This window comes from Schistocerca cancellata, chromosome 2, assembly GCF_023864275.1.
Source record: "Schistocerca cancellata isolate TAMUIC-IGC-003103 chromosome 2, iqSchCanc2.1, whole genome shotgun sequence".
NCBI classification, from domain to species: Eukaryota; Metazoa; Arthropoda; class Insecta; order Orthoptera; family Acrididae; genus Schistocerca; species Schistocerca cancellata.
Window position 1 is genome coordinate 300968960 of NC_064627.1, and position 288358 is coordinate 301257317.

General features: G+C 40.8%; 2 protein-coding genes across 3 annotated transcripts; both read left to right on the forward strand.

Annotated features, from left to right (window-relative positions):
* Nucleotides 1-33572: 33572 nt before the first annotated feature.
* Nucleotides 33573-168524, forward strand: LOC126161674 (GTPase-activating protein). The gene is made up of 20 exons (XM_049917679.1): nucleotides 33573-33701; nucleotides 35393-35513; nucleotides 36257-36458; nucleotides 54408-54490; nucleotides 71390-71546; nucleotides 74478-74668; nucleotides 81718-81910; nucleotides 82281-82429; nucleotides 82840-83041; nucleotides 83136-83247; nucleotides 87176-87282; nucleotides 93204-93365; nucleotides 112833-112906; nucleotides 136040-136146; nucleotides 144322-144446; nucleotides 150432-150550; nucleotides 153928-154079; nucleotides 161705-161885; nucleotides 162252-162383; nucleotides 166615-168524. Exons 1-19 carry the CDS (start codon nucleotides 33581-33583, stop codon nucleotides 162349-162351), a joined length of 2658 nt encoding a protein of 885 aa, XP_049773636.1. The 5' UTR covers nucleotides 33573-33580; the 3' UTR covers nucleotides 162352-162383; nucleotides 166615-168524.
* A 44546-nt stretch (nucleotides 168525-213070) lies between these two features.
* Nucleotides 213071-226222, forward strand: LOC126161675 (60S acidic ribosomal protein P0). 2 transcript variants are annotated; one of them, XM_049917680.1, is made up of 7 exons: nucleotides 213071-213178; nucleotides 213388-213482; nucleotides 213735-213910; nucleotides 218942-219176; nucleotides 224538-224723; nucleotides 225382-225540; nucleotides 225929-226222. In XM_049917680.1, the coding sequence occupies exons 2-7, from the start codon at nucleotides 213429-213431 to the stop codon at nucleotides 226070-226072; spliced, it is 954 nt and encodes a 317-aa protein (XP_049773637.1). In that variant the 5' UTR covers nucleotides 213071-213178; nucleotides 213388-213428; the 3' UTR covers nucleotides 226073-226222. The 2 variants fall into 2 exon arrangements, with proteins under 2 accessions (XP_049773637.1, XP_049773638.1); XM_049917681.1 differs by having other exon boundaries at nucleotides 213138-213191.
* Nucleotides 226223-288358: the final 62136 nt, after the last annotated feature.

Sequence of the window (288358 nt, forward strand, 5' to 3'; positions counted from 1 at the left end):
TTTCTAGCCTTCCTAAACCACGTGTGAAATTTTCACATTCTTTGGTTCACTACGTGCAAACTGTTAGGACGCTCCCTCCTATTACTGTACAAATATTTGCGACTGCACAAATTATTTCTCGCATCGACCGTTTTTTGTCCTCGATGATGGCCTTATTTAGGCCGCCGGCTTAGTCGAGCACTTAAAAAAGTAAAATTGACGTTTGCGTAAATGTTAGCTAACAATTTTGTGAAATCTAACAGCATAAAATAAACAATTACATCGTTGTATTCGTCTGACCTACTACTGTGCTTGTCAGAGTTAATAAGTTTTTCTTGAATAACTCGAAAACGGTAGCCTTCAGCGAAAACACGTCCCAATACAAACTTGAACTACATAAAAAATACTACAAAATGATCCTGTTCATTTTTTCTGTAGGACTCACAGTTTACACGTGGCGAGCGAGAGGATACGAACGTCTCGCGCGCGGTATGTGAAGGACAGATATAACATAGTGGGTTCCAACGGAAAGACCTGGTTTCAATTACCGGCCGGGTTGGACATCTCCTCCGCTCGGGGAGTGGGTGTTGTGTTGCTCTTACGTTCGTATCATCGTGTTGTTGTTGTTGTGGTCTTCAGTCCTGAGACTGGTTTGATGCAGCTCTCCATGCTACTCTATCCTGTGCAAGCCTCTTCATCTCCCAGTACCTACTGCAGCCTACATTTTTCTGAATCTGCCTGGTGTATTCATCTCTTGGTCTCCCTCTACGATTTTTATCCTCCACGCTGCCCTACAATACTAAATTGGTGATCCCTTGATGCCTCAGAACATGTCCTACCAACCGATCCCTTCTTCTAGTCAAGTTGTGCTACAAACTCCTTCTCTCCCCAATTCTATTCAATACCTCCTCATTAGTTACGTGATCTACTCATCTAACCTTTAGCATTCTTCTGTAGCACCACATTTCGAAAGCTTCTATTCTCTTCTTGTCCAAACTATTTATCGTCTATGATTCATTTCCATACATGGCTACACTCCATACAAATACTTTCAGAAACGACTTCCTGATACTTAAATCTATACTCGATGTTAACAAATGTCTCTTCTTCAGAAAAGCTTTCCTTGCCATTGCCAGTCTACATTTTATACACTCTCTACTTCGACCATCATCAGTTATTTTGCATCACCCGACTTAATTAGACTACATTCCATTATGCTCTACGTAACTGATAAGAAAATCGTCTCCAATAAACTGCCGAATCGTCTTTCCATTACTGAGATGGCTGATTAAGTACGTACTGAAAGCCAATAAATTGAAGTTAAAAAATCGTGATTTCCATAAAACAACAGTGGTAATGGCAACTGAATCGCCCTATATATATATGAAACAACACAACAGTGAACTAGTTAAATGGAACTTCTGAACATTGTTGAAAAATACGCGATACTCAAATCACCAACGGCAGCAAAATACTAGAAACAAGGAACTCATTATTGCTCAAGAAATACTCTGCGGAAGCAGCTGTTTTGTGAGCGTATACATAGAATATTTCTTATCGCTTTGCACAGGATTTGCTGTTAGGTCATAAGGGTATCAAAGTATGCCATCCTATTAAACCTGAGGCTTAAACAGCGCAACTTAAGCTATTTAGTTATTGAATTGGGTGTGACAGAAAGGGCGCGTGCAGATCTTTCAATTGGACGCCACTTCGACTACTTATAATTGTTTCTTATCACCTCGTTATCCAACCTGTGAAAGGGGGTCTACGATGTAATTTGGAATCCGAACCAGGTGTCATTCCTGGCTACTCCTCGCTTCGTTAAGCGGGAAAAGGTAGGTTAAAGGGAGACTGAAAATTCCCGCGGTCCAGACCTGAGTCGATCCCACGATATATCGGTTTTCAGTCATGCGCTTTTCCACTAGACCACCAGGCCCGACCCATGTTAAAGTGAGCTATCACAACATTGCAGCAAGTTAGGTGCTATTCTGGTGGAGTTTGTTTAGGTTTTCTCTGCATATATTGCTTTCTTAAATGCTACAGTAAATTCTTTAGTATTGAGGTCCCTCGTCTGTGAGCATTTATTAATTATTCATTCTAATTAATTATTTATTGTAATTGAACTGTACCTATTAGTCTATCACAAATAGTCCTGGTATTATCTGTGTTTTGTTTCACATGCCTTTTAGTGAGTTCTCTGTACATATTGATCACTATTTGCTAGAAGCGGATGTCAGATGTTACTGATAGATCATAATTAAGAAAAGAGACATCAGTAATGATTTGATAAAGCCTGTTACCTACATGGCATAATTTTTCACTTAGTGGCCTGGTTGATAAACTCATAATTTCTGTTTTGTAATATGAGTTAATGTACATTACAATGCAACTTTTCAGCTGAGGTCGATAACACACCCTAATAAGGCGGTGCTCGTCCCCTAGAAAGTCGTTTCGAATTCTGACGATGGAAGGAAATTACAGCACCAATATTTTGCTATAAAACGAAGTAGAGGTGCTCGTGGCCGGGCGGTTCTAGGCGCTACAGTCTGGAACCGCGCGACAGCTACGGTCGCAGGTTCGAATCCTACCTCGGGAATGGATGTGTATGATGTCCTTAGGTTAGTTAGGTTTAAGTAGTTCTAAGTTCTAGGGGACTGATGACCTCAGAAGTTAAGTCCCATACTGATCAGAGCCATTTGAACCAATTTTAAAGAGGTGCTAGTGTACAGTACCCTATCTCCAAACAGTGTTCCAACGTCGTGTTATAAGTATCAGGTCTTTCCAAAACGGCTTACGTTGTGAGAGCCTATGTCATTGATGGCAGTAATTCGTCCATAGGTGCGGGAAGAAAGAGCTTGGCGGCTAGCATGGTCTTGTTGGAAAGAAGGCAATAGCAGGCTTTATCTTTTCCATTCTTCCGTTTTCGTAATCATCTACTCGAACAACAACACAAACACTACGGTACACTACACAGCATACGCATTAGCAACAGTCTTCCGCAGGACACAGACACTCATATGATGAACTACGTCGAGGAAAGAATAGGAAACTTAAATTAGTTTTTTAGTGTGTGGCGTGAACGCCATGTGTGTGAGCGACAACTTCACCTAGATACCATGTTTCCCGATGAGCGCCCCTTGCCACCAGTCCACTACCATTTGATGTTCGGTTATTTATACAAACCATTATTACTAGAATAAGAAACTCGGAAGTATCTGATCTGTTACGCAGTTACACGTGAAACAAGAACTGAGCGAGAAGTGGCTGTGTTGAAGACATTGTAATGGTATTGGGAAAGAGCACGATTCACACTCCCATATCACATTGATGCTTTAGTTTTCGGTAGGTATCTCAATCAAATAGAAACTTGAAGCAAATAGAAACTAATTAATGAGAGGATGGTTCGAAGATTAAGGTTTAACGTCCCGTCGACGCCGAGATCGCTAGAGACGGGGGACAAGTTCGGATTGGGGAAGGATGCGGAGGAAATCGACTGTGCCCTTTCAGAGGAACCATCCCGGCATTCTTCTTACGTGATTTAGGAAAACTACGGAAAACCTAAATGTTGATGATGGCTGGGTGGGAATTTGAACCGTCGTCCTTCCTAATACGTGTACAGTGTGTTAGCACCAGCTTAGTTCCCTGCTATTAGTTATTTGGGACGGCATAGGGCTTCCGGTCAGATCCATGCAATTATGATGAATCTGCAGGGAGCGGGATCAGGAAGGGGTGAGGGGGAGGAGGAGGGAGAGACACCTCATCTACCCTCTGGGGCACTTCATGAGTTAAGTTTAAAATGAATTTCCTTCCAGAGCTTCAATACTGAAAGTATAGGGCTCTGTCGGTAATTAACAGGCCTTTCAGCTTATTTAAAGCTTTTAATGAGTCGTTTTTCGGCACTATGGCGACTCTACCACATACAAAACAATGCAAAAATCGTATTTCTAGCTAACATATGGAAATCGGTGGAAACCGTAGCGGAAGGCTACCAGAAATTCTAACACGAATGTCCTCTGCTTGACTGATAACAGTGGGTGAAGGGCAGGAAGCACTTTGTGCGAAAGTGATAAGCTAAACAAGCAGCGTCTTGTTCCGCAGGACATTGAGGAGAGCTGCTGGCGTGACGCTCTTGCCCTTCGTGTTAGATCGTTCATCTACAATGCTGCGATGCACATTGACTGCCCCGCTTACAAATGCACGAATGTTATTTCAGCCGGTTTCTAAAATCGCACTGACTAGATTCTTGAGTCTGCCTCAACTGACGTACACTGAAGTAGCACATGGCTAGCTTCACAAATTTAACTGCAGTAACCTGTTGACTGTGACAGCTATACCAGTTCTTCAAGGAAGCAGCGGCGCCACATCGATACCTGCTTATAATTCCATGGTTGCCTCGTGTAGGCAGGGATAGGTGGTTATATCCTAAGGATACTCCAGGCAATACATCTCATATACAGGTGCTACGTCTTTTTCTGAAATTATTGGGATATAACACAGAACTTCGTTAGTACATCTTCCATACATTCACCTGCTCCATACGTTTATCTCCCTACCTGTCCCATTAATTCCTTGCATGCAGCCCTCCTTTGCCCAAAATACTAATTTCTTTCGTTCATTATTGAGACAAAAAGCGAATTGCCATCCTAATACTAAAGCCGTGAAAATATTTTCCACTAACACTTATTTCATCTTCATTTTCCCAGTGTAAATACCTGAAAACTTCCTCTGTGCCTTTTAGGATTTGTTTTGACGATCTAAAATGTCACTAGGCGGCTCCTCTTTCAGTTTCCAATTCCTTATCACCCTGACGAGATCTATTAATAACTGCACCGTTGTCGTATTAGTATAATATGCACGTAAAGTCACGAAAAATCCTTGACAAATTTCCTTCATATTTTTATACGATATTCTGACGTACATAGCCTATACAGGGTGATTCAAAAATGCATGTAAATATTTTAAGGGTGTATTTGTGAGGTAAATATAAGACAAAAATGTTCTATAAATGTTTTTCCATAAACGTTTAATTCCAGAGTTATCGTTAAATACGAAAGTCATGTCCGTATCAAAACGACGGCAGTGCAAGCAGCAGGATGCCATATTCTGGTCGTAATTCACATACGTATCTCCCAACAGTTGATTCGAAACTGCATGAATAGTGTTTGTTTTTGTTTGCACGTGATGTTTACTCCTACTGTACGGAAGATGGCGCTGATGTTGTTGGTAACGGAAAAGTACGTCCTGTCGTTCATTCATCGTCGGAAGGCCAAAGGTTTCGTGCACATGATGTACTCAAACAGTGAGTATGCTGATATGCACCTTGTGTATGGTGCAGCAGATGGAAATGCACTTGCAGCAAGACGAAGGTACAGTGAGCTGTTTCCAGGAAGACGGTTACCAAGTCATCAGACGTTTGTATCTGTGAACAGACGTATGCGGGAGTATGGCATTCGTCCTGGGCCGCATTCAGGTCGACCACTTGAGCATGCAGTGAACGTCGAGGAACATGTTTTGGACCTGGTAGACCAAGATCCATCTATCAGTACGAGACAAATTAGTGCAGCTGTACGACTTCCACAATCTACTGTATGGCGGCTGCTTCGGAGACAACAGTTGCATCCATTTCACCTGCAAAAAGTGCACGAATTGACACCTGAAGACTATCCTCGCCGTCAGCAATTCTGCCAGTGGTTACAAGAGCGTCATTTGAATGATCCAATGTTCATTCGGCGGATATTATTCACAGATGAGGCCATGTTTACTCGTGCGGGTGTAATCAATTCGCATAATATGCACCAGTGGGCTGTCGAGAATCCTGGCGCGAGAATTGTGCGTGGATATCAACATCAATTCTCCATAAACATTTGGTGTGGTATTGTGGGGAATTACTTACTCGGACCTCATGTTCTGCCTCCAAGGCTGAATGGGCACGCGTACTGCGAATTTGTGGAGGGAGAATTGCCTGGATTGTTACAGGATGTCCCTCTTGCAACACGAGCCACCATGTGGTTTATGCACGATGGTGCTCCCGCCCATTACAGCCGCAACGTAAGGGCGTACCTCAATTCTGCGTATCCACATCGATGGATAGGTCGCGGAGGACCAATTGCTTGGCCAGCCAGATCACCTGACCTGAACCCTTTAGACTTTTATTTATGGGGCCGACTAAAGACATTGGTGTATTCTTCTGCAGTACCGAACAGAGAAGTGCTACAACAAAGAATTGAAGGTGGTTGTGAAATTATTCGTGGAGAGTTGAACGGACTGTGTAATGTGCAGAGATCATTGATGCGACGAGCACGGGTCTGTCTGCAAGTTCAGGGACAGCATTTTGAACATGCATTGCATTAAGATTTGTGCAAATACAGTACAGTACAGTACAGTCTGTAAAATGCTTCAATTTTCCTTAGTTATTGTGCATTGCTGTAGTTCAATCAACAGGACCTAAATTAATACAGTGTTCGCGAGGAATTGTTTCAGTTTGTTACGTCACGTTTATTTATCAGTTTGCGTTGTTAGTCCAAATGCACTGTAATTAAACTGTGAACTCTGGGAATTAAATACCTTACGTTGTATTGAATGTATTATCCTGTTTTGTTCATAACTCTGTAATAAGCCAAGTATGGAAAAAATTGTATAGAACATTTTTGTCTTATATTTACCTCACAAATACACCCTTGAAATATTTACATGCATTTTTGAATCACCCTGTATATTTTTTTTAAACAACAATGTACAGGTTTTCTGTTAAAACCTATTGCGAGGGAGAAAATGCTGTGAAAATGTGCGGTTTCGTTTTGTTTCTCGCTGTTGGTTTTACTTACTACAGCAGGGCATTTAAAATGGTAGATCATGTGCTGTGAAAATGTGCGGTTTCGTTTTATTTCTCGCTGTCCTTTTTCCCTGCTACAGCGGGTCATTTAAACCAGTAGATGAATCTTTTCTCCAATAATATATATTGTTTCTCCGAATATATGTTACCATCGAAGGTTGTAATCAAGGCACTGTATAGAATGCCTGATAATATATAGGATGCCTAGATGATTTTTCCGAAGTTTTTATTTTAATTTTAGTTTAATACTTTTTCTAGAAAATATATGAAATGCCTAGGAACTTTATGAAATGCTGGATGGACAGAGACATAGTATAAAATTGCAACGGAATAACGGAATAAATTTATATATTTAACGAAAGTTAAATTAAAAAATGAAAATAGCACACTTGTGTGTTTCTAAAAATTGGCTTATCCCGAAGAAGATATGCTTTAATAATTTTTTAACAATTACTAATTAGTAATGAACTGTTCTCACGATTATTACAAATGTATATATAACAAACAATAACTGAAGTTAAACATTCAAATTTATACACTTCAAACCTGTAGGCCTATTTCTTTTATGCTTTATTTATCGTAGCAAGCCGAACTGAAATGACATTAAGAAATGCAAATAACTTTTCTTTTTACACACAAACACCTGAGATTCTGGCAATTATTTTTTTACGTCCAGTTCACGAATCCTTGTCCAGTATTTGTAGATGGCAGAGTTGCAACTGACCAGAGAGATGCTTCTTTGTCTGTCGGAACATCTTAGGACTTTACGACAGATCTCTTACTTGTTGTAAACTGTGACGTTGTGCACAACTGCCTTGTAATTCCTTCTTTGGTACCCAGTTTATAAAAAACCATCATTGTCACATAAACTATGACAGCCAAAACGTTGCTAGCGTCCCCACAATCTTTATCAGTTCTATATTTTGACGAGTTATATTAAAATATCTAGTAGTCATCGACATGGTCTCGTCCACCATGGCCAATAGAAGAATGGGTCTCATAAAGTATGCTAAGCAGATGACCGCCTGGTACGTAAAAATTGATTACTCCACGTATTTCGTTCACCAGTTGTATTAGTTTCTGTGTTCCCTGAACATTAATTACATTGTACTTCTTCATTAACCAATAATGACGAGATTACTTCTTTTCTCAGTCTTAGGTGTACTCACGTCCCTTATTATTTCACTCTAGCGATCGTCCTTTAGAGAAACGTTGTTTCTTGAAAAATACTCCCGTTGTCTGTAGCTCTCTATAAAAATTTTGTTTCATTGCATCTGCAGAATCATCAACCACAACAGTTTCACAATCATTACGTGCAGCCTCCATTCTAAAGAAAGTGACACTCTGGCACAACACTGACTTCTAACGGAACTGAACTGAAACTGATATAATAATAATCTTGTGGATCTTGTAACTGTCAAAATATTTAAATTTTCTATCTTTCATACTTTTCCCTAAACAAAACAGGCGTTCTATTAAATGCCTAGGTAAAATTTTAAATAAGGTTCATTTTGTACTCCGCCTAGTGACTTTTGCAATTCTACATAGTGCCAAGGCAATGGAATTTTTAAGGATGACAATGTGCCTTGTCACCGGGCCACAACTGTTCGCGATTGGTTTGAAGAACGTTCTGGACAATTCGAGGGAATTATTTGATCACCCACATTGCCCGACATGAATCCTATCGAACATTTACGGGACATAATAGAGAGATTAGTTCGTGCACAAAATCCTACACCGGCAACACTTTCGCAATTATGAACGGCTATAGATGCACACGGCTCAATACTTCTACAGGGTACTTCCAACGACTTGTTGAGTTCATGCCGGGTCGAGTTGCTGCACTGCGCCGGACAAAATGAGGTCCAACACGATATTGGGAGGTATACAATCACTTCTGTCACTTCAGTCCCGGGTTCGATTCCCGGCCATGTTGGGGATTTTCTCTGCCCGGGACCTGGGTGTTTGTGTTGTCCACATCATTTCATCGTCATCAATCATGACAGTGGCTAGATTGGACTGTGTAAAAACTGGACTGTGTAAAAGTTGGACTGTGTAAAAATTGGGACTTTGTACGGGCGTTGATGCCTGCGCAGTTGAGCGCCCCACAAACCAAACATCATCATCACCTCAGTGTATTTGCTGGATGTATTCCAATCTCTGTTTTCCCCTACAGTTTCTACCTTCCGCAGTTACCTCTAAGTACCATGGACGTTATTAACTGATGTCTTAACACACGTCTTTTCGTCCTGTCCCTTCTTCTTGCCAGTGTTTTCCATGTTCCTTTCTTCGCCGACTCTGTGGAGAACATCTCAAATGCTTCCAAGCTTCCCCATTGTTCATCATTAACTACTATATAATGCTGTGTTCCAAACGTACATTCTTACAAATTTATTCTTCGGGTTAAGACCAACGTTTGGTACTAGTAAACGTCTTTCGGCCAGGAACGACCTCTTTGCCTATACCAGTATTCTTTTTGTGTCTTTGCGTCATCCGTCATGGGTTAGTTTGCTTGCAAGGTATCATCATTCCTTCAGTTCGTCTACTTCGTGATCAATCTCTCGCTATCCTCATTTCTGCTACTTCTCATTATTTGTCTTTTCTCGACTTATTAGGCTGTTCATTGCTCACTTTCACTGAGATAACAATGTCATCATCGAATTTTATCAATGATAATCTTTCTCCTTGAATTTTTTCTCTTTAACCTATCTTTTATCTCCGTCATTGCTTCTTAGATATATAGACTGAACCGTAGGGGCGAAAGAGCGCATCCCTGTCTTACACCTGTTTTAATATGAGCACCTCATGTTGCCATTTATTTGTTTCTAATAAAAGATCAAACCTTTATTTGTAGAGCTTAAATCTTCTAGGTCTTCCAGTCTTATTCGTTCCTCTTGGTTCTTTACATATGGAATATCAGCCGTCTCAGCCGGCCGCGGTGGCCGTGCGGTTCTAGGCGCTGCAGTCCGGAACTGCGGGACTGCTACGGTCGCAGGTTCGAATCCTGCCTCGGGCATGGATGTGTGTGATGTCCTTAGGTTAGTTAGGTTTAAGTAGTTCTAGGGAACTGATGACCACAGATGTTAAGTCCCATAGTGCTCAGAGCCATTTGAACCATTTTTTTCTACACTGATGCCCACTATATCTATACTGACCCTCTATATTTCCTTTTTCAGATTTTCTAGCTTTCCTACCATGTTCAAAATTCTAATATTCCACGCTCCGACTCGTAGAATGTTATCCCTTCGTTGGTTATTCCATCTTTTTCTCATTATCACGTCCCCCTTGAAACGCGCCCTTCCGGAGATCCGAATGGGGGACCCATCCGGAATCTTTGGCAATGGAAAGGTTATCATGATACTGTTTTCAGTTCAGTTCAAATATCCTGTGGATACACATTATGCGTCTTAAATTCAGTGGTTTCCATTGCCTCCTACGTCCTTAAGCCATTGATCATTGCTGATTCTTCCGCATTTTTGGAGCAGTTTCCCATCCGAAGGGCAAGAGAATGCCCTAACCCTCTGTCCGCTCCTCATCCCTCTTTGACAAGGCCGCGGGAAGAACGAGGATAACTTCTTATGTCGGAAGTCTTCGGTCACAGTTGCTACATTTAATACGCTGATCAGCCAAAACATTATGACCATTTCCAACCGCGACGTTGGATGCCGCCTGGTGCGCCCACGTGACGCGGTAACAAAAGTATGTAAGTGGTGCAGAAACGGACGGGGATACCCCTCTCGAAGATATGGGCTGCAAATGGGGAAGTCCATTGAGATAAGCGACTTCGATTATTATTACGTAGAGCCTGTAAACGAGTGCCTCGAAAACGGCGAAGCTAGTTGAATGTTCACTTGCTGCTGTCGTGAGCATCTACGGAAAGGTATAGAAGGACACTGAACCTACCACAAGCGCTAAATGGTTGGACGTCCACGAGTCTTCACAGAACGTTGGGTTCAGAGGTTTGGCTGCTCTGTAAAATAGGACAGATGCTGATATGTGGCATCTCTGACGAAAGAGCTCAATGCTGGTGCACACACAAGTGTTTCAGAGGGCAAAATTCATCGTCCATTGTTGAACATGGAGCTCGTCAGCAGACCACCCCTCCTTGTTCACATGTTGACCCAACGATATCGTCAATTACGATTGCACGTGACACAGGACCATCGGAATTCGACCGTCGATCGCAGCAAACGTGTTGGCTCTTCGGGTGAATTACATTTTTGCCTCTCTATGAAAGTTGTTATGTTTTAACTATCAAAAATTGTAATAATTATTATTAGACTGGTGACAGATTACTGGAATGTGTAAAGCTCAGTCTCTGACAATATTATCGTTATATGTACTTTTCTATAAATATCGCAAGGTAATCTAGTGAACTTTATTATCGTTAACATAAAACCTGATATGTGGCCGTACAACTGGTATTATGAAAACTCTTATCCTGACATGTTAGTATTCATACATTTTCTGGAACCTCCTGCTATCGGGCATGTCGGTATTCTGATAGAGAACAAAAACCAGAAATTAATTATTCTTCCTACAAATCATGAAAAATTAATTCTCTAGAATCTGACTGCGAATTTTAAAATATTTTCCGACGTCTCCCAACAATTATACCTCTACGCAACAGACGATTTACCTCGTCTTGCCGCTGCAACTGCATAACCAGCAACATGCTTAAATAATTCAAAAGAAATACTGCGATCCATGCAGAGTGCAATGCACGGTCACAAATACTGATGCAATTACTCCTGTGTTTTATATATGTACATACATATAGAAATTAAATGATCAGGAGGGGTTTGGTCAACAAGCCTTATGCGGTGTGAAGGAAGTGAAAGGAACCAACAAAAACTTTTAATTTACTGTTGAGGCTCGGTTTACTGAGGCTCTGTTGCTGTCAAATCTTCGAATGGAGCACTAGTGAAACGACTGAATTCACGACATCCAGGGATATATGGCACTATACGACATTATCGTTTATTTGGAGAGATGTATATGAGGCCTGAGATGGCACAGTGGAATGCCGAAAGTGGTAGCCTTCGAAATAAAATAAAATAACATCTCATTTACAAGGCTGTTGGAGAATTTCATTGATACTGACAATTACTTAACCAGCGGATGTCCCCTGTCCATGATGGATCAACAGGTATGGTACCCGATTGTTTTATATCTCCCTACGAACAATCATTGTACCACGTAGACTACTGGTGGCACTGTCGGACTCACATGTGAGGACTTCCGCCGATTTCATGAGATTTGTGCAACTACGCTTCGCAGCGCTCGTGCTCCCTGTCCGTCAGTGCATGACAGGCTGCCTGATCTTGATTTAACTGTGGATGTTCCTTCCTGTTTCCACTCCACAGTCACATCGCTAACAGACGACTTGGACAGCCTTAGAAGAATTGAAAAGTTCGTAATGGATTTGTTTCTCAGGTGACATCCAATGACTAGCACACGTTCGAAATCCCTGACCTCTCCTGACCGACCCATTCTGCTCTCTTGTCTACTGAGAACGCAGCGAGCTGCGCCGAATGGATTTGATGAACCCTACAGTTTTAAATGAGCGAGACCGTCAGTGGCTTATGCCTTCTAACTGAGATGAGAGCAATGAATCTCGTGGGTTGATGATGTAATAAGTCTTATTTTTTGTGTTACTGTATAACGATTTTTAGAGTGTCTTTAAAAGCTGAATTGCCTTGTAATGGTCATCTTCGGAAATTTTGTGGTGTAATATCTATGGGCGAATGAGTGGGTAAGGGGAATTCTGAGCTTTTTTGAATAATGATTCGTATTTTCTTTTGATGAGTCCTGTAGTTTCGGGGGAAATTTGTTTGCATGTAGAGACCTCTGTTACACAAATAGCGGGCCGCCTTTATTGCCAAGCACGGAAGCTTGTTTTGCACTGATCGTACTTTCTTAATATTAGTGTCACTAGTTAGCGATCAGAGTTCCAATCCATACGCATTGCTGCTAAGACTATACTTCTGTACATTTTAATCTTACATTTAGTGGTGAAGTGGGTACAGCTGATAGATGAACTGCGATCCATTATTGAATGTCTGCGTGATGTGGGCATTGAATGTGAGACTTCCGTCGAATACTACGCCTAGATACTTGGTGTTAACTTTCCAGTCTAAGTTTATGTCGTTGAAAGTTATTTTGACATTAGCGTTAATCCTCCGGTGAGTAAACATAGTTGCTTGTGTCTTTGCACTGTTGACTGTTATTTTCTACAGGTTTGCCCAATCCCGTCAGTCCCTCCCAATTCCTTTTTACAGTCGGGTCCGCCTTTCGTGACATCAGGTGGGCAATTCCGCATTACATAGCGGTGTCCGGATACTTTTGATCGGATAGTATAGTTCAGCCTGGAGGCTGTTCTGTAATGTTTCGGAGGTGTTTTTGGTACTACGACTTGTCTTGAAGACGAACCAGGATGTTTATTTCAGTATTATCAGTGATCAAGTATCAATTTCTTCGATGTCTTCCCGATGATTAAGCAGAGGATACTCCCATCTTCCAAGATGACAACATCTATGTTCACAGGGCGTACATTCCTGGTTCGATGACCGCCCAGGCATCTTACCGCATGTCAACTGAGCCGCTAAATCACCACATCTTAAACCCACAGAAATCGTCTAGGATCATTTCGGAACAGCGTGTTAAACACAGTAGTCAACATTGTCGTAATTTTTAGCCCTACGTGATCTAATCACCGAGCTGGATAGTACATACAAAAAGAAACTTGTAGACTCTCTTATTCGCCGAACTGAGGCCACTATCAATGTGTGTCACACGGTAATTGCTTGATGTCTCCCAAGAGTGACGTAACTTTTGCCCGGTGTGCTCACCTTTAACAACAAACAGGCAACCTAATTCAGTTTTTACATCACAGACAGATTTCATTTCTTTCCCCGTATAACATAAAACTGCGATAAAACAAAAAATAACGGGTCAGTGATGGGTAACCAGATGGTATAAAATACATTATAATTATTCGGTAGTCGTAAGGGGCTAATAAACGGCAGTTTTGACATTACACAAGGTTTTGATTCGCTCTGTTTGCGATTGTGGAAGTACTGTGTATGACGACGCGTCTACATCTTCATCTACATGACTATTCTGCAGTTCACAATTAAAAGCCTGATAGATGGTTCATCTTCAATCTATTTCTCTATTACAATTATCGTTTTCGCCTATGTAGGTGTGTGTCAAAGAAATACAGGGTGTCCGAAAAGTCTTTCCCTGATTACATAAATTTATAACTCAGGCTAGACGTAAGATACAAATATGAAACTTGCGTCGAATTGTTGACAACTATCAAAGTTTTTTTCTGTTTTAGGTTCGCAGTACGTAAGTAGTGGATGAGGTGCAGTGCCCAAGAAGCCACGTTAACCAGTCAGGAGAAGGCACAGTGTGTTCTGTGGTACCATGAGACACGATCACCAGTCACAGTGCAGAGACACTTTCAGACAACATTTGGAAGGAATCCACCTGATGTCAAGAGCATTAAAGCCTGATATGAGAAGTTCAAGAACACAGGATCGGTTGCTGACCATCCGAGGTCTGGTAGACCAAGAACTTCAGCAGGCAGGGTGGAAGCTGTAAGGCAGTCTTTTCTGCGAAGTCCGAAGAAATCGGTGCGCAGGGCCTCACGTGAATTACAGATGCCAAAAAGCTCTCTCCATGACATTTTACACAAACGTTTATTGTTTCGTGCATACAAAGTGCAAATCGTTCAGGCCTTGTTGCCCAATGACAGTACACGTCGATATGACTTTGCGGTCGAAATGCTATCACGTATTGAGGACGATGATGGTTATCTCAAACGAATTGCCTTTTCCGACGAAGCGACCTTTTTTGTCAGTGGAGTAGTGAATCACCATAATGTGCGCATTTGGGGTTCACAACCCCCTGGCGACGTCATGGAATGCACCAGAGGCAGTCCTAAGGTGAATGTTTGGTGCGCGCTATTGCACGATCGAATTATCGGGCCATTCTTCTTCGCTGAGGCTACCATCACATCTGCAGTGTATCTGGACATGTTGCAACTGTATGCTGTTCCTCAGCTGCTTCAGTATCACCCCGATGTCTTGTTTCAGCGAGACGGTACACCGCCTCATTGGGGTTTGGACGTCCGTGCCTATCTCGATATGACCTTTCCTGGGCGATGGATTGGTCGTGATGGGCCAACGGTTTGGCCTCCACGCTCTTCTGACATAACCCCATTAGACTTCTTTTTATGGGGTTATGTCAAGGACGCGGTCTACCGAACACGTGTACCAGATCTTGAAACCCTGCGGCAACGGATAACCACAGTCGTTGAATCGATCCCTCCAGTGATGTTGGCTAATGTGTGGATATCGCCTAGAGGTGCTACGTGCTACCAAGGGTGCTCATCTGGAAGTTTACTGATGTGTGAAAAAACTTTGATAGTTTGTAAACAGTTTGACACCAGTTTCATATTTGTATCTTACTTCTAGCCTGAGTTATCAATTTATGTAATCAGGGAAAGACTTTTCGGACACCCTGTATTTTTGGATTCGGAGGAGAAATTTGGCACTTCAAATTTCGTGAAAAGGTCTCGCCGCAACGTAAAACGCCTTTATTTTCGTGACTGCCACCCCAATTCGTTTATCATATCCATGACGCTCTCTCCACATTTTCGCAAAAATACAAAACGAGCTGCCCTTCCCTGAACTTTTTCGATGTCCTTCGTCAATCCTATCTGGTACGGATCCCATGCTGCGCAGCAGTAGTCCAGAAGAGGACGAACAAAAACGTAGTGAAGACAGTCCCTTTAGTAGACCTGTTGTGTCTTCTAACTATTCTGTCAATATGCTGAGGCGACAAAAGTCATGGAATACCTCCTAACATCGTGTCGGACCTCCTTTTGCCCGGCGCAGTGCAATAACTCGAAGTGCCATGGACTCAACAAGTCGCTGAAAGTCCCCTGCAGAAATACTGACTCATGTTGCCTCTATAGCCACCCTTAATTCCGAAAGTGCTGCCGGTGCAGGTTTTTGTGCACAAACTGACCTCTTGATTATGTCCCATAAATGTTCGATGGAATTCATGTCGGGCGATCTGGGTGGCCAAATCGCTTGCTCTAATTGTCCAGAACGTTCTTCAAACCCGGTGACATGGCGCATTGTCACCCACAGAAATCCTATCGTTAAGTGGCTGCAAATGGCTCCGAGTAGCCGAACAGAACCATTTCCAGTCAATGATCTGTTCAGTGCGACCTTAGGACCCGTTTCATTGGATGTTAACACAGCCAACACCATTATAGGCCATCACTTACTTGCACAGTGTCTTGTTGACAAATTGGGTCAATGGCTTCGTGGGATCTGTGTCACACTCGAACCCCACCATCAGCTCTTACCAGTTGAGATATGGACTCATCTGACAAGGTCATGGTTTTCCAGTCGTCTAGGGTCGAACCGATATGGTCAGGAGCCCAGGAGAGGCGCTGCAGGCGATGTCGTGCTGTTAACGAAGGCACTCGCGTCGGTCGTCTGCTGCCATAGCCTATTAACGCCAAATTTCGCCGCACTGTTCGATACGTTCGTCGTACGTCCCACATTGATTTCTGAGGTCACCCCAGGCAGAGTTGCTTGTCTGTTAGCACTAACAACTCTACGCAAACGCTGCTGCTCTCGGCCGTTAAGTGAAAGCCGTCGGCCACTGCGTTCTTAGTGGTGAGATTAATGCCTCAAGTTTGGAATTTTCGACACTCTCTTGACTCTGTGGACCTCGGATTACTGAATTCCCAGGTTATTACCGAAATGGAATGTCCCATGCGTCTAGTTGCAACTGCCACTTCGCGTTCAAAGTCTATTAATTCCCGTCGTGCGGTAATTATCACGTTACCTTTTCTAATGAATCAGCTGAGTACAAAGGACACCTCCGCCAGTGTACTGCCCTTTTATACCTTGTGTACCCGATGCTACCGCCATCTGAATATGTGTATATCGCTATCCCACGGCTTTTGTCACCTCAGTGTAAAACACAGTCGGCCGGAATGGCCGAACTGTTCTAAGCGCTACAGTCTGGAACCGCGCGACCGCTACGGTCGCAGGTTCGAACCCTGCCTCGGGTATGGATGTGTGTGATGTCCTTAGGTTAGTTAGGTTTAAGTAGTTCTAAGTTCTAGTGAACTGATGACCTCAGAAGTTAAGTCCCATAGTGCTCAGAGCCATTTGAACCTTAGGTTAGTTAGGTTTAAGTAGTTCTCACGGCATTACCTATGTGATCGTTCCACTGTAAGTTATTGGTAAGTGTAATCCATGAGTGTTTGGTTGAACTGGCACTCTTCAGATTTGTTTGATTTATCGTGTAACCGAAATTTAACGGATTCCTTTTAGTGCACATGTGGATGAGCTCACACTTTTTCATTATTAAAAATCAATTGCGACTTTCCACACCATACAGATATCTTGTCTTAGTCATTTATCAATTGATTTCGATCTTCTGATGACTTTATTACACGGTAAATGACAGCATCATCTTCAACCAGTCTAAGAGGGCTGCTCAGATTGTCTCCTAAAGTGGTTGAAATGGCTCTGAGCACTATGGGACTTAACATCTGAGGTCCTTAGTCCCCTAGACTTAGAACTACTTAAACCTAACTAACGTAAGGACATCACACACATCCATGCCCAAGACAGGATTCGAACTTGCGAGCGTAGCAGCAGCGCGGTTCCGGACTGAAGCGCCTAGAACCGCTCGGACACAACGGCCGGCTTGTCTCCTAAACCGTTTATATAGATTAGGAATAGCAGAGGGCCTATAACCCTACCTTGTGGAACCAGATATCACTTCTGTTTTACTCCAGCTCTCTCCCTCAGTTGCTAACAGTGACCATTCTGCCAGGAAATCATAAATCCAATCGCACAACTACATATGTACGCAATGTCTTTAGAAGTCGCTTTTGGGGAACGGTTTCGAAAGTGTCCTAGAAATGTACAAATACGGAATCAATTTGAGGTCACCTGTTGATAGTACTCATTGTTGTTTGTTGTTGTGGTCTTCAGTCCTGAGACTGGTTTGATGCAGCTCTCCATGCTAATCTATCCTGTGCAAGCTCCTTCATCTCCCAGTACCTACTGCAACCTACATCCTTCTGAATCTGCTTAGTGTATTCATCTCTTGGTCTCCCTCTATGATTTTTACCCTCCATGCTGCCCTCCAATGCTAAATTTGTGATCCCTTGATGCCTCAGGACATGTCCTACCAACCGATCCCTTCTTCTACTCAAGTTGTGCCACAAACTTCTGCCGGCCGGTGTGGCCTTCCGGTTCTAGCGCTTCAGTTTGGAACCGCGTGACCGCTACGGTCACAGGTTCGAATCCTGCCTCGGGCATGGATGTGTGTGATGTCCTTAGGTTAGTTAGGTTTAATTAGTTCTAAGTTCTAGGCGACTGATGACCTCAGCAGTTAAGTCGCATAGTGCTCAGAGCCATTTGAACCACAAACTTCTCTTCTCCCCAATCCTATTCAATACCTCCTCATTAGTTACGTGATCTACCAACCTAATCTTCAACATTCTTCTGTAGCACTCATTACTTCGTGTAAATAACAAGAAAGACATTTAATGAATCCGTACTGACTATTTGTCAATATATCATTTTATTCGACGTAATTCGTAATGTTCGAACACAGTATATGTTGCAAAATCCTTCTGCAAATTGACTTCAGTGATACGGGTCTATAATTCAGCGGGTTACTCCTATTGCCTTTCTTGAATTTTGGTGTGATCTATGCAATTTTCCAGTCTTTAAGTACAGATCTTGCGCTGCGAATCGCCTGATTCTTGGAGCCACGAATTCATCTCTTGCTAACGAGGTGTTACTAAAATTTTCCGAAATGACAATTAAGAAAAGAAAGATAAATGTCGGTGACATTCATGATGAACCAGACGGCAGCCAAATTTAGGCTGTTAATGCGCCAACGTATCAGGGAAAAAGAAAACGCCAAAACAAACTCCTCTGCTAGTGAGTAGATGAATCAGATTGCGGGACGTTACTAATAATCTTGCGGAACACGATATTGTAGTACTTGCGATATTCATATGACATATTAATTACAAAAGCCCCTGAAAGAATTGGTGTAAACAGGCACAAAATAGTTTTAGGATAAATTGTTTACCAGCGAGATTTCTCTACGTACTACTCTTGTTGTCTTAGTCTATATGGTGCACTCGAACTCCACCGACAGAACTTTGGAGGCTGTTCAGGGGCATTTTCTGAGTATTCTGGTATAAGGGACCCGCGAATTCCAGAGGATTATTACAGAGTAATTGCATTTAGTTTGATTTCTTACCCCCATTTATCATTGTATCTGTATTTCCCTGGAAATATATACTAAGATGACAAAAGTTATGTTGCCTGCACATATACAGATGAGGGTAGTATAGCGTACACAGGGGATAAAAGGGCATTGCATTGGCTTAGCTCTCATTTGTACTCAAGCGATCGAAATGAAAAAGTGTCCGACGTGACCGTCGCCACACGATGTGAATTAACAGGCTTTAAACGCGGTTCTAGGCGCTTCAGTCTCGAGCCGCACGACCGCTACGGTCGCAGGTTCGAATCCTGCCTCGGGCATGGATGTATGTGATGTCCTTAGGTTAGCTAGGTTTAAGTTCTAGGGGACTGATGACCTCATATGTTAAGTCCCATAGTGCTCAGAGCCATTTGAACCATTTAAACTCGGAATGGTAGTTGGAGAAGACGCGTAGGACATTCCATTTCGGAATTCGTTAGGGAATTCAATATTCTGGGATCCACAGTATCAATAGTGTGCCGAGAGTACCAAATTACAGGCTTTACCTCTCACTTCGGACAACGCAGTGGCCGACAGCCATCACTTAACGGCCAAGAGCAGCGGCGTTTGTGTAGATTTGTCAGTGCCAACAGACACTCAACACTGCGTGAAATAACGGCGGAAATCAACGTGAGACGTTCGTCGAACGTATCCGTTAGGACAGTGCGGCGAAATTCGGCCGGCTATGGCGACAGAGAAGCGCCTCTTCCGAGGTCGTGACCATATCGGTTCATCCAAGACGACTGGAAAACCGTTGCCCGGTCAGACGAGTCCCGTTTCCAGTTGGTAAGAGGTGATGGTAGGGTTCGGTTGTGGCGCAGACACCTCAAAGCCGTGGACCCACGTTGCCAGCAAGGCACTGTGCAAGCTGGTGGTGGCTCTATGATAGTGTAGGCTGTTTTTACACGGAATGGACTGGATTCTCTGGTTATCTTCGGCTACTTGGAGACCATTTGCAACCATTCGTGGACTTCGTGTTCTCAAACAACGATGGAAATTTTACGTGTGACAGTGTGTCATGTTTTCAGGGCCACAACTGTTCGCGATTGGTTCGAAGAAACATTCTGGACATTTCGAGCGAATAATTTGACTACCGAGATTGCCCGATATGGCACGCAATTGAGAGGTCAGTTTGTGCACAAAATCCTACACAGGCAACATTTTCGTAATTATGGACGGCTATAGAGGCAGCATAGCTCAAAATTTCTGCAAGGGACTCCCACGGCTTGCTGAGCCCGTGCCACGTCGGGTTGCTGCGCTACGCCGAGAAAAAAAAGAGGTCCGACACTATATTCGGGGGTATCCCATGACTGTTGACGCCTCATTGTATTCTGAAACAGTGCAAATGGGGCGGTATGCGCTTTATGTCTTATTTGGTAATAAATTTGCTTGCTGTAGACAACAGTAGCGCCCACTTTAACCTTCGCCGTCAATCTTACATTCAATACTACTCGGTTTCGTTTTGTAGGCTGTTTTTGCAGCAGCAGTGGTCGTACGCTAACAATGATACACAACAATATGGACAGGTTTATTGGTGGAAAGTCGGTAGATATGCGCCTCGGGTATGGGGGTTTTTCACTGAAAGCAATGGAAAAGCGTCACAAAGATGTTATGCTGATCTTTTCCCGAAGTGACGTCAGTTACACAGCCTGTCTATGAACAGTGGCGGCGCTAGGCGAAAACTGAACTTCGGCGACGAATCAGCTTTGCGAGGCCTCTTTCACTTTCCAGTCAGAAAGAAAATGTTAAATTAACTCAGCTGAATTACACACTGATAATAATTAAACACAAATTTTATTGTTATAATATAGAAGGATTATTGCAATGACAAAAATTATATTAAACAAACACACATGAAAGTAAACTAAACATCCGGCTGTTCGCCTCACTGAATCTTTCTAAGATCACATCGTAGTTAATAAGAGCCGCTGCTTCCGCTTCAATTGATAGTACTCACAACGCAGATAGTCTTTCTTGGCACGTCGTGCTTCTTAACCCTCTAACGGTAAGGTTGGGGTTGGATCCGACCCCAGGGAGTCTGTTTTGTTTATAACTCCCCACTCTCTTTTCTGAGACCGCTGTGGTTCCAGCTACCCTAGCAGCCAGTCGTCCCGAGAACGTAGAGGAGACCACGTCAGTCTGGTGAGTTACCTGCAGCTACCCTCTCTATCCGACACCTACATTACCCGCGCTCGAGTTGGATCCAACCCCACCTTACTGTTTACGTCACACTTATTAGATTCTTTTGTGGGGAGGATTCAACCCCATATTGATGTTTATATTACATCTAAGTTTTGTTTTCTCTTCTAGTAACTTACTAAAATGGCGCATCAACTCCTTAGAACTCCTGAGGAGATATACAACGAGTTTCTCCGACAGGAGGCTGAGTCAGAGGGTGGCGACAATATCGATGCAGAAAACTGTTCATTACGTGTACGAAGACATTTATTATTGAGAACTTTATGTTTCGAAACTGCTGACACTATAATTATTTTCCATAAGTAGTAAGAGATGTTTCTCATTTACTTCCCATCTTTGGAATTTCTAAAGCACTCAAGTTTCTAGTTGATGACTGAATCTATTGATTTTTACTATTTTTTCAATAATTTTATAGAGAATATATCTATTAAGGTATTTTTTTGTAATCAAATTCCTATTTTTTTTCAAAGTGCTTTATATTCTTACTTATTGACTATAAAAATAAAAAAACTTGTTATAACAAATATTATATGTGTTTAATTGATAATAAAACTTTTTCCCATTATTCATTTTTTATTTTACCCCTAAAAATCGATATTTGGAGGGTGGGGTCTGATCCAACCCCACCTTACCGTTTATGTCAGGAAACTTCACCTTACCGTTAGAGGGTTAAGTATGTCTTAATCAATTTCAACTTTGAGAAACTTCTCTCGGCAGAAGCTGTATGGACCGGAACTGTGAGCATTATTGTGATTGTTATGTAAAGATTTGGATATACTTCTTCCAATTATTTTCTAATATGTACTGAATAAGTTATTTTGGGTCTTTGACTGAGTCCTGTACATTGGATTTTAAAAGTAGGAGTTAGTTCCTCATAGAAGTTTGAAAGGCTGCATGTTGCTATTTTGGCCTCCTCGAAGTGTCGTACCTAAAGCATCACAATGTTTGCAGAGGTCGTCCTTGGATAACGATTTCAAATAAATCATATCGTAAATAAAACGAAACCGTTTAAAATATTTGTTGAGCGATTTGAATAGACATTCAGTGTCTACTGTTATAGCATCTATCATTTTGTTAAAAAAGCTAAATCTGTATTGTATTACAGCAGATTGTATGGGTTCATCAATTTGTTCATAACCGAACATTCGTTTTTTCTGTGCTACTCTTTTTTTTTAAACTGAGACTCAATTTCGTAACTACTATTTTCTACTAACGATCGAGCTTCTGCAACGCTCATTTCAAATCCTGTGCTACGGAATTCTTGAATCCAGTCACGAAATGAACGTGAAGCATCAGTACGGTAACGACTTTCAGGTTCACATGAACCGATTGCCGTAGTTTACTTATATTGCTGACGCGTAGTAAAATCTCATACCACACGTGTATTGCAAAAATAAACTCAAGACTGCTTCACAGTCGCTAAGAGTTTCAGAATCATCAGTTCTATTTTTCAGGTCACTCACGCTTTCGATGACACCTTCAAATTGCAAAAAATCGCTTTTGCATCTCCGATTCTATTTTCCCATCGTGTTTCAGACAGAGATTTCAATGTCAATTTCAATTTAGTTTTTATAAGATCCCAACACTTGCTTGATTTTGTAAAAAGCACATAAACTTTATTAATGAAGCCGAAAAAATGTTTCAGTTGATGTAGAAGTGTTACTGGCATTTAGTAAAAGCAAGTTCCAACAATGGCATCCGCCCAACAATGGCATCCGCAGGGCGTGAACAAAGCTCATGGATTAATATTGAGTTATTCTTGTTCTAACACCTTTATTAATGCCAACCATATTGGCACCGTTGTCATATTCCTGTCCTCGACAGTTCTGGATGTCTAGGCCATTACTTTCTAGTTCCTTTAAAATGGCATTTGTTAAATACTGTCCCATTGTTTCTGCAGTGGCAATAAAGCCAACGAAATATTCCTCTACCTCTCCTGTTGAGAAATTACAAAATCTTAATATTATTGACATTTGTTCCACACGGCTCGAATCGCTGGTACAATTGACCATAAAGGCATAATATTTTGCTTGTTTGTCCCTGTCTATAATTTCGTTCATAACAGATTTGGACATTAATGTAATTAATTCATTTTGTATGTCGTGGCTCAGATAATGCTGACAAAGTCGCTTTTCGTTAATACGTTGCAAGTGCTCTTTTAGTTTTAGATCATATTTGGATAACAATTTAAATAGGTCTATAAAATTTCCACTGGTTCCGTTATCGTTCATGTTAAGGGATTCTCGATGCCCTCTAAACGCCGAATTATGTGAAGTTAAGTATTTATAATATCGATCAATCTTTCAAACAAGCTATACCAATACTTATGTGATTCCCTAATCAGTCTCTCGTTTTCCTTATCTATTGTTCTTCCGTATTTAATTGCTTTACAGAATTCTATCAATCTAATCATGCACTCCATGTGTCCTTGACTTTGTTCATGCCTTTGCAATATCCTACTCAGATCTTTCCAGTCACAATATCCTTCTTTTACCATCTGTGTCTGCAAATGTGAAAAAAGTCGACATGGAAAGCAATAAACTTTGTCTTGAGATATGGAGTAAGCTAGCCAATGTTGCTTTTCGCCGTTACTGAATTTTCAAGTAAAATGAAATTTAGTACAATGTCTTTGATTTGCATCTTTGGGGTAACTTTCATCAGGTCTCTAGGTTCTGTTAGGGACAATTTAGAATTAAATCATGACGCTGCGAATCTGTTACTGGAAATACCCACTTTACAGGATCTAATTATATAAATAACTCTCTTATATGAACGGTTTGCTCTTGATTATCACTTTTGAAGTCTGTATTCGGCTACAATCTCGGATCACAGCAGTTTCACCGAACTCCGATGCTGTATCAGAAAGGGTAACAGTTTCATTCGATCTTGAAGCTGGTTCTGTTTCAGAAACTAAAGACACTTAGTTGTGAGCTTCATCGGAGGTCTCTGGAGCAGTTACACCTGAAGTTTTCTTAAGAAATTTCATCATACTTGAACTCGTAGCTTGGTTGGATATAATCGTCCCAGCCTTTCTTTTTCTTTTTGATGCACTGGATTCCCATTTTCTCCCATGTCTCTGTTTCTTGAGGGTCCTCCAGACATGATGATCTAAAAAATCATTTTGTGCTAAGTATGTTGATATGCACAGTATGGTACATAGAGTACTAAGTGTCATAGTATAGAGCGAATAGCCTGTGCGATTATCATACATGGCAGAATATATATATATATATATTAAATTCTGTCACATATGATAACAGCCAAATAAATACGCCAAGAAATATATTTGTATTCTGACTTACCGTAGGATGGGGTTCCTTTAGTACGTATGGCTGAAACTGCTACAACCACACCCTCAGAGCTAAAAGACTTGTTCACTTGTACAGGTTCAATAACTTGAAAAGAGAGTGAAGTGTCGCTTGGTAGGATTGGTTTCAGAGAGTTGGCATTACTGATCAAGACAATGCTCCTGTCTGTATTGTCTCTTCCACAGAGCATTATTGCATTCGAAGTGTCAGTTCGGAAAAACTGTGCATCTAAGCGGGCTGTGAATATGGTATAAAGAAAAGTAAGTGTATTTTCCGTTTAACATCCATCTTTCTACGGCGATCAGCTTCCTCAGTAAGTATATAATTTAATAATTTATTTTAGAAATTTTTTTTAGTCTGTATGAACGACTTTACAACAAAACAGTCTCCTTCGAGTTCCATGCGTTACTGCCGTCTAATGCGCAAGCGCTGATTAGCGAAAAGATATACCGCGCGAATCGTGTGATGTATAATAGGCCTACCAGAACCAGTCTGCAGTCCCAAACTTGTACGCTTGCGCGCTGCCGCATAGGTGTACACCTTAGATGCAACTTGTAATATGACTTAACTGTCATTGCCAGTCTACCCTAGATAAATACTACTACATTTGTACGGAAACAGATACGGACAACTAAGTAGCTAAAATTTTAACAGCTTCAACAACTTTTTTGTGAGGCCCGAACAGGCGCGAGGCCGTCAGCGGTCGCCGGCGTCTGACGCCGCCACTGTCAATGAAGTGAAGCACTCAGAAGAAATGGTCGGATGTCAAGGTAACTTCGTGCACGTAAATGGCTACATGGACTTTCCGAGCGTAGTGTTTCCGACCCTATTATGGCACTTCCGACCAAGCGGTTTCGAACCGTGGTATTTCCGGCCAGGTCTTCTCCACTGCTGATTTACGTCAGTCGCTCAGCAGCAGCGGACGTGCTGTAACCGTCATTCTGGCAGTGTCTTCGCCCACAGCCCTCGTTTCTGTGCGATTTCGTATGCTACTTTAGTTCTATACACCGCGAGTAATGGGGTAATGACAACAACGAAAGGAATTATGTCTCTTTTCAAGGGTGGTCATCGCGACCAGATGCACAGAAAATGTGGAAGTATACGAACTGGTTGTGTGTGAGTTCCGGACAGAGTAAGTGCCAAGACTTCAAAAATTGCGAGTGGCAGAATCGTGGCTGAAAAGCGACATTCTTGACTACCTGATGAAACGGATGCGTAGAATAAAAAACGAATCCATAACTGCAAGGAAAGAGTCCGCGAAGAAAAGACAGTGCCTACTTTCCAAATTTCTAAAGAGGAAATCCAAGTTTTGGAAAATAAAGGTTTAATTTTCCTCGCAAATCTGGAAAATCATGATAACTCCAAGACTGTATTGTATAGAGCAAGAAGAGCAGGTATTGGGACGACGTAGCCTAGTTTACACGACGACATTGGGCTGCGCCACTCGTTGGGAGGAATGAGTTGCACGCAAATGGTTTCATGTTTGACTGTAGACACGGCGCCACCAGTATACACTTCAGTTTCGCCGTTTTGAGGGTCTCTCTGTCGTGTCTGAAACGAAAGTTTTGGCAGCTGCACGTCGCACGAGTTGTGATGGAGTTAAATCTAGTAGCGTGGAATCACTACATAAGAAGAAGAAAAAATAAGAAACGTGTTTCGATTCGTGACTGGAGTTGCTCAGCATCCTTGCTGAAATAATTTATAATGGAAGACCCAAGAAGTTCTTCCAGTTATCTTAGAATGTCACGCCGGCCGGTGGCCGGTGTGGTCGAGCGGTTCTAGGCGCGACAGTCTCGAACCGCAGGTTCGAATCCTGCCTCGGGCATGGATGTGTGTGATGTCCTTAGGTTAGTTATGTTTAAGTAGTTCTAAGTTCTAGGGGACTGATGACCGCGAAGTTAAGTCCCATAGTGCTCGGAGCCATTTGAATTTAGAATGTCACGAGAACTGTTCACGTTTCTTCTAAGTAGAGTTAATTATGCGATAAGGAGTAAAGCTACTGTAATGCATTGTTGCACAGAACTGAAATTACATATCATGTTGCGTGCATTACACTCGAGAACACTCGGCGTGTTATAAGATGCGGTTTTAGTTGGTGCTGACACTTTTTCCATTAACAACAATAATTATTAATATTAACAGTAATAATTATTAACATTAACAGCAATAATTATTCGAAGCAGGCCGCATTAAGAAGAGAATGGTTTGCAAACTACTCTCTTGAAAATAGATCTGTGCAGTGACAATATTTCAAAATTCTAACATATGTGAATGGGGACCACTGCTGTGACGTTATAAATAGATGAATATTGAATAAAGAATGCAGCTTCTTGATTTGTGTAGCCTTCCCTCCTGTCAACAATATTCCTTAACAAAGAGTTGGCCAACTCAAACGATGGGAATTAGTCTTGTAGACGAGAGCATTGCGACATCTAGAATTACTTGTATTTTTCTTAATTCAGTTGTATATGTGCTCCTAACCCAATAAATTTTGCCCTGCAGCTCAGATACTGTCAAACCATGTTCTGATCGCACGCGAAGGTCTCAGGAGCAGCAATATGTTGCTTATTTTTGAAATCAGCATCACTGAAATCCCACAAACACCTCTGCAAAGCATAGATATCCAAAAAGCGAACAATATTCTCCGCTCCCCATTTCATATTTTAGTTTGTTTACTCTCCATGAACACACACAACCTCAAAACTCATGCAACTAGTGTCGCTAAAGTTGGAAAACGCCGAAAGTGTTTAGTTTCACCAACGAGTTGCGCAAACGAGCGGCGCGCATGCGCCGTGGACGGTAGCATAGTTGCCTGCAACCTAGTGTTGTCGTGTAAACTAAGCTTTAGGACCTGGCTCTAGTTCAGAGATTCATCTGCTCCAAGAAATTTTGAAATTAAGTGAGGTAATAACTTTTTTTCTTTTTCTTAATTACGATCGGTTGGCATAAGAAACTAAACTCTTCAGTAATTCGAAAACATTTGAACGTATACTTACCGATAAAAAAGTTGAACGAGGAAGTAGTAAATGCTGTACTTGAAATTACGAACGTTTCCATTGGCCTCCTCTTCAGAAGAGAAGGAAAGGATATGTAAATCTTGGCAAAAGTGTAAAAGACATTATAAATACATGTAACGATTCACGGATTTGAGATGTTACAAAAAATTAAGGGAGAAATTAAAACTCGTAAGATAAAAAGTTTAATCATTTCCTGCAGTAATGTGCTAGAAAGGAAAAAACTTAAAAATATATAAAAAGAAAAAAAGCACTTAAACATGTCTGTGTACCATGTGCAAAGACAGTCTTAATCTGGGATAGAAGTGGAAGAGAGATGTTCTCATTATTAAAACGGCCGGAAAATCCACGGCTAAAATGTTTGTTGTTGGAAATACTTCATTGACATCACGGGTCGTAAACTCGCGGTCGGAAAGTTCATGACACCACATAAGCACCATAGCCGGGTACGTAAATGATAAGATTTGCAATTTTCTTTAACAGGTAGAAAGTCCACCAGAGTGTGTTATTGTTGTTTGTGTTTTGTGTTTTTTTACCAGGCCTATTAGCCTATACAGGGTGATTCATGAAGATATGCAAGTATTTTAATATGTTATTCTACAAGTAAAACTAAAGAAAAAAGTTCAAATAAAAAAAAACATAGGTCCGCAAATATTTAGTTATGAAGTTATTGTTTATAAAATATTTTCCGTGAATATTTAGTGACTTTGCTAATATGGAGCCGCCGCAAAACTCTACGAGGTTAAAGAAAAGCACAATTTCCATTTATTTTGTTGTTATTGGTCTGATCAATCCAATGTCCGCCCCCGGTAGCTGTGTGGTCCAGCGCGACGGACTGTCAATCGTAAGGGCCCGGGTTCGATTCCCGGCTGGGTCGGAGATTTTCTCCGCTCAGGGACTGGGTGTTGTGTTGTCCTAATCATCATCATTTCATTCCCATCGACACGCATATCACCGAAGTGGCGTCAAATCGAAAGACTTGCACCAGGCGAGCGGTGTACCCGACGGAAGGCCCTCGTCACACGACATTATTATGGTGAATCTAATAAAACATGTCCCAAACGAGTATCTGCAGTTATTTTACAGAACATCCAGAGATGCTAGGATACAAGTAAATTTGTTTACTTTCCATTAACAATGTAGAAACGTTTACGTCATTGTTGGCAACCGTTAGTAAATTGTTTCAGTCGTCTCCTAGCCTTGAAACGAGTTACTTTTCTGTATTGTTCAGTGAAAGAACGTAATAAAAACAGTGTATTTAAATGAAACTACATAGTAACTGTTGTAGTTTGTAGATTATTTATGAAATAGGGATGCTTTCCACATTTACGACGGAGGAATATGCCGATATGGTGTTTATTTATGGCAAATGTGATGGTAATGCTACGACTGCAGTTAACGAATGTCGCGGACGTTATCCGACTCGGATTACGAATACACGAACCATTAGCGGAGTATTTCGAATCTTATAGGAGACAGACACACGTCTGGGACATGTTTTATTAGATTCACCAGACCAATAAATAAAATACATGGAAATCGTGCTTTACTTTAACCTCGTACAGTTTTGCGATGGCTTCATTTTAGCGAAGTTGCTAAATATCAGGCAAAATCTTTTATTAGCCATAACTTCGTAACCAAACATTTACGGACCTATGTTTATATGGCTTTTTTCTTTAGTTTTACTTTTAAAATACTTGCATATCTCCGTGAATCACCCTGCATAAGAGGCGAGACCAGAGTCAGATGTTGAGTGATCATTGTGAAGGACATGGAGAACTCGTGTGAGACAGCACTATCAGCACCTAATAGTGTTTGAAAGGGACATAACTGTAGGTCTCCATTTGGCCGGTCGGTCGAACCGTGCCATATCCAGATTTGTGAGGTAATAATAATGGCGTGTGACGAGGGCCTCCCGTTGGGTAGACCGCTCGCCTGGTGCAAGTCTTTCGATTTGACGCCACTTCGGCGACTTGCGCGTCGATGGGGATGAAATGATGATGATTAAGACAGCACAACACCCAGTCCCTGAGCGGAGAAAATCTCCGACCCGGGAATCGAACCCGGGCCCTTTGGATTGACAGTCTGTCGCGCCGACCACTCAGCTACCGGGGACGGACATTTGTAAGGTATTCGGAATTGATAATGGTCTGATGTTTGACTGCATGGGAATGCGAGGGCAGGCATTCTCGTCCTCAAGGTCCCGGTCGACCACGTCTTACCAACACAAGGGAGAATCGCCACACTGAGCACCAACGACGTGGTAACCCTTCACATCTGCGCTTGCCATCCGAGTAAAAGTAATGGACTGCTGGCAACATTCTGTGTCATCCCGCATCAGTCGTTGGAGGCTATCACCAGCCGAACTAAGAAATTACCGTCCCATATGTAGGTTGGTGCGATCACAACAACACGAACCGCTGCGTTTGAAGAATGATGCCGTTAGCAAGAAGCATGGAATGCTGATTAATGGCGTCGCACTGTATTCAGCGATGAGTCGCGGTTATACACTAGCCTGGATGATCACCGTTGACCAGGGCATGCTTCCAGTGTTTTGGAGAGTTACAGCGGCTTTACTCTTGGCATCATGGTATGGGAAGCCGTAGGGCAGGGGCGGGCAAACGTTGCACGCGGCTCATGAGCACACAGCGCTGCACGTGTGCTGCTCGCGTGCAATCGTCGAATGGGGCAGTGGCGACAGCTGGCAGGGTGCGGCAGTGTAGTACCAGGCTAAGCTGTGGACGTTGAAGCGAAGCGACCACTACGTAGTGAACGTTGTATTTCAAGAACCGGAAAATGCAGAGTGAATCAAGGAAACGAAGAAGTGGAGATTTGCTATCTTTTAAAAAGGAATTGCTATCTTTTAAAAAGGAATGGGAGAATCATTTTTTCTTTGTGCAAAAACGTGAAAATTCGAAATGACAGTATTCTCGCTGGTCAGCGGAAGTTTAATATTGAACGCCATTATAATAAATTTCAATATGTTCCCGTACTTAGTGCAATAAAAGAGGAAATTCTCAAGCGATTTGGGGATATATCATACTTATCCTAAGGTTTGAATAGTTCTCGAGACAATTTGCTGTTTCTGTATATGATATTCATCCCAGTTTGCAAATGGAATTAACAGATCTACACTGTAGATTCTACAGCGTAATTCTCGTATGAGAGTAAGTTCCTTTTGGCAAGACGTGTAATAGATTTTTATCACAACTTTCCACAGCAAGAGTTTCCTCGTCTCCATCGCGAAGCCGCGAAGATAATATGTTTGGCTCGACATACGTTTGCGAGAGATTTTTTTCTGTTATGAAAATTAATAAGTCTCGGTTAAGAGTAAACATCAGTAATGAAAATTTACGTAACTGTTCGCGTTTGTCTATATGTAGAAATTTTGTTCCAGACATTAAACGTATTGTAAACTCCACCTGTGATAATTAAATACAACGTATCGTAGGTAATAGGTACTCTTTCAAACCATGATTTCTTTCAAGCACTCCTACTAACCTTATTCCTTCATTCAATAAAGCAGGCCAGGAAACAAAACGCATTACAGAGGAAGAGGCGGAGAGACGGTATGGTGGGGAGGTGACAGAAGCCGGTGGCCAGCTTGCCCCTGTGTGCAAGCAGAACACCTGTTTACTGCACACGTGCAAGTGCACCGCACACGTGCAGGATTCCTGCCCGCCCCTGCCGTAGGGTATGACTTCAGGTCACGGCTGGTAGTGACTGAAAGACGGTGACGGCACAACGGTGCGTCACGAACACCGTGCGTCCTCGTGTGTTACCTCTAATGCCACAGTACTGTGGTGCCAGTTTTCAACAAGACAATCCTCGGCCACGCATGACACTTATCTCTATGGACTGTCTGCGTGATGTTGGGGTACTCCCGTGGCCAGCAAGATTCCAAATCTGCTCCTGATGACACGTATATGAAACCAGCTCGAGCGTATTCAAGTGCCAGCATCCGGTACATCAAGGAGCAACTGCAGCAGTTATGGACCATCTTACCTCAGAAGAGGATACAACGGTTTTAGGACACCATTTCAGCCGAATCACTGCATTCGGGACCTCATTTGGATGAAATAAGCTATGGAAGGAGTCGATTTTCCGCGAAATCAAACTGATTTGAAACTCCCAGTGCAACGGTTATTGCGCGCCAGTTGTCCATAAGTGTAATTTATCTAATCTGAAAATCCCAACTGACATCGTAATACACTTGCACTGCTAAAATTCCATTAGCCGTTATTTTAAAAGCTCTACGATTTGGCCAGGTGAGGTGCCAAGCGTTTGAGTAGGTGTCAGTGGGGATTTGAGGCGAGAGAGAGCTTTCCACTGAAAATATTATTAGAATAATCCTATAAAAATAATTTCGTCTATGTCTTTTACGATTAGTGGATCCCGCGGATCAGTATTAAAAAGAAGACATCTTTGTTATAGATTTTTGTGATGAGGGCTCCTAGACCTGCGTAGCCTGTGCAGAAATGCGGTCCTGATACTTAATCTGTATGATTCTTCATGTACTGTTACATATAACATGTTCTATATAACCTTGTCACCATAATTCTTCATATATGTTTCCAACTATCAGAACAACATTTTTGCAGTTGGTATTATGAAGGGGGTAAGTATTTTGTTGTATAGTCTATACTGGTAAAATTTCCCGGCTATTTCTTTCCAAACAATGACTAGTGTTTGATTAAATAGAAACTGAATAATAATGATTCTACAATGGCGAATTTTGTTGCTCATTTTTTGTGAAATATGTCATCTGTATCGAGCGATGAGGACTGCAACATATTTGATATTACAGCCTGCTCCGAAAGGAAAAGTAAGAGAAATTATAATGCGTTTAGCCTTCGGTAGGTAAAAACAGCAGATAGTGTGACAAGGCTCTTGTCAGTATAGGCCGCCGCTGTGTCTTAAACCACTCTACCTTAATTTTGTTTTTTCTTCTCACAGAGAGTATTTTCTCTTCACGTGTACATCTTCTCTCTCTCTCTCTCTCTCTCTCTCTCTGTGTGTGTGTGTGTGTGTGAGAGAGAGAGAGAGAGAGAGAGAGAGAGAGAGAGAGCGAGAGTGTGCGCGCGCTGGCGCGAGAGATGTGGTGTGGGAAGAGGAGGGGAGCTAGGAGAGGTAGCTGTCACGCTTCTGAATTCATTCACGTTGCAGAAGCTGGACATAAACATCTGCCAAACGCAAGTAGCGGTTCCGCATCTTCTTTACGAAGCATGTTTTGTGCCGGTATCTTAGTAAAGTTACTAAAGGGAACAGGAAAAAACCGCAAGGAAAGTGGCAATATGTGTCAATGTGTGTCAATTGCGCTTTACGAAATCGTCTTTGATAGCTAAAGAGACGGATTATGTGCCAGGTGAATGTCTTGAAAAAATAGTTCGTCCAATCAATTATAATTTTTTTTTAAATCTTCTTGCACAAAGTTAATGACCAGACACCTGAGACAATGTTGGTAACCAGTTTAGTATAATTTTCAGTCGCGCACTCTGTAAAATAAAGGATTGTAATGTATATTACTGTTCAGACATTAACAAAGCACATTACTAGCAGTGAAAGAGGAGTCTCATTCATAAAACCTAACGCAGTAGATAAGATTCAGATAAATCATTCTCACAGAGGAACTGCCGTCGCTGGTAAATATTTACAGGTACATGTTCAAAGAATAGCTCCTTTCTTGACACAGAATAATCCCAAGGCGTCTTATCAACAGCGGAAATCCAGTGTAAGCAAGACGCCCGATCTGCTTGCCCGTCCCCTTCTTTATCTCTCCGGCCCCCTGCCCTGCTCTCCCTCCACCAAATCTGTTTCCGACCATATACGTAAAATTGTGGTGAAGGGAAGTTGCGACATGCAGGAAGTAGCCTACCTCCGAGGGGTTATGAGTACTCTCCCTCCTCCCCGCAACTCATCCCATGACCCAACAGCACACGCCATTCACTCGTTCCGTCGCTCGCGTTTGTCATTCGGGATGGAGCAACATGGCGGACGTGAGACATGAAGTACGGGTTGAAGAGCGTTTAAAAATAAAAATCGGTAAGTTATTTAAACTGTTAAGAGTATCTTTATTCAATACTGTGAAGTTTAAAGCATGAAGTTCTGTCTTCCTTGTCCAGTCTGTGAGGTGTGTGCTTCGGTAAACGGTTATCCGTTTCATTAATGTTTGTCAACATGATATTTGAACAGGTGGTGCGAATAAGATAAACATAAGCGTGTAAATTATTTTCTGAAGTTGTGAATCAGAACGCAGTAACGTTTAGAAACAGATCCTTACATAACGAAGGCTTTCAATAATTATCAGCTTCGATTTCGCTTGGTTAGCCGTGTTAGCTACGGTGTGTAGACAAGCTACTACTGTACCCGTCCATTCATACGAGTACTTCAGTAGTCAAAATCTCTTTATCAGGAAGTCATACATAACATAATATCACGTTATTTCATAAACTGTATTAATGGTAAAATTAAGATCCGAGAGCCAGACCTTTTACAAGATAATGGTTAACTTTTTACAATTGGGACATGTATGAGAGTGATGATAAATGCCGTCCATTCATAAGTGTTGATTGACTATTGGATTCCCAGGAAATTACTGAATGAACGCCTTGCTTCCTTTCGATGATGAATGAAGTGTAGCAAAAAATGAATAATCATTAGTAATGTTACTAGGCTCATACTTACTGCTGCACCAGCATTTTGAATTGATGTTATCTGTTCTGGGAACTTGTTGACTGTGCTGTTGTATAACATTTTATATTAGTTATGAATTATCAATTGGAGTGTAAAGCATGCTTTATAAAAGATACCATATCCGTATTTCTGATATTTCTGCTTTGTAAAAAGTCAGGTTCCAGGTACTAATCCATGAGATGACAAAAATCCAAATCAGAATAAATAATGGAAGGAAATTTTAATGTTTACCACATCACATGTATAAGAATCGTCTATATAATTTGACTTCTTGGTCAGGAGAGTGGAGGTCTGAGATGTGTAAACAGTGTGATAGTTTACCATAATGTTCTCTATAAGAAAACTGAGGACTGGAGAGAGAAGACTTTTGTTAAGATATTACGTACATTGTCAATGTTTCGAATGTTTTTCACTAACTACGATTAGTTCATTGCACATTTGTTGCTTAGCATCTGAATTTCTTATTGTTAACATGGAACATACAGTTTAGTTATCAGGAACAACTTATTTCTTTTGTTTATTTGGCTCTGAATTAACACGTGTGTTAAGTTGATTGTCTGCGTAAAAACGTCTGTTCAAATCAAAATAAACAATGGAAGGAAATTTTAATGTTTACAAGACCTCATTTATAATGTTTGCTCAACAAGTCCTTTATTGAATAGTAGCAGTTGTCAGTCACAAATGATACTGTATACTCCTCTGGTTTGATTAAACCACAAGTATTTAATTGCATCTCATTCCTAGAATTAATGTGCATTAGAGCTGGAAGTCTTTTTTTTTCCAGTTGTGACTCAATCTTGTAGACAAATGTCATATATATGAGAATCTGTTAGTTACCAAACAGTTTGGGCAAATGATACTCATAAATTGTATTCTTTGATTATCTCCACTAGGTAAACATTACTGTACTAAAAATTGGTGTGTGTAAATAGTTGTGCACAGATGTACTGAAAGTGAATGTTATTTCAGTTTTAAAGTTTTTATTTATTTTTCAATCTGAATACTATTTGATCTTATCTACTCCATCACTTTCCTTCTAGGTGAAGCAAAAAATCTCCAGTGTCGTAGTCATGGTTCAGTTGGTCAACGTGATGTGTACTGCACATTGACACTTGATCAGGAAGAAATTTTCCGCACTACTACTATCGAACGAACTCTAAAGTAAGTATTTTAACACTAATCTGATGCTAGAAGACAAGTGCTATATTTAGAGTAAATGTCTGTTGCTACCTATATCTGATGGATGTTTCCAAAAACACTATTTCAATTATTTGATCATTTTTGACTGTTGGAGTTTAAATTAATTTGTGCTGCTCAGTTGATCAGACTTTACTGGATTTCATATTCAGCTTTTGCAAAAGAAAACAAAGCATATCATATATTGCCCATGTCATCTCATGATGGAAAAATTTGACATAACTGGCTATGTAAATGTATTATATTGCTTGATGACAGTGAGATATTAATAATTGTTTGTGCTGTACTATGTTGTTGTTATGTACCTCAGTGGAAGTGAACACAAACATATTTTTGTTACTAACGGCGGGAAAAGAAGTGCGTTAAATATTATATGACTGGAATAATATTAACTGTGATTAGCATTTAAGATTTTCATAACTCTGGTCATACTGACCAGTGTAGCTACTGTTAAAATATATTTTGCTGTTGATTCAAACTTTATCATATTGCCTGTATTTCATTCAAAGTTCAGGTGGTGCTAGAATAGTATTTCCGTTAAGCTAATTTTGATGTAAAGATGTTTATTTACCACTTTGTTGCAAGAATGAAACTGCCAACTAAGAAATTGCTCTTTTATCAAAGTAAATGTCAAAAGTTAGTGTTCTTTTTTTTTGTAACAGTATCAGAGTTATTTTATGCACATTAACAAAATCTTGTTTTAACAGCCCCTTCTTTGGTGAGGAGTTTCAATTTGAAGTACCAAGAAAATTTCGCTACTTGTCAGTGTATGTTTATGACCGGGACCGTCATCTGAAACAGGACAAGGTGCTGGGGAAGGTAGCCCTGAAACGTGAGGAACTGAATAGCTATCACAATAAAGATCATTGGTTCCTCATTCGACCCGTCGATGCAGATAGTGAAGTTCAGGTATGTTGCTAATTTTTAAATTATCATTTTTATTGTGTGCCTTGTGAGAACCAATATTTTAAGAGTACCACACTTACATGTGAGAATTCTTACCAAACACTCTTCTGTCGTTTATTGTCATTATCCTGAAAAAAGGAGCAGAAAATTTTCTTTATAAACTAAACTTTGTTCTTACCCTCCCCCCCCCCCCCCCCCCTTATGCACACCCTTCTATTAAAAGTAGCACTGTTTCTTCAGTAACGCTATTGTAGTGATGTGGCATCTGATAAGCTACTTACAAAAATCACAAGTGAACATTTTTCTCGAGTACTTCACGTTCTGCCAGCTGTGAGAATGTCTGGATTAATTGCTGGTATAATCTTGTGGTGCCGTTCTATAGTCTTCAATCAGTAGTGGCACTTTCATGTTTTATGTTGTACATAAATGACTGCAAATCACTGTTAAGACTGACAAGACTGAAGGAGCTTCTTTGGCTTCATGTTACCATTCTTCATACAATTTTGATTCAAGACGGGCAAGTTGACTACTATGTTTGATAATTGCCATGAAGGGTGGCAGGTATCTTACTGGTTTCTCAGAACTACACTATGTGACAAAAATATCTGGACACCCCCAAAACCATACGTTTTTCATACTAGGTGCATTGTGCTGCCACGTACTGGCAGGTACTCCATATCAGCAAAGTCAGTGGTCATTAGACTTTGTGAGAGAGCAGAATGGGGCGCTCCACGGAACTCACGAACTTCGAATGTGGTCAGGTGATTGGGTGTCACTTGTGTCTTACATCTCTACGTGAGCTTTTCCACACTCCTAAACATCCCTAGTTCCCCCTATTTCTGATGTGACAGTGAAGTAGAAATGTGGAGGGACACGTACAGCACAAGAATGTTCAGTCTGACGTTGTCTGTTGACTGATAGAGACCGCCGACAGCTGAAGAGGGTTGTAATGTGTAATAGGCAGACATCTATCCAAACCGTTACACAGAAATTCCAAACTGCATCAGGATCCACTGCAAGTACTATGACAGTTAGGCGGGAGGTGAGAAAACTTGGATATCATGGTTGAGTAGCTGTTCATAAGCCACACATCATGCCGGTAAATACCAAACGACGCCTCGTTTGGTGTAAGGAGCGTAAACATAGGACGATTGAACAGTGGAAAACCATTGTGTCGAGTGACGAATCACGGTACACAGTGTGGCGATCCGATGGCAGGGTGTGCCCAGTGAATGTCATCTGCCATGTGCATAGTGCCACCAGTAAAATTTGGAGACAGTGGTGTTATGGTGTGGTCATGTTTTTCATTGAGGAGGCTTGCACCCCTTGTTGTTTTGTGTGGCATTATCACAGCACAGGCCTACATTGATGTTTTAAACACCTTCTTGTTTGCCACTGTTGAAGAGCAATTTGGGGATGGCGATTGCATCTTTCAACACAATCAAGCACTTGTTCATAATGCATGGCCTGTGGCGGAGTGGTTACACGACAATAACATCGCTGTAATGGACTGGCCTGCACAGGGTCCTGACTTGAATCCTATATAACACCTCTGCGATGTTTTAGAATGTCGACTTCATGCCAGGCCTCGTCGACCGACATCAATACCTCTCCTCTGTGAAGCTGTGAAGAATGGGCTGCTAATCCCTAAGAAACCTTCCAGCACCTGATTGAATGTATGCCTGCAAGAGTGGAATCTGTCATTAAGGCTAAGGGCGGGCCAGCACCATATTGAATTCCAGCATTACCGATGTAGGATGCCACGAACTTGTAAGTCATTTTCAGCTAGGTGTCCAGATATTTTTGATCACATAGTGTATATTGGTGTCACTCACTGTGAAATGTTTTGGGAATGGTAGGGAGTGTGTCAGTAAGTGATCCTAAGTAGTTAATCAGAGAGGAGCTGTTAGGCACTGTGAATGGTAGCAGTGAGTTGAAGGTGTCAGATTCATTGAATGAGGATTATATTGGCGAATGATAGTGGTCATAATGTCTTAAGACATATACGCCATAATAATGAATATAATTCTATTGCGTATATTATAGAGGTGAAGTTACATTGCAAAGTGATGTGATATGTCAACTTGCAACTAGATTACTAACATGATCATGGACCTTGCTACAGAGCAGTGTATCACCACAACCTTCGTTTAAAAAAATGGGGCTGGGGATAATATTGGAGCTGTGACAGTGACATTCTTGTCACATTTCCATTTTTTTCTAAGTAGATGTATGCAACACACACCAAAGCATTATGATATATTTAAATTGTAGTTGCAAAAAGTTTCGTTTAATGGAGTTGACAGCCATAATGCTTTGTATAAATGTAAGATTGCAGAACAAAAGCCCATAAACCTTGATGAGCAGCAAAACTATAAATGGAATGAATGAAATGCACTTCAGTGCCTTTATGCTTAACATTAGCATCTCTGTCCTTTGTTTACTTTTCTGTGTACACATTGCTGGCGAAAGTTTTGGAAAGAGGCACTGACAGGCAGACTGGATTTTCTGTGCTGCGCTTTGATCAGTGATGAACATCTTCACAAAGCCAATTGGAGGATAGTTTTATGTACACAATGAGAGAATGTGATGCATGGCTCTTGCCCAAATGAATGTAACATCTAATTTGCTTACAAAGTATGGTATTGTTCAATTTACATAACAGAAGAATCAGTAATAAATGTAAACTCTTCCACTGCTATGTGCATTTGTATGACACACATTGTCTTTTTCCATTTTCACCATGTGCATCATATTCAATCACTCAAGGGCTCATGAATATTTGCCTGTTCTGCATACACATCACAACTTTGTTCAAAGCAAATAGGTGCCACATACTACTGGCCAGTGACAAAAGTTCTGTGGTGTTGGTTATGTAGTGGCAACACCAGATGACAGTGGTTGTTACCTCATTATCTACATCTACATCCATACTCCGCAAGCCACCTGACGGTGTGTGGCGGTGTAGTGCCAGTACATGTTCCTCACTGGTACTGGTGTTTTGTTTACATACATGACATTGGATTGTGCTAGTTTTCAAAAAGACTTTGTGGATACACATGCAAGTTACGGATGATACGTCCACAGATGGGACGAACAAAGTTTCATCTTCCACCGACAAAGACAGTGGAAGTGAGCTGTCATGTGAAGGGGTGTCTTTTACTGATGGGGTCTCTACTTCACAAAAGAAGTGGTCTGATGTGCAGGGAAATGTAAACAGTTTTTTTTTTTTTTTTTTTTTTTTTTTTTTTTTTTTTTTTTTTTGGTAACTGTGGAGTGGTCAATACACTTTTTAGCAATCTACCTGCAAATATTTGTCCCACCAACGTTTACAATTTCTTCCTTGATGAAGAAATATGCAGTTTCATAGTGAAGGAAATAAACAGTTTGGGTGAACAAAAGATAGATATTTGAATAACTGCAGTAACATTGTGACAAAGAAAATGTAGATGAACATGATGAGGTGTTCAAAATTGGGAAGCTTGTGGACACACAATTCCACAAAGCTTTAACCCAGGTGAAGTTGTTTGTATCGATGAAACAGTGGTTCCATTTTATTAACGGTTACGCTTTTCTTCAGTACATTCCTGGAAAGTGTTTGAAATAGGGAATGAAACTGTATAAAGTGTCTGCAGTAGGTGGGTGTACTTAAATGTTAAAGTGTATTGTGGAAAAGTAGTTAATGCTATAGACCATTGAAGAAGGGGGAAATTGTGGTAGTGGAAACACAACACTGTGGCATGACAAGGGCATCATTTTTTTTCACAGCCAAACACAAGTTGAGCTTGTGGCAGTGAAAGCGAGGAGGAGTGGAAAATCCAAATGCAGTTGTGGATGACATTGCAGCCAAAAACTTAATTGATCTTTCAGATAAAAAAAAAAGCTACGACTCGTGCCTGATGAAGTCAGTGACGTGGTACTGCAATGTGGCTGAAGTACCACAATGTGGCCTTTGAATTGCTATTCAGTACTATGTTTGTAAATGCTCGTGCTTTGTATGTTCAAATTAAAAAACAAAAAATGGGTATCATAGCTTTCAGCAAAGTTGTTGCAGATGAGTTACTCGGGATTGATGATGTTCAGGAGACACCAGTGAATGAATGAGAATCACAAACTGGTTGAAACTGCAGTGAGATGTTGACGTTACCAGAAACTCTCCATAGCAGGTGAACAAAGGCATGCTATCAAGAATAACAAGCAGGTGTCATTGAAATATCAAATCTGTCCTCAAGACTTTTATGTGCATGGCCTGTATTTTTTTTCCACAATGCACAAATGTGTAAAAAAAAATTTTCGTTTTGATAATTAAAGCAGTTATATGACTGGTAGTTGGAGTTTTTATTTGCCATTAATAACGTCTTCCTAAGGTATATACACTCCTGGAAATGGAAAAAAGAACACATTGACACCGGTGTGTCAGACCCACCATACTTGCTCCGGACACTACGAGGGGGCTGTACAAGCAATGATCACACGCACGGCACAGCGGACACACCAGGAACCGCGGTGTTGGCCGTCGAATGGCGCTAGCTGCGCAGCATTTGTGCACCGCCGCCGTCAGTGTCAGCCAGTTTGCCGTGGCATACGGAGCTCCATCGCAGTCTTTAACACTGGTAGCATGCCGCGACAGCGTGGACGTGAACCGTATGTGCAGTTGACGGACTTTGAGCGAGGGCGTATAGTGGGCATGCGGGAGGCCGGGTGGACGTACCGCCGAATTGCTCAACACGTGGGGTGTGAGGTCTCCACAGTACATCGATGTTGTCGCCAGTGGTCGGCGGAAGGTGCACGTGCCCGTCGACCTGGGACCGGACCGCAGCGACGCACGGATGCACGCCAAGACCGTAGGATCCTACGCAGTGCCGTAGGGGACCGCACCGCCACTTCCCATCAAATTAGGGACACTGTTGCTCCTGGGGTATCGGCGAGGACCATTCGCAACCGTCTCCATGAAGCTGGGCTACGGTCCCGCACACCGTTAGGCCGTCTTCCGCTCACGCCCCAACGTCGTGCAGCCCGCCTCCAGTGGTGTCGCGACAGGCGTGAATGGAGGGACGAATGGAGACGTGTCGTCTTCAGCGATGAGAGTCGCTTCTGCCTTGGTGCCAATGATGGTCGTATGCGTGTTTGGCGCCGTGCAGGTGAGCGCCACAATCAGGACTGCATACGACCGAGGCACACAGGGCCAACACCCGGCATCATGGTGTGGGTAGCGATCTCCTACACTGGCCGTACACCACTGGTGATCGTCGAGGGGACACTGAATAGTGCACGGTACATCCAAACCGTCATCGAACCCATCGTTCTACCATTCCTAGACCGGCAAGGGAACTTGCTGTTCCAACAGGACAATGCACGTCCGCGTGTATCCCGTGCCACCCAACGTGCTCTAGAAGGTGTAAGTCAACTACCCTGGCCAGCAAGATCTCCGGATCTGTCCCCCATTGAGCATGTTTGGGACTGGATGAAGCGTCGTCTCACGCGGTCTGCACGTCCAACACGAACGCTGGTCCAACTGAGGCGCCAGGTGGAAATGGCATGGCAAGCCGTTCCACAGGACTACATCCAGCATCTCTACGATCGTCTCCATGGGAGAATAGCAGCCTGCATTGCTGCGAAAGGTGGATATACACTGTACTAGTGCCGACATTGTGCATGCTCTGTTGCCTGTGTCTATGTGCCTGTGGTTCTGTCAGTGTGATCATGTGATGTATCTGACCCCAGGAATGTGTCAATAAAGTTTCCCCTTCCTGGGACAATGAATTCACGGTGTTCTTATTTCAATTTCCAGGAGTGTATGTGTGCATCAAGAGTGATGCACATGGCCCTATAAAGATTCTATTTGCATCTTAAGATTAAAATGGACTGTGTGCATCATATTTGAGCACACCATATTTATCAGGTTAAAACCATTTTTTTTTTGCTTTTTCATGGATTATCAGATATACTGGCTTTAGTTTTTTAAAATAATGTGAAGGAAAAAAAGTCATGGCCAAAATGAAAAATTAACCAAAATGCTGCTGGTAGTAGAAGTGTGCAGAAAGATAGGAAAATATTTTTGTTCAGCACAAGTAACAGGATACAAATTACAGAGTACTTGAAGTTCAACATTGAATATTCCACTCCGAGGATATAAATATAGAGCAAAAATGGATAAAAACCAAAAGTATTATTCAGTATGGATTAGACCAGTATGTGCTCAGCAAGGTTTTGTGGGATGAGGAAAGACCTACTGTGGTTCAACGGCTTCATTAGAAAGTTACTTCAAAAAGCAGAGAGATCTTCAGGTCAAAGTGTAGCTGAACAAAACCAAAATGAGCATAAGGAGAGCAATGCGAGAAGCACTCAATTAATTTGCAATTAAAATTTTTCCATACAATCTGGAAAAAAACTCTTAAGAAGTTTTGGTCTTGCCGGAAGTCGCTAAATGTTTCTGAATCATCTGTTTAGTCACTCAGTGAACATGCTAGCACCAAAATGGGATGAAGCAGATGTAAGGCCCAAGTTTTCTAAAACAATTTCACAATGGACTATTGTAATATGGTTCAGTCACTGCACGTGTACTGAATTGAGAGATATTGAGGGAAGTGATGGCAGAATATTATAGATTTTCCACAGTCACCATGATGTTCTGCTATCATTGTTTTTTTTGTGTTAGTCTAGTGGCACATAGCATTGTTGTTCTGCCACACTTGTGGTAACTGGCCTCCCTGTGTCCCCCCAAGTAATTCATGTAATCCTTCAGCATTGAGATACTTAATACATCCTTGAAACTTATCATGTCATGGATCATGTGGCTTCTGCAGAAAATCGGTTTGGAACCCCATCGGTGAAGAACATTGCGTAGTCTTTTAATGATGCTCTTTACATTTGATAAGTTCACTTGGGGAAGCTTCTCTTCTTTGCTTTCTTCTCGTTTTGTTCTGGTTGGCTGTGGTTTATAATGTTGTCATATCTGTTGGTGTGAAAGATGTGGTATAGTGCACCTCAATTCTTCTTTTATATTATTAGTAACACTTATCCGGTGGGCACAGTCAGTCAGTGTATGAAGGACAGAATACTTCAGAATTGGATTATAGTGGTTCTCCTCACGCACATACTGGTTGGTGTGTGTTGGTTTCTGATTCACACTGTGTCCCGTTCAACCATTGGTGGTTCTGCATACCTCGACATCAAAAAATGGTACCACACTGTTATTTTTGGTTTCACGCATGAACTGTACGTTCTTATGCAGGCTATTGAATACTCAAGTATGTTTCCCAGCTGCACTTTTCTGTGTGACCAGGTAAGGAATGTGTCATCTACATACAACAGAAAACAACGGGGCCATAGGGGGCAAGAGGTGGTGGTGTTTTATCAAAAGCTTCTGCAAAGAATTCCCCAGCAATGGGAGAGCCCATTGCCACTCCTTGTAAATGCTTGTAGTATTTTTCCCACCAGGTGAAGTATGTTGATGATGGGCATAAAGGCACAAAATCACAGATACCAGGTGTGATCTGCTCATGTGCTCATAGAGAACAACTGGGGCCCGTTGACACATCACATTGTCATCCATAAAAATTCCATGATTGTTTGAGAACATGAAGTCCATGAATGGCTGTAGACAGTCTCCAAGTACCCAAACATAACCATTTCTAGTCAATGATCAGTACAGTTGGATCAGAGGACCCAGTCCATTCCATATAAACGCAGCCCACACCATTATAGACCCACCAACAGCTTGCATAGTGCCTTGTTGACAACTGGGGTCCATAGCTTCATGGGGTCAGTGTCACATTCAAACCCTACCATCAGGTCGTACCATCTGAAATTGGGATTCATGTGACCAGACCATGGCTTTCCAGTCCTCCAGGGTCCAACCGATATGGTCACGAGCCCCTGAGAGGCGCTGCAGGCATGTCATGTTGTTAGCAGAGGCACTTGCATTGGCCGTCTGCCACCATAGCCCATTAAAGCCAAATTTCACTACACTGTCCTAATAGATACGTTTGTCATACATCCCACATTGAATTCTATAGTTATTTCAAGCAGTGTTGCTTGTCTGTTAGCACTGACAAACTTTACGCAAATGCCACTGCTCTCAGTTGTTAAGTGAAGTCTGTCAGCCAATGCATTATCTGTGCTGAGAGGTGATGCTTGAATTTTTGTATTCTCAGTACACTTTTGACACTTTTTATTGGTGTAATATTTAACTCTCCAACAATTCCCGAAATAGCATGTCCCTAGCGTCTAGCTCCAAATATCATTCTGCATTCAAAGTCTGTCAATTCCCTTTGTGCGATACTGCCGTCATCTGTATATGTGAATATCACTATTCCATGACCTTTGTCACCTCTGTATACATAGTGAAGCTATTTTCAGTTTATAAAATGAATGCTTATTTTCAGTAGTTATGTGAGCTTTTATGTCAAATAGTTCCTGTTAACAGTGGCTGAGAAGTGTTCAATTTGTAAGTTTTATGTTGTCAGTGACCTGTGTAGTGTCTGGAAAAGGGAGTGGGTTGACAAATGTGGCACCCTGCTGCTGTCTCCCATTGACAGCGTATTGTAAAGCCATTTGCGTTGTAGTCACACTTATCTCACCATTGATTGTGGAACTGGTAGACTGCTTGTAAAGTAGGCGGTACTGAGTGGAGTCACTTCCCACACATCCACAGTATGTCTTCCAAGATGGGTGTAAATATGTCTGATGGACTGATCATATTCAAGTCTAGAACAGTAATCTGTTGTAATTCATTGCTTGACTTATGTCGAAGTACCGGAAGTTCTGTAGCACCTAGATGATCTGCCTCTGTTCCAGAGGCAGACAGTCAAGCCTCTGGGCCTTTTAGAATAAGAGGTGAGGCTGGGTGATGCATTTGATACTCCTCATGCTGTGAAAATTATTCCAGATAGCAATCGTGGGGATAGTGAAATTGAGAGCGTTGAATACATATTGACAGCATCTTACACTTGGGACAGCAGCATGTATATGCCCCAGAAAATGTGGAAAAAACATGGGAATTTTGTCATCTGGGAATTTCTTAGAATTCTGGGAATTTTTCATTGTTTTAGTTTCCAGTTACATTTTTGTAATTTTGACTTGTAAGAACTGATACTTTGGCCCGCTACTGCAGAATAATACTGCAACAAGAAAATATAAATAAGAAAATAACTGCAAAATAAAATTTTAGTTGCAAAGAAAATGCGCCATTTACAACAAAACAATTGCATGCACAAGTGTCTGCCAACAGCGAAATGTGTCAATGGCTATAGGATGAAGACTGTCCAATACTTCATAACAGCAAACTGCTTTTGATGAGTGTGATGTCACAACTGTTTAAATTTATAACAGGTTGTGGAAAATTAGTGCGATTGGTTGTTTGAGAAGCATAATTTCAAAGAAAATATCCTTTTGTCCAAGAAGAATTACGTTACATGTGAGAATGTGCAACTAATTTCTTAAATTGTGGAGCATTTGACTGTCATTTAAAAATTAACTCTTTGAGGACCAACAGGTTAGGAAAATTTCGAGCCAAGAAGATCAACCATTTATGCCATTATTAAAACTTACCAGCATGTGTGTGTTTAAAATATCTTAAAGGGTAACACATTAAAGACCAAGCTTCAAGGTAATTATGCAATAATGATGGCAAAATGTATAATTATGATTTTAAAAAAAAGTGTGAGGTGAATTAGTGAGCAATTTTGCACAGAATTGACTTTTCCATAGAAAGTTCTCATCAGAACATTTATTCAGCCAGGTAAACCACAAAATGTTTGGTGCATAGCAGTGAAATTTATAATTGTGCTTGTCAAAAATATTCATCTGCTACAATTTAAGCTGTGCTCTTAGCATCCTGTCTAAACGCACCCTCAGGATAAACAGCAATATAATTTTGATGACTAGCATTGTTGGTGAAAGCTTAGCTTGGCATGTAGATATATTGAATGTATATTAATTTAAACAATCAGCTTTTCCTATTTGTGTTTTCACACGGCTGAACAGTGATGTTATTGGCTGACTACATCACAAGTCCTATGCTCTCAGTATCTGCTGTCATGGGCTTTTACAAAAGCAGATCACAATCTCAATTTCAGTACTTTGAATGTTACCAGGCTGTAATTGGTGGAACTCGTAATTTACTTCCATAACATGAAAATGTGCAGTGTGCGTGTTGCTGCACATCAAAGATCTTTCCAAAACACATTGGTTTTTGGTGGGTCTCATTTACTAAAGTGCCGGGAGGTTCTATGCCGGTATATAATACCTTTACCATTCAAAGGATCTGCAAATTTTACAGCTCCAAGGAAAATTGTATTGCCACTTAAAGTGAAAAAAGTCTCTGCCCCCTGGTGGGATAGAGTGTATTTTCACGTGGGGAAAAAATGTAAATATGGGAATCATTTTCCTTGTCCATATATACACCCTGGGCAGGAGCTTTAGTGCATCATACAGTTAACAGCTCCAGCTGTTGAGCTGTTTTTCGTAATAGCTCGCTCAATGACTTCAAATAAGTATGTGCTTAATGAACTGAAAATAACTCAATAATATACAGGGTGTACATAAAGTCTGGAAACACTTTCAATTATTTATTGCACAAGAACTAAACATTGTACAAATGTCATACATATTGCATTTTGAAGAGAAACTCTGAAAGTTTTTTTTTAGAGACATGTGATATGCAAAGCATGAGTGGCCTGGCAGACGTCAATATAGTAATCAAATTCTTGTCGTACCCGTCCAAGCATGGCATTTTCAACTGTGGCAGTTGCTTCTTGTATTCTCTCCCGGAGCTCTGCTACATCATGTGGTAGAGGTGGTACATACCCCAGATCTTTAATGTGTCCCCACAGAAACAAGTCACACGAAGTTAGATCTGGTGATCAGGGAGGCCATTTCATGGAACAGCTGTCCCTTTCTGTAGCACGGCTGATCCATTGATGCGGCAGCTCCGTGTTCAGGTACCCATGAGCTTCACGGTGAAAATGGGGTGGAGCCCCCATCCTGCTGAAAAATGAAAGGAGAGACCGATTGCATTTGTGGCATCAACCATTGCTACAACATATCCAAGTAGGAATATCCAGTGACAGTGCTCTTAGCGAAGAAGAGTGGCCCATACAGTTTTTGACATGACTATGCACAAAAACATTTACTTTTGGGGAATCACGCTCAAATTCAATGCATTCGTGTGGATGCTTTGTACCCCAGATTCAACAATTATGCCTGTTCACTTTCCCATTAGTGTGAAAAGTGGCTTCGTTGCTAAAAATTAAGCGATCAGCAATGCCATCCCCATCCTCATTCAGTTGTTGCAACTACGAACAAAACTCAAAATGCTTGTCTCTGTCGTCGTCATTGAGCTTCTACATTAGCTCCAATATGAATGGTTTCATAGACAGCTTCTGTCGCAGGACTTTCCGCACTGTCATTGGTGCCATTTCGAGTTCATGGTATGCACAATGCACAAATTTCTTTGGACTTCTTGTGAATGTCTGTCTTACGCACTCCACATTCACTTCACTCACGCTGAGATGTCTGCTTCTCTTTGCCGGGCACATGCAACCCATCGTAATGAATTTGTTGTGCTAGTGGTAAACGGCCTTCCTTGTTGGTGGCTTCTTACCGTACTTGCTTCTAAACACCTGTTAAACTGCTGTAGCGCACTTGTTTTTGTCGAACTCCAACACACAGAAAGCCCACTCCTCACCTGAACTCTCCAGATTTGCGACTAGAGCTGACTATCAGCAAATTACCAAACAACACTGTGGCGGTATACATGAAAAAAAAATAACTTTTAAGGATTTCTCTTCAAAATGACGTATGTATAATAACTATACAGTGTTTGGTTCTTGTGCAATAAATAATTGAAAGTGTTCCCGGACTTTATATACAACCTGTATAATTACAAGCACAGTGAAGTTATTTTGTCTCCTTACATATGAGAATTGGATAGAAAATGCTGGGGAGCTTCTGTTTATAAACTGAAAAGTGAACACTGCTTGTGGTGGGGGAAGTTTTTTCCCAGAACAACACTAAAGGTGCCACACAGGATAACAAAGAATCAGTTTCCCCTCTTATGGTGTAGAATAGTGTGAAGAGATTTACTTAGATTCTGTCCATAGTTGTTTCATGGGTTGGTATTATTGATAACTCATGATAATGGTCAAAGTAGGGAGGATGTAAAATGTAGACTGGCAATGGCAAGGAAAGCTTTTCTGAAGAAGAGAAATTTGTTAACATTGAGTATAGATTTAAGTGTCAGGAAATCGTTTCTGAAAGTATTTGTATGGAGTGTGGCCATGTATGGAAGTGAAACATGGACGATAAATAGTTTGGACAAGAAGAGAATAGAAGCTTTTGAAATGTGGTGCTACAGAAGAATACTGAAGGTTAGATGGGTAGATCACATAACTAATGAGGAGGTATTGAACAGAATTATGGAGAAGAGAAATTTGTGGCACATCTTGACTAGAAGAAGGGACCGGTTGGTAGGACATGTGCTGAGGCATCGAGGGATCACCAATGTAGTACTGGAGGGCAGTGTGGAGGGTAAAAATTGTAGAGGGAGACCAAGAGATGAATACACTAAGCAGATTCAGAAGGATTTAGGTTGCAGTAGGTACTGGGAGATGAAGCAGCTTGCGCAGGATAGAGTAGTATGGAGAGCTGCATCAAACCAGTCTCTGGACTGAAGAACACAACAACATCATCTGCATCTCATGTAGTGTTAAAGCATTCTGTGGGAAATACACACACATCTCCCCCCTTCCAACTTGTTCTGTCCCTTCCTCTCTCCTGTGCATGTCTGCACACTTTGTCGCCAGTAATTCATAAGATGCACTGTGATGGGTGGGTCAACTTTGTGAAATGCTCATTAGTTCTTCCTGTGATGCAGTGGGGTAGATAAAGTGAGACATCACCTGCTCAACCTTCAGTTTGCAGACCTATGTTGGAGGTAAGTGCATAAACACAATCAGGTGACCTGCATTCCCTCATGCTTCTACCACACACACATCTTGCCCCTCAGTCCAATTACACCCCCAGATAAAAACACAATTTATCCCTTAATAAGGTTCTATTGAACTTAAATGTAGTACACACATTTAATATTTGTTTTTAACCCACTTTATTTAAATATTAACAGTAATATTTATACCATTAAACCAATATTTTTAATAATCTGTGATTTTCCATCCCCTGCAACACAGAAACTAGTAGTTCTGAAGAAAAATGAAAAGGAACATTTTTGTGGGAAATTTAATGTAGTTTATTTTGTACTGGTAAACATTTTTGCTAGGATTCACATTTTTTTAGTTATTCAGGAAAAAACATAAGAACGTTACCTTTAATTACCCCCACTCACCCCAACACACAGGCCCTGTTCGTCAGAATTTTCAGTAAGTTGTTCATGAAACTTCTTCCCCCTGCTGTACAAAAATTTGCAACTACACAAGTTTTTTCTCCCAAATCAACATTGTTTTGTTTTCATTGACTGGGCAAAATGAGGTCAGTCAGCACACGGGTGGCAAAGCAATAATGCTACGTGTCGTTAGATCACCAATAGTGGAAAACCCCTGTGATTGTTGACAACTTATCACATTGCAGGGAGCTCATGTACTAGCAAACATGCCAACACAAAATAAGGAAAGCAGTTGAAATTATTAAGCAGCATTGACAGAGGATGACTGCAAACTTGTGATGTCATGGTTGTCAGCTTTCGCATTCCAGCAGGGCACAAGTGGTCGCGGGGCAGAAGCCTCACCGGACATTGGTGCAATAGCCTAAACAAAGGGGTAAATAGGAAATGTCAGTGTATGCCCACGGAAAGCCAAGCACTGACAGACACCAACCATTGACAAGCCATATAGTCAATGAATAGCCTCCTTCCTACCCTCTCCCTCTTGTAATGACTAGGCTGTTATTACAATATAATGGCCTAGTCGTGACAATAATGTTCCAGAAATGTGGCGTATTAATACTTTTAGTTTGTTGTATATAAGTTACCTCTCCTCCTATCTTGCCCTGGCATTTAACTGATCGCGTAGCACAGCCTGTGGGTCTGTTTACTTTTCACCTTGAGACTTCACTTCTAAGTGAAGTCACTAAAGTGACCGTTTTCTACACGTCTGTAATAGCTGGTTCAGATTGATAACAGTTGTGTTTTAAAATTTCTTTGAAGATTTGTTGCGTACCTTGAAATTGTATCAGAAATTCCAATGAAATACATGTTTAGCCTGCTATCCTCTCATTCGCTACTTTTGTGTGTGTGTGTGTCTGGGGGGGGGGGGGGGGGCATGCCCATGCTTGCTGCTTGTCTTTTTTTGTTTTCTTGTGCTACCCCTTCCTTTTATAGCTTCTTAGTTGTTATGACTGCGGTATGAGCACTGACATTACATTCTCATGAAAACCATCTAAACTGGTCTTGCAGCGCAGCTATATATCTGTCACATCCTGAGGCAGAAGTTAGAAGATTTCTTTTGGAATTTGGTGTGTTATACATAGAGGGGATAGTTTTGTTTCAAGTGTCCCATGATAGCATTGCTCCATATGGTTCCCTTGGTGCTGGGTGTAGCAACAACATATGTTGAGTGACAACTAGATAGGCCAGCAGAGTTTGCTAGGCAGAATAAGGGGTATTCAGATGCATCGAAGCACCTCTCCCACCCCCTAATTTGTTGAAAGTCCATTAAATTATTGTGACACAAAGGTAAGGCTTTGTTATGATAAAAATGATGGGATTTCCTTCAGCGATGTTTGGAGGTAACTCTTTGGCATCACTGAGTGAGTAGGCATGGTGTTTAAGACTCTGGGCTTATCTTTTGAACCTCTTTTTTTTTTCTTCCTGATAGGGCTCAGTTTCGGAATGATGGCAGAATGCCTGACCTTACCAGGTCTTAGACACTTTGCTGGCTCCTGTCACAACTTTACTATTCCTGTGAACATTGTCCCACAAGTAATTATTTTGTTTACTGCCTTCCCTTTTGCACCTATTTTCCTTAAAATATGTGGGAAGATATAATTTGCTTGCATCTAGACCATAAGTGTAGCATTAATCTCTCAAATTGACAGTTGACAATATGGAAAAATCATACATTTAAAAAGTAAGGACTTTTTATCTAGTTTTAAATATTTGGTGCTCATAACGAAGTTGCTCATGTGGAGCACCATCCATTGACTCTTTAGGAGGCCACAGAAGTCATTGTTGTAATTCAGTAGTCACCTGACTGCAGTTGAAAACAGATAACTGCCTGTGAAAATTTTTACTCCCACCAATTGTGAAGTGTATGCTGTTACTTGATTTTTGTGTGCTAAATGATCTACAATTGCCAAAAACTTATCTGGAGTTGTGCTTAGCTTATTTGCCTATAATAAGAAGAGCAGGAAAACCCAGACAATGTTGCAGATACTAAAGGTGGTTGTGCAAATGTGCATGATGAAGTGCTTAGTAGCAGATCCAGTATCCAAACCAATGAAGTTTTGCAACAAGTGGACCAGCAATTGCAATCTAGTTGGTAGTTGGTGTTATGGGTGGTGATTTTCTTCCTATTGGAAGCACACTACTTACAGATATTGTCACAGAAGGGCCCCGATATCACAAATTGTGTGCAAGGTGGGCACTGGAAATATGCACTGGCCAACACAAACAACAAAGAATGTCAAGCAGACAAGGTGTTCTAGACCACTGTCAACAAGATGGAGATTATTTGTTTTCTAATATTGTTAAAAGTGACAAGATGTGGATGTTTTACACAAGTACAATGGCACCATTTAGCTTTGCCAGAAACTAAAAAAAATCAAGAACTCTTCTTATTAGAGTTGAAAAATGACGGTTACCATTTTTGGGATGAAAAGGGCATTATTTTGGTTGGTTTCAGGGAAAGTTGGTCAGCAGTTAAAATTAATGTCTTACTTTACATTGCCTACCACACACCAGATGTCATCCAAAATCATAGTACAGAAAACTTACGTTCCGGAAAGTCCATCTCCTCAAAAACACATGTGCATGCACTGCCGGTTGTACAAAGCATAAGATTCAGCTCTTCCGTTGGAAACTTTTCTGTCACCCATTTTACTGCACTGACCTCATTCCCAGTACTTACGTGTTAGCCTTCTTGCACTTGAAACTTTGGATTGGTTGGCAACAGTTTGATGATGAGACAATCAGTACTGCCATTCCCAGCTGGTTCAGTTGCCACATGGAGATATACGAAGAATAGTAAAAAATATTTAATTCGCATGATAAAATCAAGCTGCGACCATGAAACTCAGTTATGGTGATAGTCCTCTACATATTCATCCTTCAATGCTTCACAATTTTCCAAAACAGAGGTTGACTTGACAAAAATATCCTTTGTGGAAGTCTGTATCTTGACTGTTGAGAAAATGATCCATCTTGAAAATCACTTTGTCATTCTATGTATGGTTTCCATGCAATTTGTGTTACTGTGTCCTTTCCAGAATGAACTGGTACTTTGTTATGAAGCAAAAAGACCACTGGGACAGCCTCCCATTCCATAGCACTTGGTCTCAACAGCTTCCCCTAAGCTCATCCGGAGATTTTGGTGCTATGCTCCTGTGACAGTCTGCCCTTTATGAGAACACTGTTAGCACCACACTGTGGTAGCCCCAATATACATTTAGTATCATCTTTCACAGTGATGCTTGGGTATTTGTCTTTTTTTTTTTTTTCTGTGGTGAATCCACATGTTTCCACTGCTTGCTTCGATTCTGTATCTCAGAGCTATAGTGATACACTCAGCAGGTATCTGTAGCAATTAGATGTCTAAAAGAGTCATCTGGATTGACTGAACCCAGTCCTAGCATTTCTTCAGCAGGCTTTTTGAAGGGTTGTGAGCATTTGTGATACCAACTAGACAGCAACCTTAGTCATGTTCAAAATCTCGTACAAGATGTTGAAAAGCAATACATGACTGATTTTCACATTTTCCACTATAGCCATGATTGTGACAAGCCACTCGTAGAGCACCATTGCTTCCAATTCTCATGTGACTCTTGTTTCTTCACGGGAAATGGTCATTTCGTTCATTATCTTTCAGAGTTATTTGACCACACTAGAAATGCTTGTAGCATCTAACCAATGTGTCATGATTGGTGGGTTATTGCAGCACTGTTGTCATTCAGATACAGAAATCCTATTAGCACAGAATACTCTACTTTCTCAGTGGGCTGCACCATATTGTTTTGGTGCTACTTTCCGTGTGCTATGGTAATGTAAGGTAGGGACTTCAGTGTGTACCAGGCTGTAGACATACACCTGCAAACAAATAAAAATTACATAATTTAATTTTTTTTATTTTTATTCTGCCTTTATGACTTCTGGCATAACAAAGTTTTTAAGTGTCCAAGTATACAATAAATACAGAAGAGGGCTTATAATTGAACCTTGAGATGAATCTTGCTTTCATGTTCTGGGACCAGTTGGCTTATTTTTGTACTCTTATGAAGAAAGCTTGAAGAAACTAGTGCAGCATTATAAAAAGTGCTTAAAGAGAGAAAATATTTGATAAAAACTTACTGTAGAGCACAGTACGCTGAGTCACTTTCTCTCCACGTTATGTATTTTGTATGTCATTGTTTATATGTCATGCACATCGCTATGCTATTTCACAGCTACACATTTCTGCCAATTTCACAGCTGCCAAAATGGGTTTTAACTGTCATGACCTCAGCTGTTTTGCACCCAAAAAATATTGTTTGTTTTTTAACAAATTTGTGTCGTGTCTTTCAGTACTGTGTAACAAATTGTATCTTTCATGGATTCCCTGAAAATCATTTACTAATTTGTATTGCTGTAGAAATTGTTCACTGGCAGTCATTAGTATGAATGTCTACATTGTTACTTTCAGAATTTATGCTCTATAACCAAGAGGAAAACAAGTTCACTTTAATCATTAACAAATAAAACTTTTATTTTCATTTTAATGTGTACAAAAAGCATATCTTTTTCAGGGTAAAGCACATATAGAAGTTAAAATTGAACCTGTTGTAAAATCAGTTGACAATGAGCAGCAGAACAGTAGAGCAGTTGTGAGGTACGTGATTATCTAGCACAAATGGCTTATTTTTAGAGTCTCCGATAGTAAATTTCTGTACTATGTTTAAGATAATCTGAAATTTATTACTGACTTACCAGTATGTTCCAAATGGCAATTAAGCTGTTGTAAAGTCTCTCTCTCTCTCTCTCTCTCTCTCTCTCTCTCTCTCTCTCTCTCTCTCTCTCTCTATTTTTTATTTATTTATTTTAATTTTATTTATTTTTTTTTTACATTGAGATTCATTTTTACAAGCTCAAGCATATAATTTCATGGTCTGGCTTTTAAATGGTGTTGAAATAGTTAAAATACACTTTTTATTATGTTGATACACACTTTCCATTTATGTAAGTCAACTTCATCTGCAAAATAAGTTTTATAGTACGTGTATGAGGTGGTGGTTGCTGTTGTTGTTGTTGTTTTCTTCAGTCCAAAGACTGGTTTGATACAGCTCTCCATGCTATTCTATCCTGTGCAAGCCTCATTATCTGCGAATAACTACTGCAGCCTACATCCATTTGAACCTGCTTACTGTATTCCTCTGTTGGTCTCCGTCTATAATTTTTACTACTCCTCCCACTTCCCTCCAATACTAAACTGATATCTTGATGTCTCAGAATGTGTCCTATCAACCAGTCCCTTCTTTTAGTCAAGTTATACCACAAATTTCTTTTCTCCCCCATTCTACAAGGGTAAGTCAATTATTATCCACAGTTTAGTTATATTTTTGTTTATTTTGGTAGTAAGGTCTTTTTACATTGATGTGCAATGCTTTGTTTATTTGTTGTTATATATGTTTGCAGTTTTCAAGTTGCTAGGTTAGTTTCGTTAACGCCACCACATGGTTAATCGTGGCTTCACCGCTGTCTATTTGCACCAAAGAAGAGCAATGTTCAGTGATCAGTCTTTTGTGGTCAGTAGGTGTATTAGGGGCCGAAATTCATTGAAGACTTTCGGTACAACAGGGCAACAGTGTTTTGCCACAATGGGGTGTCTACGAATGGACTGAAAAATTCCGAAACTGTCACACAAGTGTTATGCATGATGAAGAAGCTGGAAAACCGTTTACCGCCAAAAATGAAGAAACCATTTAGAGTTCACATGAAATGATTCTCTTAGACAGATGATTAACTGTTGACGAAGTGGCACATCTTCTGCAAATTAGTCACGGTTCTGCCTACAAAATCATCCACAACAGACTTGGGTTTCATAAAGTTTGTGCAAGATGAGTCCCAAAACAACTCACACAATTGCATAAACAAACGCGCTTGGACATCTGCAAAAAACATTTGCATTGCTGTGGTAACATAGAGGACAACTTCTAAGACAGGATCATTACTGGTGACAAAACATGAATCCATCGAGCCAGAGAGTAAATAGGAGAGTATGGAATCGAACATCCAAATTTGCCGTGCAAGAAAAGTTGAGGACTCAACCATCTGCAGGAAAACTGGTGATTATGGTTTTTTGGGACGCACAAGGTCCAGTACTGGAACATTGTGGCGAAAAGGGCACAGCAGTAAACAGTGTACGTTACAGTGAGGTGCTTACTACCAGGCTAAAGCCTGCAAATCGAAGCAAATGCTGAGGATTGCTTTCAAAAGGTGGTGTGCTGTTGCACGACAATGCCCGTCCGCATACTGCTGCTCGCATTGCTGAAACACTCCAGAAACTCAAATTTGAAGTACTGGATCATCCTCCATATAGTTCCGATCTTGCCCCTTCTGACTACCACTTGTTTGGTCCACTCAAACAGGCACTAAGGGGCCGTTGATTTGCCTCAGACGAAGCAGTGAAAGAAGCGGTGCATTCCTGGCTCACAACTCAACCGAGAACCTTCTTTTATGAGGGCATCAGGATGCCTGTACAGCAATGGACCAAGTGCTTTGAAACACAAGGAGACTACGTCGAAAAATGATGTTCTTGAATTTTCTTATTTGATTACAATAAAATTTTATAACTACTTAGCAGATAATAATTGACTTACCCTCATATTTAGTATTGTGTCATTGTGTACCATAAAACGAATTAATTGGAATAACTTCTACCATTTTATTATTATTTTTTTTCTGGACACTTTATTGCCTATGGAAGGCATTACAAAGTTGGTGTTAACTGTCATGTCATTTCTTGTTGACCCCTTTGAAAACATGAGAATTCTTTGCAAATAGACTGCAGCATGTCATGTCTTAACCGAGAGGAATATTTAGGATTACAAGTAGCTTTTTGTGTGCACAAAGGGACTGTCACAACAGCTGTTCATTTTTATACAGTATCCATTTTGCTGCATTTTGTAGAACATCTTCTGTGGCTTCAACACATATTGGTTGTATACATACAACAAATGTCTTATAATATATCCAAGATATGTTGCTATATCTCAATATTTTTGTTATTCTTGTATTAGGTTTGAAATGTTATTTTTAAGTGCAAGTTTCATAAATTTAAATAAATGTTTGGTTCTACTTAAAATATTCTTAGCTCTTGCTGTCACACGTGTTGTTCTGGAACTGTATCTCTTTGCCCCGCGTACACCAAGGTGTCTGCTTTTCAGCATTATGAATACATCTCGCTTAAAAACATAACTTTCTCTGTTCGTATGTTTTCTTTTTGTAAAATAGTTTTGCTTTTGTTTATTTATTTACTGTTCATAGTGTTTCAAGCTGTCACTGTGTTAATCGGTCATCTTGAGTTCATTTTGTAGTGTTTGCATGCAGTTCGTTATTTGTTTGCATGTTATACAGGTGTGTGTGTTATTTTATTCTCTCTCCCCCCTCTCCTCCCCCCTCCCCCTCTCCCCCTCCCCCTCTCCCCCTCCCCCTCTCCCCCTCCCCCCTCTCCCCCCTCCCCCTCTCCCCTCCCCCCTCCCCCCTCCCCCCTCTCCCCCCTCCCCCCTCTCCCCCTCCCCCCTCTCCCCCTCCCCCCCTCTCCCTCTCCCCACTCCCCCCTCTCCCCCTCCCCCCCTCCCCCCTCTCCCCCTCCCCCCTCTCCCCCTCCCCCCTCTCCCCCTCCCCCCTCTCCCCCTCCCCCCTCTCCCCCTCTCCCCCCTCTCCCTCTGTCAGGGTACTTTAATGGGAAAGGGAGGAAGTGGCAGTAATAATAGAAGTACACACTGCCACAAACTGTACTTCTTCCTGTTGTCACAGTTGGTCAGTAAAAGTTGCTGAATCAGACACTATACCATCAAATTCCTAGACATGCTTAATGAGGCATGGGTGCGGCTATCCAGCCTGACACTCGTAGTGCCATATTGTGTCAGTTAGTGCTGTGGGTGCTGTGTGATCAGTATGCAGCTTTGTGTTGTGGTCGACTGAGGCATCAGTGTTTCATTCCTTGGACCAGTAGCACCAAAATGGATTGACAGTTGACCACCTCATGTTCTCTGTTTTGGCACACCAGGGGGCTTGCCACTCTTTGGCAGGTTCATGCTTTGCTACAATGGGACCCCAGCCTTTGCAGCATCTTTTTCCTTCCTTGCTGCATGTCTATCCTCTTTCCGTTCTTTTTCCCCCTCCCTTGGGAACATGTCTGGGATGATTTGGGAAACGTGTTCTGCATTTTCATTAGTCAGTATCGGACTAGTGTCTGCACTGTTTTTCCTTTCTTCTTTCTTTGTTCCCCTTCTCCTGTCCTTCCTCCACTTCTGCGTTTGAGGTTCCTCTTTTTCTTATTCCCCAATGTATGCTCCTGAAGGCCAGCCCATGCATGTAACGTGTAACAGGTGACTGGGTAATGTGTAATTCCCATCCCCGGTTGACAGGTAGGGTTTGCAAGTACCCCTGGTACACACCAGTCCCAGGGAAGGGTGACTGTCTAAGCTACTACCTTCCCACATTGCAGATTGGTCCCTCTGTCGGGTGTTCCGGAGGTGTGAACTATCACCTAAGGCAGGTGGACCCCCTTCTGAAGGGAGCTCCCAGTTGGAAGGTGCGCGCCATGGAGATGCTATCAATCATAGGGGATTTTCTCACAATAAGCCAATCATTTTCTTTACAGTCAAAGTCTACAAAATGTAAAAGGAATGAGGCTAATGTTTCAAAGACCCTCTCTGCTGCACCATGGTTCCTCGTGGTTTCACGTACTGAAGACGGTCAGTCCTTTGCTACGGTAAATCTGTTTATTGTTCAGAAAGGTGTTGATGCAGTTTCTGGCCCTGTGAAATCCTGCTGTTGTTTAACCAATGGCACTTTGCTTTTAGCGACTTCTTCTGATTCTCAAGCACGACAACTGCTTGCAGCTTCGCTCCTCCATGGCTATACTGCTGGTGTCGAGGCTCCTCGAATGCTGAATTCTTCCTATGGCATTATTTACACTAGGCTGCTTGATGGCCTGACCAAGGCAGATTTCCAAACTTAATTCTCTGTGAGGATGTCATAGCAGTCCGACGATTGATGAAAAAGGTAGATGCCTCCTTAGTACCCACATGCACTGTTCTTGTCACTTTTGATAGAGTTGTTCTTCATTCAAAGATCAAAGCAGGTTAGACCTTACATTCCGAACCCAGTGTGCAGCTACCAGTTATAACCACATTAGTGTGTCCTTTCAACACCCAGCCAAATGTGTCACCTGTGGTAGAGATGCTCACAGGGGTGATTTTCTGCTTCCTTCTCCCCACTGTATCAACTGCAAAGGCGACCATAACCACCTCCTCCCAAGATTGTCCCATGCATCACGGTGAGTGGGCTGCCCAGGAGATACGGGTGAAGGAAAAAGTGCCTTACCCGGTCGCTCACAAGTCATTGGCCAGTCAGAAGCCCTGCATTCCACCATCCACTTATAGTACTGATCTTTTTACTTCTCGCTCTAGGAAGGACATGGCCACGCAGACATGCAACCTGAAATTCTGCACCGCAGTTGTAAAATCACCCAATGGCATTGTAACAGCCCCATCTCCTCATCCATCTGTGCAACAAGCCACCAAACTTTTGCCTCAGGGGGCGAAGTCACCTGCTGCACAACCAGCAGGCCGGAAAGGAGGGAAGGAGTACTACGCAAAGACTTCATACATCCATCGAGCCTACCGGAAAGGCTCCAAGGAGCCAAGCAAAGGCAAATGGTCTTCTCCTTTGCTGACTCAGAGATCCTCTTCGACAGTATCGCCACGTGATAACCTTGCCAGTCGACATCCATGTTGCCAACGCACACCACCAACCGTTTTTCTGCCCTGGACTCCACAGACCAACCAAAGGAGAATGGTGACTCATCTGTAGATCTCATGGAGCAGGATCCTCCAACCTCTCTGCCCTGTAGCAGTGAGTCTTCAAAGGCTGGCACTCGGCAGCCACCAATGTGACACGCGGCCTTCAGTCCAACAAAGAGGACTTATGGCTGTTCTTAGAATTGTAACGTGTGCTTGTTCTCTGCCTCCAGGAAACAAAATGGTGTCCTCATGACCATTTTGAGCTCCCGCAATTCTCCTCGGTCTGCTTTGACCTTCCCCCTGAGGAGGGCATTGCACTCATCGGTTAGTCATACTGTCATCTGAGATGACGTTCATAGTCAACCCATCTCCCTGACTAACCAGCTTCAAGTTCTTGCAGTTTGTCTTTTCCTTCCTCGCTTCAACTTTTCCCTTTGTACTGTTTACATCCGTCTGTCATTCAGTGTCACTGAGGCAGACTTCCTCCAGCTTATTGGGCAGCTCCCTCACCCCTTTCTGATGCTAGGTGACTTTAATGTGCACCACCCCCTTTGGGGCTCTCCAAGAACCTCTCACAGAGGTGCCCTCTTGGCCGACCTTCTCAATCAATTTAACCTCATCCGCCTTAACATGGGAACATCCTTGTTCCTTTCAGATTTCACGCACACCTATTCCCATTTGGACCTCTCCTTCTGCATTTCCCAGCTTGCCCATTGTCTCGAGTGGTCCATTCTCTCTGACTCGAACGACCATTTCCCGTGTGCTATCCATTTGCTAACACCTATCACACCTACGTGCACACCCAAATGGCAGCTTTCTAAGGCTGACTGGAGGCTTTACTTCTCCCTGGCATCCTTTGATGAACCACATTTCCCCAGTTGTGATGACCAGGCAGAATATCTTACAAACGTTATCCTTATCGCCGCAGAATGTTCCATTCCTTGCTCTTCCCCTTTATGATGACAAACTGCATTCGTTACAACCAGTTGGGTGCACAATGTTGTCATGTTCTTCGAGATTGTGTAAAAGCTAGATGGATTTCATTTAATAGTTTTTTTAACAGTTCCACTTCCTCTTCTGCCATTTGGGCCAACCTCTGGCGACTCTCTGGGCCCAAGGTCCATTCCCCAATTGCCAGTCTGACGGTAGCAGATGATGTCATAGTGGACCCAATTGCTATCTCCAACACCTTGGGCTGCTATTTTGCAGAGATTTAGAGCTCCTTCCATTCTCACCCTCCTCCTTCCTCCATCGGAAATCGAGTGGAAGAGGCTCGGGCGATACCCTTCTCTTCTCAGAATCATGAGTGCTACAGTGCCGCCTTTACTATGAGGGAGCTAGATCATGCTCCCACTTCATCCCAATCCTACACCCCAGGGCCAGACAATGTTCACATTTAGATGTTGCAGAACTTTGCCCTTGCAGGCAAGCAATTTCTTCTTAATACGTGCAACCACATCTGGGCAGAGGGCACGTTTCCCAAATGCTGGCAAGGATCCATTGTCATACCAATACCTAAGCCCCGTAAGGACAAACACTTTCCTTCTAGCTACTGCCCCATGTCTCACACCAGCTGTGTTTGCAAGGTGATGGAACATATGATTCATGCCTGGCTATATGGTGGCTCAAGTATCATGAGTTACTGATCACTGCACAGTGCTGATTTAAAACACGTATGCCTTTCTGCATCTGACCATCTGACCACCTTGTCAACCCATGTCATGAATGGTTTTCTGTGAATACTATAGTGTGGCCGTGTTTTTCGATTTGGAGAAAGCCTAGGACACCGGCTGGATGACTGATATCCTCTGTACTCTCTACACGTGAGACTTCCATGACTGCATGCTCCATTTCTTTGAGGAATTTTAAAAAGACCAAGTTTTCAAGGTCATTTCATGTGTCATACCTGGCCACCTACTGTATGTGTCCCTCAATGTCCTACGTGTCCTCAGCAGAACTTCCTGGGGAGCAGATTGGACCACCCTCCTCCATTTGTACTGGTCCTTGTATTCAAAACTAGACTGTGGGTGTTTTTTTTTATGCATCTGCAAGTCTGCCCACCTTACGCCGTCTCAATGTAATCGACTATTGTCATCCGTTTGGCCACTGGTGCCTTTTACACTAGCCTGGTTGAGAGTCTGTATGCAGAAGCTGCCAAACTACCACTGTCTTACTGCCATGACATCCTCCTCAGCAGATATGCATGCTGTTTGTCTGCCATGGGTGGCCAGCCGTCCTATGCCTCCTTCTTTGATGATTCCTTTGACCGCCAGTATGGGGAATGTCCCTCTTCTCTGTTAACTCCTGGAGTTTTCTTCTGGCTCTTTCTCCGGCAGCTTAACTTTATGCGACCTGGCTCTTTTCCCGATGGGTGTGAACCCTTCATCATCTTGGCTTGGTGCAGCCGTAAGGACACTACTCCGGCCTCACTGACCTTCGCACAGAGCTTCGAAATACTACCTTTGTGTACACTCATGGCTCTCGGACTTAGTCGTGTCAAGTGTGTCCTCATCATTGACACTGACATTTTTCGGTATTTGCTTCTGGAACACTGCTCAGTATTTACAGACAAGCTCTTCATCCTGTATCAGGCCATGCAGTACATCCAGACACACAGGCTTTTCAATTGCGTCATCTACTCTGACTCTCTCAATGCCCTTCAGAGCCTCTGTGTGCTGTACACCGTCCATCCCTTAGTGCAGCGTGTGGCAGTTCCACCTGCTTTTATTTCTTCGTTTGTTGTCGTCAGGGTCGACGTACTGTGTTGCTACACTGGCTGAAAAATGGGGTTTGTGGATTCAGACACTGACTTCTTTAAATGATGTAGCCGACAGATGCACAGTTACGTTTTTCAGTACTTTAATTTCACTGTACACAACCCAATAATAATACGCAGTTATATGGCTAGTGCACTATTATTTAACCTTCGAAAAGCCTCATTAATAAGTTAGCAGGCGAAACTCCACATACTGCTACAATAATTACTTGTTGAACATCTACGAGCAGTAAAACCTAACCACAAAGTTCACATTCCTAATGAATGATCAGGTACGTATGGAGCAGACACTGTCACTGTTTTTACACACGGCCTAATTGTTTAACACTTGTTCCACGGTTAATTTGAAGCATTGTTGTTGTTCTAACCAGCGCATGTGACTCGTCTGAAACTCAGACGTAGGCTGACTTAACTGCCTAGTGGCCAAAATCGGGCCTTTATATATCATCACAATAATCAGTACTGAAACTGACATTGTTTGAAGTTTGATTTATGGCATTAAATTAACTGAATACATCAAGAAATTGGCTCTTTTTAACAGTTTCTTCTACTGCAAGAGTTAGGCCGAATTATTTGCTTAAATTGTGAAATTTATATATATAGTTATGCAAACAATACTTTTGACAGAACTGTTAATTACTTTGGAGTTAATGAAGGGCTGGTTTTGCTAACATGTTTTCGAATATAGCCAAATAGATATTTTCAGATTATTAGTATTTTGTCTTCCAAATGTTTGCAATTATTACAGAATTTATACTTGTTTATATGTCAACAATAGAATTTACATTATGAAACAATTACCGATTTCACCCTATAGCAAACAATACTAACGAGGAATAGTCAAAATAAATTAGAAAATCACTTACATACATAAAAATAAGCACAAAATTAGATCTGGTGTTATTTACTTTAAAACTGAGGGCCAATCTTTCTCTTTTATGGAAATGCAGATTATATTCACTTATGTTAATGATAATTAGTTAAAAATAACAAAACGAATTTAAGGAAGAAGATGGCAAAACAAGAGGGGAATTAAAATTATCTCAGCTCGCTTCATCACAAGCGGGTCCAGGAAAGCTGTCACTCGCTCACTCTTGATGGAGCCACTGGACGTTTATGTGGGTTTCTGGGGGAGACAAGGCTGCTGATACTGCTACGAAGGTTTCAGTTCTGGTACCTCAGCCCCCTAGTCCTTCCATTCCCTTCAATGACCTCTGTGTTGCCGTCTATTAGCAGGTGGTGTCACTTTGACGTTGTTATGATTCTCGTCGCCAGTTGTTATGATGACAGGTGGTCAATGCTAAATAGAAACATATATTGCAGGTTTGGCAGTGAAGTTTGTAAGGAGCATAGTTTGTATCTGCAACAACTGAAATAATTAGTAGTTGTTGGTAAAAAAATAATATATACACTCCTGGAAATTGAAATAAGAACACCGTGAATTCATTGTCCCAGGAAGGGGAAACTTTATTGACACATTCCTGGGGTCAGATACATCACATGATCACACTGACAGAACCACAGGCACATAGACACAGGCAACAGAGCATGCACAATGTCGGCACTAGTACAGCAATGCAGGCTGCTATTCTCCCATGGAGACGATCGTAGAGATGCTGGATGTAGTCCTGTGGAACGGCTTGCCATGCCATTTCCACGTGGCACCTCAGTTGGACCAGCGTTCGTGCTGGACGTGCAGACCGCGTGAGACGACGCTTCATCCAGTCCCAAACATGCTCAATGGGGGACAGATCCGGAGATCTTGCTGGCCAGGGTAGTTGACTTACACCTTCTAGAGCACGTTGGGTGGCACGGGATACATGCGGACGTGCATTGTCCTGTTGGAACAGCAAGTTCCCTTGCCGGTCTAGGAATGGTAGAACGATGGGTTCAATGACGGTTTGGATGTACCGTGCACTATTCAGTGTCCCCTCGACGATCACCAGTGGTGTATGGCCAGTGTAGGAGATCGCTCCCCACACCATGATGCCGGGTGTTGGCCCTGTGTGCCTCGGTCGTATGCAGTCCTGATTGTGGCGCTCACCTGCACGGCGCCAAACACGCATACGACCATCATTGGCACCAAGGCAGAAGCGACTCTCATTGCTGAAGACGACACGTCTCCATTCGTCCCTCCATTCACGCCTGTCGCAACACCACTGGAGGCGGGCTGCACGATGTTGGGGCGTGAGCGGAAGACGGCCTAACGGTGTGCGGGACTGTAGCCCAGCTTCATGGAGACTGGTCCCAGGTCGATGGGCACGTGCACCTTCCGCCGACCACTGGCGACAACATCGATGTACTGTGGAGACCTCACGCCCCACGTGTTGAGCAATTCAGCGGTACGTCCACCCGGCCTCCCGCATGCCCACTATACGCCCTCGCTCAAAGTCCGTCAACTGCACATACGGTTCACGTCCACGCTGTCGCGGCATGCTACCAGTGTTAAGGACTGCGATGGAGCTCCGTATGCCACGGCAAACTGTCTGACACTGACGGCGGCGGTGCACAAATGCTGCGCAGCTAGCGCCATTCGACGGCCAACACCGCGGTTCCTGGTGTGTCCGCTGTGCCGTGCGTGTGATCATTGCTTGTACAGCCCTCTCGCAGTGTCCGGAGCAAGTATGGTGGGTCTGACACACCGGTGTCAATGTGTTCTTTTTTCCATTTCCAGGAGTGTATTTTACTTAACTTGTGTTACAGGCTTCATATGCTGCATACTTACAATTAATTACAAACATATCTAGAGAGGCATTACTTATGCCATTCATGACTAAATGCCTTGTTAGAGGTTGCTTCCTGTCATCTGAAGGCTATGCTACATTCATAGTTGACGTCCCGAGCAAGAGCGGACGAGATCTCGCTAGATATTTGTCACAAGCTGCGGAGCGGCGCTAGCAGTAACTCCTGGGTCCAATGATATCTATTATGGACTGCGCTCGATATCTGCAGCTCCTAACGAGTGTGGTATCAAAAGTTGATACCACATTCCTCCCCCGCAAATCTGTGAACGGCCGTTGAATATGGCTTACGACCGCTGGGTGGAGGACCCCATGCTGATGTAGTCGAGGAGGTGGGGAGCCTGACTATAGGCGAGGCATGCCCACCCGCACCCTGCCATTAGGACCAAGGGGAGACAGGAAACACCGGGAAACCTCCTCCAGGGTGCACATCAACATGAGGTGTCTGCACTTCAACAACAATGGCAGGAGCTGAAAGGTCGACCTCCATCGGGTTGGGGCACCCGACCAGCAACAATGACTGAACCAGGAAGCGCAGACTGTTCTACGTCAGTGGACGGCGTTGTAACCGGAACGTCACTGTACCCTATCACAGTTGAAGGCATGCGGTCCATATGGTCATCGGGTCACCACAGCAATGCTGGCACTGTGGGTGACTCCGGCGCGAGACATGGCATCTGCAGTGGCGCATTGTCGTGTGGGGCTGGCATCTAGGGGCAAGGAGAGCAAAGAAGAGGTCCACACAGGGGCAGCCCCAACGGTGCCGACACTGGAAACAAAGGGCAAGCGGCAGAGACCCCACAACTAAAGAGGCGCATCTGATTCTGATGCCTGTGCATTTCACCAGATGGACCTGATATGCCATAGTGCGCCCAAGATGGTGAAGAATGTGACCTTTCCACCACCGGCGATTGCTGTGGGATGACGAAAATAGACAATATCATCTGGCAAGAATTTGTGCGTCTGAAACGTGGTGCGGAGGGTGCAACAAATCAGAGTTCGGTGAGGACGACTGTGTGACAATTCAGCTGGCGAAGCACCCTCGTAGGGCTGAGATTGGTCATTGATAAAAGATTGTCCTCGCTAGAATGGGAGTCGCTCAGTTTAGACATTTGTGACTTAAACATCCAAACAAATCTTTCAGCAGCTCTGTTCAATTGAGGAGAGAGCGGTGCTGAAGTTAAATGCTGAATACCAGTAGATTCACAAAAGGTTTCGAACTCTGCAGACACAAATTGAGGTCCATTGTCGGTGACGACGACTTGTAGCAATCCTATGGAAAAGGCAGAAGACAAGGCTTTGATGGTAGCAGACGATGTCGTTGATGACGTGCGAACAACAAATGGAAAACTGCTAAAACAATCACCAAGAATTAACCATCGTGTGTCCCAAAAAGGACCAGCAAAATCTAAATGCAAGTGATCCCATGGCAAAGTTGCCTTAGGCCAAGAGAGAAATTTCTGCGGTGGTGCGGATTGGTTTTCGGCACACGCAGAACAAGAACAACAAATCTTCGTTATGTCAGTGTCAATTCCAAACCAGGTACAGTGATGGCGAGCTAACTGTTTTGTCTGTACTATACCCCAATGGCCTTTGTGAAGAAGTCTTAGCATAGTTGACTGCAACGAACATGGAACAATAACACGAGACTGATCGTTCTCCGTGCGGAGCAAGAGGACACCACATTGTACAAAGAGTCATTGTCGGCACACAACAAAACGATGAACCAACAGATCTGCAATCCAATTTTTAGACAAAGGCCACTGCGTTGTGACATCACGCTAAACAACACTTAATACTGGGTCATTAGCTGTTGCTGTGGCTATACGATGATAGTCAACAGGAAAACTTTCTACAACATCATCATTTTGCACATTGATGAACATACAAGCCTGATCGGAAGAGTCATACAGCGTGTCTTTAGCTATTGGCAATCGGGATAACACGTCGGCGTTACAGTGCTGGGCACTAGGCCAATACAACATGTCATAATGGTAATGCGACAAAAATAGTGATCAATGAATAAATTTTTTAGCCATACGCAGAGACATGGGCTTTGACGGGTGAAACAAAGACGTCAAAGGCTTATGGTCGGTGAACTGTAAACTTGCGACCATATAAGAAGTTTTGGAATTTTGTAACTCCAAAAATCAAAGCGAGCACTTCCTTCTTGATCTGTGAATAGTTACACTGCACAGAGGAGAGTAGCTTTGATGTAAATGCGATCGGGCGGTCGCGCAAACCAAATTTGTGAGCCAGAACAGCTCCTATCCCGAAATCAGAAGTGTCAACCTTGAGGACAAGAGGTTTTACAGGATCGAAGAGCGTAAGACGTGCTAGATAACAAGGCAGGTTTAAGCTGCTCAGAGGCACGTTCACATTCAGGCGACCAAATGAACGGAATGTTCTTTCGACACAGTCAATGTGATGGTGCTGCAAGAAATAATACGTTAGGCAAAAACTTGTGATAATAATTGAGCTTGCCTAGAACTGATTGCAATTCTTTAACCGTCTTGGGTGCTGGTAGCTCTGAGATTGCTCTTAAATGATCCAGACTTGGATGGATGCCTTGAGAGTTTATCACATGTCCCAAGTAAGATAACTGTTCTGAAAAAATGTACACTTGTCCTTATTGAGTCTAAGTCCATTTTCTCGGAGCACTTCAAAAAACTGTCTCAAATTTTGCAAATGTTCTTGCAGCATAGAACCAGAAACTATGGTGTCATGTAGGTAATTACACACTGAAGGAATTGACGCATAAAGAGTCTGTAAGTACTGCTGAAATAGTGCCGCTGCAGAGGCACATCCGAAGGGAAGCTTTTTAAATTTGTAGAGACCTAAGTGCGTATTCACGATGAGAATCTTATGGGATTCTTCATCCACAGGAATCTGAAGATAGGCATCTTGCAAATCTAATGTAGAAAAATATTTGCCTGGACACAATTTGTCTAACAAGTCTTCTGGACGTGGCAAAGGAAATGTTGCGACGTGGCAAAGGAAATGTTGCAACAAGTTGAGGATTGACAGTGGCTTTAAAATCCATGCACAGCCGCAATTTGCCTGATGATGGTTTTGTTAAGATAACCAATGGTGATGTCCATAATGATTCTTTCACCAGTTCAATTACCCCTTGATCCTCAAGTTCATGCAATGTTTGAGCAACTTCGTCTTGAAGCATGTGAGGCACCGTGCGAGTGCGAAAAAATTTAGGCTGTGCATTGTCCTTCAATTGAATATGCGCCTGAAAATTGTTCGTGCAACCGAAACCTGGCGAAAAAATGTCAGCAAACTCTTGACATAGTTGAGAAACACTGTTTGTGGGAACACTTCTAGTGATGGCTAGTACGTCATCGCGCACATTGAAGGAGAATACATCAAATAAATGAAGACCAAAAATATTTACAGATGATGGTGAACACAGTTCATGAAAAGAAATCATCTGAGTTTGTCCACGGTTTGTCGCTGGCAAACTACACAGTCCATACTTTGACCACTGTAGGTAGCTAACGTAACATTTGCATTACGCAATGGAGGTGAACTCGGCAGTTCGTAAGTTTTATGATTCATTAGTGAAACAGAAGCTCCAGTGTCCAACTGAAAAGAATCGTATGATTTTGAATGTGCAAGTCGACAAAAAGTTTGTTCTGCTGTCAGCGAAAAATGTCGTTCTGAGAAGCAATGTTCACTGATGAATGATGACAGGTAGATCAGGCATGGCAGGACTTCTTTCGTCAGTGTGCACTATCATCACGAACAAAAGTGTCACAATCGGGCAAAGTACTGGAGGCGAATTTACAACATTTATTTCCATTGCATGTGGCTCGTTGTGATAGGAAGTCTTATTGCAGGAATCGTTCCGGCGGAATCTACTTTGTCCGGAAACGTGATAATGTTTTTCAGAGTTCTGTCTTTTTAAGCACACTGCCTGGACATGTCCCGCTTTGTTGCAAAAATGACACCCGGCCTTATGCAATGGGCAATTCTGGTGCGAGTGCTTGGAATTACACTGCGGGCATGATCGCAACGCGTGCAGCTGCAGCCGGCACTTAACAGGTGTCCATTTCCTGGAAGTGAATTGGGCCGGTGTGCGCCAAGCCGGCGCAGCGGCATGTATATGTGATGTGCTCACAGCTGGCTTGCTAACCTGACAGACAACAGGAATCGATTCCAAAGAATTTGCAGCAAAGTTCAAAGTGTCCTGTCTGTCCAAAATATCCACCACTTGTTCTTAAGTGGGGCTGGATAATTTAAGAATTTGCTCTCTAATGCATGTGCCTGACACGTTTTGCGCAATAGTGTCCCGTACCATGATGTCAGAATATGATATTCCACAAGAACATGAAAATTCACAGTCGTGATTGAGGCCTTGCAAAGTTGCTACCCACTCACAGTAATTCTGCTGAGGTGCACGTTTTGTGCGGAAAAATGTCTACCTTTTTGTCGGAATGTTTATATTCTCCTTGTAGTAATTGGTCAATGCTTTAACAAGGTCTTTGTAACTGTACTGTTCTGCCAAACTTCTCAGGAATAGTTTGAGGAGAGGCCACACCAACACAAGATAAAAGCGCATGCAGCCTCGTTTTACCTTGAAAGTTGTTTGCAGCCAGATGGTGTGAAAACTGCACCTGCCACTCCTGCCAGCTCTCTACACACGTCGAAGGCGCAAAACGGTGGTGCTGTGGCCCACTGTACGGTCAGCTGCTGTGCAGCCAGTACATGTGGCACAGCTTGTTGTTGTCCATGGACGAGCTGTCCCAAGGCCTGTAGCAGTGCACTGGACTGCTGATTCTGCAATTGTAACAGTTCTGCCAGTACATTTTGTTCCTCCAGATTTGCCATCACAAATAAATCAAAGAATCACAGTCGGGAGTAGGAAAAAATTTCGTGCACACATCAGTCATACAAATTGGAGAGGAAGGGTGGTGCAGCCGGGTACATACTCTAGAAATAATCCAGACACAAATGAAATAAACGTCTTCTCCGATGTATCGATGAATCAGCTCTGCTGTCACTGCTCAGCTTTCCTAAAAAAAACTGGACCATCATCCTCGTCACCATTTGTAATGATTCTCATTGGCAGTTGTTATGATGACAGGTGGTCAATGCTAAATAGGAACATATATTGCAGGTTTGACAGTGAAGTCAGTAAGGAGCTGGCTGCATGGTTTGTGTCTGCAATGACTGAAAAATTAGTAGTCGTTGGTTAAAAATAACATATATTGTACTTAACTTGTGTTACAGGCTTCTTCATATGCTGCATACATTTAATTACAAACATATCTAGAGAGGCATTAATTATGCCAGACCTGACTAAACGCCTTGTTGGAGGTTGCTTCCTATTAGCTGAAGGCTATGCTACATTCCTAGTTGACATCCCGAGCAAGAGTGGACAAGAGCTCGCTAAATACTTGTTACAAGCCGCATAGTGATACTAGTCACAACTTGCAGGTGCAACGATATCTATTACGGACCGTGGTTGATGTCTGCAACCCCTAACAAGTATGGTATCGAACGTTGATATCACGAGCATCTCCACTGGTCCACCCTTCATGGGAAAAACCTCCAGGAAATTAAACCTCTCCCAGCAGCATGGACGACCTCCTCTTGGCCATATTGGCATAAGGAGATCATTTTAGCAACTTTGACAGTTCGCCATTTACTGATGGAATGCGTATTTTAACCACTTACATTCCAATTTATGTTTACCATCTGAGCTATCGGCTGTTTCAGCAAATGACATGTGGCCTGTCAACCACGTTTTACTTTTTATCTGTCGTAGCAATATGCCGAAGGACATTTAATCTTTAGTTCAGGATCTCCGTTTCTCTATGGCGTATTTTATGGATCTTTCTCCAAGCACCTGTTTTCCCCTCCCCTTGTTGTCCAGTTCTGATGTGGGCACATATGACCCTCTTTGTTTGTGTCCTAAAACAAAGCAAACTCTGTTTTGGGTTATCCTTCAAGAGGACTATCCTGCCTCCTACCAACTCACAATATGGCAGCACTGACATTCTGCTAATTGCTTAATTTTGCTAGTTGTGAAGGGCCTTACTTCTCACCTACTGTCGGTGCTCAAACAAATATGGTGTTCTTGTGTAACATTGTTAGATGTATTCATTTTTTATTTTCCATTAATTTTCAAAGTGTCCTGTACCGATATTATGTCCTTCTGATTAGTAGTAGTAGTAGTAGTTGTTGTTGTTTCTTATATATGATTGTGTTTTCTCTTTCTTTGCTGGCAGGCTTATTGAGTGCAGTGACCTGACAATAAAAAATGGAAACTGTGATCCATTTGCAACTGTAACTATGTGCTACTCTAATGGCAAGCAAGAAACAAAGAAGACAAAAGTTAAGAAAAAAACTGTTTCCCCTCTGTTCGACGAAGTCTTGACATTTGAAGTGAGTGTCACAGTACGTCTGTATTACAGGGAATATACGTTTCATTCTTTACCAGGAACTTTTTGTCATAAATATAAAGTGCAGGCAATGTAGTTGTCCAAATTCATAAGTTGTCATCTTTTTTAAAATAACCTTCAACTGTGTACTTACACTATGATAAATTTCAGCAAAACTGATCAGTTGCAGTGAATGAACAATTTACTACAGACAGTTTCTTGCAATCTGCTGGAAAAATTGTATGCATTGTAACATACAAAAGAAATTCAACTAGGTAGCAAAGCACCTGAAATGTAGTTCCACAGAATTATGTTAGAAATTAAAAATCAGTAGATGTATGGAGCATGAAGGTAGAAACAGATTAAAGTTGTGATTGACCACGTTGTGGGTATGTGTGTTTAGGTTTCCATGGTCAGTGTCAATTTGGTAAAGTTCTATTAGCCAGTCTGCCTTGTTTTTTTATGAAGATATAAAAGAACCATAAAACAAAAGTGAGTGTTTTCTTTAGAGCAAAGAAATTGCTGCATTCTTAAAAAGGTGGTTACCCTGTGTATTGATAGTTATCTGATAACCAGTGTCATTATTGTAGGATGTCCTTGGACTGTCTTAAAGACAAGAGGGGGGGGGCAATTATATGGGAGGCTATTGTTTCTATTATTCAGTCAGATAATTGGCTAACAATAGCAAATTAGCGGTCTGTAATGGGCAGTGCTTCCCTACAGAAAATCATTGTCAGAAGGCAATTCTATTGGGGTTGTTCGCTTAATTGGTAGGAGTCAGTTGTAGTGGAGCTACTGCCTGGAATTTGGAATGTAAGTGTTTCTTTGGGCTGAGCTTACTGGCAAACAGGCCATTGGCAGCTTGTAGTTAGAAATTGATGCTTAATTGGTTGCTTATGTTCATCATTTAATAACTCCGTAAGACCTGCATGCAAGTGAACAGACAAGTGGCCACAAGAAAACTGTCACTGCGACATCAATGTCTTCCTACAGGAACTCATTCTATTAAGTTCCTTTTTGCTGTTTTACTGTTTTCTGCCAACCATCTTTTTAAGCAGTACAGGCAGTAGCAACTGCACTGTCCTTGTCAGTGCCATCAGCTATTTCGTGAACACAGTTCTCTGTTATTGTAGGCACCCAATAGATCATCAGAGGCCATAGCTGCATTTAGAGGAGGCTAAAAAATATTCCCCTGTGTTTGTTCTTTAATCTGAAAAACCTCAGCTTTGGATTTTGGTTATCTGTAATAGAGCTGTAAGGTGAGTATTAGAGTTTACTGTTGGTCCTCTGACTGCAACAGTGTGTCACAGTGCTTAAGTTTATGTTGCTAGATCATTGTGTGTTATAGGTACCAGGAATCCTCGTTTTGTTTGTGTATAAAGGAAGAGAGACTTTTACAAGATAACCCTTCCCCTTAGGAACGAGGAGAATAATAAACATCTTATGCATTCTGAATATTTACTGAGATTTAATTGGATATATGGAAAAGTTACACAAACTATTGGGGCTAAAACTAAATGGTAAACACAAAAATATACTGTTGAACAGCTAAACTAGGGGAACTAGAAAATGATTTTGCTAAGCAACTGTTAGGGATTGATAAATTTCATGTTCTGATGGAATTAATAAAAGTGTGTATTAAAACACACAAACTAAAGCATAGTACCAATTCAGTGTTTGATGACACAAAAAATTGTAAATTGGGTATTTAATGGGACATTTCTATTGGAAGCAGACAGTGATGAACTTCAGAGTACTGTCATTGGTGTTCCAAATAGTAGCAAGAGCTTGAAAGGCCATTCTGGAAATGCTGTTGACGTGCGAATAAATTATTTACATGTGGAGTAATTTAAAAACTAAGTGGCCTAATATAGCATTCAACATTAATTCGCATATTTAACTGTATTTCAAGTAGCTGCTTGAATAGGTGCATCAAAAGCTCTGACATTCTGTAATGTGTTTGATATTTTGAGGGAACAGCAACAGCAGCAGTTAGCAAGTATGAAAGGCAATGCGTACATGTGCCTATAAAAGATTTTACATATAATAAGGAAAGTTCAGGCAGATTGTAAATAATTTGAAGTAAAGGAGACCATTCACTGAATAGTCGTTGACTGGTGCACACACAAGATAGATGAAAACTTTGCAAGCATTTGGAAGAAATCATTACACATATGTGCACGCAAACACGAACATGCATCCCCCCCCCCTCCACACACACACACACACACACACACACACACACACACACACACACACACACACACACACACCTGAGTGCCTACATTGTGCTGAATGTCTGCTATTTAGTTTTTAAGTGTGCGTTAAATGGTGTCATTTTCTGTTTTGTAATATCCAAACCCTGGATGAAAATTAGAATTACCGAATGTTTATCTAGTAGTTGTATGAGGGCTAAATCTTGTAAAAAGTAGAGGAAATGATTTTAATGCCAGTTGTCTAAGGTCTTTATCTGCACTACACATGTCATTGCCATCCTGGCATTTTCAAAGCACAGATAAAAATAAGTAATAACTGTGGAAGAGTAACTCATTATCATTATTTTTGAGTGTAAATAAGAATGTGAATGCATACACATGATCTGAATGGGCAGGAGCAGCTCTTGCTACATCAAAAATGTGAAGGGAGTAGTGGTGACAGAGTACAATAAAATGTTTTATTTTAACAGCACCCAGCATATTCTGCAGTGCTGTAATTATTTAAGTGTTTGCATTGACTGATGTATGTATAACTAAATGTTCACTTTAGATGTTGGCGATGGCTTACTGCTTGGCCTGTATTTCGTTGAATACATCTATGTTGAGATTCTCCCCAGTCAGCCTGGAAATAGTTATACATTTTTTCTGTTTAATGTCCTGTTAACAACTGTCTTGGACCTAAACATTAAACATTCCTTAACTGAATTTTGTGTTTGTAGCTTCCAGGTTTGCGTGGCCAGAATCATGACAGGGATACATATTCAATTCAGCAAGAAGATGTTGAATTCAATGAACTTCGTGTGAGCCTGTGGCATGATGCACCAGGGATGTCAGACAATGTATTTCTTGGAGAAGTTCGCATACCTTTGAGGGAGCAGCAACAGCAGCAGTTAGCAAGTACAAATGCATGGTTAGTAAATAATAAATAACAACTGTGAACGAGTATTTTTGTCAATGTGGATAGGCACTTGGTGCAGGGAGTGCCAACTGAGCCTTAACATAGACAAATGTAACGTATTGTGAATACATAGAAAGGAGCCTTTATTGTATGATTACATGATAGTGGAACAAACACTGGTAGCAGTTACTTCTGTAAAATATCTTGGAGTATGTGTACGGAACGATTTGAAGTGGAATGATCATATAAAATTAATTGTTGGTAAGGCGGGTGCCACGTTGAGATTCATTAGGAGAGTCCTTAGAAAATGTAGTCCATCAACAAAGGAGGTGGCTTACAAAACACTCATTCGGCCTATACTTCAGTATTGCACATCAGTGTGGGATCCGTACCAGGTTGGGTTGACAGAGGAGATAGAGAAGATCCAAAGAGAAGCGGCGTGTTTCGTCACAGGGTTATTTGGTAAGCGTGATAGTGTTACGGAGATGTTTAGCAAACTCAAGTTGCAGACTCTTCAAGAGAGGCGCTCTGCATCGCGGTGTAGCTTGCTGTCCAGGTTTTGAGAGGGTGCGTTTCTGGATGAGGTATGGAATATATTGCTTCCCCCTACTTATACCTCCCGAGGAGATCACGAATGTAAAATTAGAGACATTCGAGCGCGCATGGAGGCTTTCCGGCAGTTGTTCTTCCCGCGAACCATACGTGAGTGGAACAGGAAAGGGAGGTAATGACAGTGGCACATAAAGTGCCCTCCACCACACACCGTTTGGTGGCTTGCGGAGTATAAATGTAGATGTAGATGTCATGTAGCTCTCTACCAGTATTGAATACTGCTTGTGACTGTGCCACACTCAGTGTATAGTAATCAATTATTTTTTTGTATTTGTTTATTAAATTTATTTAAGTGAGGTACAGATGTGATATTTGTTGTGGGATCAAAAAGAGAGTGATTTGTTACTTGTACCTCAGTCGGGATAAGATGAGATAGCAAAGGTTGGCACCAAGAATTGGAACATTTGAAGTAGATGTTGGGAGCCTTGTAAGTGTTCAGTATCAGCAGACATTCAGTTGAAGTAGGGTGGTGCACAGTATGAGGTTGTCGTGAGTGTATATTGCCACCATGGTGACAGAGTGACAGCTGCATGGAGTGTGTTTCAGCACCAGTATTATGTCCCACCCATTGATCAGTTGGCTTCTTCACACACAGTTGAACAGTTGAAACATGGGTTTGAACTTCAAAGAAACTGCTCCAACTTACTTTAAAAAAAAAAAAAAAAAAAAGGCCTAGAGGACATGTACTGTTGCGACAAATACTGACAGAAAGAAGTTATGTTCATGAGGAGGGGGGGGGGGGGGGTATTAAGCACGAGAATTAATTATTGAATGCCAAATAAGAGGTATTTCTGTTTTCTGTTGGAAGTCTAAGCTCACTGGACACAAAAATAATGTTTTTGAGGCTAATATTGAGTAACAACCAAAACCAGTGGTGTAATCTGTGATTTGCTATGGCATCAACTGGATAAAGTCTTCATTGTCCAACAACTCCCGAGACAACATTACAGGGATTTCAATTTGGTTCACGTTCTACATCTTTGTGAAACAATGCTGAAGTGTGATCGGTGCTGGGCATTAACCACAGTGATCAGTTGCAGTTTTAATAAGGTGTACTTGATAACTGTGTGGGTTTTTTTTTATACAGTACTCTTTAAGGTGATGGCCAGATGGCAAAATCTATTTTTTTTACTGCCCAGTGCAGTCATTGTTATTTAAGTTGATTAAACATATCTAGATTGTCACATACTTTCCTCCATTTCACCACCCATTGTGCCCAATTCTGAAAAATTTGTGTGATAAACATGATGGCACAAATTGTTCACATGCCAGCGGACACGGAAACACTTGACAAAATAAAATGTTTCCGTCAATTGTTCATGTACGTACACTCACTGTAAATGGAAAACTTTGTGGGTAGGAGTTAACATGCAATCCCTTGCTTGTATCTTTGTGCTGTCCTCTGACAGGAAGTGTGTGTGTCAGCGCATCTTATTACAACTGCAAAACCTACCCCTTCCATCACAGAATGATATTGAGTATCTTCATCTGTATTTGCGCTCTGCAAACCACAGTGAATCCATGATAGAGGGTACGTCCCATTCTACCAGTTATTAGAGCTTTTTTCTGATTCCATTCACTTCTGGAGCGCGGGAAGAATGACCGTTTAAATGCCTCTTTTGCATGATGTAATTAATCCAATCTTGTCATCGCAATCCCTATACGATATGTACATGGTTGTATTGTATTCATATAGTCGTCATTTAAAGTCAGTTTTTGAAACTTTGTAAGTACGTTTTCTCAGGATAGTTTACATTCAGCTTCCAGTGTCAGCCAGTTCAGTTCTTTCGACATCTCTGTGACAGTGTCCTGTAGTCAGACAAACATGTGACCATTCATGCTGCATTCCACTGTGTACACTATGTATTCCCTGTTACTCCTATGTGCTTGGAATCCCACATAATTGAGCAATACTCTAGAATGAATCACATAAGTGATTTGTTGCATTCTTCTGTGTTGACTTACTCCACTTCCCTAGTATTCTACCAATAAATCGAAGTCTGCTACCTGCTTTATCCACGACTGAGACTATGTGATAGTTCCGTTTCATGTTCCTGTAAAGTGTTACATCCAGTATTTGTATGAGTTTACTGATTCCAGCTGTGACTCATTGATACCGTAGTTGTAAGATAATACATTTTTTTGTTTTGTGAAGTGCATAATTTTATGTTTCTGAACATTCAAAGCAGGTTTCCAATCTTTGCATCACTTTGAAACATTATCAAGGTCTGATTGAATGTTTATGCAGCTTCTTTCAGACAGTACTTCATTATAGATAATCGTATTTGCAAAAATTTGAGGCTGCTGTTAATATTGTCTACAGGATCATTCATATACAACATAAAAATCGAGGTACCCAACGCACTTCCCTAAGGTCACCTGAAGTCTACAGCTGTCGATGGCTCTCCCTCCAAGATAACTTGCTGTGTCCCCTCCCAACCAAAAAATCCTCAATCCAGTCACAGATTTCACTTGATACCCTATATTATCATACTTTTGGCAATAACCGTAGATGTGGTACTGAGTCAAATGCTTTTCGGAAATCAAGAAATACTACATCCACCTGACTGCTGCGATCCACGGCTTTCGATATGTTGTGTGAGAAACGACCAAGTTGGGTTTCGCATGATAGATGTTTTCAAAATCCGTGTTGGTTGACATTTGTTGGAGATACCTCATTATGTTATATTCTACAACAAATGGGTGTCAAGGATATTGGATGGTAGTTTTGTGGATCATTTTTTGCTACCCTTTGTTTAGATGAATGCGACCTGTGCTTTCTTCCAACTACTGGGTACTGTTTTTTGTTTGAGGTATCTCCAATAGGTTATACACTACTGGCCATTAAAATTGCTACACCAAGAAGAAATGCAGATGATAAACGGGTATTCATTCGACAAATATATTATACTAGAACTGACAAGTGATTACATTTTCATGCAATTTGGGTGCATAGATCCTGAGAAATCAATACCCAGAACAACCACCTCTGGCCGTAATAACGGCCTTGATACGCCTGGGCATTGAGTCAAACAGAGCTTGGATGGTGTGTACAGGTACAGCTGCCCATGCAGCTTCAACACAATACCACAGTTCATCAAGAGTAGTGACTGGCGTATTGTGACGAGCCAGTTGCTCGGCCACCATTGACCAGACGTTTTCAATTGGTGAGAGATCTGGAGAATGTGCTGACAGGGGCAGCAGTCAAACATGTTCTGTATCCAGAAAGGCCCGTACAGGACCTGCAACATGCGGTCGTGCATTATCCTGCTGAAATGTAGGGTTTCGCAGGGATTGAATGAAGGTTAGTATCCAGAAAGGCCCGTACAGGACCTGCAACTTGCGGTCGTGCATTATCCTGCTGAAATGTAGGGTTTCGCAGGGATCGAATGAAGGTTAGAGCCACGGGTTGTAACACATCTGAAATGTATCGTCCACTGTTCAAACTGCCGTCAATGCGAACAAAAGGTGATCAAGACATGCAACCAAAGCCCATCCCATACCATCACGCCGGGTGATACGCCAGTATGGCAATGACAAATACACGCTTCCAATGTGCGATGTTGCCAAACACAGATGCGACCATCATGGTGCTGTAAACAGAACCTGGATTCATCCGAAAAAATGACGTTTGCCATTTGTGTACCCAGGTTTGTCGTTGAGTACACCATCGCAGGCGCTCCTGTCTGTGATGCAGCGTCAAGGGTAACTGCAGCCAGGTGTCAGAGCTGATAGTCCATTCTGCTGCAAACGTCGTCGAACTGTTCGTGCAGATGGTTGTTTTGCAAACGTCCCTATCTGTTGACTCAGAGATCGAGACATGGCTGCACAATCCGTTACAGCCATGCGGATAAGATGCCTGTCATCTCGATTGCTAGTGATACGAGGCCGTTGGGATCCAGCACGGCATTCCGTATTCCCTTCTGAACCCACCGATTCCATATTCTGCTAACAGTCATTGGATCTTGACCAACGCGAGCAGCAATGTCGCGATATGATAAACTGCAATCGCGATAGGCTACAACCTGAACTTTATCAAAGTCAGAAATGTGATGGTACGCATTTCTCCCCCTTACACGAGGCATTGCAACAACGTTTCACCAGGCATCGCTGGTCAACTGCTATTTGTGTATGAAAAATCAGTTGGAAACTTTCCTCGTGTCAGCACGTTTTAGGTGTCGCCACCAGCGCCAACCTTGTGTGAATGCTCTGAAAAGCTAATCATTTGCATATCTCAGCATCTTCTTTCTGTCGGTTAAATTTCACGTCTGCAGCACGTCATCTTCATTGTGTAGCAATTTTAATGGCCAGTAGTGTGGTTTATGGATTTTGTGAAAGGTCTTTTGACAATTTTCTCCTATAGTAGGTGTTGAAGGCTTCACACATCGTTCGCTTGACTCCCAAATGTGTTTTGTTCAGCATCGTCCTTCCCAATGCTTTGTTTTATGTCTGTTAGGCAATAGTCTCCGTTCCTTTAGAGGTTTCTTTACAGTGATAGTAAACAACGGAGGGTCCCCTAATCGAGAACTGTTGTACTAGGTTCATATCTATCCAGTGCGTAAACAAGTATTTTTTAAAACTTCAGCTATAATTTTTGTACTTGCTCTCCTCCTGAGCTCAAAGTTGCAAGTTTTTCATTGTGAAATGACACTACTGCTTATTTGTGTAGTTTGCTGAACATATCAATCTTTCTACTTGTTTGAATTGCTCTTTGTACTTTGGTATTCATTCTCACTGTATCTGGCTCATGGACAGCAGCACAGCAGCCAACCCCATACCATTCTGTTACATGGGTCCTGCATCTACTGTTACACATGACATCTGAAAATGTTGCATTTGTTTTTGGCAAAATTAACATTGATAATTTTTTAACAATTAGACACTGAAATTAATAGGTTGTCATGCTACATGCTTGAAGATGAAGCATTAGTGCATTGAAATTTACAGTTTAAAAAGGGGATGATTGGGAAGCTTTTTGATTAGAAAGTTTGCTTTTGCAAAAACTTCTTTTTTTCTTATATCATCTTTACTTGTGTTCTTCTTTTAGTGCTGTTTAAACTTTCAATAAATTATTGTTTCTGCTGTGGAACTGGAGCATTTTCCCATTAGCAAATAGAATGCTTTTCTGATTTGACCTCAACATTATTTTTATTTTCGTACTCAGTTTAATAATTACAGAATCTGCAGAATATTGTTTTTACCTTTTTTGTCATGAATAGCCATGCAATCTGTACTTGACAGTGCTACAGACAGAACCAACAATGTACTTAGTGCAGAAGTGGAAATGGAAAATAACTGTATTTGCACATTACGGGAAGAGTTTCAGTGTGGTTGAAATTCATTGATGGATTTGTTCTCTAGTCATTATGGTGCAGAGTGCAGTCACTATAAACTGACAGACTGCCATGAGCCCATACAAATTAGAATTAAGTCACACAGAGGGGAGAAGAATGATGCAAGGAAACTAGCCTTGCCTGCTTTTAGCAGGGCACATCCATATTCCATGTTTCTGCGGAAGCTGGACTGACACATGGTCATGGAGATTGCTGATGCCTTCTGGTATTGTGAGGATTGTAATCAAATTCTGTGTTGTAAATGTGATAATTCAGGCCCAACCTTTACCAATATTTGACACAACCACATTTCAAAAACACCTGCTACATAATAGTGCCACATTAAGTTTCTCGCATGATAAAAAATTTTGAACATAATGTAGCAGACAAATGTGTGCATTTCTTTGTCTTAAGATGTTAGGCCCCAAGACTGAGCCCTATGTTGCATTACGAGGTGTGTATCTTATACAAATCATTCAGCCAACCACAGTAGGTGTGGCTCCAGAGCATTGACCACACTGATATGTCATTGCAATCATGTACTTCTTATTTTGCAAACATGTTTTCATGCACACCTTTTCAAATTGGGCTTAACTAAATGAGACGATGTGCAATGCCAGTAATCAAAACTTGTTTGTATTTTCAATATTTATATTCATAAAGTAAAGAGGTTTAAAACTTTGTGTAGTAAAATAATTCACCTGGATACAATTCATTGTGAAATAACGTTTATTAGGTAATTTCATGTTTTCGCTTTTTGAGGCAGAATTTGCATACAGGTTCACATTTATTGCAAATGCGGATGTTCCAGGCCCCTACAAAGGGGATACTTTGCTGTACAACACTCATTAACACATCTTACATAATTCTCCCCTTGGAATTTCAACTGCTTCTTTTTGCACCCTGCTCCACACCCGCAGTTACTTTAAGTTACTGTTAGCTTTGATGCCTACAGTGCTTAAGTTTTTATCCAGTTAACTTGTATAATTGTGAAATTTATAAGATATCCTTGTTGTTAACTGTTGCTGCATGTTGTTTTGAAGGAAAAGTTATATTTCTCTTTTTGTTGTTTCATTGCTGCCACTCCAAATGTAACTTTTTTTTTTTTTTTTTTAGGTATTTCCTGCAGCCCCGATCTACAAAAAACCGACCAAGTAAATCTGTTGGCAATGGTTCAGGCATGTTGGGAAGTCCATCCGACAGTCTTGGATCTCTCAGATTAAAGATTCACTACACAGCTGATCATGTGTTTCCTAGTCATGTGTACAGCCAACTGCGTTCGTTAATATTGCAAAGTGTTCATATTGAGGTGAGCATCATTTGTATTTTGGTACCTGACTATTATCTTTTTTAACTTAACAGCAGGTAGAATTATGTAACAGTTCGTTAAATTCACACACACATACAAATAGGCAGGACAGCACTTGCCATTGGGAGGTGTAACTGAAGTACATACAATAGATATACATAAAAATAAACAGCAGCAGCACACTTTCTGAGAGCTAAGAGTGCTATTGTTAAGTATTTCAATCGGCTATATTGAATGTTGCACATCTTCTAGTGTACTGAGTTGCATCCCTTGAAAAGCTGGCTATCATACCTGTCTCCTGAAATTTAATAAATTTCGAACTGTTGTTTTCCTTTTTATGTAATTATGAAAGTTTCTTTTATTTTAATAGCCAGTCACATCGAGTGCAGCATATATACTCGGAGAGATAGTGCCTTGCAAGTTGGATGCAGCCCAACCACTCGTGAGAGTGTTTATGCACCATGGAGAAATCGTTCCAATGATTCGCGCACTTGCACAGTGGGAGATTTCTAAAGTCACGTAAGCTACACTCGACCATTTTGTACACATTTAATGTGTAATTAGTAGTTCCTGTGAAAATAATTATTAGTATGAAATCTGAAAAAGTATAAATGGTCTGTTGGAATATGCTGAATTTTGTATCAGCTGATAAAAACTAACAGAATACTTTCTAGTCTACTAGGTAGCCACTACATGATTTTTTTATATTTTGAACATAAAATATTATTTCTTCAACAGTGTGTAATGTCTACATCTACTGAAAGTAATGTGAAACAGAATTTCTTATGTTACAATTTAAGTCACAGTCATACCTATGTATACATTGTAGGCAATAAAATAGTTACACATTTTTTCTTTGCAGTTTGAAAGCCGTTTGCTCTACGAAGATTTGAAGTAGAAATTTCAAAGATATCTTTGGTTTGTTTCAGTGATGCAAATACAATTTTCCGTGGTAACACTTTGGTTTCAAAAATGATGGATGAAGTCATGAGATTAGCTGGTCGCCACTACTTACATAACACACTTAGACCAGCCATTGACCTCGTTTTCCAGGAACGCAAACCATGTGAAATAGATTCCAGCCGTTGTAAGGATCCTAGTATAATACAAACAAATTTAGCTAATCTTAAGGTAATGAAATTCTCTACATTTGGAATATTGTAATATGTCAGTATTTTTATGCATTTATAATGCTGCTTAGATTTGTTTTCTGTTATCTTAACAGGAGTATGTTGAAATTATATTTCAAGCCATCACATCATCAGCTCTCCAGTGCCCCACCGTCATGTGCCAGCTATTCCATGATCTCAAAGAGTTAGCAAGTACTCACTTCAAAGGTAATCATTTCTCTGTAGGCGTATTTAAACCAGCAATAAATACCTGGCCTGCTTTCTCTTGATGCCACTTCTTTGCATTCCATTGAGTCAAACTCAATTCAATTTGCATTTCCCGTTAAACAGAATTTTCCAAAGTCATTTTAAATTTGGACATTTTTGGCTATGCTTTACTGTGACTATTATTGATATTGAATGAAACAACAACTTAACCATTACCAGTAACAGTTTATTCATTTCAACTAAGTGTTACAGAGATCTGAACTGTCAGAAGGATTTATATGAATATGGTAAGATGTGTATCTGTTGTGTTACAACTTCAGTGTAACCTGTGGCACCGTCATCAATAGCCACAGGCTCTTCTTTCTGTCCTGTTGCATCAAATACACCTTCTGTTGGTGTACGTGATGTAACACAACAGAAAAAGTAGCCTGTGTCCACTGAAGATACTGCCACAGGTTACCCGAAATTTTAACCCAACAGGTACATTTCTTATCAACCACATAAATTCGTCAGGTAGCATAAACCTCCAAAAGGCATTGTGGATATAAATAAATTGTGATTTGTTAACAGTGAACTTGTTGTTTCATTCTCTTTCAAAAGCACATTTTTTTCCGCCAAGCATGTGTGTAGGTTTGAAGTGGCCAAAATTTTCTTAGTGTGTTAGCCAAAGTTAATGAAAAACCAATTCTGAACAGTTATGAGACTGATGGACAAAGCAATCAGATTCATTTTTTTCCACTCTTTTACTAAATACACAGGACCACAGTCATCACCACTTGAGAAAACAAAGTATTCCCTCAGCTGGAAACACAAAATTATGTTTGAAATCAGTTGTGATTACATTGTAACTCATTTTTAAAAATGACCCCCTTAAGCTGAATTTTAATTAGAAGTCTGTTACTTTCAATAGATTGCAATTAATTTTAAACCATTTGTGCTATAACTTTTCTTTGTCTCTGAAATCATTTTGAGTTACAGGAATTGCTGTAACATAGAAACTGACACATTTTAATTAGAATGTACTGCAGTCTTATTAGCCTAGATACTTAGTTGCTAAAAAAAAACACTAAGTGAGCATTCATTTTTTACTATCCTAACAGGCGAGTTTTTAATTCATATTCAGTGACGTCCTCTTGACAGAATTCCTTGCTTGTACTAGAGATTGGTATTTTTCCTGGATGTATTCATTATGCAGTGTGATGTGATGCATAGTTTTTATAAGTCAGTTGTTAGTGACAACTGTAACTTCGGAATTATACATCTAACTTGGTAAGCTGTCTTAATGTGGATTTTATGTCTGTCTGTATACAGTACAGATCATGACAAATTTGTAGCTGGCTCCCTCCTTAAAAGAAATTGATAAGCCATAACAATGAAGTTAGTTTTCTGTGAAAGCTTTTTTAAATAGAATTAAGAGAGATTTGCGTCTTAAGCGTCTTAAATGCTTAATATCATTGTCCATGGGTTCTTAACTGTGTATTGCATAAAGAATGACTTGCATCCTAAGTGTCTTTAGCTTTCGGCCAAAAGGTCATCTTCTGAAGTAGAAAAACAGGCAGGCATGCACACACATGCGCGTGACTGCAATCTCTGGCTGCTGCACCAGATGGGTGTAGTAGTGCAGTGGTAGTGATAAAGAGAAGGCATGGGGCAGAGAGAGGAAAAGGGGGAGGGGGGTGTTATAGTGCAGCTTGTGGGAGTGTGCAGGGATGTGGTTGGGACAGAATAAGGCTGCTAGGTTAGTCAGGAGATTTGGGGAGGGGGGGAATGGGAAAGGAGAGAAGGGGAACAGGACTAATGGGTGCGTTGGTGGAATAGAATGCGCTGTTGTGCTGTAGTGGGAGTAGGGAAGAGGACAGGTTAGGGCAGAACAGGAGGGACTAGTGAAGGTTGAGTCCGGGGGTGGGAGGGGGGGGGGGGGAAGTACAGCAATGCAGGATATATTGCAGGGAGAGTTCCCACTTCCTTGTTTCAGAAAGGATCCAGATGGCACAGACTGTGAAGCAGTTGTTGAAATGAAGCACATAGTGTAGGGTAGCATGTTCAGGAGCTGGGTGGTCCAGCTGTCTTCTGGCCATAGTTTGTCAGTGGCCATTCATATGGACAGGCAGCTTGCTAGGTGTCGTGCCCACATAGAAAGCAGCACAGTGGTTGCAGCTTAGTTTGTACATCAGATTACTGCTTTGGCAGCCCTGCCTTTGATGAGATAGGATATGGCTTGATTGGACTAGAGTAGATGGTGGTGGGAGGATTTATGGGACAGGTCTTGCATCTTGGTTTTTTGCAGTTATATGAGCCATGAAGCAAGGCATTGGAGACAAGTAGAGTAGGGATGGAGGAGGATATTGCGCAAGTTCAGTGGGCAGGGGAATACCTCTGTGAGAGGGGTGCAAGGGATAGTGCATAGGATATTCCTCATTTCAGGGCATGATGAGAAGTAGTCGAAATCCTGTTGGAGAATGTGATTCATTTGCTGCAATCCAGAGTGGCTCTGAGTCACGAACTAAGCACTCCTTTGTGGCCGTTTGGTAGGTATTGGGAAGTGGTAGGTGACTGGAGAGATAAGGCACAGATCTGTTTCCGTATAAGGTTGGGTGGGTAATTTTCATCTGTGAAGGCCTCAGTGGTAGCCTTGGCATATTTGGAGAGTTACTGCTCGTCACAGTTCTTAAGGGTGTTCTACAGAGTTGTTTTTTCCGTTTTATGTTCAATATTTAGATGACTGACCCAGCCATTGTGTTCAGATGGTACTAGATGTGTTACTAAGTGAGGTGGTGCTGTGGTTAGCACGCTGGACTCGCGTTTGAGAAAATGGCTATTGAAATTTCTGTCCGCCCATGCAGATTTAAGTTTTCTGTGATTTCCTAAATCACTCAAGGCAAATGGTGGGATGCTTCCTTTCAGAAGGGTACTGCCGGTTTCCTTTCGTATTGTTGTGCTCCGTCTCTAATGATCGTGCTGTTGATAGGATGTTAAACTATAAACTCTCTACCATCCCTGGTTTTGCTGTTATGTGTACTCACTATCTTTGCACCAACTAGAGTGGTTCTTTTCATAATAAACTACAATATAGTATAGTAGGTTGCATCAAATTGTAATCACATTTTTCTCATTGTTTATGTTAACCTTCTATTGCATGTCTTTTCTTTAGGAAACCAGTTGCATTGAAAATAAGTATCTGGACATAGGATCTGACAGACAAAAATACTATTAACAGTTGAACAAAGAAATTTGTATTTCATTTGGATTCATTCATATGGCAACAAATCGAAAGTATTGATTAATTATTAATTGTTCAATTATAGACATGTGGAAACACAATAATTGTTATCATTAAGTATTATTTTATGTACCTTAAAAATCTATCTGGCAGAAATAATTCTCTCTTTCAGCTACTTTCACATATATTTATGTTCTCTCAACCTTTAGCAAAGATTTTTGATTTTGAACTGTTTCTGCCAACACAGTCTAGCTTGATACACCCTGACTGTGTGTGTATTGCTAGACAGCAACAAACATTAGACATAAATTTACCGTTTGTTGCTACTTGGCAACACCAGGCAATAGATGGTTAAAAACAAAAGAAGATTGCCAAATCTCTCTCTCTCTCTCTCTCTCTCTCTCTGAAATGATACTTGAGATTTGTCAAAGGGAGAAAATAACAGGACATTAGGCATAGCTCATCAGATGTGACAATTAGAAGTTGGGGAAAGTGCTGCTGATGAGGAAATTATGTGGCCATTGATAGGAGTAGCATTAAATGTCTTGATATCACATTTCTACATCACTTTGCCTTTCTTGAAATATTACAATACTTAGCACTAGTGTTTCTTTGCTAAATTTGATTTTCTTGGGTCACTGATTTATATTTGCTTGTGATTGACATGTAGTATTAAGAACTACATTCAGTTGTTTTCCTTCATTTCAGATAATAAGGAAGTCAAGTATTCAGTTATATCTGGTTTCATCTTCCTCAGGTTTTTTGCCCCTGCCATTTTAGGACCGAAGCTGTTCGATTTAACAACAGAACAAATAGTAAGTTGATACATCCTTAAACATATATAACGTTAATTGTCTCCTAAGTATCTCTGTAGTGACTGTTTCATTCGTATAGATTATCATTGTTCAAGAGATTTTGATACACCGTATAATATTTTCTGCGGAAACAGCACAGAAACTAAACGCTGTTTATTTCTTGTCCAGCTTACTCCTTATCTTTTACATAGGACAGCTGGAGCTACTATTTATTCAAAACTTTTTGCTAGTGAAGATATTTGTAAAGCTTCCCTTCTTTTGATTGCTACTGTATGGACAACTGAATTATTCTAATGTTTTTTTGTGTCAGCTACAGATAGTGCATCTTGAATCACATATGTCAGAAGGAGTGAGTTCTTCCTCTCCCTGCATTTCTGAATCAACGAAATATTGCACTAGCTACACACATTTTATTTACCTGTCTGACCCTAGTTCTCACTTACCTGGAATCAAATACTTTGGAAAATTTCATTTAAAAATGATTTGTGAAGTAATTCTTGGTCTTCTGTAGGTCCCAAGTGCTTTGTGTGGAGCAAATTATTTTAGTGTCAGGTATATGAGTGTTACAAATATGAATTAGATAGTAAGCATAAAAAAAATTATTTCTCTTCTTGGCAGTAATACTTCAGTTTAGATGGAAGTTACTACTTCACCTCATAACCTCAATAGTACATTTTCTCTTCTTCTTGCTACTTGCCTCTAAATTGGCAAAGAAGGAAATTTTTGGATAGTAAACAGTACATTCATTGCCTCTGTTGTTGACTATACCAACTCTTTTAGTAAGGTGAAAAACCATTGAGGAAGTCTGGACTAAAGTAACTGTTCTTGCATGGAGTGCCCTTCCTGACCTTTTTTTCCAAATAATAATTTTCTTTCTGTGTGCATGTTCTTCACAAACTTGTTCAATATTTCTATTCACCCTCCCATTCAGTTAGCACTTGTACGTATAAAGCTGTTCTCATATCTCGAAATATTTACAGACCTTTGCTATTCATTTGCCTCTCAGTTTGCTCTTTTAGTAAGGTGAAAAACCATTGAGGAAGTCTGGACTAAAGTAACTGTTCTTGCATGGAGTGCCCTTCCTGACCTTTTTTTCCAAATAATAATTTTCTTTCTGTGTGCATGTTCTTCACAAACTTGTTCAATATTTCTATTCACCCTCCCATTCAGTTAGCACTTGTACGTATAAAGCTGTTCTCATATCTCGAAATATTTACAGACCTTTGCTATTCATTTGCCTCTCAGTTTGCTATTTGTTGTTGCTTGTTTGTCTGATTAACACATTTTAAAGCTTACTGCCATCTGATTGATATTTTACATATATCAGTTGATCAAGAGTTTTAAACATAAATGTGTTACAGAAAAATTTGTCCGCCACTTGTAAAGCAAAACATTGCGTTCATCTTAAGGAACAGTCATTTCACTAAATCATCATATCAAAACAAAATAAAATGATACAACTAGTTTTAGTGACACATTCCTGTCAAAAAACACTGTATCTGCATCTTATAGCCCTTATTACTAAGGACAGGAGAAATAGTTTTATTTTATGTGCAAATGTGGAGTTATTTGTTGCCACATTCACTGTTACTTTTTGCCACATTCGCCGTTATTTTTTGCCAAATTTGGTATTGTTTATTTTGACAATTTGAGTGTGATTTAGTTTGTCAAATTCTGTGTTGTTTACTTTGCCAAATTTGGTGTTTTTTTTTTGTTTGTCAGATTTAGTGTTTTTGTCAAACTCAGTACTGTTATGAAAAAACTTCCGGGAATTCAGCCAGGTAACACTTTCAGCGACCGCCATTATTTCGGTGGGAGAACACACCGCCATTTTCAAGGCAAACTGCAACAGACAGGCAACGTACATGCAAATTTAAAACCTCGGTTCTCGGGCTGATGCAGGAAAGATAACACACACTGAACACTAGTGCCACCAAAGATGACCAAAGTCAGAGCTATGGATAGTGAGACTACGAACTCGCAGGTGAGGTAGCATTGACTCTGTCCCTCTGTTTTTTGACAAGGGAGAGAGCCGGATTCCAAACAGAGTTTAAACAAAACCCTCCATCCCTGTTAACGAGGTTGCTCGCTAATTTAATCTCAACTGCCTCCTTAATAACACTGTCCCAATAGCTGGATGTGCATGCCATTATCTCAGTGTTATTGTACAACATGGGATGACCAGTATCCAAGCAATGTTCGGCAATAGCAGATCTATGTGGCTGCTGTAATCGTGTGTGCCATTTATGCTCAGTACATCGGTCCTCCATGGTCCTGATAGTTTCCCCAATATAAGCCATGCCGCAGCTACAAGGAATGCGATATACACCTGCCTTATGCAGACTAAGATCATCCTTAACAGAACTCAAAAGCGCTCCAATTTTAGATGGAGGTCGGAAAACACATTTCACATCGCATTTCCATGAAATACAACCAGTCTTGTTGGAAGTGTTTCCTTCGTAAGGCAGAAAGGCAGTAGACTTAGGTGTCGACTCAGAATTATAATCAATCACCCAATGTACAGATGGTCGATAGTGCAACACACGTTCAGTCTGTCTATCACTATAACCATTTTGAAGAAATTTAATTTCAAGATGGAACAGCTTGGCAAATTCTCAGCGTCAGAAACACGTGCCCTGTGTACCAGCGTATGAAGTACCCCTTCACGCTGATCTGGATGGTGACAACTATTAGCCTATAATTAGAAGTTGGTGTGAGTACGTTTCCTGTAGACTACATGTCCTAGTGATCCATCATCCTTCCTCCTAACCAACACTTAAAGAAATGGAAGGCAACCATCCTTTTCCACCTCCATTGTAAAATGAATGTTCGGGTGGATTGAGTTCAGATGTTCTAGAAAGGCATTCAAATTCTCCTTACCATGAGGCCAAACAACAAAGGTATCATCAACATATCTAAAGAAACAGGCAGGTTTCAAAGGCGCCAACTCTAATGCACGTTCCTCAAAGTCTTCCATAAACAAATTTGCAATCACAGGAGACAACGGACTACCCATCGCACCTCCATCTGTCTGCTCGTAATACTGGTCATTGAATAAACAGTTGGATGTCAACACATGCCGAAAGAGATTAGTTAATTCAGCTCCAAACCTAGCCTCAATTAACCGCAACAAATCAGACAGAGGAACACGAGTGAAGAGAGAGACCACATCGAAACTCACTAAAATATCAGAGTCATTCAACCGCAGTCCCTCAAAACGACGTAAAATATCAGATGAGTTCCTGATATGATGTTCACACCGATATACTAGTGAACTCAACAGAGAAGGAAGATGCTTGGCTACACGATATGTCGGAGCACCGATGTTACTCACTATAGGCTGGAAAAGAACCCCTTCCTTGTGAACCTTCAGAAGGCCATATAACCTAGGGGGAACAGCACTGTAGGTGTTAAGACTCTTCAAGTGTCCTGCGACGAACCACTTTTCTTCAGGAGGCTGTTGGTCTTTCTCTCAACACTTTTTGTAGGGTCAGCATCAATTCTGCGATAAGCTGAATCAGATAGTAAACATTGCATCTTTTGTACATAATCCTGTTTATTTAAAACAATGGTGGCATTGCCCTTGTCTGCAGGTAAAATAACAATATCAGGATCAACTGTGAGAGAGCGTAAAGCAGCCCTCTCTGCTGCTGTTACATTACTCATGGTGGACGAGCCCTAGTCAACACACGGCATACCTCCCTCCTAACCTCCTCTGCAGCATCAGGAGGTAGTTTGCAAACTGCCTGTTCAATTGAACTAATAAAATCAACTACCGGCAAACTCTTCGGAGTGGGTGCAAAATTTAAACCCTTCCCCAAGCACGGATAAGGTTGTGTCATCAAAAGATTTCTCTGTGAGATTTATCACGGAACGTCGAGATATAACACCAGACTCCATGTGATGAAAACGTTCAAACTTGGCCAAATGCTGGCCAGTAACGGAATTGTATTCCTAGTCAGCTTGAGTCCATGAGGCACCGTCCAACCAATCCCAAGTGAAGTCAGACAATTCTGATGCAACCATTAAATGAAAACGATACAATTCTTTGGAAACTGAATCCAAACATCGATGAGTAAAACGAATCCTTTCACAAAAAAGAGCCAAGCCAGCACATTGCTTGATGCAATTGGTGGCAGGAGAATTAACATGGTGCACAACCTTGGCAAATGTTGGGACATGATTTTCATCACAACACCTCAATAAAAACGACAAAGCACATTGCAGTCTAACTCGATAGCTACAAAGTTTATCCAACTTACGTAAACACCGATACATTTCCTCCCCACCTGTTTCTTTAGGTATGTTGATGATACCTTTGTTGTTTGGCCTCATGGTAGGGAGAATCTGAATGCCTTTCTAGAACATCTGAACTCAATCCACCCGAACATTCATTTTACGATGGAGGTGGAAGAGGATGGTTGCTTTCCATTTCTAGACGCGTTGCTTAGGAGGAAGGATGATGGATCATTGGGACATGTAGTCTACAGGAAACATACTCACACCTACTTCTACATACAGGCTGATAGTTGACACCATCCAGATCAGCGTGAAGGGGTACTTCATACGTTGGTACACAGGGCACGTGTTTCTGACACTGAGAATTTGCCAGCCGAGCTGTTCCATCTTGAAATTACATTTCTTCAAAATCGTTATAGTGATAGACAGATTTAATGTGTGTTGCGCTATCGACCAACTGTACATTGGGTGATTGATGATAATTCTGAGCCGACACCTAAGTCTACTGCCTTTTTGTGTTATGTAGGAAACACTTCCAACAAGATCGGTTGTATTTTGTGGAAATACAATGTGAAATGTGTTTTCCGACCTCTGCCTAAAATTAGAGCGCTTTTGAGTTCTGTTAATGGATGATCTTGGTCTGCGTAAGGCGGGTGTATATCGCATTCCTTGTAGCTGCGGCATGGTTTATATTGGTGAAACTATCAGGACCATGGAGGACCGATGTACTGAGCATAAACAACACATGATTACAGCAATCTGCTATTGCCAAACATTGCTTGGATACTGGTCACCCCATGTTATATAACAACACCAAGATATTGGCATTCACGTCCAGCTATTGGGACAGTGTTATTAAGGAGGCAGTTGAGATTAAATTAGCGAGCAACCTCATTAACAGGGATGGAGGTTTTTGTTTAAACTCTGTTTGGAATCCGGCTCTCTCCCTTGTCAAAACACAGGGGGACAGAGTCAATGCTACCTGACCTGCAAGTTCGTAGTCTCACTATCCATAGCTCTGACTTTGGTCATCTTTGGTGGCACTAGTGTTCAGTGTGTGTTATCTTTCCTGCATCAGTCCAAGAACAGAGGTTTTAAATCTGCATGTACGTTGCAGTTTGCCTTGAAAATGGCCGAAATATTGGCGGCCGCTGAATGTGTTACCTGGCTGAATTCCCGGAAGTTATTTGAAAGTTTTATACACCAGGAGAAGCTCAGGTCTCACTCAGTACTGTTATTTTTGCTAATTTTGATGGTATTTTCATCATCACATCAAAGATCATAATACAGGACAAACTGCAAGTTTAATGTTATACATAAACACAGACTTCAGAAGATTAGAAGTCAAGTTGGAGTTTAACATTTGATAATTATCATTTACGAATACCAGTGATAGTAAACTTCCATCCTCAGATTTATAACATTTTTATACAGAAAAATTACAAATTTTGCAGTATCTCATAAAAACTGCTGATTTCACCTTATTTTGCTAAAATTCACTAGTTTTGCATTGTATTTCAGATTATCATTTTCACAAAATTTTCCTGTCCCTACTTATTAGAGATTTGTCAAGATTCTTGAATATAAGTTGAAAAGTTGCTTATTTAACAATTTCTGTTAGAAATGTTAATGTGTTAAGCTATAGTTGGCTTAATTATTGATTTTGTTCAAATTCTTTACAGGACTCTCAGACAAATAGAACTTTAACTCTTATTTCCAAAACAATACAAAGCCTAGGAAACCTTGTAAGTTCACGGTCTTCCCAGCAAACATTCAAAGAAGAATATATGGTTGCAGTCCACCGAGAGTTTTATACAGAAAAACATATTGAAGCTGTGAGACAGGTACTTAAAGATAATAAAAATAAAATGTCCTGAGAGATTGCTCATTTGAGAAGTATGTGTTGTATTTCTTATTTTGTTATTGCATTGTATGTATTTGGGCTTGTGAGGGCAAGGAAAAGTGTTCTCACCTAATGTTGTGATGTAATTCTGCTCAGTTGTCCACAACCCATGGTCTAGTGATTAGCATCACTGAACCGAGATCAGAGGTCACCAAACTTTTTTCACAGTGGGCTGAATAACTGACAAAATGACGAGTGCGGGCCACATTACCATTCTGTACAATAGTTGCAAGACAGAACAACATATCTGGAAAAAATATGAAAAAGTGAATGGCATGCAACCACCATATTTATTTACTAAAAAGCTATCAAAGAAGATGACAGCAGCAAAAAGATTTTAGACCTAGTGTACACATATGTGAATCTCACAAACTAAGCAGAAAGAAAACATTAGAGATTTGTGATACAGTTATTTGACTTTCAAGATATCGTCAGTGTTCGGATTGGTATTGCTGCATCCAATCCAAACGCTGCTTTCTAATGTTCATCCACCAATGTCATTTGATGTGCTGATTTATGGAAATGTTTGCACACATACGTTGATCCAAACACTGATGCCATAAGGCAGCAGATTTCTTCAGTTTTGGAAACTCAGCATCAGGTGAGCAGTGGTAAAATTCAATGAGTTTCTCTTCTCTGTCCTTCCCCTTCAGCAAGTCACTTGTCTGCATATCAGTGAGCTCCAACTGAAGTTCAACTGTCACATCGTCAGTGTTACAATTGAATGGATACTAGGATAGAATAATGTCACACTCAGTTCTGTTAAGAACTGGCAGTCTCCAAAAAAATCAATCTTCAAGTCACTATTAATTTTTTCAGAAAATCGAGGTTGACTTCTTTGGGGATTATAGCACAAAACTCTTTAAAAATAATGAAAATGAGAAAACTTTTCCCAGTTGTGCTTCATATAACCACAGATTTGTCTGATATCTTTTGAGGGTTCTGTAAAGATTATGCAGGTTGTGTACAACCTGGGAAAGCCAGGAAAAACCCAGGATTTTATCATCCAGGGAAAACACTGCAATTTCTTGTAACTCTAGGAATTTTTCATTGTTTTAGTTTTCAGTTAAATTTTTGTAGTTTTTACCAGTAAGAACTGATACTTTAACCTGCTACTGCAGAATAACACTGCAGTAATGAAACATAAACAAACAAAAGACTTACACTGCAATAAAACTTTAGCTGCAAAGAAAATGCACTGTTGTTGATGTTGTTGTTGTTGTTGTTGTCGTCTTCAGTCCTGAGACTGGTTTGATGCAGCTCTCCGTGCTACTCTATCCTGTGCAAGCTTATTCATTTCCCAGTATCTACTGCAACCTACATCCTTCTGAATCTGCTTAGTGTATTGATCTCTTGGTCTCCCTCTACGATTTTTACCCTCCACGCTGCCCTCCAATACTAAATTGGTGATCCCTTGATGCCTCAGAACATGTCCTACCAACCGATCCCTTCTTCTAGTCAAGTTGTGCCACAAACTTCTCCCCAATCCTATTCAATACCTCCTCATTAGTTATATTATCTACCCATCTAATCTTCAGCATTCTTCTGTAGCACCACATTTCGAAAGCTTCTATTCTCTTCTTGTCCAAACTAGTTATCGTCCATGTTTCACTTCCATACATGGCTACACTCCATACAAATACTTTCAGAAACGACTTCCTGACATTTAAATCTATACTCGATGTTAACAAATTTCTCTTCTTCAGAAACGCTTTCCTTGCCATTGCCATTCTACATTTCATATCTTCTCTACTTCGACCCATCAGTTACTTTGCTCCCCAAATAGCAAAACTCCTTTACTACTTTAAGTGTCTCATTTCCTAATCTGATTCCCTCAGCATCACCTGACTTAATTCGACTACATTCCATTATCCTCGTTTTGCTTTTGTTGATGTTCATCTTATACCCTCCTTTCAAGACACTGTCTATTCCGTTCAACTGCTCTTCCAAGTCCTTTGCTGTCTCTGACAGAATTACAATGTCATCGGCAAACCTCAAAGTTTTTGTTTCTTCTCCATGGATTTTAATACCTACTCCAAATTTTTCTTTTGTTTCCTTCAATGCTTGCTCAATATACAGACTGAATAACATTGGAGAGAGGCTACAACCCTGTCTCACTCCCTTCCCAACCACTGCTTCCCTTTCATGTCCCTCGACTCTTATAACTGCCATCTGATTTCTGTACAAATTGTAAATAGCCTTTCGCTCCCTGTATTTTACCCCTGCCACCTTCAGAATTTGAAACAGATCATTCCGGTCAACATTGTCAAAAGCTTTCTCCAAGTCTACAAATGCTAGAAACGTAGGTTTGCCTTTCCTTAATCTAGCTTCTAAGATAAGTCGTAGGGTCAGTATTGCCTCACGTGTTCCTATATTTCTACGGAATCCAAACTGATCTTCCCCGAGGTCGGCTTCTACCAGTTTTTCCATTCGTCTGTAAAGAATTCGCGTTAGTATTTTGCATCCGTGACTGATTAAACTCATTGTCCGGTAATTTTCACATCTGTCAGCACTTGCTTTCTTTGGGATTGGAATTATTATATTCTTCTTGAAGTCTGATGGTATTTCGCCTGTCTCATACATCTTGCTCACCAGATAGTAGAGTTTTGTCAAGACTGGCTCTCCCAAGGCCGTCAGTAGTTCTAATGGAATGTTGTCTACTCCCGGAGCTTTGTTGCGACTCAGGTCTTTCAGTGCTCTGTCAAACTCTTCACGCAGTATCGTATCTCCCATTTCATCTTCATCTACGTCCTCTTCCATTTCCATAATATTGTCCTCAAGTACATCACCCTTGTATAGACCCTCTATATACTCCTTCCACCTTTCTGCTTTCCCTTCTTTGCTTAGAACTGGGTTTCCATCTGAGCTCTTGATATTCATACAAGTGGTTCTCTTTTCTCCAAAGGTTTCTTTAATTTTCCTATAGGCAGTATCTATCTTACCCCTAGTGAGATAAGCCTCTACATCTTGACATTTGTCCTCTAGCCATCCCTGCTTAGCCATTTTGCACTTCCTGTCGATCTCATTTTTGAGACGTTTGTATTCCTTTTTGCCTGCTTCATTTACTGCATTTTTATATTTTCTCCTTTCATCAGTTAAATTCAATATTTCTTCCGTTACCCAAGAATTTCTACTAGCCCTCGTCTTTTTACCTACTTGATCGTCTGCTGCCTTCACTACTTCATCTCTCAAAGCTACCCATTCTTCTTCTACTGTATTTCTTTCCCCCATTCGTGTCAATTGTTCCCTTATGCTCTCCCTGAAACTCTGTACAACCTCTGGTTCTTTCAGTTTATCCAGGTCCCATCTCCTTAATTTCCCACCTTTTTGCAGTTTCTTCAGTTTTAATATACAGTCCATAACCAATAGATTGTGGTCAGAGTCCACATCTGCCCCTGGAAATGTCTTACAATTTAAAACCTGGTTCCTAAATCTCTGTCTTACCATTATATAATCTATCTGTAACCTGTCAGTATCTCCAGGGTTCTTCCACGTATACAACCTTCTTTTATGATTGTTGAACCAAGTGTTAGCTATGATTAAGTTGTGCTCTGTGCAAAATTCTACTAGGCGGCTTCCTCTTTCATTCCTCAGCCCCAATCCATATTCACCTACTACATTTCCTTTTCTCCCTTTTCCTACTACCGAATTCCGGTCACCCATGATTTAAATTTTCATCTCCCTTCATTATCTGAATAATTTCTTTTATTTCATCATACATTTCTTCAATTTCTTCGTCATCTGCAGAGCTAGTTGGCATATAAACTTGTACTGCTGTAGTAGGCGTGGGCTTCGTGTCTATCTTGGCCACAATAATGCGTTCACTATGCTGTTTGTAGTAGCTTACCCGCACTCCTATTTTTTTATTCATTATTAAACAGACTCCTGCATTACCCCTATTTGATTTTGTATTTATAACCCTGTATTCGCCTGACCAAAAGTCTTGTTCCTCCTGCCAGCGAACTTCACTAATTCCTACTATATCTAACTTTAACCTATCTATTTCCCTTTTTAAATTTTCTAACGTACCTGCTCGATTAAGGCATCTGACATTCCACGCTCCGATCCATAGAACGCCAGTTTTCTTCCCTTTTTAAATTTTCTAACGTACCTGCTCGATTAAGGGATCTGACATTCCACGCTCCGATCCATAGAACGCCAGTTTTCTTTCTCCTGATAACAACGTCCTCCTGAGTAGTCCCCGCCCGGAGGTCCGAATGGGGGACTATGTTACCTCCGGAATATTTTACCCAAGATGACAGCATCATCATTAAACCATACAGTAAAGCTGCATGCCCTTGGGAAAAATTACGGCTATAGTTTCCCCTTGCTTTCAGCCCGTTCGCAGTACCAGGACAGCAAGGCCGTTTGGGTTAGTGTTACAAGGCCAGATCAGTCAATCATCCAGACTGTTGCCCCTGCAACTACTGAAAAGGCTGCTGCCCCTCTTCAGGAACCACACATTTGTCTGGTCTCTCAACAGATACCCCTCCATTGTGTTTGCACCTACAGTACGGCTATCTGTATCGCTGAAGCACGCAAGCCTCCCCACCAACGGCAAGGTCCATGGTTCTGGGGGGGGGGAGGGAATGCACTATTTACAGCAAAACACAGTACGCACACAAGCGTCTGTTGACAGCAAAATGTGTGAAAGATTATGGAATACTTTGTAACAGCAAACTGCTTTCGATGTGTCTTTCTCGTGGGCCTCATTTCAATGAGTGTGATGTCAGAATTGCTTACATTTCCAACAGGTCGTAGGAATATATTGTGAATGGTGGTTTGAGAAGGGTTACTTTCAAAGTAAATTTTCTTTCACACTAGATGAATTTCGTTATGTATGAGAATGTTCCATGAATTTCGTAGATTAGGGAGTGTTAGACTTAACATTGTGGACCAGACATTTGAAAATTTTTGGGCTCAAAATACCAGTCATTTGTGCCATTATTTAAAATTTTACTTGGACATTTGTGTTTGATACAACTTAGAGGATAACACACACTAAAAAAGACCAAGTTTCATGGTTAGTTTGTCTTACTTACTTTAGTTCTTTCATACATTACAAATGCAGTAACAATAGCAAAAAGCATAATTATTCTTAAAAAAAAAGTGCAGTGAGTTCTCCAGCAATTTCACACATAATTAGCTTTCCCTTGGAAAAGTAAGTGCTTGATGGAAGATGTATTCTGCCAGGTAACCTACAGAAGGTTCGGTGCACACCAGTGAAATTTTTGGAAAAAGACAGCAAAATCTTTTTGACAGTCTTATTTTAAATGTGAAAACTTATCTTGTCTTGTAGCTACATGTATCCATATTAATTTGAACCATTAAGTTTGGTGAAGTGGAGTCTCTTAGTAAGATGATCCCTGTTGATCAAAGCTGCTTCTGCCATCCAATCCACAGCTCTCCGTGCCTGTGATAGTCTTGGCATGTCCCAGTGTCTATTATGCCACACCAATTTCTGGTCCAGGGAGTGATTTTTCATAGCAAACAGATGAGGTACTCCGGCCTAAACGTGGGCAGAAGGGTTGCAAAGACAACTGCACCAATACTGGCGCCTTCATTCTGGCTTTCGAGGGGTTTCCCTCCCAGAGAAGGTCAAGGTTATGTGCTAAAAATATGAGATGTGACGTGAAGCCATACGTCCCTCCACCTATGCGGTGCTTTCAGTGCTTGCGTTTTGTGCATATGTCCTCCTGCTGTACAGTGGTTACTGTGGACACACACTCCATGAGGGAAGCCCCTGTGTTCTGCCACCTGTGTGTGTTAATTGTGCTGACCGCCACTCCCCCACTCACCGGATTGCCTGCCTTGCAAGACAGAAAAGAAGATCCAAGTCCGTGGATCACCTGTCTTATGCTGTGGCTCACCAAAAGTATGAGAGAATCCATACAGTGTTACTATCTTCAACTTTTGCATCCGTTGCTTCATTTCCTCCTCCTACCTCTTCCTTACCCCAGCCCGGGTCCCCCTCAGCCCTCCCCCTCCCTTGCAGTTCCTCCCTTCTTTGGCACCTGCCGGCGATTGGACTCCCTCCCAGGATCCCTCTCCCCAGCATCTCTCAGGCTGGCAGACTGGTCGCCCCTCTCTTTTGGTTCCAGATCTTGCAGACGCCTGTACTCCCTCTGTGCCCTAGCCCTCCTCCACCTCTGAAAGAGGAGAAGAAGAAATATAACTCCTATGACAAAGCTCTCCCCCCCCCCCCCCCCCCCCCACGCCAGAGGTGCCATCTCCCACCTTGCAACCTGAGTCTGTCATTTTATTTATGGATGTCACCCCATCCTTGTCAGTGCCGACTACTGACCGAGTGACATGACCTCCTTTTGGCTTCTTTACGTCTAACCTGGACTCTCGTCACATGGTCATCCAGTGCAGTTGCAACAGATACTATTGGCACCTACCAGAAATGCAACGTCTAGTCTCCTATTCTACGTTCTCTCTTGTTCTTCAAGAAACACATTTCTGTGATAACCACTTTCCAATGTTTTATGGTTATTGGGCATTCTGTCGGGACAGTGCTGGCCCTGGGTTAGCATCTGGTGGGTTCTGCACTTTGGTTCGCTCTGATGTCATTAGTGACAACTTTGAAGCAATAGTGGGTTGAGTGCGGACGACTCCGGCAATCACCATTTAGAATGTCTACCTCCCTCCAGGTAGGCCACTTTCTTACATTGCACTGTCTCATTAGGGGCTTCAGTGTCCACCATCCACTGTGGGGGAGTGTCACTTCAACGGGTAAGGGTCTCCTAATTGACCAACTTATCACAGACCTCAATTTGTCTCCCATCAGTGATGGTTCCCCTACCCACTTCAGTGCAGCTCATGGCACCTTCTCTGCTATCAATCTCATGATCTCCCCTGCCCTCGTGGCTTCCATACATTGGTCATCTCATGATGACCTTTGTGACAGTGAACACTTTCCAGTGATTCTATCATCCGCCTGCTGCCGCCAGGCAGACGTCCCCACATTGGGCATTCCGCAGGGCCAATTGACCTTTATATTTGTTTGCTGTGCACCACCTTCTCTAATTCCATTGACGTAGTTATGCAAGGTGTCTCTGCCACTATTCTTCATGCTACTGGCACTGCTGTCCCCCCATCCATAGGTCCCCCTCATCGTCGACCGGTACCATGGTGGACCAAGGATGATGCATTCGATGTCCAGGACTGCCGAGCGCCCAGCAGCGATTTAAGTGACACCCTTCACAGACCAACCTGCTCGCTTTTAAGCGTCTCTGTGCTAAGGCTCATTACCTCATTAATCGGAGTATAAAGGAGTGTTGGGAGCGCTATGTTTCCTCCCTGGGGACATATGCCTCTTCATCGCAGGTTTGGGTTAAGCTCCGTAGCCTTCTGGGCCACCAGCGATGGTCAACTGTCCATGGCCTTCACTTCCAAGGTGCTCTGTATACTGATCCATTGGTCTTCGCAAAACACCGTACGATACGCTTTGCAACGGCATCGGCACCCACTTTCTATCCTACTACCTTTCTCTTGCAGAAACACAGAGTTGAACAGACCTCCCTCTGTTCCATCCCACACAATGCTGAGCCCTATGACGAACCCTTCACCAAATGGGAATTCTTGCAGGCTCTTACCTCTTCGCGAGACATGGCCCCAGGCCTGGACTCCATCCACAACCATATGATCCAACATTTGGACGTTCCCCAGAGGGAACATCTCCTCAGGGTCATCAACCACATTTGGCTCATGGGTGCTTTTCCATCACAATGGCGAGACAGTATTGTTATCCCCATCTTTAAGCCTGAGAAGAACCCAGCATATATTGACCACTACCGCCCAACTAGTCTGACGAATGTACTTCTTAAACTGCTAGAGAGAATGGTCAGATTCAGATTATGTTGGGTACTCGAATCTCGGGGCCTTTAGTCCCCATATCAGTGTGGCTTCTGGACAGGACAATCCTCCGATTGACCATTTACTCCAATTGGAATCAGCCAGCCATCAGGCTTTTACTCACTGCCGGCATCTTCGCACAGTCTTCTTTGACCTGCTGAAGGCATGCGACATGGCTTGGCGCCATCACACTTTAGTTACCCTCCATGACTGGGGCTTCCGTGGTCCCCTTCCTATTTTTATCCACGAATTTTTATCTCACTGGCACTTCCGGTCTCAATTGGCACTTCGCTCAGTACCCCTCAGATTCAGAACAATATCTCACAGGGTTCTGTGCTAAGTGTCACACTCTTCCTCATTGCCTTCAATTTGCTTGTGACCTCTGTTGGGCCTCTGGTTACCCTGGCATTGTATGTCGACGATTTTTGCATCTGGTGCATCTCCCACTTGGTAGCTTCTGCTGAGTGCCAGCTCCAAGGCACCATCCGATGGGCTGCTGTGTGGACCACATCTACCTCTACGTTTACATTTATACTCCGCAAGCCACCCAACGGTGTGTGGTGGATGGCACTTTACGAGCCACTGTCATTACCTCCCTTTCCTGTTCCAGTCGCGTATGGTTCGTGGGAAGAACGACTGCTGAAAACCCTCCGTGCACGCTTGAATCTCTCTAATTTTACATTCGTGATCTCCTCGGGAAGTATAAGTAGGGGGAAGCAATATATTCCATACCTCATCCAGAAACCCACCCTCTCAAAACCTCGACAGCAAGCTACACCGCGATGCAGAGCGCCTCTCTTGCAGAGTCTGCCACTTGAGTTTGCTAAACATCTCCGTAATGCTGTCACGCTTACCAAATAACCCTGTGATGAAATGCGCCACTCTTCTTTGGATCTTCTCTATCTCCTCTGTCAACCCGACCTGGTACAGATCCCAAACTGATGAGCAATACTCAAGTATAGGTCGAATGAGTATTATGTAAGCCACCTCCTTTGTTGATGGATTACATTTTCTGAGGACTCTCCCAATGAATCTCAACCTGGCACCCACCTTACCAACAATTAATTTTATATGATCATTCCACTTCAAATCGTTCCGTACGCATACTCCCAGATATTTTACAGAAATAACTGCTACCAGTGTTTGTTCCACTATGATATAATTGTACAATAAAGGCTTCTTCTTTCTATGTATTCGCAATACATTATGTGGCTACTCCCTTTACCAAGTGCCTATCTGCTGCAGATCTTCCTGCATTTCGCTGCAATTTTCTAATGCTGCAACTTCTCTGTATACTACAGCATCATCCACGAAAAGCCGCATGGAACTTCCGACACTATCTACTAGATCATTTATATATATTGTGAAAAGCAGTGGTCCCATAACACTACACTGTGGCACGCCAGAGGTTACTTTTACGTCTGTAGACGTCTCTCCATTGAGAACAACATGCTGTGTTCTGTTTGCTAAAAGCTCTTCACTCCAGCCACACAGCTGATCTGATATTCCGTAGGCTCTTACTTTGTTTATCAGGTGACAGTACGAAACTGTATCGAATGCCTTCCAGAAGTCAAGGAAAATAGCATCTATCTGGGAGCCTGTATCTAATATTTTCTGGGTCTCATGAACAAATAAAGCGAGTTGGGTCTCACATGATCGCTGTTTCCAGAATTCATGTTGATTCCTACAGAGTAGATTCTGGGTTTCCAGAAATGACATGATACGCGAGCAAAAAACATGTTCTAAATTGTACAACAGATCGATGTCAGAGATAAAGGCCTATAGTTTTGCGCATCTGCTCGACGACTCTTCTTGAAAACTGGGACTACCTGTGCTCTTTTCCAATCATTGAGAACCTTCCGTTCCTCTAGAGACTTGCGGTACACAGCTGTTAAAAGGGGGCAAGTTCTTTAGCCCACTCTGTGTAGAATCGAATTGGTATCCTGTGAGGTCCAGTGGACTTTCCTCTGTTGAGTGATTTCAGTTGCTTTTCTATTCCTTGGACACTTATTTCGATGTCAGCCATTTTTTCGTTCGTGCGAGGATTTAGAGAAGGAACCTCCCAAGGCTTCAAGTTTTCTCCCTTCAAAATGCGGGTTATACTTTTTTGTCCTCAACCCACAGTACACCCCAATCTAGAACTTTATTTAGGCGACCAGTTCCTCTATGTTGTAGCACAGTCCCGTTTCTTGGGCCTTATTTTTTATAACAAGCTGACATGACTGCCCCACATTCGGCACCTAAAGACTACATATATGTGGAAGCTTAACGCTCTCCACCTCCTGGCCAACAGATCTTGGCGGGGAGGGGAGGGGAAGGGAGGGAGGGTGCGGACCATTCCACTCTTCTCCACCATTACCATGCTCTGGTCTTGTCCAGACTAGATTATGGTAGCCAGCTTTATGGCTCAGAAGCTTCTTCCACTTTGAAACTGCTTGTCGCTGTTCACCAGTGAGTGGTGTATCTGGCTATTGGTGCCTTTCGCAGTAGTCCCATTCTCCTCACAGAAGCGGGCATTCCCCCTCTACATATATGACAGAGCCAACTCCTGGTTTATTACGCATTTTCCATTTCCCTGATCATCCCATGTACCCTGTGCTCTTTGTCAGAGAGGGATGTGTCCCTCCTAACACCTGCCCCGCGGGTGGGATTGCCGGTTGAGATGCACCTCACTTCCCTCTGTCGGTATCTCCATCTCCACTCACTGGAATGCACCCCGTGTCTTTCCTCCCATAGCCCCCTTGGATGTTGCCTAGACAACGAATTAGGACCAATATATTCCAGGGTCCTAAGATCTCTGTTGCTCCTATGGTTTTCCGGTGTCTTGTATGTGCGATCCTTGCAGAGTTTCAGGGTGTCACCTTATTTAACTCTGATGGTTCTAAGGCCATTGATAAGGTGGAATATGCTTTCACGTCATCTACTAGCTTGTTGTTGTTGTTGTGGTCTTCAGTCCTGAGACTGGTTTGATGCAGCTCTCCATGCTACTCTATCCTGTGCAAGCTTCTTCATCTCCCAGTACCTACTGCAACCTACATCCTTCTGAATCCGCTTAGTGTATTGATCTCTTGGTCTCCCTCTACGATGTTTACCCTCCACGCTGCCCTCCAATGCTAAATTTGTGATCCCTCGATGCCTCAGAACATGTCCTACCAACCGATCCCTTCTTCTAGTCAAGTTGTGCCACAAACTTCTCCCCAATCCTATTCAATACCTCCTCATTAGTTACGTGATCTACCCACCTTATCTTCAGCATTCTTCTGTAGCACCACATTTCGAAAGCTTCTATTCTCTTCTTGTCCAAACTAGTTATCGTCCATGTCTCACTTCCATACATGGCTACACTCCATACAAATACTTTCAGAGTTTTAGCCATCGACATCTTTTAAGCGGCGATCCTCCCCCACTCTGTCCCCACTGCTCTCAGCTGTGGACGGTAAGACACCTTTTAATTGAATGCCCCTATTTTAATCCGTTACGCTCCCGTCTACAGCTATCGCCTGATCTATCATCGATTTTAGCAGATGACACGCGCTCCGCCGACCGCGTTATACAGTTTATTAGTGACAGTGAAATGACGTCAGTCATTTGAAGCTTTTTTTGGGGACAATCACCCCCTTTCTGTAGTGGATTTTTAAGCAGTCTTCTATTTTTAGTTTCTCCAATTTTCTGACTTTGTTCCCATTGCTGCTGGTCTTAAATTTCGGTTTTTTACTGTCTTAAGTCACGGGCTGGGCGCTAATGACCATAGAAGTTTTGCGCCCTAAAACCACAAAAAAAAAAAATACTTTCAGAAACGACTTCCTGACACCTAAATCTATATTCGATGTTAACAAATTTCTCTTCTTGAGAAACGCTTTCCTTGCCATTGCCAGTCTACATTTTATATCCTCTCTACTTCGACCATCATCGGTTATTTTACTCCCTAAATAGCAAAACTCCTTTACTACTTTAAGTGTCTCATTTCCTAATCTAATTCCCTCAGCATCACCCGACTTAATTTGACTACATTCCATTACCCTCGTTTTGCTTTCGTTGATGTTCATCTTATATCCTCCTTTCAAGACACTGTCCATTCCGTTCAACTGCTCTTGCAAGTCCTTTACTGTCTCTGACAGAATTACAATGTCATCGGCGAAGCTCAAAGTTTTTACTTCTTCTCCTTGAATTTTAATACCTACTCCGAATTTTTCTTTTGTTTCCTTTACTGCTTGCTCAATATACAGATTGAATAACATCGGGGAGAGGCTACAACCCTGTCTCACTCCTTTCCCAACCACTGCTTCCCTTTCATGCCCCTCGACTCTTATAACTGCCATCTGGTTTCTGTACAAATTGTAAATAGCCTTTCGCTCCCTGTATTTTACCCCTGCCACCTTCAGAATTTGAAAGAGAGTATTCCAGTCAACATTGTCAAAAGCTTTCTCTAAGTCTACAAATGCTAGAAACGTAGGTTTGCCTTTTCTTAATCTTTCTTCCAAGATAAGTCGTAAGGTCAGTATTGCCTCACGTGTTCCAACATTTCTACGGAATCCAAACTGATCTTCCCCGAGGTCGGCTTCTACCAGTTTTTCCATTCGTCTGTAAAGAATTCGCGTTAGTATTTTGCAGCTGTGACTTATTAAACTGATAGTTCGGTAACTTTCACATCTGTCAACACCTGCTTTCTTTGGGATTGGAATTATTATATTCTTCTTAAAGTCTGAGGGTATTTCGCCTGTCTCATACATCGTGCTCACCAGATGGTAGAGTTTTGTCATGACTGGCTCTCCTGAGGCCATCAGTAGTTCTATTGGAATGTTGTCTATTCCCGGGGCCTTGTTTTGACTCAGGTCTTTCAGTGCTCTGTCAAACTCTTCACGCAGTATCTTATCTCCCATTTCATCTTCATCTACATCCTCTTCCATTTCCATAATATTGTCCTCAAGTGCATCGCCCTTGTATAAACCCTCTATATACTCCTTCCACCTTTCTGCTTTCCCTTCTTTGCTTAGAACTGGGTTGCCATCTGAGCTCTTGGTATTCATACAAGTGGTTCTCTTCTCTCCAAAGGTCTCTTTAATTTTCCTGTAGGCAGTATCTATCTTACCCCTAGTGAGACAAGCCTCTACATCCTTACATTTGTCCTCTAGCCATCCCTGCTTAGCCATTTTGCATTTCCTGTCGATTTCATTTTTGAGACGTTTGTATTCCTTTTTGCCTGCTTCATTTACTGCATTTTTATATTTTCTCCTTTCATCAATTAAATTCAATATTTCTTCTGTTACCCAAGGATTTCTATTAGCCCGCGTCTTTTTACCTACGTGATCGTCTGCTGCCTTCACCACTCCATCCCTCAGAGCTACCCATTCTTCTTGTACTGTTATTTCTTTCCCCCATTCCTGTCAATTGTTCCCTAATGCTCTCCCTGAAACTCTCTACAACCTCTGGTTCTTTCAGTTTATCCAAGTCCCATCTCCTTAAATTCCCACCTTTTTGCAGTTTCTTCAGTTTCAATCTGCAGTTCATAACCAATAGATTGTGGTCAGAATCTACATCTGCCCCAGGAAATGTCTTACAATTTAAAACCTGGTTCCTAAATCTCTGTCTTACCATTATATAATCTATCTGAAACCTGTCAGTATCTCCAGGCTTCTTCCATGTATACAGCCTCCTTTCATGATTCTTGAACCAAGTGTTAGCTATGATTAAGTTATGCTCTGTGCAAAATTCTACAAGGCGGCTTCCTATTTCATTCCTTCCCCCCAATCCATATTCACCTACTATGTTTCCTTCTCTCCCTTTTCCTACTGACGAATTCCAGTCACCCATCACTATTAAATTTTCGTCTCCCTTCACTACCTGAATAATTTCTTTTATCTCGTCATACATTTCATCTATTTCTTCATCATCTGCAGAGCTAGTTGGCATATAAATTTGTACTACTGTAGTAGGCATGGGCTTTGTGTCTATCTTGGCCACAATAATGCGTTCACTATGCTGTTTGTAGTAGCTAACCCGCACTCCTATTTTTTTATTCATTATTAAACCTACTCCTGCATTACCCATATTTGATTTTGTATTTATAACCCTGTAATCACCTGACCAAAAGTCTTGTTCCTCCTGCCACCGAACTTCACTAATTCCTACTATATCTAACTTTAACCTATCCATCTCCCTTTTTAAATTTTCTAACCTACCTGCCCGATTAAGTGCTTAGAACACCATTTATTGCTGGGATCACGTTGTGTCATCGCAGCAGATCTTCTAGCCATTCACAGATCCCTTCTTTTTGTTTCTCAGGCCTCCCTCCACAGTGTTTTAATTTGTTCAGACTCAATGAGCAGCCTGAAGGCTATCGACCAATGCAACTCTCATCACCCTTTGGTCTCAGCTATCCATGACCTTCCCTCTGCCCTTGGATGTACTACCTGTTCAGTTGTCTTTCTCTGGGCCCCAAGTCATGTGGTCATCCCAGGGAATGAACTGGTTGGCCGTTTGGCTAGAGAAGCAGATGCTTACCCCATTTCCTGTCATGATTCCAGCTGTGGATATGCAGATCTATGTCAAATCTCTCTTTGCCCAAAAATGGAATGACATCCGGTGCACTAGTGCTCGTACTAATGAACTCTGCACAGTCCAGGAGTCTACTGCAGTTTGGCGCTATCCCTTCCATTCCTCTCGGAAGGAGTCCAGTGTCTTATGCTGTCTACGCATTGGTCATACCAGGCTCACCCATTGTTTCCTCCTATGTAATGATCCACACCTTCAATGTGGTTGTTTCAGATGACAGTATTCCACATATTGGTGGAATGTCCCTGTCTTTTGACCCCTTGTGGTAAGCATTGTCTTCCCAAGTCCTTAAATTTAATATTAGCAGATGACTCACGGATGGTTGGACTGGTCCTCAGTTTCCTCCATGAAAGTGGTTTTTATTTCCAGGTATAAGGTTCTACTTTAGCCTTGGAGCAGGGACAGGTTGGTTGTAGTTGGGACCTCTTTTTCCAATTTTCTCGGTCTGTGACCCCATGACAGCCCCTTTTTCCAGTTTTTGGATTTGGTCTCACCTTTTATGCCTTTCACTGTGTGTCTTTAATGTTTGTTATTTTATAATTTGACTCCCCTGACTGAATCCATTCACTTTTAGTAGACCCTCTTTCTTCTGTGACTAACTTCAGAATCGCGGGACTGGTGACCGTGATGTTTGGTCCCATAACCACTCTCAATTAATCAATCATTAACTTTTCTTATTTGTGTGTCCGCACCACATAACCATGATGCTGCTATTGGCTGAATAGATCATATGTACCTATACTCTGAATATTTGTTGTCATTGGCTAGCGAGATTGCATAACATGAACAACAATTGGCAGTCAAAAGCACGTTGTAGTCTAGATTTCAGTGCTATATTTGGTGGAATTGGCATTCATACTTTTGTAATACGAAAATATGGAGTGTAAATGTCACTGCGCATCAAAAATCTTTACAAAGCATGTTGCGACCACTACGGTCGCAGGTTCGAATCCTGCCTCAGGCATGGATGTGTGTGATGTCTTTAGGTTAGTTAGGTTTAAGTAGTTCTAAGTTCTAGAGGGCTGATGCCTCAGCAATAAGTCCCATAGTGCTCAGAGCCATTTGAACAAAACATATTATTTTTTACTGGGTTGTGTTTCCTAAAGTGCCAGGAAGCTCTGTGCTGGTGTATAAAACATCCACTGCTCAAAGGATTGATGAATTTTACAGCTTTAAGGGAAAGTACATTATTACTTACCACAGAAAGAAATTTACTTTCACGCAAGAAAAAGTGAATTTTCTCCTGGGAAAAAGTGTATTTGCAATCAAGAAAAAGTGTATTTTTAACTGGAAAATCGATGAAAAATTTGTTTCTTCTTTTCCCCGCGTATACGCCATGTCACAGGTAAGGTTATAATTTCGCTAATGTTTCAAGTTCAGTTCATTTGTATGGGATGTGATGTCGGCCAAAAATTTGAGAGCCAGGTAGGATAAGACAGCTGTGACCAGCTCTGTCTTCAGTGAGAAAAATATCTGTTTCATTTGGGAGCTTGTAAAAACGAAACAGGACTTTACTGCATCTGTGCCAGTTGACTGCTGCGTGATATGGCGAGTCTCAGAATCTAGAATAAATTTCATCTAGAATAGCCTGGAACTGATGGTGCTGGAGTGTGCATGTCCTAATGAAGTTCACAGCAGAAAAGATTTGTTTCAGTGCACAAGAAATATTTTAGACTCTCCCACAGAGAACTGATATGTGATGCAGTGTGTGATCAAAGTGCCCGGAATTTGCAAACCTTTCAAATGAGTCTGTTCATTGAACATGGTAAATTTAAGGCACATAGTAGCCAGGAGGTCACTGCACATATAAGATTGTCCTAGTGTTCTAAACATAATACTTAAATTTAAATTTTATAACAATGTCTTGTGTTTGATAAATTTTATCAAGCATCAAGTACCATCTGATAAGTTATATTACAGTATGGCTTCAGTTACAATTGATGACACAAAGGAACACCATATTTACAATTAATGTTCATACATATGATCTGATGTTAACATAAACTCAATCTAACAGTAGTAACAACAGTTCTGTTTGAATCTGACATATAGAATGAATCTTCTTCTTTTCTCGTCTGACATAAGCACCAGTGTTATGGCACACTCATTCTCTCAATGGCATGCCCCTCTTCTCTGAGCCAAGATACTGTGATTTCCCTAAATCATTAAGGCAAATGCTGAGATGCTTCCTTCAAAAAGGGCATGGCTGCTTTCGTTCTCCATCCTTCCCTGATTTAATCTAGTGATCGGTCTCTAATGACCTCGTTTTTGGCTGGACATTAACCACTAATCTCCTCCTCCTCCTCCTCCTCCTGCCATGATGTTTTCCCCTATACAAAGACTTAGAGTACACACTTGACACAGTGGTGCATAAAAGCCCAATGCTTGCATCACCTTGGGAATGAAGTATCTCATATGTTGGGCACTGTAATCTGACTGCAGTCAGATTGCTGTCATCATGAATCATGCTCATCCTGCATTCCGTTGTTATGCCAAGGGACTGTACAAGAAAACATTCAAGTTCACTTGCTCATCTTTATCTGTGTTCCCAACGAAACCTTACTTGGAAATTGAAGTCACTGATCTTTGCTATATGGGCTATGAGAGACCTCTCCTGCTGCTGGATCTGTGAATATAGCAGGGTTCAGTGACAGTATTTAGCATAGTTTTAATATGCAAATAGGTAAATTACAAAGTTTCAAACGATTCAGATTCCATAGTAGTATTCTTAAAGTAAGCCATTTTCTATTAAAACCGAGTGCGTGTTTTCATGTAACAGCATTTTCTTTCCCACATTCAGTTTTAACAGTAAAAAATGTACATTAATAACCATCTACATCTACATCAACATGGATACTCTGCAAATCACATTTAAATGCCTGGCAGAGGGTTCATCAAACCACCTTCACAATTATCTATTATTCCAATCTCGTATAGCGTGCAGAAAGAATGAACACCTATATCTTTCCATACGAGCTCTGATTTCTCTTATTTTATTGTGGTGATCGTTCTTCCCTATGTAGGTCGGTGTCAACAAAATATTTTCGCATTCGGAGGAGAAAGTTGGTGATTGGAATTCCATCGCAACGAAAAACGCCCTTTTTTTTATGATGTCCAGCCCAAATCCTGTATCATTTCTGTGACACTCTCTCCCATATTTCACGCGATAATACAAAACGTGCTGCCTTTCTTTGAACTTTTTCGATGTACTCAATCAGTCCTATCTGGTAAGGATTCCACACCGCACAGCAGTATTCTAAAAGAGGACGGACAAGCGTAGTGTAGGCAGTCTCCTTAGTAGGTCTGTTACATTTTCTAAGTGTCCTGCCAATAAAACGCAGTTTTTGGTTAGCATTCCCCACAACCATTCAGAAGGAACAATAATAATGTAAGGCCAAGAAAAAAGTGCTGGATTAAAAAAGGTGAGAGAGAGAGAGATGAAGTCTTTCACCCCTACTGATCAGTCTATACATCAAAGAATCAATGATGGAAGTAAAAGAAAGGGTGAGGTTATCAATGATAAGATTCTCTGATGACAGTGGTATCCTCAGTGAAGGAGAAATAAAAATTACAGAATATGTTGAATGTAATGAACATTATAATGAGCACAGAATATGGATTTAGTGTAAACTGAAGAAAGATGGAAGTAATGAGAAGTAACAGAAATGAAAATTGCGAGAAGCTTAACATTAAAATTGATGATCATGAATTAGACAAGTTTGAGGAATTCTGTTACATTGGAAGCAAAATAACCCATGATGGACAAAGCAAGGAGGACATAAAAAAGCATTTTAGCACAGGCAAAGAGGGCATTCCTGACCAATAAAAGTCTGTTAATATCAGACATCAGCCTTAATCTGAGGAAGAAATTTCTGAGAATGTGCATTTGGAGCACAGTATTTCATGATAGTGAATCATGGACAGTGGGAAAACCAGAAAAGAAGAGAATCGAAGCATTTGAGACAAGGCTGCACAGAAGAATGTTGAAAATTAGGTGGACAGATAAAATAAGGCATGAGGAGGTTCTCCACAGAATCGGCAAAGAAAGGAACATATGGAAAACAGAGATGACGAGGAGGGACAAGATGATAGGACATTGGTGAATAGCTTCCATGATACTAGAGGGAGCTGTTGAGGGTAAAAACTGTAAAGGAAGACAGATATTAGAATATATCCAACAAATAAAGAGTACCAAGTGCTAATTTGAGATGAAGAGGTTGGCATAGGAGAGGAATTTGTGATGGCCACATCAAATCAGTCAGAAGACAGATGGTACAAGGGGGCGGTATTTAAGATCAAATTACCTGTTTTAGAGCTGACTGCAAATGAAAACACCGAGGCATTAATAATTAACAATTTTTCTCATATTTTTAACAGGTGTCGTGGAGGACAATCTTATGTGTGAATAACCCGAGAGAACTGATAATTTTATTTAATGTATTATTAATATATGCTGTGAACAGCAACAATACTGTAATATTTTCCCGAAGCATGTCCTCTTTTATTTTATTTTATGATAACCCAACATTGGAAATAAAATAATTTAATTGTTGGGAAATCCTCAATCCAATTGCCTATCTCCTGTGATCTTAATTGACATTGCGTAATTGTTTTCAATGTTTCTTGACAACTGGGTTTAAATAACATAACTTTCCTCTTACATCTCTACCCACTGTCTTGCAATGACCCACACTAGAAACGGCCGTCTCCCTTACAACTATCTTCCTCCTTTCATCAGGGTATATGTTTTCAGTTTGTGAGCTATTAAAGATATATTTATATTTGTAACTCATACATTATCCAACTGCTTCAGTGTACTTAATTTCTATCTTTGCCAGCCCATATGTGAAACCAACTATTTAGTGAAGATAATTCTAAGAAAATAGTAACAATATTAGTTGGAAATGCATCTCTCTCTCTCTCTCTCTCTCTCTCTCTCTCTCTCTCTCTCTTTAAGCCTAACTTTTTTATTTATTTATTTATTTTTTCTCCTTAACAGTTCTTGGAAATAATCTCGGCTTCGTCCAACCCAGGTCATAGAAGTTTAGACTCTCCTGTTGTTCTCAAGGAAGGGTGAGTAACAGAACTTAGTTTCATAAAAAAGAAAAATTGAGTCCATTCCAAATAAACACATCAAATAAACAAGCCATTTTCTATTGCCTTGTGACATTATTATTGGCTTATCATTCATTAGGAATGATTTCAATTTGTTAAAGAAGTTGTGGTATTCATTAAAGTAAGTTATATTAAACAGTTAGCATTCTATCATGAAAAGTCATTCAGGAAAGGTATTTTTTTAACTAACTTAAAAAATAAACACTGAAAAATCTTATTTTAGGATGGAAAGTGACAATTTGAATATACAGTGTAAAGGTTTTGCTGTGACACAGTTTTTAGCACATAATGAATGCTTTACACATGGTTTTTCAATTGTCACTGTGACTGTGGGAGAGCCACAAAGCCTTAGATAATTTTTCTTTTCAGAAAGAGTGGAAGTTTCTGTAATTTACAGAATAATATTGTAGCGTAGAGCCAACAGTTTAAATCTCATTCCATTTTCTTCCCCTCCCCTCCCCTACTCTCTTGCACTGAAGAAAGTGCATAGAAATTAATTATATAGGTATTGATGTAAATTAATTTGTGTCAGAGGAGAAGCTGCAACAGGTGGTGGTGGTGGTGGTGGTGGTGAACAACATAGAGAAATGAAGCGATAGAATCACCCGTTGCTTGGAGCCCAATAAATATATTCAATTTACTTCAGTGTGGGAAGTTAACATTTAGCACATCCAGAGAGTGTTATTTGTGCACTATGCAGTAAAATATCAAACTTTAATGGTTTTAGTAGGCGAGGTCTGCTACTCAATGGATATTGGCCTGCATTACATCCAAAGTGCTGTATAATCTCCTTTTCAAAAACAGTACTGCATCATGCCAGTATCTGATATACAATATGATTGTACAAGCAATGGATACATGATATTCTGTGCAGTCGACTTATTGTGCAGGTTTGAACTGTGGCCTCATACCTGCGCACACACACACACACACACACACACACACACACACACACACACACACACACAATCATCATCATCAGAATTTTCTTGGATACACGGGAGGTAGAGGCAATGGTGCAGTTTTAGTTAAAGGTCATATCGAAGAGGGCCAGGTAACAAGTTCTTAGACTGATGTACATATCATTGGTTTCAGTAAAATTTTGTTCTGACTACGTTGATACATGTTGTGTGATGATACAATTCTTGTGTTAACTTGATCACAAAATGTCTTAGTGTATACAGCTTTCTAAACTGATTGGATGTTTAGTTCAAAACGGAGGAAGGAAGGTTAGAGATTAACATTTTGTCAATGTGTGTTCCTTCTCCTGCGCCTCCACTGAATGTATAAACTGGAATAGTATGCCATCATACATTCTGCTCGTTGTATAGTTTACAGCCAAACAAAATTGATCCGAAGTTCACAGAGTTTTACAAGAAGTTTTCTCTTTCATTTCCAATGGCTAAGTAATTGGTGGTGGATTTAAACATACTCATGTTTTACCTGAAGGTGACCGAAGTGAAAGACATAGCAAAAGTGCAGTCAGAAATGAAAACAGGAATGTGTACAGTGTGATACTGGACTGTCGGCAGTGACAAGTGTACAAAATAGGTTATACTGCTAGCACATCAGAAGAACAATTATGGTACACTGAGGGGTACTGTATTGTTAAATGCTGATAGATAGTAAAACTAATTTTTCAGCACTATTTTGACCATTTAAATAAAATACAACTGATTTTGTGGATCAATATGTGATGATAGATCAGACATGGGTCTGCCACTAGAGACTGGAACACAGTGACCCTGCACCAAAAGAACGCTAAGTCAGTTTCACCTATCGTAAAGTTGTGACCAGTGCTTCACGAAATGTTTCTAATTGATTACTTTACCAGTGTAAAACGAAACCTGGCAAATACTGTGTAACTCTTTGACATCAGTTGGCTGCCACAAGGGGGAAAGCAGAGATGTAGGCTGAATTTGCAAAGAAATTAAAATTTTATTTTTCATCTTACCAATACACATGCACATTAAAATGCTGTCAGTGGGAAAACAAAGGAAATTTCAGTACTAATTTTTGAAACATACACAATATTCAGCAAATTAGGCACCTTTTCACTTCCATGTACACCCACATACAGGATTACAAACTTCGATGGATGATGGAGAAGGGTAAATGTATCAATTTTAGGTAAGGATCCCTGGTCTGGAAACAACAGAATCAAAAATTGTAAGTGAAAATATTTCAGATATCTCTGACAATGGAATACATGTACTGGTACTGTTGTTAGTAGGATTGTAGGGTAGACAACTTTCAGAGGTGATAGTACAGACCAAAACAAGAAGAAAAAGTCCACTAAATATGGGCTATAAAATGCATACCATAAGAGCGCTTGTCAGTAGAAGAGGTGTGTTTCGCAATAGTGAAGAGTAAGTAATGCTCAAAGTTCTTAAGATATGCATTTTAGAGAATATATTTACTGAACATTTTTTCTTATTTTGGTCCGTAACACCACCTCCAAAAATCACTACCTTGCAGTTTTAGCAACAACAGTATTAATAAGTGTATTCCACTGTCAGAAGCATCAGAACATTTTTACCATATAACTTTAGATTCAATAGTTTCTGGACCAGGGTTCTTTACCTCAAATTGATACATTTACAGTTTTCCGCCACATCTGAAAATTTGTAACATTGTCATGGAATCACCTTGCATAAAGAAATTTGTGGCTGAAAAAATTTATAATCCACTGAATGTGTTATGACAGTTGTGGAAGGGTATTTTTCATAGCTTCCAGAAACATGTCTCATGGTTGAAGCACATTCTCATTGAAAAGTTAAACATACAGCTTCATTAACAAAAATGTGTTTGCTATCCAAAAATACAGCCATGTGGAAAATTTTCTCCTTATACTCTACCTTCTCTAACACCTGTTGAAATTTTTTAAAACAGTACATTTGTTAATTGAAAAAATTTTGTCACATACTCCCATTACTGAATGACTTTCCCTGATGTGGTGGATGGTTCGTCATCAAGACAGACTGGTGACCTTTGCTATTTCCAGTTTCCATGCTATCACTCTTTCCTAGTATTGTGACTTAGTTCTTAATTTGTTATGTCTGATTTTTATGATTAACTTAGAATAAATCATCGTATTAACGTAAATTTTTTGAAATTTAGAGGCTTGCTTTGTGCAGTTTCAATTCTTGAGACAGAGAACAGTTAAATGTTACCTTGATGCAGTTCCCTGCCATGCCATGGTTGGGCCTGCATCTGTGTTGTTCATTTTGCAGAGGGAGAGGGGGGGAGAATTCACCAAATAGCTGCAAACATTTTTTTCCCCTGACCTTTAAGTGCAGACTGGTTTTGGAGGATGAAGATAACTTTCCAAAACCTTTGTGCAAATATAGATAAGAGAAAAAAATGTTGTAGTTTGGTGGAGTCTTTTCCTCAACGAAATTCAGTATTACATTGTGACTAAGATTATTTGTTTGTATGTTCTCCATACTCATGAGGACAAATTCTTAGTTTATCATGTTGCTAAACTTCATTTCTAATTTAACAATTCTTCTCTAACAATACTATGAACTCCTACAGCAGTCACTATATTATTCTGATAGTTTGACACCATAATATTGACAATTTCATCTTCTAAAATAAAGCAGCAGCTGTTAACAAAATCCCCAGTGCTGTGCTCAAAATACCGCCGCGTTGTGACACCATAGGAACATTTCCACTTCATCTCACGATGTAGAAAGTATGCAGTAGGCCATTAATTATGGTACTGTAAGCCAGTGATGTGCAATCCTGAAGGTCATGTCAGTTGTCATGTTAACAATGCAAAAAGACTGTATTGATGAAACCAACTGCCATGCCATATTGATCCCAAGCAGGAACATAAATAACAATGTGCTCCTAGTCATCAAACCAGGTTGTTTTTTGAAAGTAAATTTGTGCACCTTCAAACTTAAAAAACAGGTATCCTAACAGTCAGGGCCAGTCCAAGAACATTTATCCATTCAAACGACATACCTAATGTGTCCCCCACCCCCCACCCTACCACCACTCCTGCACACACAAATTTCTTTCCCTCTTACACTTTCACTCGAGTCTGTTTTCGCTACTAATTGTTATACGCATTGCAGACAAACCTTGCACTTGGGCTCTCCTAGTGCCCCTCTCAGCTTAGCATCCAAAGCAGCTGCTGCTAGCTGTGATACATTCTATATAGAAACCTTTTCTGATTTGTGTATATTTCAATTCTCAGTTTGAAAGCTTCAATTTATAATGAAATAATGGTAGATTTTTGGCAACAATAGCACTCGATAGTTACTGTCAGCTGACCCATTGCAAGTGAGTTGTAAGTTTTGGACAAACATGAAAAATTTGCAAAGGATTTTCAAACCTATGGGGAATAGGAAATATAATAAACTTCAGTGTTGTTTGATGAACAGTTATCCCTGTAATAGTATAAAAAGTATTAATTTTCTGTCTGTGTGTTCTTTTTGCTCCTTTATTGGGATGTATAGGAGGAGGTAAGTGGTTTAAACGTTTTGTTCTCATGTAATTAATGGGAATTTTTTTTTTGGCAGTATTAAAATCCAGCCTTATAATTACAGTTGGTCAGTAAAGAAATTGTGCTTTGCATGTTACAAAGATCTTAATTAGTGATTGATATAGTAAATACTTTTGTGTCTGAAAGACTAATGGATGTGGGTGCAAATGATATAAATAAGGTTTAATATGAAGCAGTTTAATGTGTAAGAACCTGTGCATCTCTAATGGGTGAAGAGTTTTGTGATATATGTGGTTGTGTTCTGTAAGTACACACACATAGTAATAAGTTTCAAGAAAAGAGGTTAGTCATGTGGTATTGCTATCTGGTAGAATGAGAGTGATAATTTCAGTTACGAAATTGGAATTGCTTTTTTATGATTGTGCTTGGCAGCATATCTCCTTAACAAAATATGACTGTTGTCACCAGTGCATTTGTAGATGCTTGTTGTGAGTGTACTGTTTAAGTGTCGTTTTTGGGGTATTGATGGTGGTGATGATAATAGAGAATAGAAGCTCATGGGGGCCACCTGGTATAATATTTTTCCCTTCTTCTTTGTGAAATATTGACAATGAAAATTTCTTTGCCTACCTTCAGACAGTGCTGCTGTATTAGCAGAACAGTACAAACACTGACTTTTATGAGATTACTTACTTTCAAAATCATAACAGTATGCAACATTTATGAATATTTACACTGTTGTGTCCTACAGTTCATGAGAATTGTCTCTGTAAAAAGACATCCTAATGTACTAGAACCAAATTTTTCTTAAAATTTATACCAAGGCATTAATTGCAGTTGTTTCCTAAGATAAAAAATAAAAATAAGTATATATTCCATCTCAGATTGTTCACTTTTTGAAAGTGAAAAAGGTTTACAAATTCCTCGTACTGTTGTCTGCATTTGTATTTGCTCATGAAATGTATCTTTTGTCATAACAGGTGTCCTAATGCAATATCTGTGATTAAAAAAATAAACTCATCAGAACGTGCTATGACTTGGCAGTTAGTTTACTTAATTTCTTATCAATCTCTTGAAGAAGGTTTTTTCATTTAGAACTGTACAGAAAGTAACACAAAAGCCAGTAACTGATTTTGCATGAGGGGGAACAATTGATTTTGCGTGAGGTAGAATGTTGGCACCAGTGTGTGGCTGTTATTGCCTAATCAGTGCTGCAAATTCAGAGAAATAAATTGAGATAAAATAATTGCATACCTAGGGCCAGGAGAAATAGTGTTTGAGAGATGAAGATGAAGATGATGATGATTATGATGATGACGAGCAGAAAAAACAGCCTAGATAATGGTAGGATCAATAAGCATGAAGACAGTTGAGCAAGCCAGGAGAAGAAAATGAGGCATTTTAAAGGGGACAGCAAATATGTGGATGTTATATTTACAAATGTTGTGTAGATGCTTTATAAATGGTTGAAGATTAAACTGATTAGCACAAGCACTTGTAATTTCAATAAAAAATAACAGGAAAATGCTGCTAAATTGTTTGTTGATACAAACTAACTTTGGTAGGAAGTGTAGTATTGGAAATTAGCATTATATATATTCTTTTTTATTTGCAAAGTAAAACTTTCACATGTATGTATGAGGGTAAGTCAATCATTATCCGCAATTTAGGTATATATTTGTTTATTTTGGTAGTACTGTCATTTTATGTTGGCACTGTCTATTTGCACCAAAGAAAAGCAATGTTCACTGATCCCATTTTTTGTGGTCAGAAGGCGTATCAGGGACCGAAATTCATCAAAGACTTTTGGTACAGTACGGGAACAGTGTTTTGACACAATGGAGTGTCTACGAATGGATCGAAATATTCCGAAACGGTCACACAAGTGTTACGCATAATGAAGGAGCCGAACGACTGTTTACCACCACAAATGAAGAAACCATTGAGTGTTCATGTGAAATGACTCTCTTGGACAGACGATTAACTATTGATAAAGTGGCACATCGTCTGCAAATAAGTCATGGTTCAGCCTGCGAAATCATCCACAACAGACTTGGGTTTCATAAATTTTGTGCAAGATGGGTCCCAAAACAACTCACACAGTTGTATAAACAAACGCTCTTGGACATCTGCAAAAAACATTTGGATCGCTGTGGTAACGAAGGGGACAACTTCTTAGACATGATCATCAGTGGTGAAAGAAACATGGATACATCATTACGAGCCGGAGAGTAAATCTCACAGTATGGAATGGAAACATCCAATTTCGCCGTGCACGAAAAAGTTGAAGACCCAACCATCCGCACGAAAATTGACGCTTACAGTTTTTTGGGCTGCATAAGGTCCAGTACTGGAACATTTTGGGGAAAAGGGCTCAGCAGTAAAAAGTGTATGTTACCGTGAGATTCTTACTACCAGGCCAAAGCTTGCAATTCGAAGCAAACGCCGAGGATTGCTGTCAAAAGGTGTTGTGCTGTTGCACGACAATGCCCGTCCGCATACTACTGCCCACACTGCTGAAATGCTCCAGAAACTCAAATTGAAGTACTGGATCATCCTCCATATAGTCCCGATCGTGCCCCTTTTGACTATCACTTGTTTGGTCCACCCAAACAGGCATTAAGGAACTATCGATTTGCCTTGGAAGAAGCAGTGAAAGAAGCGGTGCATTCCTGGCTCGCAGCTCAACCAAGAACCTTCTTTTTTGAGAGCATCAGGATGGGCCAAGTGCGTTGAAACACAAGGAGACTATGCCGAAAAATGATGTTCCTGTAAGTTTCCTATTTGATTACAATAAAATTTTATAACTACTTTGCGGATAATAATTGACTTATCCTCTTAGTTTAAGCCAGCTTATAGAACAGCATTAAAAAAGGATCAGAAATTCACAGCAGGACATCAATGTATATTGAAGTGTAAAAGTCCTCTTATGAGACTTCCCTGGTTGGGTGTGGTCAGAAAATGGTAGAAATATTATCCAAATTGAAAAATCATTGAAGTTGTTATTCTTCTGTCACACAGTCGATCTCCAGTAAAATTTTGTGCAATGTTAGTAGTTGCAGTGGTGACAGTCAATAGATGGCTTGCTTGTAGGGGTCATATATATGTTATATCTCTGAAAACCTTTTAATATAGTGTCTTTTTTTAAGCTTTGTGTTTAGGGTGGTTCAGATTTATGTTTACAGTTCTTCTCTCACTGTGTGTGTGTGTGTGTGTGTGTGTGTGTGTGTGTGTGTGTGTGTGTGTGTGTGTGTGCGTGCGCGCGTGTGCGTGCGCGTGTGCGTGCGTGCGTGTGTTTCTCAGGTGTGTGTTTTGAAGACCTTGATTTATTGCCTACACTCCTCATCCAGCTTTCTTTAGTTCTTGTGTTTGTACCTGCACCATGGCATGTGTGTTCACATAATGTAGATTCATTAGTAATAAATTTGTCCTCAGCTGTTAACATGATTTGCTGTATGTTTCAATTTTTAAGATGCATGAACTCAAAAACAATATTTTAATTGTGACAAAACAATTATTCTTACATTCAAGAGTGGCATGTATGTCATATTGACAGACTTACTTATTGTGTTTCATTTCATATATTATACCCATCTGAAAGCTTTGTTAATTCTTAATGAATATTTCTAACATATTTGAGAAAAATCATTTTCCATCAAAACTTTCAACTCACCACATAATAAAATGTTTTGAAAATGTGTGAAATTCCTTCTAGACCTGTCCCATTACAAACCTGTTTCCTTGCAGTTGCGTGATCTTGAGGAAACACCAATACATTGAGATACCATTGTATGAGTCCGTTAGGTAAGGATTTGTATTTCTAAAGAGAGAAAAAAAGTGTGTGAAATATTGTCAATTAGTAGACACAAACTTCAGTATGAAGTTCAGTATTGTAAATACAACTTCATTGTCTTCTTTCTTTGGACTGTGTAGTCAAATGCTGTTCATTTATTGGTTCATATCAATTTTTTAAAAAAATGCATGATATACACTGTTCTGTCGTATAATATATTTATTCACAACCAGTTTTGACCATCGATCATGCAGGCAGACAAATGAAAACAAAGTGAAAACTGTGAATATGAACACAAATTACATTGTCATGAGACTTATTAGTCAGAAAAATTAAGTGCGCTATCTGTTGTGGCAACTTTGCATATCATACATGCTATTTAACAAGAAAAGTACTCATCATAGCTGACTTACAGATGTCAGAAAAAGACACTTCACACCATAATACCAGCTTAAGCAAGCAGAAAACATAAACTGCAGTAAGTGCCCAGCACCATTGCTCAGGCACAACAAGACCCAGTAGTTTAACACACAGGTGTTGATCAAGAAGCTACAAGCCAAATTGAAAGAACAAGTTCCAAAGTACGTGTACACTGTAGTATGGTCCCAGAGAGATACATATGCACTAAAATTACAAAAAAGAAATACAATAAAAGCAAATCAAACAGATAAATTTTTTTTCTCCCTCTCAGTACATTTTTCTCTCCCCCCTATTTTTCCATTTGATTTCTTTTTGTGTGTTTAATTTTTCCTGTTTTTCTTTTTCACTTCACAATGTTATGTAATACAATGTTGTAATCATATGATTGACTACAATTTCTGTATGACACCGTTAAGTTATTTTAGCTGTGGTGTCTCCATTGGTTACATTAGGTTTTGTCCAGAACTTCTGATACGGACTTGACACCGAAATTGTTTTGGTTGTTGTTTTGTTTTTATGCACTCTTCTTCTTTTTAGTGGTTATTGCTTCTCATAATGTTCTAACCTTATATGTCTATGTACATTTTTATTGTGGTAGTGTTCTCATCAAATATTTCATTTGTTATGTGACATTGTTATACCACTGGATTTTTTAATAGTATCATGTGATTATTATATTACATCATAGTGTATGCACTGTGCAGCTCCTCATGTGGTTACACTATTTGTATCCTCACACTTCTGACGTGGATTTGACATTTTAGTCATTTGCTGCTGCCAGTCTGAATGATTTATGGTAGTTGGATTGCCTAATATGATTGTTTCAATGTCACATACCATTTCATATGCTGTAGGTCTTAATAAATAGTCGGTCTGTTTTTATCATGTGGCATTGCAGTAGCATCATGTGACTGTTGTATTGCATATTATTGTACATGACTGTATTTTGTTACGTGGTGGTTTTCACCAAATGGTTGGTTTGTTTTTATCATGTGGCATTATATCATGTAACATTATAATAGTATCATGTGACTACTGTATTACATATTATTGTATTGAAATGAAGTGAAAAGATAAAAAAGGAAAAATAAATAAATAAAATGCGAAAAAGAGGGAGGAATTTTTTTATAAATTGATATGTTTTTATTGCATTTCTTTTATTGTGATTTTAGTGCATATGTATCTCTCTGGGACCATACTATAGTGTACACATAGTTTAGAACTTGTTCTTTGACTTTGGCTTGTAGCTTCTTTGATCAACACTTGTGTGTTGACCTACTGGGTGTTGTGCCTGAACAATGGTGCTGTGCATCTTTGTAAGTTTTCTGCTTGCTTAAGCTGATATTATGGCATTAAGTATCTTACTCTGATGTTTTCAAGTCAGCTAGAGTGTACACTTTTCTGGTTACACAGCGTGTGTGACGTGTGAAGTTGGCACAGTAGATATTTTTTGAAAGTACAATTAATTCTTCTGACTAATAATTCTCGTGAAAATGTAATTTGTGTTGATATTCACACAGGGTGTCTACGACCCGGGACAACCGGGAAATCCGGGAAAAACCCGGGAATTTTTTCATCCGGGAGAAAACCGGGAAAAACCCGGGAATTTTTCGGAATTCCGGGAATTTCTCATTGTTTTAGCTTTCAGTTAAATTTTTGTAATTTTGACTGCAAAATTGATTCTCTAGCAAAGAATGTTATTGTATCCTGCTACTGGAGAATGATACTGCAGCAAGAAAATATAAACGAAAGGGAAAAAAATAAAACTTTTGTGGCAAAGGAAATGTGCAATTTACAACAACAAAACACCGTGCACGCACAAGCGTCTGCAAATAGCAAAAATGTCAAAGGCCGTAGGGCGCAGACTGTAATTCTTCGTAACAATAAACTTCTTGCTATGAGCATGACGTCACAACTGTTCACATTAGGTTCGTTTGACCATTTGCCAGCGGTCTGTTGCGCATGCGCATTTGACTCGCGTATAAGCAGTACGGTCTAGCGGTTCTGGCGCTGCAGTCCGGAACCGCGGGACTGCTACGGTCACAGGTTCGAATCCTGCCTCGGGCATGGGTGTGTGTGATGTCCTTAGGTTAGTTAGGTTTAAGTAGTTCTAAGTTCTAGGGGACTTATGACCTAAGATGTTGAGTCTCATAGTGCTCAGAGCCATTTGAACCATATAAGCAGTACCTTCTCCCGCTTCCCGCTACTTGAAGTTTGGCTGTTAGCTGTATCGGTAGTAGCAGCAAGCAGCCAGATGCAAACGAGAAAAAAATTTCTCACGCGCCATAGCTGCCAGATTCACTCTTGCACAGAATTGTAGTGGGGAGGGGGTTAACCTCCACGTGACCCGTGTTTACGTTAAGTGATTTCGCTGCTTCTCTTCGTGTACAGCTCCCACATCAAATGAAAACAAAACAGATATCAGGTGAATTAAAATACATTCACATAATTACGGAGGGTAAAAATATATTATTAATTTCAGTTTTCTGATTTTATTTTATTTCCAAGTTTGTAGCAGTCAAACATTAATCGCCTTGCAGAACAGTGAAGTTAATTTTGCAAGTTTGCTAAAGAAATTTGGCTTTATTAATCTTTCCGCTGAGGCAGTCATTTTATTTTAAACGAAGTGTTTCATTCTACAGTATTGCCTAGTTCCAACTGTTCGCTGAATTTCAAGTGCACGTTATCATCTTCTGCCATACATGGCATTATGCCATAATAAAGAACCAAAAATGAGATCGCAGAGTACTGGTACTCCAAGAAAATTTACATCCCAAAAACCACACTGAAAAGCTTAATATCAGATGGGACCTACTTCATTGTGAATCTGGAAAAAGCCAATTTGCACTCAAGCCGAATTATGCATTTTAGTATAGTTTACGAAATTCCGATGCTCTTTGGAGTACCCTCTGATGACCTGTTTCTTTTATGGTGTAATGTAAGCTCTGTTAGTGCTTTATACACACGAACATGCGGGCTTCCTACACCAATACAGTTGCACACGCACAATAATGCCTGTTTTTCTGGCGCTCTCTGGCAACTGGTAAATCGAACCTATTTCTACCAGTCTCTGGATAGTATTGCGAACGGTGGTTAGAAAAGCGTTACTTTCAAAGTAAATTTCTGAATTATGTTACGTGTGAGAAAGTGGGATGGATATCTAAATCACAGAGCGTTCGTAACTGAACAGTTTGAGGACCAGCCACTTACAAGAATTTCGAGCCGAGACATTTATGTCAGAATTTTAAATTTACTGGCACATTTGTGTGATGTATCGTAAAGTGTAACATACGAAAAAAAAAATCAATATTACATGTGAAAACTTAGCTTCTGTTGTAGCATATTAATCTTAGAGACCAAAATTATATGTGAAAGCTTAGCTTTTCTTGTAGATATACGGTACTGTGTACATTAATGTAAACCGTTAACTTTTCCTCTTCCTTGTTCGCGCTATGTAACCAGTGATCTTGCTATTGGCTGACTATAACACGTGTCCTATGCTCTGAATAGCTGCTGTCATCGGCTGGCGAGATCTCGTGGTTTGAGATATGACTCGCTTACAAAAGGACATCGCAACCTCGGTTTCAACGCTCCGGAAACTAACGCGCTGTGTTTGGTGCAATTCAAATTTATACTTTCGTAATACGAAAATATGCAGCGTATATGTTGCTGCAAATCAAAGGTATTTCCAAAACTTCTCTGCCCCGTCTTTTATTTTTTTTCCAGGAAGTTCTGCGCGATTGTATAAAATGTTAACCTCTCAAAGGATTGATAAGTTTTACAGTTCCGAGAGAAAATCTACGGAAAACCTACTGTCACTTAGCACAGAGAAAGTGTATTTTCGCCCGGGAAAAAGCATAATTTTTAAACGGGATATCCGGGAGAAATCCGGGAATAATACGGGAATTTTTTTTCCTTGTCCCGTATACACCCTGTCACAGTTTTCATTTTGTTCCCATTTTTGTGCCAGTACTGTGGAGATGATCGATGATTGAAATCGGTTGTGAATAAATACCGGGTGGTTACAAAAGCTTTGCCTATTTAAAATGTTATAATGGAAACTAATTACCATATGAGTACCAAACTTGATAGCATTAATGTCCAGAGTATTGGATGCATGATTTCCACGCATCACAGCGCCATCATCCAGTTCCAACTGTGGCCACCAAGTGCCATGATCAGTCATTGTCATTCATAGTCTCTCACACCCGACCAGTCGCAGTGCTGTTATTGATGTGTCAACAGGAGATTGGATAAAAGTAGCAGGACATTATTGGTGAAGTTCTACTATGAAAAGAACAGTAATGCTGCAGCTGCACTTCGAGAATATCGTCAGCTGAAAGGATTACGGAAAGGTCGTTATTCTCCACCTGCTATGCGGAGCCTGATGAAGATGTTTGAATCAACTGGAGAACTGGGCATTGCTCCAGGAAGATGCTGATCATCAGTGCATGACAGGTGGTTGATGAAATTGCTGTTGCCAAGGCAGAGAACGCTGTACACAGTTCCCAATCGTCAGGCAGTGTGTGGACTGTATCACAACAGTTGAACATCGCATGGTCCACTGTACGGAAGGTGCTTCGAACCATTCTCAACATCCTATGGACAGACGAAGATCATTTTTCTCTGACAGGTGAGGTGAACATACAGAATTACCGAGTGTGAGGGTCTTCACCTCCAGCCACTGTGCATGAAGTTCCTCTGTATGGTGAACGTGACACCGTATCGTGTGGCTTCATGGTTATGTTCATTATTGGCTGATTCTTTTTTGAACAGGTTGGCGCTCAGGGACCAAAGATTTGCAGTGAGATTGGCCAGCATTACTGCAATACACTTTGCCAGCATGTAATAACTTCTCTACAGGAGAGAGAAGCATTGAACTCAATTTTTATGGGACCCCCACTGCACATCGCTCAAGAAATTCACCTGCTTCTTCGAAACACATTTGGAAATGATCAAATTGTCAGCCGATCTTTTCCAGATGCTTAGCTGGCATGATCACCTTATCGCACTCCGTGTAAGTTTGGTTGTGGGACTACCTGAAGGACAGCGTTTAGCAGAGGGACATTCGCACATGTGCTGATCTAGAGCACAGCATATCAGGAGAGGTAGCCTGAATACCTGTGGACATGCTTGATTTTGCTGTGCAGAATAAAATCCTGCACTTTCAGACTCTTCTAGACACTAAGGGGCACCGTATTGAGCCCCTTTTGTAGCAATAATGGTTCCGGTTTGTAATGGTACGATGTACCATAGCAGCACATTAAAAGTGTTTCAGTTGAATTTATTGTGCATTATTTCTCTTCCCCATGTCCTTGACATTAATGCCACCAAGTTTGGTACTCGTACAGTTATTAGTTTCTGTGTTATAACATATTAAATAGGGAAAGTTTAATTAGAACCACCCGATATATTGTAAGACACGGTGTGTATCGTGCATTTTTCGAAGTATATTGATACTGTTGACAGTCTGAAAAAAAATTTTGATCATTTTTGAAACTAATATTTTCCTTTTCTGTACCTTTTATGTTATTATTAAATATATTTAAATTTTTTATCAGGAATTTTTAATAATAATGAATATTTGTGTACTTTTATCTTGAAATCTGTTGAGTTTATTCACCACTTGGCAATCTTATTTGGGAATCTTGGACTTCCTGTCATGATATTTTTAGATGTGAACTACTGAACCTTTATTTAGTAAGACAGAAGCTGGTATTAGTTTAGTTACAAAGCTGTATTTATACAGTAGCTTAAGTTAGAGAAAGCATATAAATCCCTTGTAGCTACACCAGTTCCTCTTGTGTCTCCACAAAACTGCATGATCATGTGAGATACAGGTTGATGTAACACTTAAGTGTAGTGCATTATGATCTTAAGAATGGGCCATACGTATTAAATTTCGTAGCACTCACAAGCAATTGAACTAGAGATAGCTGCAGTGTCGGGGGAGGGGGGGGGGGTAGCACTGTACCATAACAATGAATGGAACAGATGTGTCATGTGAATGGATAGTTATCAGACATTGTGCTGGCCATCAACACAACAGTTCAATGCAGGATGACGATACAAATGATTTCAACATTATGAAAAGGATAGACTCACCATATAGTGGAGATGTTGAGTCACAGCAGAGGCACAACAACCAGACTACAAAACAGATAAGCTTTCATCCAGAAGGCCTTCTTCTGTAATACAAACTGACACACACACACATTCACGCAAATGCAACTCATGGCTTCAGCAGCTGGAGGCAGTTGTGTGAGCTGCATTTGCATGAATGTGTGTGGGCCTGTCGGTGACTCGACATATCTGCTATATAGTGAGTAGCAATGTATCCCTTTTGTAATACTGTCATTATTGTGTCCTGGATTTTCCATTGTTCATACATGTAATTTCAGCACATTGTGTTGCGACCAGATTAAATGAGTCCTATGCACGGGTCATTCCATCTCTGTGATTGTGCACACAGAGGGGTTTTCATATCCCACCTTATTCAGGTTGTAATGGGAGTATTTTAATGCATAAAATTTCATTGCAACTAAAGTAATCTGCCATGGACAACAATCACATGTTGAAAGTGTTCACCGTTCTGTCACAGATTGTAACAATTGAGACATGAGCCTCCATGTAGCTAATCACTGTTTCAATGCTGATCATCATGAGGCAGGGAGCAGCCATATCATCCAGAACTCTCACTGTCATATTCACAAATGTGCTCCATACATGTACCTGTGCATTGAATGTCAAAAGTAGAGAGGTTATTGTGCACGTGGACATGGGCGTGCGCACACAGGAAAAGTAGGATGCTCAAAGGACAGAAAAATATCATTCACACTGATCAGTAGCAGTAAACATTGCTAATGCTGATTGCAGAATATGAATGTGTTGCAAACCATCCTCCTGCTTGCCAGTAGGGCTTCAGTGAGGCATATAGTGGAGATCTTATTACATGGGGAATGTTTCAATGAGATGACATGAGGTCCATTTTACATGTGCTATGGTCTCTCTCTGGTGAATAACACAGCAACATACTGCTTGATAATGTATGTCATTTTGTTTTCCTACAGCAGGCATGTCCAGGAGGCGGCTGGACGAGTATGAGCATTTGCCCCCGGTCGCCACCTGCGTAATGAGTGCTCCCATTAAAATGAAGCTGTCTGACATCATTATGTAGTGCAGGAAAGCACAAACTGAGCAGTGTCTTCAGAGAAGTTTCTCCTTACCCTTACACAAAAACGTGCATTCTTATGGTGCGGTGCTTAGTGTAGAGCAGTTCATTTTAAAATCAATGAAAAGCACCATAATGGCATGCAAAGTTCAGAAACACCAACATCAGTTTACGAGATGCCAGTGCAGAATGCCAGCTATGGTTAGAACTTATAGACCTACAGTGTCACAGGCAGTTGTGTTATAAATTCTCATAGACTTGGATAAACATTTTCCTCAACATAACTTTTCCACAACGTTACATGTTTGTAGCTACGGTTATGTCGATGTTTGGACCTACATACTTGTGCAAGTAACTTTCTTCCTCAATGAAGAGAATAAAATCAAACCACAGAAGCTCACTGACACACTTCAACTTAAAAGTTTATCTTCAAATTAGCAGTGATCAGAAACTGGTAGAAGACATTGATGCTTTGGTGAAAACATGTGACTAAAAGAGTCACAAGTTGATGTCAGTTTAAACTTCATCCAAAAATGAGAATCATCATAAAGTTGTATCACTGCCAAGAAAAGTCATTTTTTCGTACTTAGCTGACCATGTTCATCACTTAAACTATTAAAAGGAATGTAAGTTTCATTTAATCGTCATTTCTCTTCAGTGTAAAAATCTTAGAAAATTAATTTACCATGATAGGCATTAATTAGGTGACACAAAGCAATATCTGTTTGTAGAACTAACATTAGTAACTGAAGAATTGACTCGTTGACAATTGTTTGTCATGTGGATCCCTGCCCTCTTTTTCCCATACTGTTACACGATCCAAGTCAGTGCACCACCATATCGTGCCAAATGGTGTTTGGGTGGATGGAGGAAAAATCTGTGGAATTTAAGTTAGTTGTGTGTGCCCTGTCCATGTCACCTGATGTCAGTCTTTTTTGTCATATCATGCCTACCTGCAAGTGATTATTTAATTGTATTTATAAAAAATTTTCTCACCAACCGGCGGTAGAACACACACATGAAAGATGGTTGTAATTGGCAAGCTTTCAGAGCCAGTGGCTCCTGCAGGCAGAAGGGTTGAAGGGGAAGGAAGAATGGTGAAGGAAAAGGACTGGAGAGGTCTAGGAAAAGGGGTAGATTTCGGCGAAGTAATCCGGAACCGTAGGTCAGGGGAGACTTACCATATGGAATGAGAATGTAATGTGCGGACATAGATTACTGCTTAAACATCATGCATGAGTTGATAATGGTGAGACGCTTAGTGCATTGTATGTGGGGGTGGGAGGGAAATGGTGAAAAAATAGATGGGAAAGACAATGAAAGATGTAGAAAACTAAAACAGAGTGAAACAAAGAGTAGTTACAGTAAAGAAATGCTGTGATGGAAGAGTAAGGCCAGGTGGGTAGTGAGAACCAAGGACATGTTGCAGTGCTAGTTCTGACCTGCGGAGTTCTGAGAAACTGGTGTCTGGGGGAAGATTCCAGATAGCACATGTGAAACAGGCACTGAGGTCACAAATTTTATGTTGTAGAGCATGCTCTGCAACAGGATATTGCGAGTTGCCAGTATACACCCTCTGCCTATGCCCATTTGTCCTAATTGATCATTTGGTGGTAGTCATGTCGATGTAGAAGTCAGATGTTAAGTGTGACACCATCATGCCAGTTCCTCATGACAATAACTATGTACAGTTTATTAATGTTAGTGGCTTAGGAGTCAGCAGTAATAAGTATTTGTCATTAATAACCATATGAATGCACTATTTAAATATTTCACCATTACAGTTGTTATGTGGTTTTCTTGTTCATTACTGACAAGATTCCCCGTGACCACATGTTGGGATTTAATGTTCTGAATAATTGTTGGAGCCAGAATCATGTTTGGAGCTATGTATTTCCAAACATTTACCAAGAACTATGGGAAAGAGCTGCAAATAATAATAATAATAATAATAATAATAATAAATAATCTTTTGCTTTTAGCAAACCCTTGAAACGCATTTCCTCTTCAATAGTGCTGCACCATTAATAGGGCCAATCTAAATGAAGTGGTCCAATAAAAATTAAGTTGGTTGCTTGACCATTTTTAAATATTTTAATTTTTTTTATATGTGATTATCCTACAACTGAGAAGTTCAAAAAAGTTTTTTAAAAAATTTTACCTTTCACCTTTACTGAATAGTGGCCATTTTCGTTTGTAAGTGCACGGCAGTATTTCAGTTTAAAGACGTTAGCAAAAATATTAATGTCTCTGCGCTGGGTTAACTTACAACATTGCAATTGACATGACTGTTTTTAGAAACGTGCCTTCTACAACATGTTCTATGACACAAAATACCCTAAATTCAAAATTAACCAGGCAATATGACCTCCAAAGTCCGGTATCCAAATTTTTCAAAAATCCAATTTTTAGGCCCAAAAATAACAAACAAGGAGTGATTTATGAGTGTCTATTTTTTCCTATAGTTAGATATCATACACTACTAGCCTCATATACAGCAAGAACACTTACAAATGTTTCATTAATTTTTTATGAATTTTTGAAATTTGAAAATTTTCATATTTTGCAAAGTTTGGGGTTAGTTATGTCAGGTGGGACTGAATATAAAAATATGATTTTTGCAGTTTGTACACCTGTATGATAGCAAAGTACTGTAAAAATTTCAGCACTGATTTCTGACTGTAAACAAAGATATGAATTTTTGAAAATGAGGAGATAATTTACATTACTCTACAATGCATTAACTAAAGAAAGTAGTAACACAGAATTATGGCACAAAATTAATAAATTCAGGAACAAGGCATCTGACCAATCTCCAATGGAAGCACCTTGGTTTGATGAATCCACTGATCAAACATCACCCCTTCAGTATATCCTTAACCGCTCACTTGTGCACCAGGCCTCCGCCACAGTGATGACTGCCTGTTGTCTCTGTATAACTTAGAAGAACTGAAGAGAGCAAATCACTCAGCCACAGACAGCTCTCCAGGCATCGATAATATACACTACACTATGATACATAACATGCTGTCCAATGCGCTACCACTCCTCTTGGATTTTTATAATCAACTTCGGGATTCTAAAGACTTGATTGAAGCTTGCAGAACACACACAGTTGTCTCAGTCTTGAAAAGAGGCAAAGATAGTTGTCAGACAACTTCATACAGACTCATTGCTCTTTCCTCTTGTATTAGTAGTTGACCACAGTGTTACTGCAGGTGGGATGAGAGTACTTCTGTTGGCTTATCATGAGTCATGCTGAACCACTTGATAGTATATTCACAACTTTCATGAAATCATTCACAGTGTTATGCGCCATCCGTAAGCACCACTTTACTTTATAACTGTAACATCACCCCTTGTTTGCAATAATGGCCACATGTGGTCATGTGTAGTAATATCGTGCTTAGGTAGAATTGGGAAAACACTGGAACAATTAGTTAAACACCGATTTTAGTGGTGATCGCAGGAGTCACACAACCTCCTGGCTACTTCCCAGTTTGGGTTTAGGGGGGGAAAAGACACAATTGACATTATTACTCTTTTGTCAACACATAAGTCGACAGTCTTTTCGAAGAATGGAAAGTCCACAGCTATGTTCCAGGACATCAAGGGAGTTTTTATGGCAGTGTAAACATAGATTTTTTGCTCCATAAACTGAGAGCTGTAGGTGACCTGAAAAAAAAAAATGCGTTATGGAGTAGTGTATGATTTTGAAAAGGAAGATGTTCTTAAAGTTCCCAGGTAAAATGATGTGCCCCTGCAGTGTCTCAACTGGCTTCCAACAAGGGGCAGTTCTCAGTCCTTTACTATACAGGTAGTAATAAAAGTGTATGGCACAAACTGCAGGACACATTCCTCACATGTAAATGAATAAATTATGTCATATGAACATGCGTCTGGAAACGTTTTGTTTCCATGTTACAACTTGTTTTCTCCAATTCAATAACCATGGGAAACACACACAAACAAAATGCACCAGCATACCACAGGCAACTTTTTCTCACAGCAAATGTTCAGTATGGCATCTGTAGGCATTGATACATGCATCAATCTGCTGTTATAGTGAATCTTGGATGTGCTGATATATCCCCGGAGTATTGCATATGGTTTTGCATAATACAGGCAAGGAGACTCTGAACATCTTGAGCTGGGGTTCCATACACAAGAGCTTTCAAATGCCCCCGCAAATAGAAGTCCAATGGGTTTATGCCCAGAGAGCATGGAGGCCAAGCAATTGGTCCACCTCTACCTATCCATCTCTCACCATATCTGTTACTTAGAAGCCATTGTACATTAACACCAAAATGAGGAGGTGCTCCATCATGCATGAAGTATGTTATGTCACAGAGCTAAAGGCACATCTGCTAACAAATCAGGTTGAACATTCTCTATGAAATTACTGTCGAGTGTGGGTGGAAGAAAGTGAGGCCCTACCAAACAGTCACCAACAACGCCGGCCCAAGCATTGACTGAAAGTTTTTGAGGACTTGTTTCAACAGTTGTTTGAGGACTGATGTCTGACCATACAAGCAGATTATGAAAATGAAAATTTTCTATCTGATCTCATTTAAACGACGCTTCATCTGTGAACAGCACTGTTGCACTCACATAAAGGTTCAAATTTCGTTGAATAAACCATTCGCAGAAGAGTACCCATGCAGAAATATCAGCTGCTGATAGTTCCTGCACGCAGTGTAAATTGGACGAATGCAGTTGGTTTTTGTGTAACACTCGCCAAATATTCTTGTCAACATTTAGTGTTGCAATTAATTGTCTTGTACTGACTCTAGGGTTGTCATCAGCAGCATGAAGAATTGAAAAATTGCTGCTTCCTGTTGTGGTGTCCTCTTCATCTTTCTAGGCCTTTCCCGGTCGCAAGTATCAGGCTTAAAAGCCCCATGTTCCCCAAGATGACGATAAATGGCTTCAATTGTTCTCCTGTCAGGACACCTTCACCCTGGAAGTCTCTCCCGGCACAAGCGTGGAGCACAAGCACCATTGTGTCAGCTAATCCATACATCAAATGGGCATCTGCCATCCTCTGTGTTTGTATACATTGCCATTGCACGAGCCAAGTATGTGATTAACTCTATGTAGTTACCCCTGTGCTGCAATGGTCTTGCTGATGGCTGAGACAGTAGACGTCACCTGTAAACTAACAATTACATACATCACTTGGCAAAAGGGACACACAAAACAAAACACTGGCAGTGCACAACGTAACCAGACGTCACCAAGAGTGCACGTTCCTCATGATTCTGACTTTCTGTGCTTGTGTGCTTCCCATGATTAACGAGTTAGAGAAAATGAGTTGTAACGTGGAAACAAAGTGTTTCCAGGCCCAAGTTCGTATAACATAATTTCTTCATCACACATGAAGAATGTGTCCTGCAATTTGTGCTGAGCATTTTTGTTACACCCTGTGCGCTGTGTACATCATGGCTCTAGAAACAGCTCTTCCCACATTGACTAAAATACTTCAGTATATAGATGGTGTTTATATGTGTACTAACTCCACTAAATAGGCTAGAGTGAACTTCTTAATGTGGTATAACTAGCTCACTTTTGATTGCTACCTACCTGAGTTGTGAGCAGAATGTGAAATGCGGTTAGCACTACTAGTTTGCCTCCATGCTGTAAGTCGGGGCTCGACACTCACAACATTTACCATCACTGTAAACTAGGCTTTTAAGTAAACGTAGAACTATTATTCACAGCACCTGAAGAAGATGGCTAGGTCAGTTGTCCAACTGGTGGCCCAAATTGGATTAATTAATGCAGTTTGCGAGTCAAATATGCATCACGAATAAAATACATTGCAGCAGTATGTTTTCGGCTAGTTATTTGCTAAGTAGGAATCATAACACAGAAAAAACATGCACTCATAGGGGTGATAGTAAAGATAGTTTTTCTCCGAGTTTTTATAAAAAATCAGTTGTAGGTCTTTTATCATGTGGATGATTGGTTGTTGCTTGTACAGTGCTGTGTGGAGTTGAGTTTTGTATGGTTTAGAATGGAATGAAAGAAAGGGGGAATGTGAAACATAGTGTCGGCACATAACCCACTCCTCTCAAATTGTGCCATGAGCCCCAAAAATGTTTACATCTCTTTCTATTGAACAAGCCAGTGTTGTCACATACACTCGTTCCATGATACATAATGATATGGCATAGCTTTTAACCCAAGACATTATTACATTGTATGGTGTTCAGGATCTGTGCATCCCATTCTGTCCTCATACTGAGCAAGGTGATGCTATGGTAAGAGATTAGACTCTTTCAGGAAGACCAGGATTCAAATCTGCCCCGGTCACCAGATTTAGGTTTTCCTTGGCATTTCCAGTTTGCTTAAAGAGATGCTTGCTTTGAAAAGGGGATGGCTGATTCCTTTCCCCATTCTTTTATGTTTTGGGCCTGTGCTCTGCATGTAAATACTGTGTTGCCTGTAGGAAATTAATAAACCAAAACTTTTCCTTTCTCTTGTCCCTTTGGCAGACAAATGCTGATGAAATTATTTTGCACATCCTTATTCTGCCGTCATTACATGTCATCATGTTAGTGTGCATTAGCAACCTTAGTTCTAGAGCTAGGATATTGTGTGTCAGAATTTGTGAATAGATTTTGTCTCGTGCAGTTTTGCAAAACAGGAAAGTTGAGCAGGAAAGATATTTGAAATGTATAGCTATGAAATATATGTTACTAGTTGACATTAGGTAGCTAAGGCTTTTTTTCTCTCTTCACATTTAATTATTTAAAGTATGTAATGAGAATGTTAATGGTGTAAACAGCCAAGTTAGTAATTTGTTTTACATATATGTAAAGCATGGGGACTTGTACCCATAAGGAGGATAACATAGTTGACAGTGATGCAATGACAGCATAGTTAATGCCTGGATGCAGTCAGTTACTAAACTCCATCATACTTATTGATACGAACTTCATTGATGGATAAGAGCAGTTGTTGGCTGGGACTCAAACCCACATATCTGGTACTTCTGGAAGCACCTAGCTATGAGAGATTTACATCAATGCACTCCATTGTTAAGGGGTACTCTTTTTAAGTTTTTCACCAACCACTGACAATTGCGTAAAGAAGATACACTGATAGAAACATAATTACTGTCCAAAATTGTGCATGAAGCACTGTTTGCCACAACGTACTTTATATATAAATCCAAATGTATACTTGCATTTCCTTGTAGAAAAGAAAAGGCCTTTCAACTGTGTGGTTTCTTTTTATTTCTTATAGAGTTATGATAAAGCGGGCCCAAGGTCGAAAAAGGTTCGGGCGTAAGAACTTCAAGCAGCGGTATTTCAGACTGACTACTCAAGATCTCACATATTCAAAAACCAAAGGTATGTGTTACAGATGGTGTCATGTGACAAATGGTAAACTACTAGTGTTTTTCTTACTATATCTTTAAAGAAATAGCTCTTCTGTTAATGTTGTTATTCAGATTCTTGAGTGAATGGGCAGCAGACAGACATAGTGGATATGTGTCTATAATTATTTTCCTTTTTTTTTTAATATATATTTCATTCTCAGATGACACAAAAGATATCATTAACATTGATGGTAACATTTTTGTTGCTTGAGGTTGAAACTCATAACAAGAATAGTTTACAAGGCACCACTGTGTTTCCCTAAGGCAGTATGCCTAGTCTGTATATAATTACTTTATTGATTTAATAGATACCTTTATAGTTCCCAAAGAGCGCATAGTTGAATTTTTTCCAGGAACTTGTTTGTCAAGTTTGATAGCAAAGTTATTGTGCTTGCAAGTAAAGTATTTCATTATTTCTGATGTTTCATTGTTCCAAATCAAAATTTACATGATTGTGCTGCTAATAAACAGTGGGTAAAATGTAAGTTGAAACAAACACTGCTACCACTATGCATCCAGCAATAAAAATGAATAAACTTACTGAGCTTGTTAATTTGGACAGAACAGTTGAGTTATAGATCCATTTAACAATGAGGATGTAGGTAGAAAATGACACTGTTAGGAGTGAAGACAGTAGATAGATGGAGATCATTGTCATTGGGTACTAGGGAACTACGGATGGCAGAGGATGTGGAAGAGGAAGAAGAAGACAGGCTGCTGTATGTGTCCAATCACAAATAGGTTGAGATAATTGTTTGGAAAATATCCATTGACCAGTTTCCCCACAAATTATTTTTTGTCTACTGGAATATCAATTTTCCTCATTATTACAGCTAGTCTTAATCCATAGAATGTTGTTATTCTTTCAGCAGTGCCTTCATTTGTGTTGTGTGGAATATCATGTATTTTACAGGAAACTCTCAATGTCTTTGGAACTTGCTACAGTCACAGTGTTGGATCAGCCTTTGATTAACATTGTTTAACTCAAAGTTGAAAAAATCAGCTGTCAGGTCTCTCATATTAAGAGATTTCCAGAGCCTCTGTGACTTGCAGACATTCTTCCACATAAAGACATACCAGTGACTGTATAGTGATAGTTGTAAACCATACATTTCATCATAACTCTTGTCACAATAAACAAAACAGCTGCCATTCTTATACTGTATTCACTGTGATTTTGGACTGCAAAATTAGCACCTTCAAAATCCCACAATTTGTTTTGCAGTTTTGTTGGATGATCATAACTACAAACACTTGTTAGAATGTTGTTAACTTAGTGGAATACATCATACATACATTCTGTGCATTTCATTGCAACAGAAAGAGCGGTGTGCTGCTGCCTCATTCATAAAATTGTGTGGCACTGCTGCAGAGTGAAACTACTTTGAATTAATGTAGGCTTGCAGAACATAAATAGCAGGTACAGGCTTCTTTTCTATTTTCTGCACTGCAGCATCATTTTCTTTAATTACCATAAGGTCAACTTTAACAGATGATGTCTTTGGGATTGGAGTTTCCTCCTATAAATCATCTGAATGTGCAAGTAATGCTGACAGTTCTCGCCAACTACCGAAAAAAAATTCCTGAAGCAATTTGATGGATGTGGAGGAATTAAAAGTTTGATGCATGAAGCATACAATAATTTCCACCATTGTGTGATAGCAAAACATATTGCAGAGAATCCTAGAAAATTCTGGTTCTATGTGAAATAACTAAGGCGGTCAAAAGCTTCTATCCAGTCACTTATCAGCAGTCTAGAGTGTGTCAATAGGACATAGCAGAAGGAAGGCTGGAATGTGAAATTTTACACTTAAAAATTCTTTCATGCAGGAGGATCATACATACACACCATTATTCAACCGCCATACAAAGCCCTTTATGGAAGACACAGAAATAGGTATCCCTGGCATTGAAAACCAACTGAAAGAGATGAAAATAAACAAGTCGCTAGGTCCAGATGTGCAATGTAATGCTTCTTTTAAAAATAAGGTTGTTGTTACTTACTGTGATTAAAACTTGACAATGTATACTCAGTATTGACGGGTGATGTGGCTCAGATAAATAACTTCTGCTTTACTTGATGTCCTGGTATTTGTTGTCAAGTACTGTGTATGTAAATAAGGTCCATGTGTGTGTAACATGAATTGAGTTCAAGATACACCAAGAAACTTTGTATAACATTTTATTCCATAATGCAACATAGGTCTTATATTATGGAAGTTGGATCAACAGTGAACCCAATGTTCCAAAACTCACTCCCTCATATATTTCATGACAGTCGTAACATTGTTGTTACAACTAAACATCATAACATCTTGTTTATTTAACAAACATTTGGAAAAGTTACAATTGCCATTGTTTGATCAATACACACAATTCAGTCCAAAAAAAGTTATCGGAGGAATTTACATCTAATATGCAACATACAGTTTTTTGCTGTTTTCCTAATTACATAATAAATAAATGAAGTAAGGCATTCCTATCATGTTTTCAGCATTTAATTAAACAGACCTTTTTACCATTATTAACAGATGTCTTAACATTTAAACAGAAAGTAATTTGAGTCATTTGTTTATATTGTTTTTGATTGGCAGTTATTATAAAATTTCATAATTACAGTATTCCAAAAATTAGTGAATGTAATTAGATACGTAGATCATACTGATGAATGATAGATGTACACAATACAAGCTAAACTTCATCTGAAGTATTTTGGCTGATAACTGAAAATGAGCAACTCATTGAAACATGATTTCATTATATGCTGATTACAACAGAATGTGACAGTTTCAGATGTCCCTACCAGTTGACTAAGCTTTATAACTTTGGTATGTCAGTAAGGTACATCATTTGCATACTATATCATCCACAATGTAGTGATTACTGATAATGACATTTTAATTACCTTGTTAAATGGAATGTGGATGGTTGCTTATCCCGAATGAGCTCAAAAATGTGGTATTAAAGTGTTCAGTATGCTATCTAAGCTGATCTGTTACATTTCAGATGGAATCCCACTTTGGTTTTCAGAGAGTACTCTTTGGCATTGGCCCATCACTTAGCTTGAATTTACTGCAAATGCCTTGCGTAGCACAAAGTCCCAAGCAATAGCCCTAGCAAATGGGTAAAATACTCCTGTGAATAAGAAGGGTAAAAGAACGTACACACAAAAATTACAAATCAGTATTCTTAACCCTTTGACTGCTTGGCGTGCTGAGGTGCCACAGCCTGTGGTGTAATCCGTTTACCTGCGCTGCATGCCTGTTTCTCGGAGCTGCCGCTGGGACCGGATCAGCCCACGCTGCTCAACCTGCCCTGTGCTGAATATTTCTCGGCTGAATACGGCTTGTGCAGAGCCACCGTAAATTTTTGGCAACTTTGAGCAGTAATATCTCAGGCAATAGTTTTTGTAAAGAAATAAAATTTGGCCATCTTGTACAACTTTACGCATTCTCTTAAGAATAATAATGAAAAGAATTTTGCAAGCCATATTGAACCAGAAAATTGTAGGTAAATCAGCCAAAAAAATAGGCGCCCGAAAAAAATGCAGTATTTTCGTTCAGATTTTGCTAAAAAACTATGCTCCATGAAACATACCAAGCTGTACAACTGGAATGAAAATTGACCATGAAAACCAGGCCCAAAAACAATGTAAACTTCTGGTTAGCATGTCTAGTAGTGTGAATGCATGATTAAAATGAGATTTCGAGTGCAATAGATTGACTGCACAACTATAAGGAATAAAAATTTTTATTCCCTACTATTTTCCAACTATCTACAAATTAGTCAAAAAGATGTTGATTTTTATGAAAAGATGAAAGCGGGGTGCATTCAATACTTCTTTTTCAAATACTGTTTTCTATTAATGCTTCAAAGCCAGTCTCATTCGAACAACAAATTAGAAGTCCCCCCACCGTCCCCAGAACAGTGAGTTTAATTTTCAATATTGGCTATCAACAGAGACAAAGTAGCAAGAAAAATTGCACTGAGAAAATAGTTTTAGCTTTGCCATTTTGTCTCTCATTGATCAAAGACGTTTAAATCAGTTATGGAGAACATGTTTTGTACAAGTAGACAGAGTTTGATCTACATTTTTAGTACTAAAAATAAAAGAATATAACTGTCCATGTTATGTTAATAATTTAAATGTATTGTACACAAATTAATGTATGGGTTTTGTTATACTGGCACAATGTACTTGGCGTAATTACATTTGCCACAGTACAGGTATTGCTCCATCTCAATCATCAAGTCCGTTCATTTGCCAGTAAACTGCTACATATGAAGAAGTCAGGCTACGTTCGATTAATTTTCCACCTATTGCATTTATTTCCCATCCTTCTTTTCGATCCGGGCTTTGGACCGGCACTGGCGAATTTAAAAATACATTAATATACTTTTTTTTACATATTTGCCTTTTTTGTATTAATTCATTCAGAAGCGTCAATAAATCTTCTCAGATTTCGTTCCCAGTGATTAGTAATGCTTCTTTGTATGATAAGTCTCAAAGCAGGGTGCAACACATAATGGAATGTTGCAAGTTTTGCATTGGTATCTAGTTTCCCGGCACACTTTCTGTTTCGTGCAAACCACATATCTGCGCATTTTTCTGCGAATGTTCACTCACGATAACAGCCGGAAAATGTCTCCCTGTGAATCGCAGAGGATTCTTGTCATCGTAGCGCCTTCCCCCACCAGCTTTTCTCCATTCTGTTCCATGTTTTTCTACAATCTCCCATACGAGAGAAAGGTGAAACTCTGCGAGTGCCATTTTTCGCCCTGTTACCGACCGGTGGAGAGCATGAGCATTTAGAATGCACAAATGCAGAATGTGAAAAAAATATTTCTTATAGCATTTCACAGTCATACACACTGATCCCACTAACATGTCACAATGGTCAACTGCATCCATACTCAAATTGTAATCTACAATACATTGCAGTTTCTTTATTTTTTCGCCAGTATTTCTGTCAGTCTTCTCCGTTTCAACCATTTGTGTTGTGTGACTTTTGGTCAACATGTACACCTCTCTCTTACCGCACCACTTGATAGCAAGGACCTTGTTAGTGGACCTCGACTCAGTTTCTCCTCGTTTTAATTTCTTCTGCAGTTTTGGCATGTTGCGCCTGTTCTTACAGACAGTGCCACATGCAGCTGTTCCATGGTTGTGAAGCCAGGGGAACAGGTCCGGGCTGGAGTACCAGTTATCGACATATAGAGTATGACCCTGTTCCAAATATGGTCCCATAAGAGTTGCCACTGTGTCGCCCAAATTGTGGAACCCAATTTCTGTTGTTGCACCTGTATATACAATGAAATCTAAAATATACCCACTCTGACAGTCACACAGTACAAATGTCTTTATTCCGAATCTACTTCGCTTGGTTGGAATAAATTGCTTAAAAGATAATTGTCCTTTGAACAGCAAGAGGCTTTCATCTATAAAAAGCTTGTGATGTAGGCGAATATGAATTACGAAACGTCTTACAAACTTTGCCAACAATCGTCCTGATTTTAAATAGACTGTCGCCTCCATTACTCGCAGAGTTATCACTGAAGTGTAACATTCTCAGAAGTAGACAAAAACGGTCTCGGGACATAATTTTGCTGAAAACTGGTGTGTTCAAAACTGTATCTCTGGACCAATAATCACTTAATTTTAACTTCTTAACTTGTGCCATTACAAGCAAACAACATAACAATACATTTCCTCAAATCCAGTGTCTTTCCACTTTGACAGTCAAGAATTCACTGATTCTGTAGTATTTTCTCTGGTGTAAACGTAAAAACGATTTGTTTCATCTGCAATAAATTGCAACAGTTCTTGAGACATAAATATCACAAAAAATGAAAGAATGCTTGGGTCAGTATCTAATTGACATTTGTGTCCTGAACTCGAGTCATTGAAGTAATGGTTTAACCGCTGGAAATCGGTTTCTTTCCAGTCAAATGTGTCACTTAAGCGCACTCTTTTCTGAACCGTTTCACTGTCACTTTCTGATTCCTCGTATTCAGAGGAACTGCTCCCATCTGATGTAAAGGGCTGAGGACTACAGGTTCAAGATTCTGTTGAAGACTCATCACTGGTAGCAATGTCAGATAATTCACACTCACTGTCACTCTTTGTGAGCATATCCAGGATTTCTTTATCTGTGCAACCATGGCGACATGACATTTCTCACATAGTAAACAATAAAACTGACATAAATACAGGAGTCTAAGTCAAATTCTGCAAAGAGCAAACATAGCAACAAAGATATATGCACTCACAAACTATAGCCAGACCACTGAACAGCTACTAGACGAGCAGGGCGGAAAGAAAGCTCTGCACGTATACATGTCCGTAACGCTCAGGTAGCTGTGACTCAGCACGCCTAAACTCATCCCTAGCAGTGGGAAGTCCGGTGGCACGGGATGCGTAAACACGTCCATAGCGCCGAAGGGAAGACCCAAGGCCACGTGTATACACGTCAGGCATGCCAGGGGAACAGCGAGGCATGACGAGTTAACATGTCCACAGCAGTCAAAGGGTTAATGTCAGTTTTGTTACAGAATTCTTAAGCATATTATTTGTTAGAATAATGGAAGAGAACAATTTCTGTCCATACATCAACATAGAAAGCATTGCTAATTTGAAATGTAGCTTGCACTTTCCTCATCGTATCCTGCAAGGATGATGGGCAATAGGCAGATTCCATATTGTTAGATCTCTGGAAAGTATTTGACATAGTTCCATACTGCAGGCTGTTAATGGAGGTCTAAGCATATGAAATAGGTACTTAGATACATGAGTGGCTAGAAATGCTTTTTAAGTTGCAGTTCTATTTGGTGCTCTGAATGTGGAGAAATGTAAGTTAATTTAGAAGAGTAGGAGATAAACCGTGCTGCAGCATTTGAATAGAGTATTGGTGATGTGCTGCTTGACAGAAATGGATCGATTAAATGTGGGATTGTAATGCTGCAAATCAATTGGAAATGGAACGAGCGCATAAGATCAGGTGAAGGGAAGGGCTTTAGTCAACTTTGATGTATTGGGAGAATTCTGTTAAAGTGTAGCTCATATGTAAAGGAGACTACATACAGAACACTTCTGTGACCCATTGTTGAGTACTGCTCGAGTGTTTGGATTCACACCAGGTCAGATTAAAGAAAAACAGAGAAGCAATTCAGAGGCAAGTTTTGAACTACTCAAGAATATCACAGAAATTCCCTGTGAACACAGACGTGAATCCTTGGAGGAAAGAAGACACCCTTTATTGAGAAATGCTGTTGAGAAAGTTCAGAGAACAGACATTTCTGACAAACTGCAGAACAATTGTACTGCTACCAACATACACTTCAAGTAAGGACCTTTGTGGTGTGCATATGAAAAATAAAGGCTATTACAGAAGCATGCAGTCACTTTCCCTTGCTCCATTTACACTGAAATAGGAAAACGTATGACTAGATGCAGTGAAATGAAATGATTGTTTGGCATTATTGGCTGGGAGACTGTCCAGGGTTGTTCGGCCACCTGGTGCAGGTCTTTCCATTTGATGCCACTTCAGGTGCTTGATGAAAATGAGCTGAAATGTTTAGGACAACACAAAACATCTAGTCCTCAAGTGAAGAAAATATATAGCCCTGCTGTGAATTGAACCTGGGACATGGCTATCTAGAGGCATTGTCATTCACTACTAATCCACCAGGCACCCACCGCCATTCACTAAATGGTGGCTTACAGTGTATGTATGTACATGTAGAAGTTATAATCCACTACAAAGAAAAATTACACTGAGACTCTGAATTGCAGTTTTTTTTTTCTCTCTCTCTATTCCACATCAACATCTCTGCACAATCTATGACACAACTGGCACTAGCAATTTAGGTTCTTGGTGATTTTGGCACTTGGCTGCAGTCTGTGTACACACAGGAGGGAGTTGTCACTTGGCTGACTAAGTTTCACACTGAAAAACAGTGTTAGTATGTTTTGTTCAGATATGTTTAAATGATGGACAAAAATTTATATCTTACAAGCACAGTGTTACAAGGAAAACTAAGTGTCTGTCTGTTATACATGTAACTTGAGTCGAATACATAATTTGTTGTTATTTACAAGGCATGAAATCAAGTACCTGTTTAATATGCTTTTCCTGTTTCATAATAGGAAAGGAACCACTTTGTTCTATTCCACTGGACAAAATACTGGCCGTAGAACGACTACAGGAAGATTCATTCAAGATGAAGAATATGTTTCAGATTGTTCAGCCAGAGAGAGCTTTATACATACAGGTAAATATTTCTGTACTTTGTAGACCAGTGAGGTATTGCTCACACACATTATTATTTTTGGCTTCAGTGAAATTTTCTTGTACGTTCTGGAACTGAATGTTAAGTTCCATAACCAAAATGGGTGCATCTGCAGCTTCGCCTCCCCTGTTTCTACTTCGTAACATTGTAATCTTTAAGAGAATGTGATGTGTTAACCACTTTGTAAAGGATGTGTTAACCACTTTGTAAAGCATAGGATCTGTACAAAGAGTTTATCATTTTCAGCATTGTAAAGACAGACAGAAAGTAAAATTCAGTTGTAGATATTGCAGCAACACACACAGTACAGAATGCCAGTAAAAATACAGTCACTTTAATGTTTAGACCACAAACACATTCAATACATTATCCATCTACATTGCCAGCTCAGTACCAGTTTAAAAAAGAGCGATCCATGAGTGGAGTGAAGCTATTTATCATCCATGAGTGGAGTGAAGCTATTTATCACATGGAACATTACAAAATGAGAATGACAGCATTCCGTTCCAGTGTAAAATAGAAAAACACCTGATGGCGCCGAACGGTGTCTGTGCATGCCGCTGAGGAAGCGTGACTCTCCATACTGTCTGAAGGTGCCGTCTCCTATCAGCTATTGAACTTCAATGGACGGCAAGCCGCTGGTGCGATTGATGTGGTAACTACAGGTTGCCACAGTGTTCTCCTCGTATCAGGGTTCCTGTAAACTGTGTCCCTTCCCCATAGTGCGGAATGGTGCTTGGTGCTCAGGAAGGCTGTTGGTGGATGCCCACTCTGTCCTAAAGAGCTCCCTTGTTGCTCTGCACTGGAGTATAGGGCCAAAAGTGATCCAGACAGTGATGGCATTGCTGCGGCCTGGTGGCACAACGTTTGCACCGGATCCATGGAGACAACTTGGGGCATGGGCCAGAACATGCCTCCAGTGGAAGCGGCACCTACTGTCTCTGCAGTGCCTTCCTCTGTAGTGTATGGCCTTCCACATCTGGGCTCTGATGAACTGGCAGAAGGCTGGAAACGAGAACAACAGAGGGTGAGCAAGGCATACTGTCATATGGGGCAGAATCAGTTGAAAGATCATCAAGAATGGAGGTGAGCAAAGAGAACCAGGCGTGGGAAGAGTGGACGATCTGGAAAGTGTGGGAGAGGCAGCAGAGACCAGTTCTCTACTTAGGGCAGAGTTGATTGTGGTGGAAGGTCACCAGCCTGTAGCCTGTATGCTGTCTGCAGTGTGAAAAAAATGCTGCCTGCAGACGACTTTTGGGATCCAGTGCTTGTGGAGACCGAACGCACAATCCCAGACCGGAGTCGCAGGTTTGAAATGCCCCATAAGAGGGACCTTGGACAACCTGAGTGCGAGAAGCATAAGATTAGATACCGTGCATGGCTGACAGCTATGCAAGAGCTCCATCAGGCTCTTCTCCCCAATGGGAGTGAATCTGTATTAGCTAAGAAAGCACCTGTGTGCCTCATCTGCATAACTGTCACCAGTATACTTCTTCATTTTCGTCTTAAAAGTGTAGATGGGGCATTCTGCTGCATGAACATGTTGAGTACCATGGTACGTGTAAAAATCATGAAAAGTTTGAGAGGTGGATGTAGGACCATTGTCAGTTACCAGCGTGTGGGGCATGCCTTTGATGGAAAAGATGCAAGTGAGAGCCCGCGCCGTTGCACCACTGTGGTGGAGTGGCAGGTGACTACGTACAGAAGCTGGGAGAGGCATTGGTGACCGCCAACCAATAGGCATCCAAGAAGGGGCTGATGAGATTGAAATGGGCATGCTCCCATGGCTGTGAGAGCTAAGGCAATGGTGAAAAACACTGCCGGAGTGAGGCCTGATGACCTGCTCATTTAGAGCAAGCAGTGATTAAATGTTCAGTCTCACAATTGATTGTGAGCCTGTAGACAGGCAGCGAGCCAGCTCCTTTGTGTGCGAGATGTCCAAATGATCTTGGTATAGAAGATGAAGAATGTCAAGCCTGAGAATGGGTGGAACAACCACCCTTGGAACAGCGTTTTTTGTGAACAACAAGAGAACATCATTGACGAGTATGAGTCTTCTTCACCTAAAAAAATAATTACGAACGGTATCCAATACAGGAGCAGGAGGTTTTTCAGGCCACCTTTACTAGAACATATTGTCGCACTTGACGAACAACATGGTTGGAGGCAATGGCTTGTGTGATGCGAGATTTGGTATTAAGGGAGCTGCCCAGTAAGTTTTCTTGTCAAAGTAAAAACAAAGTACTTCATCTTGATTAAAACCAGGGTCAGGTTCCATTAGCAAACATGAAAGAGCATCTGCTTTTGAGTGCTGAGCCAAAGGGTGGAAATGAATCTCATAAATATACATACTAAGGAACAGGGCCCACCACTGACGCCAATGGGTTATCTTGTCTGGGAAGTGTACCGTGGTACTAAAGAGAGACACTCGCTAATGGTCTGTGATCAGTCTCCAAATGAAACTTAACACTGTATAGAAACATGTGAAATGAAGCTTCTTTATAGCATAGATAATGCAGGGTGTATACAACCCGGGAGATCCAGGAAAAACCCGGGAATTTTTTCATCCAGGAGAAAACCGGGAAAAGCCCGGGAATTTTTCATTGTTTTGGTTTTCAGTTAAATTTTTGTGATTTTGACTGGTAAGAACCAATACTCTTAACAAAGGGTATTACTGTATCCGGCTACTGCAGAATAATACTGCAGCAACATAACATGAACGAGAGGAAAAAAACAAAAATAAAACTTAAGTTGCAAAGGAAATGCGCCGTATACAACAACAAAACAGTGGTCATACAAGCGTCTGCCAACAACGATGTGTGTCAAAGGCTTTAGGAAGACTATGCAATGCTTTATTACAAATTGCTCCGATAAGCGTGACGTGACAGCTGTTTAAATTAGATTCATTTGAGCTGTTGCGGGCGGGCTCTTGAGCATGCGCAGTTGAGTTGCGTATGAGTAATACGTTCTCCCGCTTCTGGTTACAGAAGTGTGGCTGGGCGCCACTACTTAATATTGCTCCGGTTTAAAAATACAGTAAATCTGGGGCTGATGCACAGAGCAGTCTGAGTTGAGGTGGGGAGTCTCCACGTGACCTGTGTTTACATTCAGTGATTTTGTTGTTTCCTCTTCGTTTATTGCTCTCATGTTAAATGATAACAAAACGAATTTTTGTGGCTGGGAGCTATCAAATGAATTAAAATATGTTCGCATAATTATGGAAGGCTAAAATATGTCATTAGTTTCAGACTTTATCTCCACCTTTCTCACAGTCAAGCATTAATCGCCTTACAGAACAGTCAAGTTATTTTTGCCGGTTTGCTAAAGAGATTTGGCTGAAAATTAATCTTTTCTGCTGAGGCAGTCAATTTATGTGAATCGAAGTGTTTAATTTCACACTATTGGCTAGTTTCAATTGTTCGCTGCATTTCAAGTGCACGTATGGCATTATGCCATAATAAAAAACCAAACATTAGATAATACAGACGGGTGCTCCAAGAAAATTTACATACAAATGTGCATTTTAAGCTGAATTATGCGTTTTAGTATAGTTCACGAAATCTGGTGCTCTTGAAGTATCGTCTGATGTCCTGTTTCTTTTATGACATATGTAAGATCTTTTAATGTTTTACACGTGCGAACATTGGGCTTCCTGTGTCATCATAGCTATTCTAACAGGTCGCGGGAAAATATTGCGAATGGTGGTTTGAAAAGTGTTACATTCAAAGCAGATTTCCTTTTACACAAGATGAACGATGTGCGAGAATGTACGATGAATTTCTTAAATCACAAAGCGTTTGACTATCATTTAAAAATCAACTCTTTGAGGACGACCATTTAGAAGGATGTCGAGCCCAGAAGATCAGACATTTACGTCGTTATTAAAAATTTTACTGGCACATTTGTTTGATGTATCTTAAAGTGTAACACGCGCAAAAAGATCAACATTATATGTGGAAGCTTAGCTTCTCTTCCAGCTTATTAATGTTCGAGACCAATATTATATGTAAATGCTATGTATGTTTATTTAAACCATTAACTTTTCTTAAACCATTAACTTTTCTTATTTGTGTGTTCGCGCTTACTGAAGAGTGAGCTTGCTATTGGCTTACTACATCACGTGTCCTATGCTGCCATCAGCTGGCGAGATCACGTGACTTGAGTTATGACTGTCTTACAAAAGCGCATCGCAATCTCGATTTCAATGTTTCGGAAACTAACATGCAGTGTTTAGTGGAATTCAAATTTATACCTTCATAATATGAAAATATGCAGCGTACATGTTGCTGTACATCAAAGGTCTTTCAAAACTTGTTTTTTCCCCTTGGGTTTTCTAAAGTGCCGGGAAATTCTACTCCGGTATATAAAACCATAAACATTCAAAGAATTGATGAGTTTTACTGTGCCGAGGAAGAGGATACTGTCACTTAATGCCGAAAAGTGTATTTTCACCCGGGAGAAAGTGTATTTTTAACCGGGAAAAATCCGGGAATTTTTTTTCCTTGTCCACATATACACCCTGTAATGGGAGGAGTCTCCTCCTCTATTTGAGAGCAATTCTTATGTGCTTCATTAAGCATCTTTGATGCAAAAGTGATGAGTTGTTCTGAATCATCAGCACAATATTGAGACAATATGACTCCCATGCCATACTGTGATGTCCCATTGCAACCTTAAGCTGAAGTCACGGATGATAGGTGGCCAAGCACAGAGCAGAATGCAAACTGTCTTTTGAAGTCTTAAATGCATGGTCAAAGGCAGGTGCCCACTTCAGCACTGCACCTTTATTAAGCAGCTGATTGAGAGGATAGAAAACCAAAGCTGGGTATGAAAGGAACTTGTGGTGATAAGCGACTTTGCCTAAGATTCCTTGGAACGTCTTCACATTTGAGGGGTTCAGGAGGGTCGCAGTAACTGTTGTGTGGCTGTCAGTCTGCTGATTACCCCGATGAGAAATAACATGTCCCAAGCATTCTGTAGAGGGTTGGAAAAAATGTGACTTTTCCAAATTGCAATCAAGACCTGCAAGGAGGCAACAGTGGAGGGAAACTAAGATGTAGATAAGTATTTGAATTCCAAAGTTAGTCACTGCACCCATATCCATATTGAGGCTTAACAAGGTCATGTTAACATGCACATTGATGAACAGTTTATTAGAAAGAGTTGCAGTCTCTTCACGTACATGACTAATAACATTAATGTCCATGGATGTGGGAGGCACAGCAGAAGTGATCAAGTGTTGCACACAGTTGCAATGTGACCTTTCTTATGACATATTATGCAGCACAACGCCCAACATTGTGGACTGTGTTGAACAAAATTAGGAGGACAGGGGCTTGGGGAAAGTTTTCTGCCAAGATCGCGTGAAGAAGAAGAAGAGGTAAACTGTAAATTTTTGCCAGATTAGTTGTAATGGTAGTTTTAAACGCTGATGTTCTTACAGACCATACATGAAACTTTTCTTTTTGCATTGTATCATGTTCATGGATATTGAAGTATACTACAGACAGGAGAACGTGGCTAGCATATGGATAAAAGGCAGCAAATTTGTGTTCTAACAGAGTTACTGTAACCTTTTTATGAATGTCTGTTTTTGTAAACAACTTTGGTAGCAAATTATGTTCCATGTGATGTACTAGCATGTTTCTGAGTGACCAGCAACCACAATGGAACCCTACTCCATTTCCGAACTACTTCCAAAAACTGAGAAATGTAAAATTTGGATACGTGCAAGTGTTGGTCTGCTTTGCACAGTTAGGTGTCTAATTAATCGAACATACATTTTGAGAACAGAATGTGCAATTGTGAAGTTGCGCACACCATTATTCATTTTTATTTATTGGAACTAAAAATCACATTATTTTTTCCTAATTTAGCTTTAGTGTTTTACTTTTCCTTGATGTAGTAAAGTTTCTTCATTATTTGAAAAAAACTAGCATTGTATACAGTAATTCCATTTATTTTTAGGCAAATAACTGTGTTGAAGAAAAAGAATGGATTGATATTTTGACAAAGATATGCCAGAGGAACAGCAATCGACTGAAACGATACCATCCCTCTGCCTATATCAATGGAACTTGGCTGTGGTAAGCAAATGTTCGATTTAAGATAAAATTGTTTTTATAAAATTAATTTAGTAATAACAATGTTGTGCAATGAGCTCTGTTCTTCTCTTTGAAAGGGCATACAAAACAGTAGAAAGGAAACATGGAACATTCTGTTGTTTTTCCTTCTGTTCTCTTGGGACCAAAATTAAAGTGTGTTAAGAATTCATTTTCTTTGAATGACCTACCAGCCACTTCTGGGTGTACTATATTATAGCAGCTTTTTTTGTGTGATCGGGCTCTCTAACATACACTCATTATGTGCACATGTGGCTTTTAGGGAATTTTTATTTTCCAATACTCATCGACTTTTAATTATTTTTGTTACTTTTAACCACGCTCATCTGGTTAGCAATTTTAGTACAGACTCTAAAGATCTTTCTGTCACATACCCAAATCAGTATAACATAACCATTATCACTAACACCACCATTATTATCATCATTGTCACGACCACCATCACCACCACCTGGTATTTTTATACATTTATTGAGGTTTTTCAGCATTAAAATTTCAAGCGACACTGCTGCCTTCCCATTCATTGTTACAATCTGAGACAATCTACAGCAACTCCTGTCATCAAAACTTTGGTGTCCATGGCATTACCCTTGGGCAGCAGATTTCCCCAAATAGTACTTGCAGTAAACCCTTTGCATGGTAGCATATGAAAATCCCAATGCTTGCAAGAGCTCAGATATTGAGAGTGCCATGTGTTAGGCACCAGTTATGTAGTCTTGCTCACTCAAACTTTCCAGTATGTCATATCTTTCCCATCAAGTGCTGAATTGCTGTACCGATAGTCAGTATAAAGTCTTACAGCATCTGAGCATTCCAATCCCATGACATGACACACTAAGGTCCATTTGCTAAAATGTTTAACTGTGAATCATGGTGCATCTTGGCATTTTTCACTTACATAAATTGTTGTCAGAATTGGAAGAAGCAATAATTGAAAGAAGAAGAAAAATCCTAGTATTAACAGGGTAGACTGTTCTAACACTACCCTATGGGACTCTGGTGCTTGCAGGCAAGCACAGATAGTATGCACCACCTGCAAGGAACCCTATTACTCCATGCTCACAGCTTGTTCTGTTGCATGCACGGGCAATTTACCCACCCCAGCCTAGCTCAAGCACACAATCACACAAGCTATAGCACATTTCTTGATTGCATTCACGTGAGCTGTTTGCCCTCCCCTGTGCCGCCCCCCCCCCCCCCCCCCTCTCTCTGCCCACAGGCGAGCGCTTAAGCTGGAACAGCCTGTGGCACTAAATAAATGAAATATAACTTGAACTGTAGTAAACACTGTCATGTTGTATGCATAATTCAAATATGACATTTCATAATACTAATTGTATATAAGAGCCAATGCATATGTATGAGCATTTTCCTTTATTTTGATGTACACCACATGGTTTCTTTATCTGCAATTCAGTTGACTTTATCTTGTTCTCAATACCAAACAGCATGAAACTGTCAGTAACACTGTTGTTAATAGTTGTACTGTTGTCTATATTGACTTTTCTTTTGGCTTTATTTCATGTTTGTCATTGATAGTAAGTGTAGTTTTGTATCTTGTGTGTCACTACAAACCCACAGTTTTGGGAGTCAGTTCATTTTCAGTCTTTGCATTTTGTGATAATACTGTGACCTCTGAAAGTGCTATAAACTGCTCGTAAACAGTTTTGTATCCACACCACAGCAACAATCATTTGACCATTCACCCACTATTGTGAGACACGAAACATTGTATACCTGCCCCTTTTGTGCTCGCCCACGTTTAACACCAGTGGCTGACAACACTATCTTCAAATGATGGCTTATAGATACTCTGAACAGAACCCAATTGATTTTGTGCTGCCTTTTTGGAGGCAACTGGGAGAGCAGTGTTAACACAGGCAGTATACAATCATCTCTACACGATCAATTTGGCCTTTTTAAGTATCATCAGTGCAAACCCCCCAGCACCATAATGTGTATGGAAGGTGAGCAAGAGAACACTTGAATGGAATCTGGATAAGTACACAAATGCACCATTTGTCTGATGCCTGATAATTATCACAGTGGCCAGGTATAAATGCATGTCTCAGCCACACAGTCCCATGATTTAACTAGCGGAGAGGGTCATTCATGTTTTGGGCCTACTGATTACACACTTTTACCTGGCCCTTGAGCAGAGGATGCTGGGATCAGAAGCTTGTGATCAGCGTGTAACACATTAGCTGCAGAGACAAACCCTGCCTTCTCCTCCCAGAGCAGCTTGTTTATAGCTTATAAAAGAAACAAACATGTAATGGTTTAATGGCAAGTCACTATAAGCACCAGATGTGGCCTCTGTACTCATTTCTGTAACTAATATTAACAATCACTATGCATGACACCACATGTAGCTCAACACTATATTTACAGTGGCTGCTTATTGCTATGGTACACTATATTGTTACATAGCTATGGTCAGCAACACGGTGATATTTCCGGAGTGGCAAGAAGTCAGCAGACTTCCACCAATCACAGAGGGACCAAGATAAAGTGCGGGACTAGTGTATCACGTACAGACGTCAATCTCTCTCATTGCTGCCTATTGTTTTGGTAGTTATTTTGTTCTTATCTTAAGCAAAGTTGCCTTTCTGAATATTGTTGGGCTTATTCCTTATCTCCCAGCTGTCCTTGAATCTAAGCTCATACCTGCTCATAGGTATGCAGATAATAGATACAAAACTTCTATTGATCAGTTTATACATATGAAGAAAGTGAAGTTGCAGTTCAGTGTGTATTACATTGTTAGCTGTAGAGCACCAATAAATGCTGGGTAAGTTAATTTATAGACCTTAGGATGGCAAGGCATATCTTCACCTACAGCCCTATCAGTGCTCAGGGGTGTTCAAACCAATCTTCAAACTGGTGACTACACATAAAAGATAATCATCAGTTTGATTGTTCTTATATCTTGCATCCTATCCTTTACCTTTGCCCTATGCCACCTCTTCCCATTCATGTTAAAACTATACATGTTCACAGAACTATACTGTAAATTGCGTTAATAATATTTGAAAGTACTGTAAGATACACTTTGGCTTACATTAACCAAATATATGTTATTAAATTTCACTGCCTAAAGCACACTTTTGCTAATTTTTAAGTGCATGTGTTAATGGGACCAGCAATAGTGCAAAAAAGTGGCAGGGAGTATAGTCATCTCCATATCTTAATTCAGAAATGTTGTCTTGATGTACCTTTTTTGTAATCTGTAACTTCATGGTCTTACTGTCTTAGGATTGAAATTATAACAAACAATATTAATTGTCAATAATAACATAGCTCTATAGGATCTGCTTCATAATTTTTTTTCTCCTGTGCAGCTGTAGGTCATCAAATGAATTTGAACCAGGATGCAAGGATGTCTCACCAGGTTCCGAAGCAGGTCTTCAGATGAATTTAGATCCTGACCGAGAATTACAGAGAATTCATTCTTTATTTATTACACACATGGCTAAAGTGGAAAGTCTGAAAGGTTTGTATTTAGCTGCTTTCTTACATTCTATTTTTTACTACTACAGTACAAATCATTGTAACCACAGTAACATGATTTTTTGTATTATACAGTCGTATACACTGCTTTTGGTTAGTGATTGGGTACTTCTTGAGGTTACCTGAAAGTAATTACAATTATTTCATTACGAGTTTTGTATAAGGCATCACATATCAAACATATAGTTATTTTCATATAGTTGTCTGATGTTGTATAAGTGTCCAAACATTTTACCCAGTGCCGGATACAGTTTGAACTCTTCAGACATTTTGCTGTCTAGTACTTTCCACGATTGTTTTTTCTTTTTGTCTTTTCTAAAACCTGAAATACTTCCCTTTCAGGTTTCTTTCCATTCTACAAAACAGAAAGAAATCACAGGGCGACTGGTGGAATTATAAGGGTGGGTGAAAAACCAGTCTCATGGTGTGGCAGCCAGTCCCCAGACTGCAACAATGCAGGCAGGTTTCTCCTCACTGGCTCAGCACTTGTTTCAGCACACAAAGGTAGTTATGTTGGTTAACAGTGGTATAGTGGAGCACACTGTGGACAGTTCCCTAGTTTTTGAGAGGTGAACCAACCATATTTTCATGTTTGATTGAACCTGCCTTACTTTTTTCTGTCTTCATGGCAGAACGGTCTTTCAGTGGAGAAATTGTTGCTTGAGTCTTAGGTCATATCCACAAAATCATGATTTGTTGCCTCTTTTGATTTTTGAGAAAATCCCCATATTTATTTCTATTCTTCCAGGTTTTGTCACATCTCTTCGGTAACTGGAATGTACTCATAGGATGACATTTTCTGGGATATATTTCAGTTCCGATTTTTCTGGTGACATTTGTCAGACACATTCAGAAAAATTCTTCAAAGATATTCTGATTCAGTTCTGTATAGATCTGATCACAATATGTACATCTTAAGTCAATAATTAACCACTTTTAGAATGAGAGAGGATCACTTGTAAGTTCATGGTTGACTCAGTTTCTTTTTTGTATGTCTTCAAAAGACTGGTGATTTTTGCTATTGATTTGCCAAACTGTAAACACACAAAACAGACTAACAAATAAATCATCATCATTTAAGACTGATTATGCCTTTCAGTGTTCAGTCTGGAGCATAGTCCCCCTTATAAAATTCCTCCATGATCCCCTATTCAGTGCTAACATTGGTGCCTCTTCTGATGTTAAGCTAAGCCTATTACTTCAAAATCATTCTTAACCGAATCCAGGTACCTTCTCCTTGGTCTACCCTGACTCCTCCTACCCTCTGCTGCTGAACCCATGAGTATCTTGGGTAACCTTGCTTCTCCCATGCGTGTAACATGACCCCACCATCTAAGCCTGTTCGCCCTGACTGCTACATCTATAGAGTTCATTCCCAGTTTTTCTTTGATTTCCTCATTGTGGACACCCTCCTGCCATTGTTCCCATCTACTAGTACCTGCAATCATCCTAGCTACTTTCATATCCGTAACCTCAACCTTGTTGATAAGGTAACCTGAATCCACCCAGCTTTCGCTCCCATACAACAAAGTTGGTCGAAAGATTGAACGGTGCACAGATAACTTAGTCTTGGTACTGACTTCCTTCTTGCAGAAGAGAGTAGATCATAGCTGAGCGCGCACTGCATTAGCTTTGCTACACCTCGCTTCCAGTTCTTTCACTATGTTGCCATCCTGTGAGAATATTCATCCTACGTACTTGAAACCGTCCACCTGTTCTAACTTTGTTCCTCCTATTTGGCACTCAATCCGTTTATATGTCTTTCCCACTGACATTACTTTCGTTTTGGAGATGCTAGTCGTCATACCATAGTCCTTACATTTCTGATCTAGCTCTGAAATATTACTTTGCAAACTTTCAATCGAATCTGCCATCACAACTAAGTCATCCGCATATGCGAGACTGCTTATTTTGTGTTCACATATCTTAATCTCATCCAGCCAGTCTATTGTTTTCAACATATGATCCATAAATAATATGAACAACAGTGGAGACAGGTTGCAGCCTTGTCTTACCCCTGAAACTACTCTGAACCATGAACTCAATTTACCGTCAGCTGTAACTGCTGCCTGACTATCTATGTAAAGACCTTTAATTACTTCCAAAAGTATGCCTCCTATTCCATAATCTCATAGAACAGACAATAACTTCCTCTTAGGAACTCGGTCATATGCCTTTTCTAGATCTATAAAGCACAGATACAATTCCCTGTTCCACTCGTAACACTTCTCCATTATTTGCCATAAGCTAAAGATCTGGTCCTGACAACCTCTAAGAGGCCTAAACCCACACTGCTTTTCACCCAACTTGTCCTCAACTAATACTCGCACTTTCCTTTCAACAATATCTGAGAAGATTTTACCCACAACGCTGATTAAAGAGATACCTCTGTAGTTGTTACAATCTTCTCTGTATCCATGTTTAAAGATTGGTGTGATTACTGCTTTCGTCCAGTCTGATGGAACCTGTCCCGACTCCCACGCCATTTCGATTATCCTGTGTAGCCATTTAAGACCTGACATTCCACTGTATTTGATGAGTTCCGACTTAATTTCATCCACCCCAGCTGCTTTATTGCACTGCAATCTATTGACCATTTTCTCCACTTCCTCAAATTTGATCCTATTTCCATCATCATTCCTATCCCATTGTACATCAAAATCTGAAACATTACTGATCGTATTTTCACCTACATTGAGCAACTCTTCAAAATATTCCCTCCATCTGCCCAAGGCATCAACAGGATTCACCAGCAGTTTTCCTGACCTGTCCAAAATACTTGTCATATCCTTCTTACCTCCCTTTCGAAGACTGCTAATTACACTCCAGAATGATTTTCCAGCAGCTTGACCCAAAGTCTCCAACCTGTTTCCAAAGTCTTCCCAAGATTTCTTCTTGGATGCTGCAGTTATCTGTTTGGCTTTGTTTCTTTCTTCAACATAACTTTCTCTGTCTACCTGAGTTCTAGTATGTAGCCATTTTTGATACACCTTCTTTTTCCTTTTACAGGCTGCCTTGACTGTGTCATTCCATCAAGCTGTTTGCTTCATCCTACCTTTACACACTACTGTTCCAAGATATTCTTTAGCCACTTCTAGTACTGTGTCCCTGTACCTTGTCCATTCCTCTTCTAATGACTGTAATTGACTACATTCAACTAACAGGTACCTTTCTGAGATCACTGTTATGTACATGTGCCTGATTTCCTTATCCTGAAGTTTCTCCACTCTTATCCTCCTACATAGGGACCTGACCTGCACTTTCGGCGTCACAATACCAATTTCACTGCAGATTAAATAGTGATCAGTGTCATCAAAGAATCCCCTGAATACATGTGTGTCCCTCACAGCCTTCCTGAATTCCTAATCTGTTATTATATAGTCAGTGACAGATCTGGTTCCCTGCCTTCCCAAGTATACCGGTGAATGTTCTTATGTTTAAAAAAGGAGTTTGTGATTACTAAGCCCATACTGGCACAGAAATCCAAGAGTTTTTTCCCGTTCCTGTTGGCTTCCATATCCTCTCCAAATTTACCCGTAACCTTTTCATACCCTTCTGTTCGATTTCCAATCCTGGCATTAAAATCACCCATGAGCAGAACACTGTCCTAACAAATAAAATCACATTGAATTCTCTTGCAGAAAATTCTTGTTTATTTAATCCACAGGGTTATTAAGTAACAGTGCCGTGTAGAAAAATGTATAACTAGCATGCCCCTGTCTTCAAGACAGTGGTTGTCATTACTTATGTATTTCCTGTGCATGATTATGACTTCCTTCTAAAGTATTAAAAAGTATTGTGATTTAGACCATAATTCTGCAGGAATATGGCTAGTTCATTTAATCTACCAGAAAGATATGAATTTCTTTTACCGGCTCAGCTGATCTACTTCTTCTAGTTGCCTGTTCTCAGGTGTGATGTAGTTTATCCTTTTTTTTTTTTTTTTTTTAATCTTCCTCATGCCATTTCAACATTTGTTTTTACAAGTAAGTCCAGGTGCTTACCAGGGTGAATAATTATAAAAGGAAGAGAAGCCAATTCCATCCTATTGCCTCATCAAAACTCGTAACTTGGGACTTTATCAAAACTCATAACTTGTGGTTGTTGAGAGAACCTTCACAGTTACCAGTAAAAGTTCAGAGAAAAGTAATGTGATCAAACTTTGCATCAGATTTTGGCTTGGCAATACAGGCTTTGTAGGGGTGACTGCCTATGACTGGTTTGTAGGAGAAGGGTTAATATTTCAAAAATGATGGTGAAGGAAGGGACAAATGTGGACCTTCCACGGCTGACAAAATATTACCATGCAAAATGTACACATGCCATTATGTCCATAGACAACTTAATTACAGTTGAAGAGCACAGGGGGGAAAAAAACAATAGAGCCCAAAAGCTGAAATTTTTCAGGACAAGAGACGTGACTTTCAAGAGCTAAACTCAGTTACATTTGGACCTCTTCATTCAACAGTACTTTTAAACTTTAGTTGAATTCTTGCTTGTTTATCCCTGAAAGTATATTTTACCACCATAATTAGTTACATAAATAAATAATGACTGGACTGTGTTGGTGTTTCCTCTTAAGTTTGCATCCTCGTAAGTTTGCAGTAAACAAATCAGAGCTTCTTATAACACTATTTATGAGTTTTGTTTTTTTGTTGACAACAAAAATTTACGTTTATAAAGATTTTGACCTGTTATAATCAAAGTTCAGGAAATGTGTGTAATAAAATGACATTCCCCTTAAAAATCGCTTTCATCGATGTAGGTATCTTGTTCAGATGGTAATCCAAACTATGGTACTCTCAGGACTCCTTGTCTTCACACAATTTTATTGGATCTGCAAGTCCTTGAACTTGTATTTGGCAGAATAATAGGTGCATGGTAGAGCTGCTCAGGGTCCTGAAAATGTTGTAGAATGGTCTGCTTCTTCCGTTGATGCTTTGTCCATGCTACAAAGAATAAATGTCTCTATTTTCAATTATTTTTAATTTTGCTTGAAGGAATCATAACTGCTTCATTGGCCTAACAGCATAAGAAAGCTTTTCCTGTCTGACTTACAGGAAAGAAATTTTCTCCAGCTTTCATGCTCCATTCACATGAGAGAGCAATAAATGGATATCACTTGACTTTGCCCCTACAGTCCCTTCTCTCCAGCTATCAAGAGTGTCAACCTTTGCACACTTGGGAATCTGTGCCATATTTTTATCTGGCTCCATGAAAGAATGGTCACAGACTGGATATGTAAAAGTCATCTTCTCAGAATGCATTAATTCAGCAGTCATGTAGTGCAGTAATGGAATAATGGATGTTTTCATTTTGTCCCCCACACAAGTCAGTGAAGACATGAACCTTTCTGTTCAGGTAATTGTAGGAAAAATTACAGAGCATTGGGGCAGCAGCATGTGATCCCTTCTTCACCACAGGCTGGTCATAGATGTACATAATTGATGCCATGGTTTGCTTATGGATGTACATATTTGATGAGCTAGTTGATAAATATGGACATTGAAAATGCAGAAAGAAATCTATGTGAAGTTCACTTCACTAGAGGATGTATTCATTGTAGGAGGTTTTTACCACGGTCTGTTGCAGTGGCCTCAGTAAATGTTTACCTTGTTTTTGGCACTGTTTCCTTTCTGTAGAACCAGTCAGCTTTCTTGAGGTTCTGTATCTCAATTATTTTAGCTTTCTGCTCTCACCATCTACATGCTTCGGTTCAAGGGCAGCTGAAAGTGATGTTGAAGTTTGAGACAAAAATGTGTCTGAATGTTTTATAAAAAATCTGAATGTCTGGATATTGGGTCAGAAAAATGTTAAGGAGGTTCTTCTGGAAGATATACTTTTTGGGAGAGTTTTAAGCTGTAATGTGGTAAATTCCTTTTAAGGCACTAAAAAATTACATTACTACTTCGTAAGTCTGTTCGGCAAACTTATGATGTCAGTTAGTGTGCTTTCCTTGTCCATCAGCTGGTGACTTGCTATTTTTTCTTAAAGATGATTTAATTGTGTGTAAGTGGAAAGTTTAATCCTAAAGAGTGACTGGAATGCTTTGAAACAAACTGGTACCTCTACTGCTTCACTATCCCTTGCCACCCTAACTTGCTAGCTGTTGGAGCTGTCATTTAATCTAGCATCTTCATTCTGCCTGGGTCTGTGATGTGCTACAAGATGCACTGATATAAAGCTTGATTAATAACTGTTTTGTGCATCAGTAACAGCATCACACCACAGATCATATTGTGTTAATAGGTAATGCCATTCATTACTAGAAAAATACTTGGCATTCATATTGTCAACATGAGCTCCAGTCTCAAATGAAGAGGTGCATAGCTTTTTTCCAACATTACTGAGGTGACTGTGTCTTTACATTTTTTTTGTTGATTTTTCATCACTAGCAATTACATGTTTGTTACTTCCTTCACTTAAAGGAAGTTGAAATTCATCACCCAATATTATTGCAGAAAGAATTCAAGCTGCAATTAATGAAAAACTATTAACCAAGAAACACAATACACACATTGTGAATCAAATGAATCAGAAGCTGTAACCTCAAACATACTGACAGTAGACCCTGAATTGGAACACAGTGCGCACATGCGCCGACTCTACCTTAACGGCCAGTGTTGTTTATTGCCATGATACAGATTGACTCTGTCACGTGATCCATTGTACATGAATTCTTTAATCATCTGTAACTTGGTCAATGTTGTGTTTTTCCCTTGAACTACATAGCAAGATGCAACAGTGGACTGAGAAGCAAGCAGTGTACTAATATCTTATTTTAAATTTTTTGGACACTCTTTCTTTTTCCCTGTACCCTTCAATTCCCAAACAATTGGAAACTTTTTAAATTCATTTCTTAAAGATTTACATCAAAACTGCTCTGACCTTTGGGAGAATACTTTCCCCTCTCGTCTAACACTGAGTATTAGAAGTAGTAGGCTTTATGCAGAGTCAAGTATTATATCTGTATAAAAATTTGACATCAAATTTGTACAGAAATTTGTTTAAAAAGACAGGTAAAGAGTGCAGGTATGCCATGGAATATAAACTGCAAAAATGAATAGCTTTTCCAGTAGACTAATGAAACTGTCTTCAGCCTTCATAGTTTATCGATAAATATTAAGGATTTCATAAAATAAACTGCGCTGCTGTGTTGTTTTCCTGCCTAACATTTCACCACTCTGTTTGCAGGTTACCATCCCATTAGCTGACTTTCAGTATTGCTTTCACTTGATAGGTTTTTCACTTGGTATCATACAAAAACTTTAGTGTTCCATATTTCTCCCCACCTTATCTGTACTTTTGCTGTTGATATATAAAAGTTTTTTTTCCTGACTGGGAGTAATGTGTATTTGTTTAATGTGTTACTGGTACATACACATACTAAAAATAATTTTTTGTTACTCTTGGTTTCCAAACATAATTTGCAGTAATTGTTCAGTCTGATTCCAGTGTTAAGAGTCTGCACTAACCAAATGGGGAATTGAAATACATACACGGCTTTCTTTTTATTTATGTTTGCTTTAGCACAATATGCACCCCATTTATTTTGGGTATTGATGCACTTGGAGTGTTTTGGTTAAACTTGGACTCCTTTTGTTACAGAGTCCTGTGAATGTCAAGCTGTATATACTGGTGATCTGTGTTTCTTGCCAAATTTTGTTATTGAAGATGTCCAGTCATGTTTCAAGACACTAACACAAATCTGTGAAGCTGCTTATGAATTGGAACAAGAACATCGAAATTATTTAAGATCTTTGGCTCGTGAAACTAAGTATGGGAGCAAGTAAGTTGATAACTGTTTTGCACTCGTTACTTGTGTACTGGTTGGACACTATATGTAGAAACTATTTGGAAGAAGTTCATCATTTCTCAGATAAAAAGATAAGATGGTAAAGAAAAATTAGAGATTCTATGTTGAGTAGAATTTTCTCCAAGTTTGTTGCCCCTGGAGAAGCACATATGTGGAATTCCTGAATTTAGTATTTATTTTCTATCTGATATTTCAAGCATTTTGTTTGCCATTTCAGATATACCCTTACATATTCACATTATTCATTCAGTATTTATTTTGATTTATATTTTTATGTTGATCATTTGAAATGTTGCCGCATGCGCACACCACAGTAAATTTTGGACTTTGTTTTTCTAGGCAAGCACCAATTGGCGATGACAACTACCTGTTACTTGCTGCTAGTTTTGGACGTATGGACAACAGTATCTTAAGAAAGACTTGCAGTATACCTAACTGACAATTACTTCTTTCATCTTCTGTGAAGTATGGGTATGTAACTTATTAGCAGGAGGCTGCTTTTCTATTGTAAATTCCTATTAAACCCAAAGTGCAAGGTGCTGGAGCAAAAGTGTTAATCCAGTTATAATAAAATTGAAAGGGAAACACATGATTCAAAGAGGCAGGGCAGAAAAAAAGATTGAAAAGTGTAGAAAGTCAAATTGATTCTGATATATAATCTACAATAATCTCTACTTTTTATTTACCTCTCTACTGTTAATTTCTTAGTCTGTGTAGTTGGTGGTGTCATAATTATTAAGTGAGAATAATATATTCAAGTAAAGAACATTTTTAACCCATTCACTGCAGAGCTCTTTGTAGTAGCGTGACAGCTGCATGCACAGCTGGGCGTCTTGCAGCATTCGTGGCTGTGCAAGACCTTTTTAGCATGCAGTGTGGCTCGCCTTTAGAGCCACATTTATATTTCTGTTACTGTTGAAGGAGCATTGTGACCACTGTGAGATGAGAAATGGTGCAGGGAAAGAAATTTCACTCAGTGCTGCCAACACATTTGAACTTTGTATTTACCATTTGCTGGTTTGAAATTGATATATGTAATTAACAAATTTTCATGAAAACACAGTTTTCAGAGACAGGTTGGGTACAAAGAGTAAAGCTGTCATGTCTACTGAAGTGAAGTGCTATGCAACAGTAGATTATATAGGTTGGAAGCAGCTGCAAGCGACATATATTCCAAATTCCATTGACAAGTTCCGAGTAGAACTATGTAAACAGTGTACAAGGAAAGCATGACAGGCAGTGCCACACTTTTGTTTTTATTGATATAAACAATGGGTAATAATAAATAAAAAGGTAACAATACATTTCATAAATTCTTTCTGGTGCAATACATTTCGAAGCATGGAACAAAATACAGTCCAACATCACATCTTTTGCAACAATACCATGATTCCCTTCACTTGTTTCTCTTACTGCAAACAATACATCTTCTCATGGGGTGCCTTCCTTCTTGAGATGATTCAGCAGTGTGCTTGGAATGTGTCTTCCTTGAAGTCACAAGGGGGTTTTCCTCTTCTCATCAGCAGCCTCCAGATTTTGTTGTTTTGTGATAATATTTTTCCAAAAATTCTTGAATATGACTCGCATTTAACTTCAGCATTGACAAATTTTTCCATGTGTGAGCTTTGTACCTAACCTGGTAATTTAAGAGAAGTCTAGGAAGTGAAAAGAGAATGGGTTTGTCGAACACATTCAGTTGTACCTAGTATCATGTCACACTTTTCTACTGCTCGTATTGATTGATTATAATCCAACATGCATTTTTGTTTGAGTTCTTCAAGATTTTTTTGATGCTTTTTGCTGTTGATGCCATTTCAGCTGTATGATGTAGTCAACAAGCATACATCTCTCCTGTCACACCATTTCATTACCAGTAGCGTGCTCATCGACTTTACTTCCATTTCTCCTTTTTCATTCAAGATTTAGCATGTTTTTTTCTATACATGCGAACTGTATCTAATGGATTAATTCTTCTGTCATGCAAATACTGGACTTGTGTACCAGTTGTCAACAAAAAATGGGTGCCCTCTTCCCAGATGAGATTCCAGAAGCATTGTCACTATATTGCCTGATTTTCCCAAATAATCTTTGCTAGTTCCTATTTCATTTGTTGCACCAGTGGAAACTAAGAAATCCAGTTTCACAGTCACTCAGAGCAAATATTTTTATTCCAGAAGACTTCTTTTTGACGGAATGTACTGTTTGAAAAAGAGGCACTCTTTGAACAGGAGAAGGTTTTCATCAGCACACACATTTTGAAATGGTGTGAGAGTAAATCGAAACTCTTCTTTCACATACACTTTTACAGACCATATTGTGAACAGTCTGTCACCCTAAGAAGAAATGTTATTGTCACAAAAATGAAGCATATGGACCAACAGCTGATACCTGACTTGAGACATTATTTTGAAAAAATTAAAGTATGAAGAAGAGCAGCTCATGACCAGTATTTTGACATGTTCAACTTGTCATTGTGTGACATAATCAGGGTTAGCACCAGTAAACAGTACATTTCATCCACACACACATCTCTCGAAGCATTTACACAACTATTCCAATGAATAATAATGTTCTACACAGGGTATTTATGATACTTGTTAGTGTCTTGTAGTAGTATAAGTGAAACTGTATTAGACACAAAAAGATTTATCGAAAATTTCCTAGACATTACAACTGTCTGCAAGTGGAAGTTTTACACCCGAATCTAATGAGTCAGACTTATGTATCACAAGGCACATTTCCTTTCTCTGCCATTGAAAATTGTCCAAAGACTTGCCTTTTCTTTTCACTGAAGGGGACTGCTCTGTGTTGTCATCTTGGCCTTCGTCATAATCATAGTTTATTTTATGGAAGGTGAACACATCAAACATGAAAAACAATTTTCTCAGCCCTGAGTTGCTAAGGGCCAGAATCCTCATTAGAAGATGAAATAAAATTAATTTCAGTCTCACTGCCACTGTTCATAAGCAACCTTTCCACTTCCGCCATCGACAACCCACACTTGCACATTTTCTAAGTGTTTAGTACACATTTAAACTCTATAATATCACCAAAAGTTGCAAAAGGCAAATAAGAATAGTGTCTTTTGACATCTGCGAGCATTATTATGAAGTTATTAGTACGATTAACAAACGTGTGCTGTAGTTCAACTTGTGTATGTATGTTGCAATAAAACATTGAAACACACATATCCAACATTCATGCTCATGCCACTGTCGACTTCTGCCGCATACACACATCATCAGCAAAAAGAGCGTGCAAGTATGTTATGGATATATGTGTCAGAAGCAGCTATAGGGTTAAGATCCACACTTTTCAGAGCCCTGTTACCTTCTTCAAACCAAGTGAGGCTGCTCAGTAGTTAATGGATTGGACTGATATTCAAGAAGAACAGAGCTGAAATTCCCATCCCACCGACCTGAGACAAGTTGTCCTTGGTTTCCTTAAATCTCGTCAAGAGAATGCTGGACAGTGTCATTACCTCTCCTAACCTATACACATATGAATTTGATGAGTTTATGTTGTATGCTTCATCTCCAATTATTTCAACAATGGCATGTTTTAAATATGCCTTCTGTTCTTCCTTCCATCTCTTCTTTATTTCTTTTCTTCATTCCATCACTTCCATGATGTTGTTAGCTTCCTAGTCAGCTTCCATGTGCTTCCGATTCCCCCACACTTGTCTCATTTTACTTTCATGTATGGTGCAACGTGTTTGCCTATTTTCCTATTCAGCATCTTTGAGCAAATATTGAAATTTTTCATCAACTTAAGATGGAAACAAATCTGTTTCAATTATCATTAGTAACAACCCTTCAATACACTGAAGTTATAATAGGATTCAGAAGACTCAGTCAAAAAGTGAAAAGTTCAGGTGGTGTGTAGTTGAGAGGAGTTTAGTGAAATAGGAAAAGTCATCTGGGATTCCAAGTTAAGGGAGACTTACTGGAGAGGATGAGAGGGAGAAGTGGATTATTGATACTGGATAGCATTTGATATTTGTGCAGTCTGGCTGTGGCAGCTTATGTAATCTCTGCCACAAAATATTCTATTTTTTCCTCTCATTCTGTTTGATAAGTCTTCTTTGACTTAGTGTCCTGCGTGACTTTTACTATATCACTAAGACTCTCCAGACCCTTTTCCTCCTTTCCACTCATAAGCCTGAAGAAGAGCCCTAGTTGTGAAATCAGACAAATCAACATCTTTCTTTGTATTTTGTTCTGCTGCTGTCTGGCGAGTAGTTCTCTTTTTTTTCCCATCCAAGTCATAGATACCATTATTAGGAGTTATAAAAATACCATACAAAAACTTTCTACAGCAGATTTCTTGCTCTGAATTTGATTAAGAGTGTGATTGTTAGATGCAGTTCCCTTTCATTTCTTTTGGTTATTCTTTATGAAGCATGTAATTTTAGTTTAAATGGAGCAGCAGAAAGGAAACATTTCATAGATTTCACTGTTAAAAGGGTCATGGCAGTCTGGTAGAATGGGACATTGATACGTGTATGAAGTCTTCACTGGTTTTCATTTAGAAATATCTCTATCTTTCATCTCTACTTCTGTGAATTTTTCCTGATGCTGTTGATCTGAAATTCTGTCTTTTCTTTTAATCTGCTGTATTCAACTTTATATTCAATTCCTTTAAATTAGATATTGCCCTCAATTTCTAATATGATATTAATTTTTTCCTTAATAATTTGCAGGAGACTGTTGCTCCAACTAGAGCTTATTTGGTGCTGTGAAGTTGATGTTTGAGAAGATTAAGTGGTAAAATTACAGAGCTGGCACATCAGTGGTATTTTTTATTTTTTCAGTTCTTTAAAATTAAGCATGTGAAATTACGTGCTTAATATCAGAAAAGTGTAATTGTGAGGTACTGAGAAGACAGAAATCACAGTGGCAGTGTTCAAAAAGGTAGAGTTGAGATTAATGTTTTTTTCGTAGAATTTTTTTATTGTACAATATGCATATGTTCTTGCATGCAAACATCCATATGCATAGGAGTGCACATGGCAAGTGCAATAAAACAGCCAACTAGATACTGACTAGAACATAAAATTTCTGCTAGAAATAAAAGTGCATTTGTGATAACACAAAATGGACACCATGTTACTGCTGTATATTTATAGTTGCAAAAACTGTAAGGTACAATAAGAAAAGGGCATTTGTAGGGACTGATAGATGATATGTTCTCATTATGCTGTTGGACATTTTTAAATGCAAAGTTTGGTGCTGTTATATGATAAGAAATCTCATTTGTAAGAATATTGTGTGATTGGGTAACTGGAAGCATTTAGTCATATTGACATTGTTCTGTATCAATCACTTACTTTTGTTTTAACTCTCATTCCATTGTGTAAGACTAGCACACCACACACAACAAAAGTGTTTTACTACTCACTAATTCATTGCTTTATGAAATGTGACTCATAAATTATTTTATAAATTGTATTGCATGCAAAGGTTTTGATTTCTGTAACAATAGGTGCTATTATAAATATATTCCCTGAGATGTTGACAGCTAATATTATAATCCACAAATGCTGATAATATTTGAAGAACAGATCACAAATTATTCATTACATAACACAAAATTTTCACATGCCTCCTACCATAGTACTTTCAAGTGAGAACATTCACCTGGATATAGAGAGATCATGTCAATATTTAAAAATTCCTAGCACTGTTCTCTCTTACAAATATGCATTCCAAAACAAACTTTAATTAGATGTGATAGATTGATTGTAGTTGGGCATCACAGCCTCAATGAATTCCAATGAGGATATGGTCATTTCCCAAAAGACTTCAGCTACACTGACATCAATGCTGTCTCTCAAATTTTATGGAGTTACAGCAAAACTGTCTCTACACTCACAAATAAGTTATTATTCTCTTCACATTGACCTCTCTTGAACTGATCATGTTCTGAACTTCAATGTGAGTTTTCCATTGAAGAGTTGCCTTTTATTCGTGCAACACCACTTGTACACTCTTGGCACAGAGTAAATTTGTGCCCAACAAATGGGGAACAGTCCAACTACAAGCCTTCTTTACTATTGAGATTTACTGAATGGTAACAAAATCTGTCATTACCACTTTTGTCGTATGTTGATGATAATTTCCTGACTTCTAGTGATTCATAGAAGGAATACTGCTCCGAACTTAAATATATTAGTTACTTACATTACCTCATTAGCTGGTACAAAGTCCTTGAATCAGTTCTCTGACTGGTCAAACACAGAGTGCAATAGTTTAGCTACAAGTAAACAAAAATTTATTTTTAATATTTAACACAAATTTGCCATCTGTTCTTCAGGGAACCCTTATCAGCTTGAATGGTACTGTGAAACAGTGCAGCCTCAGTAGAAGAAAGTAAACTATATGATCTACAAGTCAACCACAATGTTATTGCACCTGAGTGTGAGGGCATTTCAGTCAGCTCATGTGTGTACTTTTGCACTTGAAGTCCTTCAGAATATGCTCTGCTTTTGTAACGACCAGACAACTTGTTTTTCAAGCTATTCAGACTCCACATTGTAAAAAAAAAAAAAAAAAAAAAAAAAAAAAAGTAGATACTGTTTGTTTACTGCAACGTCACAGTATCTTTTTTTTTAATGGCCACAGGAGGCCAAGTGCAATAATATCGCGGTTGGGTAGTACATAAATTACACAAATAAAAATTGTTATGTTTGAACTGATGAGATTCTAACGCTGATATTGTGTAGTATTGTAAATCATAGTCATGGCTTGCTTCAGTAGACTTCATTAACTCCAAAATTAATAATTAATTTTTACACATCTCATACATTGTGGGACACAATGATTGTCTAACATAAATGTATCATATAAAATTGTGGCATTACACTTTATCAAATATGTGATTATAAACAACCAAAGTATCAATTGAAGGACATTATATGCCTTGTTCTGATTGTGAAAATTCAAGAGGTAATTTCTCATACATATGTCACTAGCTCTGATGCTGCACTGTATCCCATTTCCAAACTTTGTGGTATCTTATGTGCTCTCTCTTTTTAAACCATTGAGGTTCATGTACTGGCTTCCTCTTTAGATATTAAAAGTGTTTATTGTTTAAAGTAATGTTTAATTGAGTGTTGTGTGTGTGTGTGTGTGAGTGTGTGTGTGAGTGTGTGTGTGTGTGCACGCAAGGGATAATCAGTGTTTTCCTAGCTACATTTCTTAAGTTTATTTATTTCACTTTCATAAGTAGTGTCAGAAGTGTTGTATATTAGTTTGTACAGTATTTTCATTGACATGTTGTACTGTGGAGGAAGATTTAGTTTCCTTACATCACAAGAGGATTTTTTTTTTGTCTCCAGAGAAACCGATTTCATATATCTGTGTGCCAAAGTGGAACGTGTCATGTATTTTCTTATGCTGACTGAGCAATTGTTATCAGAAGCAAAGAATAACATTTGCTATTAGCAAGAAATGTTCGTTTTATGTTTGTCAAATTTTTAATGACTTTGTACCAATCTGAAGGCTGTGAAATTCAACTCACATTTCTGTGTACTGTTGTGTGTGAAATTATTTGTTCTTGTTTTGTATAGTGTGATTACCTATGTAGAATAGTAATTACTTTTTATTTTACAAGACCATTGTCTTAAGTACAAATGTTGAGCAGAAATGCAAATGTATTTACAAATGACTTATGTACATTACAAGAATGAAGTTTGATTACAAGTGTGTAAGGTAACAATGTAATGTATTGTAAGGTTTTCCCAGTGTTCTCTTTTGTAAAAAAGAAAAAAGCTAACCTGTAAATTTTTAGCTCTCATAATTTTATACTTTAATATAAAGAAAGATGTTATGTTTTGTGTTTTTATACATTACAAATATATATATATAAAATGGTTAATATTGACATAAATGAAAATGTTTTATTTTTTACCCCGAATTTATCCATAGTGTGTCTTGGAAGAAACTGCATGTGAAAGTATCTGTTTACACAAACAAAGTTAGATTTGTTGAAGCTGAAGCTCTAACAAAGGATCAACTAAGATTAAGTCTTTCAGAATTTGGTACAAGGCCTCTTCTCCCAGCAGATCTTGAAAATCTGTTGCAAGTAATGCCCCCATGCCAAAATGTAGAAATCGATACGTTCTTTGTGTAAAGCCTTCCTTGACCTGTTAGTGTTGTTGTTGTGGTATTCAGTCCAAAGACTGTTTTGATGCTGCTCTCCATGCTACTCTATTCTGTGCAACTGCTTCATCTTCTAATAACCACTGCAACCTACATCATTCTGAATCAGCTTACTGTATTCATCTCTTGGTCTCACTCTGTGATTTTACCCCCCACACTTCCCTCAAATGCTAAATTGGTGATTCCTTGATTTCTTTTAACCAAGTTGTGCCACAAATTTCTTTTTTCCCCAAATTGTGTTCAACACCTCATTAGGTATGTGATCTACTCATCTAATCTACAACATTCTTCTGTAGCACCACATTTCAGAAGTTTCTATGCTCTTCTTGTCTAAACTGTTCATCATCAGTGTTTCACTTCTGTACATGCCACAGTCCAGAAAAAATACCTTCAGGAGAGACTTCCTAACACATAGTCTATATTTGATGTTAACAAATTTCTCTTCTTACAGTGTGTATATGACCTGGGAGATCCAGGAAAAACCCTGGAATTTTTTCATCCGGGAGGAAACCGGGAAAAACCCGGGACTTTTTTAGAATTCCGGGAATTATTCATTGTTTTAGTTTTCAGTTAAATTTGTGTAATTTTGCCTGGTAAGAACCGATACTCTAACAAAGGATATTACAGTACCCCGCTACTGCAGAATAATACTTCAACAATAAAACATAAACGAGAGAAAAAATGAAAATAACTTAAATTGCAAAGGAAATGCGCCATATACAACAACGACACACAGTGCTCATGCAAGCGCCTGCCAACTGAAAATGAGTCAAATGCTTTAGGAAGACTATGCAGTGCTTCATAACAACAAATTGCCTCCAATGAGCGTGAAGTCACAACTGTTTACATTAGATTTGTTTTAGCAGTTACGCGCGGGCTCATGCGCATGCGCAGTTGTGTCACGTTTGAGTAGTAGATTCTCTCGCTTCTGGCTACAGGAATGTTGCTGTTGGCTGTGCAAGCAGTCGCGGCAAGCAGCTAGATGCTACCGGGAAAGGGGGGTGCCAAATTCATATTCTTGAGGAAAAAAAACTTTTTTCACAAGAGCCTAGCATCCAGTGCATGTTTATCTATTGATTATTCATATGAAAGCATTGGTATGTTGATAGACACACAAACAAACACACACACAAAATTCAAGCTTTCGCAACCCTCGGTTGCTTCATCAGGAAAGAGGGAAGGAGAGGGAAAGACGAAAGGATGTGGGTTTTAAAGGAGAGGGTAAGGAGTCATTCCAATCCCGGGAGCGGAAAGACTTACCTTAGGGGGAAAATAGGACAGGTATATATATCCGACTGCACATATACAGACACAAGCAGACATTTGTAAAGGCAAAGAGTTTGGGCAGAGATGTCAGTCGAGGCGGAAGTACAGAGGCAAAGATGTCGAATGACAGGTGAGGTATGAGCGGCGGCAACTTGAAATTAGCGGAGGTTGAAGCCTGGTGGGTAACGGGAAGAGAGGATATACTGAAGGGCGAGTTCCCATCTCCGGAGTTCTGATAGGTTGGTGTTAGTGGGAAGTATCCAGATAACCCGGACTGTATAACACTGTTACACCATCCGGGATACTTCCAGAATGGAAATTACGCGGCTGCTAGCCGGGGACTGTACTACTGGTCCTTACTAGTTTTGCGATCCGGCCAAAAATGTTCTGTCAAAATTTCTTTTTCTTGGATAGAACGAGAAGATAATATGTAATCTTTCTCACCTATTATTCCTGTCAGTCGTTTATTTCCATTCTGGTAGTCTGAATCTATGGATTTCGCTAGTAATTATAGCAATGCTGATCATTCACAAACCCAATAAACCACATAATCAGACAGCGATTGGCATTCATCCGTTCAGCTTTACTCCCTCAGCTAATATGCTTGAGAAACTGGTGCGTATGAATGAATTATGAAACTATTTCCTAGCAAAGCATTTTGCATGTAGTAGGCCTAATAGGCACTTGATATTGGTATTTCGTGGATTATATTCTGTTATGTTATTAAAATGGCCATTTGAACCGAAACAGTCTCGTTTATTTGGTGTGTTGCAAAATTGCTGCCATATTAGAAAGGCCTGTTTTGTTTTATCTAGCATACAGTGACAAAATAGACGTAATCAGATCGAGAAACCACACCCATCAAGGTATTATTTGTGTTAACAGCTTTTTCAGTATTAGATAACGACATTTGGATTTTTCATGTAGCAAAACATTTGGCGAACTTTGATGAGGTAATAGATTATTTCGCAGAAAGGAAAGCATGCCATGTAAAGCTGTAGAAAGATTAGAGAGAAAAAAATGCTAGGAGCCTAGGTTTGAAGAAATGTGTAATTTCTTGCTTATCTCTTGTCAATATTGGTTTTATATATCCTATATTTAATTTTATGTCACACTAAACAGCAAGTTATTAACTAATAGGCAATAAAGAGTTAAAATTTTCTGAAGAGCTCTTGTTCTCTCGATTACAAATAATCCCATCTGCAATTAACTGCGAGATTTTTGGGAGCAGGAGAGGCAACACAGGACATTTCAATTTCCTCTCTCCTGAATATAGTTTCGAGTGTGGTAGAAGAATACTTTATGAAGAGGCGTGGCACTGCACTTTGGCATACTTAAGGCCAAATATGTCTTACATTTCCTCGAACACACATGTTTTATGTTTCAGACTTTTCAGAAAGATGTGCGCTACAAGACGAACATATTTTGAAAATTCGATTTTTTTTAGTATTGACACGGTTCGCAAATATCGTAGATCCGGGGCTGATGCGCAGAGCAGTCTGAGTAATAATGGGTAGTCTCCACGTGACCCATGTTTACATTTAGTGGTTTTGCTGTTTCCCCTTCGTTTACTCTCACTTCAAATGAAAACAAAACCGATATCTGTGGCCGGGAGCTATCAAGTGAATTAAAACACATTCACATAATTACGGAAGGCTAAAATTTGTCATTAGTTTCAGATTTTATTTCCGCCTTTCTGACAGTCAAGTGTTAATTGCCTTGCGGAACAATGAAGTTATTTTTGTCTGTATGTAAATAAAATTTGACATTTATTAACCTTTTCTGCAGAGGCAGTCATTGTATTTGAAACGAAACAGTAGTGGCTAGTTTCAACTGTTCGCTGCATTTCAAGTGCACATTTTCATTTTATAGCACGTACGGCACTATGCTATAATAAAGAACCAAACATGATATAATACAGTACTGGTGCTCCAAGAAAATTTACATCCCGAAAACCCCACTGAAAAGCTTAAAATCAGGTCGAGGTGTGCTTCATTGGGAATCTGGACATACGAAAGTACACGTTAATTATGCACTTTAAATGTGCACATTTTAACATGGTTCACGGAATTCCGATGCTCTTGGAATAGACTCTGATGTCTTGTTTCTTTTATGACATAATGTATGATCTTTCACCGTTTTACACGTACGTACACACGGGTTCCCTACATCATGGTAGCTGCGCAAGCGCGGTGTCGCCTTTTATCTGCGCTCTCTGGCAACTGCTGTAACGAACCTATTTCTAACAGGTCGCGAGAAAATATTGGTTTGAAAAGCATTACTTTCAAAGTCAATATCCTTTTACGTAAGTTGAACTATGTGCAAGAATGTACCATGAATTTATTAAATCACGGAGCGTTTGACTCTCATTTAAAAATCAACTTTTTGATGAGGAGCCATTTAGAAGAATTTCAAACCCTGAAGATCAGACATTTATGTGATTATTAAAAATTTTACTGCCACATTTGTGTGATATATCTTAAAGTGTAACACGCGCAAAAAAAAGATCAACAGTATATGCGAAAGCTTAGCTTCTCTTGCAGCTTGAGACCAATACTATATGTGAAAGCTTTGCTTTTCTTGTAGCAACACTTTGTATATTAATTTAAACTATTAACTTTCCCTGTTTGTGTGTTCGTGCTACTTAAAAGTTATGTTGCTGTTGACTTACTACATCACGTGTCCTATGCTCTGAATATCCGCTGTCATTGGCTGGCGAGATCACGTGACATGAGCTACGACTGCCTTACAAAAGTGCATCGAAATCTCGATTTCAATGACTCGGAAAGTAACATGCGGTGTTTGGTGGAATTCCAGTGCATACTTTCGTAATACGAAAATACGCGGCGTACATGTTGCTGCACATCAAAGATATTTCCAAAATGTGTCTTTTCCCCTGAGTTTCGTTTTCTAAAGTGCCCGGAAATTGTACTCCCGTGTATAAAATCATAACCATTCAGAGGATTGATAAGGGAAAATATACTGTCACCCGGGAGAAAGTGTATTTTTATCCGGGAAGTCCGGAAATTTCTTTTCCTTGTCCACGTATACACCCTGTCTTATGAAATGCTTTTCTTGACATTGCCAGTCTACTTTTTATATCCTCTATACTTCAACTGTAATCAGTTATTTTGCTGCCCGTATAGCAAAACTCATCTGCTACTTTTAGTGTCTCGTTTCCTAATAGTTTCCTCACAATCACCTGATTTAATACAACTACATTCCATTATCCTTATTTTGCTTTTGTTGATGTTCATCTTACAGGCTCCTTTAAGCTCTTAGTTAAAATATAATTTCATCTCTTGCAAGTGCTATTGCTGACCAGGGGACAAAAAAGACAAACCAGGCCGTAGTTCCCCTGTGAGCTCCCTCCTACCTTTTCATTACTTTCTGTTTTTACAATATTAATGAAAAAATTAATTTTGTGGTGACGGACCTAATTGTTTCCTTATTGTTTAAACACACATTTTATTTTGTTCCTACGAAATTGTAGTCACACATTTAATAATTTTTATGTTGATTGTAACAATCTCATAACTAAATTGGCAACGGCCTTGCCGCAGTGGATACACCGGTTCTCGTGAGATCATCGAAGTTAAGCGCTGTCGGGCATGGTCGGCACTTGGATGGGTGACCATCCCGGCTGCCATGCACTGCTGCCATTTTTCAGGGTGCACTCAGCCTCGTGATGCAAATTGAGGAGCTGCTCGGCCGAATAGTAGTGGCTTCAGTCAAGAATACCATCTTACGACCAGGAGAGTGGTGTGCTGACCCCACGCCCCTCCTATCCGCATCCTCCACCGAGGATGACACGGCGGTCGGACGGTCCCGGTAGGCCACTCATGGCCTGAAGACAGAGTGCATAACTAAATTAGTTGTGCCATCTTAGTGAGGCTGAAGAAAGATCAGAAGATACGAAAGTGCATAACTAAAATGTAATATAAAAGTAAATGACCATATCGGTCATGGATGAATCCACAATTTATTGGACAGACTATCGAATAAGTCAGAAATTTTGAGCTTTTAAACTTTGGTACTTTATATTAAAGAAACTTGTTGCATTGTAGCTGAAGAATAATTAAAATGACATTGTTAGACTTCATTATTTACAGAATTGTGTAACAATGTTGACAGGAACTTCACAATAATGTTTCATGATCGATTTAGAATCACACTTTCGATATCTATTGTTTATAGCCTGCAGCTTCGATAGGCAAACAATTTTGGAAATTACCCGAATTTCAGTCTAGAAGCAATCACAAAATAACTAGCGCAGTGAAACAAAGCGCAAAATTTCAGGCAGCGACTTCCATGAACCACGACATGAAAACAGCAACAACAAATAAAGACATCTTCGTGTTCTTAGCGGGAACAAATGAAATGAAAGATCTAGTGATCTCACTCAAAAGAGGGCTACATGACTTGCCAATCTGGTTGTGTGTAAACAAACAAGTGCGAAGATCATAAATATATGTGCGAGATTCAAAAATGTTACATTTTGTGACCATAAGCTGCGTAGGAAGAAGATTCCACATATCCCATGGCTTACATCTCAACAGACTAGTATGGGGAGGAGTTAATTATAACAAGGATCCAAGATTTAGTGAACAGCAAATTGAATGCGCAGTGTTGTGCTACAGAGGCCATCCCTCTCAAGGACAAAAATAATGAATACTTGGGAGAATCAACCACAAACTCCCATGTCAGTAAAACAATACATCAGCTGGACAAGAGTGATGTTTTTTTAGGACAAAAAACCAAACACCAGATGCAGGTGTATGTGTTTCATATGTGCCTCAAACAGGCTTCAGTCCACATGAGAACAGTTTATCACTTTTGCATTATAATATTCAGGGTTTTAGGAGACCGAATAGATGCTTCTGTATCATTTATTACAGTACTATCTTCACATGTAGTAATAGTTACAGAACACCAGAAAAAAGTGAACAACGTTCAATATTGCAAATTAGAAGGCTACAACCTAGCTACATTCTACTGCAGAACACACAATAAAGGTGGTGGTGTTACCATCTGCTCAAAAAAAATGTAAGTTGATAACCACCACGGAAATAGTGCCATGGGGAGCAATTTCTGTGTTGCAAAAATTTTGAAATTGCAATATTTTGCACTGTTCCTTTCCATGTTATAAATGTATATAGATCCCCCTGTGGAAATTTTGATGGAGTTTTATGTATAGGGTATCCTTCTCAAAACTACGTGATTTCAAAGACCCAGGGGGGAAAAAATCGCAGTAGATATGACAATGAAAAATGCACCACATTGTAGAGCATCTCAAAGAATTTATTTATTTATCATCAATACACCTCTCCATGTGAACCATTTGTAGCACGAAGAATATCGAGTCTATATTCAATTTCTTGCCAAGTTCTTTGTAACATTTCCCCTGTTATTGTTGCAATCACATTAATGATACGATGTCGCAACTTAGGAATATCATCCACTTTGCTCGCATGCACGCAGACTTTCACGAATTCCCACATGAAGAAATCAAGCGACATAATGTCAGATAAACGTGGTGGCCGAGCAATGGGTCCTCCACATTCCAACCAACGATTGAGAAATTTCCTATCCAGGAATGTGCGAACAGCCGTTGACCAATGTGGCGGAGCTCCATCTTGTTGAAAAATGATGTTGGGCTGCAAGTCTCGTATCTGAGGGTACACAAACTGCTCCAACATGTCCAGATACACTGAACCTTTCACTGTTTGTTCTGCAAAAAAGAACGGTCCAACAATCCTGTCATGCATTAGCCCGCACCAGACATTTAGTTTAGGGCTATCACGAACATATCCAATGACAATGTGCGGATTTTGCGAACCCCAGATTGTGCCTATTAACCATTCCTGATAGATGAAAGGTTGCCTCATCTGAGAATAAACATCTTTCCAGGAAGCTGGAATCCATATCAATATGCTGCAGCATAATCGCAGCCAATTGTTGTCAGTGTGGTTTGTCATTCGGCGTCTGATGTTGCAGAATTTGCACTTTGTAAGCACACACATGCAGTGTTGATCAAGGTAAATCAAGTTGCCTAGATGCTTGACAAATTGACTTCTGTGGGCATCTGAGAAATGTTTGTGAGATGTTCACTGTCTCTTCTGAAACTCCGTAACGTGCACCGCCAGAATGTTTCTGAACACTTCCTGTTGCCAGAAACTTCCTATAGCACTCCTTAATTGCTTCCACATCAGGTTTATCACATTCATACACAAGACGACAATTTATTTGCACAGTAATCGGCAATTTTGTTTCTGCAAACCACACTATGCTTGCTCGCGATGCTGTGGAGTCGCCATTTTCACTTCACACGACCATGCTACACTTTGGCGATGATATTTGGCACTTCTGATGCGGGAATATAAATTCTTTGAGATGATCTACAATATGGTACATTTTTCATTATCGTATCTACTGTGGGTTGTCTCTCCTGGGTCCTTGAAATCAGGGAGGTTTTAGTGGGACACCCTGTAAATCAATGCCAGGTTGTAGAAGTATGGGGCTAAAGATCTTCTTGGACTATTACCCACCAGAATAGCTAACACAAATAGTAGTTCAAGTGATCATGTTATCACAAATTATGACCACATCATCTCAACAGACATCATAAATCATCACCTCTCAGATCATTTAGGCCAAACACTAGTGCTAAAACGAAATACAAAATTCAAAGAAAAAAAATGTACAATCATAGACGAATACTATCTGAAAAAAACATTGCTACACTACGACGTACTTTAAGCCAGGAACCATGGGAATCAGTTACAACTACTATTAGGGTCAACAATAAATGGAACATGTTCACAGAAATTCTGACAGCACTTAAATGGAGCCATGGAATTTAAAAAAGTGAGTATCCAGAAAAATCAACCTTCAAAACCTGTGCCATTAGATTTTAAAACAAAAGATCTGAAAGAAAAAATGGAAAACGTATAGTTTACACAGACTGATTAACTCAGAGTCAAATAAGCAGTACAAATATAAGTCCGCAAAGAAGTCAGGAGAATAAAATCAGAAAAAATCAGCCAACTGATACGAGGTTCAGATAATATTTCAAAGACTTGCCGGTCAGTTGTAAATAAAATCAGAAACAATGAAACAGAAACTAAAATCAATAGTGTACAATTAACTGTGAATGATGAAGATATCTCTGATCCCCTTCCAGTAAGCAATATTTTTAATAATTGCTTCATAGATACTGTCGAAGTCTTCAAGAAACAGGATATACAGCACACATTCGAGACCAGTAAAAATCAGAACTGCAGTATACTATCCACAGTAAACGCATATGACATTCAGCAGCTTATTGATAGCCCCAGAAACAAAATATCAGCAGGATTAAATGAAATTTCTCCACATCTATTGAAGAAATGCAAACATGAACTAATGAAATCACTAGTTCATCTAATAAACTGTGTTCTTGAATAAACTGTGTTCCCTGAAAAGTTGAAACTGGCTGTAGTTAAACCAATACACAAAAAGGGGGAAATAAAGCATGTGCAGAACTATGGGCACATTGCCCTAATCTCAACTTTCAGCAAACTGACAGAGAAAATATTTAAAAAAATCTTGGAACATTACAACAACGTTGACACATTAAGTGATTTCCAGCATGGTTTCAGAAGAGATCAAAGTACCATGTCAGCAGCAGTAAAGTCTGTCCATCATGTACTCAAAACAATAAATGAAAAATCCAAGCAGCAGGAGTATTCCTGGACCTCTCAAGGGCTTTTGATACAGTACATTATTACATGCCCTTATCAGAAATTGCAAAGAGTGGTGTCACTGGAGAACTCACGCAATTGCTAGAAATATATTTAAAGGGTAGACAGCAGTGCACAGAGACTATACACATTAATAGAGAAATACTGGAGAGGAGAACGTCAAGTGTAAGAAAGATAAATTTTAGTGTTCCTCAGGGCTTCATTTTAGGTCCAGTCCTATTCATATGTTATGTAAATAATTTCCCAATTTCTATCGACAATAAGCAATTGATCACTACATATGCAGATGATACATCTGGTGCCTGCTATGCTGGCAGTGAGCCCAGCCTAGTTGAAGAGATACATAACTTTAACAAAAAGACAAGAGCTCACTTTGAAAGAGGCAACTTAAAAGTAAAAATACAAAAAACTAAATTATTCATTTTAAACAAAGTGGTCCAAACAGACAAAATACTATTACTGATGAAATTCTACCAAAAGTTATAGTATTTTTGTAATTGTTTATGTTTGACAGTAATTTTGCATTTTTGTCTTTTCTAGTTTTTTAATGTTAATGGCGACTCACTATAATTGAAACTGGTTAACTGAAAGATACCTATGCAGGAGACTTTGTAATCAAGACAGTCACAGCCTGCATTTATCATTCTGAAGATAAGACCGATTGACTGTCGGTCCTTTATTTATAGGCATGACCATTTTCACAGCATTTTAGCTGCATCATGAGGTGCAATGAAATCAAGTCATGTCCTAATCGAGAAAAGAAAACAGAGTAACCCAGCATTCATAGTCATCAATTTTTCGCTAAGCAGTACACGCCAAATATGAAATAGGATAAAATAACATAGAATGCTCCTGTGATACGATAAGTATCAGTATCTGATGAGCTAATGGGTTCTCATATACCAAAAAACTGATCGAAAATCAACAATAAATGATCATATATGGGATTATGTAAAATTAAGTAGCTCTCAATCCCTCATTAACCACCGCAATCATGCACATTGGATATGTACTAACAGGCAGCTTGTCAAGCTGATTACACTTTTTGGATGGAGAGACATGGCTACGAAAATGAATTTAGTTGCAGAAATGGTTGTTTGAAAAGTGTAATTCGGAATGTTTTACAAATATTTTCGCACTTCACTATTGCAAGGTGAAAATTGTTTTGAGATTTGTTTTACCACGTCTCCAAATGTGATCCAGTATGCAACTGTGGAGTAAAAACGTGAAAAATATTCATCTCTTGGCATATTCTATGTTGTGCATGTTTGAGAGTAAATGTAAAGTGAAGCAAATTGAGTTCAGGCTATTTGTGAGATGTACAGTATGGGCCTCCTACTTATGGTTTTCATCTAGAAGCAAACCAAAAAATTTGGTGGTACATAGCCACTCTGTTTGGTAGTTATTAAGACTAAGAACAAATATTTAGTATGACTGTTTTCCTTAAAGAAATTAAATTGTTTTTTGGAACATTTAGAGTAAGCAAATTTGTTGGAGTTAAACCGGCTCTGTATGTACCTCATACTTTGCTTGCAGTTCTTGACAGCTCCTATCTATGTACCTTACTCCTACATTTCTATTGCCAATATTTTCTTGGGAAGGATTTATGAACTTAGTGGTAATAAGTAGTATTGACAATGCATCATTCATGACTTTTAATGGAATTCCACCTGTGCCTTACATTTGCCATTTATTGCAACTGTTTCACAAGAGCTTCCACATCAGACAGATGAAACCAAACCTCTTCTTACAATTAATTTTTAACGTTGGGGAGGATAGAATTTTTTTGATGACTATAATGTTTCTTTGCTTTGAGACAATGAGATTGTAAGGGATGGGAGATCATATAATATGGTGTAATAACAGTGGCTAGTACTCGTACATCTGTGCTGAAATGGTACACTGCCTGACAAAAAAAGTGAAACACCCAGTTGGTGAGGAGGAAATGAAATGAAACTTCACAGCTTGAGAGGGATGTTGTTATTGATTGTTATTGTTGTTGTTGTTGTTGTTGTTGTTGTTGTCTTCAGTCCAGAGACTGATTTGATTCAGCTTGCCAAGCTACTCTATCCAGAGCAAGCCTCTTCACCTCCAAATAACAAGTGCAACTTACATCCCTCTGAATCCAAGAGGGTATATGATGTCATTTCAGTGATTACAGAATGGTCCGCAGCTCATGGTCGTGCGGTAGCGTTCTCGCTACCCACGCCCGGGTTCCCGGGTTCGATTCCCGGCGGGGTCAGGGATTTTCTCTGCCTCGTGATGACTGGGGGTTGTGTGATGTCCTTAGGTTAGTTAGGTTTAAGTAGTTCTAAGTTCTAGGGGACTGATGACCATAGATGTTAAGTCCCATAGTGCTCAGAGCCATTTTTTTGATTACAGAATGAAATGAAATCTACAAACAACTAGGTAGCATGAGCACAACAGTCAGTATGTTGTTGCATGTCCTCTAGCCTAGGTACATACACCAATTCAGTTAGGAAGAGCTTCATAAATTTTTTGTAGCCTCTCCTGAGGCGAGCTCGCCCACAACTGGTCATTGATATGCCAGATACTGGCACTGGGAGAGAGTTCTTGATATCCTGGACAGTTGTACTGGGGCAGACTTGATGTCCAAGCTGGTCCCATAGATGTTCTGTTTGGAATAGATTTAGGGATCTTGTTGCCATTAGGAGTGTCTCAACATTACGCAGGCAGTTCATAGAGACACACAGTGGCGGATTTAAAAATTTTGCGCACATAGGCACACCATATTATATACGCCCCCCCCCCCCCCCCAAGAAAAGCATGTTTTAAATAATAACTATTACCCGATCACTTCACAATAGCCGTTTTGGGTGGGAGTGCTGTAAGCTGTTTCCGTACTCAGCCATTCATTGATCTGAAGGACACGTCAGCGGTCTAGTCTCGCTCAATCAAAATGTAATATGATTCCTGAACGGTACTTAATGTACGGCAGCGGGTAAAACAAAGTTAAAACTGCTTTGTGTTAACACACTCTTCTGTCGAAAGACAACAGAAATGAACACAAGGATAATAACTTTTCTTTTACGGCCTAAAAATTCAGCAGAGGATGTAGGAGACAACGGATTTTTGTTATACAGTGACTTTTAATATGTTATTTTGCACGAAATCGTTGAAAATGAAAATAAAAAAATTGTATTACGATCTAAAAATTGAAGCGAACGTGTCATACATTAGAAATTAATACGTGCTTTTACAGAGATGCGTTCAAAATTAAAATGTCGTTTTACGATCTAATAACTTGAATGTGTAACAGATTAAAAATAAAAAGTTCGGAATTAATACGTGAATCTGTAGGAAAGTGTAAGAAACTGAAACAGAAATTACGGTGCACAAACTAATAATTAAACTCAGATGAACAAACACAGAACTGGATTTGCTATTAATTAATTTTACAGACTAGTGTGGAAAAATCAAATTTGTTTTACAATCTAATAGCTAACGTCTAAAGCATTACAGTCTATGTAGCTAGATGCTGCATAATAAGGTTACACGATACATTTTAGCCATGTAAGGGCTGAACAGTTTTGTACTGCAGCTACTGCTCTCACCATAGCTCTTTGTAACGTTATAGGCAAAGCTTTTATCTAAGTACCTACGTTATTTATTAACACCTTTTCATCTGAGCATACTCTTCGATAACATATATTTTCTCGATAACTGTACATTTCAGCAGACACCAAGAATACGCTTCAGTTGTATTATACTACAGTATCAGTATGACTTGACTGTACAGCGCTGCGCGGCCTTGGTCATTCAGGTATTGTTTAGTATTGTCGCGCACCTTCAGTCACGTCTGCACGTAAATGAGATTTTTCTGCATTCTGCCTTCGGCAATTGTAAAATAAGCAGGTAATTTGTAGTTTGTAAATCCAATGACTGTGCTCTAAGTTACAATAAAAATCGCATTATAATCTTAAATTTCAAGAGTAATACGAATAAATAAACAAACTCACCAGTCAGCAAAGTTTGCGTCTGGCTTTGACTGCAGAAAACTCGTTATCATACCTTCATAGTTCAGACGGTTATCAGTTAGGAAGGCTTACTTCACATCTACCCGGCAGCCGACAAGCCGGCATTATTGACGGGCCGACACAAGAGCCGCGTCTCTTCACACTCACCCGACAGCAGCACGGCATGCCATGCCGCGCCATCCTTCCGCCAGCAGTTGCTTTCAGACGACAAATGGAGCCCGACCAGTTATTAGCATGACTTGTCTTGTACAGACGTTTGAAGAGAAGAAGAAGAAGGTTGCATTGGGTTCATCCACTCAATGTGAGAAGAGACGAAGTGGGTGCATTCTTTGTTCTTTTTGAGGAATTAAGGGGAGATGAAGATAAGTTTTTTAATTATTTTCGGATGAGTGTACGAACTTTTGACGCTCTACATGATCGACTGAAGAGTTCCATTCAGCGTCCTTCCGAGAATGTATCCAGCCTAAACAAATGTTGGCAATTACAATCAGGTTAGTGGGATAAACAATAGTTAAATTTTTAAAAAGTTTATTATTCTGAAGGATGTACATTTTTGTAACCATATTAAAAAATTGAAACATAGCTTAAAAATTGAACGACCCAGCACATGAATTTTCAGAGGTTTGTGATGGCGTAGAGGATCTGGAACACGGCCCTGAAAATTGCTCCACTGCTTGTTGGTAACACTGTGTGTCGGTTGTGGCTCTTTGCCTATTGACTTCTGCATTTGTAATTGGTTGTACCTCATAAAGGGGTAAACATGTGTATTCATGAGATGTACTAGGATGAGCGGCAGTATTATCCCACGACTTTTTACGCTGTTTAATTTCAGAAACAATCTGCATAACTCTTAATTGAAACTCTACTACCTCATCGTCGTCAAATGTTTCCAGCGTTGGAACTATCCCGCTGAAAAAAGACATATGGCGATTGGATTTTCTGTGCAGTGCATTGATCAGCTGTACCTCTACAGGGTCAAGCTTCCTCTCCTTGTTACTGCATGATTCGGTATGTCAGAATTACGTACTTCCTCTGTGAATGTCTCATTACAATCAGTTTCTGGATCCTGAGTATCGTCAGTGTAGGAAAAAGTGTCATCAGGGACTGGTCTTTCCGTGGTCGCATTTTCAGTCAGCGAGAAACTGTCGGCAGTGGGATGAACTTCTGTTGTTTTCTTCAAAAATTGAAGCTGTTGGCTATATATGTACGTTCTGGGTGGTTGCCTCTCACTCCCAGATTTTAGAGATGACATACATCCTCTCGCTTCTTTGGAAAGAATCGCGAATATTCGCCCCAAATGCTAGCTGAAGAGGTACATCACACTACTATCCTTACAAAAAAAAGTTTAATGGTTTTCAACCTGTCTGATATGACAGCGTTATGAAAGCCGGAAAAATTAAAGTGTCTAGTGGTCTATAAATTAACGTTTTTAGAAAACCAGTGTTGCCCCCAATATAAAAAGTATTAGAAAGCAGTAGGAGAATGAAATTTTGCATTGTAAAAACGTATGTTTATAAGTAATTACACGCGAAGTTTAAGGTTTATCGTGCAATTTCTTCTCAACATATGAAAAGCCTGACCTCACACTTCTTTCAAGCGACTATTTTTTCGTTAGTCTTCTTTTCAGATCGCCTTTATGAAAATTTGTCATGCAATTTTTTTGTTATTTCACGTAAGAAGACCAAAACGTTGTACAATATGTCGTAGATTTGTTTCTATCACAAATATATTGCCAGAGATATATTTCAACGTTTTCGAAAACTAGGGGCGGGCTGTTGAAAGGTGCACGATAGGGTCAAGTATTTCCAGAAGTATTTAATTGGTTAACGTTAAACATTGCCATTGGTCGTTGGGGATATGTGTGAATGTTCGTACAAAATTTAATCAAAATCCGTGATGCAGGAATACTTTCCGATTTTTGATCACTGTGCATGGATTGGGCCTAATGTAGGATAGTTCATTTTATTGCTTACGTTACAGCACATGCTATATTCAATTTACTTTTCCAGAAAGCTACACAGATATTCTACAATACTGAAACTTTCTTTTCAGATATCTGGCCAGTGGCTGTACGTTCACAGATCTTCATTATAGTTACAGAGTTGGCATTTCCACTATCAGTAAAATAGTCAGATGTGTGTGTCAAGCTATTTGGTGTCTACGTTGTGAATATATGCCTCTATCCACCAAAGAAGACTTGGAAAACATTGCTGCAAAATTTGAGCAAAGAGCAAATTTTCCTCACTGCATGGGGGCTTTAGATGGAAAGCATGTTCGTATCGTCCATCCATCTAAGTCAATGTATTACAGTTACAAAGGATATTCATCAATAGTGCTGATGGCTGTGGCAGACTCAGACTATAATTTACCTACGCACAAAAAATGGTTCAAATGGCTCTGAGCACTATGCGACTTAACTTCTGAGGCCATCAGTCGCCTAGAACTTAGAACTAATTAAACCTAACTAACCTAAGGACATCACATACATCCAAGCCCGAGGCAGGATTCGAACCTGCGACCGTAGCGACCTACGTACATATCGGCAGTTATGGCAAAGAGGGTGATTCCACTATATTTAAAGAATGTTCTTTGTGGAAATCACTGATGGAAAAGAAGCTGGTAAATCCTGAAGACAGATGCCTTCCTAGTACAGCAACTCCAAAGGTACCTTATTTTCTTGTTGGTGATGAAGTGTTTGAACTGCATCAACATCTTCTACGACCGTTCTCTGGACACCAATTAACAGTTGCTAAAAGAGTCTTCAATTATCGTCTGTCAAGAGCCTGGAGGTACGTAGAGTGTTCATTTGGGATAGTGACTAATAAATGGAGGATTTTCCACAGAGCTATAAATTTAAAACCCGATTTTGCTCTTGACATTGTTAATGCATGTGTTGTTTTGCACAATTTTGTTCTTAAAAACGAAGGCTTTAACTCCAAGGATACTCTGTCCATAACTGGACTTGAAAGTATAACAAGAAGTGAATGTGCACGTGGGGGAATTTCTGCCAATAATGTACGAAAAATCATGAGGGACTAATTTATAACACCTGAAGGATCTGTGACGTGGCAATTACCTAAAATTTGATGTGCCACTGATTGTAAAAAATGTTGTGAATGAAGGATCTGTGAAATGGCAATTATCTAAAATTTAATGTACCATTGATTATAAAAAATGTTGTGGATTTAACATAAAAAATAAAGATATGTACTTACCATAGTTGTCTTTATCCGTGTCACACATCCGTTCAAAACCTTCGTTCAATTCTTTGCAGACTTCGATCGATGCTGTGATTCTTGAGTTTCTCCCGGCGTATTTGATAATCAAAATATCCACGGGTATGCTGCCGGTCTATAGTGTCCAACGGGCACAATATTTCGGCGATCAAACATGTCGCCATCATCAGGTGAACTGACGGACTGAGCTCCTGTGAACGTACCGGCACGGAGATCCGTACGCTATGGCTGCTCAGAGGGAACTGGGTTCGGTCGCGGCGGCGGCCGATTTAAATACCCTCCGCTCGCGGCGCGCTCCCTCCGCCGTCCGCGCCCAGCGCCACGGTCGCGCGGTGGAACAGATTGCGACGGCGTCTGAGATGACGTCGGTGTGATGGCTCTGTCCGCCGTGGTCGTCACAACTATACGTCTGCTCGATTTACTCTTGATTAACCCGATCGCTGGTTCCCAAGCCTTGCTAAGATTATAGCCACAGTCCCGGTTTATGAGGTCGTCATTGGTGCGAATTTCGATGGCCTCTCTAACAACGCTGTCCCAGTATCTCGACGTCTGTACCAGAATCCTCGTGCGGTCATACTCCATGGCGTGATTTTCCGACAAACAATGTTCAGCGACCGCCGACTTGCTCGGATACATCAGTCGAGTGTGCCTCTGGTGTTCACGGCATCGATCCTCGACGGTACGCATCGTCTGACCAATATACGACTTGCCACATTGACACGGAATCTGGTACACGCCGGCCTTCCTCAAACCGAGGTCATCTTTGGCGCTCCCCACCAGTGCACGAGTTTTATTTGGAGGACAAAACACAGTTCCGACCCGGTGTTTCTTCAGAATGCGGGCGATTTTCCCCGAGAGTGCGCCTGTGTATGGAATAAATGCAGTGCCTACCTCCTCCCTCGTGACTTCATCCATCTCAACAGGTTGTGCTGCAGTGGTTGGGCGGAGAGCACGTTGAATCTGCCACTCTGAGTACCCATTTTTTCGAAATACAGTTCTCAGATGTTCCAATTCCTGGGGTAGACTCTCTGCGTCAGAGATAGTGCGCGCCCTATGTACTAGAGTTTTAAGTACCCCATTCCTCTGTGAAGGGTGGTGGCAGCTGTCTGCATGCAAATACAGATCAGTGTGCGTAGCCTTCCGATACACCCCATGACCTAGGGTGCCGTCAGCCCTTCTCTTGACCAAGACGTCAAGGAAAGGTAATTTACCCTCCGTTTCAGTCTCCATAGTGAATTTGATGTTGGGGTGTATGGAGTTTAGATGTGTAAGGAAGTCAAGAAGTTTATCCATACCATGTGGCCAGATGACGAACGTGTCGTCCACGTAACGGAAAAAGCAAGTAGGTTTCCATACGGATGACGACAGGGCTTCCTCCTCGAAGTTCTCCATGTACAAATTCGCTACCACCGGTGAGAGTGGACACTATAGACCGGCAGCATACCCGTGGATATTTTGATTATTCGATCGATGCATTCCTGGTTTGTATTCTGTCCTTATAACTACTTAAAGTCTTGTCCCATAAAACTGGTCGATCCTGCAGTAATGTTATCAGAATTTCGACATCGATTTCCGCCATGGCACACTAGAAACCTTCAGAACAGGCTGAACCGCCAGAACAAAGCAAAACGCAACTGATCGGCAGACGACAATAGATGTGAAGCCCCCTGTTGCCTGCCCCGCTCCACGCGCCGGGTGCTTCCGACAGTCGGCACCGGGTCGACACAGTGGGGGCCACCGGCATCCCACGGCATCGGCCCGGCTGTCGGCTGTCGTCCAGCCAGCCACGTCGTCTGTCGGGTAGGTGTGAAACAAGCCAAAGTCGGCTTCGATGTAAAGAACGGGCAAGGCATTCAATCTCTCCTCGGACAACGTAGAACGTAGGTACGATTTCAGTCTTTTAAGAGCCTAAAACGAGTGTTCTGTTGAACAATTTGTAAGTGCCATACATAGAGCAGTGTCAACATTTGGAAACATGTACTGGAACCTCTCTTATCGTAAAAATTTACTCATTTCGGCCGGTATATCGCTAATCTCAGAAGATTTCAGAACTATCGCGAAATGTACACATTCACTAGGGAAGGAAGCCTCTAAATCTGTGTCATATGACGCTTGGAGTTTTGCTGCACATTCAGCAATATCGTTGGGTGAACTGCTCTTACTGAAAACTGTGAAGGAGACCAACAGTGTTCTGTAGCTTTCCTTCCTCCTCATTATTTCGGCGTACAAGTTGTCGAGTACTGGGAGAAATACTTTGGCTCTAAATTTTTCTCTTCCAGTCAGAAAAACTTCTTCAGAGTCCGCTTCTTCGTCATCATGAAGTTTGTGTTTTCATGATCTTTTATATGTGCATTCATAGTCTATATCAGTCACAATCTCCATGGATTTATTTTCATAATAGTCGAACATGCCATGAATAGATGCAATAAATCCTACAAGTGATTCATGTAATTCATGCAATATTTTAGTATCAATATTTACACTTTGCAGTTTCAAATTTACACTATTAAATCTCTGGAGTATGTCCTTCCAAATTGTCATCATGAATAGTCTACTGAATTGATTCAATAAAGCTGAAGCCTCATTTCGCACAAGTGGTTTTTCAAACATATTATTGGCAATATGTGTGAGGGCATTGATAACACCCTCCCAGTTTTCATATAGACTTACACACGCTTCCTTTCTTGCTGACCAACGTGTTTTTAATAAACTTTTTATCGTTTTTCTTCCTGGTTTCATGAAAGAAAGAAGTTTATCCCAGCACTGTGTAGAAGCAGAGAAAAAAATTATAAAGGTTTTGCACTGCATTGAAAAATGAACATGCTTCCCGACAAAAGCTTACTGCACCAGTGCAGACTAAATTCAAAGAATGTGCTGTACAAGGCACATAATGCACTTTCGGAATTTGTTCTTCAATGTGTGCCTTCAAACCAGTGTGGGCTCCTGACATACTGCTTGCATTGTCATATGACTGGCCTCTACAGTCAGTAATATCAATGGAATTTGTAGACAGAGTTTTTAGTATGGCCTCAGCTAAGTTTTCGCACTTGTGTCCCACGTTTGGTAAAAACAGAAGGAAATTAATTTGAAAGATAATTGATCAGTGTGTGAAATGTCTGCAGTAGAATATACTATTATAGAGAAATATTTGGCCTGTTTTATTTCACTTATGATGATTCTTTTCATTTGTTCAGAAAGAAACTCTATTATTTCATCGCAGATTGTTGAAGATAGATAACTTGTATGTCCCTGCCCTGGATTTCCAAATCGTTCAATGTGCTCTGCGAAAAAAGAATCAAACTCGGCTATAAGTTCAAGAGACATCATAAATTGACCATTTTGTAATGAATGGAATCTTTCCACATGTACGTGGCAATGACTTGTTAGGTTCTTCACTACTGCAAACACCCTTTTCAACACATTGCGCCACTACATTTTTTCTGTTTCAACATATGACTCAGATTGGTTATCTATTGGTCCAAGTGACTTTTTTATTGTTAAGAGTAATAACTCAGAATTTTTGTGTTTATGTGAATTCTCATGATGAGATAAAATATTAGAAATATTTTTCCAATCTTCAATACCATTAGTAGCAATCGCGGCTTTACCTCCGAACAATTTACATAGTGCACAAAAACAGCACCAGTGCTACAGGAGTATACTAGAAAATCATGAAAAGTTGATTTACCATTTAAAAGTTTACGGTAAAATAGTTTTTGTTCAAATATCTGGGTTTATCGCCTATTGATCTTCTACCATTAGAAAAATACCGTTACAATTTTGATTAATTCCACGTTGTAAGAGAATGTCGATTGTTGATTCATTGGCAAGCCATTCTGCAGGATCATCACTAACGAGGTTATTTCTTTTTGTAATGTCAGGCTCGACACTTAGTTTTTCGTGAAACTCGAAATCAGGAACAATTTGTTTTTCTTAATTTTTAACTTTTGTTTCGTCTGTATTTACTTCTTTTACAACAGCTGCAGTGCCAGAAATATCATAAGTACTACTTGTACTTGAAGTCGGACTAGCAACATTTTTTGAGAAAAATTTGTGTACTCTGCCAAGCGTTTTTAGAACATTGGCTTCTCATTCTTGTCTTTCCTTCGATAATTTCCGAAATGCCGCCCCACTTGTCTGCACGTTTGCTTTTTTCACTGTTATTCATGTTAAGGCACTTACAAAATGTCAATCAACAGTCAAAACAAAAGAATAAAAAATTGTAGAAGGAAAGAAAGAAAGATTGGATCCAGTTCCAATCGTACTACACGCACATTAGCATAAAGCTTTTTTACTTTAAACATGGCACACTAGCACAAAGATTTTTGCATTAAACATGGAGCGATGAATTGAGCAGCTCGGATTACTAGACGTAACTGTGCTACGAAAGAACGACAATGCAGAATAATTTAATTTCATTGTCACCTGTTTCTCTGTTGTCAGTGAATAGTAGGAGCAAACCTGCCGGCTGGAATTCGTCTCGTGAAGGAAACGAGACAGTCCCTTTTTTGGCTTCTGTTTGCTGCGTCGCCGGAATTTTAGCTGGGACGCAATTAATTTCTGAATATTCTTGACACTGTCTTTCTAATTTAAAAAGCAAATAATTTTTGCAGTTTCTTGCAGTGAGGTGTGCTGGATCGACTCTTATCCCACTTATTTTTATAACATTTTAGCAGTTTCTGTGGGCAGAGAAGACAGACTAGAAAGTCTTGTTGGCAGTTGATGTGGCGTGTTGTTTGAGTGAACCCTGCTGTTATGCCTAGACGCAAATGCATATTTTGTTCCAATATAAAATAAAAATAAACTTTCATCGAAGAAAAAAGCTTAGTTAAGAAGTTTAATATAAAATTTGCAATGCCACTTACTATTTGATTGCAGAACTTTGATATCATGCAGGCTGCAGCACAATACATGAGACAATCGAAAGTTGGTTTCTTCTTCTTTTTTCGCCAAAAAAAGTAAGTAATTAAATAAATAAATAAAATTTTTAAACCTTTGTGAAGTGTATTTCACACATTATTAGATATTCTGCCTATGTTCTTTTCTTATAAACATTTGTTTCAAAATGTAAAACATTCCCACTATCAACATGTTTTGTTAAACGGGTGTCATTAAATCAAAGCTCAGATATTGAAGATCACAGAGCTTTCACATTTATTTACAGTAATGGAGGGTTGACTTGATACTTCCCCGTAATTTTCACAAGGAATTGAAGTAGAGTCGGGTTTTACATACTGAGGCCCACACATGTTACAGTATTTAAGAAACTGTTGATTAGTTTATCACAGCTTTTCAGGGGTCCCTGTATTTTCACGGGGAAAATATGGTAGGGTTAAGTAGAAGCCAACAACATTGTCAGATTAATAACATTTCAAACACTGTATTGTAGATTGCCATCCTGACAGCTTACTTCAAAATATTTTGAACAATCATGAAGATGATATCAGACAGAAACCCAATGTTAAATTTCTATTCAGTCACCAAGTAAACTATGTATATTTCGAAGCTTGTATTGCCGAATTTCGTTCTTAAGGCTAATTTAAACTAGCAAGCTGTTTAACAATATTAAAAATTGTTGTCGTTTGTAATTGCAGTTATTTTAAAATGTAAAATGTTAAAATGAGTACAGAGCAAAAAATGCCGCCCCCCTTAAGGTGCTGACCCGAGGCCCATGCCTAATGGGCCTATATGTAAATCCACCACTGGAGACACATGCCGTGTGTGGATGAGTATTGCCCTGTTGAAAAATTACATAACAATACTGATGCATGAGAGGTACACGCTAGGTGTGACATACTGTTGTGCCATCAGAGTTCACTCAATATAAATAGCTGTGACCAGAACTCACACTTAATGGCTCCCCACACCAGGACACGAGGAGTACACTGTTGCACCTTTCCAAAACATTGGAAGAACAGGAGCTCTTCCTAGACCATTACCATACTCGCCAACGATGGTCATCCGGGTTAGGACACAACTGCGATTCATTGCTGTACACAGTGTGATGCCATTCATCACTGTTCCATGGTTCCTAGTCACTGCACCACTCAAAACACAGCTGTTTGTGCTTTGGTGTTAATAGCAGACGTGCAAGAGACATTAATTCCCTAGTCTGGCTGCTGCGAGTTTCTGACCAATGGTGTGGGATGAAACAGAATGTTGCAGGGAGTTCATTACTGATTTCAGGTGGCAGGCACAGATGTGAAGGAGTTATGATAAGCTTGGTCACAACCTCGAGATCTTCTCTTTTGGTGGTAAGACGTGGTCGACTGGAATCTTAGCAATGAGTATGCCTGCCCTCGCAATCCCATCTGTTGAACGTCGGACTGCCATCAATCTGAATGCCCAACTAATATGGATGCAGCACAATTCGACAGGCCGGCCAAACGAAGGCACATAATCAGATCTCTTTACACTGTGCCAGGTGTACACACATTTAATTTTCTGTAGCAATTTGTGTGTGGAAATCAATGATGTAGGCCTCTCCTACAGTACTGGAAGATTTGAATAACTAAGTAATATATATCATCAAAAGAGCGAGTTGTATAAACTTCGAGATTTGTGAGACCAAGTACTGTATAAATCATGGTATATGCGGGAAACAGCCCCCAAGTGTGATATGGCAGCTGTTAAACTAAAAATTAGTTATTAGAAATGCCGAGATCAGCAAATACAATACGACTGTAAAATCTTGGAAGAGTGGCGTGTCTGCAGACGATATTTATACTGTTGGTTAGTTTACCATATCATGCAGCATTTTCGTCTTTGAGTCTTATTTCTTTTCAAATGTATTTGTGGCTCCTGATTTATCCCGTTGCGAAATCAGTCTTCGGATATAACATTTAGATTTCGTCTTCCTTGTATTTAAGTCTTGTCACAACTCTAATGCCATAAACTGCACTATAACAATAATATCCGTCCATATGTTTTCAGTTGACGCCATGATGAAAGCTGAGCAAATTCTTAGAATTTCAGTGTCCTATGTGTACTCTACTTCATGGTGCCATTACAGAAAGCCATAAGCTGCGGCGTCACATTAGTTACATGTCTTAATCCAACTTAAATCCGGTTTTCCACAGGCATGAATTTCTTATTCTGCACCCCCCCCCCCCACCTCAACTCCCATAAGTCAACTTACATGTGGAAGCACCTTACTTGCACGCTGTCATGCCAACTTACACTTAAGTTACGGAAGCTGAAAGATGATATACTTTGTTGCACGATGTCGCATCCCCACCACCTCCTACAAGCTATCAGCTAATGTCAGTTAGCCAACAGGTGGATCTGCTCTCATTATGTTCTCGTTCTCGTACTGGTTTCTTCAACAGCACACGTCCAGAATCGTTCGTTTATGTACGTGAAAAGTTAACATTGTTCGAAAATAAAGGGCTCAATCTTCACCTAACTAAATAAATACTTTCTTAAGTGGCAACATTTTCGCATACAGTGCGATAGAAACATCGTTCTAACATTCAGCAACTTTTTATAATCACTAATTTGTAATAAAGTACCACACTATCGTTCGAAGTGGCGGAATGGATTAAAAAGTATTGAAACTGAGAGTGTGAATTTGCTGATGTTCATATTATTGCATAATAGACAAAACTGTAAAGGTATTTTTTATTTAAGTATAATGACAAATAATTTTTTTATTTTGTTTTTGAGTGTAAATATTACTGTGAAATGGAAATTAATTTGTGGCTTGGAGATTTAAAACTACTCTACACACTCATTAAAATCCTATGTAACTATAGCTGTTTGTATTAGCGCTGTCATTGATTAATGACTGTTCTGAACAGTAATTCAGTGTTTGGTTACGAAATTAAGTACTGTACCGGTAAAACAAACGCATATTTACAGCATCATTGACCTATCGGAAGACTGACAAATCTGAAAATAAAAACAATGCTGAACTGTTAGGACAAAAAGCCTTACTTCCCGTTGTACCTTCAGTGCACTGGAGAGACCATAAGAATTGGGAAAGAGTGCTTTTAGAATGCAATAAGTACATTGCAGTGACTCCTTACTTGAAATTTAATCTAGGCTCTAATGGTATCTTTCATACTTGTATTAGACGTTTGTACAAAGCCAGAAACATAGCTCAAAAAGCTTTAAAAACTGATTTTACTCAGTCGAAAATGAGTTTTGAGCGATACGTCGTTGTCGGCAGATAATTCCCTTATTAACATGTTGGATGTTTCTAAACGATTTTTTTCGAGAAATGCCCCTCCCCCCTGTCCCAAATATTTCTCGTAGTGTATTCACATCGTCTGCAAGGCTATTTTTTATATTGCTCTCGTATAGTCTTCTATATTATGTCTAGAAATGAGGAAACTGTAAAGCCAGGTTCACATCACAACAAAAGTATAATCACAGCTAGTGGCATACTGCAGTTGCCACTGCAGTGGAGTAGCTTGTGTGAACTCCCAGTTTTCAGTGGCGCAACTTACGAGACGCAACTTTTGCCATAGCACAAAAAGTTCAACTTGGTTGTACTTCGCTACACCATTTTACTTCCGTCATTGCTCTCTGGTGGCTGTATTTCCAAACACGAGCATCCTGTTGAAGTTAGCATGGAGTAGTTGCTGCTGTGCTCCATTCGAGTTCTGTGTGTTTTCATTTTATTACTGAAAAAAGTCAAAACATTGGTCAACAGGTACACTTTCACAACTTCCAGAACTACAGTACAAGAACAATAACCTATATTTTTTTTATTTTATACAGCAGTGTGTGTGTGTGTGTGTGTGTGTGTGTGTGTGTGTGTGTGTAAACCAATGACGTAGGCCTATCCCATAATCTTGAAAGATTTTTGGATGAATAAATAAATAAACTTAATATGTTATCAGAGAAAGCAAGTGATATAATCTTCGTGATTTGTGAAATCAAACACTGCATAAACTGTGTATTATATGTAGGAAATAACACACAAATGTGATGTAACAGCTGTTAAAAAGTTGTTATTAGAAATGTGTACATTAACAAATATAACAAGGTTCTTGGAAGAGTGGCATGCATGCAGATATATTTACATGCCAGCTGTTTGTTAGTTTAGCATAGCAGACAGCATTTTCGTCTTTGAGTGTTACTTCTTTTGCAAATACATTTGTGGCTCCTGATTTATTCCTACACGAAAAATATTTTCCTGTGTAACAATTGTGTTTCGTTTTCCTTGTACTGATATCTTATCACAAATCTAATGCCATAACCTGCGCTATAACATTAATAACCACCCACATTTTTTTCATTTGATTCTATGTTGAAATCTTTGTAAATACACATAATTTATGGCTTCCTGGTGAACAGTAGCTTACAGCGCCACTACAGAAAATCACAAGCTGTGGTGTCACATTAGTTGAGTGCGCAAACCAAGCTTAGTGGCATGTGGTGCTGCATTACTAATACTTGAAGATTCGTGCAAACAAATTTAACTGTGTCGTCGTCATTGGTAGACGACAACGTACTGTGGAAGAAATGGTGGGAATAACGTGCTACATGAAATGAATATGGAAGGTGACGCTCATTTCTGAGATGGCCTTCACTTGTGTGTGAGCCATAGTTGTGCTTTGGTAGGTCAGAAAGGTGGAACTGCACGTTGCAGTGGCACTACGCTAGTGGCCAGAGCAACAACCGGCTGTACTTCCTGTACCATTGTGTTGTTACTGGGATCCATTGTTCCATGTGCGTATGAAAGGAGATGGAATGTCTGTTCACGAACTGTTCAGTATGTGGTCACCACTACGTTGATATACTAGCCGCAATTTAATTCTACATGTATGGCAAATATAAATTAATGTTCTTTGTGCATATTAATTACGCTCAGTACATGAAATCACCGGCATCACACAGTAGTAACGTACACCATCACTGAACACAAATAACATAAGACAAAGGAGATAATTTTATATTATTTTGATACCAAAGATAAGTCATTGCTTGAAGGCTTGCACTTGAAGTTTGATTCTGTCTCTAACGAGATCGCCATATCTTGCTTAGTTCTTTGTGGTAAACAGTCTGCAACAAACTTTTTTCTCCATTTTGTATCCTTGTTTGCTGCAGGGTCAACTGCCTGTAATTTCTCTGTTAAAGAAATGTAAGCAGCTGTCTCCTCTTCTAAGTCACCGCTTTGCTTGCTCTTGTTGTGTCTACTACAAAGCTTGCAACAACTGGCAATGTTATTGTGCCCAGTAGCACAGTGTTGAGTGTGTGTGTGTGTGTGTCCTGTGTGACTAGACTCTAGCAACAGCGAAACACGGGAAGTGACATAGTTCACAGAAGTTACCACATCCAGTTGAAGGCGACTAGACTCTAGCGACAGCGAAACACGGGAAGTGACGTAGCTCACAGCTTGAGTACATACGTCTCAATGTTAAATAACTCCTATACATTTATATTCTATGGGAAAATACGATATTTTAACCACAATCATTTTAACCGACCAGTTTGTTTGCCTCCCAGAATACGAATGTATATTACGTTTCCTGTTTTCTCTCCAACAATTTTGCGTTCCGCTTTTCGTCTCTTAGAAATCACAATATCACAAAGCCTATTACTTAGTTACTACAAAAGTTCCACGTGACATATACCACCTCGACGAAAACAGTCAATAACAAACACAGATCTTTCTGGCCGCCAAAAATATCGTATACAAGGATAATACTCTCAACGCCTTCAACTTATGGAGGTAAGAATAGAGGGAGACACTGTGACGTCACAGCTACGAAGCTATGTGAAGCCAAGGGTCTAGTTTAGCAGGGGATCTTCGACCATAAATATAATAGACTGGCCCTGACGTCATTTTCGTGGCTGCAACATCTCTGGGCTAAAGTCACATGACTGTTGGCAAAACGTGGTTGTTTCGTGTTGCACTTATGGCTGTACTCAGCGTTTTGTCGGGGGAAATGGCATTACATTTCACGTATAAGTGTTTCTATGATAGTACAGATGCGTTTATTGAAATCTGCTGAAGTGACTTTTATGTTTTTTACACTTGAAATAGAGTATCACGCAAATTAAAGTGTTGAAAGTGATGGCTGTAAAGTCAGACTCATATTACATTTTGGAAAGTATCTGTGATAATTCGGTTACAGAAGTAAGTATAACTGTTTCTCGTTCCTACTCATAGGTTCCCTAAGGATGAAAACCGAAGGCACATTTGGATACAGGCCCTGAAACGGAAAAAACTTTAAGCCATCTGCACATACGCGCCTTTTTGTATATACAAGAGAGATTATAATAAGGTAGAGCACCTATAGTCGACACATGAAGAGAATTTTTTTCTACCTTCTAATACTATTAAATAAATGTAGGCTCCAAAATTATTTTCTGAAACATCAAAGTCTCACCTTTCATCTAAAATATCATTTTTTTTCAAAACTGATAGTTTAAACTTTTGTAAAAATAGTAGGAACTGAACCTTTGATGTGCACCTAAAATTGATACTCTAAAATGGACCTGCTCCTAAAGTCGACAATTTTGGCACCTATAGTTGACATAATTCCCATATCCCATTCCCATTTTCTTTTATAAGTGACTAGAGCTCAAAACGCGGCGAATCCAATGTTAATGTTTTGACATGAGCACACTCTTACCGTTTAAAAGAATTTTAAGGACATTTTACTTTAATTGATAGTTTATAGTAATTTCTTCCCGCTGCCCACCAGAGGTGCGTTCGATGTATTTGTTAGATTTTATAAATGGTACTGTGAACAAATGCAGGTCAGATGTAGCTCTGACATAATTTTTCGCAAATGAAAAAGCAATTTTTGTTGGAAGCGTTTGGCAGTCAATTGAGAAATGTGGGTAAAATACGATAAAAACATAGGATGGCAGACCACTAGTTTGAAATCCCGCCACGTTTTGCCAACAGTCACGTGGTTTATGTTGGAGCCACACCAGCCCTATAGCTTCTGCACAGCAAGGCCAGTCTACTAGTATCTATGGTCGAAGCAGGGGATACAACCCGTCGGCTTTGAACAATGACATCACAAGTCGCCAGAGAGCATGTATTACAAAGATGAAAGAGCTGAGGAGAATGTTGAGAAACAAAGGAATGCGAGAGAGATAAACTTTATTTATAAGGGCCAGTAGTATTTTCACGTTAATGATATCGCGTGTTTGTATCTTAGTATTTCTCCGCAAAATACAATGGAAAGAAATGAATGCAATTACTAGCAAAGAATACATCACGTTACATGTATGTCAGTTGTATCTCGAAAGTCTTTCGAACTGTATTGCTTAAGTGCAGTACGGGATACAAGTTCAGCGTAGTCGATTTCTTAGTTTCAACTAGCATTGCTGTCCTGTTGTTCACTTGAACTATGTATCCCCTGCTTCACTAAACCGCAAATGAAACCCGATACAAATTAAAACCTCATTCGAAGTGTGTTGCTTAAGTACAGTCCGGAATACGAGTTTGCCGTAAGGCGATTTCTTCATTTTCACTAGCATTACTGTCCTGTTCTTCACCTGAACGATGTATCCTCCACTTCAGTAAACCCTAAGTGGAACACGGGATACAAAGTGTAGATGTGCTGTTTATTTCGTCTCTGCTACTACTAACATAAAGTAGGATCAGTTTATTCTATCTCGTGAGATTTTTTTTTAAAAAGCCAAAAAACACTTATCAGCTACTGAAGCATCTGTATCTTCTAATAGGTGCGGGAGTTCCGACTCCTGGGGAGGTGGGTCGGTGTGAGTCGGAACTCCCGCACATAACTGAAATTTTCCAGTACGTATTACAATCAAGATGTATTTATGGGGCTTTGGAGGGAGGGTATAGCTAACTTAGTTTTCAGTTTCTATTATTTAGTTTGTGATACACGTTTATTACTGAATTAACAAAATTGTATCGTTTACATTGAAGATTCGTAATATTACATTAAAAACTATTTTTAATCAGAAGAAACGCGGAATTTCGCCTTTACGAGATTTTATTTTAAACAAAAACTTTGAAACAACCAATCTGATAACGTTACATGCGTAAATGGTGCAATTAGCGACTGTAATACACGCAGCGCTATAGCACACTGGCAATGTTTTAGTCAGAGTGTCATGGCAGCGAGCCACGCCCCCATGGCTTCAAAACGTAGTACGGCTGGGATACGTAGCGCCATCTCCCCTTATTCTTACCACCATGCTTCAACTAGATGTGGTAACTTCTGTGAACTACGTCACTTCCCGTGTTTCGCTGTCGCTAGAGTCTAGTCCATGGAGGTTATTCTTACTTCCATGGTCTAGTCCATGGGCGCCTGTATTAGAGGCCGGAGGACTGAAATGTGGCAATGTTACTTTAAGGCCTACCGAATGGCTGTGACTATAAGGTAGCGAACGGAAACAGTTGTTTACATACTTTCGCGGTGTCTGTTTTATCCGAGATTACAGTGTAATTACCATATACTGGACTCTGCAAAAATTATAGCAAGTAGTCGTGACTACAGTTGAAGATATAACACAATGTAAGTATACAATTCTGTGAAGTTTGTAGTGTTTTTACATGTATATGTGCAAGTATGCTACGTGAACGACTTTCGTCTACACAATTGCAAGAAAAGTTCTACTATATTCTAGACACAATTTGAAAATAAAGTTTTGAATTCATAAGTTTAGTATCAGAATCTTCTCCTAAGTGATTTTGTGTTAATATTATGAATATTTCTACACATTTGATTCTGTTTGTAGACTTGTGTTTCGTGATATCCAAGAAAAAAACCAGTTCACTCAAATTCTCATTTGCTATTTTTACATAATAGTATTTTGATTTAAGATGTTAGCAATTAATGCATCATTCTATTTGCAGATGCCAGAAAAATGTTGTATTCCTGGTTGCAACAGCAACTACAAATCCAGCAAGGAAGAAGGTTACATCTCAGTGTTCAGATTCCCTACTGAAGAGGAAAACAGAAAACAGTGGACAAGAAATATCCCCAGGAAGGACTGGACTCCATCAAATAGAAGTGGTGTTTGCATTAAACATTTTGAAGAATGTGATGTATCAAAAGTGGAGATTTACAAGGACTCTGACGGGAACTGTCACAAGTTTCCTCGTCAAAGGCCATTGCTTTTACCAGAAGCTGTGCCAAAAATATTTCCTGGGTTCCCATCGTATTTAAATAAGGTGCAGCCTCCAATAAGGTGTGACCCAGAAATAAGAAGGAAGCGTGCACGCCATGAAGAGGAGGAGAAGAATGAAGCCATGCTAAATGAGGACATTATTGCAAATTTTCAATGTTTGTGTGCTGAGTACCAGGATAGAATAAACAGTGTAGGAAAGTGGAGTGTTAATGTTAAAGAGAATAAGATATTCTTTTATATTATAGATTTTTCTGAAGACATTCCTCAGGTCAAAGCGAGTATGGAAATTAATGACAAACTCATTTCAATTGTGTGTGTGAATGGTTTCATTCTGTCACATGAGCAGCTCAGCTGGATTTTACCTTCCTCACTTAGAGTAACCAGATGGTCACAAATTGAAAATATTTTGAGTAGAGTTATCAACTGTGATAGCTACACACCCACCTTTAGTTCTCTTTTAAATGAATTAAAGAGTATTGTAAAGAAACTTACTCTGCATTCAGAAGATAATCCAAATTGCTGTGCCACACTCTTGTTTCTGTTGGAACAGATAGATTTGTTGGCAATGAATAAGTGGACATATTCGGTTGATATGATGATGCATGCATTTATCATCTACAACCAATCTCCAGCATGCTATGCAGCACTCTGGTCAAGCAGCTTTCATCTTCACTGAAGTTTTTTCCAACCAATAAATCACAAAATGCCCATTTTCTTTAAATTGTTGTGGATAAATTAGATGAGAGAGAAAAATTTGTAATTCTGCATGTGGATGCAATTTATGTTAAGCCATGTATTCAGTTTAAAGGGGAGAAACTCCATGGATATGCAGAAAATAATACCCCATCTGAGGCAAGAACTGTGCTTGCCTTTCTCACATCATCTTTATATGGCAGTTTCAAAGAAGTTGTTCATTTGGTTCCTGTCAAACAATTGTCAGGCTCAGATCTCCATAAATTAACACTTAATGTGTTGCAGTTTCTTTCCTCATGTGGTCCAACTGTTGTTATTATATCTGATATCAACAGAATTAATATGAATATGTTTTCACTATTGGTAAAAAATTCCAGCAGTCCATATTCCTTTCTGTCATGTGGTTCCCCTGTATTTGTAATGTTTGACACTGTTCATTTGTTAAAAAGTATTAGGAACAACTGGTTGAACCAGAGGGACAGTGACAGAACATTTAAATTTCCCCATTTTGACTCAACATCCAATAATCTGCTAATGGCAAAATTTTCAGATATTGAGAACCTATACAAAAAGGAACTCAACCAGCTTTTGAAATTAGCTCCTCGGTCGACTTACAAGTCAGTTTATCCCAGTAGCTTAGAAAGACAAAATGTAAATCTTGTCTGCAATATTTTTAATGAGACAACACCTGCAGGCTTAATAGCTGAATATGGTGAAAATTCAGGAACTGTACACTTTGTTGAAATCATTCTCCGTTGGTGGAATATTATTAATGTTAAGAACTGTACAAAGGGAATTCACAAACAAAATGAATTCTGTCTGCCTTTCACTAGTGCTTCTGATGACAGGCTTGAATTTCTTGACAAATTTTTGGCTTGGTTAGAGAGATGGAGGGCTTTGGACACTACCAGTTGTCTGACCACAGACACACATCAGGCACTGTATCAAAGTACTTCTGTAATTTCAGGAGTTGTTGAATATTCTTTCAGTGGTGTAGGTGTGCAGTATCTTCTCATGGGAAAACTACAAACTGATAATTTGGAATCAAGGTTTAGTAGGTATTGTCAATTATCGGGTGGAAACCACAACGTTTCTGTAACCCAGGTATTTGAATCGGAAAGAAGTTGCGTATAATGAGTGTTTTGGGAATAAAGTCTGCAAAATATGGCCCAGTAAAATTTTCTCCAGAAATAATGAATGACGTAAGCATCTCAGATGTAATGTCTATGGATGTTGACGTGAATCCGTTTGTAAGTGTTTTGAACAACATAGGCAATGAAACTGTTGATGTACACCAATCTGTGCTTCTGTATAGTTATACAGCACACAAAACAACACAATTGCTCAGTTGTACAACATGCACTGATTTTGTTTTAGGCACACACACCACAGATAAATATTTTGATAACCTTGTCCGAAGTGGATTGACTGTGCCATCAGATATTGTTGTGGAACTTGGCACTTTTGTATATACAGTTATGCAGCTTTTAATATCTGAAGAGTATGAAAGAAAATTCCTCACTTGTCAAAATCAAAAGCAGTTACTACTCAATCTGGTTGGCCAAGGAGTTCAATCACATGTTTCTCTGCAAATATTTGTAACGGATTCATGTCTCTGTGGAAGGCCACTTACTGATATCTACAAAAAGCTGGTTTCCATTATGTGTAACAAATTGTTAAATAATTATACCAAACTCCAAAATGATCATTTAATATGTTCCAAGAAGGAGGGAGTTAATAGAAAATTAAAAACATTACATAACTTTTGACACAAAATTATGAAATTTCTTTCTTACTCATAACCTCAGTCCTTAAATGCTCCGATTAGTACTGGCAAGGAGGAGGTGGCCACTATGAAATAAACTTTAATGCACTGATAAATTTCAGTCATGCTTCTTATGCAAATCCTACAACAAGGTCCCCAGTTCATTTTGACTCAGGAAGATGTGTGAAAGTATTTAAATAGATTGTGTATCACCTGTGATTTTAAAAGAGATCTATAACACCAATGAACAATACACAAAAAACGTTATTTAAAAATTATTATTATTATTATTATGCCACCCTCATATATAAAGCTGTGAAAGATATGTTGCAGCTGTCAGAAACTTTTATATTAGTTTGTCATTTATAGGAAGGAACATGATAATACATTTCAAATAACAGACTGAAATAATTGCAAGTCTGCAAATAATGTTACTAGGCACCTCACAAAATTGTTTGCTGAACTTGTATCTCCAAAACTCGGGTAAGAAACGTCATAATATACTGCTATGAAGCACATGTGAGTTATTGAAAAGTTCATTGTTGCAAGGGAACGAGAATAAAATGCGTAATTCTGACATAAAGTCGGCGTAATACTGCGATAAATTAGCTTTTCTAGGTTACTATGTTATTTATAGGGACCAAATCTACAAAAAAAAAAAAGAAAGTGATTGCGTATTTATATCTGACACGTCGTCTGCATTCGGCGAAATCTAAACTTCAGTCTGGGCCTAGCTGGTCACGCTAACCGGCCTACTGACGTCACACGCTACGACGTTGTCAGCTTGATGACTCCGACCTCTAATACAGGCGGCCGTGTCTAGTCGCCTTGAACTGGATGTGGTAACTTCTGTGGACTACGTCACTTCCCGTGTTTCGCGGCGTTGTGAGTATTATCTTTGAATACGATATTTTTGGCGGGCAGAATGATCTGCGTTTGTTATTGTTTTCGTCGAGGTGGCAGATGCCGTGTGGAACTTTTGTATGTTGTTGTTGTTGTGGTCTTCAGTCCTGAGACTGGTTTGATGCAGCTCTCCATGCTACTCTATCCTGTGCTACCTTCTTCATCTCCCAGTATCTACTGCAACCTACATCCTTCTGAATCTGCTTAGTGTATTCATCTCTTGGTCTCCCTCTACGATTTTTACCCTCCACAACGCCATCCAATGCTAAATTTGTGATCCCTTGATGCCTCAAAACATGTCCTACCAACCGATCCCTTCTTCTAGTCAAGTTGTGCCACAAACTTCTCTTCTCCCCAATCCATAACTCAGTAATAGGCTTAGTGGTATTGTGATTTCTGAGAGATGAAAAGCGGAATGCCAAATTGTTGGAGAGAAAACAGGAAACGTAATATACATTTGCATTCTGGCAGGCAAGAAAGCTGATCGGTTAAAATAATTGTGTTTAGAATAGACCTACCGTATATTCGGAAATACGGAAGCGTCCGATCCCTCCCGTCTGCTTTGACCCATGATGTCACAAATATGGCGGAGAATATAAATATATAGGATTTATTTAATACTGTGACGTATGTGCTCAAGCTCACATGTAGGGTTGTACTCATGAATGCAATAAACGGCAGATTTAATTTCATATGCAACTTAGTACTGTTGGAGTTGCTGTTGGAAGGATTCTTCAAATGTAACTCTCGTTTAAAGATGAGATGTTTATTAATGCAGTTGTTGGACTTTTAGTCACTGAAGTACATAGCGATGAAACTCGCTAAAAACTTGAAGAGAAACGCAGAAAAACTGGAGATAGTGTGGGAAATTCGCATTTGCAAATTAAGATGCTGGAATAGCAGGTAAGGGTTCATATGAATGTCACGTCTGACATTCAGAAAATTCGTAAATCAAATCAGTGTCTAGTAAAGTCACTCTTCATTATTAATCACAAGGACCAGTAGGGAATACATGGTTTAGGATGTAAGTATCAGAATTTCAGTGTTAGAATGGACAATTTCTGGATCTTAGCTGCGCTACTTAGAAAGAAAATGATGTAGGACAGATTGAATAAAAGTATTCTGTTTGTGGGCCAGTACAGTGAGAAAAATCTGCCATGTGCAAAGCAGGCAGTACTGGCCTTTTTGGGTTGTACCAAAAAGATGCAATCTCTGAACAAATGTTCCAGCAGTAATTAAGTTTCATTCTTGATAGTTTAATCCTGTTTTCTTGTCAACTGGCAGTCATTGCCTCACCACTATTTCCTATATGAGGTTATTTGCACAAGGTCAGGTGCTGATGCTACACCCATCTGCTTTGACCCATAATGTCACGGCGAGCTTTGATGTTTTTGGGTCATTCTCTTTGTAGATTGTGTGTTGTAGTATTTGGTGGTACTCTGTTGTGCTGTATGTTTTGTTAGTGAGTAATTTGACATGAATTGAATTTTTCATGTTGGTATTGAAAGAATTTGTGCTGGCTTTCTGGTGAGTTACTCAGAATTGGCCTATTTTAGCTGATGGACTCATTTTTGTTTTTGGAAATATTAGTGCTGTGTGTTTCTTGTGGTCGGAATTCAATATTTTTCTTTTTTATTCTGTTGTGAAGAATATATAGATATTAATGAGTAGCTCATTGCTTGTTGCAATGGTTGAAGTTATTTGCATATGTTGAAATTAGTGGTGGTGAAAGTTTTCATGACTGTTCAGGATTTCCTTGTTAGTGTTTGGTAATTGTTGGAATGTTATTGGTAGGTATTGTGGGTACTGATGTACCATTGTTGTTAAGGATACATTTCTGATATTAGTCATGTGAACATGGTTTGGTTTGTTCTACTGAGAACTTTGGTTTAGGGTGGGTGTCTATGTGTGTGTGATAACAAACGAATCTCAGCTGTCAAACAGCTTCCGTAACAGAGGTACTGTGTTTCATAATATTTTTTTACCTTCTGTTGCATTGTTTATTCTTTGGCATGCGAACTTTTGTATGATTTTATATGTTCCGTGTTTTTATCACTCGGGGATACAGTGTAGACAACCGTTTTTCTGACTTGCCTCTTCCTAAATTATATGCACATCCAGAACATTACATCTGCGAGGTAAATGTTCAGATTCATAATCAACTCAACTTGTTCAATCACGTTTAGCAGACACTGTTACTACAATAAAGAATTTTGGTCCACTGAAAACTCCACGGACAGTTTGCTCATGCCAAACAAAAGCCAGTTATCCCACATCATACTAATCCCAATAAGTGGTGGCCCTAATGTCATCTGAGCTGAAGAAAAAGGGTGAGTGACTACGGCAGAAGTTAAGTATCTTGCAAGAGACAGTCACGTCAACAATGTCTAGATTAGTGGTCTGTTTGCCTTCATTCTGACGAAACAACCCGATCTTATGATTTATTCAACTCAAAGCTGGTTTTAGCTATGCAGGAATTACAGCTGACTCAACAAAATTCGTTCTCGTCATGAGACAACTTGTCCATCGCTATACTGCAGAGGAACAAGACGTGATCACTGTGCTGTCTCACGATAATTCCTATGAAAAGTTTAAATCTAAGTTAATCTGAAGAGTCATTGCACCACGCAAGGAATGGTTCAGCAATCCACTGACACAAGAAGACATTGTTGATTTAAGCTGTTGCAATATCTGCATCATCTGCAGAGCAAAGCCGATACAGTTAACATCCCTGACAACCCACTATGCATGTTGTAGAGCAGCCAATTAGTTTCATAAGTCGAAGCGACTGTGGAATCACAGACAGCAATGTCGTTGGACATAGAGGTGGAGCTCGCAGACCGGATTCCAGAGGCCATCGTACCTTCACAGGTTAGTACAGTGAAAGTGCCATGCAGAAGTATGACATAGCACCAACAGCTGCATGTATGTAATTCGATTCGCTGCCATTGAAAGCACGCATGCTATGTACACAGTTGGGCGTGTTACTGTCTCAGGGCTGTGTTTGGAATGGTAGAGGACATAATCACAGGAGATCCAGAAGCCAATCATCAACAAATGCTGCTTCGTCAAACTGCCTATGGTACTACCATAGGTTCAGAGAACATGCATGTAAATGTATAACAGTATGTTCATACCAACAGCAGCAGGTAGGAGGTGCAACCCACTGCTCACCAAAGTAATGGCAGCTGTTTGTTAATGATAAAAGATCCACTCAGAAGTATTTAATAGACACCAGCTCAGACTTAAGTAACCTGCGAAGTTCTTCAGTCCACCGTTGCAGACCACCGACTCCATTCCGTTTATCTGCCACAAACAAATCATCCATCTCTATGTATGGAACACAGCAGATAGAGTTAAATTTTGGACTGTGCCAACTATTTACATGGGACTTTACCGTCGCCGACGTTACAGAGCCAATAATAGGAGCTGATCTTTTGGTGCATTACCATCTGCACCAGATGTAGTCAACGCCAAACTGGTCAACAGCATTACTGGACTGATGTCAGCAGGTTTTCACTGTGACATATTGGTGCATAGTACCAAGCTAATACAGACATGCGATGACGAATGTGCTGCACTGCAGGAGCAATATCCGACCTTAACCAGGCCACCAGGCACACCTATGCACATGACATACACAGTACACCATACAGAAACTACAGATGGTCCATCCATATCTTGCAGACCTAGGAGATTGGCACCTAATTGTCTGGCAGAATTCAGTGATAAGGAGGGCATAATCTGACCATGAGGTAGCCTATGGTAATCTATGCTACACCTTGTCCAGAAGAAAGGAGGAGCCTGGGAATTCATGCAGCGATTATCACCCACTCTATACAAGAACTATGGCTGTTCAGTATCACATGTTGCTGTAAATATGCGCTACATAGTGCAACAATATTCATTGTTTTGGACTGTGTGAAAGCATATACACAAATATGTATGGCAGAAGATGACATCCCAAAACATAATCATTCCATTTGGACTCTTTGAGAGGAAATTTATGACATCTATGTTATGCAATGCTGCACAAACCTGGCAGAGGTTTATTGCCTCCATTCTATGAGGTCTGCTATTTTGCTTTGCATATCTGAATGTGTTTCCTGTCACCAGGAAGCAACGTCACTAGCATTTGCGAGAAGTATTCAAGCGTCTAGAACGATTTGGTGTGATGTTGAATGTGGCCAAGTGTGTGTTGGGACAGCCTGAGGTGACATTCCTAGGCCACCACATTTCATCTACAGGCTCCCTACCACTAACTGAGATGGTGCAATCTTACAGATACCGTGGTTGACGACAGTCAGCAGTTACTCCGGTTTTTAGGTACGCTAAACTGTAACTGCCGACACTTACACCACATAGCAGAACTGTAAGAGCCATTATATGCGGTACTTTCCAGCTCCAAGATACATGGAAGCACTCCAGAGCAGAGGACTGAAACAACGTGCTCTGCTTTTGAGGCTGCAAAAAAACGGCATAGCAAACGCAGTGCTGCTCAAGCACCCTAATCTGAACACACCTTTGGTGTTAGTGATAGAAGTGAGTCAAACAGCTTACAGCTTTCGTCGTGGTACTGCAACAATGGTCAGAAGATTTGTGGCAACCACTTTCATATTTCTCTCGCAAGTTGTCACCATCTCAGCATAATTAGAGCGCATACAACTGTGAACTCCTGGCCATGTATGAGGCATACAACTGTGAACTCCTGGCCATGTATGAGGCAGTTAAATACTTCCAGCCACAAATAGAAGCAAGGACGTTCACATTATATGGATAAGAAACCGCCGATCCACACATTCAAAAGGAATAGCGTCAACTGCTCTCTCCTCCAGTTAAACCATATAGTGTTTATAAGCCAATTTAGTATGGACTTAACGCACAGTTCTGGCATTGATAATGTAATAGCTGACTGTCTCTCACGCATCAACAGCGTAGTGAACCCTATTGACTTTTCAGAACTGGCAAATGCGCAGCAAGACGACCAGAAGCGACTTTCGTCGATGATACCATATTAACAATGCAGTTGCAACTCGTTGACATTCTGGGAGAAGGTGCCAGAGTATATTGCACCATCTCCCGAGGAAGATCTCGCCCTTGTATCGCGTCAACTTTCCGTGACAAGCCTTCAAAAGTGTCCACAACCTGGTGATTGTCCCACCTTCCACCTCATGTTACAAAGCTTCATTTGGCCAAGTACGAAGAGGGATTGCATAGAGTGGATACGGACATGCCTTCTAGGCCAGTGCCACAAAGTAGCCTCTCATGTCCACATTCCAGTGGGTAACTTTCCAGATGCAACCTCTCGTTTCTCTCATATATACATTGATGTTTGACACGTGTACAACATCACTGTTTAGCTTCTCCTTTCACATCAGCTTGGCTAGTTAAGTTTTGTGCCCACTCCTCATAACTAATGATTGAAGCAGCCAGCTGGCTAGATCTGTGGGTTTCTACATCATAAAACTACTAGCAACCATCGTACTAGTAATGACATGGTCGAGAGGTGGCACAATTTCCTGAAGGCAGCGCTCATGTGCCATGGTACACCCTGAACTTCTGCCCTTCTGATCGTTCTCCTTTGACTAAGAATGGACTCCTCAGCTGTGGAATTAGTGTATGATGAACCACTGCATCTTCCTGGGGAATTTGTTAAGGCCAGCTCACTACAGTTTTCAACTCAAAATAAGTCGGGATTTCTTCAAAAATTAAAAGACTGTATCACATGCATACAACCCCCCACAGTCTCCAGACATGGTACACCAACCACTTAAACGCCCTGTAACTTGGAAAGCTGCATGCACATGATGCCTTGAATGGACAGTCCTAAGCCACCACTGCAACTGCCATACTTTGGCCCGTATTGTGTCCTATGATGAATCACACAGACTTTAGACATTGTAGTAAATGGCAAGCCTATGACTGTTGCCATTAACCATGTCAAATCTGCACACATGTTCAAAGAAGAGACATCACTCACAGCTCTGAGCCTATGGCAGCCACAATCCCTACTGCAGGAGCAACACGCTGCCAATGTCAACCGACAAAAAGAGCACATGGCTTTTTCCAGTTGGTTCCGTGAAAATGCTCCACTGGATGACGTAATGTCTGCTATGAGGCTCATGCCAACCGGCAATGTTATTGTGTCTATAGTGTGTTTAAAATTAGTTGCGACTTTTAACATATGGGTGACAGGAGGGAGGTGTGACGCCATTGTTCAGGTAACACCAATGGCGAGCCGGCTTTCCCTACCACTCCTCCAGCAGTTCTGCTGGTAAAGCGCCCCTGTTGACACACCATGAATAAACAGTACCGCTTGATGTCACGCACTAGTCGCATCAATGTTCGTCAGCTCTCGTTAATAGTAGTATTTTCTCGCGTTCAAGTGTTCTGTAGTCGTCAGATATTGTGAACAAGTGTTTTGTCTTGTCATTGCAGTCCATCTGGATACGTGATTTGCAATAATAGTGTTGTCCAAGAACACTACACCAGCCTGAAGATAACGTTCTGTTGTAAAACATTCCTTGGAAATCGAGAATAACAATGGACGAAACGCCATACCATTCTATTGTGCTGTATAAAGCTCCAAGAATGCAGTGGAGGAACCTGGATATTTTTCTCTGTACACAAAGAAATCTTCCACGAGATATAGTTGAACCTAGCATGTATAAAGTGAAATTAATGGAACTTGTACTACTGTACAAGACAAAACTTCTCACTACCAGGTCGACGAACAGACTAACGGTAATGGGCATTTTTTTCATCAGGCTTCCTCTGTATCATGTTCATTTAAATCCGACAGGAAATATATGGGCCTAGGTAAAAATGTTTAGGCTCACTGAGGCTAGAATGCTTACAAAAGAATCCACTGCAAATTTTACACGACAGGAGAAGACACTGATTCATGAAGGACTGTGATGAGTTTTGAAGAATATGTAGCTACTGTTGTTGCCATGTTAGACTCGACTACTTTTGTCAAAACACAGCAGAGTTTAGAAAAATTCATCTCACTAACATTCTAATGCAGTTTTCATTACGACTGAATCCTGAATTAGTATATTATGAAACTAGCAATAGAGTGCGAGTCACGTCAATAATTTTTGAAATGGCCCATCCTCAATATAAAAATAAATGTGTAACTTGTTCATTTATATTGCTACAAAACCCACAGCTATCGATTGCCCTCAATAATGACATTATTTCATTCAAAAAATCTGTAATGGCTAGAATATCGCAGTAGATATGGAAGGTTTGCATATTAATTGTGCACTATCATTTGCAAAAATCTTGTTTCGATATCTTACACCATTACGAGATACGAGAGGAATTTATGAATATTTCACTCTAACTTTTTTTTTTTCACTGATCATGAGTTCGTGATGGAGCACTTTACTTACGCTCCGTTTTCTCGAGATTGGAAACCGACAGTGATATCGCTCCAGGTTTAAAGAAAGATTCAGTATATTATCTTCATTTAGTACACAACAACATGTAACCTAACATGCACAAAATACAAATTCGTAGCGACACCTATTTTTCACTGCAAACTAAGAATTTCTAGCAGTAGTTACCTACTAACGAGACATCACAATAACTGAAATGATAGGTTTTTCAACATGAAGCTGGCTATTATTAATTTTTAAGATGTGCGAGAATGAGAGTTTATTACCGATTGGTTTCTTTAAAAAGTGTTTGAGACAGATCGTCGCACGCAGTCAAGCGAGCCTGCCATTATATTGTGGTCACCTGCTGACGCGCCTTATAGCACACGCTGGCAACTATGCTTCAATCCATTCACTCCGCTCTGAACTGTCAAATATCGCAACTAATTTCAAATGCTCTATAGGGGTGCAGTGTTGTGTGTATATGGTCTATGATAACATATGAGTCACAGCTGTCAAACAGCTTCCGTGCCAGTCACTGGGGGCAATGTGTTTCATAACGTGTTTTTACATTCTCTTGTATTGTTTATTCTTTGGCATGCGAAGTTTTATCTGATTTTGTATGTCCTGTGTATATGTGTTCCGTTCTTGACTCAGTAACTCAAGGTACAACGTACAATAACAGATTTTCTTACTGTCTCGTCCTGAGTTATCTGCACATTCAGAATGTTTCACCTGCACATTAACTGTTTGGGTTCGTATCCAACTTACTGAATAACCACTTGTCCAATCTGTTCAGCAAAGAATGTTACCGAAATAAAGAATTATGGTCCGTTGAAACCTCCAGGCTCAGTTTGTTCATTCTGAGAAAAGTTTTGATTAGTCCAAATTGTGCTAATTCTGGCACTCTTCATTTTCCACAAACATCTCTGCCTCCTAGACATTTCACTAAGTTCAGCAACAAACACTTTAGAACATTGACGTGTATCTGCCACTTCAAGATTCACTGTGCCCACACAGACGAGAAACACTAGACTAATCAAAGAGCTGACTCAGACGTGTTTTGCACATCAGGCTTGGTGCGATCTTCTGTTCACATTTTACGATTTGTCTGTGCAGGTGTGATAGATGCCCACCATATAGGTAATCTTATACCTCCACGGTGCCCGCAGATTTGAGTTATTTTGTTCAAACCTCCAATTCCAGCTTCCAGATTTGCACACATCTTATGTCTGTTCGAATGTACTGTTCACACGTGATGTCCACACGTAGAGCGTTGCACGTGGGTGGGTCTTTAAACTGGCCCTAGATTCTGTTATTTGCAATATGCTATTTTATAAACTGGTAAACCGCAACTGTTGAAAGGCATGATGTTAGGTAGGATTCCGCATACAGCTGGTAAAATTGTTGTTTATTAAAGCAGACCGGTTTCGCGGCTTCAAGCCGTATCATCATGTGAACATCGTTAAAAGATCATAGACATACCCACTGCTGCTAGTCAAAATTTACTACTTAGTGGATATCGTCAATACTATGACGAGGGACTCTCTTTGTCGTTCCAGTGGACTGCTCTTGCCTTTCCCTGCACTGAGCTGCCCTGCTGTCAAACTGATGCAGGCAAATTTTAAGGAATGGGGCACGTCTTCTTCACCTTTCGGTGGCCCCGCCATAGTTTTCACGATATTTTCTGAATAGTAAATTTCGACTAGCATGGATGGGTATGTCCATGATCTTTTAACATTGTTCACCTGATGATGCGGCTTGAAGCCACGAAACGGACCTGTTTTAATAAACAACAATTTTGCCAGCTATAAATGGAGTTGTTCCTAACATCATTTGCAATAAAATGTTGAACACGTTCAATATTTAATGATATTACTAGGTTGTCAAACCTTCAATATATAAAAGCGTGAAATGTGTTGTGGAATATCTGTTGTTCCTATGTGCATTGCTTGTGTGTGGACACATCTGTACCCGAGGTGCTTTGTCACGGGAAGTTGTTCGTTCATTTCCAGTTGCTATACCGCATGTGAGGTAGGGTTGTTGACGGTAGGTGTTACAGGTTGGTTATGGAATCCTGTTGTACCTTGTACATCATTTGCATAAAATCATTCATTTAGTGTACTTAGTGTGCACAAAAGGTTAAATATTGTTGTTCGATGATATTTAATGTGGTAATGAATTGTAAATGTCCAAAAGACGTGGCTTCGCGCCATGCCGCTTGCGAAGTAATGTGTGAAGTATTGGTTTCTTTGCAGTCCTTAAATTGTCTCGTTAGAGAAGTCCTTACACGCACAAGATGGGTAGGGAGGACAAAGTAACATGGAAAACCAATTACTTCACAAAACTAGTCGTGAGTATATACTATAGGCTACTGGTGATGCAATTGCATCAAAATTATTATTTTAATATCACACATGAAGGCGATTTGCTTTAATCGTTTTGCGACCATATCCTGACGTTTTGTGTTATTTGGTAATTAGTGTTGTGAGTCGCATGCCTTTTAAAAAGTGTGCTTTTGTTGACTAATCAATACATAACGCTGTAAGTACTGTGATTGAAAATCTTACATAAATCTTTGCTGAAAAATATTTTTGATCTTCAGCAATTACTGGACGACTATCCAAAATGTTTTATCGTCGGTGCCGACAATGTTGGTTCAAAGCAAATGCAACAGATCAGGATGAGCCTGAGAGACAGCGCTGTAGTTCTGATGGGAAAGAACACCATGATGCGGAAAGCCATCAGGGGTCATCTGGAGCGAAATCCTGCCCTTGAGAAGTAAGTTTTTCAGTTAGAGAATTTTTTCATTGTTTGCTATTAAACAAGTCTATCAGTTATTATCTGTATATATTTTGTGATGACTATACTTGATTATTGATTAAATTATTTGAAGCTATTCTCAGTGGGATTTTTCCTGTATATTTCAGTCTATATAACTTTTTTGGAGTGTTCTTTATTGAGGTCTCTTAAGTCCTCCATATAGAAAACTCAACTTTATAGCATTTCGTGTTGTCATAGTACCAGAAAGGCTTCCACAATCGCTCCCCAACAACATTGATAAGTTGTGTTCACATTAATATGAAACCAATGCTAGCAGCATTGTGCAATTATTTTTAGATGCTGTGAAAGTATTTCACTTAAGGGATAAGTTGAAGTTTCAAAGAACTTGCTGATACTATTGTCATTTTTACCAATAGGATCACATAAATAGTAGGCATAACACTGACATCACAATTCAGTACATGTAGAATACATGATATAAAAGTGATCAGTTTCTGCCGGCCGTGTGGTTCTAGGCACTTCAGTCTGGAACCACGTGACTGCTACTGTCGCAGGTTCGAATCCTGCTTCGGGCATGGATGTGTGTGATGTCTTTAGGTTAGTTATGTTTAAGTAGTTCTAAGTCTAGGGAACTGATGACCACAGATGTTAAGTCCGTTGGTGCTCAGAGCCATTTGAACCATTTTTGATATGTTTCTTCAAAGATACATTAGTTTTCACCAGCTCATGACAAGTCTGTTGCCTCCTAACATATTTGTCGGGCTACATTAAAGGATGGTTGGTTCTATCCAGCTTCAGAGAAGAGTAGAAACAATATGAATATTCTCTAGTACAGGTTGAACCTATCCCAATTTCCTATGTTCAGTATTGTTATTGTGTGATCAGTGCTTCAATGGAAAATATGTAAGTTATGTTATACTGGCATACAGTTTCCTCTTCCATTAATTTCAGTGGGTATCTATTAGTCACTTCTGCACACCAGAAACACTACTGAATTAGAATACATGCAGTGTGATCTGAAATGGATCAGTATTGTATCGGATTATCTCTAGGTTCGTTTGAGCGGTTGCCAGACAACTGGCTGTATGCGGATGCGCAGTTACGATGATGTAGGCAGTTTGTGCTTGCTCTGCGCATATGCTTTTTGTCGCATTTCTGTGTGTAGTTTTGTGCGTGGTGTGGCATCATGTGACCATGTGCAGTCCTGCGGTGTGTTATTGAGGACATACAGGGTTGTCCTTCGAGCAATTATTTTATCAATTCTACCCAGATAGGAATGCACATATGGAAGAAGTTCTTGGTGTATTCCGCAGCTCAATGTAACATAACATTCTGTTATGTGGTGACTGACAGATATTTATCTTTTTTTAAATTTGTACTCTGCAATTTTGTTATGTAGCATTTCTAATCAGATTTACATCTACACAGCACTGCAAAAAGCTAGTAAGATGGAATACAAATTTCTTGCTAAAAGTTTGTGTATTTTACACTAGAATAAAGGAAAATTAATTTTGTGCCTATTTCAAAATGTGTAAAAAATTAACAAAGTTGTCTGAGGCAAAGAAACTTAACAGCTGACAGTTAATATTCTACTCTAGGAATAAATATAAAGCCATGTGGGGAGCTAAAATGATAAAACACGGTATTCTGCCAGTCTGCAATTTAGCATAGAATGGCACTCTATAAATTTAAGATGTAAACACAAATTAAGAAATAACTTAGGGCCTAGAGGAAGTACTAGACAAGTGCCTTGATCGAAAAATTCTGTTCCACAGAAGGCTGCTTTGTAAAATTCTGCTACAGCTGTCAATATATTTGAAACAAAATATTTAGTTCAAAATTACTGACCAAATTTGCCTACTTAGTCAGCTTCAAGTCAGTGTTTACGTATGTTCGTACGTGTATTGCATTAAGAGATCTTAATGTCATAAAAGGAACAGGACATTGGAGACTACTCCAGCAGCATCATAATTTCATAAACCATACTAAAATGCTTCATTCTGCTATAATTGCACATATCTGTCCAGACGCACTCTGAAGAACCTGATTCAGCTTTTCTATGTGGTTTTCGTGACACCAATTTTCTTGGAGGTCCAGTACTGTATTCTCATGTTTGGATCTTTATGGTATTAGGTCATTTGTCCCACGAAATAAAATTTTGCACTTGAAGTTGAAAGTAGCCAATAGTGCAGAATGAAACAGTGGAAAAGTGCCTCAGTGGATAAAATTAATAGAAGCAAATTTCTCTACAAAACTGACAAATGTCTTCATTAAGACAGTAATGGTTGATTGCTAATAAAAGCAAATTTGAAGCTACTAACTTGTTTTGGTTTTTCATGATTATGAGAATGTATTATGTTAATTCACCTGATGGCTCCCAGCGACAGAAATCTGTGTTTTCATTTGACCTGAGCGCTGTAAACAGACCATGAAACACATGCACGGGTCATGTGGAGGACCCCCCCCCCCCCCCACTATAACTCAGCTTGCTCTGCTCATGTGTGACTGGCAGCTTGGTAGCATCGGAAAATTTTTTCTGGGTATTATCTGGTTACTTGCTGCTACTGCTCATATGGCAAACAGCCACGCTTAAAGTAGCCAGAAGTGGGAGAAGGCACTGCTCATACACAAATTCAGCTCTGTGCATGCACACAAACCTGCTGACAACTGCTCAAATGAACATTGTCATTGTGTGGTTCAGGGCACTTGGAATTTTGGCAAGTAATGCTCCACGTGGTGGTTGTAGTTTAATGTGGTAGTGGTTCCTGTTGTGACAAATGACTGCCTAGTGTAGCCTTAGGTTAGGTTGTAAGATGAGTTGATGTTCAATGCCTGATTGGTCTGTAGCATAGTTGTATGTTTGCATTATGTTCAATGAATGTTAAGTTTTAAAAACTAAAACTGTGATGAGTTCAGAAAGCCCGTAATAGAAAATAAAGTATTTTGATGTTTATGTAATACGTCAAAGCTAGACAATGTAAAATGAAAGGTTGTCAGCTCCCACTCCCCGCTATTTAAAATGTGTTGGTGCTGTGTCTGTACTGGATGGTGAATAGCAGTACTTTCTGAAAGAGGCATATCCTCACATGTAGCTTGTCATTTATCAAGATTTTGTGTGGTTTTTAAAATTCTGAACCTCTTTTCATCCACCACCTCTTGCTTTTACATGCATTGGTGGTCAGCTAAAAAGAGGATATTACTTCCTTCCTAACTAGACAGTTTGTTTTAATTTGACTTACAGTTGTTAGAAAGGAAACAATGTAAGCATTTTAGGAAAACATTTTTACTTACAGAATTATGAAAATTGGCACTTAATGTGATACGCTCTTTAATGGTAAAATATTTTATCTAATGTGTAATATTTGTCGTGAAACGTTTGATTTTGTGAATTTATCACTGCTTATTATAATATGCATACTATCTTCTAGAGCTATGGATCAAACCCTTTTTGTAAATACTTGCTTATGTTAGCAGAAATGTGGGAAATCAGTAATGGCTATTCTATTGTTCACAATCTGGAGGACCAAGTGAATTACGATAAAGCGCTCCTGGGTGTTTGGAAGTGTCAGATTCCACCTGTCTGCTTTGACCTGTGACATAACGGCGTTGTGGTGTGATACTACTATGGGGCAGTGTTTTTGAGTTCATCATACGAGATGTCTTGTTTTTGATGGCACCCTCTGGTGGTGGATGTTGATGGGTTTTTGTATAGGATTGTTCATTTTAGTGTGGGTAGTCAGTGGTGTAATATGGATGTGGAAGTGGGATGTTACAGTTTCTTCTTTTGTGTGTTGGATGTTTGTTATAGGGATGCTTTTTAGTGGGTGTGTGGGGGAGGGGGTGACCAACTTATGTGATTTTGTCAGAGGCTTTTGTTCGTAAGTGATTGTTGTATTCCATAATAACAGTGATGTTATTCTGTTTTATATTCGTGTATTATTGTTTTGATTGATCTAGTGAAAATGGGGTTTTGGGTTTGGTGGTATTTTGCGAGTTACATAGGTGTGAAGTATGTTTTCTTTGAGGTTTGCCACTAGATATCGAGAGCTGTGTTATTTATGTTATGGGACAAAGCAGACAGGTTGAATCGAATCCCTAATGGCTCACTGTTCATAGTACCTTCAGTTGGAATACTGCTTCATCTGTTTTCAATGTGTATATTTTTGTTGTCCTCTCATTAAGTGTAAGCAAAACATATAAATTGATTTGTAGTGTCAAATGAAAGCATCATGTACTTCCATTTATGTAAGTTAGGAGTTGTTTGTTGTTGTCTTCAGTCCTGAGACTGGTTTGATGCAGCTCTCCATGCTACTCTATCCTGTGAAAGCTTCATCTCCCAGTACTTACTGCAACCTACATCCTTCTGAATTTGCTTAGTGTATTCATCTCTTGGTCTCCCTCTACGATTTTTACCCTCCACACTGCCCTCCAATGCTAAATTTGTGATCCCTTGATGCCTCAAAACATGTTCTACCAACCGGTCACTTCTTCTAGTCAAGTTGTGCCACAAACTCCTCTTCTCCCCAATTCTATTCAATACCTCCTCATTAGTTATGTGATATACCCATCGAATCTTCAGCATTCTTCTGTAGCACCACATTTCGAAAGCTTCTAGTCTCTTCTTGTCCAAGCTATTTATTGTCCATGTTTCACTTCCATGCATGGCTACACTCCATACAAATACTTTCAGAAAAGACTTCCTGGCACTTAAATCAATACTCAATGTTTAACTGGTGAAAAATACAAGCTAAGGCACACAGAAGCTAATTGCTGTAACTGATAATGTAGATGGCACTGCTAATTATTCTTACACTGTACTGTGTTCATTCATATCCTCAAGATAATTTTCATAAATGTAACATGTTACCGTGTAATACATTAAAGTAATAATACCCATACGAATTAATGATATTCCGTATCTTTCTTCATTTTGAAGAAAAGTTCCCTGCATTGGTAATGATTATGGATTTCTTTATTAGTACATGTTTTAACTTGATCTGATAAATTTTATTTAATGTAATTTGACAGGCTGCTGCCACATATTCGTGGGAATGTTGGCTTTGTTTTCACACGAGGAGACCTAGTGGAAGTTAGAGACAAGCTTTTGGAAAACAAAGTACGTGCTCCTGCAAGGAATGGAGCAATTGCACCCTGCCCTGTGATCATTCCAGCTCAAAATACAGGTCTTGGGCCAGAGAAGACATCATTCTTCCAGGCCCTATCCATTCCCACGAAGATTTCCAAGGGAACAATTGAAATTATTGTAAGTATGCAGTTTTTTACAGTTGGTGAAATGTTAACAGGAGGAAGTTTTCCGCTAAAATGTTACTTGTTGGAAGTTATGAATATTTTGACTTTCTTTCAATACCCTAAGTTTATGGATCAAGTTCTTGATTGGCAGCTTCTAAAGTATCTGAGGTTGTGTAGCACTAGTTCTGCTTCGATCAGTGCTGAGTAAGAAAAGCACTTTTGAAAGATACTAAGACAGTCACAATCATTCATTTTTTAGAACTGATTGACAGGTCCTGTAAGTATGGGAAGTAGCTGTTCAAACTTGTCCTGTTAGAAATTGTCGGCATGGTTGTTGTCACATAAAATCTGGAAAATTTCGTCCAGCACTTAAAATATCTTTCTTTCTTCAGCTTCAGTGGCCAATTTTAAGAACTTGTGTTGGAGTCTTAAGTGCAGTCATCATTATAGAAGCTTCATTTGGAGTGCTCAGAAGATTGTGGTCAGCCATTGTTTACTGATCAATAATTGAAAGTTCTAAGTTTTGAATCAGGCATAAGATTCACTTGCCATTTCTTTCACCTCTGGCAATGTTTAAGAGAATGCTGAGTTACACTGTGGTTAGGGGTTGTTAAACTGTAGGTGCCCCTATAACATGCTGGGTCAGTTGAGAGTTTGGAGAAAGGCAGTGGTGTACCACCACCAGTGTGATGCATAGTAAAGCATTGTGGTGTTAAAACCAGTCTTAAGCTTGGTGACAGCTTCGCTTAATAGTAACCCATTTTTTTATATAACCAGGGTATGATTAGTTGTTCTGAGCTTTCCTTAAGGCATTTTTCCCCAGACTTCACCATTGTTAAGGTGATAAGTTTGTTGCTGTGGGCAAATTATGCCATGCCTTTTGTCACGTTTTGTGTAGGCCATATAACCCTGGCATTATTGGAGAGCTTGATATTTCGTCTGTTCTGCTACAACATTTAATTAGGTGGTGGTGGCCTGCATGATTTCAGCAAACCTTGAAGTTTGCCCTGAGTTCAGTTTAATAGGGAGATTTTAGTGGGAATATATTGGCACCCTATGATTTTTGTAATTTCACACCACCCTGTTACTTGCTTTGAAACTAATTTGGTTATTGTTAAATTTGTAAATCCTGCCAGTTTTACTAAATGAACTGGTTGTTTATAATCAAAGTGGATAATAGTTGTAGGAAGCTGAATTCTGTGGGGTGTTCGTATGGTAGGGTTTATGGTACAGAATGTGAATTTCCCGGTCTGGATTACTTGACATTCTTAATTTTGTCACAAACTCTGATCGTCTTGATAATATTAGCATTTTAGTTTGTGGAATTTCTTTTAAGAAAGTTTGTTTGTAATACATAATTTCTGGATCATGTTTAGTGCTTTGGATTAGGTTGTAGAATTGGTAAATGACTTGTCAGGTGGTTTTTTGTCTGCAGGTAAAATTTTAAGTCCAAAGAATGCTGATGTAATTGAGTCAGTGACATCTGTTAAGGCATATTTAAGAATTCATCTCATTATAATAGTGTTGCAGGTAGTAAATTTGTACAAATGGTGGGTGTAAATTTAGGGATGCTGTCAAAGCCCGATTCTTAATTTCATAACTACTTTTTTCCCTGTGTCGGCCTTGTGTTCACTGCTGTGATGAATGTAACACCTGTCTGATGCTGTCTGACAAACCACCTGGAGCCAGAAATGGCAGAACCCACCATGGTGGCAGTAGCTTGGATGACAGTTGGACTGATGTCCAGTCTGAGCAGTGTTACCAGCAAGATTTAGGCACATTAGCTCACGTTAACCTAAAGATACCAGGTATCAGCTCTTCGTCCCATAAGGTACAGATGTTGGCTTGTAACATACATGCACTAACAAAAACAGAATGGAGTGGTGACAAAAAATCATTTGTATTTTTGCAGTATCTATTGTGGTGACAATTTATATAATACAGCTTTGAGGTATGGGTTAGATTGAAATGTGAGTTTGGTTGAGAGTTGGCAAACCAGTATCAAAAGTGTCAGTGTGACACATTTATCTTCATACAAAAGGAGTTATTTCATAAACATTTGTTTGTAAAAATTAGTTAGATTAGGTGAGATTAGAGCTCTTAAAGAGATCACTTAATTTGTGATACAGTCAATGTGAATTGAAATATTGTCTATTTTGTCTTAAGTAGTCTGTACTAATTTTGTGTGTGGGGGGGGTGTGTGTTTTTGACACATTGTTGTAGTATTTACCAAATATTTTTGCACATGAGGTAGGTTGTTGGAAGTTTTGAGCAATTTTTGCACAATGAGATTGTAATGTTTTCAGGTGTCAGAGCAGTCCCTGTAAGCTTACCATCTGTTTAATATTGTCTGTCACAATAGTTAAATTTCAAGGACTGATAGACCCAAAGATTTGTCTGGGTGGTGCCATTTTGTGAATGGTAACATCAGTGAAACTGGAACAGGTTAATGACATTGAGGTTAAATTTGCTGCTTAGATACATCTGAACACACTCCCTGTTCATTGAAAAATGTGTGTGTGTGTGTGTGTGTGTGTGTGTGTGTGTGTGTGTAAGTTTAATCTAACTTCTGCACCATTTCAGTGCAGTATTACAGTAGTTGTATTACATGTTTATTACCTTATAAATAAACTTTTTTATTTTAAATTCAGTTCATTAGTATTTGTAAAATGACTCTTAGTGTTCATTAAAAAATGACGATCATTCCACTTGGGACCTGTGGAATGGTACATTAGCTTACTTGTTTTAGTTGTAAATAATTGTCGTGTATTGTTTTTACTGCGCTACGGTCGCAGGTTCGAATCCTGCCTCGGGCATGGATGTGTGTGATGTCCTTAGGTTAGTTAGGTTTAAGTAGTTCTAAGTTCGAGGGGACTGATGACCTTAGAAGTTAAGTCCCATAGTGCTCAGAGCCATTTGAACCAATTTGTTTTTACTGACATGTTCCACATCCTAGAGGACCTCCTCACTAAGGATCAATTGGAATGAAAGTTAATCTAATCTAATAAGATAAACCTGTATCCTATGAGCGTGTTTGCAAAATTAAGAATAAATGTAATCAACCAATGTAATGGAAAATGCCATTGTTAAGTAAATTTAAACAGTCGTAGTAGACATAACCTCTTTTGAGATAAAAATAAAATAGGTGCTGCGAAATTTAGAGAAAGTATTGTCATGAAGGTTTGATTGTGAAAGTAGACATTGCAGTGAACTAAGTTTCTTTCACAGTATAAGATAATCATCAACATAAAGATTTTTTGGTTGTTGGGCATTGCGTTCATTGCTTTGAATTTGGTTGAAATTCAGTTTGGGGAGCAAGCTGTGGAGCTTAACTTCTGAGAAGTTTTTAATAGACCATATAAATTGATAACTAATTTAGTATCAGTTCAAACTATTACTATGTGGAGTAGTAATATCAGAATGCTGAGGATCTGGAGACCATCTTAGTTTTCTGTACAGGTACCTCACTTTAAAGTATTTTAGACATTAAACTGTTATGGCGGACAGTTAATTTCAAAAACTCTAGTCTTTCTTGGACATGCAAGACTGTTCCAGAATGACTGTTGGTTTGAGGGCTCTCCTGACAGATTTCTTAAGTGGTGTGAGTTGGCTTCATGAATATTTCTCCACAGCTGTTTTTTTTTATCTGTGAACTTAACACTCTTTGGCAGTTGGTATTAGGACCTAGTGGAGGGGAGAACTGTATATGTTACTCTTCCAAGACTGAGGCAATGGAGATAAATTTGATTTGCTTTAACTATCATAGGTTTTGTGGCCATGAGTAGATGTTAATACAGCATTAGACTCGAGGCCATTGTTCCAGTACAGTAAGAGTACCTAGAAGCAGTCGAAGGTTTGAATTGCATCAGTGTCAGATTTGTTACACACTTCTTTCACTGAACCCTCTCTAGGCTGCAAGCTGGGCCTTGGCCAACATATCTGGTCATGAGGTAATATGCCAGTTCTTTTCCTCTAAGTTTTGTCTGTGAAAAAAGTTTCTAGGGCAGAGTAACTTCTTTACTCTTGAGGCTAGTTGGCACTTTTTTAGCAGTCTAGTGCTCAGTTAAAGTGCTCTTCTGTATTGAAACACTCATCAGTATTGATGTCTACTGTAATGTGTGTAATTGTTTAATAATGCATGGTATTGTAATGACAGGAAGCTAACTTGTTTTCTTCCAACATTTTGTAAACTAGGCAGAAATAGAACACTTCTATTCAACGCAACAAATTGTTAGTTATTAGATTGTGGATGTGTCATTTCCTCTTTTCATCTATTATATCCATACATAATGTTGGCTTTTACAGGAACTGGATTAGAGCATTTCTGCCATTGTATCAAATTCCATGTTAACTGATAGGATTAAACTAAACCCCCTTCGTCTGGTACTGCAAATCAGTCTGAGAAAGGTCAGACAAGTTTTTGTGTGACAGAGAAAGACAAATCAAAAGTATAGAAGTGGTTTTGTCAGCATTTCTGTTTTGTTTCACAGAGGTTGATGACAGATCCTATCTTAGAAAACAGTATGACAGGGACTGAAGCCAGCCAAAGGTGTTAAGCAGTTGTGCAGTTTGTTACTGTCAGGCAGAAAGAATAAACCTGCAAATAAAAAAAATGCTACTCCACATGGTTATTGTTCACTGCTGTGATGAAGGAAATACGTCTGATGCTATCTGATAAACCATCTGGAGCCAGAAATGGCAGAACCCACCAGGTTGGCAGTGGCATGGATGATAAATGCACATAAGTGCTGTCTGAGCAGTGGAGATTTGCTAACTTTAGTCATGATTAATAATTTTATATTCTGTAACATTGCTGTGGTCTAATTTGATACCTAAATGTCAAATTGAGAGACTGAAAATATTATTGTAATTCAAGCAACCAGTTAGTAAGAGGCATAAAAGGGTTCATTGTCAAATCAGTCATAAACGTGCATATTGAATGTTGCGAATTGCTGCAGAATTCCCAACTTTCGAACTGAGCTGAAGCCTGTGTGCATTTGGTATAGTACTTGTGTAAGAAGGAAATGTATACTGAACTATTCTAAAGGAAAATTGTAATCTGCCCACTGAAATGAAATGAGCATATGGAATTGTTGGCTGGGAGGCCCCATCCGGGGAAGTTTGGCTGCCGAGTGCCCATTAATAGCTTGTAATGAGCAACTAGAATTATCATTTAAAGTACTGTGATAACTCCAGCAGTATATTCTAAATTACTGCTGACAGTGCAGCTTTTCCATATGTTTATCCTAATCTGTTCAAAAAACAGTAATTTTGGTAACTGAGGTGCTTTTGTGTATGTTGTAGACTTTGAAACTGTACAGTTCATTTTATTGTAAAACTCATTTAACAACAATCCACTTGTAATTTATTACAGAATGATGTTCATATTTTAAAAGAGGGTGACAAGGTTGGTGCTAGCGATGCAACACTGCTGAACATGTTGAACATCTCTCCATTTTCTTATGGTTTAGTGGTAGAGATGGTGTATGATTCTGGTACCATCTTTGAGCCTGCCATATTGGATATTAAACCTGAAGATCTCAGAGTTAAGTTCATGGAGGTAAGTTCCAGGACTCATTGTGTTACTGATACATGCTATGTGATAGTTCAGATGTATATCCTGATATTTGATTTTAGGTATCATAGAAACAAATGTTTAGCTATGAAATGAAATTCACATAACGTTTTTCAGAATATTTCCTATATTCCAGTCACTTTCAAATGGGGGTAATGCATAAAGTTTAAATTCCAACCTTGAATTCCATGTTTTCTTAAAATAAGCATTCACCAGCTTGGAGAATCTGTAAATAACATGATTTTACTCCATGATGCTGTTGGAGATTGTATGCCTTTGCCATTAACACACCTCAAATGGCTTGGTGCACATACAGTTAAACATGGAATTTGTTTTGATGAAGTAAATTTACATAGCTTTTTGTCATAGTCATATCAAATGTTTGATCAAATATCAGATATTCTAATTAACAGCAGTTCATGTGAAATGTAATATATTGAGTCATTATTCATGTGAAATACAGAAACATAGCCAGTGTATGTAGTGTTTGGTTTTAATTTTTTCCCTAAGGAAAGCTTTTTTTGGGGGAGGGGGTGGGGGGTTTGCATGGAAGGTGCAATTCTATTTCTGGTGTGATTGTCTTCAGTGATGTGAACATTTGTAAGAACAGTAATTTTGATATTAAAATGCTTATTCCTCATAGGGTGTCTGCAGATTGGCTGCTGTTTGTTTGTCCATTGGATATCCAACTATTGCATCAGCACCTCATAGCATTATCAATGGATTCAAGAACTTGTTGGCCATTGCTGCTACAACTGAAATTGAATTTAAGGAAGCGCAGACTGTCAAAGAATTCCTTAAGGTATGTACATGTTTGGTTGTCTTTATTATAGTTTAAAATAATAGTTGTATCAGTTTCATTCCTGTAACATAAATATTACAGGATGTGTGTGGTCACAATGATGACAAAAACTGTGTCTGATGCTGTCTGACCAACCACTGGAGCCAGAAATGGCAGAACCCACCAGTGGCAGCAGCAAAGTTGAAAATTGCATATCTGTGCTGTCTGAGTAGCCACGTCTCATCACAACATAATTTTCCTTTGATATGTAGCACATAATTTTTCCATGTTTGCTTGTTTCTGATTAACTTCATTTCACAAATGAAGTATCCTTCAGTATGGCAACTTTTGGGAAAGTTGAAAATTTCAGTGCTTTCAAACAGACCTAAATTTGTTATGTCACTTCCAGGATCCATCGAAGTTCGCTGCAGTAGCTGCAGCAACAACAGCTGCTCCTGCAGCAGCAGCTGCCGCTCCTGCGGAATCTAAGAAGGAAGAGGCTAAGGAGGAGAGTGAAAGTGATGAGGATATGGGCTTTGGGTTATTTGATTAATTACAAATGTTAACAGAGAACTAGTGTCCACCATTCCAGTTTTGTTGGAAGTTGTACCTTGATTTCTGTGTTTTGTCTGTATTGTCCATGGAAACTCATGTACATTTGTACTTGACTGATATCAATAAAACACCGAAATAACCTAAATAATCTGTCATTCCATAATTGTCACTTTCAGTGAGATGTTGTTGATTGGTGTGAATGCTGTTCCAGATGCCTTGTGGAAAGACTGCTTTATAAGCTGTAAAAAATTTTCAGCACATGTCTGTGTATTCAAGCTTGAGATTTTCAGCAGCAAATGATTTCTTTCTCAGAAGTGGAAGAAATCTTACCTTTGTGGTTGTTGCTAAGATGCTATCAGAATACTTTCCCTGTGCTGTTTCTCTTGGTAAAGAGAGAGAATGGAAATAGAGGGAAAATTAGGGAATGCCTTCAGATTGACTTGAAAGATGACCCCATATTTTTGTAGCCACTAACTGCAGCCCATGTATCACAGATTATCAATCTAACACTGCTGTGGGCTTGATGTCACTTATGAATAAAGATTTTCATAAGTGAACATGTATTTCAAAGTTCTTTGAAATCTGCCAGACTTAACACTGTTACCAAACTGATTTGTCAAACAGTTCTTCTGGACATTAAAAGAAAAGTAAAAATGCATTCCTCAACATTTAATGCCATAGACCAGTAATGTTTCAAATGATTTCTGTTCAAAAGCAGAATACGTAACGCTGCAGTCTTGGGCTTTGCTACACGGTACAGTGGTAGCAGTGTCTGTTGAGGTACTGGTGCTTCATGCAGTTTGTACTACAGAATTGTTTATTGTTCTTCAGTGCTTGAGGAGGTAAGATACTGAAGTCATAGGCTGCAGTTTACTATTGGACAACCATGGCAAATTTTTCACTCGTCACTGTTAAGACAAGAGGAAGTGGCATGTGCATGTGTGGGACAGTATTAAATCTGGCAGATTTCATGGCATATTAGTAAATGAATAACAAATACTACTTATTTCAGCAGCTAGGTATTGTGCTCTAAATAGTATTGCTTGTGCTGAAACTGCAGAAGCTACTTTTACTTCTTTGACACTAATAATGATACTTTTTGAATCATACCCCACAAACTGAAAAGATTTTTGTATGAACAGATAAATATTGATTTGAGTGAATTAGAAAACATTGTAGTTAAATTGCAGTAAGGTCAGTTGATACCCTCCAAACTAAAATTCTTCTTATACTGCTCAGTGCTTCCATCATTTCTATGTCATTAACTGAAATTTTATTACAAGTAGTCATACAGAAATATTTTTGATACATGTACAGTGTGTGGTGCCTTAAAATGGCATACTTTCATAGCATGAGTTAAAGTAAGAAAAACTTAATCACTGTTTCTCATTTTATTATTACAAACTGTACTGTAAATTAGATGTTCTTGAGAAATCCTCAATGTGGTTTGAAATAATGTAAATTCATATTATAAAATAACCACCAAATACAAGCTTCCTTTTTCTTTTCAACTGTGCATGTGACTAACGCCACCACTGTGGTGAGTAGTGATCTGGCGTCGAGATTTTTTTCCCAGATTTATTCACATGTGAAATGGCTATTGTCCCTGCATCATTGCACATAGCAGATTCCGTGCAGCATCCAGGGTACATTTTAATTATATACTAAACTTCCTCATATAAATTTTCTTATTTTGAAAATAAATACAAAAATAATTAGAAAGAATGTCACAAGCACAATGCGTAATACAGTACTGCAAGGTTAAAAAAGAATGAACATGCAATTTCAAAGAAGAATGAGAATTTGAATGTCCATGTAAAAATGTAATTGTTAGTGAAATGTGCTTACTCATTGAAAAAATCATTTCATGCTTTCATTTTCTCAATTTAATACATTTACAACTTTTTTATACTCTGGATCACTAAACTATGTGGCATAGAAAACCATAATGAACTGTAAATTGTTCCTCTTCCATTTACACATGGCGTTGGAAGAATGAGTGCTTCTGCACATGAGGTCATTTCTGATTTTATCTGCACAGTCTCCAAAGGATAGATATAAAATGGTCTAAAGAACATTTGTGATGTGCTGAAAAATAAATCTTGTAATTCTCAGAGTGCTTTCAGGTGGTGTGTGTGGTTGTTTGCTTAGTGCTGCTAGTAAAGATATTTCAACATATTTGTTGCACTTACATGTCAAAGAAGCCATCGACTATTTGCATCACCTTAAATGATTCATTTTAGGATCTGTGCCCCAGGCAGTTCCCAAAATTTCAGAGACCATTATTCCAGGCTGCAAGTAGATATCATTTGGTACTCACCTCCCTTCCCCCAGAAACGCTATTAGTGCCTAAGTAAATTCTGGAAAGAAAGAGTTTACAAGGTGCGATCAAAAAATATTAATTTATTTTGCATCAACTGCTGACGTTACAACCACTGGATGTAATTTGCCTGATAGCATGATCCATTGAGACGGGGAACATAAAGTTGGAACATGTACTGACTTGGTGTCCAGACACTAGGATAGGTAGTGTTTACTGTGCCTGTTGCACATCATGTGAACATTAAGTTCTGCTTAAAGTTGCAAAAAAGTGCCAAAGAAATTCATGAAATGTTGAAATTGGTGCATGATGATTGTACTGCTAAACTCTGAGGACTGTTCAAGTGGTATGAGTGATTTGAAAGTGGAAATGAGTTTGTAGAAGGAAACGTTTGGGGCATTCACTAACCTCAAAATCAAAGAAAACTTGTAAATAGTGGGAAAAATTGTTTAAATGGGCGAATAGCTATTAGAGAGCTAACAGAGGTTGGTATCTCGTATAGGTCCATACCAAAGCATTTCGACCAATAATTTGCGAATAAGACAAGTGCAAAATTTGTTCCCAAACTTTTTAGCATAAACAGAAGGAAAATCTTGTATCACTTTGTGTGGCATTGAAGGATTATCTTCATTCAGATCTGGTCTTCATGTCCAAAATTTGTAACTTGAGGTGGAAATCGGCTCTTAAGTTACGACCCTGAGACGAAAATTCAAGAGTTCTCAATAGAAAACCAGGTATGTCAATCAAAATCAAATATCAGTCATGCTTATTGTTTTTTTCCTTATTCAACAAGTGTTGATCAAACTGTAAACGTCATATTTCACATGGGTGTACTGTGACATTTGTCTAACAATTACGAAGAAAGGACCAGAAAAATGGACCAGTAGCTGACATCACGACAAAGTGCCATGTCACACCTCACTTTTGATTTGGGATGTTTCGGCTGGGGAAAGTGTTCCTCCCTGTCTGTATCTGCCTTACTGGATTTATTATGATGTGAGTTTTGGCTCTTCCCAAATATTAAAACTGTGCTTGAAGGAAAATGTTTTAACACCACTCCTGGCAGAGGGCCACGACGGAGCCTAAAGAAGCCTTCCAGAAATGTTTCCGGTCATGGATTTCATCATCGGGATAATTACATTGCTAGCAGACAGTACTTTGAATATTTTCAGAGCCCATGTAGGCTTATTACTTCATTTCTAATAAAATTTACTATATTTTTTATAACATCTAAATAGGCCATTTTAAAATGATGAGATATGAATGGTAATTTTTGCAGATGCTTTGGTAAACAACAGACTAATGGGACAATTGGTAATGCTTGCTTGCTTCTAAACCTCTTTTACAGAGTGATGAAGCAGTTCTCAGTGCGTTGCAAGTGCTACCAACTACTACACAAAAGAAAGCTAACTGTGCACACAGAACAGCTACTCTTCACAAACCAGGCTTCCTCTGCACCGCTCCTCTCTAGTGTCACACCTTGCATCTGCACTTAAAATTAACCAACTTAAAAAGTGTATGCTATACTTATGCCTACTGTGTGTAACTTACTTGGTTGCTGGACTACTTCTGATCCATAGTGAGTGGAAGAGAAAAATATGCTAACTACTCTAGTTCAGTGGTTCTGCCACGAGATGTCAGATTCTCAGCTTGATGTCCATGAATGTGCATGTTAATACCACAAAAACAGCACATGGGCTCATCCATTCATGAAATTTACGGTGTGGATGGATTGAGCCTCTGTGTAGTTGTGTGGAACAGAAAGCGTTTTATTGTTTCAAAACTGTCTCGATTCTTCTGTTAATGATGACTAGCTAATATCCGCATTTGACTTACGTGTGGTGTCAGATCATCACTGATACTGAAATAATGTTGATTCCAGGAAATAACTGAGGCCTCTTTTTGTGTAAGTATTGAGGTATTCCAAAGGTACTGCCAGTAGTTAAGTCGTAGATGTTGGAAAGTTCTTTCGGAAGCTAAGCTATTATTTTTATGGGCGAGAATGCTTCTCCAATTCATTTATGTTCTGTCAGCCTCTGTTTTTGTATACAAAACATTACTAAAATAAATGTGTGTTCACCAAGTTGTTACATAAAATGATTGGCCATCTTTGAATCATATTGCTTGAAATTACTTGAATTTTGTGCCATTGGCTACTGAGTTACTGCAGGGCTTCGTTGAAATGACTTCGGATCCAAGTGATTGGAAGTTAACTTGTGGCAGCCTTTCAACCCAGCGAATTCAGGGAAGTATCTTGTTGGTAAAAGTTGTAGTTGATGGCATCATTAAAAAGTACATCAGTTTTATTATGTCAGGTGTTTGAAAACGCCCATATTCTCCTGGCTTTGTCAGCTAGATTTGATACAGAGCAGTCAACTATTTCATGTGCCAATACTTTCTAGACATTGAAGACCTTTTTATTCACTTGACTACCGTAAGTTTCGTTCCAGCTTGCTCTAACTTCTTAGTTGATTCAATATATGTGATACTTCACAAGGAGTGGCGTTGTTACTTGTGTACACAGCAACAGGTTGAATCTAGTTCTGCAGCAGAGCACAAGCGTGAACACCAGAGCGTGACTTGCAACATTATTATTACAATCCTATGGAATATATTCCCCTAATTTGACAAAACCATAAACTTTCAGCAAAATGTTATTAAAAGTACCTTTTCTTGGAGCTTAACTTGATAAAAAAACCAGCATACTTTTGTTCTCATCTTGTTCTTCCCGAAAATGAATGTCAATTGCTTCTTCAGCCTGTGTGTTAATTGCTTCTTCAGCCTGTGTGTTGCTTCCTCAGCCTGCGTGTTAATTGCTTCTTCAGTCTGTGTGTTGCTTCCTCAGCCTGTGTGTTAATTCTACTTGTGCATTTGAGATCACTTACTAAAGCTCGGGAACTCTTATCAGAAGATTGTTGCAATAATCTGTACTCCAACATCTATCCTTTGGACTACTTAATTTTTAAGAGCACGCTGTCCAGAAGGAACTCGTTATCATGCCGCATTCTCTTGTTTTTCAATTAGTATTTCTTAACATAGTGTCAACTACGATTTCCTGTTTCTTACTGAGTTGACAATGGTCTTCTTTTGTTGTCTTATCACTGTAGGCTTGTACCATGGGAAGCAAGGAGAGGATCTTGTTTGGTGGCTGGTATCCTCTTTCTGTAACACAAACTGCACTCGTTTATAAGAGCAAGAAGTTGCTTAACGTAAGATAGTCCAGGTGCTGTGATACAAGCTCTTCCATAATAGTCCACGTTAGCTCCACTGCTGGTGAAATAAAAGTCCTGCTGTGCACACTACTCTGGTCACTAGGCACTGACTGACTGAGCTATTGCGACTCCTACGGGGCTGCGACTGACGACTCAACTTGATGACTGACAGGGCCCCTGGTCTGCTGTGGTGATCTAAATACTGGCGGTCAAGAGGGTGTTGGCAGCACGTTGTTTGCCTCTCTCCTGATAGGCTCACTTTCTCCGGCATCTGTTATAGATCTTCTCACAACCTCTTTGCAACCAGTAGTGCTGGTGCCAACATAGGTCTAGGAAGTTTGACTTGACCATCTTACGCTTTTCACCTGAGAGATTAATTTATTAAGTAAGAACAGTGAACGCCGAAATCAATCATAAAATTTCCAGTTTCTTTATCTTCGACATTGGTTTTAGCGTAATCACTGCTCCAGTCAGTACTGATCCATTCCCTATATTTTCCTTGACAGACGAAACACTGGCAGACATTGCAACTGTGTCTTGTTTACTGCCTTCTGTTCGCAGCTTCATTTTTGTGAGTGTTTTACTGGTGATTTTCTTTTCTGTAATATTTTCGAAAGATATTTCAGTAAACTGGTGAATGAGTGAGGGACCGCTCCTGCTTCCACCATTGTCAAGGCATTTGAACATGTTTATCGATATTAAAGAAGTCGTCTGATAATTTTCCTCAGTGAAATGTGAATTGCACACACAACTATTGTGAGCCAGATGTTTATCTTTCCGAGGAATTGCTCTCCCTCATTTTGAAAATTCTACTTCGTTTTTTGGAGGTGTAAAAAATATTTAACCTTTAGTTTCTCTGCAGCCAGGTTTGCACGCTGCCTTGAAAAGTGTGGGCACTCTGTGTTCCTTTCTTCTATAGAAATGAGTAAGTAAAACTTTTAACACCTCTTGGTCATCACAGCCTTTCAAAGTTCAGTAAATACCATTAACAAACTTACAAAATACATGTAGAAAAAAAGCAACACACGCCGTCCAACTACTCATCTTGAGTCTCGAGCAACTCACCACCTTTCCTATGCTGCCTGTTACCGGCGTGGAGTCAGCAAACTTTCGCTTCTACCCGCACTGTCTGAACTAACAGAGATTGAAAGACTTCACGCTGCCAATGCTTTATGTCTGACCATTGCCACTAATAACAGTGATTATGAGGATGATAATAATGTAATAATAATAATAATAATAATAATAATAATAATGATGATGATGCAGACCATTACACAGTCGCTATTGTATTGTACTGAGCTGTGCTACAAATTATTTCGTTTGTTGCAAAGTGGATAATGAAGCAATTTCTGGCCTTTTGCGGGAACTGTCATACAACTCGGACTCGGAGATGGCATATTCATGAGATATTTAAGCATGTGACGTATCTTCCAATTTTACTGTCATAGATACATGGTACAAAGTATGTGTTTAGAGGGTGGACTGTATGAGAAATACATTGAAGAGCCAAAGAAACTGGTACAGCTGCCTAACATCGTGTAGGGCCCCCACGAGCACGCAGAAGTGCTGCAACACGACGTAGCATGGACTTGACTAATGTTTGAAGTAGTGCTGGAGGGAACTGACACCTTGAATCCTACAGGGCTGTCCATAAATCCGTAAGAGTACGAGGGGCTGGAGATCTATTCTGAACAGCATGTTGCAAGGCATCCCAGATATGTGCAATAATGTTCATGTCTGGGGCGTTTGGTTGCCAGCAGAAGCGTTTAAACTCAGAAGAGTGTTCCTAGAGCCAGTCTGTAGCAATTCTGGATGTGTGGGGTGTCGCATTGTCCTGCTGCAATTGCTCAAGTCCATCGGAATAGACAATGGACATGAATGGATGCAGGTAATCAGACAGGATGCTCACATATGTGTCACCTGTCAGTCGTATCCAGATTTATCGAGGGTCCCATATCACTCCAACTGCACACGCCCCACACCATTACAGAGCCTCCACCAGCTTGAACACTCCCCTGCCACCCCACACCATTACAGAGCCTCCACCAGCTTGAACACTCCCCTGCCAACATGCAGGGTCCTTGGATTAGTGATGTTGTCTCCATACCCATACACTTCCATGTGCTTGATACAATTTGAAACGAGACTCATCCGACAAGGCAACATGTTTCCAGTCATCGACAGTCCAAAGTCTGTGTTGACAGGCCCAGGCGAGGCGTAAAGCTTTGTGTTGTTTAGTCATCACTCATGAAACGTTCATACTGGAAAATCTCCACTTCATCGCTACCTCAGAGATGCTGTGTCGCATCGCTCATGCACCGACTATAACACCAAGTTCAGACTCACTTAGATCTCGATAACCTGCCATACTGTTTTCTGTCAGTCTGTCTCTCTCCCCCTTTTTTTTTTTCACTACACAATCTTTAAACCCTAATCTTCCATCCTTATTTCTGGTAACGCTATTCCTAAGAAGTTAAATGGAGTTGTAATGTTCATACTTTCACACTGGCTTGTTAAGGGGACCACACCGTGGCTCAGGTTGAAAAAAATAGATTTTCAGTTTTCAATAGATTAAGGTTTTTATTTAAGTACCCTGAAAAGGATTTTGCTGAAAATTTTTTTTGGTCATTTAAAGAGCATTATCCTACCACGTGTGTTTATGTGCCACGCCCACTTTTCTGTCACCCACTGTCAACTCTTAGCCATATGGAAACGCCATTATTAGCAAAATAGAATGTGTAGGCCATGTTCAAAAACGTTTGGGAACAAGGCTGAAAAAACTAACTGTTGATATGAGAGGAAAAAAGTTAGAAGAGGGAAAATTGTTGACTGGACAGGGTCGGTTAACTAAAACTGAAATAGAAAACTTGCAGGTATACTATGGGCAGGCAATTAGGAGAAATAAAGAAAATCTGGAGGCAATGAAGAGAGATGTTGGGCCATATTCTTCCATAAGTCCTCTGCTGATGATAAGTCATGTCATGGATTGTGTCCATCAGGAGAAAATTCGTGGTGCAAATACAATAGGGCTCAAGTAACTCTAGAATCTTATTCTCACTACCATTCTCTTCCTGCTGCTGTTATTACAGCAATTAAGCCAATTTTCAGAGACTTGGCTCATCCTGACCTACCTAAGGAAATGTCTGCATGGGCAGACACAGAACCCAGATGAATGTTTCAACAGCATAATTTGGAACTGCCTTCCTAAAACTGTATTTGTAGGCGTGCATGCTGTTATTACATTCAATTGTGGTAATATTAGAAAGTGTTGGGTACTGAAAACGCTGGGAATTAATCCTGGTAAAAATATGATCACTGGGCTGCAACACTGCAGCAAAATGAGGATAGCTGATGCAGACAGGTCTGCATCTAATATGGCCAAGGAAGCAAGACAAACATCCAGGAAGGTGAAAAAGAAGGTGGAAGACCTGCTAGAGGCCAAAGAAGGGCCGCCATATGTAGCAGGACAGTTTTAATTAACTGTAAGTAACCAATTTCAATAGTTTTTTCTTTAAAGTCAATTTCCCGCAAACTAAAATTTCAGTACATATGCCCCATTATATCAGAAACTATCATAGATAAATGAATGAAATTTTCAGGGACTCTGCATAACATAAAAAGCCACCTCTGGTACTACATTAATTGAAATCAATTTTTCGTTATTTTTAAATAGTGAAAGTCTTCTGTTTATTAATCGATTTTACTTAATTTTCCACATCTCCTTCCCAATTAAATTTCTCTTATTTTTCTACTTTATCTTTGGGGAGTACCTGCTAGGCAGCCCGATTCTACATGCCCAGTGCATGAATGACCAGCTTGGCTGTGCGTGACCCCCTGCATTTGGCCAGTGGATTTCAATCGTGTAAGCTATGGCCTGGCTAGAAGACATCCTGCACATCATGTCAGCTGTTTTCCCACAACTGCCTACCTGTTCCTGTGCCTGCCCAGCTACTCCTGGGCAAGCATATGAGCTGGAACAGTTCCCTCGGGTGGCATTGTTCATGTTGTCCCAGCCAAGCTACACCCTTGCAGTTACTGCTGGATGGTTTCTTAATTTTGCTGTGATCTTTTTCCACATGTCCTCTTAGGCTCTTAAAGTAAACAATATATATTGTGACATGACACAGTTGTCAACAGTACAGGGGTTTCTGCAGCAGCCCATGTCATTGGTTATCAGTTTCAGTTGAGATGACTCACAAGCAACTTGAATTTATCTGTCTATGAAATACAGTAAGAACATGGAGCAATGGTAGCAGCCAGAAGGTAAGCCATCAACAAAAATAGAGTTCCACCAATCTGTGGCACCGAAAACAGCCATCAAATCGACTGTACCTTTCAGGGGACACCCAACCTTAATTCGCAAAGGCACTTGTATTTCTCGTATTTAATGAAAATGGACATCTTCAGCACTGCAATTATATTCAGGGTAGTTTGATTTTGCAAAGCAGTTATGCACACTGTTTATCAAGATTTGTGTGAGGCTGTTTGTGTTGCTGGAGCATGAATTTTATAAATCCTTTAATTATAGTTATTGGAAAGAAAAAAATTCTGCTATGAAGTATACATGCCAATTGATCTGTATACTTGCTCATGTAAACGTTGTTTGGCAAGTCGAGAGTGTCATTGTGGTGGTTTGAAACTGAATAGGTAGACATAATTGGAATGCAGGCTGCTAAAATGTTAATTCTTCTCACTGCCAACTTTGGTGATCAAATGATACTGTGCGTAATAAATCTAACACTATAAATGTCATTGTTTCATGTGGTGTTTCATTTTGGTGGTAAGTATCATAGAAATTTCTGGGTAACATGCGAGATATTGAATTTAAGTGATGAAAGAAGGAAATGTGCAGCAAGTGAAGCATGTAGAAGGTAATACAGATGCCTAAAAATTAAGATTGACCGAAAGTGTAAATTGGTGAAGAAGAAATGAATAACAGAAAAATGCATGACTACAGGAAAAATATAGTACCAGTCATTAAAACTGCAACACCTTGGAGTTGGCATGCAACAAATGTCAAATTAGCATGATGTCTACTACATGCTTGGGTATACAAAAGGTTAGCATTTCAGCACAACCGTTAATGTAGGCAGAAATAAGACTACATTATGCACTAGGTTTTTCATTGAGAAATCCAATTTAAGTGATGGTTGTTTGGGAGAAGATTGTGTTAAGCCCCATGTAAGAAGGAGAAATGTCTTCTAGCACATGTGGGAATTTGATAGGAATGGGAACATGGTCTACTGAGACTGCAATCTGTTGTTTGGCGATATTGTTTCTCACATTGTTTGGCATCTCAACTGTCATGTGACAATGGAACTATGGGTTCAGGCAGGCCATACTCAGTGCTATGCAGATCTCAGTGGCCTCTAGTGACTATTGTCTGAGAGGACAGACATATTCATTCCGCTGTGCAGAATCATACAACTGCATCATATACCTTGAACCAAGAACTGGGCTTCTTTGCAGCAAGACTGATATCCACTCTGTAATGGATACTGTTTGATAGCAGGAATGGTTTGTGGGGAAACTTGTATGTCTCCTACCATGGCACTGCAATTTATGAAGAGAATGAACATCTCACTCATGTCCTGTTAAGATGTATTATGCTAGTATGCCGTATCAAGTTGCAGGTTTCAAAACCTGCTGAATGTTTAAATCAAGAATGATGAAAAACAGGATTTTTCAGTATACATCGTCTACACATTTGGGAAATTCATCACTTAAAATAAAATTAATATTACAAAAAAGGTTTGAAAACCGTCTTTTAATGACAGCCAGGCTGCATTACTGATATGGATTCTCACGCACTGCGGCTGGCACATAGAGGCAGTTCTTCACATCTCTGTGGAAGACACAAATGGAGAGAGAGAGAGCATGGGTGTGTAACACAGGATAGTATAATGGGCATGGCTCTGTGCTTAAACATATCATGAGATTTTTCACCGTGTCATAAAGGAGGGCTCCTATTTGTTGTTGTCAGTCAGCTTTGGACAAGGAGTATTTTGTGTCCGACTGCTGCCAAATTGTTGATCTAACAATGTAGTACCAATGTGTACTATAGCTGTTTTGAAGTGATTGTAGTGCCATGCCATGTCAAACCAGTAAGAACATGTGTAGTGTCAGAAATGCATGAGGGAAGCACTGCTTCTTTCCCCTGCAGCAACACATTTTCCCCAGATGTCTACTTGTTTTTTTGGGCTTTGGTAGGTGGAAATTTCTGCACTGCCTGCCAAAAAGTTGAAGCACCCAGAATGGGAGGACAAAATGGAATGAAACTTCACAGGTTGGCAGGGTATGTGATCTTATTTTGTTAATAACAATATCAAGTCTAATTTACAAAGAACATGGCAATATGAGTCCATTTATCGGTACAGCATTCTACTCTTTCTAACATGGATGCATGCACTGATTCGATGCATCCTTTCATGACGCAAGATAACCCCCAACTATTATAACTAGTTTTTGATATCCCGGAGAATCATACTGGAACAGAGTAGATGTCTGATCTGGTCCCACAAATGTTCTTTTGGGGACAGATCTGGGGATCTTGGTGGTCACAGGAGTACTTCAACGTCATGCAAGCAGTTCTTAGAGAAATGTGCCATGTGTTAGATCAGAGGTATACAAATTCTCCTTCCACTGCAACAATTAAAGCAGCTCAACCTGCTACAACGGACACACAAGAGTACACATGCATGGAAGCACAGTGGTTAAAGCTGGTTCTGCAAGCCTGGCAAGCTTCACGGAACCCATTCAGCCTGCAGCCTGCTAGATCTGCCAACAAGTTGCAGTATCAATCCAGCATGTCTGGCGAGATATACGTTTGCATAGGCAGCTTCACTACAGTCCACGTAATGGTGGGAGCAACAGAACAAACAAACCAAAGTTAAGACCAGTTGAGGAGAAATTAAGAAATGAGCACAAGTCCAGCAGGGGAAAATATATTGTGTGTTTATGAGGCAGCTTCAAATAAATCGGTAGATGTCTCCCAATGCAAAGTGAGTAAAAAGCTACTAAACACTCATTTGGGAACCTCGTGTATGTTACGATATGTTTGTAAATTTGACGAGCAGTTTCCTCACTCCATAAATATTTTGAAAGAGGGCAAAGACTTATTTGCTGAAAAGTGTGTGGCAAAGTGTGCTAAGGACTTGAGGCCATTTAGCAGTACAATGGCTTTCTAGATTTAGGGCAAACATTCATTGAAATAGGAAAAAAATATAGTTCAGTGGATATTAAAAAGCACATTCTGCTAATATGTAACATAGTGCAAAGAAAGCTTAATATCAAAGAGAAGCTTCTTCTTTAAAATATGTACTTATTAACATTATAGGAAATGTTTGCTGAAATGCATTTGGGGAATTTAGAAGGAACTATTGTGGTCAGTTAGGATGAATTCAGCAAACACATCCTGGAAAACGTAATTAAAATTAGTATGATTGGGCTCATATTTGGCAGAAATACTCTAAGGTTACAGAAATTGCACTTCCAAAACCTTACTTTAGTTGGCACTGCAGTATGATAGACATGTTCAGGATCTTAGGTGCAAAAAAATGACTCTGAGCACTATGGGACTTAACGTCTGAGGTCATCAGTCCCCTAGAACTTAGAACTACTTAAACCTAACTAACCTAAGGACATCACACACATCCGTGCCCGAGGCAGGATTCGAACTTGCGATCGTAGCGGTCGCGCGGTTCCAGACTGAAGCGCCTAGAACCGCTCGGTCACGACGGCCGGCATAGGTGCAGACAACCTCGATTTTCAGAGATAATTGTGGTTACCACAGAAAACATGTATTACAGGCAATCTGATGGTTCGATTTGAGAATAGACGGTACTAATCGAATGAGGGTTAAGTTGCAGGGAAGTCGTTCATATAAATATAAATGAATAAACCCAAAATACGCTGAAAAGGAAAAAGAGGGCAAACAGAATCCATCATTTTCTGGCCTACAACGATCTAAAATGAATATATATTTCATTGAGCCTCGTCTCGTGATAGTTGGGTAAAAAAAGACTTTACATCGACTTCTGAATCCTACCCATAACACTACAATAAAAGTGTACAGAATAAAACTGCAACGTAGCGTAGCTCCATGGGAAGAAGGCCAGGCAAGCAAGACTCCTGTAGCCTGCTTGGATTGGGCACAGCTTTGCTTGGATGGGAGTAGAGCAGCCTGCTGTTCTGCTGATAACGTGCGGCAGCTTGGCTAACAGGCACAGATGAGCAGGTTAAAAGGGGAGTATGTACACCTTTGGTGTAGATGAGCGTTGCCCTACTGAAAAATGGCACCACAGTAGGACGCATGTGCAGTAACACATGAGGATGCACAATGTCTGTAATGTACTATTGTGCTGGCAAAGTTCCCTCAATCACTACTGGCTGTGACCTGGAGTCATATCTGAAGGCTCCTCGCAACATGATGCTAGGAGTACCATCTCGTCTCTCTAAAATATTGGAAGGATGGGACCCTTCCCAAAGTCGCCAAGATACACATCAACACTGGTCCTCTGGGGTGGTGTAGAACCATGAGTCATCACTGAGCACAATGTGACGCCGTTCATCAGCAGACCATACTTTCCGAACGTGGCACCACTCCAGACATAGGTATTTGTGTTGTGATGTTAACGCTTGCCTATGCATGGGACGGCAATTCCCTAGTCCAGTAGCTGTGCCATTCTGACCAGTGGTGCAGGATGAGACAGAATGTTGCACACATTACTTGTTCTCGGATGGCAGGCGCAAATGCGAAGGAGATATGATGTCCTTTTTTGCACAAGGTGGCGATCCCCCTTGTGGTGGTCAGACGTGGTCGATCGGAAACTGTGTTTACTTGCCTCCACGTTCAAATGCAGTCCAACATCGGGCAGTTATCACATCTTAATGCCCCACAGATCTGAATACTGCACGATTCGACCAGTAGAGGAAATGGACATCCACAGTGAGGCCCCATTCAGACTCTGTCAGGTGCTGATAACGCTGTCTCATGGAAGTACGAAGCATCTACGTGTTCTTCACAGTGATCACCCAAAATCGGATGCTGTTCACACTCTTACATGCCCTGCCAGGCATGGTAGCAACACTAAAGACAAACGACACTAGTAATGCACTCTGGAGGCCTTTCTACGTGTCACAGGCGTTCGAAACTAATTATTAACTTACCCATCAATGGTGTATATGTGTACAAAGTGACATTGACGTCCGGCCATCCGGTGTTTCACTTTTTTCTCAGGTAGTGTACGGTACCTATCTGGATGTGTCAACTTTTGGTTTTATCGACCACAATATTAGTTCCTATTTTGCTTTCAGGTAGGTAACGTCCATATCACGGTAATGCTTTCTGTATTCGCGTTTTTAGTGGCTTTTGGCAGTAGGTGGTAACAGGAGGTAAACAGCGATAACTGAAGGTATAATGTTTCTGGAACCTTACAGAATCGGGAGCCTTCTCGTTTTCAGATGCAAAGGAGAATACCGGTGAATGGCGAATTCGTCGAATTTCACATCAAATGGCTCTGAGTAAACTTGTTACCAGTCAAGATCTATTGTCAAACCTGAAGGCTGCATTACTATGAATAAAAAGGCACCAATGAGAAGACGAACAGCAAGCATCGACACGCAGTGAAAGGAAATACACTCCTGGAAATTGAAATAAGAACACCGTGAATTCATTGTCCCAGGAAGGGGAAACTTTATTGACACATTCCTGGGGTCAGATACATCACATGATCACACTGACAGAACCACAGGCACATAGACACAGGCAACAGAGCATGCACAATGTCGGCACTAGTACAGTGTATATCCACCTTTCGCAGCAATGCAGGCTGCTATTCTCCCATGGAGACGATCGTAGAGATGCTGGATGTAGTCCTGTGGAACGGCTTGCCATGCCATTTCCACCTGGCGCCTCAGTTGGACCAGCGTTCGTGCTGGACGTGCAGACCGCGTGAGACGACGCTTCATCCAGTCCCAAACATGCTCAATGGGGGACAGATCAGGAGATCATGCTTTCCAGGGTAGTTGACTTACACCTTCTAGAGCACGTTGGGTGGCACGGGATACATGCGGACGTGCATTGTCCTGTTGGAACAGCAAGTTCCCTTGCCGGTCTAGGAATGGTAGAACGATGGGTTCGATGACGGTTTGGATGTACCGTGCACTATTCAGTGTCCCCTCGACGATCACCAGTGGTGTACGGCCAGTGTAGGAGATCGCTCCCCACACCATGATGCCGGGTGTTGGCCCTGTGTGCCTCGGTCGTATGCAGTCCTGATTGTGGCGCTCACCTGCACGGCGCCAAACACGTATACGACCATCATTGGCACCAAGGCAGAAGCGACTCTCATCGCTGAAGACGACACGTCTCCATTCGTCCCTCCATTCACGCCTGTCGTGACACCACTGGAGGCGGGCTGCACGATGTTGGGGCGTGAGCGGAAGACGGCCTAACGGTGTGCGGGACCGTAGCCCAGCTTCATGGAGACGGTTGCGAATGGTCCTCGCCGATACCCCAGGAGCAACAGTGTCCCTAATTTGCTGGGAAGTGGCGGTGCGGTCCCCTACGGCACTGCGTAGGATCCTACGGTCTTGGCGTGCATCCGTGCGTCGCTGCGGTCCGGTCCCAGGTCGACGAGCACGTGCACCTTCCGCCGACCACTGGCGACAACATCGATGTACTGTGGAGACCTCACGCCCCACGTGTTGAGCAATTCGGCGGTACGTCCACCCGGCCTCCCGCATGCCCACTATACGCCCTCGCTCAAAGTCCGTCAACTGCACATACGGTTCACGTCCACGCTGTCGCGGCATGCTACCAGTGTTAAAGACTGCGATGGAGCTCCGTATGCCACGGCAAACTGGCTGACACTGACGGCGGCGGTGCACAAATGCTGCGCAGCTAGCGCCATTCGACGGCCAACACCGCGGTTCCTGGTGTGTCCGCTGTGCCGTGCGTGTGATCATTGCTTGTACAGCCCTCTCGCAGTGTCCGGAGCAAGTATGGTGGGTCTGACACACCGGTGTCAATGTGTTCTTTTTTCCATTTCCAGGAGTGTATTATGGATAAACACAATCAAACATTCCCTTTATGTCCTGGTTTCACACATTTAAGGCGAATAAAAAATTTAGAAGCGCCATCATTCACATGAGATTTAATAATGGATCATTCCTCAGCCGTCTTCACCAAATACACGTGATTACCGTTATTATGAATGTGATGATGTAACAGTGGGCGATAGCAATCATATTTCTTCTCGAATGTGAACTGTATACAAACCAGCAAACTGATTTTGTACCGCAGTTAATGAGATATAACCAACCACTACCAGCTAATACACTGAGGTGACGTAAGGTATTGGATACCTCCTAATATCGTGTCGGACCTCCTTTGCCTGGCGTGGTGCAGCAGCTCGACGTTGCTTAGACTCAAGAAGTCGTTGGAAGTTTCCTGCAGAAATATTGACCTTTGCTGCTTCTACAGTCGTCCATAAATGCGTAAGTGTTATTGGTGCAGGATATTGTGCACGAACTGACCTCTAGATTATGTCCCGTAATTGTTCAGTGGGATTCAAGTCGGGCGATCTGGTTTGCCAAATCATTCGCTCAAATTGGCCAGAATGTTCTTCAAACCTATTGCGAACAATTGTGGCCCGGTGACATGGCACATTGTCATTCATAAAAATTCCATCGTTGTTAGGGAACATGATGTCCATTAGTGGCTACAAATGGTCTCCAAGTAGCCAAACATAACCGTTTCCAGTCAATTATCGGTTCAGTTGGACCACAGCATCTAGTCCGTTCTATGTAAAAACAGCGTACACCGTTAAAGAGCCAGCACCAGCCTGCATAGTGCCTGGTTGACAACTTAGGTTCATGGCTTCGTGGGGACTGGCCACACTCAAACCCTGCCATCAGCTCTTGCCAACTGAAATTGGGTTCAAATGGCTCTAAGCACCATGGGACTTAACATCTGAGGTCATCAGTCCCCTAGACTTAGGACTACTTAAACCTAACTAACCTGCGGACATCACACACATCCATGCCCAAGGCAGGATTCGAACCTGCGACCGTAGCAGCATGGCGGTTCCAGACTGAAGCGCCTAGAACCGCTCGGCCACAACGGCCGGCCTGAAATTGGGACTCATCTTATCAGACCATGGATTTTACAGTCATATAGGGTCCAACTGAGGCCAGAAGAGGCGCTGCAGGCGATGTCATGCTGTTGCAAAGGCACTCGCATTGGTTGTTTGCTACCATAGCCCATTAACGCCACATTTCGCCACTCTGTCCTGTCGGATACGTACGTTGTAGGTCCCACATTGATTTCTGTGGTTATTTCACAAATTGTTGTTTGTCTGTTAAAACTGACTATTCTACTAAAACGCCACTGCTCTCGGTCGTTAAGTGAAGGTCGTCGGCCTCTACGTTGTATTTGGTGAGAGATAATGCCTGAAATCAGGTGTTCTCAACACGCTCTTGAAACCGTGGATCTGGATTCCCTAACGAATTCCAAAATGGAAAGTCCCATGCGTCTAGCTGCAACTACCATACCGCTTTCATAATCTGTTAATTGCTGTCGTACAGCCATAAACACGTCGGGAACCTTTTCACACGAATCTCCTGAGTACAAATGACAGCTCCACCAATGCACTGCTCTTTTATACCTTGTGTACGCAATACTACCACCATCTGTATATGTGCATGTGGCCATCCCATGAGTCTCGTCATCTCAGTGTATAGCTGCTCTCCTTCATCAACATAATATACTAATTTTGCAACTAAATGTGAGGTTTTTGAATAAATGTAACCTTATTCGGGTAAAATCGTAGAGAATTCCTAAAGACTGAGAGCTGACTATCTGGCCTTGAGGCCAAAAGCCAAATAAAAAACATCTATTACACGTTGGAGCTGTCTTTTGATTGATACTGAATTGAGATGTCTGTCTGTGTGTGTTGTGTGCGCGTGTGCGTGTGTGTGTGTGTGGGGGGGGGGGGGGGACACAGTTTGTGAATTTGGTTGCAGAGTATTTTAATTTCTAGAGGTGAGGGGGGGGGGGGTATTATATTTTATTGGGTAATAGGCAATATTATAGTTCTGAGATGAATCAAGAGTGGTTTAGGAGCGCTCTGAACAAGGTACCCATTGGATCTGCAATATTGTCATAGATCAAGCACAGCATCACATGAAGATAAATTAGATACAATGCGCTGCGCCACAAATAAGTAGAGGCATGGATTTGGGGAATACTTGTAATTTCGCGCAGCTATTGCTAGAAAGTAGTAGTTAAGGGACCGATTGGCACATTGGATGACGGGTGCAGGCAATGATTCTGCAAGGAAAGTTTGTATTGTACTGTATTGTATTTTAACCGGGGGCCTAGAAACGACGGAGAGGCTCCATCCCCGCCGCAGCCGCAGTGGTCCACAACCCCACGACGACTACCGCAGTCCACTTCAGCCCTCCGCCGCCCTACACCGAACAATTCTTTCAGGGTTATTGTGCAGTTCTGCCCCCGGTGGACCCCTCCTTCCCCCCCGCCCCCCCCCCCCCCCCCAAGGGAACGTCTCACACCAGACGAGTGTAACCCCTATGTTTGTGTGGTAGAGTAATGGTGGTGTACGCATACGTGGAGAACTTGTTTGCATAGCAATCACCGACATAGTGTGACTGAGTCGGAATAAGGGGAACCAACCCGCATTCGCTGAGGCAGATGGAAAACTATCCACAGATTGGCTGGCTCACCGGATCTCGACACCAGTCCACAGGGTGGATTCGTGCCGGGGACCAGGCGCTCCTTCCCTCTCCGGAAAGCCGTGCGTTAGACCGAACGGCTAACCGGGCGGGCGCTAGGAAAGTTTACGACACCTCTCTCAGGCTTGAACGCATGGCTTGGCGGGCACTGTATACAAATGTGAAGTAATCACGGCAGTACAGGGCACCGACATGCTATGAAGAATCCATATGTTGCAGTTACAACACCGCCTAGTGACCTGTGTGAAGGGGCTGAAGCGGGCTGAGGAAAGCTGCCATTGTCAAAGAACACTCCGTTTGTCCCCTCCAGAGCAACTACGACAGAGGAGGAGGGAAAAGACGTATAAATAAGCGAGCCCGGAGGCTCAAAGGAGGTCGCTGACACGGCAGTACCGGCGAGCCCCTGCAACACAGCTACTACTGGCAACACCAGATGCTCGACCCGCCGAAAAACAGGCAATCGAAGGGAAACTGTACTGTACACAATACGCAGACCAGCCACACACACACCCTACACTGTGAGCTGATCTATGGCCGATCGCTCACTAATGTATGACGACCTCGAACTATTATAATGACGCAGCAGCTGCAGCAGGCCCTACAACGAGCACCCGCAACGACAAAGGTAATGATGTACGATACCTCGCACTAACATAACCACACTTTGCACGCACTGTCGCAGTTAGCAAGCCGCTACTGCCCTTGCTACCCGTCCTACTGTCGCAGAGGTTCTTTTCCCTTGGCGATTGCCTTGGCACTTTTCTTCCCTTTGCCCTTACAAACCGCTAACCTTCGATCGCTTTTGTCCACATTCTGTCTCCTGATGGACCATGTCAGTGAGTAATCCTACCCAGACACATGGACAACATCACAGCCCGCATCCTGTGACTCGTCATTTGAAAACTAACATTTTATACGGAGGTGACAGTAAAACTTATGGTTTGGTCACCGCGTCGGTGTGGGCGTGGATGGGCCCTATCCTTTGGCGCTCGAAGCAGGCAGTCGCGTCGCCGTTTTTCCGCGTCTAGAACCAGACAGAATGATGATTGTTTAATTCGCAGGCCAACCACGACGACCTTTCGGTGATGGATATCGGCTTCCAACCAGCCCGCAGAAGCTACCTCCAAACTTCATTGCACGGACACATCATTTCGAGGACGGGAAACATTGCACCTTGGAGATGCACTGACGCGAGGAAAGAGAGCTCTGCTAGCTTCTGCTCTCTGGGTAGCATCGTCCAGCAGACAGCAAACTACTGTCCGCAGGGGCGGGACCAGGGCACGAACTCGCTGCCTCCCGGGTTCAGAGTTGCCTGCGGGCATTGAACGAACTGCTCTGGCCGGATGGCCGGAGCTGTTAAATCTCACGACGACTGCGATCGGCTGCCTCCATTTGGTGCTATACATAGGGTCCGCGAGTCGCGCTTGAGGGTGCAGTCAACCTCGTTTCAGGCCACGGACACAGTTAACGCACGTGGCAGCTGCTAGTCATGGCGCGAGTAGGATCGCTACATCTGTAAGACTGGGCAACCGGGCCCCGACGCCGCAGATTCCAGCATTCACGTTGGCGCTGACTTACGCTCGCTGCATGGTGCCATCGCCAAGTTCAGAGCAAGGCCGGCCGTGTACCTTCGATGTAATAAAGTCAATGACACACTTGCCTGTGTTTCTCTGAACGCTTTGGCGTGAATCATCCCTCTCTCCCAAACCATACCTCTCTGTCGTTCTGGCATATTACAACCCCTGAGTTTGGGAGGCTGTAACACATGAAAGACATCTTTAAAATGGAGGAAACGTTCAATTATTGAATGATGGGAAAACAATGACGTGTAGTTTCCATATATTGCCACAGAGAATTTATTGAGGCAAGTCTACTGGAACACGTGCAACTGCACTTCAGTTCAAAAGAAGAGAGAATACGGCACGTAGTGGACAAACATATCATGGTGCTGCGTGTACACGCTCTTTTATGAGGTGCATTCAAGTTCTAAGGCCTCCGATTTTTTTTCTAATTAACTACTCACCCGAAATCGATGAAACTGGCGTTACTTCTCGACGTAATCGCCCTGCAGACGTACACATTTTTCACAAGCGGACGCCACGATTCCATGGCAGCGGCGAAGGCTTCTTTAGGAGTCTGTTTTGACCACTAGAAAATCGCCGAGGCAACAGCAGCACGGCTGGTGAATGTGCGGCCACGGAGAGTGTCTTTCATTATTGGAAAAAGCCAAAAGTCACTAGGAGCCAGGTCAGGTGAGTAGGGAGCATGAGGAATCACTCCAAAGTTGTTATCACGAAGAAACTGTTGCGTAACGTTAGCTCGATGTGCGGGTGCGTTGTCTTGGTGAAACAGCACAGGCGCAGCCCTTCCCGGACGTCTTTGTTGCAATGCAGGAAGGAATTTGTTCTTCAAAACATTTTCGTAGGATGCACCTGTTACCGTAGTGCCCTTTGGAACGCAATGGGTAAGGATTACGCCCTCGCTGTCCCAGAACATGGACACCATCATTTTTTCAGCACTGGCGGTTACCCGAAACTTTTTTGGTGGCGGTGAATCTGTGTGCTTCCATTGAGCTGACTGGCGCTTTGTTTCTAGATTGAAAAATGGCATCCACGTCTCATCCATTGTCACAACCGACGAAAAGAAAGTCCCATTCGTGCTGTCGTTGCGTGTCAACATTGCTTGGCAACATGCCACACGGGCAGCCATGTGGTCGTCCGTCAGCATTCGTGGCACCCACCTGGATGACACTTTTCGCATTTTCAGGTCGTCAAGCAGGAGTGTGTGCACAGAACCCACAGAAATGCCAACTCTGGAGGCAATCTGTTCAACAGTCATTCGGCGATCCCCCAAAACAATTCTCTCCACTTTCTCGATCATGTTGTCAGACTGGCTTGTGTGAGCCCGAGGTTGTTTCGGTTTGTTGTCACACGATGTTCTGCCTTCATTAAACTGTCGCACCCATGAACGCACTTTCGACACATCCATAACCCCATCACCACATGTCTCCAACTTTCGATGAATTTCAATTGGTTTCACACCACGCAAATTCAGAAAACGAATGATTGCACACTGTTCAAGTAAGGAAAACGTTGCCAGTTTAAGTATTTAAAACAGTTCTCATTCTCGCCGCTGGCGGTAAAATTCCATCTGCCGTACGGTGCTGCCATCTCTGGGACGTATTGACAATGAACGCGGCCTCGTTTTAAAACAATGCGCATGTTTCTATCTCTTTCCAGTCCGGAGAAAAAAAATCGGAGGCCTTAGAACTTGAATGCACCTCGTAATACAACGACGATGGACTGATTTGCGCACTTTTAATACGACGACGATGGACTGATTTGGACCTAAATCGGGAGCAAGACTCTTTTAAGACAAGTGATGCGCTTTAGCTGTGCTTCTATTCTTTGCAAAGTGTTCCTGCATGTTTTTGGAGAAATTCAGTGAGTTATTTGTAGTAACTCGAAAACCGATACACAGAGAGCTCATTGTTTTGACATGAAAGCAGAACCGTTGCCAATCCATGTAAACGTTTGTGACAGCAGCAGGAACTCAGGCTGCAGCGGAAGCGCGTAACATCACTTCTCTTAAAAAGAATCATCATTATATTCCGTAAAATTTGTTCCAACTAAACGCTGCATATCACAGAAAGTTTCGTTTACTGTTACAAATATACAATACATTTCATCGTTCATTTATCGGGAGTTGTTCGCATATCAAGCGTTCTTACGAAATTTCCCAGTTTCTCACTGTGGTATCGATAGCTACGATGCCACAACGTAGGTGCGGTCTACTAGGTTGGCACTACGACACCGACACTGACGACAGCGCCCTCTAGCCGGCGCTGTGCAGCTCTACGAGCGCCGCTCCTGATTCAGCCCATTTGAACCCGAGTAGACGACCAAACAACATTGTTTCTATTTCCTAGTGGTTGAGCCACAACAGATTTTGCCTTTGTAACTTGATGTACAGCTTCGCACCTACGTGCTCATTTCAGCCAAAGTTACGTAAGCCGAATGTAACCCTAATTCTTCCAATAGTAAAGGTGATTTAAATTTAAACGCAGTACCGGAGCATTTCACCTTTTCCTGCTCCTACTCACTTCCTACATTCGGCATACCCTTCAGGTTACAGGAGCAAACCCACGTGTCGCCTTCCAGGCGGGATAGAAAAATTACTGCTTAAAAAACCAAGTCTTGTCGTTTACATGCGACAGCCACTGAGAGCAACAATGCTGTATTGGAACACGTAGACGAAGATACCACTCTTCGTTGGCGGAACAGGTACTTAAAGCCCAGTCAAGGAAGACCGAAAAAGATCGACTGGGGGAAAAATTTATGTAGTTTGCAAATTTTTGTATAGTGGTAGCAGGGAGTGTCTAAAAATTCTGACCGATGGCGTGTGAGTGTTGGGATGGGGGCTAAGGATCGTCTAAAGGTCAATTTTTTATGTTTTTCTTGAATAATTCGAAAACAGCGGCTTCTAGAGAAAATGTTTCCCAGTACAAAATTAAACCATATTAAATTTCACGCAAAAACGTCCTGTTCATTTTTTCCTGTTGGACTAACAGTTTCCGCGTTATAACGACACAAAATTAATGTTTATCTCTAAATGAAGTGGGTTAAAAGCAAATCTGAAATTAGTGTACCATGTCTAGTTGCAGTAGAGCTGTATTAGATTATACTAAATTAAATTTCCTGAAAAGAGGTCATATTCATTTTTTCTCTAGGGTGGAAAATCGCGGGTTATTAACACATTCGACAATGCTATCTCTGCTCTACGACTACATAGGTGAATTGGCGGATTTCTAGCAAATTTGAAGAATAAGTCAAGCATTCTTACAGGCACACCTCTAGCGTCATTTTGAAGCATTTACTCCTCCCCCCCCCCCTGCCGTCCCCGTCCAGAAAAAGTTATAGATATACATTTGTCACAAAGACTTAAAATAGAAAAAAACTTCGCACGTGCGCATTTATTTTATATTTTATGAGAAACAAATGATTACATGTTATTTATACATAATATACTTTCGAATGATAGTCTCGAAATTATGTGGCACACAAAATACAACTTTGCAGTCTTTGCGCCACCACCTGTTTTCTTTCCGTATCAGCTTGGCAGTATCTTTTTGTAGTTTGTCAGGGCGAACATTAGAGTAGCACATGGCGTTTACTCTTTCACCGTGGATGGTACCTTTTCAGAAAAATAGCGGCCAAAATTTCTGTCTAGGCTAGTGGTTCATGTTAGTTCGAATGGTAGAATGTCTCCTCCTATAGCTACCAACGCAATGCTAACTTTTTTATGAATTCCATTAGAGATATTTTTTGCTTGGTGACATCCCTTTACGGAACAAAACCATTCATAGTAGACATTAGGAAAACGTGAAAGAAAAGTTTTTCCACCACTTCACTGTTTTGCTTGTGAAATCTATTAAAAACTGTGCTATAAAGCTGATTGACGTCTTCTTCACCAGTCTTGTTCATGTTACACTCTACGACAATGTTTTCTTTTTTGTTCTCGTTTAACCTTCCCTTTGAAAGTACAGAAACCTCTTGGTTGTTGCCTGATGTTTTATGGGGGGGGGGGGGGGCAATATACATTACGCTTTTTTTCTTGCTTGTACGTTAAATAGGACCCTACTACAAAAAAAGTTCATTTTGCTTCAGCTTCATTGTTTTCAAGCCTATTAGGCCTAGAATTTTCCAAATCTATTAAAAACTGTGCTAAAAATTGAGATAATTAACCATAAAATTTGAGTTTTTTCTAAACATGAAGTTTAAAATGTAACAGCTCATTCATTTTTTCATTAATTAAATAAATTCTAGAGTTTCATACACCTGTAAGTATGGGTTGTATGCTGTGCAAAATTCATCGAAGAATCTCCCTTACTTGTGAAGAAAAGTGTACCTATAGCAACAAATGCAGCCAATAGTAAGTGAAAAAATAATGAAATTTCACACGTAAAAAATTTATTTTGTTATACTTTTGAACTTACATTGCTAAGAGTTTGAATCCTGAATCCTTCCTGGTCGTGTTACCAAAATTTTATGAATTTATTTGTGAAAGTATAGACAGTGGAAATTGAAATGTCGTGTGGTGCCTCTCCTTCTCTAAGTCGGCCCATTTGACGTCCTACCCCGCTTAAGTGAGCTACTACGTAAGAAAGCCCAACAGCTGGACCTGTCGACTGTCTACCACACTAAAGATCCTGTCCTAAATATAACATGCTGTCAATATGTACTCGTTAATGTTGGTTTCATCATCTCCATTGTCTGGAATACGTTTCACAGCTTGAAGGGTATCAAACATATTGCTCCAGCCTCAGCTCTCCCAACATCTGAAGAGGCCCAGAGGCTAAAATTGTCCCTCTCTGCAACAGAAGTGGGTTACTTAGACGTTAAATAGCTTCAGATATTTCAGCATAATTCTAGCAATGCATTACAGCAGATTACGGTCGCAGACGTGAACACGATCAGTCCAATTCTATCATACATATTCACGTCCGTCTTGGAAGATATGCTGTGGGTATGTGGTAAGCGGCTCCTTTCAGTGCAGTTCATTCTACAAGTGCCAGTAGTTCCTGAATCGAAAAATGATTTATGCAGTCTGCTGTTATACCTCAAAACATAAACAAAGTTGAGACGACACCTCCAGAACAAGTATATATAATGATGTTACAAGACAGTAGTTTACAGCAGATACAATGTATGATGTAGCCACGTGGAAAGACAGGTACGGTACAGTTCTAGCTAGTGTAGTAAATAACATGATGCTTGAGAGCAGACTGAGGGTGATCACTGTGCTACGATTGCATACACAGACAGCATGTCACAGGTGATGCTGGAGACACCTGCACAACCATCGTGCATGGTTGCTCCGCTGCGGCGTCTCCCCCTGGTGGTCATACCTCAAAATAGTGGACAAGGAGTGACTGTTACGTTGTATGTGCCAGTCATGCAACTATGGTTCATGTCCGAGATATTGGCTGGTGCCCAATGTCTTTGTAGTAGCCCAGGGGGTTACCACATCCCTTCTTCCAGGTGGAAGTGGCGAGCTGCAACTTGGTGGGTTGACCCCAGCCCAGCAGGGCGCCCAGGCAGCAATCCTAGCCAGGCCAATGTCTTTGGAAGCATTGGAGAGCCCCTCTAGGCATATTAGTTCCTGGTTGGTGCAGAGGGAGGATACAGCCAGAAGGTCTCTGACAGGCGGCGCAGTTGTGGTCCTACACTGCTAGTGTAGGCCACTCCATGTCCATGTCAGGTCCTGATGAGGAATGGAGCTGCAGTGATGGGGGCATCGCCAGAGGGGCTGTTACAGCACGCCTTCTGCCAACATTTGGTCCATCTTGGGCGGCCAATAACCAGAGAGAGACGAGGGTGTGGCCAGAATTGGCGGGCAAGACTGAGAACCAGAGGACAGAAACAGCTCGGAGCAGGAGGAGAGATAGCAGAGGGTCCAGCAAAAGAGCATTGAAAGGTGCTGTCTGTAGCAGGGCTGGAGGCGATGGTGGCTGTGTTGCTTGTTGCAGGTGGAGCTGAATTTGATCCATCCAGTCCCCTGTGGCCAAGTGAACACACTGCATCCCTGCTGCTACTGGACAACTGCCAGGCTCCACTTGTCCTGGTATCTAAAGCCCTGTGCCCACACACAGTTGCTCGGCTGGAACTGTGAAGGCAGCACCACGAACAGCTTCACTGGCACTGGCAGTATGAGATGGAGGAGTGTGCAAGGCTGATGCTCATGGAGTTCAACTGGACCCTTATTCCCTGTTGGCGTCATCCTGTAGGAATTCAAAAAATTGTTGGCGTTTCAATGTTAGGAGTGTCAGCCACATACTTCTTCATCTGTGTTTTAAAAGTTCACGTGAGTTTTTCAGCCTCACCAATTGACTGGTTTGGAAAGGCGGAGACAGCAGATGTTGAATGTCATTTCTATAGCAGAACTTGCTGAAAATGCCCGCTCTTTTTCGTGTGTTAGTTCAGATGTTTCGAAAAGATTCCGAATAGAAGGCGAAGGCGCAAACATTTCCTGTCTCAGAGACCATCGACGAGACCAGGCTCTGATTGGCGGCCAGCATGTTGCTGCGGATGTCTCTGGCACTCTTCAGAAGAGAGGACGGGATTTCTGGCAATAATTTTCCTTAATCTGATAGGTCAACAAATAATCAAGTGCCCAGATTGGCTGATACAGGTTTTGTCGGTTGTCATTTCATTGGTACGCGAGGATTAGAAATACGAAAAGTTGAGAAAGCGTTCCAGGCCCGGTAATGGTGAAGTTCACATTGAGGGTCCGATGCTGGAAAAGTATAGCTGAGGCTTCATCTTCGGCGATGATGCGGGCTGCCAAGAGACGGGGAGTTTTTCGTGGTAATGGGGTTCCGACTGTGAAGGCTGGTGAGTGTTGTCGCTTCGGTGACTGAATTTTACTGAATTTTAGGAACGCCACGATGACGTTAGATGTTGCTTAAAGCAGTATTCATGACCTTTTTTTAATTTAAATTCTTACCTGGTTCGGGAGTGGATACTTACTACAAGCAATCTTGTGGTATCATATCTTGCTCGTTAATGTGTGAAGTGCATATATTAGTTCCTATCCATGTCCAAGTAAAGCAATTATTTCTGGCACATCGTTTAAAGCCGATTGAGTCGCGTTCCTTGGAAGGAACATCTCTTTTTTACTATGTTTTCCAATACCTTGCGGGCCATTCATGTGTATTTTCTGTATAAATGGGACAGTTTAATGGTTTTGCGCCTTGTGTTAATCTTGAACCAAGATGACCGTTATGTTTAATTTTTTCCCCATATATGTAAATTACTGTGAAATAAATTTTCAGTAACTGAATCCCTTTTACTGTCATTTCGGTAGTTAGTAACCTCTGTCACTGTTCGATTATTTATTAAAAAGGCCCATTAGCCACGTCTATAAATGAAGGATATGTTTCCTTGACAATTCCGTTGTGCAAACCTTGATCCAAATGTCGGACAGTGTTTCAATTATCCTTCCACTTAACAATAAACATAAATTTTATATCACTGGCACCCTATTTTTGAAACTTGCGATTTTACCATTCCCTGCAATGCGGAAACTATTAGTCCTATAGAAGAAATTAAAAGGACAATTTCGTAGGAAATTTAATGTAGTTTAATTTTGTACTGGTAAACATTTTCGCTAGAAGCCGCGGTTTTTCGATGTATTCAAGAAAAGCCTTATAAAGTGACCTTTAAGGGACCCTCCTACTCCCCGTGGTCACACCCGATCAGTCAGAATTTTTGGTATGTTGATCATGACACTCCATACTACCACTGTACAAAAATTTGTGACTACACGAATTTTTTTTCCTTTTTTGATCTTCGTCGCTGAGCTATACGTCACATATGGGGTGTCCTATGAGGAATCGCCAATATTCAGAGACATGACAGGAACGATCATTCGAAGTAAAAATTTCTAGTAAACGTGGTCTCTAAAATGCATACCTAAAGACCTATGAGCGCTTCTTCGATACTGCGAAACAAGTGCCTTCTACTGCAATCTCTTTGCGGACCATATTTTGGGAGTATGTTGTAGGGGAAAAAAAGCAAAAAAAGATAGAAAAAATTGTCTAGAGAACGCGGGATCTAAAATGCATACCTCAAGAGTTATGATCACTTATTCGGTAGAAGAGATGTGTTTCAGAGTAGCGAAGATGAACAAGTGCTCATAACTCTTACGTTATGCATTTTGGAGCCCACATTTATAAGAAGCTTCTACTTCGAATGATCGTTGCTGTCATATACATGATTACTGACCATTCCTTTTGGGATACCCTGTACATTTCACACACACGCACTATGTATATATCCCGAAATGCGTGGTTTCCATGCTAGCGACCACTTATTCAATCATACTTGGTAACAGAGATTGCGGTCTAATACAATCTGTACCACGTGGCCACAGTTACAGTATGGGATTTGCAAACACGATACTTTTGAGATGTCCCCATAAACAGAAATCGCACGGGCTGAGATCCGGCGAACGAGCAGGCCATGCTAGCGGACTCCTTCGTCCGAATCATCGATCATGGAAAATACTATTGAGATGCGTCCATTAACAGCGAAGTGGGCTGGAGCACCAGCATATAGCAGCCACATAACCCTTCGAATTATCAACTGCACATCTTCCAGCAGGGGAGGTGAGGTCGCCCACAAGAAACGCCGATAGTTCCGGCCTGTTAGGCGACGTGGATAGAAGACTGATCCCAAAATACTGTCGCCAATCGGCTGCACCGATGCTGATGATTCGCTGTCACCATACCGTGCGGGTTCTGCATACTATCCCACAGATGACTGTTACGAAAGTTGAAAATACCACGAGGCGTAAAGATGGCCTCATCTGCGAATGGTATGCATAACACAAATCCTGTAATCGTGGTAGCCTGATGAAGAAACCAGTGACAAAACTGCTCCTGATGTGGAAAGTCTGTCGCTAGTAAGCCCTGCACACGCTGTAAGTGATAAGGGTAGGAACAACTGTCATGGAGAATGTTCCACACGGTCATTTGGCTTACCCTGTGCCGGCGGGCCAATTGCCTGGTGCTGACACGGTGGTCAACTTCCACAGTGTTAATTACATTGTCCTCCAAGTCTAGTGTCAAAACATTTAGGGCACGTCCTTCATGATTTCCTCCTTCCTGAATCGACCCTGTCTCAGACAAACGGCGAAACACTGTTGCAAACATTGAATGCTGTGGCTGTTGTCGTCTGGGTTAGGTATGATACAACCTTACTGCCCGTAGCTTGTTGCCTATTACCTTTCCGTAAGTAAACACCATGTCGGCAATCTCTCAATTCGAATGCAGAACCATTGCGTACAGCACTGTACCACATCCACTACAAGGTGACTCAGCAAGAGAAGTGAATCGGACACAACATTACCAATTACTATGGCAGGAGGGTGCTACAGTGGTGAGGAACAGTACGCCCTCTAGGAGGATCCAATGCATACTGTAACTGTGGTTGCATATTACAGTGTGTATTAAGGCCGCAGTCTCTGTAACAAGCTATGACTGAATAAATCGTCTCTATCATGGAAACCTTGCATTTCCAGACATTAGTTCATTAGACCTTTTCTGTTCTGTATCCTCTCTTCGATCAATACCTAGATTTTGTGCATGGGGAAAAAATCACCCTATTTATACAGGGTGAAGAAAAAATGCTGCACTTGACTGGTGGCATAAGATTCGTCTACTGATTCAAGACAAAAGTGTATGTAGCAAAACCATGTTTCACCAATGGGTTTAACAAAAATGCGATTTTAAAAACGAAGCTCTGGAAACGCTGTAACCGTACGCAGGGAGTCCACGAACAGGTAGCATGAACTGCACGCTATGCCGCAGCTGTCCCATTAACCCAGTGGGAAGAGTCAATGTCAAGGGGAACGATATGCAGACTTGCCGTTGTATGAGTCGTGTTCGTGCTAAACATTTTGTTTTCACTTAATGCATCATGATGTATCCGATGTGCACTTCCAAAATGCAGTATCTTATGTGTTTCTTTATATTACTGTTACCTTTATTTAAACAGTAAGAAATAATGTGAAAGTTTTTCAGATGCAAACGGCCACTTTCTTTCGTCCATGACACAAGTAAAGCCAACAGAAAATAATAGTGGATACAGTAACACTGTCAGTAAGGGAGAGCGGGGCAAGACGGGTTACTTAAGCACTTAATTTTTTGTGGCCTTACAAAATGCTCAATAAAAATACCAGATATTCCACCTTAAACTTCAATATTTCTAGAGTTTATAAAAAAAATAGGACCAAAAAATGTTAGTATTTACTATAAAAAATATTTTTCAGGGTTTACCAAGTACCCCATCTTCACCTATAGTGAGGGAAAGATGAGGTATGCAGGTGGGGGCAAGATGGGTTACCTCAATACTGTATAAGGCAAAGGTTATTAAATGATTCAATGAACACAGGTTTACAAATTTATCATCATCATCATCATTTATTGCCTTATCGGGCCTTTAAGGCCTACAGCAAGAAGAACAAAAGGAAAAGTAAAGACAAAAAGACTTACAAAAGTACTCTATACAGTAGTAAAAGTTACATATGTACATTACGGCTTAAAGAAGAAACGAAAAAATAAACAGGGCATTCAATCAAAGGTTTAAAAGGCAAGAGGGATACATTACAGAAACAAAAAACAAAAAAAAAAAAAAACACACACGCAGTGTCTGTCAATTACACGAGAGGAGGGAGCTGTTGCAGATGGCAGTCCATCTCATCCGGTCGTTGGCGTCCTCCTCCACGGCTGCTGGTTCCACTTCTTTCAGGATCGTTGTTATCCTATCCTTCCATCGAGTTCTTGGGCGTCCTCTAGGGCGTTTTCCTGTGGGTTGAGAGTGGAGGACTCTGTTTGGAAGGGATCCGTCTGCCCGTAGGATGTGGCCAAACCATTGGAGTCTCTTCTGTGCCAATATTCGTCCAATGTGTGGCTTTCCATACCGCTGGTATAAATCTTCTTTTTTTCTTCGTTCCCATTTACCTTCCATGGCATTGTAGATGGGTCCATATATCTTCCGAAGTACCTTCCTTTCAAATGCACATATTGCTTCTTCTGCTGTTGCTGATGTTGCCCAAGTTTCACAGCCGTATAAAAGTACTGGTCTCACCAGTGTCGTGTATAGGTGGATCTTGTTCTTCTGCGATATCAGCCGAGATCTGAAAAGATTGTTCAGGCTAAAGAACATGCGATTAGCATTTGTTATACGTTGCTGTACTTCTTTCGTTACTTCACTTCTATTTGTTAGTATGGAGCCCAGGTACTTGAACTCTTCAACTCGTTCGAAGGTATGCCTGTCGACATCAATGGAAGGAGGGTCTATCAACATTGAATGTAAATGGAAATGGACCCAAGTGTAACCTCCCCGCACAAATAGTCGTAAGTAAGTGAGTGAGTGAATGATGATAAAAATGTGCCAGAATGTTGTTAACGTCCCTAGAAAATGAACGAACGAAGATTGATGAGAAACGCGCGATAATATGATGAATGGAAATAATGAACCATGAACATCTCAACAGACATAATTGAAAACCCGATAAACGTTGTAAGGGCAGCGCTGGCTGACCTTCGGCCCTGTGTATTCTGAAACGTCCCCCTTTGAACAACAATGTATACAAAACTGTGCTTAAACTGACACACAATATTTTGAGCGCAACGCAATCTGAATTTATAAAAGATTTATTTTAATATCTAATGAAAATGCATTAGGTAAACATTATATGAGGTTAAAGTTCGGTAACTATTAACTTTAAAATATTAACTTAAAACATTAACTTTAATTACTAAAGATAACTCCAATAACTAAATACAAATCATCTTTCTAACATTGTATTATGAAGAAATTATATAAATAGGCTACTAACTTAAAAAAGTAATTGTAACATTAACTTCAATACCTAAAACACTGTATGATTAAAAAGTTATATTAGTTACTCAAAATATTAACTTGAATATGCCTAACTAAAATAATTCTTGTTAATGGAGGATAAAGATGTTCAATCATTTTTACTTTAATCGCTAGCAGATTTAGTTTATTGTTATTCAGTTATCATCATCTTTATGTAAGCAAAATTCACAGACATGATGTACCTCGACATCCTCATCCTCTTCTCCCGCACGTGAACAGAGAGCCCGCTTTTTACAAGAGACGCATGACACCCATGCTTCTGTTGACTGCGAGTTGAAATAGCCACAATACAGGCACGCAGTGCCATCTTCTTCTGATGTGCTTTCTTCTTCATTTTCCCCTTTTTTATCTTCTTTGCCAAGTTTGTCATTGGTTTTTTATTTTTCCCACTTTTTCCTTTACAAGCAAAGAGAGATTTTTTAACATTCTTCTCAGGTGCACTCTTTCCTTCTTGTTCCTTCTTTTTGCCAGGCTTAACTTTACTTGCACTCCCCAGAACTTTCTTTTGTAAGGGGACTAATAACAACAACAGTTTTTTCTTTTATGTGGCCTGTTTTACAAATGTTTTTCTTTCCGACATGAGGGATTGATACAATTTGTACAGGTGAAACATCAAATGACCTTAATTGATTGGTGTTGTTCTCAGACACCTGCTTGTTTGTAGTGTGGTAATTGGGGTTATTATCATTACAAAATGAGCACCCAGGGCTTAGGCCTACAGCAAGTGCATCTTGCTCTTTAGGACTGGCTTGGTTGACAGGACTATCGCTTGTCTCTGGCATAACCTGCTTATGTGAGCCAATTGAAGCCTCTCCTTGGTCATTATTGACAGTAACGTTAGTGGCCTCACTTGTAGCTAAAGGAGTGTCTGTAGTGAGAGAGAAGATGTTTGGTTCGAAAGGGCAAATTCCTGTTTTTTTGAAACCGTTTATGGCAGTCTACATTGTTATGGCTCTGAGAAAAGTTTTGCCCAAAATCTTTGCAATCTGAAACATGGTAATAACTTTACCAGGATTTGATCTTAGCCAGTTGGTTAGCTCTTGATCACAGTACATGCTGAGAGGCTTCATGAATGAAACATCTAGCGGCTGAAGCCTGTGGGTACAATGGGGTGGAAAGCAGAGGATGACCACACCATTATCCTTTGCTCTATCAATTATAGTCAGGCTCTGCATATGGGTTGAGTGTCCATCCAACAATAACAACATGGGTTTCTCTTCGGTTGCTTTAGAAAACTCAATGAATTTGTAGAACCATTTCTCAAAAAGTCTTTCATCCCAATTATAAATTAAATCTGCTGTAAATTTGTGCTGGTCGTATTGTTCCCCCAATAAACCCAAGAATTTGGATACATTAACTTTGTTAAAAGCCATCACTCTAGCTGCGGAGGTTTGCTCAAGTTTTCTAAATGATAAACATGCGTTTCTTTGCAAAAATCCCCTAAGCCAATCCTTTCTGGCTGATATTTGGCCTGGTTAAAATTATGTTGCTTGTTATTTCTCACAGCTAACTGGAATGCCAGCCACTTTACATAATTACCAGTCAAATCAAACAAACGGCTTTCCATATTCTTTATGTAAATAACTAATTCTTGTTTTTCTTCAGGACTAACTACACATTTGTAAGGTCCCAGTTGATCCTTTACAACAAAAGATTCACTTTTTCACCTTCATTAGAATCTGATTTGAACTTTTTTTACCTTACATTCAAGAGTTGTTTGAGGCACCTGAAATGCCGTTGCTGCTGGATAATAACCCATTCGGCTGTTGACTACTTCAGTGACAGCATTTTTCATAGCTTCTTCACTCCATGAATCCCTCTCTGTTTTCCATTTATATGTCAGAGACGTTTTCTGGAAATAAAAAATATAATTAGATTTCTTGCATTACGTGTTATGTCATGTGGGGCACCCCATCTTGCCCTCCCACTACTTTCCCCGTCTTGCCCCCAGGGACCATTTTTAGGTTAGGTTAATATTATAGCATAATGGATATTTTCTGTTATTTATTGGATGCATTAATTTAGTGCTAAAAAGCGCTTTTTTCAGTGATAATACTTCAGACTACGAGAAACAATTACTTCTCTTACCGTTTCACGTCTGAAAACGACGAAAAACTACATCAGCACAGACGAAAACACGTTTTGATGTATACACTCCGAATAGTTTGCTCAAAATGGATGCCAGCACTGTCAGGCACTCGCATAGCAACAGCCTACTAATTTAACTATTCGCCGCTAGGTTGCGACATCTGCCGTGGCAGCACTTACAAAAACCCCGTCTTGCCCTGCCCCCCCATTTTGCCCCGCTCTTCACTATCCAATGCGGTACAAAAAACACAATTGGTACTCTACACTAGCTTGCACATTATGCTACATAGAATAATTCCATTCTGTACGTTTGACGTTCAGGGTTATCTTCACAGAGCCAGAGCATACATGTATAAGAAACATTCACTTTAGAGGAGACCACCATGCATTTGTAAACACTTCGCCACTTGCTGGATCGTACTGCGCTGGACCCAACGCGCAACACCTGCGTCCGCATTTGCCGAAGAGGCGTGTACACTAGCTATTAGGTCGTGCACATCCATGGATAGAGTGCTATAAACTTGTTCCTTTAAGTGTCCCCACAAATGTAAATCTAATGGAGTGAGGTCCGGGGAACATGGAGACCGGAGTATTGGAGCTCCACGACCGATCCATTTCCTTGGAAATGCTCCATTTAAATAGTTACGCACGTTCATTCCAAAATGTGTTGGTGTACTATCATGCTGAAACTATAGTCGTCGCCGAACACCATCTGGAACGTCCTCTAATGCGTGAAGCAAAGTATTACAAAGAAACGTAAGATACAGGACGCATTCAAATTGTCTGGCAATAGATAAGGGCCCAAAAGCACTTCTCCAACGCTTCTACACCAAAGGTTAATGGCAAAGCGTGCCTGGGTTGCGTTCTGACCAGTAATGGCTGTTGTGAAGGTTGAAAATACCTTCACCAGCGAAGCGAGGTTTGTCAGTCCATATGCCATATTTATAAAATATTGGTTATCTTCCACCTGGTGCAAAATCCATTCAAAAAACTGTTCTCTTCGATTGCGGTCTTCTGACTGCTGGTGTTGAGTTGACGTGTAATGATGTGGATGCAGTTCATGGTCGTGCAACACTTCAACAAACAATCTTTGAGATATCGGGAACTGCCTTGCAGTATCACGGGTACGTCACCGAACTGACTGGTGAATTGTTTAAACAACCCCATGCTCTGTTTGTAGAGTACCTTACGTCTAGACTTTGGACGACCTATGTCCATTACTTGTGGACGAAGATTGCCTGTTTCTAGATGGCATTGTTCTGGGCGACGAAAAACGTTCTTATTGGGATGGCGCCTTTGGGGGTACCATGCAGCATTCACACGAGTAGCAACAGAAGCTTGATTATAAGATGAACCCTGCACTAAAAACATTGTGTACTTCTCTGGGAGGCCACCATTCATGACATGGCAGGACAAGTTATGGTTGTGCACTGCGCAGTTAGTAGACACATGTATGCCATTTAATGCATCCTACTGTCATGTGACAAAATGATGGCTTGCTTATAAACGACGAGAACTAGGGACAGGCGTCTAAAAAACGAAAAAGGAACCTGACGAATTTTCGAAAAAAATGTTCCCACTTCCTTGTGTTAGTTGTTTTTTTCTTCTGCGTCTAACAGACTCCCTGCAAACACGTCACATAATTTACTACCTGATGTTTTCTGCATCGTCGTAGTTGCACCCCGAAGTCGACTACATCTCTCAGTACAGACTATCCGTTTTGCGTCCACGTGTCCACACTTCAACGTCTGGTCTGCTGCCCAGGGGAAAATAAACTTTAATGGTTGTTTGTGTCACGCGTAGTTAGAGGTGCTAAAAAATCTAAAAATATACTATTCGTAATAGCTATTACTTATTAGTCTGTAAATCAAATTATTTCTGATGTCATATTGTTCAGTTCACTGTCCTGACAGCAAAAATTCAGAGAAATTGGATGATTTATTCAGGAAAAGAAGTATAACAAATTGAGCATGTTAATAACGTTTCTGTCCACGTGTGGCCCCTATGCAAGCAGCTATTCGGCTTGGTACTGACTGACAGAGATCTTGGATGTTCTGCTGAGGTACATCATGCCAAATTCTGTCCAACTGGAGCGACAGATCGCCAAAATCCCGAGCTGGTTGGACTTCCCTGACCCTAATACACTAAACATCTCAACTGGGGAGAGATCCGGCGACCTTGCTGGCCAAGGTAGGTTTGGGGAAGCACGAAGACAAGCAGCAGGCGGGCATTATCTCACTGAAATGTAAGCCCAGGATGGCTTGCCACGAAGGGCAACAAAACGGGACGTAGAATATCGTCGACTTACTGCTGTGCTGTAAGGGTGCTACAGTTGACAACCAAAGGGGTGCTACTTGAAATGAAGTGGTACCTGAGACCGTCACTCCTGGTTGTTGAGCCATAAGGCGGCCGACTGTCAGACTGGTATCCTACTCCTGTTCAGGGCGTCTCCAGACTCGTCTTCGGCCGCAAATCTCATGAGCTTGAGTAGATTTGTCTTCAGTGATGAGTCCCACTTCCAACTGAGCCACGATAACAAACGAAGACGTGTCTGGAGACGCCGCAGACAGCAGTGGGTTACTCTGGCACCCAGCTCAACAACCAGGAGTGATGGTTTGGGTGCCATTTCTTTTCATAGCAGCGCCCCTTTTGTTGTCATCCACCGCATCTTTACAGCACAGAGGTACCTCTGCGATGTTTTACGTCCCGTTTTGTTGCCGTTCATGGCAAGGCATCCTGGGCTTATATTTCAGCAAGAAAGCATTTCACCATCATTTCCGCAGAGTGTTTCTACTACTTGTGTTCGTGCTTTCCAAATCCTTTCCTGGCCAGCAATGTCGCCCGATGTCTCCCCAATTGAGAATTATGGGCAGTGTCCTCCAACTACACTACTGGCCATTAAAACTGCTACACCACGAAGATGACGTGCTACAGATGCGAAATTTAACCGACAAGAAGAAGATGCTGTGATATGCAAATGATTATCTTTTCAGAGCATTCGCACAAGGTTGGCACCGGTGGCGACACCTACAACGTGCTGACATGAGGAAAGTTTCCAACCGATTTCTCATACACAAACAGCAGCTGACCGGTGTTGCCTGGTGAAACATTGTTGTGATGCCTCTTGTAAGGAGGAGATATACGTACCATCACGTTTCCGACTTTGATAAAGGTCGGACTGTAGCCTATCGCGATTGCGGTTTATCGTATCACGACATTGCTGCTCGCGTTGGTCGAGATCCAATGGCTGTTAGCAGAATATGGAATCGGTGGGTTCAGGAGAGTAATACGGAATGCCGTGCTGGACCCCAACGGCCTCGCATCACTAGCAGTCGAGATAACAGGCATCTTATCCACATGGCTGTAACGGATCGTGCAGCCACGTCTCGATCCCTGAATCAACAGATGGGGACGTTTGCAAGACAACAACCATCTGCACGAACAGTTCGACGACGTTTGCAGCACCAAAGCTCTGTTTGACGATCAGCTCGGAGACCATGGCTACGGATACCCTTGACGCTGCATCACAGACAGAAGTGCCTGCGATGGTGTACTCAACGACGAACCTGGGTGCACGAATGGCAAAACGAAATTTTTTCGGATGAATCCAGTTTCTGTTTACAGCATCGTGATGGTCGCATCCGTGTTTGGTGAAATCGCGGTGAACGCACATTGGAAGTGTGTATTCGTCATCGCCATACTGGCGTATCACCCGGCGTGATGGTGTGGGGTGCCATTGGTTACACGTCTCGGTCACCTCTTGTTCGCACTGACGGCACTGTGAACAGTGGACATTACATTTAAGATGTGTTACGATCCCTGCAAAAAAAACTACATTTGAGCAGGATAATGCACGACCGAACGTTGCAGATCCTGTACGGGCCTTTCTGGATACAGAAAATGTTCGACTGCTGCCCTGGCCAGCACATACTCCAGGTCTCACTAATTGAAAACGTCTGGTCAATGGTGGCCGAGCAACTGGCTCGTCCCAATACGCCAGTGACTACTCTTGTTGAACTGTGGTATCGTGTTGAAGCTGCATGGGCAGCCATACCTGTACACGCCATCCAAGCTCTGTTTGACTCATTGCGTAGGCATATCAAGGCCGTTATTACGGCCAGAGGTGGTTGTTCTGGGTACTGATTTCTCAGGATCTATTCACCCAAATTGCGTGAAAATGTAATCACATGTCGGTTCTATTATAATACATTTGTTCAATGAATACCCATTTATCATCTGCATTTCTTCTTGGTGTAGCAAATTTAATGGTCAGTAATGTATCTCTGGATTTTGATGATTCAACGCGCTAATTGGACAGAGTTTGGCATGATATCCCTCAGGAGGGCGTCCAACAATTCTATTAATAAACACCAAACCGAGCAACTGCTTATATAAGGGTGACAGGTAGACCAATGCGTTATTGACTTGCTCAATTTGTGAAGCTCTTTATCTTGAATACATCATACAATTTTCTGAAATTACATCAGGTATTTTTACAATTATTTCATCCATATCCGTAGCGAATTTCGTCCTGCAGTTTCTTCCTATTCCTCAGGTAACGCGATTCTGCCAGTAACTGATTGTCGTTTAGTTCAAATGCCTCTGAGCACTATGGGACTTAACATCTGAGGTCAGCAGTCCCCTAGAACTTAGAACTACTTAGGCCTAACTAACCTAAGGACATCACACACGTCCATGCCCGAGGCAGGATTCGAACATGTGACCGTAGCGGTCGTGCGGTTCCAGACTGAAGCGCCTAGAACCGCTCGGCCACACTGGCCGGCTTATGTCAAACCTTTTGACCCCAGACCCTAAATGAAATGGGTGCATGTGTGTTGATTGTGACAGTGAATTTTTCCAGACTGCAATTGATACAAGTGCCAAAATTTTGGTAGGAATTCCTTCAGGTCTTACAGAGGTATGCTGACGCATCACTGTTCCACTCACTACAGCGTCATCAGTGTTCTAGCGTAACCACAAGGGTCAGAACGAAGACGAAGAACTCAAGGCCAGAGAAGGCGGCGCGGTGATGTCAGCCAATAGCCCGCTGGCAATGACCTCGCGACGACAGGAGCGTCCTCTGCAAGAAGTGAATATAAGCCTCGCTCAGCCAGCCTCGGCCACTCAGATCGGCTCAATATACGGACATTAGTGCTCAGGTCGGCTCTGTGTACGGACATTAGTGGTCAGGACATTAGTGGAGTATTAGCGCGGTGATATCAGCTTAGTCATCCATATCCACTGCTTGTCTGGACTTCGCCTATGGCCGAAGAATAACACTGTTTGTATGTCACTTGCGACACGGATATAACTCCAAAGCTAAGTAATGTTAATTTGCTTTATAGAAATAAAACTGCTAATGTTATTTGCTTGAACTGTTGCATAGCATTCCGAGGACCCAGCATCCCGTAGGCACCCTATAAGAGACAAGTGGGCAAGACCCAACAATCAGCAAACAGCTTTAGATTGCTATTCGCCCTATCCGTCAGATCATTCATGTATACAGACAAGAAGAGCGGTCCTACCATACTTTTCTGGGACACTCTTGAAGATATCTCTAACTCTAGGAGTCAAACGTCATCGTGATTGTTACCAATAAGTCTAGCGACCCTGAAATCTATGGATTTGGTACTAACATCGGTCATTCTCGAATATTTTTACATTTCGCGCATCTACAACCACCCATACTCCTAGTGGTGATTGGGGTATATTGCCCCCACCATGTTTTTATATAAATAATGAGTCACGTTCTTACAAAATTTGATTGGAACTGCTCCCACGTTTCTTAGTTAAACTTCTGTGTCACCCCTTTCCATCCCACTCTCTATGGGCGACAGGTCGTTCTTATCCAGACAGAAATATTTGCGGATGGTTGCACAAACCTCACCAAAATTTCATAGCCGTCTGATGAATGGTGTGACGTGGGTGTCACATATCGCTGATATTATTTCAGTTTTCTGGCACTCTTTCAGGGATATATTATTGAGAACACTGAGCGTGTTTGCTTGGTAGGGAAGATGTGGGTTTTTATCGTTCTGAAGGTGTGCTCTCAGTGCGGTCTCTAGTTCCTGTTTGTCGGTATGGACATCAAAGGAAGGGATACCGTGGTGCATGAGAAAGTCGATTGCTTTCGCTCCAAATTTTTGGTGTATACAATCCAGTGAATCGCCCATGCCACAGGCTTGCCGCAAAAAGGTTGACCAATCGGCGGAACATTGCTCCAGACCAGCATCAATATCTTGTTTGTTAATGTGCGTTTTATGCAGCAAGAGTAGGAAATTTCTGCTGCGTTCCCCTGGTTTTTTTTATTATTATTGTTTCGTGAAATAAGCAATATTCTTGTTCTTCACATTGACAACACCACTGAGTTGTGACTTCCACGTAGAGTTCGTTTTAAAAGTTGGGAGCTGACGGCGGAAGAGGAAGTTTCTGGACTATTCACCTACCGGCCACAGTCTGATCCTGATTGGCGAACCTAGAGGACTTTGGGGAAATGTGAGTGTTGCAACTGCAATAATGTGATCCACGTTCTCAGAACCTCACGACTTATTTGTTCTGCCACGCAACTTGTGTTGCCTATTTTTGGTTTCTTTTGTTTCGTTAACTTTGAATTCCCGAGCTTACCAGGTGAGAAAATCCTGCTGTATTTTGTCCATACAGTCTTCCACGTAATTTGGTTCACAGTGCCAGCGTAGATTTGTGTAATTTCTATTTCGATTTTAGACAACTTTGCTCTCTGTCAATTATATGTGAAATATGTGCACCATAAAGAGCAAATAAAAATCTGTTATACTTAGGGCTGACTTAAATTTCAAGGTCCTTTAACAGCCCTACAACTTTTCCGTGATTAGGCGACACACACACAAGAAAAAGGTACACTGAAGAGCCAAATATCGTACAGGGCCCCCACGAGAACGCAGAAGTGCTGCAACACGACGTGGCATGGACTCGACTAACGTCTGAAGTAGTGCTGGAGGGAACTGACATCATGAATCCTGCAGGGCTGTCCATAAATGCGTGAGAGTACGAGGGGATGGAGAGCTCTTCTGAACAGCACGTTGCAAGGCGTCCCAGGTATGCCCAATAATGTTCATGTCTGGGGAGTTTGGTGGCCAGCGGAGGTGTTTAAATTCGGAAGCGTGTTCCTGGAACCACTCTGTAGCAATTCTGGACGTGTGAGGTGTCGCATTGTCCTGCTGGAATAGCTCAAGTCTGTCGTAATGCACAATGGACACGAATCGATGAAGGTGATCAGACACGATGCTTACGTATATGTCACCTGTCAGATTCGTATATAGACGTATCAAGGGTCCCATATCACTTCAACTGCACTTGCCCCACACTATTACAGATTCTCCACTAGCTTGAACGGTCCCCTGCCGACATGCAGGGTCCACGGATTCATGAGGTTGTTTCCATACTCGTACATGTCCATCCGCTCGATACAAGTTAAAACGAGACTCGTCCGACCAGGCAACATGTTTCCAGTCATCAATTGTCCAATGTCGGCGTTGACGGGCCCAGGCGAGGCGTGAAGCTTTGCGTTTAGCAGTCATCAAGGGTACACTTTTGGGTCTTCGGCTCCGAAAGCCCGTATCAATTAAGTTTCGTGGAATGGTTCGCACATTGACATTTGTTGATGGTACAGCACTGAAATCTGCAGCAATATGCGGAGAGGTTGCACTTCTGTCAAGCTGAATGATTCTCTTCAGTCGTTGGTCCCGTTCTTGCAGGATCTTTTTCCGGCCGCAGCGATGTCGGAGATTTGATGTTACACCGGATTCCTGATATTCATCGTACAATCGTGAAATGATCGTACGGAAAATTCCCCCTTCATCGCTACCTCGGAAATGCGGTGCCCCATCACTCGTGCGCCGACTATAACACAACGCTCAAACTCACTTAAATCTTGATAACCTGCCATTGTAGCAGCAGTAACCGCTCTAATAACTGCGCCACACATTTGTCTTATACCGGGTGATCAAAAAGTCAGTATAAATTTGAAAACTTAATAAACCACGGAAAATGTAGACAGAGAGGTAAAAATTGACACACATGCTTGGAATGACATAGGGTTATATTACACTCCCGGAAATTGAAATAAGAACACCGTGAATTCATTGTCCCAGGAAGGGGAAACTTTATTGACACATTCCTGGGGTCAGATACATCACATGATCACACTGACAGAACCACAGGCACATAGACACAGGCAACAGAGCATGCACAATGTCGGCACTAGTACAGCGTATATCCACCTTTCGCAGCAATTCAGGCTGCTATTCTCCCATGGAGACGATCGTAGAGGTGCTGGATGTAGTCCTGTGGAACGACTTGCCATGCCATTTCCACCTGGCGCCTCAGTTGGACCAGCGTTCGTGCTGGACGTGCAGACCGCGTGAGACGACGCTTCATCCAGTCCCAAACATGCTCAATGGGGGACAGATCCGGAGATCTTGCTGGCCAGGGTAGTTGACTTACACCTTCTAGAGCACGTTGGGTGGCACGGGATACATGCGGACGTGCATTGTCCTGTTGGAACAGCAAGTTCCCTTGCCGGTCTAGGAATGGTAGAACGAAGGGTTCGATGACGGTTTGGATGTACCGTGCACTATTCAGTGTCCCCTCGACGATCACCAGTGGTGTACGGCCAGTGTAGGAGATCGCTCCCCACACCATGATGCCGGGTGTTGGCCCTGTGTGCCTCGGTCGTATGCAGTCCTGATTGTGGCGCTCACCTGCACGGCGCCAAACACGCATACGACCATCATTGGCACCAAGGCAGAAGCGACTCTCATCGCTGAAGACGACACGTCTCCATTCGTCCCTCCATTCACGCCTGTCGCGACACCACTGGAGGCGGGCTGCACGATGTTGGGGCGTGAGCGGAAGACGGCCTGACGGTGTGCGGGACCGTAGCCCAGCTTCATGGAGACGGTTGCGAATGGTCCTCGCCGATACCCCAGGAGCAACAGTGTCCCTAATTTGCTGGGAAGTGGCGGTGCGGTCCCCTACGGCACTGCGTAGGATCCTACGGTTTTGGCGTGCATCCGTGCGTCGCTGCGGTCCGGTCCCAGGTCGACGGGCACGTGCACCTTCCGCCGACCACTGGCGACAACATCGATGTACTGTGGAGACCTCACGCCCCACGTGTTGAGCAATTCGGCGGTACGTCCACCCGGCCTCCCGCATGCCCACTATACGCCCTCGCTCAAAGTCCGTCAACTGCACATACGGTTCACGTCCACGCTGTCGCGGCATGCTACCAGTGTTAAAGACTGCGATGGAGCTCCGTATGCCACGGGAAACTGGCTGACACTGACGGCGGCGGTGCGCAAATGCTGCGCAGCTAGCGCCATTCGACGGCCAACACCACGGTTCCTGGTGTGTCCGCTGTGCCGTGCGTGTGATCATTGCTTGTACAGCCCTCTCGCAGTGTCCGGAGCAAGTATGGTGGGTCTGACACACCGGTGTCAATGTGTTCTTTTTTCCATTTCCAGGAGTGTAGAACAAAAAAAAACAAAGTTCACAAAAATCCGACAGATGGCGCTGGACAGCAAAACTGCTACCGTGACGGGTGAGAGGTACGCCGGTTTGTTACAGAATCGCATCATCCCCAGCCTGGCTGATAAACAAGTGCTGGAACGTACGATGGGACCTCAGTCCGTGCAGTTATTGGCTTTAGGGTTACCTGAAGTCGCAAGTGTATCGTGATCTACCGACATCTCTAGGGATGCTGAAAGACAACATCCGATGCCAAAACCTCACCACAACTCCGGACATGCTTTACAGTGCTGTTCACAACATTATTCCTCGACTACAGCTATTGTTGAGGTATGATGGTGGAAATATTGAGCATTTCCTGTAAAGAACAACATCTTTGCTTTGTCTTACTTTGTTATGCTAATTATTGACATTCTGATCCGATGAAGTTCCATCTGTCGGACATTTTTTGAACTTTTGTATTTTTTTGGTTCTAATAAAACCCCATGTCATTCCAAGCATGTGTGTCAATTTGTACCTCTCTATCTACATTATTCCGTGATTTATTCAGTTTTCAAATTTATACTGACTTTTTGATCACCCGGCATATACGCTGCCGACTGCAGCGCCGTATTTTACCTGTTTACGTATCTCTGTATTAGAATGCCCATGTCTATACCTCAGTTGTTGTTCTCACTGTGGTGATATTTTCGTTGCACACAGTGGCCAAACACAAGCAACTGCTGTTTCACGTTAAACAGAGTTCCACCGAGATTCAGTAGTGTAGCGACGCGTAGAAGCTATACTAGAGTAGTGAAAGTTTCCAGAAGATTAAAATCCTGTCCTGGACCATGACTAGAACCTTAAGTTTGCCTTTCGTGGACAACGGCCTTACCGACTGGACTATCCAGAGACGACTCGCTACCTTTGCTCACAGATTCACAGCTTCCAGTACCCCTCTACTACTCTCAAACTTCGCGGAATCAATTGAAGTTGAGCCAACTACTGTCTCGGACAGAGAGAGTGCTCCTGCCACCATTTAGAATGTGAGTGTTTTGTGACTAGGCTGTTTTCAGACCTTGGTGTGCCAGTAGAATGAATATGATTGGGACCAGATCGTGGCTTACTACTCACGACACACCTGGTCGTGCCATCCTTTCAAGAGTGTGCTGTTGATACCACGATTCGGGAAAAGCGCAATTGCCAGAGTAATGTGCCGTGGGCAATTGTAGGGATTGACGTCGGTTATCACCGATTGTAACAGCAGACAAACGGACTGCAATACATCGTTTCACTCGTCATTTGAATGCCAGCTAACAAAAACCGGTGAGAAACCGTAACATCTGGAACCACCTCCCTAGTACGACATACAAATCCAATGTCTCACCTGAGTACCTCTTCGCATTACACGTCACGGGGTGCAAGATGAGCTTGAGCGCAGGAACCTTACTATTGGATCCTGGAAGCTTCGAGAAAAAAGTCACCTGCATTGATTAGCAGCGGTACGTGTTTATACAGGTCGATGACAAGGGACACGAGGAAAAAAAAATTGTGGTGATAAGTTCCTACGGGACCAGACTGCTGAGGTCATCGGTCCCTAGGCTTACCCCACTACTTAATCTAACTTAAACTAACTTACGCTAAGGATAACACACACACACCCGTGCTCGAGGGTGGGCTCGAACCTCCGTCAGGGTGGGGGGGGGGGGGGTGAGGAGGGGGGGGGGGGTGAGCCGCGCGAACCGTGCAAGGCGCCTAGACCGCGAGGCTACCCAGCGCGGCAAGGTACACGAGACAAAGCATAGCATTTCCTAATAGGACGCCATTTATGCAGACAGGGGAAATTAGTCATATGGGAGATGTTTTAACCAGATGATATGGAACCCCTAATACACCTACCAGATGCATAATACTACTGTCGGATCGTGTCTCAGATTGTATTAGGCAGAATTTCTGTTCAGAAAATCCACAGTGAAGATCCTCAAGAATGTAGAAGCTGACATAAAAACAAATGTACCAAAGAAAGAGCCGTCCGGTGTGGCCGTGCGGTTAAAGGCGCTTCAGTCTGGAACCGCGTGACCGCTACGGTCGCAGGTTCGAGTCCTGCCTCGGGCATGGATGTGTGAGATGTCCTTAGGTTAGTTAGGTTTAATTAGTTCTAAGTTCTAGGCGACTGATGACCTCAGAAGTTGAGTCGCATAGTGCTCAGAGCCATTTGAACCATTTGAACCAAAGAAAGAGATGTGCTGTTGCCTCCTCCGCAGATCCTAAGTGAAATTATGCTAATTGATGTAGAATAAGTAAAAAATATCTTTAACATGTATAACAGGTAGTGGAAAATGTGTTACAAAACATGTAACTGTACAATACTGTTATGCCCCTCAGTAATAAAGTGTGTGAACCAAGGCGCGTAGACAGTGAATTATCCCTCGCTCTGTACACTAGTGGAATAAGGTAGAAAGTCGCTAATATTAGTCAATAGTACTCTTTGCCATGCACTGTGCAGTAACTGGCAGAGTGCATGTTTAGTAGTAGATTATCAGTACTATTACCAGCAGAAATGTGTTCACTTACTGAGGATCAAGAGACACTCGGGCAGTTGACATAATGGGTTGGCGAATTACCTGTTGAAATTCCGTGTGACTGAAGATCATCCTTTCTAAACTGGGCTTCACCATGTGGACTCTTAAGTCGCATTAAACATCAAGTGTTCGAGAAGTGGATGCTCCGACAAATGGTTCAAATGGCTCTGGGCACTATGGTACTTAACATCTGTGGTCATCAGTCCCCTAGAACTTAGAACTACTTAAACCTAACTAACCTAAGGACATCACACACACCCATGCCCGGGGCAGGATTCGAACCTGCGACCGTAGCGGTCAGGCGCTCCCAGACTGAAGCGCCTAGAACCGCACGGCCACCCCGGCCGGCTGATGCTCCGACATTCGAGTAGTGAAAATGAGAACATTCCGCGTTTCAGCCCACATCAACATCTTGATTTTCCTAGACTAGACCTGGAAGCCGCACTACGGCCATAACACACGTCAGGCTATGTCATGTCTCTAAATGATAAATGTTCTGCTGTCCCCATGCTCCGAGGAATATCCGAATGAGGACTCCATCTTCAGTCAGTTGAAACTGTGGTGCTCGCAATGTGCATGGCAGTAAATAAGGTTTCAAAACGGCTTGTTTAGAACAGGAAGCTGTCAACATACAAAAAATATTACGGCTGTTGGATACGGTAGAAGAAGTAAGTACCTCTAGCTTTGTGAAAGAAACCAATATTAGTCTGTGACAGAAATGCAGAGGTAGTCGCAAGACCACGCCAAAGAGCTCAGTATCTTCGAAGAATACTCATTTTAATTCTTTGGGCCTTCTAATTTCAAAAGAGCGCGGAAACAATTAAATAGAAACATTGACAGCGAACTATCGACTGATAGGAGAATCTCCTTAATAACAGAGACTTGGTTAAACAAATGATTTAAAAAACAATTAAAATGTGTCAGTAGAGTCCTGCATTGATTTTGCCTATCTGTTCTGCTGACCGTTCGGTGTCAAGGTTTCTGGGATAAAAGGCGTGTTGACACTACAGGACTCTGTCACGAGTTTACGAGGGTCGATAAACATGCGGCACGGAATTCTGCGTCAACGTTGCCTGGCTACCTAAATTGATTGTTTACTCCGTGAAAACACTGTCAGTATGCCGTGGTAATCGATATTCGCACAACTTGGCGAGCCACAGGCAAACGTGCGGGCAGCTTTTACGCTCACAAATTCTTGGAATTACTTCCTCTTTCGGTCTCTGGCAGAGACAGGCCGCGTTCGTGCAGCGGCTAAATGTCATAATTATGCGATTTGACCTGGAGCCACGACGTCACAAAATTGCGTGAGCTGTCTTTTGGAGGATCCTGTAAACCCTGCTTTGCGAATGGTTGTATTTTGCCTGTGTCCGTCGAAAACGGAGTATCAGAACGATAGAAAATACCCAATAGTCTTGATTTGTTGAAAGATTTAATATTCCATGCTTTTTCGCCTTACTGACAACCTCTCACCTCGGTGGACAGAGACAGATAATGCTCATACGAGGGTGCGCTGAAAAGTAATACCTTCGAATTTTTTTATGCGAAAGTCTTCTACATCTACATGGTTACTCTGCTATTCACAATAAAGTACCTGGCAGAGGGTTCAATGAACCACCTTCATGCTGTCTCTCTACCGTTCCACTCTCGAACGGCACGCGGGAAAAACGACACTTAAATTTTTCTGTGCGAGCCCTGATTTCTCTTATTTTAACGTGATGATCATTTCTCCCTATGTAGGTGGGTGCCAACAGAATGTTTTCGCAATCGGAGGAGAAAACTGGTGATTGAAATTTCATGGGGATATCCCGTCGCAACGAGAAACGCCTTTGTTTTAATGATTGCCACTCCAATTCACGTATCATGTCTGTGACGCTATCTCCCCTATTTCGCGATAATACAAAACGAGCTGCCCTTCTTTGTACTTTTTCGATGTCATCCGTCAGTCCCACCTGATGCGGATCCCACACCGCACAGCAATACTCCAGAATAGAGCGGACAAGCGTTGTGTAAGCAGTCTCTTTGGTAGACCTGTTGCACATTCTAAGTGTTCTGCCAATGAATCACAGTCTCCGGTTTGCTCTACCCACAATATGTGATCGTTCCAATTTAGGTTATTTGTAATTGTAATCCCTAAGTATTTAGCTGAATTTACAGCCTTCAGATTTGTGTGACTTATCGAGTAATCGAAATTTAGCTGATTTCTTTTAGTACTCATGTGAATAACTTCACACTTTTCTTTATTCAGTGTCAATTGCCACTTTTCGCACCATACAGATATCTTATCTAAATCATTTTGCAAGTCGTTTTGATCGTCTGATGACTTTACCAGACGGTAAATGACAGCATCATCTGCATACAATCTAAGACGGCTCCTGAGATTGTCTCCTATGTCGCTAATATAGATCAGGAACAATAGCGGACCTATAACACTTCCTTTGGGAACGCCGGATATTACTTCTGTTTTACTCGATGACTTTCCGTCTATTACTACGAACTGTGACCTTTCTGACAGGAAAGCTCTTTAAATAAAGCAAACGTTTATTCTCTATGTATATACATTTATTTCTCAGCATAGTCGCCTTAGCGACGAACACATTTCTCCCAACGAGGGACCAGTTTGTTGATACCGTCAGTGTAGAATGTTTGGCTTTGTTGATGGTTGTTGCACTTCTTCATCGGTATCATAGTGAGGTCCTCGAAGGTGTTCTTTGAGTTTTGGAAACAGATGAAAATCGGATGGGTCTAAGTCGAAACTCTACGGAAGATGATTGACGGCTGTGAAACCGAGGCATCGGACTGTTGCAGATGTCACAGTGTTCGTCAGTGATCTGGCATTGTCGTGCTGAAGGAGAGGCGAGGGTGCCGCATGTGTGGACGAACTCTTCGAAATTCGATTACAGCACGTTGTTTGTCACGCACCGGCCTAAGCTACATTACACTCAGCCATGTTACATGTGCAATTCGGAGCCCTCTGGCGACTGAGAGCTTCAAACACATAGGCATGAAGAATAAAGATGTAGAATCTTAATAACGTTTGTTTCTTTAGAAAGCTTCACGAATTTAGCAGAAAGAATTGTGAAGCTTTACTTTGCAGCACGCCGTGTAGAACCCTCTACTAATCCGCGAGGACAATAGTATTAATTCAGAAGCTTTCATGAAATACTCTGGTTCTACAAAGATACGACCGAGCGAGGAAGCACTCTCTGGCTAGCACAGTGGACTCGCATTTTGGTAACTTTACCCGTGCCCCAGCCAAGCGTGCTGGGACCCTTTCTGTCTGTGCTTTATGTGGCAGACAATTTTGGCAGTCTCCCCAGACTTTTCGCAGATTAAGGAATTATCTATAGCCCAGGACTGTCTGGAAAAAACTACATAAATATCCAATTAGTTCTTGACAAGATTACTAAGTGACGCCAAGATCGGCAAATGGCTTTGAGTGTTCAGAAACGTAGAATTGTTGATTTTACAAAACTAAACAGAAGTATTACTCTGTGACTGTGCAGCTGGAATCAATCAACTCATACAAATACCTGGGTGTAGCAATTTCTAGGGATATTATACACTCCTGGAAACTGAAATAAGAACACCGTGAATTCATTGTCCCAGGAAGGGGAAACTTTATTGACACATCCCTGGGGTCAGATACATCACATGATCACACTGACAGAACCACAGGCACATAGACACAGGCAACAGAGCATGCACAATGTCGGCACTAGTACAGTGTATATCCACCTTTCGCAGCAATGCAGGCTGCTATTCTCCGATGGAGACGATCGTAGAGATGCTGGATGTAGTCCTGTGGAACGGCTTGCCATGCCATTTCCACCTGGCGCCTCAGTTGGACCAGCGTTCGTGCTGGACGTGCAGACCGCGTTAGACGACGCTTCATCCAGTTCCAAACATGCTCAATGGGGGACAGATCCGGAGATCTTGCTGGCCAGGGTAGTTGACTTACACCTTCTAGAGCACGTTGGGTGGCACGGGATACATGCGGACGTGCATTGTCCTGTTGGAACAGCAAGTTCCCTTGCCGGTCTAGGAATGGTAGAACGATGGGTTCGATGACGGTTTGGATGTACCGTGCACTATTCAGTGTCCCCTCGACGATCACCAGTGGTGTACGGCCAGTGTAGGAGATCGCTCCCCACACCATGATGCCGGGTGTTGGCCCTGTGTGCCTCGGTCGTATGCAGTCCTGATTGTGGCGCTCACCTGCACGGCGCCAAACACGCATACGACCATCATTGGCACCAAGGCAGAAGCGACTCTCATCGCTGAAGACGACACGTCTCCATTCGTCCCTCCATTCACGCCTGTCACGACACCACTGGAGGCGAGCTGCACGATGTTGGGGCGTGAGCGGAAGACGGCCTAACGGTGTGCGGGACCGTAGCCCAGCTTCATGGAGACGGTTGCGAATGGTCCTCGCCGATACCCCAGGAGCAACAGTGTCCCTAATTTGCTGGGAAGTGGCGGTGCGGTCCCCTACGGCACTGCGTAGGATCCTACGGTCTTGGCGTGCATCCGTGCGTCGCTGCGGTCCGGTCCCAGGTCGACGGGCACGTGCACCTTCCGCCGACCACTGGCGACAACATCGATGTACTGTGGAGACCTCACGCCCCACGTGTTGAGCAATTCGGCGGTACGTCCACCCGGCCTCCCGCATGCCCACTATACGCCCTCGCTCAAAGTCCGTCAACTGCACATACGGTTCACGTCCACGCTGTCGCGGCATGCTACCAGTGTTAAAGACTGCGATGGAGCTCCGTATGCCACGGCAAACTGTCTGACACTGACGGCGGCGGTGCACAAATGCTGCGCAGCTAGCGCCATTCGACGGCGAACACCGCGGTTCCTGGTGTGTCCACTGTGCCGTGCGTGTGATCATTGCTTGTACAGCCCTCTCGCAGTGTCCGGAGCAAGTATGGTGGGTCTGACACACCGGTGTCAATGTGTTCTTTTTTCCATTTTCAGGAGTGTATGATATGGTGACACAGGTTCAGTCGTAGGTAAAGCAGCTGGTAGACTTCTGTTCGGTGGGATGATACTCGGAAAATACAGCCTACAAAATGATCGGTCAAAGGACACTTGTGCGACTTATCCTACAATACTGATTAAGCGTGGGGGACACATACCAAATACCTGCATGGCTTACGTGGGATATTTTACGTATAGAAAGAAGGTCACCGGCTTTTTTCACCCAGGGGAGAGCATCAAGGAGGTGCTGATAAAGCCTGAAATCGCGAACTCTTGAAGATGCAGGCCAACTGTGCCGCAAAAGCCTACCTATAAAGTTCCAAGGAACAGCATTGACCGAGCGAGGTGGTGCAGTGGTTATAACACACTGGACTCGCATTCGGAAGGACGACGGTCCAAACCCGCGGCCGTCTATCCTGATTTAGGTTTTCCGTGATTTCTCTAAGTCGCTTCAGGCAAATGCCAGGATGGTTCCTTTGAAAGCGCACGGCTGACTTCCTTCCCCATCCTTCCCTAATCAGACGGGACCGATGATCTCGCTGTTTGGTATCTTCCCCCAAATCAACCAACCAACCAACAGCATTGAGTGAGGACTCTAGGAACATACTAGATTCTCCCAAGTCTCACTCCCGTAGGGACCGCTAGGACAAGATTAGACTATTTACAGCACGCAGAGGGGCATTTAATCAAAGATACTTCCCGCGCTATATACGCGAACGGAACTCTAATATGTGGTATAATGGAAAGTATTCTCTGGTGTGTGTAGTTTCTAGTGGTTTCCAGAAAGAAGACGTAGACGGAGGTTCAAATCCCCTTTCGGCCACCCACATTTAGGTTTCCGGTTGTTTCCTGAATAGCTTCAGACAACTTCCGGTAGGGTTCTTTTGAATCGGCGGGATCGTTCCTTTGAAAGGGCACGGTCGATTTTCATCATTGAAACAATCCGAGTTTGTACTCCGTCTCTAACGACCTCGATGTCGATGGGACGCTAAACCCTGATCTTCGCGTCTTCCTTTTTTTCCTCTGAAACGCGCACAGTCAATTTCCTTTCCCACTTTTGCTTAATCCGCGCCTGTGCTCCGTGTTCAACGGCCTTGTGCTCGCCGGGTCATTAAACTCTTCTTAATCTCCCTTCCTTCTAAAGACACGAGAGCGAGTGTTGATCAGATATTGTTTCACTACGCTTCCCAGTTATCTGCAAATAAAATACTGTTAATGTTGAAAGGATAGCGAACAAAACGTTCTCCAAATGCAAGAGCCCAGTTAATTTGTTTTTGTATACTCATACATGATTTAGCAGTTCTGTACCTTATTCGTGTCTAAAAGGAAAAGAGGACTACACTTGACGGTGTTTACATCGAAATAGCCTATTCCGACCGCTTTGCGTTTCGGTTTTAGCACATTTCTCAGATGTATATGCGAAAGGTTGTAAAGTCAATGTTAACAATCGTTTTATCATTGTACTCTTGTTATCAAGTTTTTTGGAATGCCATTAAAACAGTACATAGTTCCATTTCAAAAACCCTTACTTGCTTCAGTATTTCGGCTGATTCAAGAGCTGAGAGTATGATTAATCATACAAATAAATTTCTTGACCCTCTGTCTAGTATTATTTCCTGAAAACATCGATCGCTATCTTGGACCTGTCATAAAATAAAAGGGGTGCAAGTTTTAGGTGATTCTCCCGTGTGAAGCCAGGTGCATCAGAAAAATTACCGCAAAACCAAACATGTTATCGACTGCCAAATTAATACACTGATGACAAGAAGACTAAAGCTACATTCTGGTTATCGAAATGATTTACAGTCCCCGAGAAAAGAGTAAGCTCCCAAAAGACGGCGCCGGCCGCAGTAGCCGAGCGGTTCTAGGCGCTTCAGTCTGGAACCGCGCGACCGCTACGGTCGCAGGTTCGAATCCTGCCTCGGGCATGGATGTGTGTGATGTCCTTGGTTTAGTTAGGTTTAAGTAGTTCTAACTTCTCGGGGACTGATGACCTCAGATGTTAAGTCCCATAGTGCTCAGAGCCATTTGAACCATTTTGAACCCAAAAGACGTGATCGAACGTCAAAGTAACTTGGTACACACATACACACCATTGGCTAGTATGTAAATGATTAGAGTTGCAGTTGTCTGTTACAGGTAGAACGGCCACAGGGTGCGTTAATGTTGTTCGTGTTTAGTGTTGTCACCCGGCCTGACAGGGTGTGTAAGTGGCGTGAACAGCGTCAGACAAGTGATAGCCGTAAAGGACATGGAGACGCTGCGTATTCTCGTGAGACAGCGTTACCAGCACCTGAAAAAGTTTGAGGAGGCCTCATTGTAGGTCTCCATTTCGCCGACTGTTCGAATCGTACAATATCCAGACTTGTGGGCCATTCAGATGTGACACTGGCCCGATGTTGGACTGTATGTGAAACATGAAGGCAGACATACAGGTCATCGGGGTTCCGGTCGACCACGTCTTATCACCACAAGGGAGGATCGCCGTACTATGTGCCAGCCACATCTTTACCCTTCACAACTACGACTACCGTCAAAGGACAAGTATTGGACTCCTTGAAACATTTTGTGTCATGCCGCAGCACTCACTGGAGACTATCACCAACCAGAAGAAGTTAGTATCATCCTGTGCGTAGGCTGCCGTTAACACAACACAAACAGCTACGTGTTTAGTGGTGCCCCAAATGGGACTCATGAACTGCTGACGATTAGCATCGCATTATGTTCAACGATAGACAGCGGTTCTGCACTATCTTGGCTGCCAATTGTCCGCGTACATGGCGGCGATCTGAGGAGAAGTCTCATTATTCCTGTATTTTGAAAGGACACAGCGGTGTTATTCCTGTCTGGAGCCAGCACGTATGACTACAGGTCACGGCTGGTAGTGAATGAGGGGACTATGACGGAACAACGGTACCACAGTGACATCCTTCGTCCTCACGAGTTACCTCACATGCAACAGTACCGAAGTGCCATTTTTAACAGGACAATGCTCGCCCACAAATGACAAATGTCTATGTATTGTCTGCATGATGTTGAGGTACTCCAGTGACCAGCAAGATTCACAGATCTCTCCTGAATACAGCATGTCTGCGGCCATTCGGACGTTAATTCTGTCCCAATGAAAGTTTCATTGACATCAAGGACCAGTTGCAAGAGTTATAGGACACCTTATCTCAGGAGAGGAGACGACGGTTTTATGACACCTTCACAACCGAATCAGCGCATCCATCCAACCAGTGGGTGTGCGTCATACTGATAAGCGGGATCGCACTACCAAGTTCTTTGTAAATGTGACTTGTTTTCGTAATCACAATGGTAGCATCACATATCCTCTCAATCTGTTAAGTTTCATTGGGTTTCTGTCTCATTTATGGGTGGCTCACTTTTTCCGTCAGGCAATGTGTTTAGGAACGAGCGTTAGGCATAAGGGGCTAGTCCGTCGCGAGCAGGTAAGGGGCAGAATTCTACTGTAGTTAAGGGGACAAAATTAAAGCAGTCGTAAGAGAAATAGTTACAATTCATTCTGTTAAGTATGGGGTGGATTATTGCTATATAATTTAAGTTTTCAATTGACTTTGGTTATATACTTAAGCATCAAAGAAACTGGTATAGGCATGCATATTCAGGTACAGAGATATGTAAACAGGCAGAATACGGCGCTGCGGTCGGCAACGCCTATATAGACAACAAGTGTCTGGGACAGTTGTTAGATCGGTTATTGCTGCTACAATGGCAGGTCATCAAGATTTAATTGAGTCTGAACGTGATATTATAGTCGGCGCACGAGCGATGGGATGCAGTATCTCCGATGTAGTGATGAAGTGAGGATTTTCCCGTACGACCATTTCACCAGTGTACCATGAATATCAGGAATTTCGTAAAACATCAAATCTCCGACATCGCTGTGGCAGGAAAAAGACTCTGCAAGAACGGGACCAACGACGACTGAAGAGAATCGTTCAACGTGACAGAAGCGCAACCCTTCCGCAAATTGCTGCAGATTTAAATGCTGGACTATCAGCAAGTGTCAGCGTGCGAACCATTCAAAGAAACATCATCGATATGGGCTTTCGGAGCCGAAGGCCCATTCGTGTACCCTTGAAGACAGCGCAAGTCGAAGCTCTACGCCTCGCCTGGGCCCCTTAACAAGGACATTGAACTGTTGATGACTGGAAACATGTTGCCTGGTCGGATGAGTTTCGTTTCAAATTCTATCGAGCGGATGGACATATACAAGTATGGAGACAACCTCATGAATCCATGGACCCCGCACGTCAGCAAGGGGCTATTCAAGCTAGTGGAGGCTCCGTAATGGTGTGGGGCGTGTGAAATTGGAGTGATATGGGACCCCTGATATGTCTAGACACGACTCTGACAAGTGACACGTACGTAAGCATCCTGTATGATCATCTGCATCCATTCACGTCCATTGTGCATTCCGACGGACTTGTGCAATTCCAGCAGGACAATGCGACATCCCACACGTCCAGAGTTGCTACAGAGCGGCTCCAGGAACATTCTCCTGAGTTTAAACACTTCGTTGGCTACCAGACCCTCCAGACATGAACGTTATTGAGCATATCTGTAATGCCTTGCAACGTGCTGTTCAGAAGAGATCTCCACCCCATCGTACTCTTACAGATTTACGGACAGCCCTGTAGGATTCACTGTGTCAGTTCCCTCCAGCACTACTTCAGGCATTAGTCGAGTCTATGCGACGTCGTGTTGCGGCAGTTCTGCGTGCTCGCTGGGGCCGAACATGATATTAGGTAGGTGTACCAGTTCTTTGGCTCTTCAGTGTAAATTCTGGTTGCAGATTTCCTACTAGAGGTGGAATATTTAATAGAATACTTGACAATGATAAGTCATTAGGCCTGAGAATAAAGTACCGTACTACTAGAGACTGTGTTTAATTCTCACTAATTTGTACAGCTATAGAACGCCCTTCCTAATGGCAATCACGAACAAATCAATTAATATTAGAAATAAATTGCGTACACATCTTGTGAGGTATTTCGTCTTTAATTTGCCTACATGTCTACAACTATAAATAATTTAACTGCAGTTGAGAATTACCGTACTATAAACAGCTGACAAGCTCGGGCCAATCACTCGCAGTGGCCTTTCAATTTTTCTGAAAGTGCTATTTATTCCACAAAAAATGGTTCAAATGGCTCTGAGCACTATGGGACTTAACATCTAGGGTCATCAGTGCCCTAGAACTTAGAGCTACTTAAACCTAACTAACCTAAGGACATCACACACATCGATGCCCGTGGCAGGATTCGAACCTGCGAGCGAAGCGGTCGCGCGGTTCCAGACTGAAGCGCCTAGAACCGCTCGGCCACACGGGCCGGCCGTTATTCCACACTTGCTGTTTTAAAAAAAAATTCTTCTGAACTGGGACTGACCGGCGGCTTTTAAGCCAATTGAAAAAAAAAAAAAAAATCAGAAAGCACGCCAGAGTCTAAACGTAGTAGTAATAGGGAAACAAATATACAGCGATCGGCACAAAGAAATCTTGTATAAAACTTTGCGATGGCTGCATCGCATTTTTCCTGTAAGATTTCTACGTGTTGGTTCTTGTTTTTCTGTAAAGATTTGTGTGTGTTGACGCTCGTGTTTGTACAAGGAACGTTTAATAAGGAACGCAATATTCTTTTTCTCGGCCAATTTAGGTTGAAAAAATGCAGAATTTGTTGTGGGCCGTCGTGGGACATTCCCACTTGAGCCCCAATATTTTGATGAAGTTATGATAGGTGGCGGAACTATACGTACGCTTCAAAACGGCCTCTGTAACGGAAGTACGTTTCAAGCCGAGAGGGGTGATTCAGTTTCTTTGGCGAAAAACTAGAGCATCGCTGATATTCACTGGCGTTTGCAGAATGTCTGCGGAGACCTGGCAGCGAACAGAAGGATGGTGTGTCGTTGGGAGAGTCATCTGTCATCATCGCAACAAGCTCCCGCAAACTTGTCCGATCTCCCGCCTGCCGACGGGCTGCATACAGAACGTGCAGACACTCCCATTCGAGGTGATCGACGGACCACCTTCAAACACTTCGCTGCTGCTCGACTGGACGTCTCTGTTTGTAGTGGTGACATACTCGTCCGCCAGAACTCAAAGATGCTTGTCCACTGGGTTCCTTGCTTCCTAACAGAAGCCGGCCGTTGTGGTCGAGCGGTTCTAGGCGCTTCAGTCTGGAACCGCCCTGCTGCTACGGTTGCAGGTTCGAATCCTGCCTCGGGCATATATGTGTGTGATGTCCTTAGGTTAGTTCGGTTTAAGTAGTTCTAAGTCTAAAGGACTGATGACCTCAGATATTAAGTCCCATAGTGCTTAGAGCCATTTGAACCATCTTAACAGAAGACCATAAAGAGCAACTTCCATCTGCTCGGCCCTATGAAGGATGCACTGCATGAGAAGCAGTACATGGATGAAGAGGAGGTTATTGATGCAGCGTTAGGTCTGACATCGATCAGTAGAGTGGTACCAGAGGACAAACAGTCCCTTCCAGTAAGGTGGCGTTAGGCCGTCGCATTGAACGGAGATTATGTTGAAAACAAGGTTTTTGTAGCTCAAAGAGTGGGGAACAGTATAGTGTATTGGTATCCTGAATAAAACCAACCTGCTTAAAAAAAATGTTCCTTAGCTCCTTAACGCCCCTCATATATCGTTTTTTCCATTGCTGGTAAGCACAGAAACTGTTCTAAAATGGCGTAAATGCTGAATCTTTCTACTACTGTTCAGAATGACGGCAAATTTGAACGGAATATTACACTAGTCAACAGCCATTTTGCATCTGGGGTGTAATACATCAACTAGTACGTATTATGGTATGTAGAATCCGAATATACCTTTCAAAATGTTCTAGCACGTACCATTTGAATTTTTAAAGGTTTTTTTTATTTTTCGTATTCAGTATTTCGATTTTTGCCGTTCTTCTGTTTTGATACTTAATCGTTTGTTTTAGATTTGCAGAGGAGAGCTAGAAGATTTACAAATCGTCAGTATATGGTTGGTATGGTAATCCAGTGGTGTGAAAGAGATCCTCATTGAGTGTTTCCTGTGAAAAATAGTGTAAACTTTTGTGTTTAAAACTTACACTAAGAAAACTGGCAACTACACTCCTGGAAATTGAAATAAGAACACCGTGAATTCATTGTCCCAGGAAGGGGAAACTTTATTGACACATTCCTGGAGTCAGATACATCACATGATCACACTGACAGAACCACAGGCACATAGACACAGGCAACAGAGCATGCACAATGTCGGCACTAGTACAGTGTATATCCACCTTTCGCAGTAATGCAGGCTGCTATTCTCCCATGGAGACGATCGTAGAGATGCTGGATGTAGTCCTGTGGAACGGCTTGCCATGCCATTTCCACCTGGTGCCTCAGTTGGACCAGCGTTCGTGCTGGACGTGCAGACCGCGTGAGACGACGCTTCATCCAGTCCCAAACATGCTCAATGGGGGACAGATCCGGAGATCTTGCTGGCCAGGGTAGTTGACTTACATCTTCTAGAGCACGTTGGGTGGCACGGGATACATGCGGACGTGCATTGTCCTGTTGGAACAGCAAGTTCCATTGCCGGTCTAGGAATGGTAGAACGATGGGTTCGATGACGGTTTGGATGTACCGTGCACTATTCAGTGTCCCCTCGACGATCACCAGTGGTGTACGGCCAGTGTAGGAGATCGCTCCCCACACCATGATGCCGGGTGTCGGGTGTTGGCCCTGTGTGCCTCGGTCGTATGCAGTCCTGATTGTGGCGCTCACCTGCACGGCGCCAAACACGCATACGACCATCATTGGCACCAAGGCAGAAGCGACTCTCATCGCTGAAGACAACACGTCTCCATTCGTCCCTCCATTCACGCCTGTCGCGACACCACTGGAGGCGGGCTGCACGATGTTGGGGCGTGAGCGGAAGACGGCCTAACGGTGTGCGGGACCGTAGCGCAGCTTCATGGAGACGGTTGCGAATGGTCCTCGCCGATACCCCAGGAGCAACAGTGTCCCTAATTTGCTGGGAAGTGGCGGTGCGGTCCCCTACGGCACTGCGTAGATCCTACGGTCTTGGCGTGCATCCGTGCGTCGCTGCGGTCCAGTCCCAGGTCGACGGGCACGTGCACCTTCCGCCGACCACTGGCGACAACATCGATGTACTGTGGAGACCTCACGCCCCACGTGTTGAGCAATTCGGCGGTACGTCCACCCGGCCTCCCGCATGCCCACTATACGCCCTCGTTCAATGTCCGTCAACTGCACATACGGTTCACGTCCACGCTGTCGCGGCATGCTACCAGTGTTAAAGACTGCGATGGAGCTCCGTATGCCACGGCAAACTGGCTGACACTGACGGCGGCGGTGCACAAATGCTGCGCAGCTAGCGCCATTCGACGGCCAACACCGCGGTTCCTGGTGTGTCCGCTGTGCCGTGCGTGTGATACAGCCCTCTCGCAGTGTCCGGAGCAAGTATGGTGGGTCTGACACACCGGTGTCAATGTGTTCTTTTTTCCATTTCCAGGAGTGTAGTAAATCTCGTTGCTGTCCAAACCACCCCGACAACTTTTGTTACGTGTGCGGGAAATTCACTCCAAAAGCCCAAAGAAAACCAGTCACTGATTTGGTTAATAAGGCATATAAATTGTATTTTGATTGTCCTGCTGGTGATCAAGATAAAAATTTTGCGCCTCATATTGCGTGCATAACCTGTACTACAACCTTAACCGAGTGGTTGAAAGGAAAACGCCGAGCCATTTCATTCGCTGTTCCAATGGTGTGGTGTGAGCCTATGACCATTATTCTGTCTTACAAATATTTCGGGACATTCAAGCAAAACTAGAGACAAAATAAAGTATCCAAATGTATCCTCAGTGCATTTGCCTATGCCCCATGATGAGGGGTTGCCTGTTCCTGTTTGTAACTTGAAAGCCACGGAACCAGACACCATGTCAAGTGAATCAGAAAGTATTGAATCTATAGAAGAGTACTGTCCTCAGTATCATGACACTTCGCCTCAGTTCTTTAATCAAAAGGAACTGAACGATTTGGTTCGCGATCTGAAACTTTCGAAACAGCAAGCTAAACTCTTGGGTCAGTACTGTAACAACGGAACCTTCTAGCTCCAGGGACAAAAATTTTCCTGTTTCAGATCAAGAGGTACTTCCTTCGTCCAGTATTTCGATATGCAGATTTCATTGTGTATATGTAGAGATGTCAGTGGTCTGATGATGCAGCTAGGTGTACAACATAACCACAGGAGTGACGAGTAGTTACTGATTCCAGTAAAACCAGCTTGAAAGCAGTACTACTACATAATGGCAATGCATTTCCATCGGTACCTTTGGCTTACGCAGTAGACATGAAAGAAAGTTATAAAACCATGGCTTTGCTGCTAGAGACAGTGAAATATAAGGATCATGAATGGCAGCTTTGCTGTGATTTAAAAGTTGTTGCACTCCTTGCAGGTGTACAGGCTGGATTCACGAAATACTGCTGCTTTTTGAGCTTTTGGACAGCCGTGTCACCAAGAACCACTATACAGTCAAGGAATTCCTTGAAACGTAAATGTGAACAATACCCCATTGGTTGAGCCCGATAAAATCATTTTGCCTCCCCTTCATATCAAGTTGGGCTTTATCAAGAACTTTGGAAAGCTCTGAATAAAGAAGGTGATCCCTTCAATCACTTAAAAGAAACTTTTACCAAATTAAGTGAGGCAAAGCTGAAAGAGGGTATATTTGTTGGACCACAAATAAGAAAATTTCTGAAAGATCCAAACTTTGATACCAAACTCACAGATATCCAATTAGCTGCTGGGTCTTCTTCTAAAGCATTTGTGAAGGGCTTTTTGGGTAACAGAAAAGAGAAAAACTGTGTTACCATTGTGAAGGATCTGTTGGACAACTATAAGAACATGGGCTGTAGAATGTCGCTTAAAATTCACTTCTTACATTCTCACCTTGATTTATTTCCGGAAAATTTGGGAGCCGTAAGCAATGAGCATGGTGAACGCTTTCACCAAGACATTCTTACCATGGAACACCGTTACCAACGCCATTGGAAACCTTCGATGATGGGTCTTGTTAGGGAGAGTGATGAAACGGCAAACAAAAGAAGACCTCCGTCGTCGCATTATTCAAAACCAAAGACGATTAAAGGTGAAAATATCTTCTGAACTAATTTGGACCTTTTATTGGCATCATGCCCATATATACGTGCAAAATAGTGTTGATTCCAAACGTCCTGAATCTGTATTTTTGTTTGACTTGATTGTGTCAATTTTCGCTATTACCATTGTTTATTCTGCTGTGTATCTAGGAAATGTGACGTCATAGAGAAAAAGTGATTTTTCCAGTGTACCCCAAAAATTAGGTAAATCCACCCATTTACGAACCA

Excerpts from the sequence above, each read along its gene's own strand:
- LOC126161674 (XM_049917679.1), top strand. The coding sequence starts at position 33,581 with ATGACCCAACAGCACACGCCATTCACTCGTTCCGTCGCTCGCGTTTGT. Across the intron at positions 33,702-35,392 it reads GCGTTTAAAAATAAAAATCG|GTGAAGCAAAAAATCTCCAG; the intron begins GTAAGTTATTTA and ends CTTTCCTTCTAG. Across the intron at positions 81,911-82,280 it reads TGCAAAGTGTTCATATTGAG|CCAGTCACATCGAGTGCAGC; the intron begins GTGAGCATCATT and ends TTATTTTAATAG.
- LOC126161675 (XM_049917680.1), top strand. The coding sequence starts at position 213,429 with ATGGGTAGGGAGGACAAAGTAACATGGAAAACCAATTACTTCACAAAA. Across the intron at positions 213,911-218,941 it reads CGAAATCCTGCCCTTGAGAA|GCTGCTGCCACATATTCGTG; the intron begins GTAAGTTTTTCA and ends GTAATTTGACAG. Across the intron at positions 219,177-224,537 it reads AGGGAACAATTGAAATTATT|AATGATGTTCATATTTTAAA; the intron begins GTAAGTATGCAG and ends AATTTATTACAG.